The 288358-nt window shown below is 44.7% G+C and overlaps 1 protein-coding gene across 1 annotated transcript; it reads left to right on the top strand.

Moving 5' to 3' along the window:
• Positions 1 to 93874: 93874 nt before the first annotated feature.
• On the top strand, positions 93875 to 274955 carry KIRREL1 (kirre like nephrin family adhesion molecule 1). The gene is made up of 15 exons (XM_069950982.1): positions 93875 to 94224; positions 245691 to 245837; positions 249578 to 249727; positions 252167 to 252327; positions 254733 to 254883; positions 258173 to 258278; positions 260624 to 260772; positions 263354 to 263481; positions 264827 to 264953; positions 266819 to 266919; positions 268702 to 268900; positions 269123 to 269230; positions 270219 to 270358; positions 270784 to 270858; positions 272338 to 274955. The coding sequence occupies exons 1-15, from the start codon at positions 94173 to 94175 to the stop codon at positions 272806 to 272808; spliced, it is 2265 nt and encodes a 754-aa protein (XP_069807083.1). The 5' UTR covers positions 93875 to 94172; the 3' UTR covers positions 272809 to 274955.
• The last annotated feature ends 13403 nt before the right edge of the window (positions 274956 to 288358 follow it).

Genomic DNA, 288358 nt, shown 5'->3' with positions numbered 1-288358 from the left:
ACCGCTAGCATGCAGTGGTCTGAGGATCACCTTTTCCACGCTAGGGATACTCTCAACACAGTCCAGGGCAGTTGCCCGTATCCAGTTATGCACTGACCCCAGTAGAACAAAGCTGCAACAAGCCTACGTATTCCACATTGTAACACAACAGCTCTTCCGAAAATTTCGGGAAGTCTGGTTCGCCCAGCGCAGGGACCTGGGGCCTCATACTACCCTTATAGGACGGGTATCCCAACACTGTAGGGCATTAGGCGGTCAAGTATATGAGTTTTTTTCGTCTTCTCAGCTATACTATCCCCGCAGAGTACAAAGCTAAATTGGTCAGGGCCCTGAAGACACTCCTTTACTCCCACCTCTGTTGTTCCAGATACTTCTACCTCTCACCTGCAGTTATAAAAAGCTTTGTTTTGTATTTACACTGGAAAAGTACCTCAGTAAACAGATCTTATTTTGGTTAAGCTGCTGGACTCTGTCAGTTATTTCGCACCTACACACCAGGTTACACTTGGATCATCCAAACCGGCAGAGGCAGCACCTGTCTGACCGGGAGTGGGTACCAATGCCACTCCAGGCTACCGTGACAAGTGCCCAAGTGACAGATTAGACTAAAATATGTTGTTTTTTTATCTGTTTTTCTTTTTTTACTATAATTGTTATTTCATTTTTTGTACATTTTTATGGGAGCTGCCATTTTGCCTGAGCTGTTTTTAACAGCATTTAGTTACATGCTTTACGGCAAGCCTCGTGGACATAGACGACAATAGACAGAGTCTTTCCCCTTGAGATGTTACTGAGACATTATTGAGCATGCTCTGTGACCTTTGAAGAGGTCATTATACAGGAAGCTGCTATTGTCTAGTATTGGAGAGGATAGGCTGCACAAGAACCTCTTTGCATTTCTGGGACCTGCAGAGGCTTCAGGTCAGGATGAAGGTGTTGTGGCTGCCATATCACATAAGTGTACTGCAGTGGCGTCGCTAGGCATAATCATTCGGGGCCTAAGCCCCGAATGAATTCTGGCTAGCCCATAAATTTATGTGCTGCCGCCACCCGCCAGCGCCGAATTAGCAGCAGCCGCGGCCTCTGACCCCTGGCCTGACCCGCACCTCGGATTGGCTGCCCTCAGGTACCGCTCAGATGCAGCTTCAGTGACGGTGGCCTGGATGACCTGGCTGTTGGGGGGGTGTTCAAGTGAGGAGGGGAAGGGGGGGCCAGGTGAGGTAGTGTGTGTGTTGAGGGGGTTAAGATGGGGTCCAGGTGGGGTAATATGTATGTGTGTGGAGGTGGGGTGGGGAGTCAGGTGGTGTAGTGGTTCAGGTGAGGTAGTGTGTGTGTGTGTGTGTTGGGGGAATTAAGATGGGGCCCAGGTGGGGTAATATGTATGTGTGTGGGGGTGGGGAGTCAGGTGGTGTAGTATGTGTGTGGAGGGGTTCAGGTGAGGTAGTGTGTGTGTGTGTTGGGGGGGTTAAGATGGGGCCCAGGTCGGGTAGAGTGTGTGCGTGTGCGTGGGGGGGGGGGCAGTTGGGGTAGTATGCGTGCGTGTGGAGGGGGTCTGGTGAGGTTGTGTGTGTGTGCTTGTGGGGTAGTGTGTGGGGGGATGAGAGTCAGGTAGGGTAGTGTGTGTGTGGGGGGGGGGGGTCAGATGGGGTGGTATGTGTGTGGGGGGGTTCGGTTGGAGTATTATGTGTGTGGAGGGGTCAGATGGGGTAGTATGTGTGTGTGGAGGGGGTCAGGTGGGGTAGTATCTGTGTGTGTGTGTGTGTGTGGAGGGGGTCAGGTGGGGTAGTGTGGGTGTGGGGGGGACAGGTGGGGTAGTGTGGGGGGGTCAGGTGGGGTAGTCTGTGTGGGGCGGTAAGGTGGGGTAGTATGTGTGTGGGGGGGTCAGATGGGGTAGTATGTGTGTGTGGAGGGGGTCAGGTGGGGTAGTGTATTTGTGTGTGGAGGGGGTCAGATGAGAAAGTCTGTGGAGGGGGTGAGATGGGGTAGACTGTGGGCGGCGTGTTAGCTGGGGTAGTGTGGGGGGGGGGATCAGGTGGGGTAGTGTGGGGGGGGTCAGATGGGGTAGTGTGTGTGTAAGTGTGTGTGTGTGGAGGGGGTCAGGTGGGGTAGTGTGTGTGTGGGGGGGTCAAATGGGGTAGTGTGTGGGGATGGTGGTCAGGTTAATTGCAACTTAATTACTATGGTGGGTACAGCAGGGGCATTATTACTATATAGGGGACAGCAGGGGACATTTTACTATATAGGGGCACAGCAGGGAGCATTATTACTATATGGGGCACAGCAGGGCGCATTATTACTATATAAAGGGCACAGCAGGAGGCATTATTACTATATGGGGCACAGCAGGGGGCATTATTACTATATGAGGGTGCACAGTAGGGGGACGTTTTACAATGTGGGGTAACACAGCAGGAGGCATTATTACTATGGGACACAACACTGGACATTATTACTATATGAGGGCACAGCAGGGGATCCTACATACAGGGGGCAACACACTTACTTACCTACTCACTGACACCAAGCAGTGGAATTACTACTGTATAGGAGCCTATAGGAGGGGAAAGGGGAAGGAAGTTAAAGGAAAACTGCAGAGCTGAAGATGTTTGTCTCGTCGGTTCTGAAGAGATGAATTGCAGCTGGAAGAAATCATCATGGTGGTCTGGGCCAGATGGAGAGGAAAATTGAAAGAGAACAACTCAGATGAAAGAAGACCTCACCTGTGAGTCACTGAATAAGGTTTTTGCATTTTGTAGAACGTTTTCTGGTAGGAGTTCCCCGAGGTAGGAAAGGTTGGGAAACACTGGCGTAGAGCAGTGCTTCTCAATTCCAGTCCTCGGGCCTCACCAACAGGTCGTGTTTTGAGGATTTCCTTAGTATTTCACAGGTGATATAATTATACTCAGTGCATCAGGTATTAGCACAGGTTTTCTTTGTATGGGAAATCCTCAAAACATGACCTGCTGGTGAGGCCTGAGGACTGGAATTGAGAAGCTCTGGCGTAGAGGATAGGAGCTAGGGCAGACCTGTGTGTACAGGGGGAGCTGTGAGGGAGTTGCCTGGGCAGTGGTGTGCACCACTACCGATGACAGTCACCCTGACAGGAGCCCAGGGCGGGTGGCTGCCTGTGTCTGCTTAGCTGAGTGGAGGCAATAGAGCTGGGCTAATAGAGCAGTCATTGGGGTTCCTAGCCTCTTCACTGGGTTCCTTCGCTAACCTCTTACAATGGCACTCAGAGGGCCTGTGCCCCAGATGTTTTAGAACCCTACCAACGCCCCTGGTGTACCGACCTGCACCCTGCCATAGGAAACTGAGTACTTTGTTCCTACACAATTCACCTACTGGAAGTCAACCAATTGGAAAGGATAAGCTTTACAAGAACCTCTTTGCATTTCTGGGACCTGCCCAGGCTTCAGGTCGGGACCAGGGTGTTGTGGATGCCAAGTCACATCAGTTTACCAACCTGCATCCTGCGATAGGAAACTGAGTACTTTGTTTGTACACAATTCACCTACTGGTAGCCAACCATTTGGAGAGGATGAGAGTCAAAAGAACCTCTTTGCTTTTCTGGGACCTGCACAGGCTTCAGGTCAGGACCAGGGCTTTGTGCCCGTCACATCTCTGTATGAACCTCCATCCTGCGATAGGAAACTAAGTACTTTATTCCTACATAATTTAACCACTGGTAGGCAACCTGAAAAGATCCCTTTAGTGGGGCATTTTAGGACTGTTTCTACCCTTATACCTGCACCATGGCTGGAGAAGAGGCTTATCTTTCCAACATTCCCCCACATATGTCTTACAGTTAGATAGGGGAACCCCTTAACATGCATGACTGCATTACTATATATAAGAGACTGTTCTTACAAAAAAGTGTGACGAATTTCCATATTTCGCATTTGTTTTAGGAAAGAACTCTTGTGTTATTTTGGTAAACCTATGTCTGGCTAGAAACCAGACCACTGTATAGGGTGTGCCCTGGGGGGAACAAGAGCTATCACCACCAGTGACCCCCCCCCCCCATTTTATACAGCTGTGGAAATGTGGAAATCAGGAAAGTGTACACAGCCCAGAGGTCCCGCTCCTGCCACTGTGATAATATACCGCCTGACCGCAAACACAACAACAACCGGCCCCAGGGTCATCTTACTTCCAGGGTTGCACATTGCAAAATGAAGTATGAAATAACATAGCAGACAACATGTCTTGACACCATTGGGTCCCTTAAAAACATGCATTTTTTAAATGTATACCAAATTAGCCTATGGCTGATGGATACCAACATATGGCATCCATTACAGATACCTCGAGAAGCTCCAGTGACATCACTGTCCATTTGCGGACGCTATCTGTGGAGCTTCCCTAGAGAGATGCAGGAATCTCCGTCCCCCCCACTCCCACCTAATCTATCCCCAGAGCTGTGGGACTGCGGACATCCATCTGACGCACACTGTGCAGTATATCATGTACGATGGCTGTCAGCAGTTCTACTACTTTGGAAGGAGCTCAGGAGAATGAAAAGTAGAATTACCGGCTTTCCTCGGAAAGATTCATCAATGTACAGTAAGTGTTCTTATATAGAGAGTTACATCATCAAAGGTTATAGGCGGCTTTCTTTTGGGAGTGAAGACATATTCAATTGGACCAAACTGGGGTTCCCAGAACTCAGATGCCCCCAGGACTTACGGTAAAATAAAATGAGAAACAAGGCAAGTTCAAGAAAAATACTGGCAGGTAAACAGAACAAGAACCGGAGAGGAATGGAAGATTGAGTAAAGAAATGGTTAATCACAGCAGTGAGGCATAAAGCAAAAGTAAACAAATTAGGATCAACAACTATCTACTTAGATCTTACCCTAATCTTACCCTAGCTCTTTACCTAATCTTACCCTAATCATACTCTTGATCTTTCCATAATATTACCCTAATCTTACCCTAGATCTTTCCCTAATCCTGCCCTAATATTACCCTAATCTTACTCTAGATCTTTCCCTAATCTTACACTAGATTTTACCCTCATTTTACCCTTGATCTTTCCCTAATATTACCCTAGATCTTTCCCTAATGCTGCCCTAATATTACCCTAATCTTACCCTAGATCTTTCCCTAATGCTGCCCTAATATTACCCTAATCTTACCCTAGATCCTTCCCTAATCTTACACTAGATTTTACTCTATTCTTACCCTAGATCTTTCCCTAATCCTACCCTAGATCTTTCCCTAATATTACCCTAATCTTACCCTAGATCTTTCCCTAATCTTACCCTAATCTTACCCTAGATCTTTCCTAAATCTTACCCTAATCTTAAAGTAATATCTTCTTCTAATCTTACCCTAGATCTTTCCCTAAACTGTAAGCTAACACAAGACACCACTAGGCCTCACTGGCCCTGCAGTGTCCTCATGGAAACCCTGGACTAACTTTTTCTAGCAGAAAAAAAAACAGGCAGACTTTAGAACTCAGAGAAGCAAAGCTGAGTAGAGTCAAAACAATATTAAAGCTAAATTCAGTCAGTATACTATAAAAAAAAAAAAAAAAAAGTACATAAGGAACTAAAAAATAAGGACAAGAACAATAGAACTAGAGACATTCAAGAAACACTGAACCATTTGGTACAAACTCACAGATCTTATGCTATAATCCGCACAGAACAGCACAAGCCAAGCAGTTAATAAAGAGAGACTAACCAGCTATCCCAGCGTGAGCAACCAGGATAAGCTGATCCAGAGCAGTTGATCAGGATATGAAAAGGCTGCAGAGCAATAGATAGGAGAATACAGAATAGCAGAAAGATTCCTCCTACTTGTATACACACGGCTTGGGGTACTAGACAATGAAAAGTAGCCCTCATAGATAAAGACTGATGTAAAGTAGGATTGTCTTAGTTGCCCCTAGCAACCAATCAGATTCCACCTTTCATTCCTTACAGCTTCTTTGAAAAATTAAAGGAGGAATCTGATTGGTTGCTAGGGGCAACTAAGACAATCCTACTTTACAGCAGTTTGATAAATCTCCCCATTGGTGTCTCACTCTCCCCTACCTCTTTGTAATGGCATAGCTGAAGGACAAGGGTTAACTGTGTGTTTTATCTTCACTGTTCTGACCAATCACAGATACAGGTACCTCACAGCCAAATACATTTCTCCTCTCTTTTCCTCTTACACAGCCTCACCAATAGGTGATTAGACCCGGTCACCCCTATATAAGCCTAGTTAGTTCCTGGTGGGAGGTCTATGTCTGTGTTAGTAGATGGTGGAGAAAGAGACAGACAGGGAAAGGTTTTTCTTATGAAAGAGACACTTATTAAGATGCAGTGTTCTATGGAACCAGTCCTCTAGGGAAAACCTTGTCTATGCCAGCGACTCTTCTCCAGTTTTGTCAGGACAGTCCTAAGGAGTCAAGGGACTGATCCACAGTAGGACAAAGAACACAAGTTGAAGTATCTTACTGATCTTGCCCAGTTGTAGAGGCCTGTGGCCCATACTACCCAGCCTGGCACTCTCTGAACTGGTTGGGCTGAAGGCGGTCTTTTACATACATGAACACAAGTATTCTCTTCTCCACACTAAGTACTATTCTCTCAAAACTAATCCTGGCAGAGTACACTGCTACATTAGACAACAAGGCCCCTAAGACGGTCCCTCTCCTACCTTCTTGGGCAAGCTACTGTACACCTCTCTATACCTGAACTATACACTCTTCTCAAGTCAAGCCGCACCTTCTTCTGATTACTGCTGCACCCAGTCACTACCTCAAGCACTACTACCACCTGTACCTGCTGAGTTGTGTGCCGTTATTTACTGTATTGCACTGAAGACCTTAGGTAAAGCTGTTCCGTTTTTAAGTACCAGACTCTGTGCTGATTTGCTCGCCACACCTGCACCCTCACAAATGTGCTACCTTTACAAGTGCCAGTGTCCGTGTGCCAGGGGGTGAGTATCACCAAACACCAAACACCCACCTGCTGCTTAACACCTCAGCACCCTGGGCCACAGGACGGACTGGAACATTCAGAATGGCTAAGCATTACAGTGTTCTCTATAGAGAAGGGTAAGCCTCAGCCAGAGAGCTCTGACTGCGGCTTATCTCTCTGAGAACATCACGCCTGATCCTGATCATCACTAACATCATCTGCCGGCACACAGTTAGGAGATCCCCATACACATCAAACCAAGGGCAAAACCTCCCAGGAGCAGCAGGGATAACTGACAAAAGTATAAGGTATATGGGAACCTTACAGGGGTATTCTGCTCAAACATAAATTTTAAAATGTTGCTGCCCATGGTGAGACTAACAATTCCTTCTATACTTGTTATTATCTATTCAGTCGCCTTCCCCCAGTTCTGAGCTGCTGCTTTCTGTTGAAGACACAAAAGTCTGTGTGTGAGCTTTTCTCTCCGTCTCCCCCTCCCTTCTGAGATGGCTGATGTAAACAAGTCCCTATCTGCAACTTTGTAATGTTGAGAGGGTTAATCAGTGAGTTCATCAGCAACTTGACCTCCGATTAACCCTCCCAGTATCACAAAGAAGCTACAAAGTTGCAGATACAGTCAGTCAGGGATTTGTTTAGATCAGCCATCACAGAAGGGAGGGGGAGACAGAGAGAAATGCTCACACACAGATTTTTGTGTCTTCAGTAGAAAGCAGCAGCTGAGAACTGGGGGAAGGAGACTGGATAGATAATAACAAGTATGGAAGAAATTGTTAGTCTCACCATGGGCAGCAACATATCAAAAGTTATGTTTGAGCGAACTACCCCTTTAAGTCCTGTTGCAAACAAGTGCTGGGTGTGTAGCCAATGACAAACACATGTTAACTTTTATGTATTTAAAATATAAGGGATTGGACTGGTTTCTATCAGAGACATATACCGTTAAATAATAATAATGTTATAATAGCGCACACAGATTCAGCAGCGCTTCATCTGTATGGGTTTTTTGGGGTTTTTTTTGGGGATTGGTAGGAAACCAGAGTACCTGGAGGAAACCCACGCAAACACGGAGAGAACATACAAACTCTTTGCAGATGTTGCAGTTGGTGGGATTTGAACCCAGGACTCCTGCACTGCAAGGCTACCGTGCTAACCCCTGAGTCACCGTGCTGCGTTCAAGGGGTTGTTGTCCAAAAATTTGTAATTTACTTCTATTAAAAAATCTCTTTACTTCCAGTACTTATCAGTTGCTTTATGTCCTGCTGGAAGTGGTGTTTTTTCCAGTCTGGGAAGCAGAAGAGGTTTTCTATGGGGATTTGCTACTGATCTGGACAGTTCCTGACATGGACAAAGGTGGCAGCAGAGAGCACCGTGTCACACTGGAAAGAATACAGGACATCCAGCAGCTGATAAGTACTGGAAGACTGGAGATTTTTTAATAGAAATAAATTACAAATCTCTGGCATCAGTTAATTTGAAATAATTTTTTGGGGGGTGAACTACTCTTTTAAATGATCTCTTGCATTATCCCTCCAGTCCTGGCTCGCTCCCATTCCCATGAACAGCACAGCGGATAAGCTTGCGTCAGCCATGTTGTCATTCGGCTTTTAATTGTCGGGAAAGAGTTAATCAGGCTTCTAACTTTCTTTGCTTTCTTTTCTCTGGTGCTGTAGCTGACGCGGGCCCCGCTGTGTTAATGATGCATTAGAGATTGCTGGATTAAAGTGGAATACTTCTCCAAAGCCATAAGACATCATCAGCGGGATTTCTAAATGAATTCATTACGGCTTGTGTTATTACGAGCCATGCTAAATGCGTTGTTAATGAACAGTTTCTGTAAGCCTCCAGCGTACTGAGCCCGACATGTGGGGGGGGGGGGGGGAACCTGGATGGTTTGTGGGGGTTACAGAATGTTTATGGTTCCCCTGTCGGGTCAGGGCTATGATTCCATCACCGCGACTACCCCCGCTCCCACCCTATCTCCCAATGCATCCCTGAAAAACAAATCACAAGACAGGGAAATTCTGCTGGCGCTGGCGAATGGTGAGTTACTGCTGGAGATGTGAGGACGACAGCCGGGGAATACATAGAAGGAAATCCCATCAAAATCATACAGGGATCATGTTTCCTAATCAGGGAGCGGAGTGACACCCCATTCATTTTACACGTCCCTGGAGCCTCCGATCCTGCACACCCTAACAATGACTTGCGAGTATTATATAGGAACGCCATTGGATTTGACTTGGTTTCTGGAAATGAAAGTTATCTTTGTAATGTGGTGTCCCACCACGAGTGTTGCTATAGGTTGCACCCCTTGCAAAAGCCTGTACTTATTGTAAGTAGAGATGTAGTAGTGATAACGTTTCGCCACAAGGTGTCGCTATTGTAAGTCTATGCACTTAGTTGTTGCACAGCTGAATGGATCTGTGAACCTATGAGAGTGTCTTCTTCTTCTGTCCTATCATCTGTTTCTTTACTTCTTCTTTATGCACTCTTCACCCACTCACAGCGCACCTTACAGGGAGCTGTATATAGGAAATCACGTGGGTAGAGGTAGCGTGGTGTTTCTTTCGTTTTGGACTTTGTAGGGGAAGGAAGAAAGCTAGAACGCTCCCTAGAGCGGTTCCTCTGGGCCCTGGTCCTCTGCCAGGTCCCCAGCCTTAAAGAGTAGTCTTAGTCAGGTTCCTGTATGGTGAAGAAGCAAGACAAGACATACCTAACAGTTTCTCTTCAAGTAACCTTACTCATCACTATGCAGTGTTAAAACCCTTACAGGAGAGGACAAGTCAGGGATCATCTCAACCCACGCCGTGGACTAGGAGAGTAACAGTACAGGACATTATCCACAAAGGCAAAAAGCTAGGAACTGATCCGGATAGAGCAAAGTTGCTAGAAGCCTATGAACTCACAGCGCGGTTGTCAGCAGGAAACCCTCAGCATTCTGCTCATCCCAGGTAACAGGGTCTGGGCCTTGTGTTACCCTCTAGGACGGGTCCCCTGACACTGGTAGGGCAACAGGTGGTTTATACTACTTGGGTTGGGGCTCTCACAACATCCTTCTCTCTGCTACTTTGATTCTTCTTTGTACCTCTTAACATGCAACCCAGTCAGCACGACTGTACTCCTCGCTATACTCCTATCACAGATCTGGATCCTGTTCGATTAAGTGTATTATCAAGTGTAACCTATCCTGTGAATGCACAACTGTATGTTCTGCTGCACACAAGTACCTTCAGAGTAAACAAGAGATTATTTATGGTAAAGAGACTCTGTGATTCTTTGCCCCGCACCGACACAGTATACACACTATCCTTGGGACATTTCCCCTTTCTGTGGGTGGCAGTACCAATAGTCCGAGAGGGTCACTACACCACTCCGGCCCACCGTGATAACAGCTCAAGGGACCCCTCAGCAGCCCGGCAGGACACTGTCCACAGGGGAACAAGGTGTATCAGGCCCTTTAAAATAAAAGCAGGTGTGCCACCATACCTGTGTGCTCAATCGGCACTGGCGTCACGACAGAACACCCTAGGGTCCAGCTACATCTCGGCCAACCACCACAGGAGTGGCGTCACACTCTACCATCTGGCAAGTGACCGGCTGTACCTCCACCATAGCAGCGCGGGGGCTCACCACAGTAAGAGCTCTATTATATATATATATATATTAAAATGAAAAAAGTATAAGCATAAATCCTAACAAATAGAATATAAAGAGACTGAGAATAGGACTGCTAGGGTATGTCCCACCAGTGGCACCCATAGGAGGTAGCTACCCTGTAAGTTGAAGGAACATGAGTAGGGATCACCGTGGGGCATTTCTCCCAGGTGCTAGAAGCCAAGGGGGCACCAACAAGTCATTCTGCCTATTTCTGGGACTTAGAGGGGAACTAGCAGCAGGTTAGAGGAACCTAACCTGCTGATATGTCTCTATTGCACGGGAGATGAAGGTATGTGTCCCTTACCTTCCACCTTTGTGCCGTTCCGGTGCAATTAGGCTTTTGCTTCACAGTCCGTTGAGACTACTAGGAGCACTGGGGCACTGTTAGGAGCACTGACACTGCCTGACAGGCTTCAGGCTTGGCCTAGGAGCCAAGTAGTTTCCCCAGTATGGAAACCCAGGGGTGCCAGTTGTTATTAGCAAGGACTGGTGTTGCGGTATCGCAAAGTCTCTTTATATGTGACTTGGTTGGGTTTAGACTTGTGACTTGAGAGCTATGGAGGCAACCGTGAAGTGGGGTCCTATCCAGTTAGTATTGTACTCAGTTGGAAGGGCTCTAACCACTTTGGAGTTAGCGGACATATACCTTGAAGAAAAAGCTGTACTCACAGCTATGAAGATCCGTCTGTTGCTGATCAAAGGCACAGAGTGACACGTCCAGTAGCACTAGACCAACTTAAAGGTGAGCCAGCCATTTGGGTTCCCTGTTAGATCCTGGTGAGTTGCAGCGGGGTAAGTTGCTTCTGAACCTCCTGTTGCAGGGATTGAAGTAGAGAGTAGCCCCTTAGCATGGATAAGATATAGACCCTTAGTAGCCTCACTCGAGGTGTAATAGCCTGACATGATTAGCATACAGGAACACTTGAGAAAAAGGATACTGTAGAGGAACCTAGCATGGGGCCCTGGCCCACTGGCCAGGCCCTGGAAAGTCTCTCAGCAGAAACCAACTTGTGTTTTCTCTGACTATACTGGTACTACAGAACACAATGACATGGCCCACCCCACCTCTACTTATAGACTTATTAGAGGTTTCTGATTGGTGGAGCACACATGGGGAGACAGGGAAAGTAACCATTTTAGTTGACCTTTACAGGGATTGGACGACAAGCCAACTACCAGCTGGTGGCAAGCAGGAAAAACGTGTGCTTGGGCACATACACCATTAACCCTTTTTATATATACCTTCAGCTGTGCTTTACAAAGAATAGAAAAGAGACAATGACATCAAGTGACCAAAATGTAGTATTACATTCACTTTCCACAGAATACCCAACAATACATGTTCCTTCAGCGCTCACCTACACATACACACAGAACCAGCAGCGGCACATGGGTTCTGGGAGAGAGAGATTAGTCCTGTACCAAGGAGGTGTTGTGGCCTACTCACAAACACATTACTAAGAAAACAGCAAGACCAGTATGCTGCTTCATTTGCTTTTTATGTTCTGTTTGGTTTGGTCTAGCACAACCTGTGTTACTTCCATGCAGCAAAACACTAACATTTACATTATTTCTTATACTGTTTGAATTGCTCTTTATGTTTGTATTATATGCTCCGGACCGCTCACATTGCTCAGCTTACACTGTGCTGCCATCTAGTGGTACTGTTAGGTAAGGAGTTCTAGAACATTACAAAAAATTTCAGAGAAAAGAATGAGTTAGGTTGGGTTCACCATGCATTTTTGCAGTCCGTTTAAAGTATACGGTTTACTGGGGGGGGAAAAACTGATAGAAATTGATGCAATTGTGTGCAATCCATTTGGATCAGTTTTTCCATTGACTTCCATTATGAAAAAAAAAAAAAAACGGATCAAAACTAGTAAAGGCTAGTTGTGGTACCACTCTGGCACGGGGCCTGCATGGTATATGCCCTCCCTGGGTCCCAAACACACATAAATGTTAGAAGATAGTAGGTGAAGTCCCTGGAGTGTATGATGTAGTTGCCCCTCTTTTGGGATTTAGCAGTACATAGTGGCCTTCTCCAGCTGGTAGAAGTACTTGTGGCTGTAACATCATCATTCAGACCAGGGGTGGCTTCAGGTTTTTGTGGGCCCTTGGGCGGTAGAGCCTTAGCGGGCTCCTTATCCATCCACTATGCATCTATCATCCACATACTAAGCACAATTACACCACTAACATACACAAACACACATTGCAGACACAGACACTGACACACACATTACTGACTGACTGACAAACACAGACACTGACTGACACACATACACAGACTTACAGCTTAGTCTTCTCCCTCTTCCTCTCTGTCGGGCTGATCTCCATGCTGTAAGGTAGAGTGTCGGGTCCCACTAGAGGTGTTGCAGTTACATACACCTTTCGCAAAATCCTGTACTTGTTGTATTATTATGGTGATGAAAGTAGTACTAAAGTTCGCCACTAGATGTCGCTATACTATGTATATGTTTTTGGAAACTGCACAGCTGAAGGATTGCAAAGGGTTATTGTTTTTGTGTGTCACCTGAATCTGTAGACCAGTAGGAGTTCTGTTTTCTTGTGTCCTATCATCTCCTCTCATTCTTCTTCTATTGCACTCTTTCACCTACTCACAGCACACCTTACACGCTGGAGGGGGAGGAAGTAAGTCACATGGGTGGAGGAGAAGCATGAGTCTTTCGTTCTGGACATTGTGGAGGAAGGACCCGAGCCAAATAGCTCTCCACAGTGGTCCTATCTGGGCCCTGGCCTTCTGCCAGGTCCCTGAACCCAAAAGGTCAGTCTTAGTCAGTACCCCGCATGGGAAGGACGCAAGACAGCACACTGCTACCAACTTCCTCACTGGTAACATTCCAAAGTACTATGCACTGTTAAACTCCTCTTAAGCGAGGGCTAGCCAGAGATAACCTCAACCCACGCCGTGGACAAGAAGAAGTCACAGAGCAGAACAGTATCCACAACAGAGCCAAAGAGCTAGGAACTGATCCGGACAGAGCAAAGTTGCAGTAGCCTATGAACTCTGGCAGTGTGGGTGTCAGCAGGGAACCCTCAGCATTCCGGTCAACCCAGGTAATAAGGTCTGGGGCCTGTGTCACCCTCATAGGACGGGTAACCAGACACTGGTGGGCATAAGGTGGTGTGAAGACTAAAGTAAAGTTCAATACACGGTATTCTACCTCATCCTCCAACATCCCAGCAGAGCACAGTACTACATGGGTTGGGACTCTCACGGCATCCTCCTCTCTGCTACTCTGTTTCTTGTCTTACTCAGCACCACTCAACCAACACCACTATATCCTACTTATACTACAGATCTGGTTGTTCTATTGTCAAGTGATTATTAGAACTTTGTCAAGTGTGTTTCAGAGGCTTTATCTAAAGGAACCTTATACTGTTGAACCTGTATTATCTGCTGCACATTTACCAATAGTAAACCGACTTAACTATAACCAGAGACTCTGATTATTTGTGGAAACAACCTACACAACACACACCGCAATCTTGGGACATTCTCCCCTTTCTGTGGGTGGCAGGTCCTACCATCCGGGAGGGTCACTACACCACTTTGGCCATTTGTGAGCACATAACCCCAAGGGACACAGTTTCAAACCGGCAGGACACTCCTCCGATATAACATCACCCCGGGGGAACACCACAAGAGGACCCGGGGATCATGTGATCAGGTCCTTCACCCCTCTCTCGTTGTGCAGGATGCTCACAGGTCCTTCTCCCTCTCTATGTTCTGATATTCCGCTTCTCACCCTGCACTACAGTGAGCAGGCTGAACATTACAGTACTGGGCACCTCTCCTTCTCTGGGGTCTTAAGAGGCGCTGTGGTCCCCGGCACTTGCCCTGGTAAGCCCAGTGCTGACGCCAGCCCTGATTCAGACCTGCTTTCTGCAATAGGAAAGTGTAGCGTAATTATAGTGAGTTCAACAGTTCTAAGGAAGTCACCCACCTGGAGCCAACTGGTGTGAACAAGAATAAAAAAAAAAGCAGGGAGTAATGCAATTTTTTAAGAAATGTAAAATTGTTAAGGCTTAGAAAAACATGGCTTCCAGAAACAGCACCACCCTTGTCCTCAGTATGGTTTTGGTCTTGGAGCTCCATTCTATTGTAGTGAATGAAGGTGAATTGTAATACCACATACAAGCTGAGGATAGGGGTGGCGCTGTTTTTGCAAGAAAGTAGCTGTGTTTTTTCTCATCCTGGATATCCCCTTTTGCATTGCACTTACATCAAAGATATCGCCATAAAGCAAAATGCTGTAGCTGCAGTGTGCCCCTGGGAACCTCTCTATCAACACTCTGTTCGGACCCACTCATTACTACACTGGCCTAAGGGCGTGCGTGTAGGTGTGTACATGTAATTTCTTCGCCCAGTTCTTTCTGTTATCCATTAATCCGGTATCTGATAACTCGGCAAGCCGATACTGGAGGGAAGGAATTTGGTGCATCTATTTTCCCCTATTGAGTCATGTTTTATGGATTGTAACATCTTCACCGCTTCTTTCTCTTCGTCTTCGTCCTTCTATTCCTCTCCCGATAAAGTCATCTCTTCAGATAAAATAAGGTAATTTATTATCCTTTGGTCCACACGGCCCTCCTGTATTATTCACCGATTTCACACTGAACAATTTGCATCGTGTCACATTGCTGTCGGCCGCAGCTGCCGGCACGGACAGGGTGGGCGGGCTGAACCCTACGACATAAGGCAGGAGACAGGCTCCCGTCCGCCCACCTCCCGGATTAGAACAACTTCAGCCCCGGCTCCTTCTTCTTATGCAAAATTCTCCTAATTTCCGACAGTATTGGCACCGGGCCGTTCCTGCCAAATGGTTGTGTCATTAAGAGGGAGGGAAAAAAAAAAGTGATCAAAATTACCCAGAAGCCTTTGCTGCCAAGACCTAGAACAGATGTGGCAGCTGCCCGTGTTCATTAGCCCTGTTGCATTTGACGTAAATTTACCTCAGAAAAAGCGAATTGTTTTCCTGGGCAGCATGGAGCTAGTTAATATATCTGCCATTATGTAATATATTAGTGCCCCGAGGCCTAGCGGTTGCCCAGCGCCGCGCCTCGCTGAGGGAAAACACACACTGACAAGAGGCTCATTCATCAGCTCCGATCGAGGTAGCAATCCCCATTAGCTGTCATAGCTGGTAGACGCTGAGTCTCGTGCCACCGTACCAGGCGCTAGTGGACTCTGGGTGGCACGGTGCCATGCTAGCAGATGGGCGTTAATGTAAGCAGTCAAGAGGCATTATGTGTGTGGATGAGATGCATAAAATGCAGGCAGGATTCCCAGGCAGAAATGTTGCGGCAGCTGTTGGTCTTGTCATTTCTACCTTCTGCAAGGTTCTTAGCACATGGCCGCCTCGACGCCGCCGCCGAGGAACAAACATTCCGAGCGCTTCTGCGAGGAAACAACAATGTGACACCGAGACGGAGGGAAAGAGAAATAAATAAAAAAAATTCCCCCTCGCTTCGGGGAGTAGTCGCATCCAATTTATTTTGCATGTGAATCTGCAATTATTATATATAATACATAGAAGAGCGCGGTAAGTAGGAGAGTAAAAGAAGCGGGGACACAAATTATAACCGTATTACAAGACGGGGGGGGGGACTTTATAATATAATAGACATGCTGGGATATAAGATGGCAGGGGGGTTACACAATCTGTTACCACATTGCGTCCATTGATGTCTGAAGTTCATTTCAAGATATTAAGTGGTTCTTAAAGGGGTACTCCACTTACTTGTTAAAAGGGGCCCCTTGACAATAAGGTATTTAAAGCAACTCTGAGCCCACAATCTGTCCCCCCCAAACCACTTGTATTTTTGGATAGCTGCTTTTAATCCAAGATCTGTCCTGGGGTCTGTTCAGCAGGTGATGCAGTTATTCTCCTAAAAACAACTTTTAATCCGGCAGCGCTGTGTCTAGCGGCTGGGGCTTACATTTGTACATGCACTAGGCTGGCACAACCTCTCTGTCCTTCCTCCCCACCCTCCTCCTCATTATGAATGATCCAGGAACATTTACTGCTGTTTGAGCTTTTCACAGGTGTCTTAACGATCCAGCCCATGTTCATTATACACACAGATGGGGAATAGGAAGCTATCTGCCTGGATCATTCCTAATGATTAGGAGGGTTGGGAGGAAGGACAGAGAGGGTGTGCCAGCCTAATGCATATACAAATGTAAGCCCCGGCCGTTAGACACATCGCTGCCGGATCACCTGCCGAATGGACCCCAGGACAGATCTTGGATTAAAATCAGCTATCTGAAGGTACAAGCGGTTTGGGGGGGTCAGATTGTGGGTACAGAGTCGCTTTAAAATGGAGGACAGGTAATCAACATTACGTGTAGTGTTCCAGTGGCACACTTGTGCTGGGACACTACAAAGGCCCATTGTCCCCTACCGCTGTTATTCCGCCACTTGCCACCATACCGTACTCTGTCCCTGCTGTGTTGTACAAGTGTGCTGTGGTGAGCTCCCCCTGGTGGCTGGAAACTGACATACTGTGTGCTCTGTCCCTATTGTGCTGTACAGGTGTGCTGTGGTGAGCTCCCCCTGGTGGCCGGAAGCCGCCATAACATGTGCTCTGAATTGCGGGGTGTCGAGTCCCCGCACTTGGCAGCGGTGGATGTAGATGAAACCTTGACAAGCGCTGGCCGATAGTAGACATAGGACAAGGTCCAAAGCAGGTACTAGTAAAAATACATTTATTTGTCTCAAGGGACAATGCGTTTCAGTGTGTGTGTGTGTAATTGGTGTTGTTGCATGTGGTAACGCCATTTAGTGCTGCTGTAGTCACAGTGGTGGTGTGTGTGAGGTGGGGTGGGAGGAGTTGTGAATAGCCCAGGGCCTATGGTACACTTAATCCGCCATGTGGTTCTGAGTAAGATGTATGAGAATATACACACAGCAGCATCAGGTCTATAACATGTGCGGCTAGAGGAGTATAAATATCTATTAAGCACAGACGCCTCCTTTAAGGCGAATCGAATCAATTCTTTCAAGTGTCGCATGTGGAAAAGAGTCAAAAAAAAAAAAAAAAAAAGAAATATGGCGAAGTGGCCCTGATCCCAACTGGTTGTATAAAAGGTAATTTAGTGAAAAACAAAGGATTTTGTGGTTTATAATAAGTGAATTATTTACTGGTGACCCTGGCTGAATACTTCCCGGGATAAATTATTAAATCTCGGATCCGTCAGAAATCTGCCATAAATAAGTAATTTGGTGCCATCTTTAAGGAGCGCAGTAAATTACTCGCTCATGTTCCATCTAAATGCTCTCTTGGGTAAATGACTCCTCGCCCAGATGAGTTATGAATGAAGAGCGGGCGGGGATTTACAGCCGGGGCTGGCAGTGCCGTCCTTCCTACCTCTGTAGCCGCACAGCACAGGAGCTGCACTCGGGTACAGGCCAAGACGCTGGCAGCCGGCTGCACTGACAAACATCGCCTCCAGCTGTAGGAGAGATAGAGGATGAGCCGTTTTATAGCACCGCAGGTAGTACATCCATTATACAGGAGGGTCACAGCCACCATAAAGGCTTCACCAAATATCCCAGGAAATTGACTTTTATGGATCTACCATACAAATAATACATAGAGAATGACATGTCACTTTTTATCTGCATAGTACAGGCATGTTTACAGCCTGTACTATACTATATATGCCAGCGGTACATATATAACTATATACAGAAGATAACCAGGTTATACCAGTGTCGTATCCCACTACGGGTGTTTCTTGTGTCACACCTGTTGCAAAAGGCTCTTATCCAAGGGCTGGGTGATAAGCAAAGGGTTACTGCTCTTATGTATTGTGTACTTTTATTGACCAATGGACATACTTTGTTCTCTTCTGCCTATCGCTATTCTTCTTTCTCTTTGCCCACATTCCTTTCCACCACTCACAAGTGCTCCTGCACATCCCTGTAGGAAGTAGTCACTTGGTGGGAGGAAGTGTAGCAGTAGTCTTACTCAGATTCTCGTGGAGGAAGCACACACAGAGCAGAAATCCCTGCTGCAGCCAAGCCAGGGTCTGAGTCTAAGACACGTATATGAAGCAACCAGAGACACTTAGTCCTTTCAGCCTCTCTCTTATGGCTATTATGCAGTGCTAAGGACTACAAGAGGGAGAAAGTCGGAGATAAACCCAGAACACGCCGAGACCCACTCTACAAAGTGCAAGGCAGTATCCTGATCCAGGAGAACTGACCTGGATAGAACAAAGCCACCAGAAAGGTCTAGGTATTCTATCTTACAGTGCAGGTGACACCGGGACCAGGGCCGTCTTATCCATTGGGCAGGGTAGGCGGCTGCCCGGGGGCCCTTGCGTCCTAGGGGGCCCCTGCCCTCTGTGACCTGTATTTTTAGCTTTATAAGACGCACTTATAAAACTAAGTGCGTCCTATAAAGCAAAGATGGCTCCCAAGCAGTGCTGAGCACCGCAAGGAAGCCGTCCCGCCCGCCCCCTCTATTGCCGCTCACTATGCATATGCATAGTGAGCGGCCCAGAGCCACCCCCTCCGCCCGCCCCTTCTATCGCTTCTCAGCTGACAGCCGATCAGAAGCCCAGGAAAGTGCAATGAGCAGCACTTTCCTGGGCTTCTAATCGACTCAGCTAAGCGGCGATAGAAGGGGCGGGCAGTCCAGGAACTCACCTGTCCGGCGGCCCCAGCAGCTCCTCTCCCGCCAGCGCGCACTCCCGTCATCCTCCGGGCACAGGCAGCGGGGTACAGAGACGCTGCCTGTGTCCTGGATGTGTCATGCAGCAGGTCACTTCCGGCACAGGCAGTCTCTCTGTACCCCGCTGCCTGTGCCGGAGGATGTCGGGAGTGCGCGCTGACGGGAGACATCAGCTACTGGGGCCGCCGGACGGGTGAGTAACTGGTTTGTTGTTTTGGGGGGCACTGGCTACTATGGGGGGCACTGGCTACTGTGGGGGGCACTGGCTACTGTGGGGGGCACTGGCTATTGTGGGGGCACTGGCTATTGTGGGGGCACTGGCTACTATGGGGGCACTGGCTACTATGGGGGACACTGGCTACTATGGGGGACACTGGCTACTATGGGGGACACTGGCTACTATGGGGGGCACTGGCTACTATGGGGGAACTGGCTACTATGGGGGCACTGGCTACTATGAGGGGCACTGACTACTATGGGGGACACTGGCTACTTTGGGGGGCACTGGCTACTATGTGGGCACTGGCTACTATGGGGGGCACTATATGGGGGGATTGGCTACTATGGGGGGCACTATATGGGGGGGATTGGCTACTATGGGGGGATTGGCTACTATGGGGGGCACTATATGCAAAGATGTGGGGGATTTGATGGTGGCGGTTGGGGGGGGGGCCAATTCGCACCTCTGCCCAGGGGCCCATAATACTGTTAAGACTGCCCTGACCGGGACATCCTTGGACACTTAACTTCACCCAGGTAACAACAACTGGGGCTTGTATCACCCGATTAGGACGAGTACCTCGACACTGTAGGGCAGAAGGTGGTCAGACAATAGCCTATACACAGGTACAAGTTAACCTCTTACTCTCAAGTCTCAAGTATTCTTCTCTCAAGTTATGGCAGAGCACAGTACTACATTGGGTTGTGACTCTCTTGACACCAGCTGTACATATATAATTATATACAGGAGATCCCCAGGTTATACCAGCTGTACATATATAATTATATACAGGAGATCCCCAGGTTATACCAGCTGTACATATATATTATACACAGAAGATACCCAGGTTATACCAGCTGTACATATATAATTATATACAGGAGATACCCAGGTTATACCAGCTGTACATATATATTATATACAGGAGATACCCAGGTTATAGCAGCTGTACATACAGTATATAATTATATACATGATATAACCAGGTTATAGCAGCTGTACATATATATTATATACCGGAGATCCCCAGGTTATAGCAGCTGTACATATATATCTTATATACAGGAGATACACAGGTTATACCAGCTGTACATATATAATTGTATACAGGAGATACACAGGTTATAACAGCATGCTCCATATCACTATACAGAAATATATACTTCTCTTACAATGTGATTATATAATATGTAATAAATCATACCCCCCCCCCCCAGCCTGTAGATGAGTGTCAGGATGTGACTTCATGCTGTAGCTTCTTTTTTAAGCTCACATGTATAATCACATATATAAAATTAATGAAGAGTCATTAGGACGCTGCCATTTAATCTCTGCTCCATGGAGACAGCTGAGGTGTCAGGAGACGGATCCTTCCCTATGGGCTGTACGATGTGATGTGCCGCTAATTACCGCTATTAGTCATGCTAATAACATCCGTATGAGACAGCGCCAGTAATGGCGGCATATGAGATGGGGAAATACATTTATAACTATTCTATGACAATAAACTGAGAGAACGGGAAGCCGGCTAGAGAGAGCGCGCCGTCACTAATACCAGAGACTGAACGGGAAGCCGCCTAGAGAGAGGACCCATCACTTATACCGGTGACTGACTGGGAAGCCGCCTAGAGAGAGGGCCCATTACTAATACCAGTGACTGAACGGGAAGCCGCCTAGAGAGAGGACCCATCACTAATACGAGTGACTGAACGGGAAGCCGCCTAGAGAGAGGGCCCATTACTAATACCGGTGACTGACTGGGAAGCCGCCTAGAGAGAGGGCCCATCACTAATACCGGTGACCGACTGGGAAGCCGCCTAGAGAGAGGGCCCATCACTAATACCGGTGACTGACTAGGAGGCCGCCCAGACAGAGGACCCATCACTAATACCAGTGACTGAATAGGAAGCCGCCTAGAGAGAGGGCCGTCACTAATACCGGTGACTGAACGGGAAGCCGCCCAGAGAGAGGGCCCATCACTAATACCGGTGACTGAACGGGAAGTCGCCTAGAGAGAGGGCCCTCACTAATATCAGTGACTGAATAGGAGGCCGCCTAGAAAGAGGGCCGTCACTAATACTGGTGACTGACTGGGAAGCCGCCTAGAGAGAGGGCCGTCACTAATACTGGTGACTGACTGGGAAGCCGCCTACAGAGAGGGCCCATCACTAATACCGGTGACTGAACGGGAAGCCGACTAGAGAGAGGGCCATCACTAATACCGGTGACTGGGAAGCCGCTTAGAGAGAGGGCCATCACTAATACCAGTGACTGAACGGGAAGCCGACTAGAGAGAGGGCCATCACTAATACCGGTGACTGGGAAGCCGCTTAGAGAGAGGGCCATCACTAATACCGGTGACTGGGAAGCCGCTTAGAGAGAGGGCCCATCACTAATACCAGTGACTGAACGGGAAGCCACCTAGAGAGAGGGCCGTCACTAATACTGGTGACTGGGAAGCCGCCTAGAGAGAGAGCTCATCACTAATACCAGTGACTGAACGGGAAGCCGCCTAGAGAGAGGGCCGTCACTAATACTGGTGACTGGGAAGCCGCCTAGAGAGAGGGCTCATCACTAATACCGGTGACTTACTGGGAAGCCGCTTAGAGAGAGGGCCCATCACTAATACCAGTGACAGAACGGGAAGCCACCTAGAGAGAGGACCCATCACTAATACCAGTGACTGAACGGGAAGCCGCCTAGAGAGAGGACCCATCACTAATACCAGTGACTGAACGGGAAGCCGCCTAGAGAGAGGGCTCATCACTAATACCGGTGACTGACTGGGAAGCCGCCTAGAGAGAGGGCCGTCACTAATACCGGTGACTGACTGGGAAGCCGCCTAGAGAGAGGGCTCATCACTAATACCGGTGACTGACTGGGAAGCCGCCTAGAGAGAGGACCCATCACTAATACCGGTGACTGACTGGGAAGCCGCCTAGAGAGAGGACCGATCACTAATACCGGTGACTGACTGGGAAGCCGACTAGAGAGAGGGCCCATCACTAATACCGGTGACTGAAAGGGAAGGAGAATGGGGTTTGGTCAGGAAAGTGTCAGGCAGGGTGTGGAAAGTACTTTTAAAGGGTGTTTAAGCAAAACAAATTTGTTTTTAGATCATCTAATGTCAGAAAGTTATACAGATTTGTAAATTGCTTTAATTAAAAAATCTCCAGTCTTCCAGTACTTATCAGCTGCTGTATGTCCTGCAGGAAGTGGTGTATTCTCTCCAGTCTGACACAGTTCTCTCTGCTGCCACCTCTGTCCATATCAGGAACTGTCCAGAGCAGCAGAAAATCCCCATAGAAAACCTCTCCTGTTCTAGAGAGTTCCTGACATGGACAGAGGGGGCAGCAAAGAGCCCTGTGTCAGACTGGAAGACTTGAGATTTTTTTAAGAAGTAATTTACAAATTTGTATAACTTTGTGACACCAGTTGATTTGAATTTTTTTTTTCCTCGCCCGAGTACCCCTTTAGTTTGTTACATATGCCCCTCCCCTCTGAGCACCTTCTCAGCCAATCAGATAACACAGAGGGGGACACAACGCCTTTTGAAAAGAAGAATTCACATTATTTATTGATTCAAATTCTTTGAAAGCGTGACAGCACAAATATACTTCATACACTCCTTACGCCTCTCCAGGCAGTAATAGGTGGTGACTGGCGGTTAAAGGGTTAAAAAATTCATCAGATGTTTTGAAGCTGTTCTATAACTTTGTAATTTCCTTTTATTAGCTTCCTTTCAGTTTTCAATACTTCTGGGCCCTGCAGGTAGCTCTGTTCTGCACACAGCTCTGACCGACATGTGCTCTCTGCTGCCCCCTCTGGCTGTGTACAGCACAGCAGCAGCAGAGCTCATCTTGTTATATGTAGGGAGTAAACTATAGATGGTTTGTTAGGCATTGGGGCACACATTGCCTCTTAACATTTATTTCTTGCTGGTCTATTGTGACTACTTTGTATTATGTTTTCTTTGTGTCGAGTATTTAAAGGAATTTGAATAATAAAGATTATATTTTAATAGGAGTATTTGTCTATGATTTGGTCCTACTAGGGGACGTTACATGGCAATAGAATGATTGCTGTTGTGATGTTACCTGTCAGTCTAATGTTGACAGGAAAACTATTACACTGTGCCCCTGGTATGGCCTCTGCAGCTGTCATACCACATAGTTACTATGTCATTTTGATTGCGGCATCTAAGGGGATAAGATGTTTGGATTCAAAAATATATATATATATAAGGTGTTGCTATTGGTTACACACTTCGCAAAAGCCTGTACTTTTTAAGTGAGTAAGTGGTAATGTAGCAGTACCAGAGTTTTGCCACAAGATGTCGTTGTTATAACTATGTGTATCCAGATATTGCACAGCTGTAGTACCTAATGTGTTATTGTTTTGTTTATGTATCACATGGGTCTGTACACCAATGAGAGTTCTTTCTTCTTCTCAACTATCTTCTTCTTCTTTGCATCTTTCACACGCACTCCTCGCCCACTCACAGCACAGTTTACACATGCTGTAGGAAGGAAGCCACATGGGTAGAGGAAGGGCCAATGAGTTGTGGTCTAGACGTTGAGCAGAGCACATGTATATGCTAGACCTAGACACAGTTTGTCCTAAAGCAACACTACTAACTATGCAGTGTTAATACGCTACAAGAGAGGACAAGAAAGATATCATCTCAACCCACGCCGAGAACCAGAAGGAACACAGTGCAGGACAGTCTGCATAAAAAGTAAAGGAACTTATCTGAATAGAGCAAAGTTGCTAGAAGCCTATGCACTCTATCTGAAAACACGGGTGTAAGCAGGAAACTCTCAGCATACCGCTCATCCCAGGTAACAGGGTCTGGGGCTTGTGTCACCCTCTAGGACGGGTTGCCCGACACTGGTGGTCAATAGGTGGTACAAAGACCAAAGAGTCAAAAAACAGGCACAAGTATTCTTTCTCTACTCTCAAGTATTCTTCTTATTCTACCTCTGAAGTTCCGGCAGAGCACAGTACTACTTGGGTTGGGACTCTCTCAACATCCTCCTCTCTACTCTTCTGAACTTTCTATCTCTCAGCACGCAACTCAACTATATCACTCCTTCTACTCTCAGTACAGATCTGGACTCTGAAGTATTAAGTAACTTTTCAAGTGTAAAGTATTGTATCAAGGCAAAGTTGTATTATCTGCTGCCTATCTGCACAGTAAACAAGATTATATTTATGCTGAAGAGACTCTGTGGTTCCTCACTAAGCACCTACACAGTAACTACATCTTCCTAGGGTCATCTCCCCTTTCTGTGGGTGACAGTGCCAATAGTCCGGGTGGGTCACTACTCCATTTCGGACCACCGTGATAATTGCCCAAGGGACCCTCAAACAACCCGGCAGATCACTGTCCACAGGGGAACAAGGTATAGCCAGCCCACAAAAATAAAAGCAGATGTGCCAGCATACCTGTGTGCCAAAGCAGCACTGGTGTCACAACAGATTACCAACGGGCAGAGCTATATCTTGGCCAACCACCACAGAAGTGGTGTCACGTTGTTCCAGCTAACTTGTGACCGGCCGTCTGTCCCTGCTCACCGGCGGGGCAGTCCCCATATATATATAAAAATTATTTTTTTTTTTTTGCATATTTGCAAAAACAACCGGATATGTTCCCTGTGATGCGCAGCTATTTGCCTTGTTCTATGTGTTGTCCATGGTGCTGAACACAGAGCTAAAGTAAAACACAAAGCAACTTTCTGTGTTTTCTGTGTAGATAACTCCTCAGCCACAAGAGATTTTGCAAATCTGATTGCAGCAATCGATATCTGGTCTTCTCTGATATGCTACATTACTACAAAAACTTGCCCTTAATCAAATAGGCACCTTTCAAGATGGCGGCCAATTTCCAGATATAGCCTTAAAGATAAACCCCCTCACCCATTACCCTGGGGTATTTCAATGCGTTATTTTCCCTTTTAATTCTGAAATAATAGGGGGTCCTGTGATTCTTGACCCACCCTGTATAGATCAATAAATAAGTGAATGAAATATCTTGCGGAGGGGAGGAAATAACCAGTTAATATTAGGTCTGTTCTGGAGATCGATGTGAGATCATAATTATGACCATTTGATTAGTGTTACAGCAATATGTAGCATCAGGGTTTACTATAAGTACTCTCAGTAAAAGGGTGCTATAGAATGATGCCCCCTTTAAATGGGAGGAGGACCTAGCTACTATATGGGGGCACAGAGAAGGCCTAATACTATAAGGGGAAAGTCATCTCAGTACAGGGGTGCTATAGAATGATGCCCCCTTTAAACGGGAGGAGGACCTAACTACTAAATGGGGGCACAGAGAAGGTCTAATACTATAAGAGGAAAGTCCTCTCAGTACAAGGGTGCTATAGAATGATGCCTCCCTTAAACAGGAGAAGGGCCTAACTACTATATGGGACACAGAGAAGGCTTAATACTATAAGGGGAAAGTCCTCTTAGTAAAGGACTATAGAATGATGCCTCCTTTAACCAGGAGGAGGACCTAACTACTTTATGGGGGCACAGAAAAGGCCAAATACTATAAGGGGAAAGTCTTTTCAGTACTGGGGTGCTATAGATGATTCCCCCTTTAAACAGGAGAAGGGCCTAAGTACTATATGAGGCACAGAGAAGGCCAAATGCTATAAGGGGAATGTCCTCTCAGTGCAGGGGTGCTATAGAATGATGCCCCCTTTAAGCAGGTTTTCTTAGTGTATACCTTTATGGCATATCAACTACTAAGGCTACAAAACAAGCCAAGATAGCATGCTAAGCTGTATGTCCTATTCAGGTTAATGAAGAGTAATGAGCATGCTCAACCACGTCTCCGTTGGGAGTCTGACCAAGAAGGGCCTAAGTACTATATGGGGGCACATAGGAGGCCTAAAGCTATATGTACTGGAGCAAGAAACCTACAATGTTTTTCTGGCAGATTCTGCAGAGAAGAGTTCTGACCCAGGCAGGATGGAAAAAAAAGACTGAATGACTGTGATCAGAGATCTATCATCTATCTATCTATCTATCTATCTATCTCCTATCTATCTTTTATCTATCTATCTATCTCCTATCTATCTTTTATCTATCTCCTATTTATCTATCATTGATCTATCATCTATCTATCTATCTATCTATCTATCTATCTCCTATCTGTCTATCTATCTATCTATCTATCTATCTATCTATCTATCTCCTATCTATCTATCTATCTATCTATCTATATCTCCTATCTATCTATATCTTCTATCTATCTATCTATCTATCTATCTATCTATCTATCTATCTCCTATCTATCTATCTATCTATCTATCTATCTATCTATCTCCTATCTATCTATCTATCTATCTATCTATCTATCTATCTCCTATCTATCTATCTATCTATCTATCTATCTCCTATCTATCTCCTATCTATCTATCTCCTATCTATCTATCTCCTATCTATCTATCTATCTCCTATCTATCTATCTATCTATCTATCTATCTATCTATATCTATCTATCTCTCCTATCTATCTATCTATCTATCTATCTATCTATCTATCTCCTATCTATCTATCTATCTATCTATCTATCTATCTATCTATCTACAAAGCAAAGTTCCGCAGCACACCAGCTTCAGGTGAAAAAAGAGTGGTATTTATTGCATGTAGCAAAAATAACAGGAGGGATGCAACGTTTCTGTCTTCTCACAAGACCGTTCTCAAGCAGAAGACAGAAATGTTGCATCCCTCCTGTTATTTTTGCTACATGCAATAAATACCACTCTTTTTTCACCTGAAGCTGGTGTGCTGCGGAACTTTGCTTTGTATCTGTTGGGATCCCATGCCAAGGGACTTACTCTGTACAGCACCAGCCACTTGGATCTGGAAGTGCGGCTTTCTCCTACATCTATCTATCTATCTATCTATCTATCTATCTCCTATCTATCTATCTATCTATCTATCTATCTCTCTCTCTCCTATCTATCTATCTATCTATCTATCTATCTATCTATCTATCTATCTCCTATCTATCTATCTATCTCTCTCTCCTATCTATCTATCTATCTATCTCCTATTTATCTACCTATCTATCTATCTATCTATCTATCTCCTATCTATCTATCTATCTCCTATCTCTATCTATCTATCTATCTATCTATCTATCTATCTATCTATCTATCTATCTATCTCCTATCTATCTCCTATCTATCTATCTATCTATCTATCTATCTATCTATCTATCTATCTATCTCTCTCTCTCTCCTATCTATCTATCTATCTATCTATCTCCTATCTATTATCTATCTATCTATCTCCTATCTATCTATCTATCTATCTATCTATCTATCTATCTATCTATCTCTCTCTCCTATCTATCTATCTATCTATCTATCTATCTATCTATCTATCTATCTATCTATCTCCTATTTATCTACCTATCTATCTATCTATCTATCTATCTATCTCCTATCTATCTATCTATCTATCTCCTATTTATCTATCCATCCATTATCGATCTATCTACAGTATATATACACATATAAAGGTTTTTTAAAATAGTAAAGTATAAAAAAAAAGTCTAAATCTGGTATCTCTGTGATTGTGTGACCTGCGGAATAAATCTAACATGTCATTTATAGCGCATGATGAGCTATAGACAAAAACCTCTGATAAATCCGTCAATTGTCTCCATGACTAATCGTGTATTCCGGACACGTGGCCGTTCCTCAGCCCGGTGTCCTCCCTGTTATCAGCTGGCGTTAACGTACCGTGTTATTGTCATGTTATACAGGGACTCGGTGCTATGAATGGCAGCCTTCATTTATAACAGGCTCATAAACCCTGATGGCTTGTGTCTACAGCCGCCTCATCCTGCAGAGCATTGCACCTTCCCGCTCCTCTCCCCTGCCTGCAGGGGGCTGGAGACAATGACTATATCCCAGGCCTGACGCACCAGGAGAGCAGCCTGTCATCTCCCTGTGTCACCGACTGACACCATCTTGTTCTGTAAATGACTGCGCTGAAAATATCCTAATCCGCTGTGGATACAAGGAAACAAATCATGTCAGAGCGAGCGGGAAAAAGCATTATTGATTACAACAAAGGATTAATTATGTGTAAAGCAGCGTAGCATGGCGGTCACTGAAGTGCTCCTCAGGGGGTGTATCCACGATTAGATACTCCTGCCCCAGGACACGGCTTTATAGCCACATATAATGTCATTACATGATGGGAACGGTAGAGCTGGTAGTGTATCACACATGAAAGGCTCGGATACAGCAGGGAGTTTCACACATGACCTATTTAGATACACCATTCAGCAGCAAAAATGAGACATAATAGGCTTCAATTCATTGTGTAGCAGCAATTATCACATATAGTAGACTTAGATACACAAGTATTACATATTATAGGCTTAGATACAACACTCAGCAGCCAATATGGCCCATGATAGGCTTATATACACCATCCTGTTATTAGTATCGAGCATGCTTAGGCCATGTTCACACATGGTATAACACCGACCGTTCTGTGACCCGGCCCTCTTACAGAACGACCGGTGTTACTGAAGATCATTCATTTCTGGTGAATTCGGATGCGGGCTGCACACTCCATTGTGTGAACTGACATGTCTCTGCGGCCGTTATTTAATGAATAGCGGCCGTACAAAACTGACATGTCAGTCTTTCGTGCGGCCGGATGGAATCCCAGCTGGAGCGTATACTAGGGAGGAGATTTATCAAACATGGTGTAAAGTGAAACTGCCTCAGTTGCCCCTAGCAACCAATCAGATTCCACTTTCCATTCCTCAGAAATGCTCTGTAAAATGTAAGGTGGAATCTGATTGGTTGCTAGGGGCAACTGGGCCAGTCTCACTTTACACCATGTTTGATAAATCTCCCGCTATATGTTTACGGCCGGGATTCCATTCATTCAAATACTACGTACTGTATGTTTAGCATAAATCACGGCCGTTGTTGCAGATTGCTACAACGGCCATGATTTATGGTAAATATACATTGAAGATGGCCTTAGATACCATTCAGCAAAAAGTATCACACATTATAAGCTTAGATACACTGTTTTGTAGACAGTATCACACATAATAGGCTTGGATACACAGGAATGTCAGCATAACATCACACATGATAAGCTTGAATGCTTAGATACACCGTCTAAGCAGCACTGTTTTATTCAATAGGCTAGGATACACATGACAGGCTTATATACACTCGCTCAGCAGCACAGTACAATCTACTAAGCTTAGATACACTGCCTCAGCAGCGTAGTATCACACATGATAGGCGAAGATACTCCAACTGAGCAGTACAGTATCACACATGATAAGCTTAGTTACAATAGCTCAGCAGCTCAGTATCACATATAGTCTTAGATACATCAGCTAGCCAAGTGTCAGAAGGAGGGGAGCCCTGTGCTCCCTGTCCTGGCACTTCCTGTGTAATGCAGATCAGTGATTAGCTCCGCCCACATTACACAACATCTAGACCTGACCAGAAGAGGCCAGAGCACAGCAGAAGTCGGGAGAGGTGAGCATACATATACCAGCTCAGAAGTCCAGGATTACATAGACTTACATATAAAAGCATAGTAACACATTTTCCCACATGATATCCTAAGATACACTAGATCAGCAGCACAGTATTACACACCATAGATTTAGATATACCAGCTCAGCCACACAGTATCACATATCATATAGGCTTAGCTATATCAGCTCAACAGAACAGTATCACACTTCATAGACTTAGATTCACACACATGATTGCCTTAGATACACTAGCTCAGCAGCACCGTATCACACATCATAGACTTAGATATACCAGCTCACAAGCACAGTATTACACATCATAGACTTAGATATACCAGCTCACAAGCACAGTATTACACATCATAGACTTAGATATACCATCTCAGCAGCACAGGATTACATAGCCTTAGATACACTTGCTCAGCAGCACAGTATCACACATCATAGACTTAAATATACCAGCTCAGCAGCCCAGTATCACACATCATACACTTAGATACACCAGCTCAGCAGCCCAGTATCACACATCATAGACTTAAATATACCAGCTCAGCAGCCCAGTATCACACATCATACACTTAGATACACCAGCTCAGCTGCCCAGTATTACACATCATAGACTTAGATACACCAGCTCAGCATCCCAGTATCACACATCATAGACTTAGACTTACCAGCTCAGCAGCCCAGTATTACACATCATAGACTTAGATACACCAGCTCAGCAGCCCAGTATCACACATCATACACTTAGACATACCAGCTCAGCAGCCCAGTATTACACATCATAGACTTAGATACACCAGCTCAGCAGCCCAGTATCACACATCATAGACTTAGACTTACCAGCTCAGCAGCCCAGTATTACACATCATAGACTTAGATACACCAGCTCAGCAGCCCAGTATCACACATCATACACTTAGACATACCAGCTCAGCAGCCCAGTATTACACATCATAGACTTAGATATACCAGCTCAGCAGCCCAGTATTACACATCATAGACTTAGATACACCAGCTCAGCAGCACTGTATCACACATCATAGACTTCAATATACCAGCTCAGCAGCACAGTATTACATAGCCTTAGATTGATACACTAGCTCAGCAGCACAGTATCACATAGGCTTAGATACACTAGCTCAGCAGCACAGTGCTGCACATTAAAGCCTTAGATATACTGACTCATCAGCCCAGTATCACACATGATAGGCTTAGATACATTAGAGGCTTAGACCATCCTTCCTGGAGATGACTGTGTATTGTCGGTGACTACATTCCGTGATTTTAGGACTGACACAATAATACATTCGGGTTGGCTCTGAGTAAATAAACAGAAGTGAATGGGATGGGGAATGAATGCGTCAGATTCCTCATTCTCGGCATGTAATGGACATAGAGAGTTCAGTGAATTAAGCTCATTCATCTCTTCCTATGACTGAGGGCGGCACTTTGCAGTGATGAGTGTGCGGTGCGGGCAGAGATACGGCTCTGGTGATCCAGAGTACAGCGCGTTATTATGGCCCGCGCCGCCGTCTTAAGAGCCATGAATGTCATCTGCTCGGTGAGGGCTCACAATTTACAGGGGGTGGGAACAGATGGGACCTGACTGCAAACTGGCTAGGACTCGGTCACGCTTCCTCTTACAGGATGTCCATGAAATGACACAATATGTAGTGAGATCTATAATATATCCCATTAGATACACTCTATACTATGTTAAAATGTCACGTCAGGAAAGGAGAAAAAAGTCCTCGCCATCTATAAGCCATATACCAGTAATTGAATCTATAAGAGACGGAAATGATGAGGCACTAAAAATAATTACATACATAGAACAAGTGGTACTACAAGCCCCAGCATAGTGAGGAGTAAATATTTAGTGGGTCAAGAAGGCACTACAATTCCCAGCATAACCCAGTAATACATGAACAGTTCCTATTCCACGGAACGATTATTTGGAACGATCTGCTGCCGTTGCTCCGTGGAATAGGAGGGGCAGCAGCAGACCGCCACTATATCCTATGGGCTGCCTGGACGATCAGCGATCACCCGGGCAGCAAATTGTTACATACAACAATGAGAGAGAGCGACTGAAGACTGTAAATTACTTTCTAAGTAGAAGATTAGAGCATTTTCACAGTCCTGTACAGATCACATGGGGTCCCAGAAAAATAAAATGAAGCCGCCCTCCCCAGGTGCCCAAAGGAGCAGCTCATCCTGGCCCAGGTACAGAACAGCACAGGACATGTAGTATCACACTATACTTCAGAGAATCACTTTCCGCTGAAGACACAAAAATCAGTGTGTGAGCCTTTCTCTCTGTCTCCCCCTCTTCCCCCTCTCTTCTGAGACAGCTGATGTAAACAAGTCCCTGACTGGATTTATCTGCAACACTGTAGCTTCTTTGTAATGCTGGAAGGGTTAATCTGAGGTCAAGTTGCTAACAAACTCACTGTGATTATCCTTACCAGCATTACAAGGAAGCTACAATGTTGCAGATACAGCCTGCCAGGAACTTGTTTACATCAGCTGTCTCAGAAGGGAGGGGGAGGTGGGGCAGACAGAGAGAAAAGCTCACACACAGATTTTCGTGTCTTCAGCAGAAAGCAGCAGCTCAGAACTGGGGAAAGGAGACTGAATCGATAAAAAAAAGGATGGTAGGAATCAGGGGCGTTGCTAGGGTCCTAAAACATCCGGGGCTCGGGCCCTCTGAGTGCCGTCATAAGCAGTTAGTGAAGGAACCCAGTGCAGAAGCTAGTAATCCCAATAACTGCTTTAGCTCTTTTGCTGACACTCATAACTGCGGACACAAGCAGCCACCTGCCCTAGTCTCCTGTCAGGGTCACTGTCATCGGCAGCGGTACACCCCAGTGGTGGCAACTACTGCAAGAGTGGCCCAGGCAGCTCCTTCACAGACCCCTCTGTACACACAGCCTCTGGGGAACTTCTATCAGAAAACATTATACAGAATGCAAAAACCTCATTCAGTGACTCACAGATGACGTCTTCTTTGATCCGAGTGGTTCTCTTTTCCTTTTCCTCTCCATCCAGCCCAGGCCACCATGATTCATCTCTTCATAACCTGCCAAACAATAATAATAATAATGTCCCTGCTATGCCCCATATAGTAATAATGCCCCCCTGCTGTGTCTGCTGTGCCTCCATATAGTAATAATGTCACTGCTGTGCCTCCATATAGTACTAATGTCTCCTGCTGTGCTCCCATATAGTAGTAATGACCCTGCTGTGCCTCCATATAGTACTAATGTCTTCTGCTGTGCCTCCATATAGTAATAATGTCCCTGCTGTGCCCCATATAGTAATAATGTCTCCTGCTGAGCCTCCATATAGTAATAATGTCCCTGCTGTGCCTCCATACAGTAATAATGTCCCTGCTGTGCCCCCATATAGTAATTATGTCCCTGCTGTGCCTCCATATAGTAATAATGTGCCCTGCTGTGCCCCTATAAAGTAATAATGTCTCCTGCTGTGCTCCCATAAGGTAATAATGCACCCTTCTTTTCCCCCGTATAGTAATAATGTGCCTGCGGTGCCTCCATATAGTAATAATGTCCCTGCTGTGCCTCCATACAGTAATAATGTCCCTGCTGTGCCCCCATATAGTAATAATGTCCCTGCTGTGCCCCCATATAGTAATAATGTCCCCTGCTGTGTCTCCATTTAGTAATAATGTCTCCTGCTGTGCCCCCATATAGTAATAATTTCTCCTGCTGTGCTCCCATATAGTAATAATGCACCCTTCTTTTCCCCCGTATAGTAATAATGTCCCTGCTGTGCCTCCATATAGTAATAATGTCCCCTGCTGTGCCTTTATATAGTAATAATGCAACCTGCTGTGCTCCCATATAGTAATAATGCACCCTGATGTGCCCCCATATAGTAATGATGTGCCTGCTGTGCCTCCCCCCCCCCCTACCCCACTCTGTCCTCATAGTCAGTGGTCAGTGCCAGGCCCAGGGCTCCAGCCTAGCAGACGCACATATGTCAGGAGGTGCCAGTTCCCCGAGGTACCCAGGGAAATATTCTGGCTACACAGTGCCCACTATCCTGATGCCCACAGCCTGGAGGGGGGCTGGTACCTGTCACATGCGTCACTGAAGATCAGCTGTCACCAGAACCGGGGGCAGGAGACAGGCTGGGCGGAAGCTGGGTGCCGCTGCATCCGCCCATGGTGCACGCATCCGATGACGTCATCCGGCATTTGTTCATTGGATGTGTGCGCCATGGTGGTACCTGGGGGCAGGCAATGCATAGTCCGGGCAGGCCAGGGATCCTAATTAGAGGCCACAGCTGGGGGCTACAGTGCTGGTGAGCCGTGGGTGGTGGAGGGGGAAAAAAACTTTCGGGGCTAGGCTGAATTTATTTGGGGCTTGTGCCCCGAATATTTATGCCTAGCGACGCCACTGGGAGGAATTGTTAGTCTCACCATGTGCAGCAACATATCAAAAGTTATGTTTGAATGGAATACCCCTTTAAATCTCAAAACTGAGGTGGGAGAAAAGATCCTAGACGGGTGAGGAAATAAAAATGATTTTGTCTGAGCCTGGCACCTCTAACACTTCCTCCCGTGGTGATTTAGCGCCATTGACAACCGTTAATCGTCTCCGCAGACTCCAGCGATGTTCTATTAACAGGAAGGAGCATGTCCTACTAATACAGCCAGGTGATTTCACACTTCTCCCTCGTACAAAACCGGCCATTAAACCATCACAAGAAGCTCCAGTAATCCCCCCCAGTATCGAGATCAGATCACAGGGGAGAGGCACTGAACCACAAAGCTTACAGTCTAATTTGTATCTTGTAGGGAGCAGCAGGCGTCAGAGCTGCCGGGACCCGCCAGCAATTTGTCACGCGGCAGCGTCGATAAATCCTGAGGCACCCGAAGTCAATGGCTTCATCTATTCAAAAATGGCCGAGATATAAATCATTCCGGGAGGTAATTCACGGCTTTCCATTTATATGCTCTTCTGGATAACATCATTTAAATGCTTTATTCTGGATCAGTAGCTACAATGAGACGTAGGATCTCACGGCGTAGGAGAAGATTTCCGTTCACGGCGATGTCTATTTCCCTACTGCGGTGTTTGATTTAGATTTGTACAGGTGTAGGTCCCGGTTTTCTCTTAGGCTGGGTTCACACTGCGTTTTTGCAATCCGTTTTTTTTCATCCGTTTTTTGCAAAAAACGGATGAATTTGTGTGCATCCGTTTTGATCCATTTTTCCATTGACTTCCATTGTAAAAAAAAACGGATCAAAACGGATCCGTTTTTTTTTACGGACACAAAAACGTAGCTGACACTATTTTTGTGTCCGTTAAAAAAAAACAGATCCGTTTTGATCCGTTTTTTTTACAATGAAAGTCAATGGAAAAAACGGATCAAAACGGATGCACACAAATTGCAAAAAACGGATGAAAAAAACAGATTGCAAAAATGCAGTGTGAACCTAGTCTTAAAGACACAAAGGAAAGACATGGGGGAGATTTATCAAACATAGTGTAAAGTGACACTGGCTCAGTTGCCCCTAGCAACCAATCAGATTCCATCTTTCAATCCTCACAGACTCTTTGGAAAATGAAAAGTGGAATCTGATTGGTTGCTGGGGGCAACTGAGCCAGTTTCACTATACCCCATGGGGGAGATTTATCAAACATGGTGTAAAGTGAAACTGGCTCAGTTGCCCCTAGCAACCAATCAGATTCCACCTTATATTTTCCAAACAGCCAGTGGGGAATGAAAGGTGGAATCTGTTTGGTTGCTAGGGGCAACTGAGCCAGTTTCACTTTACACCATGTTTGATAAATTTCCCCCTAGGGCTTTACACCCAGCACAGGCTATAGGTGTATGATAATGCTGGCTATGGGTGTTCAATAATGCTGGCTATGGCCATGTTCACACAACGTAATTTTTTAAATAATCACAGCCGTAGTTGCAATTTGCAACAACGGCCGTGATTAATTTAAAAGATACTTTGCATTGACAATGTATGGAATCCCGGACGGAGTATATACACTAAGGATGGTATTACACAGGCCGATGGGGGCCAGATCTGCTAGATCAGCGCTCGTTTACTGGGCCTATTACACGGCCCGATAATCGTTTAACAAGGGCCGCAGGGACATCGTTACAGATGTTCTTGCAGCCCTTGTTCAAACGATATACATTACCTGTCCCGGCTGCAGGGCTCCTCTTCCTCTGTGCTTCTCCCCGGTTCCGCTCGCTCCGCCAATCACTGGCTGCGGCGGTCCCGGCCAGTGATTGGCTGAGCGGCCTGTCAGCCGAGACAGGCCGCTCTGAAGCTGGAACGCGTGGGACCCTGGGAGAAGCACAGAGGAAGAGGAGCCCTGCAGCCTGGACAGATAATGTATATTGTTTAAACAAGGGCTGCAAGAACATCGGCTCAACAATTATAGGTCAGAACTAGAGATGAGCGAACCTCGAGCATGCTGGAGTCCATCCGAACCCGAACTTTCGGCATTTGATTAGCGGTGGCTGCTGAACTAAAGCCCTAAGGCTATGTGGAAATCATGGATATAGTCATTGGCTGTATCCATGTTTTCCAGACAACCTTAGAGCTTTATCCAAGTTCAGCAGCCCCCGCTAATCAAATACCGAAAGTTCGGGTTCGGATCGACTCGAACCCGAACCTGGTTCGCTCATCTCTAGTCAGAACCTTTATCAACGATCAGCCGATGACAACGATCGAATCAGCCGATTATCGTTCCGTGTAATAGTACCCTTAGGGGGAGATTTATGAAAGGGCATGAATATACACCTGGTGTAAACTGCCCAGAGCAACCAATCACAGCTCCTCTTATATTTTATCACAGCTGAAAGCTGAGCTGTGATTGGTTGCTGTGGGCAGTTTACACCCTTTCATAAATCTCCCCCATAGTATACACTCCGGCCGGAATCGCTAGCGGCTGCAACGAAAACTGACATGTCAGTTTTGTTCATTGAATAGCGACCGCACACTCATGTCAGTTCACACAATGGAGAGTCCAACTCCGGCCGCACTTTCCTGTCAGTGTGTGACTCAGCCGGGTCACAGAATGGCCAGTGTCTTACGTTGGGTAAACGTGGCCTATAGGCGTACGATAATGCTGGCTATAGGTGTACGAGAACTCTAAAAATAAGCCTGGCTTCACATCACTGCTTTAGTACATGTTATAAAATATACCTTAAAGGGGAACTCTGGAGAATAAAAATAAGCTGGTGTCAGAAAGTTATATAGATTTGTAAATTACTTCTATTTTCTCCAGTCTACCAGTACTTATCAGCTGCTGTATGTCCTGCAGGAAGTGGTATTTTCTCTCCAGTCTGACATGGTGCTCTCTGCTGCCATGACAGGAACTGTACAGGGCAGTATGAGGATTTGCTACTGCAGAACTACACAATGTGTATTGTCTCCAGCTCCTCCCTCTATCTATAGACAATGCATCTTCCTCTGACGTCACAGGAGGCTTGACTGCACCTAAGCTCTAGCCCCGCCCTCACAAGTGTTGTCACCATCACTGACCAGCCCCTCCTAACCTCACTATCTCCCTGTCATATACACATATTTTTATTGGGGAGAGTGAGGTGTTATTGCAGCATGCTGCCTTGTGCTGTATGATGCAGCAGGTGCTGCAACTTCTCTGAGTTTTACCTTCATATATTGCAGGGTAAAATCTGCAGCTTATCTGCCTCACCTGAACCCGACCTACTATATGTCTTTTGGCACAATATAGAATAACACAGCTTTTCCTTTGCTCCTTTCCCCTTTTCTTCTGGAAAGTAACTGACCCCCATCTATGATTTCTTCCAATCTGCCAATTCTTTAAGTAACATGATGCAGTCTCTTGGCTTTCACACCGTTCTGCTCTAATGCAGTTCTGTTCCGACCTCGGGGTCATTCCTGTCTGATTTCATTTTTTTTCTGTCCAGTAGTCACACAAGCTCATCATCTCGGCCAGCTTGTACACGAGCGCCGCTCCGGGAGCAGCTTCTGGCCAGCAGTTAATTAGCTCAGAATGGAGGTCGCTCCTGAGAGCGCTGCATGGGAGCGGGGAGGGTTAGGATGTGAGATATAGTATATGAGGGACCCACTCGTGTCACAGCCAGGACATGATGGCTCTCTGATGGCTTCTAAACACCTATTTGTCACCGTCATAAAAATTAATTGAAGGAAAATCGCAAGTCACTTCCCATTGTCGGCAGCTGTTTATTACTAGGATTATGGCTGTACAGTACAGGAGATCGTGTCCGGCCACGGCCAGAAAACCAACGCCGGCCATAAAGAGAATCCGGTGCTGTAATTACCATGTAAACAGGAATTTACCTCCAGGGTCAATGGGAGAGTCTGCCGGGCAGCATGGAGGCACCTGGAGGACAGGGGCCTTCTATATAATGGAAGTCCCTGTGTAGTCCTATGGAAAGTAGGGTACCCTCAAAGGGCCTGGACCCTCTAATTGGTTAAAACTTGTACAGTAAAGTATATCCGCCATCAATGGAACCAGTGCCGAAATATCAAAGGGATCATCTGACAGCTAAATAAGTTGTTCTAGAGTATCTAGCATTTTAACACATTTGTGACATGTCATACTTACATGTTAGATGTTTTCAACTATGGGGGTCCAGGTGCTAAGACCCAGGAGGGGAATTTGGACAATGAATTTCAGGGGGTACCTTGGGTAGTAGAATGAATTTTAGAAGGCATAGTGTGTATTATAAGTTAGATCAGAAGATGCAGTGTGTATTATAATTCATTTCAGGAGGCACAATGTGTATTATAATTCAGTTCAGGAGGCACAGTGTGTATTATAATTCAGATGCATTGTGTATTATAATTCAGTTCAGGAGGCGCAGTGTGAATTACAATTCAGTTCAGGAGGTGCAGTGTGAATTATAATTCAGATGCAGTGTGTATTATAATTCAATTCAAGAGGCTGAGTGTGTATTATAATTTAGCTCAGGAGGCACCGGAGTACTTAGCACCAGAGTGTAAGCTGATAGGAACCCACCTTTGACATTTGCCAGAAAGGACTTGGTGAAAGCAGATGGGCACTTTGGCAAGTTGCAGCTTCTCCAACCACTGACTTCCCTTGGAACACTGCAGAACACAGGACTTGACTGAAGACTAGGAACTGATGACCCTCTCAGCGTGGACAAGCTGGATCCGTTTGGTGGTAGTGGCACCTCTGGTGTTTTAGCAATCCATGATAAGCAGGAAGGAACACAAACTGGAAAATGGAACAAACAGCAGCACACTCCTCCACTACACTGTGGCTGTACTAAACTCCACACTATACCAGACTGTTCACACAACCTCTGTGGCCGTGTGGGGGCCAGTCTGTGGCAGTGTGAGGGCCAGTCTGTGGCCGTGTGAGGGCCAGTCTGTGGCCGTGTGGGGGCCAGTCTGTGGCAGTGTGAGGGCCAGTCTGTGGCCGTGTGAGGGCCAGTCTGTGGCCGTGTGGGGGCCAGTCTGTGGCAGTGTGGGGGCCAGTCTGTGGCAGTGTGAGGGGCAGTCTGTGGCCGTATGAGGGCCAGTCTGTGGCAGTGTGAGGGTCAGTCTGTGGCAGTGTGAGGGCCAGTCTGTGGCAGTGTGAGGGCCAGTCTGTGGCAGTGTGAGGGCCAGTCTGTGGCAGTGTGAGGGCCAGTCTGTGGCCGTGTGAGGGCCAGTCTGTGGCCGTGTGAGGGCCAGTCTGTGGCAGTGTGAGGGCCAGTCTGTGGCAGTGTGAGGGGCAGTCTGTGGCAGTGTGAGGGCCAGTCTGTGGCAGTGTGAGGGCCAGTCTGTGGCAGTGTGAGGGCCAGTCTGTGGCAGTGTGAGGGCCAGTCTGTGGCAGTGTGAGGGCCAGTCTGTGGCCGTGTGAGGGCCAGTCTATGGCAGTGTGAGGGCCAGTCTGTGGCAGTGTGAGGGCCAGTCTGTGGCCGTGTGAGGGCCAGTCTGTGGCAGTGTGAGGGCCAGTCTGTGGCAGTGTGAGGGGCAGTCTGTGGCAGTGTGAGGGCCAGTCTGTGGCAGTGTGAGGGCCAGTCTGTGGCAGTGTGAGGGCCAGTCTGTGGCAGTGTGAGGGCCAGTCTGTGGCAGTGTGAGGGCCAGTCTGTGGCAGTGTGAGGGCCAGTCTGTGGCCGTGTGAGGGCCAGTCTGTGGCCGTGTGAGGGCCAGTCTATGGCAGTATGAGGGTCTTTTTTCAGCATAAAGAAGGAAGATCAAATGTCGAAGTGGGTGGGCATCAAACTCTGCAGAGGTAAAACATAGCTGAAAGCAGTGATGGTGGAGAAGGATAGTGATGACTGCAGAGAACACATCACCTGTGAGTCACTGATACTGTGTATTATCCTGGTGTCCCGGCAGTCCTGTGCTCATCTGTCAGCTGTACAGTGATAATAGCGGAAACAACAACACACAGCATGCCCTTACTATAGCTGAGATCACACTGGGAGCTGTAGTGCTCCCTGGTCAAATCTGACACTATAATATAAACAGTATAATATAAACTATAATAAATATACTATAATATACTATAATACACAATAATAAATACACTATAATATACTATAAAACACAATAATAAATACACTATAATATACCATAATATACACTATAATAAATTCACTATAATATACACTATATTAAATATACTATACACTATAATAAATACACTATAATATACACTTTAATATTTAAACTATACTATACACTATAATAAATACACTATAATATACTAAAATAAATATATTATAATATACACTATAACAAATACACTATATCATACACTATATAAACACTATCTAACCTCAGTAGCAAACAAACATCTGATCTTATATCGTTACTCTCTGCTAAATTATTTTTTTTAGAAATTCCAAAATACATTGGATTTCTGTGCTGGAAGCGACTACAAGGTTATTAGATATTCTGGATTTTTGGTTGTCAGCTCTGTAAACCTCTTGTCTTTTATTCACATTGGGCATAAGTATCGGAAAGCTGTCAGCTCAGGCATAAACACATCCATAGCCAACATGTATTTTATTTTTATTGTATAGGTACAGTGTAGTCTGATGGACTAAATATATACTGCATGGTGTATACCATTACAATGGGAGTCAATGGCTGAGCTGTACTGTACCTAGGAGGCTTATATTGGGGGATTCTTGCTACATATCCCAAATATTCCTCAGCCATTTCAACACCATTTTGCAGTTCAGTTATTGGATTCCTACTTCTTAAAGGAGACCTGTCACCCCCCGCGCCGGGGTGACAGGCTCCAGACCCACAGATAGATCCCCTTATACTTACCTCATGTCGCCGAGTCCCGCTGCCGGAGCCGGTCCCGGGACGGAGATATCCCGGTGAGAAGCCGGCGCGCGCTGTGGAGATGGGTCCGGCGTCCATAGAGAATGAGTGGAGCCGTGCGCGCGCAGCAGAGATGAGTCCGGCTCCACTCATTCTCTATGGACGCTGGACTCATCTCCACAGCGCGCGCGCCGGCTTCTCACTGGGATATCTCCGTCCCGGGACCGGCTCAGGCAGCGGGACTCGGCGACATGAGGTAAGTATAAGGGGATCTATCTGGGGGTGGGGAGCCTGTCACCCCGGCGCGGGGGGTGACAGGCCCTCTTTAAGTAGTAGGGGTAGTTCTGTAAAAAAAAAAAAAAGAAATTCTTTCAGATCAACTGGTGCCAGAAAGTGCAATTTACTTCTATTTAAAAAAAATCTCCAGTCTTCTAGTACTTACTAGCTGCTGTATGTCCTGCAGGAAGTGGTGTATTCTTTCCATTCTGACACAGCGCTCTCTGCTGCCACCTCTGTCCATGTCAGGAACCGTCCAGAGCAGGAGAGGTTTTCTATGGGGATTTTGAACTGCTCTGGGCAGTTCCTGACATGGACAGAGGTGGCAGCAGAGAGCGCTGTGTCAGAATGGAAAGAATCCACCGTTTCCCACAGGACATACAGCAGCTGATAAGTACTGCACGATTTGAGACGAATTAAGCTACAAGCTACCCTGGAGTGACAGCTTTTAGCCAGTTGTGTTGTATTGCTCATTTTGCTACCAGTGGGATAATACAGACTATGGCTATTGATTTGTAGACTTGTAAATCAAAGTAATGGAAAAGTAGCGTCTGTGGTTCCAAAAGAAACTGTGTTTAGATATAGTGGATCACTGTTTTCTAAAAGGGGATCACTTGAGAGCTTGAGCAGCAATCTGTATAAGGGGGGTAGCAGCCTAAGGGCCCTATTACACAGGGCGATTATCGTGTGAAAAATCATTAAATCATTCAAATTTAAACGATTATCGTTCTGTTTAATTGCAGGCAACGATCGAAAAATCGTTCGTATGTCGTTGATTTAGATCTGAACCTAAAATTATCGTTAATCGTTCGCTGTAATTCAACGTTCGTTCGCTCAAGTTCTGCATTTTTTCACTAATCGTTCAGTGTAATTGCACATTGTTCATTGTTTTTCTGGGATCAGAAGGAATAAACGGTCATAGTAACGATCGCAATAACGATCATAGTAACGATCGTAACGATTATCGTTCTGTGTAATATGGTGAACGATTTCAGGTTAACGATAAACAATCTCGTTTGCAAACGTTAATAGTTAAAACTCGGTCGGTGTAATAGGACCCTAAGAAAGGGGACACAAGCAATAGTCTATATAAGATGAGAGGCCAGGAGCAGCAGTCTAAGAGAGGGGGGAGGGCATGAGCGGCATGTTTTGTGAGAGAGGGGAGTCATGAGCAGCAGGCTGTGTAAGAGAGGGGGGCATGAGCAGCAGTCTCTGTAAGAGAGTGGGGCATGAGCGGCAGGCTCTGTAAGAGCGTGGGCCATGAGCGGCAGGCTTTTTACGAGAGAGGGGCCAAGAACAATAGTCTGTGCAAGAGAGAGGGCCATTAGCGGCAGGGTGTGTGAGAGAGTGGGCCATGATCAGCAGTCTGTATTATAAAGGGGGCCAATATGTCAATAGTCTATAGGAGGCAGGAGGCATGAGCACCACTCTATGTAACAGAGGGGGCCAAAAGAGAGAGAGAAGGCTATGAGCAGCAATCTATCTGTGAGATAGGGCCACGATCAACAGTCTATGTGAGAGAGGAGGGCAACCATGAGCAGTGGTCTATGAAGAGGGAAGGCATGAGCATAAGTGTGGCAGGGGGCATGGGCAGCAGTCTATGTGGCAGGGGGCAGGAGCAGCAGTCTATGTGGCAGAGGGCAGGAACAGCAGTCTAGGTGGCAGGAACAGCAGTCTAGGTGGCAGGGGGCAGGAACAGCAGTTAATATGGCAAGGGGGCAGGAGCAGCAGTCTATGTGGCAGGGGGCAGGAACTGCAGTCTATGTGGCAGGGAGCAGGAACTGCAGTCTATGTGGCAGGGGACAGCAGGAGAAGTCTATGTGGCAGGGAGCATGAGCAGCAGTCTGTGTGGCAGTGAGCATGAGCAGCAGTCTATGTGGCAGGGGGTATTGACAGCAGTCTATGTGGCAGTGGGCATGGGCAGCAGTCTATGTGGCAGGGGGCAGGACCCGCAGTCTATGTGGCAGGGGGCAGGACCAGCAGTCTATGTGGCAGGGGGCAGGACCAGCAGTCTATGTGGCAGGGTGCAGGACCAGCAGTCTATGTGGCAGGGGGCAGGAGCAGCAGTCTTTGTGGCAGAGGGCAGGAGCAGCAGTCTATGAAAAGCAATGACATGAGCAGCAGTCTATGTGGCAGGGGGCATAAGCAGCAGCCCATGTGGAAGGGGGTTATGAGCAGCAGTCTATGTGGCAGGAGCAGCAATTTATGTGGCAGGGGGTATGGGCAGCAGTCTATGTGGCAGGAGCAGCAGTCTAAGTGGCAGAGTGCAGGAGCAGCAATCTATGTGGCAGGGTGCAGGAGCAGCAATCTATGTGGCAGGGGGTATGGGCAGCAGTCTATGTGGCAGGAGCAGCAGTCTAAGTGGCAGAGTGCAGGAGCAGCAGTCTAAGTGGCAGGGGGAATTTTCATCCTTTTTGTCACTCTCCTGTGTAATCGTCTCCCATGCGGCATAGATTTTTCTGGTGTCACTTTAAGAAATCCATTCCTCATACAGTAGCTCTATAGAGAATCGAGAGGGGTTCTCTCCTGGCTCCGGTCCCCACCCGATCATCAATATCTGAGGAGGGTACCCTCATGACAAATCCTTTTTATTACCTCTCCTTTATGGTATTGTATGAATTAGCGAGCGCCCCGGTGAGCGATGTGTCAGCATTACCGCCACATTTTAGCCCCACACACCTCTTGTCTCTTTCATTCCCAGATTTTTTTGGCTGCGGCTCTCTGTAGGTTTCTCCGGCGTCAGGCATTATCATAATTCACAGGCGGGAGACGGCAAAGAACGTGCCGTTCTCTTCCTAAAAGCGAGAGGCTGTGCCCGCCTGCGAGAGTGCGAATCCCATCCTGAGGAAACCTTAACGTGACACCGATGTAATTAAATCTCCCCCCCCCCCCACTCCGCCGCTCGCCACTCCGACACGATTTTCTTGACTGATAGTAATGGTCCGAGACCCCAAACTATCCACTGCAGGCGACTCGTAATTAGTGACAATTCATTGTAACTTCACATAGAATTACCTCGCTCAATCTCCCTCCTGAAAGCTCCCGCCGGCAGCCAAGGTTCGCGTCTGAAGCACCAGACACTGCGGAGAAATATAGCTGCCATCGACTGATAGGAAATAAAGATGGAGAATGTTTAGGGCAGTAAATAAATGGCGGCAGTCACTCGACTGGGCAGGCTGGCTCATCTGTTATGGGACATGATCAATGGAGGTAGCAGCCATGAATGAAGGGGGTTTATTACCTTATAATATCCACTACAATATCTACAAAGAAGACCCAGCACCTCCATACATTATACAGGCACCACTGATGGCAATGGGAACTCTGCGATGCTTCGTTTGCCCTCTGGAGGGAGCTGTAGAGAAATTAAAGGGGTTGTTCACCCAATTGTTTTTTTTTCTTTCAAATCAACTGGTGCCAGAAAGTGCCAGAGATTTGTAATTTAATTCTATTAAAAAATCTCCAGTCTTCCAGTACTTATCAGCTGCTGTATGTCCTGCAGGAAGTGGTGTATTCTCTAAAGTATGACAAATTGCTCTCTGCTGCCACCTCAAGGGCAGGAGCAAATCCCCATAGAAAACCTCTCCTGCTCTGAACTATAAACCCTTTATAGGAGAAACTCGAACTAACTCCCATTGGTGGGGAAAAGAGAGGGAAGAAGTGTAATAGGTGGAGACAGTGTGAGGTACTTGCACCTGTGATTGGACAATACAGTAAACCAACAAAACAAACTGTTTGGAGGGGGATACAGGTTTTGGGGGAGATTTATCAAACATGGTGTAAAGTGAAACTGTCTCAGTTGCCCCTAGCAACCAATCAGATTCCACCTTTCATTCCTCACAGACTCTTTTGAAAATAAAAGGTGGAATCTGATTGGTTGCTAGGGGCAACTGAGCCAGTTTCTCGGATGTGAGTCCCAATGCGATCAGTAGCTTCTGACATGTCTGATGACATCAAAAGTTACTGGAATTAATGCTTTAAAGAGATATTCCAGATTATAATTTTTTTTTCTATGGTCCTAGGGCTGCTATAAAAAGAAAAAGTACTCACCCACCTGGGCACCCTGCAGCTCTCACTGACAACTTCCAGTCCCCTGCTCATCACTCTGCTTACTACTTCTGAGATGCGCTCAGCCAATCACTGACCGATTTGCTGAATGGGCCGTCACTGCTGAAACAAGTCTGCCTTGGAAAGAGAGGATCGGAAGATGCCACAGCAGGAGCTGCAGGGAACCCAGGTAGGTGAGTATGCTCTTTATTATAGAATATAGATGTTATAGCAGATGGTTGCAGATGCGGCCATATCCTCGGACCCCTTTATTTCTCCATTATACTCCACATATTCTCTTATGCAGAGTAGCGGTTTTCCCTCCTGGAGATGTGAGTCAGAGGCTGGCAGCGGCTCGGATTGCGATATTCTCCCCCTCCGGGTAATTAACCAGCCTTCCACCTCCCATCTGCTCAATTTCCATCTCATAAGCGGAGCCCCAGCTGTGAAGCACATTCTGACACTTCTTCCAGTCATCTGGGGATGAACACTTACACATCCGTGTCTCCGAGGTATTGTACACGGTCAAGTAGCCCTGCTGACCCGGCCGTCCTGGAGGGATGTGGTAATCAATAAATACATATTAATGGCGGCCCAGCGGTCAGTGACGTAACGTCAGCAGCGGCCCGGCTTATTGTAACCCGCCACCATTATTATCCCTCGTATTAATCCCCACTGCCAGTAATGACCTGCACACCCCCACACATACTAATACAGAAGGGTACACCCTATAGGCTTAGATACAGAAAAGGAGCTGACAGTATCACACAGCAGAGGCATAGATACTCCAAATGAGATGACAGTATCACACAGCAGAGGCATAGATACCCCAAATGAGATGACAGTATCACACAGCAGAGGCATAGATACCCCAAATGAAATGACAGTATCACACAGCAGAGGCATAGATACCCCAAATGAGATGACAGTATCACGCAGCAGAGGCATAGATACCCCAAATGAGATGACAGTATCACACAGCAGAGGCATAGATACCCCAAATGAAATGACAGTATCACACAGCAGAGGCATAGATACCCCAAATGAGATGACAGTATCACACATGTGAACAGCTTAGATACACCAGATAAGCTGACAGTATCACACAGGAGGCTTAGATACACCAGAATAGCATACAGAATTACACATGATAGGCTTGTATACACCAGAATCGCAGACAGTATTACACATGATACGCTTAAATACACCAGATGAGCTGACACTATCTTACAGGAGAGGCTTAGATACACAGAATAGCAGACAGTATAACACAACAGAGGCTTAGATACACCAGATGAGCTGACAGTATCACACATGATACGCTTAGATACACAGAATAGCAGACAGTATCACACATGACACGCTTAGATACACAGAATAGCAGACAGTATCACACATGATAGGCTTAGATACACCAGAGGAGCAGACAGCATCACACACGACACGCTTGTATACACCAGAATAGCAGACGGTATCACACATAAGAGGCTTAGCTACACCAGAATCGCAGACAGTATTACACATGATAGGCTTAGATACACCAGATGAGCTGACAGTATGATACAGGAGAGTCTTAGATACACAGAATAGCAGACAGTATCGCACATGATAGGCTTAGATACACCAGATCAGCTCACAGAATCATGAGTGACATATATATATATAAACCAATTCAATAGATACCAGCACACATTATAAGCTTAGATACACCATATCAGCAGACAGTATTCCATAGAATATACTACTTTAAAATTAGATACAGTACATTATATGATAGGCTTAGATTTACTTGCTCAGAAGATAGCAGCACAGGTTATAGGCTTAGATACACTGGGTCAGCAGACAGTATCACACAACATAGGCTTAGATACACCAGATCAGATGACAACATCATGTATTGTAAGTTAAACAGATAGCAGCACACCTTATATGCTTAGATACAACAGATTGGCAGGCAGTATCACACAGGATTACTTAGAGAGATCACATTAACTGAAAATATCACATTTGATTGGTTTAGATACACTTGATAAGATGACAATATAACATGCCACAAACTTAGATACAGTACATCATCTGACTATCGCACATGACTAGTTCTTGTTTATGAGATCAGATGAGAGTATCACACATGACAAGCTTAGCTTCAACAAACCAGCTGACTGTATCACACATGATAAGCTTAGATACACCAGAGATAGCACCACACATCATATGCTTAGATACACTAGACCAGTTAACAGTATCCCACAGGATATAGTACATCACAGCATAATTAATAGTAGGTTCAGATACACCAGGTGGGATGACTGTATAACATATGATACACCCGATCATCTGACAGTATCACACCCGATAGGCTTAGATACACCAAATCAGCTGCATAGTAACACATGAAAAGTTTAATAACAACAGATCAGCAGACAGTATCACACATGATCGGCTTGGATACATCACATCGGCAGACCATATCATAGATGTAGATACACCCTATCAGCTGACAGTATTGCACAACATAAGCTTAGATAGCTATTAGTATCACTCATAAAAAGGCTTAGATACACTGGGTCAGCTGTTAGCATTGTCACATGACAGACTTGTGTGAGCAGCATCACATGACAAGCCCCTCTCCCCTATTCCAGTCATGTAACATGGGCTCTGCTGCGTCAGTAACACGGGCTCTGCTGCGTCAGTAACACGGGCTCTGCTGCGTCAGTAACATGGGCTCTGCTGCGTCAGTAACACGGGCTCTGCTGCGTCAGTAACACGGGCTCTGCTGCGCGTCAGTAACACGGGCTCTGCTGCGTCAGTAACATGGGCTCTGCTGCGTCAGTAACATGGGCTCTGCTGCGTCAGTAACATGGGCTCTGCTGCGTCAGTAACATGGGCTCTGCTGCGTCAGTAACATGGGCTCTCCTGCGTCAGTAACATGGGCTCTGCTGCGTCAGTAACATGGGCTCTGCTGCTTCAGTAACATGGGCTCTGCTGCGTCAGTAACACGGGCTCTGCTGCGTCAGTAACACGGGCTCTGCTGCGTCAGTAACACGGGCTCTGCTGCGTCAGTAACATGGGCTCTGCTGCGTCAGTAACACGGGCTCTGCTGCGTCAGTAACACGGGCTCTGCTGCGTCAGTAACATGGGCTCTGCTGCGTCAGTAACATCGGCTCTGCTGCGTCAGTAACATCGGCTCTGCTGCGTCAGTAACATCGGCTCTGCTGCGTCAGTAACATGAGCTCTGCTGCGTCAGTAACATGGGCTCTGCTGCGTCAGTAACATGGGCTCTGCTGCGTCAGTAACACGGGCTCTGCTGCGTCAGTAACACGAGCTCTGCTGCGTCAGTAACACGGGCTCTGCTGCGTCAGTAACACGGGCTCTGCTGCGTCAGTAACACGGGCTCTGCTGCGTCAGTAACATCGGCTCTGCTGCGTCAGTAACATGGGCTCTGCTGCGTCAGTAACATGGGCTCTGCTGCGTCAGTAACATGGGCTCTGCTGCGTCAGTAACATGGGCTCTGCTGCGTCAGTAACATGGGCTCTGCTGCGTCAGTAACATGGGCTCTGCTGCGTCAGTAACATGGGCTCTGCTGCGTCAGTAACATGGGCTCTGCTGCGTCAGTAACATGGGCTCTGCTGCGTCAGTAACATGGGCTCTGCTGCGTCAGTAACATGGGCTCTGCTGCGTCAGTAACAACGGCTCTGCTGCGTCAGTAACATCGGCTCTGCTGCGTCAGTAACACGGGCTCTGCTGCGTCAGTAACACGGGCTCTGCTGCGTCAGTAACACGGGCTCTTCTGCGTCAGTAACACGGGCTCTGCTGCGTCAGTAACATGGGCTCTGCTGCGTCAGTAACACGGGCTCTGCTGCGTCAGTAACATGGGCTCTGCTGCGTCAGTAACATGGGCTCTGCTGCTTCAGTAACATGGGCTCTGCTGCTTCAGTAACACGGGCTCTGCTGCGTCAGTAACACGGGCTCTGCTGCGTCAGTAACACGGGCTCTGCTGCGTCAGTAACATGGGCTCTGCTGCGTCAGTAACATGGGCTCTGCTGCGTCAGTAACATGGGCTCTGCTGCGTCAGTAACATGGGCTCTGCTGCGTCAGTAACATGGGCTCTGCTGCGTCAGTAACATGGGCTCTGCTGCGTCAGTAACACGGGCTCTGCTGCGTCAGTAACACGGGCTCTGCTGCTTCAGTAACACCGGCTCTGCTGCGTCAGTAACACCGGCTCTGCTGCGTCAGTAACACCGGCTCTGCTGCGTCAGTAACACCGGCTCTGCTGCGTCAGTAACACCGGCTCTGCTGCGTCAGTAACACCGGCTCTGCTGCGTCAGTAACACGGGCTCTTCTGCGTCAGTAACACGGGCTCTGCTGCGTCAGTAACATGGGCTCTGCTGCGTCAGTAACATGGGCTCTGCTGCGTCAGTAACATGGGCTCTGCTGCGTCAGTAACACGGGCTCTGCTGCGTCAGTAACACGGGCTCTGCTGCGTCAGTAACACGGGCTCTGCTGCGTCAGTAACACGGGCTCTGCTGCGTCAGTAACACGGGCTCTGCTGCGTCAGTAACACGGGCTCTGCTGCGTCAGTAACATGGGCTGTGCTGCGTCAGTAACATGGGCTCTGCTGCGTCAGTAACATGGGCTCTGCTGCGTCAGTAACATGGGCTCTGCTGCGTCAGTAACATGGGCTCTGCTGCGTCAGTAACATGGGCTCTGCTGCGTCAGTAACATGGGCTCTGCTGCGTCAGTAACATGGGCTCTGCTGCGTCAGTAACACGGGCTCTGCTGCGTCAGTAACATCGGCTCTGCTGCGTCAGTAACACGGGCTCTGCTGCGTCAGTAACACGGGCTCTGCTGCGTCAGTAACATCGGCTTCTCCTCCCATCTAATATTCTCAAAGATTCCTGAAATTCTCTAACTTATTGAAAACACAAGAGTGTGAGTGTGACTCCCCCATGTGTGACCCCCAGCCTCCTCCATACAGAGCGCACACTCATAGAGAAGCCACAGCCAGAGGGGGAATGTGACCCTCACAGGACCTCATGGAACTCCACAACAGGGAGCAGCTACCATCTCTAATACTGGGGAAGTAATGTATGTACATAGGGACCCCACCAGCAGAATAGTGAGCGCAGCTCTGGGGTATAATAGAGTATGTAACTCAGAATCAGTAATGTATGTACACAGTGACCCCACCAGCAGAATAGTGAGTGCAGCTCTGGAGTATAATACAAGATTTAACTCAGGATCAGTAATGTATGTACACAGTGACCCCACCAGCAGAATAGTGAGTGCAGCTCTGGGGTATAATAGACGATGTAACTCAGGATCAGTAATGTATGTACACAGTGACCCCACCAGCAGAATAGTGAGTGCAGCTCTGGAGTATAATACAAGATGTAACTCAGGATCAGTAATGTATGTACACAGTGACCCCACCAGCAGAATAGTGAGTGCAGCTCTGGAGTATAATACAAGATGTAACTCAGGATCAGTAATGTATGTACACAGTGACCCCACCAGCAGAATAGTGAGTGCAGCTCTGGGGTATAATAGACTATGTAACTCAGGATCAGTAATGTATGTACACAGTGACCCCACCAGCAGAATAGTGAGTGCAGCTCTGGAGTATAATACAAGATGTAACTCTGGATCAGTAATGTACATACACAGTAACCCCACCAGCAGAATAGTGAGTGCAGCTCTGGGGTATAATACAGGATGTAACTCAGGATCAGTAATGTAATGTATGTACACAGTGACCCCACCAGCAGAATAGTGAGTGAAGCTCTGGGGTATAATACAGGATGTAACTCAGGATCAGTAATGTAATGTATGTACACAGTGACCCCACCAGCAGAATAGTGAGCGCAGCTCTGGAGTATAATACAGGATAAGTCCTCTAAGAAACACAGTAACACTATATATATATATATATATATATATATATATATATATATATATATATATATATATATATATATAAAATTAATAATGGACGTTACCATGGCAACCAGAAATCTATCCAAGTTTATATTACAAGTTATTTTGTTTCCTGGCTTAATTTCCAAAAACATCTTCCATCCAATTCCTGATAAGTAGAATGATTTTTACATAAGGGAAGATGAACCTCCATGACACCAGGCTCCTTTATGTGACATACTAGGAATCCAGATACATTTTATATAGTGACACAAAAATAACAAAAAGTCCCGGTTTCCTGCCTTGGGTCGGAGTCCCTTAATGAGCTTCTCCCCTTTAATGCGCGGCGTGGCCGGCGCTCCAGAACCCATGGCTTTCGGCTCTCATAATATTATGGTTTTATAGTCAGTGCACTCCGTCTTATTACAGCCACAAACAATTACCATTCCTCCCCGACGAGGGAGTGACATCAATATGCTGAGCAATTATACAATAATGAAATTGCTTCTCTCCGAGATGTTTGTTTTTAATTTTGTACGGGAACCTGGAGACATACTAATGTTCCTTCCCCTCCGCTGTCTGCCGCAATCACCGAGAAGGATCGGACGCCCTACATCACACCTCCCCGTCTACGACCGGACCGCTCACATTCTAAATTAACCTCACTGTCACAGCTTCTCCCATCCATCTGCTGTAACACACCATCCAGCTGGCCAAGCTGGACCGAAAATTCAAGTTGGTGTGTATATCTATCTATCTATCTATCTATATATCTATCTAAAGAAGAAAAAACTCAGCAGCACTGCTCTCAATGTGATTCGGTTGCCTGTGGTCCTGAATCCTGACCAAGGATCGTCTGTATGTAGCAAAAAGATAGTCCACGGCACTCACGGGGTTAAAGGTGAAACAACGTAGGTAATTTATTGAAACTTCATAGCACAGCAATCCAAAAAAGACACGACGTTTCGGTAACCTCACGTTACCATCATCAAGTGTACCAAGTGAAATACATTTGTAGTATAAATACATGCAGTTCTAAGGTGATTGGCTCATAAAAATTGTAAATGATTCACACATGTGTAAAACAGCAATCATGTTCGTGCATAACAGAGTTAGGTTGAGCGATCGACGAGGACACTGCCCAGTCCTGGGCGTGTGTGTCCAGATACGTGTATCATGATCATGTGATAATACTTTTGCCCACCCACCATATCACAAGTGTAACACCGTGTCCGTGACATTAAAAATCCCCCCAAAAATGGGAGAAGAATCACTTGAATGGGTATACGTGATATATAAGTCCATTAGTAATGGATAGATTAGGTAAAAAAACTTGCTTGAGCCGGTACCGGACTCACCACTCGGCAGATCCAACTGGCGCATGCGTAGTTAGAGAAGGAGAAGTCCTGCGTCCTGCGTTGTCAGGACCTGGAGGGGTCCAAGAGCACTGACCAAGTCGAGAAGACGGCGGATATCCTCCGGAATCGGGCGATGGTCCTTGTACGGGATACTCTCCAGAATCGGGGGTCTGCTGTCCGGTAGACACGGGAGAAAGTTGGCTCATATGCAGGACGACTCGAGTCCCGAGGTCATGCTCAAAATACCGGTAACTAGAAGGTTAATACTGCCAAAACAGTGATCCTCCCAGCGCACGCCAAGGCTATTGTCTCCCTGACAACGCAGGACGCAGGACTTCTCCTTCTCTAACTACGCATGCGCCAGTTGGATCTGCCGAGTGGCGAGTCCGGTACCGACTCAAGCAAGTTTTTTTACCTAATCTATCCATTACTAATGGACTTATATATCACGTATACCCATTCAAGTGATTCTTCTCCCATTTTTTGGGGGATTTTTAATGTCACGGACACTGTGTTACACTTGTGATATGGTGGGTGGGCAAAAGTATTATCACATGATCATGATACACGTATCTGGACACACACGCCCAGGACTGGGCAGTGTCCTCGTCGATCGCTCAACCTAACTCTGTTATGCACGAACATGATTGCTGTTTTACACATGTGTGAATCATTTACAATTTTTATGAGCCAATCACCTTAGAACTGCATGTATTTATACTACAAATGTATTTCACTTGGTAGACTTAATGATGATAACTTGAGGTTACCGAAACGTCGTGTCTTTTTTGGATTGCTGTGCTATGAAGTTTCAATAAATTACCTACGTTGTTTCACCTTTAACCCCGTGAGTGCCGTGGACTATCTATCTATATATCATGCCCTGCGGTGCTTGTACTCAAATCCCACTTATCTGACTGCCTTCTGCCTCCCAGTATCAGAGACCGCCCTGTAAGGTAGTATGAGTCCTAGGCCTTTGTCTCTAGGTACATTATTATTATTATTATTATTATTATCATTATTATTATTATTTATAGGTATAGCTTGCACTGAGGCCTAACCCCAAGTGAACGAGCGTCTGTCAGTAGAGTACGTCGGCTTAAACGCTGCTTTGCTTTACTGGGGATCAGTCACTCTGCCCTTTCCTTAGGTGGTGTCTGTCCTGACTACAAAGATCCTCGGCCTAGACAAGGGGTCTCTCCTGCGGTCTTGGTTACCCCACCTCTGGGGTTTAGCACTGCATCTTAGCTAGTTACTTGCTCCTAGCGAATAAAAGAGATGTAGTCCCTGTTTAGGGCTCTTTCCTAAGCCAGGCCCGCTTAGTCACTGCAGCAGGAACCTGTGTCTTTTCCTACTCACTCTGTCAGATTTGTAAATAAGTTCTATTAATAAGTCTAAAGTCTTCCAGTATTTATCAGTTGCTGTATGCTCTGCAGAAAGTGGTGTAATCTTTCCAGTCTGACACAGTGCTCTCTCCTGCCACCTCTGTCCATATCAGGAACTGTCCAGAGCAGCAGCAAATCCCCATAGAAAACCTCTATGGTGGCAGCAGAGAGCACTGTGTCAGACTGGAAAGAATATACCATTTCCTGCAGGACATACAGCAGCTGATAACTACTGAAAGACTGGAGATTTTTAAACAGAAGTAAATTTCAAATTTGTATAACTTTCTGACACCAGATTTGAAAGAATTTTTTTTACCCCTTTAAGTTCAGGAAATCAGTTTTAGGGCCCAGAAAAAAATTCTAAATATCTGACTGACAAGCCATAAATGTCACATGGATGGGGCTCATGGGGCTGGGATCCTACCAGTATAGAGAATACATACTGTTCCTGGAGGAATATTCCTTCTGATCTCATTCTCACCCACTGAGCAATAATGTAATTGCAGTAACAACAGGAAATGCTATATAACTATGATAACATAACCCTCTATGGACTAGAAATTATCTGATATTATTATTGCTTCCTGTGTATATCTTAATACTATAATGCATTCCTTATCTAACAGAATACTGACAAAATATAACTCCAATAAGAATATAATATATGTACAAGAATTAAGCTATTACAATACAGACCCTATCTACAGGGGGATACCTAATATAATACTGCTCTCTGTACAAGAATATACCTACTATAATACTGCCCCCTATATACAAGAATATACCTACTATAATACTGCCCCCTATATACAAGAATATACCTACTATAATACTGCCCCCTATATACAAGAATATAACTACTATAATACTGCCCCCTATATACAAGAATATAACTACTATAATACTGCTCCTATATACAAGAATATAACTACTATAATACTGCTCCTATATACAAGAATATAACTACTATAATACTGCCCCTATATACAAGAATATAACTACTATAATACTGCTCCTATATACAAGAATATAACTACTATAATACTGCCCCTATATACAAGAATATAACTACTATAATACTGCTCCTATATACAAGAATATAACTACTATAATACTGCCCCTATATACAAGAATATAACTACTATCATACTGCTCCTATATACAAGAATACAATTACTATAATACTGCTCCTTTATATAAGAATATAACTACTATAATACTGCCCCCTATATACAGGAATATAACTACTATAACACTGCTCCTATATACAGGAATATAACTACTATAATACTGCTCCTATATACAAGAATATAACTACTATAATACTGCCCCCTATATACAAGAATATAACTACTATAATACTGCTCCTATACAGGAATATAAGTACTATAATAGCTTGTTCACACTTGTGTTGCTTGGCGTCCACTTTTTCCGCCGGTGGCGCCTGCGGGGCCCGGGGGGGGGCCTTTAGGGTCTGGTCCTGTGACAATGGGGTTGCAGAGCCATTCCGTGGCCCCCCTTCTCTGCTTGCGCACGTTTTGCGGGGATTGTGGTCGCTGACCGGCACAGTGATGTTTTTTGGTTAGGGACTCATGTGTATCAGAAGACCTGCACGTGGTACATGAGGCAATATGGTTTGGCCAAATTATATACTAACTTCTGATGTTGGTTTTAAATGTAGCTGAATAAGCCATGGGTGCGATGTGCAGCCTTTTTTGGCTTGTGCATATTATAAGTACTATAATACTGGTCCTATATACAGGAATATAACTACTATAATACTGCCTCCTATATACAAGAATATAACTACTATAATACTGGTCCTATATACAGGAATATAACTACTATAATACTGCTCCTATATACAAGAATATAACTACTATAATACTGCTTTTATATACAGGGATATAACTACTATAATACTGCCCCTATATACAGGAATATAACTACTATAACACTGCCCCCTATGTATAAGTATATAGTACTACATGGTATGAGTAGACTAGGAGGCAGTGATGTCAGTCTGGAGGAGGCACGGCTCTCTAGTCTGTAGGGATACCCTCAGAGAATATTTTCTATCTTTTTTTTTCCTACATACTTAATTGACTCCGGTAAAACCCGACTTTTTCTATTTATATCTAACCTGTCAGTGGGAATTCGCTTGCGGGATCCCAGGATATATATTTATCCAGCTCCGAAAAAAAAAACTGCATCCAATTATAGGAACGCAAAACGATGAAAGTCGAGAAAATTGCATAATGATTTTCCAGCTCTTCCACTTCCGTCTGTGAACGGCCGGAGCCGCTCCTCATCTATTCAGTGTTTTAGGTTGATTCCCCACAAGCAGAATTTGCCTCCTGAGCTCTCATGGCTGCGAGCTGTCTCTCTACCGGCGGATGGAAGAGGATAAAACCAGATTGTTTTCATTCCACAAAAATGAATCTGCCCCCCCCCCCCTTCCCTTCTTCCCTCCCCCGCCTGCTTCCTGAAAAGAATCGTTCCTTCTCCTCTTCTATTAGCCGTGTTCCTATAACTGTGGCTGTTTAACATGGAGGCCTCGATTGGCTGCGACAAGACATTAAAGCCCCTGAATAAATATCATTACGATTACTTGATATTATTTTGATCAGCACAGATGGATCTTCGCGGCGCTGTGCGCACTGCGGGAGCCCCCGTGGAGCCTGCAGCGCTCTCTGGGAGAAGAAGAAAAAAAATGATCCGTCAGATTGTGTCTGTGCCGATCCGGGGAGATAATTTTATCTGAAGTCAAGAGAGCCCATCTTTAATCCCCCTCGTAGCCTATCCCCCCCCCCGTAGCCTGCCGCCCTGGGGACCGCGCTTGGTGTAAGAACTAGTCGGTTTCATTTCTTTGGCGGCGATTCAGCAGGATAGCGGCGGTATCTTATCTCCCGCGCCTTGCTACATATGCAGAAGGATTGTTTTGCTGTGGCAGCTTCGCTCAGCGGGATTTATGGTCGTCTACCAACACGGAGCGTTAATACGGCGTAATCCATCTATTATTTAATATTCCGTCCTTTAGTGTCTGTATTAAAAGTTAAGGGATTTCTTACGGGGAGAGATTGGTCGCGGGATATTTTACCTTGGCTGTGCAGGAGAGATAGTTGTCTGCGGTGGAAGGCGGGAGCGCTGTGGCTTCTTGCCTGTGCCGAAACGCACAAGCATTTAAAGGGTAACTATCAGCAGGTCAGACGAATCTAACCTGCTGACAGTTCCCTACTGTGCACAAGGTGCTGAGGATGAAGGCATGTCTGTTACTCTCATCCTCAGCACCGTTACCTGTGGGTACCGCCCCTCCAAGTGTAGGTCCGGCCCACTCCCAGGCCAGTTTCTTTGGAGAGGGCAGGACCGTAGCCCCATCCCCCACATGTCAATCTGCCCCCAGCCGGCCCCCTCCATTAATAGTGATAAGAGGGGGCAGGACTATAGCCCCACCCCCCACACGTCGATCCGCCCCCAGTGGGCCCCCTTCATTGATAATTCTCTACCGGCCCGCCCCCTCTAATGATGAGGGGGGCAGCTGCATTGGTGCTGTGAGGGGTGGTAGCTACGCCTCCAGTGCTCGTAACAGCTTACCAGGCACAACTAACAGCACAGGAACGGCGCTGAGGATGATACTAAGAGACGTACTGTACCTTCATCCTCGGTGCCCCATGCCCACTAGGGAGCTTTCAGCAGAGTCGTCTAATCTGCCGATAGTTCCCCTTTAAAAGGATTCTGCCATATTGAATAAGCAGTCAGATCTGTTGGGAGCTGAGTAGATTGCTATATAATTTAGTGGAGAAAATAAATGAGTATAACATTCAGGGTCCGGTGGGCGGTCCTACCCAGTAACTAACAGCTGTCTACGTTTGACCACCCACAGGACTCCTGGTGATTGTGTATTTGAATGAATGAATAAATGAATTAAATAATTAATTTTTAAAAAAAAAGGATGATCAGCCACTAGATGGCAGTGATGGACATCACCTCTAGTGGTCACACCTCCTGGGTCTTCACTGTGGCTCCCAGTACTTAGATACCCCTAGGACTTACAAAGGAGCTATATTGTGGGACAAACAGACGTTCACAAAAAAAATAAATAAATAGCATGGATTAATAGTGGTAAAAGGAATAACTCACCAACAGGAACCAGAGATGGTGAAATAGGTGACGGCACGAACAGTTGGTGCTGATGGTAGAAGATGATGAAACAGAATGTGATGAACAAGACATATACTAGGTCTGCTCCTAACTAACTGTCCCTACCCTTCCCCTAGGTCTTTCCCTGAACTTTAGCACCAATCGAATCTTGCTGTCCCTGCAATGTCCCTATAAAAACCCTAGACTAACTCCCTAGCAGAAAGAGCAAGAAGGCACTAGGACCCAGAAAGGCAAACCAGTAGGAATGTCACATAAACAAGACTGGCTGTCAAGATAGCTGATCCTGAACAATGAGCCAGCTATGAAATAGACACTACGCTAAGCAGGAAGATTCCTGCTATACGGAACATTTGCACAAAACTAACTGTTTGGTTTTTCCTGTCCTCGTTCCTGTTATTGAGCCCCCCATCCACAGCTTTTTTTTAGTCTCCCTTTTAGGGGGTGGGACTAGACAATTGCCCAGAGCTTTAAGGATATGTTCACACCTCCGCTAGGGCTCCATCACTTCGGCCCACTGAAGGGAGCTGGATGGACTGTTCAAAAACAGATACAGATGGATACCCGAAAGATCCCATTGACTTCAATGGTTTCCATATAGTGTCCATTTATTTTGAGCCAACAAAAAATAACTGATTGCAGCATTTTTTGCCCATTTAGATCCTTTAAAATCAGAACTTTTTAGGGAGCTTCCTGAACGGAACCCCGCTGTAAGTGTGAACCTAGACTTAAGGGTGGTGAGAGAGAAGATGGAAACCTTGATTTACCTTTGAGGAACAGTATAGATCCTCTAAACATACTGGACTCCATAGTAATAGTGCACTGAAAAATTCTAGGTAGATCAACAGGACTAAACAGAGACATATTCTGCTGATGTATTTAGGTCACAGAGAATGGTCTACACTGGATGCAATAGTTTTCAAAATGACTGGCGTCAGAAAGGTTTAGAGATTTGTAATTTACTTCTATTTAAAAAATTCAAATCCAACACGTATTAGCTACTGTATGTCCTGCGGTGAGTGGGTAATTCTTTCCAGTCTGACACTGTGCTCTCTGCTGCCACCTCTGTCCATGTCAGGAACTGTCCAGAGCAGTAGCAAATCCCCATAGAAAACCTCTCCTGCTCTAGACAGTTCCTGACATGGACAGAGGTGACAGCAGAGAGCACTGTGTCAGACTGAAAAGAATACACCACTTCCTGCAGGACATACAGCAGCTGATAAGTACTGGAAGACTTTACATAGAAGAAATTTACAAATCAACAACGCTTCTTTAAAATTGGTGTCTTCTTCACCTCTCACCATGTACCCGGAGTTGTTAGCTCCCAGTCAGACATTGAAACCCAGTGAACACTGCTGTCATTAAATGCTGCTATATGTCACTCACTGAGCCTTATTACCCAACTCCTGAGCGTCTCCCGAGCAATGTATTTACATGCAGCAGACAATAAAATCCATAAAGATTGCAGTTCATGCTGCTGGAATAATTATCTCAAATGGTATTGTCAATATCAGAAGTTTTCCTTTATCCACAGGCGAGGGAATAATAAGCCGGTCAGTGGGGGTTTGACTGCGAAGCTGCAAAGAGAATGAACAGAAGTCATACTCACCTACCCCGATCCCTGGCAGTATAGTTTCTCACAGCTCCTGGTCCCTGCTCGTCTCTGCTGGATTGTGGTCCCTGTGAGGCAGCCAATGATTGGCTGCAGTAATTGCTGAGACAACAACCAGAAAGCAGCTAGGGTGAGCAGGGAACAGGAGAAGTCACGCAGGGAATTGTTGGGGGTTGGGGAAGGTGAGTATGATTTTTTTTGTGTGTGTGTGTGTGTGTGTGTGTGTAGCACACCCATAGGTGGATCTCGGCTAGATTAATAGGATGATGGGGTTATTCCCCCTGGGGTTAGGCGTTTTCCCCCTGGGGTTAGGGTTATTCCCCCCTGCGGGACTTCTAGTACCACTACACTGATCTCTCATTGAGATCTATGCAGTATAGATATATAGTACAGATATACTGCATAGATCATGGGTCTCAAACTCGCGGCCCTCCAGCGGTTGCAAAAGTACAATTCCCATCATGCCTGGGACAGCCAAAGCTTGCTTTGGCTGTCCCAGGCATGATGGTAATTGTAGTTTTGCAACAGCTGGAGGGCCGCGAGTTTGAGACCCCTGGCATAGATCAATGAGATCGGTGTCCTATTGCTCTTGGCTGCTGCAGCCGAGAGCAATAGATTACCGAGCCGGGATCAGCGCCATTACAGCGCAGACACCCGACCGGTACAGATGCAAGGATCACTCATCTGGGGGGAGCGATCCCCCCACTAGACCACCGATGATGGGGTAAATAAAGTATTTAGATGCAGCTGTCAACTTTGACAGCTGCATCTAAATGCCTAATTAACAGGCACGGCTATCGGACCGTACCCGCTAATAGCCACTGTACCAGGTTGCATCTAGCACCCGGGATTGCGGTGGTTCAGGGAGGGGGTCGCCGCGTGTCCCCTAGCTACGCCAGGATGAACAGAACCCCAGAACCCCTGGGTTGTCCAGGGGTTAAGGAGTGCAGGGGTACTATAGCTGTAGTCTCTCTCTCCTTACATGCAGGTGGGGAAGCCTCAGGCTGCAGGCTGTCACTGATTCTCCTTGTACACATACACCTCACAGATATACCTCACAGCACTTGTATTTATTCTCTGTATTATTTACTTCAGTCTGGAGAACTATATGTAAAACACTGGGGCTGCATCTAATGTGGCTCCTGTTTGTATGTGACACTGTTATTACTTGCTTAGACTCCATTACACATCCACCATGTGTCCTCCCTGAAATGGTGGCAGCCTCACACCAACACTGTACTCACGGCCCAGGCACGTGTCTGTTAACAGGCAGGTTCTTTGCAGGTGCTTTTTGGGTTGATCAAATGAGCCTCTTCCCCTGATTCTAGAAACTTCCAAAATCCTTTACTAGAACTCCCAGCATCCTCTTCCTTCTTACTCCTCTCCTCCCTGCTCCTCCCACCACTGACCCTAAGGCATGATGGGTCTTGTAGTATAATTATCAGTCCTGCTTTCTATTTAAACACCTCCATTCTTCCAGTACTTATCAGCTGCTGTATGTCCTACAGGAAGTGGTGTATTCTTTCCAATCTGACACAGTGCTCTCTGCTGCCACCTCTGTACATGAACTGTCTAGAGCAGGAAAGGTTTTCTATGGATATTTGCTGCTGCTCTGGACACTTCCTGACATGGACAGAGGTGGCAGCAGAGAGCACTGTGTCAGAGAGAATACACCACTTCCTGCAGTACATACAGCAGCTGATCAGTACTGGAAGACTTGAGCTTTTTTAAGAAGTAATTTACAAATTTGTATAACTTTGCAAAACTACAACTCCCATCATACCAGGAAAGCTAACGCTTCGGCTGTCCAGGCATGATGGGAGGTTGACCCCTGACCTAGAGCATGATGGAAGCTTCTAGAAAGTATGAGGAGCGGACATTTTCTGAGGTAAAGGCGATGCATCTGTTAATCCGGTATCCCCCCCTGTCAGAGTAACGGAATCCCACTACTTAGCACGAGGATGGGGTACGTGAAGGGGCAGGCTCTTATTTTTAAGAAATGTCTCTTTCTTTTTCCGAGCCATTGGCTTCCATTCAGTAATGTGACGTCCCTTTGTGTGTCTGTTGTTGAAGGCCGAGCCCATTAAGTCCAAGGCCTGGATCCCTCTTTGTAAAGGTGACGTCCGCAGATGCTTTCCAGTCCAGCAGACACACAGCAGTGGCGGCAGCTGCCGGCCGGACCCTCAGAGCGGGGGGCTGTAGGGGTCCTCCCAGCCCCTTTATTCCCTGACCCTTTATCTGGCAGGACGGCCGGCGCTCGCTCCGTAATTAATTATTGAATTTATTCAAAGTCTATCAGCCGAGTCCCTGGACGCCGGCTAGCAGCACTATAGAGACTGTGCAGGGATAGGTGAGGGGGGCACAGGGATAGGTGAGGGGGGCACAGGGATAGGTGAGGGGTGGCACAGGGATAGGTGAGGGAGGCACAGGGAGAGGTGAGGGGGGCACAGGGATAGGTGAGGGAGGCACAGGGAGAGGTGAGGGGGCACAGGGAGAGGTGAGGGGGGCACAGGGATAGGTGAGGGGGTACAGGGAGAGGTGAGGGGGGCACAGGGATAGGTGAGGGGTGGCACAGGGATAGGTGAGGGGGGCACAGGGAGAGGTGAGGGGGGCACAGGGATAGGTGAGGGAGGCACAGGGATAGGTGAGGGGGGCACAGGGAGAGGTAAGGGGGGCACAGGGAGAGGTGAGGGGGCACAGGGAGAGGTGAGGGGGGCACAGGGATAGGTGAGGGGGGCACAGGGATAGGTGAGGGAGGCACAGGGATAGGTGAGGGGGGCACAGGGATAGGTGAGGGGGGCACAGGGAGAGGTGAGGGGGGCACAGGGATAGGTGAGGGGTGGCACAGGGAGAGGTGAGGGGGGCACAGGGAGAGGTGAGGGGGGCACAGGGAGAGGTAAGGGGGCACAGGGATAGGTGAGGGGGGACAGGGAGAGGTGGGGGCACAGGGATATGTGAGGGGGCACAGGGAGAGGTGAGGGGGCACAGGGAGAGGTAAGGGGGGAACAGGGATATGTGAGGGGGCACAGGGAGAGGTGAGGGGGGCACAGGGAGAGGTGAGGGGGCACAGGGAGAGGTGAGGGGGCACAGGGAGAGGTAAGGGGGCACAGGGAGAGGTGAGGGGGGGCACAGGGAGAGGTGAGGGGGTACAGGGATATGTGAGGGGGGCACAGGGATATGTGAGGGGGCACAGGGAGAGGTGAGGGGGGACAGGGAGAGGTGGGGGCACAGGGATATGTGAGGGGGCACAGGGAGAGGTGAGGGGGCACAGGGAGAGGTAAGGGGGGAACAGGGATATGTGAGGGGGGCACAGGGAGAGGTGAGGGGGGCACAGGGAGAGGTGAGGGGGTACAGGGAGAGGTGAGGGGGTACAGGGAGAGGTGAGGGGGGCACAGGGAGAGGTGAGGGGGGCACAGGGATAGGTGAGGGGGGGCACAGGGAGAGGTGAGGGGGGCACAGGGAAAGGTTAGGGGGGGCACAGGAAAAGGTTAGGGGGCACAGGGAAAGGTGAGGGGGGGGGGCACAGATCCTATAATGTTCACCTTTAAATAATTCACCTCCATTAGACGCAAATACATTAGATACAGGCCTCTAAACTGCCGGAATCTTCTATATTAAGTAAATGTATTGGAAATCTGAGATAAGTCAGGGATTCAGATGTCCAGGACAATAGTGCAGGCGGATAATAGAGAGATACAGGGGTACAGGACAATAGTGCAGGCGGATAATAGAGAGATATAGGGGTACAGGATAATAGTGCAGGCGGATAATAGAGAGATACAGGGGTACAGGACAATAGTGCAGGCAGATAATAGAGTGATACAGGGGTACAGGACAATAGTGCAGGCAGATAATAGAGAGATACAGGGGTACAGGACAATAGTGCAGGCAGATAATAGAGTGATACAGGGGTACAGGATAATAGTGCAGGCGGATAATAGAGAGATACAGGGGTACAGGATAATAGTGCAGGCGGATAATAGAGAGATACAGGGGTACAGGACAATAGTGCAGGCAGATAATAGAGAGATACAGGGGTACAGGATAATAGTGCAGGCGGATAATAGAGAGATACAGGGGTACAGGATAATAGTGCAGGCGGATAATAGAGAGATACAGGGGTACAGGATAATAGTGCAGGTGGATAATAGAGAGATACAGGGGTACAGGACAATAGTGCAGGCGGATAATAGAGAGATGTGAGATTGGGGTTGCAGGGCAATTCTGTGACCTCCCTTCCTTGCTTGTGCTGACTTAGCGGGTTTGGCGTTCGCTGACCGACATAGTGTTGTTTGGTTAGGGACTCATGTGTATCAGAAGACCTGCACGTGGTACATGAGGCAATATGGTTTGATCAAATTATATACTAACTTCTGATGTTGGATTTGAATGTAACTGAACAAGCTTTCATGTCAACCAGGGGTGCGATGTGCAGCCATTTCTCCAGTCCTCCAGGCTTATGCATATAATAGAGAAATACGGAGGTACAAGATGATGACACTTGGGGTACAGGATAATGACACTTGGGGTACAGGATAATGACACTGACACTTGGGGTACAGGATAGTGACACTTGGGGTACAGGATGATGACACTGACACTTGGCATACAGGATAATGACACTTGGGGTACAGGATAATGACACTGACATTTGGGGTACAGGATAATGACACTTGGGGTACAGGATGGTGACACTTGGGGTACAGGATAGTGACACTTGGGGTGCAGGATAATGACACTTGGGGTACAGGATAATAACACTGATACTTGGCAAACAGGATAATGACACTAATACTTGGAGTACAGGATAATGACACTGATACTTGGGGTACAGGATAATGACACTTGGGGTACAGGATAGTGACACTTGGGGTACAGGATAGTGACACTTGGGGTACAGGATAGTGACACTTGGGGTACAGGATAATGACACTTGGGGTACAGGATAGTGACACTTGGGGTACAGGATAATGATACTGCTGTTTGGTGATGGAATATCCTTTAGGACCGGGATGGTATCGGCATTAGACGCGGCAGCATGTAGATTCCGGTCACCTATCACTGTGCAGACAGATATTAGACTTGGTGGCCATGCTTGATCAAGACTCCACAGCTGAATTCCTACACGGTGGCCTGATCTCCGCACACATAACATCTGCTCCTCCCTGGGATTGGAGTCCTCTGACTTGTGAAACCTTCCTCCGCTCCAGGGTCGCTCCCTTCACTCCAAATCTGGGCGAGATGTAATTCCTAAATAAAATAATGTCCATTGGAGAAGCAGAGGCTTTCCGCTCTGGTGAGCCACAATGAGATGGTTTAAACCGTCGCCCCAGGAGGTGCCGGGCTGTTTAAATCATAAAAGATGAAGACAGAGCACTGGAACGCCAATGAATGAGGAAAGAGACCACAGAAGAAAGGATCAACACCCACTCCCCCTAACCCCGACATGGCCACAGGCCTCCATTACTTGTGTTACGCTAATAGTGGGGAGGAGGCTACCCGGGCAAAGAACCGCCACATGGATGACCAGTCACTCTGTAAGGATAAAAACACATCAGAGAGTATCAAGGAGAGGACATTGATACTTTACTCCTTATACTGTATGTCAGTATTATAGTAGTTATATTCTTGTATATAGGAGCAGTATTATAGTAGTAATATTCTTGTATAAAGGGGGCAGTATTATAGTAGTTATATATGTACAAGCCAAAAAGACAGAAATGGCTGTACATCGCACCCATGGCTGACACGAAAGCTTATTCAGCTACATTTAAAACCAACATCAGAAGTTAGTATATAATTTGGCCAAACCATATTGCCTCATGTACCACGTGCAGGTCTTCTAACCAAACATCATCACTGTGCCGGTCAGCGACCACAATCCCCGCAAAACGTGCGCAAGCAGAGAAGAGGGGCCACGGAATGGCCCTGCAACCCCATTGTCACAGGACCAGACCCAAAAGGGCACCCCAAACCCCGCAGGCGCCACCGGCGGAAAAAGTGGACGCCAAGCAACACAAGTGTGAACAAGCTCTTACCTCTCTCCATTCCTCTGCAGGTAGAATGGGAGAATACTAGGAGATCCTCCCCTTATGTACACAGGTGCTTCCTGCTAATTTGGATCACATGGGTCTTACACAGCACGAGTGCTAGTAGTTATATTCCTGTATATAGGGGGCAGTATTATAGTAGTTATATCCCTGTATATAGGAGCAGTATTATAGTAGTTATATTCTTGTATATAGGGGGCAGTATTATAGTAGTTATATTCTTGTATATAGGAGCAGTATTATAGTAGTTATATTCTTGTATATAGGAGCAGCATTATAGTACTTATATTCTTGTATATAGGAGCAGTATTATGGTAGTTATATTCCTGTATATAGAGGGCAGTATTATAGTAGTTATATTCTTGTATATAGGAGCAGTATTATAGTAGTTATATTCTTGTATATAGGGGCAGTATTATAGTAGTTATATTCTTGTATATAGCAGCAGTATTATAGTAGTTATATTCCTGTATATAGGAGCAGTATTATAGTAGTTATATTCTTGAACATAGGAGCAGTATTATAGTAGTTATATTCTTGTATATAGGAGCAGTATTATAGTAGTTATATTCTTGTATATAGGAGCAGTATTATAGTAGTTATATTCTTGTATATAGGAGCAGTATTATAGTAGTTATATTCCTGTATATAGGAGCAGTATTATAGTAGTTATATTCCTGTATATAGGAGCAGTATTATAGTAGTTATATTCCTGTATATAGGAGAGGTATTATAGTAGTTATGCGGTTCAGGGAAGAAACAGAGTGCTGCACCTCACACCTATGGCTGATACTAGTGCCGCTTGGCTAAATAAAAAACACATCAGAATTTTGTGTATGAATTGATCAAGCCATACTGCCCCATGTACCTCGTGCCGGTATCTGATACACATGGGTCCCTACACTAAGTCCACACCGTGCCAGTCAGTGGCCACCAACCCCGCAGGCGTGCACAGCCAGGGAACGGGGGCCATGGGACGGCCCTGCGACCCCCATGCCACAGGACCAGACCCAAAAACACCACACCAGAACCCGGCCAGCACCGCCGGCGGAGAAGGTCGCCCCCAAGCAGCACAAGTCTGGATAAGGTATTGCGCTCACCATAGCTGCAGCAAACAGAATGGGAAAAAAACAGGAGGGATTAAAACCATGTGCACTCAGGTGTCTCCTGCTAATTGCGGTCATGTGGGTCTCACCAGGAGGAGTGCAATACACGGAGAAAAGAGAGAAACAAAATGCGGTTCAGGGAAGAAACAGAGTGCTGCACCTCACACCTATGGCTGATACTAGTGCCGCTTGGCTAAATAAAAAACACATCAGAATTTTGTGTATGAATTGATCAAGCCATACTGCCCCATGTACCACATGACCGCAATTAGCAGGAGACACCTGAGTGCTCATGGTTTTAATCCCTCCTGTCTGTCCCATTCTATCTTTGATAGCTATGGTGAGTGCAATACCTTATCCAGACTTGTGCTGTTTGGGGGCAGCTTCCTCCGCCGGTGGTGCTGGCTGGGTTTTGGTGTGGCATTTTTGGGTCTGGTCCTGTGGCATGGGGGTTGCAGGGCCGTTCCATGGCCTCCCTTCCCTGACTGTGCACGCCTGCGGGGGTGGTGGTCGCTGACCGGCACAATGTGGACTTAGTGTAGGGACCCATGTGTATCAGATACCTGCACGAGGTACATGGGGCAGTGTGGCTTGATCAATTCACATACAGAATTCTGATGTTTTTTATGCAGCCGAGAGGTACTAGTATCAGCCATAGGTGTGAGGTGCAGCACTCTTTTTCTTCCCTGAACCGTATTTTGTTTCTCTCTATTCTCCGTGTTTTGCACTCCTCCTGGTGAGACCCACATGACCGCAATTAGCAGGAGACACCTGAGTGCTCATGGTTTTAATCCCTCCTGTCTGTCCCATTCTATCTTTGATAGCTATGGTGAGTGCAATACCTTATCCAGACTTGTGCTGTTTGGGGGCAGCTTCCTCCGCCGGTGGTGCTGGCTGGGTTTTGGTGTGGCATTTTTGGGTCTGGTCCTGTGGCATGGGGGTTGCAGGGCCGTTCCATGGCCTCCCTTCCCTGACTGTGCACGCCTGCGGGGGTGGTGGTCGCTGACCGGCACAATGTGGACTTAGTGTAGGGACCCATGTGTATCAGATACCTGCACGAGGTACATGGGGCAGTGTGGCTTGATCAATTCACATACAGAATTCTGATGTTTTTTATGCAGCCGAGAGGTACTAGTATCAGCCATAGGTGCGAGGTGCAGCACTCTTTTTCTTCCCTGAACCGTATTTTGTTTCTCTCTTTTCTCCGTGTTTTGCACTCCTCCTGGTGAGACCCACATGACCGCAATTAGCAGGAGACACCTGAGTGCTCATGGTTTTAATCCCTCCTGTCTGTCCCATTCTATCTTTGATAGCTATGGTGAGTGCAATACCTTATCCAGACTTGTGCTGTTTGGGGGCAGCTTCCTCCGCCGGTGGTGCTGGCTGGGTTTTGGTGTGGCATTTTTGGGTCTGGTCCTGTGGCATAGGGGTTGCAGGGCCGTTCCATGGCCTCCCTTCCCTGACTGTGCACGCCTGCGGGGGTGGTGGTCGCTGACCGGCACAATGTGGACTTAGTGTAGGGACCCATGTGTATCAGATACCTGCACGAGGTACATGGGGCAGTGTGGCTTGATCAATTCACATACAGAATTCTGATGTTTTTTATGCAGCCGAGAGGTACTAGTATCAGCCATAGGTGCGAGGTGCAGCACTCTTTTTCTTCCCTGAACCGTATTTTGTTTCTCTCTTTTCTCCGTGTTTTGCACTCCTCCTGGTGAGACCCACATGACCGCAATTAGCAGGAGACACCTGAGTGCTCATGGTTTTAATCCCTCCTGTCTGTCCCATTCTATCTTTGATAGCTATGGTGAGTGCAATACCTTATCCAGACTTGTGCTGTTTGGGGGCAGCTTCCTCCGCCGGTGGTGCTGGCTGGGTTTTGGTGTGGCATTTTTGGGTCTGGTCCTGTGGCATGGGGGTTGCAGGGCCGTTCCATGGCCTCCCTTCCCTGACTGTGCACGCCTGCGGGGGTGGTGGTCGCTGACCGGCACAATGTGGACTTAGTGTAGGGACCCATGTGTATCAGATACCTGCACGAGGTACATGGGGCAGTGTGGCTTGATCAATTCACATACAGAATTCTGATGTTTTTTATGCAGCCGAGAGGTACTAGTATCAGCCATAGGTGCGAGGTGCAGCACTCTTTTTCTTCCCTGAACCGTATTTTGTTTCTCTCTTTTCTCCGTGTTTTGCACTCCTCCTGGTGAGACCCACATGACCGCAATTAGCAGGAGACACCTGAGTGCTCATGGTTTTAATCCCTCCTGTCTGTCCCATTCTATCTTTGATAGCTATGGTGAGTGCAATACCTTATCCAGACTTGTGCTGTTTGGGGGCAGCTTCCTCCGCCGGTGGTGCTGGCTGGGTTTTGGTGTGGCATTTTTGGGTCTGGTCCTGTGGCATGGGGGTTGCAGGGCCGTTCCATGGCCTCCCTTCCCTGACTGTGCACGCCTGCGGGGGTGGTGGTCGATGACCGACACAATGTGGACTTAGTGTAGGGACCCATGTGTATCAGATACCTGCACGAGGTACATGGGGCAGTGTGGCTTGATCAATTCACATACAGAATTCTGATGTTTTTTATGCAGCCGAGAGGTACTAGTATCAGCCATAGGTGCGAGGTGCAGCACTCTTTTTCTTCCCTGAACCGTATTATAGTAGTTATATTCCTGTATATAGGAGACAGTATTATAGTGTCACAAATGCACCGGACGTAGGTAGGGAACAGGACAAGACAGTGAGCCCTAACCACTAGAACCCACCTTCTGACCCTACCTACTTGCCTCAACGGCCCTAAACGGCCGTGGACAACCACAGTGTCAGTCCCTGTCCTACACCAGGTGATACACAAAACAAGACAGACGAAACAAACACAATAATGCAAAGTCTACGGTCCGGGTCGGCAAGGGGGGTCAGCGAGGTACAAAAACGTAAGGCAGAAGAAGAGTCAGAGACAGGCAAGGAGGTCAGGGCAGGCAGCAGACAAAGCAGGTTGGGGGATTAAGTTATATTCTTTTATATAGGGAGTAGTATTATAGTAGTTATATTCTTGTATATAGGAGCACAGGATTAACATATTTTTTGAGTAGAGACTTATGAAATACATTGTGAATTCTCATAGACCCAGGTAATCGTAATCTGAATGAAACAGGATTAATGATCTCTGTGATAAAGTACGGACCAATGTACTTGGGTGCTAGTTTACCAGAGGGAACCTTCAATTTCAAGTTCTTAGTTGAGAGCCATACCTTTTCTCCTATACCGTAATCTGGGCCAGATATGCGTCTTTTGTTCGCCTGTTTCTTAGCTGTCTCTTGGGCTTTGACCAAGTTCTGAAGAGCTTGGGCCCAAACTGTGCACAGTTTAGAATAGATACCTTCGGCCAAAGGGTTTACAGACTCTGACGCATGTACAGAAGAATATCTGGGATTAAAGCCATAATTATAATAAAATGGCGACATCTTGAGTGACTGATTTTCACGATTCTTTAGAGCAAATTCCGCTAAGGATAGAAACTCTCTCCATTTATCTTGGGTCCCTGCAACAAAACACCTCAAAAATTGTTCCAGAGATTGGTTCACCCTTTCTGTCTGGCCATTAGATTGTGGGTGAAAAGCTGACGAAAAGGATAATGAGATGCCCAGCCGACCACAAAATTCTCTCCAAAATCTGGAAACAAATTGTACCCCCCTGTCAGAAACTACATTTTCTGGAACACCATGCAAACGTAAGGTATGGTTTATGAACGATGTAGCCAAGGTACGAGCATTAGGGAGCTTACGCAGGGGAATAAGGTGACACATCTTAGAAAATCTGTCAACAACCACCCAAATGACCTTTAGAGGGTGGTAAATCGATAATAAAATCCATAGAAATATGAGTCCAAGGTCTGGTAGGCACCGGAAGGGGATGGAGGAGACCTTCAGTTAGTCTACGCGAAACCTTGGATCTGGCACAAGTTTCACATGATTTGACATCTCTTGCCCATGAAGGCCACCAATAATGCCGTGAGAGTAAGTACTTAGTCCCTGCAATTCCCGGGTGACCAGCCAACACAGAATTATGAATCTCCTCCAAAACCTTAAGGTGAAGGTTTGGAGGAACAAACAGTTTGGACTCAGGAGTGTTCCGGGGAGCCAGAGACTGAGATTCCGCAATCCGAGCTGCCAGATCTAGTCGCAAAGTTGCCACCACCACCCCGGGTGACAGGATGGTCTCTGGTTGCTCCCTGGGAACCGTGTCGATGTCAAAGCTGCGCGATAAGGCGTCAGCTTTAACATTTTTAGACCCAGGTCGAAAAGAAATTTCAAAATTAAATCGTGTAAAGAACAAAGCCCATCTGGCCTGACGAAGAGTGAGACGTTTGGCTTTATCCAGATATATCAGATTCTTATGATCTGTTAACACCTTAATTCTATGTTTAGCCCCTTCCAGAAAATGTCTCCATTCATCAAAAGCTAATTTAATGGCCAGAAGTTCTCTGTTACCTATGTCATAGTTGCTTTCGGCTTTGGAGACCTTCCTAGAAAAGTAGGCTATGGGTCTGAGGTTGGTGAGGGTCTCTGAACCTTGTGAGAGAACTGCTCCTACCACAACCTCAGATGCGTCAACTTCAACGACAAAGGGTTGTTCAAAGTCAGGCTGAGTTAACACAGGAGCTTCCGCAAAACACCTCTTAAGCTTGTCAAATGCCAGGATAGCCTCAGGACTCCAATTAACCAGGTCTTGGTTAGATCAGTTAAAGGTTTAGCAATAACAGAAAAACCCTTGATGAACTTTCTATAGTAATTGGCGAATCCCAGGAACCTTTTTAGGGCCTTAAGGCTACTGGGTCGCTCCCAATTTTCAATGGCTGTCACTTTAAGGGGATCCATACAAAATGAGTTGGAGGTGATCTTATACCCTAAGAATGAGACCTCCTGTATCCCAAACTGGCATTTTGACAGCTTGGCGCAGAGGTGATTTTACCTTAGCAATTCTAACACAGTACGAACATGCTGAACATGAGAGCACCAATCAGGAGAAAATATCAAAATACCATCTAGATATACCACCAAAAAACGACCCAGATGTTCACGGAACACGTCATTAACAAAATGTTGGAAGACTGACGGAGCATTACATAATCCAAAGGGCATAACGAGGTATTCGAAATGTCCCTCAGGAGTATTAAAGGCAGTCTTCCACTTGTCTCCCTCCTTTACTCTTATTAGGTTGTATGCACTGGCGGAACTACCGCCGTAGCAGCCGTAGCGGCTGCTACGGGGCCCCGCCGCATCAGGGGGCCCGTGACGCGGGCACCTGGAGCTTACATATCCTGCAGCACCTGGTGGCTGAGCATGCCTCCCGGGTGCTGTAGCCGGGGGCCGGTCCCGTGCTCCTCCCGACCCGGAGACTCTTTTCCCCAACCATAGGGAAAAGGAGTCACTGGGCCAGGAGGAGCACGGGACCGGTCCACAGCGCTCCTGTCACTCCGTCTGATGCGCGGCTGCCGTCTGATGCCACGTCCTAGCCCCGGCAGCGCGCGTATCATAGAGTTCTGTGTGGGCTTGTGCTGCGGCCGCGACTTCCGGCACAGAGACGTGTGCCGGAAGTCGCGGCCACAGGCCCACACATCAGACGGGGTGACAGGAAAAAGGCTCGACGGGGGAGCGTGTTGTTAGGTGAGTTTTTTTCTTTCTTTTAAACTTGCTTTCCTCGGACGGGGGGGGGGGGGGGGGGAGAAGGGGGCATCTATAAGGAAGGGGGGGGAGAGAAGGGGGCATCTATAAGGAAGGGGGGGGGAGAAGGGGGCATCTATAAGGAAGGGGGGGGGAGAAGGGGGCATCTATAAGGAAGGGGGGGGAGAAGGGGGCATCTATAAGGAAGGGGGGGGAGAAGGGGGCATCTATAAGGAAGGGGGGGGAGAAGAGAAGGGGGCATCTATAAGGAAGGGGGGGGAGAAGAGAAGGGGGCATCTATAAGGAAGGGGGGGGAGAAGGGGGCATCTATAAGGAAGGGGGAGGAGAAGGGGGCATCTATAAGGAAGGGGGAGGAGAAGGGGGCATCTATAAGGAAGGGGGGAGGAGAGAAGGGGGCATCTATAAGGAAGGGGGGGGAGAAGGGGGCATCTATAAGGAAGGGGGAGGAGAAGGGGGCATCTATAAGGAAGGGGGCATCTATAAGGAAGGGGGGAGGAGAGAAGGGGGCATCTATAAGGAAGGGGGGGGGAGGAGAGGAGGGGGCATCTATAAGGAAGGGGGGAGAAGAGAAGGGGGCATCTATAAGGAAGGGGGGGGGGGGAGAGAAGGGGGCATCTATAAGGAAGGGGGGGAAGAGAAGGGGGCATCTATAAGGAAGGGGGGGGAGAAGAGGAGGGGGCATCTATAAAAAAGGGGGGGGGAGAAGAGGAGGGGGCATCTATAAGGAAGGGGGGAAGAGAAGGGGGCAGCTATAAGGAAGGGGAGGAGAGGAGAAGGGGGCATCTATAAGGAAGGGGGGGAAGAGAGGGGGGCATCTATAAGGAAGGGGGGGGAGAAGAGTAGGGGGCATCTATAAGGAAGGGGGGGAAGAGAAGGGGGCATCTATAAGGAAGAGGGGGGCATCTATAAGGAAGGGGGGAGAGAAGGGGGCATCTATAAGGAAGGGGGGGAAGAGAAGGGGGCATCTATAAGGAAGGGTGGGAAGAGAAGGGGGCATCTATAAGGAAGGGGGGGAGAAGAGAAGGGGGAATCTATAAGGAATGGGGGAGAAGAGAAGGGGGCATCTGGAAGAGAAGGGGGCATCTATAAGGAAGGGGGGAGGGGGACATCTATAAGGAAGGGGGGAGAGGGGGGCATCTATAAGGAAGGGGGGAGAGGGGGGCATCTATAAGGGAGGGGGGAGAGGGGGACCATCTATAAGGAAGGGGGGGAGGGGGACATCTATAAGGAAGGGGGGAGAGGGGGGCATCTATAAGGGGGGGGGACACCATAGGGGGAGAGCAGGCCATCTATAAGGGGAGAACATAGGGGGAGAGGGGGACAACATAGGGGGAGAGGGGGATATAAACGTACAACATTGGGGGAGAGGGGAACATCTATAAGGGGACAATAAAGGGGGAAAGGGGGCCATCTATAGGGGGGCAACATAGGGGACCATCTATAAGGGGACAACATGGGGGGGCATCTATAAGGGGGACAGCAGGGGGGGGGGGCAACATAAGAAAGCTATCTATAAGGAGGGGCGACAGAGAGGAGGGCCATATACTAAAATGGGATCACATAGTGTCAGGGCTACCCACTAAATGAGGGTGTAAAGGGGCCAATACAGATGTGCAGTTGGTAGAGATGAGGATGGTGACAGAGTGTGGAGCCTAATATGTCTGTCTGGAAGATTCTGTGGATTCGTGGCTCGGAGAAGTTCTAATAACGGCCCAGGGCAGATGGAAAAGAAAATGAAAAGGGAAGAACTCCGATCAGAGAAGACGTCTCCTGTAAGTCACCTGATGTAACTGTACTGTAATTTATATGGTGTACAGAACCTGTGTAGAGCTGAGTGTGTTGATGGCGTAGTGGTCGATCGAGAGGGGGTGGGGCGGGGGGGCCCCAATCAAAAGTTTGCTATGGGGCCCAGCCATTTCTAGTTACGCCCCTGGTTGTATGCTCCCCGAAAATCAATCTTAGAGAACCATTTGGCTCCCACAATTTGGTTAAACAAGTCTGGAATGAGAGGCAGAGGGTGTTGATTTTTCACGGTGATCTTATTCAATTCTCGATAATGAATACAGGGGCGTAGACCACCGTCTTTTTTACCCACATAAAAGAATCCCGCCCCCATGGGAGAAGAGAAGGGACGGATGTGACCTTTACGCAAGCTATCCTTGATATAATCGCTCATAGCCTCTCTTTCCGGACAGGACAAATTGAATATTCTACCCTCAGAATAATATCAGCAGACAAATTTTCCATAAGCAAAAAGTCAAGCTTTTCAAAATGAACTGATCCCACCTTTACCTCAAGATGGGGGGTAGTGTATCGTATATTACCCTGAGCAAAAGGGGCAGAGTCCACTCCAGTCACATTTAACGGACATTTAAGCTTAAGCGGACATGCCCCCCGACCAGACCAGAAAGCAGTATTAATAAAGTTAGCAGAAGCCCCAGAGACAACCTGGGCATATCCGGAGATACATTTATCTCCCAAAGTCAAAGAAATAGGCAACAACAACTTCTTTTTCTTGTCGAAGGTTACCTGTGCACCTGAATGACCCCCTCGATAATCATTCAGGCGCTGAAGTTTTCCAGCTGTGAACCAGGTCTAGCGGTACATTGTCGTACTTGATGCCCCGCTTTGCCACAGTAGAGACACAGATGGTTCTGGAGGCGATATGCACGTCTGGCCTTGGCGTCAGTTGACCCGATCTGCATAGTTTCGTCTTGCAGAGGGGACACAGGAGAGGAAGAAGAAGGTTTAGGAGGTAAGGTCAAAGGACATGAACCAGAAGGGAATTTAGACGTCTCTCTCTCTTTTCGTCTGTCCCGCATACGCCTATCTACCCGTATGGCTAAGGTCATAGTTTCCTCCAGAGTCTCAGGATTAGAATAGGCTACTAACAAGTCCTTCAGTTGGTCAGACAAGCCCGCACGAAACTGGAAACGCAGAGCTGGGTCATTCCAAGCAGAGGGTACACACCACTGCCTAAAGTCAGCACAGTATTCTGCCACTGGTCTCTTACCCTGTCTGAGTGTAGTCAATTGGCGCTCTGCCTCTGCTGCTCGGTCTGGGTCATCAAATCAGGGGAGTCAGAAAGTAGTGAGAATGCCCATTCTTGGGGTGGGCCCTGCAGGAGGGACATAATAATGCCCACCCTCTGGGTCTCATCTTCGGAGGAGCAGGGGCGTAGCTGAAAAAATAATCTGCACCCCTCCCGGAAGGTCCGGAAATTTTTCCTGTCCCCCGTAAATTTCTCAGGGAGCTGCACTGGGGGTTCAGGAGCCTGGGGGGGGGGGGGGGGGTCAGAGACATCTGCCTGGGCAAGGACTCTTGTTCCTGCACACGCTCAGCAAGGGTCTGAACCAACGTATTCAGACCCTGCATCTGGGTTACCAGGGTGTTCATAGGGTCCATGATGCAGGTGACCCAAAAATCTTCTTTTGGCTGGCTATTCTGTCACAAATACGCCAGACGTAGGTAGGAAACAGGACAAGACAGTGAGCCCTAACCACTAGAACCGACCTTCTGACCCTACCTACTTGCCTCAACGGCCCTAAACGGCCGTGGACAACCACGGTGTCAGTCCCTGTCCTACACCAGGTGATACACAAAACAAGACAGACAAAACAAACACAATAATGCAAAGTCTACGGTCCGGGTCGGCAAGGGGGGTCAGCGAGGTACAAAAACGTGAGGCAGAAGAAGAGTCAGAGACAGGCAAGGAGGTCAGGGCAGGCAGCAGACAAAGCAGGTTGGGGGATTAAGTTATATTCTTGTATATAGGGAGTAGTATTATAGTAGTTATATTCTTGTATATAGGAGCAGTATTATAGTAGTTATATTCTTGTATATAGGAGCAGTATTATAGTAATTATATTCTTGTATATAGTAGCAGTATTATAGTAGTTATATTCTTGTATATAGTAGCAGTATTATAGTAGTTATATTCTTATATATAGGAGCAGTATTATAGTAGTTATATTCTTGTATATAGGAGCAGTATTATAGTAGTTATATTCTTGTATATAGGGGCAGTATTATAGTAGTTATATTCTTGTATATAGGAGCAGTATTATAGTAGTTATATTCCTGTATATAGGAGGGAGTATTATAGTAGTTATATTCCTGTATATAGGGGGCAGTATTATAGTAGTTATATTCCTGTATATAGGAGCAGTATTATAGTAGTTATATTCCTGTATATAGGAGCAGTATTATAGTAGTTATATTCTTGTATATAGGAGCAGTATTATAGTAGTTATATTCTTGTATATAGGAGCAGTATTATAGTAGTTATATTCTTGTATATAGGAGCAGTATTATAGTAGTTATATTCTTGTATATAGGAGCAGTATTATAGTAGTTATATTCTTGTATATAGGAGCAGTATTATAGTAGTATATTATTGTACATAGGAGCAGTATTACAGTAGCTATATTCTTCTATATAGAAACAGTATTGTAGGACCCAGCAGGAACTGAGACCAGCAGTGGACGAGGACTATCGGTTTGGCAGCTATGGGGGACTGGTGGAGGGGAGTATAGCAAGTTTATTAGTTTGAATCCGTTAAGAAAAATAAACTGAGGCATACTGTGAGTGAATTCAGGGAAAGCACTATTTTTAAAACACTATTTTTAATATTTCTCTATATTAGTATAATTAATGTTGACATCACAAGACACTCTCCAAGCCTCTCTTGCTCTTTGTTTTACTTGTTGTCTTTATTCATAGCATGTGAGGCTGTGGCATCAGAAAAGACATAAAGTGTTATTAGACAGGGGGTCACAGACTTGAAAATGAGCGTCTGTACACCTGGACTATGGGTGATGGAGACACAATCTGCGCTCAGCACGCTGTCAAACATCGCCTGTGGTTCTCCAGCCGCACAGTGTTTGGTTCTCAGGGCATCGGGGAGCAATGAAGATGAAAATAAACACCTAGGAGAAGATTGTGCAAACAATACGAGATGCAGAAACTAAACACATGGATCTCTAACCTTCACCAAGATCAGGCACCAAAGCACCGAGAGACATCACTGAGCATTTATACGGAACCACTAGAAAAGGAATAAACATGTTCAGTGCACAGCTGAGGGGGTAACGCACAGTGGGATACTGTAGAAAACACATTATCAAAAACAATACTGCGTCTCCTATATATAATAAAAATAGAACCTCTATAATACTGCTCCTATATACAATACTATAACTACTATAATGCACAAGCAGGTAGATGTGTTGGCACTATCAAAATCCCGTGGTAATCTGGGGCTGTTTCAGTGTACAGAAAAACTCTATATGATGGGGAGCGCTGTAAACTTAAAAGCTGAGTGCTCTCAGCAACGTAATAGCATCTCAGTGGTGCTCAGCGTACATGAGAAAACAGTTCATTTAATCAGCACAAGCCATTGAGAAAGAACAAACCAGCGGCACTCACCGGATAGATGCATAAATGGTGATTTATTGATGCGATGTCATCAAGCAGGTAACTTCAGGGCAGGGGGAGACAAGTCCAGGGGGTGCTGTGCACCGTGGCAACAGCCGTTTCGCAGGTCAACTTTCCCGCCTCATCCGGCCTCCCGGATGAGGTGTGAAAGTTGACCCGCGAAACGGCTGTTGCCACGGTGCACAGCACCCCCTGGACTTGTCTCCCCCTGCCCTGAAGTTACCTGCTTGATGACATCGCATCAATAAATAACCATTTATGCATCTATCCGGTGAGTGCCGCTGATTTGTTCTTTCTCAATGGCTTGTGCTGACTATAACTACTATAATACTGCTCCTATATACAAGAATATAACTACTGTAATACTGCTCCTATATACAAGCATATAACTACTATAATACTGCTCCTATATACAAGAATATAACTAATATAATACTGCTCCTATATACAAGAATATAACTACTATAATACTGCTCCTATATACAAGAATATAACTACTATAATACTGGTCCTATATACAAGACTATAACTACTATAATACTGCTCCTATATACAAGAATATAACTACTATAATACTGCTCCTATATACAGGAATATAACTACTATAATACTGCTCCTATATTCAAGAATATAACTACTATAATACTGCCCCCTATATACAAGAATATAACTACTATAATACTGCTCCTATATACAGTAATATAACTACTATAATACTGCTTCTATATACAAGAATATAACTACTATAATACTGCTCCTATATACAGGAATATAACTACTATAATACTGCTCCTATATACAAGAATGTAACTACAATAATACTGCTCCTATATACAAGAATATAACAACTATAATACTGCTCCTATATACAAGAATATAACTACTATAATACTGCCCCTATATACAGGAATATAACTACTATAATATTGCTACTTTCTGATGGAACTCCTGACTGTTTTTTCTTCTCCCCTGGTATAGGATTCTTCCTCCTTCCGGAAAGTGAACAGTAATGTATATATAATTATGCACACCATGTGTTTTGCTTCCCCATCTCTTTTAGCCAAGAACTACGCATCACAATTACGATACAGATTACTTCACTAATTCCTTTTAAAATTCAACACTCCACATGGGGAAGTTGGGCAAGTGTCTCACGGACGTGGCATGAAAGCTGCCATCTATCCATCTACCATCTGCTAGGAACCTGTTATCCTCACGCTGGCTTCCGCACGCCATACCAGGCGACACCTGTGCCACTTAACCCCTTAGGTCCCGGGCCGATCATCAAACAGCTCTGCCTTCCATTACTATAATCATTGGATGATGCGGGTGCTCGCCGCCAAATTAGGTCACAACTCTCCAGGACTGGCACAGAAAGCCGGGTACTGAACCTTCTGTGGCCCAACGCAACAGATACTTGGCACAGGCCGGGCGTGCTGGTTATCCGGAGCGGGGGATTGTACAAAATAGGTCATAAAGCTGATTTGAAAATAGATTTTTTTTTCCTGTCAGAGGAGTAATAGATAATCTAATAATGTGCCCGGCTGAAAAGAAGACTGAGGACGGCCGATTCCCAGGAACTCTGGGGTCACGGATAGCGGAACCTACCCCCCCCCCCCCCCCCCCCATCAATCCGACAATGTGACATCTCCTATTTACCTATCATAGGAGCCTGACAATTTCTGTGCCCCAGGCCGCTGCCCCTCCCCTCCTCCTATCTGCAATGTGGCAGTGGACGCTGGAGCCCACGTGCGGGGGTCCGGCGCCGCTGTCCCTTTGGCCCCTCAGCGCGCCTTACCTCTCCATGCTCCTGCTCCCCGCTGTCACGGATTTAAAGGGACACACCGTCGCTAATTGGTTAGTTGCACCAAACACTTTCCCTATAAATTAGACACCTGTGCTGAGCTTCCCTGTTGGAGCCTCTGCATGCTTCCAAGTGTGTGTGTTGTGCTGTCCCACTGTGGGTGTTGCTATCCTTACACCACTCGTAAAATTATTTATCATTATTATTATTTATTTATAGAGCGCCCCTAATTCCAGAGCGCTATACAATAGATAGGGGTAACGAGCAGAAACAACACAAGATCAAAAACACATTACATGAAGGCAAATGGCAGACTGGTACATGGGGAAGAGGACCCTGCCCGCGAGGGCTTACAATCTATAAGGTATAGGGAGAGAAACAAGAGGTAAAGTGCAGCCAGTCAAGTGTGATGCAGAATTATTGTATGTTGTAGCCTTGTTTGAAGAGATGGGTTTTCAGGTTACTTTTAAAGGTCTTGATGGTGGATGAGAGCCCGATGTGTCGGGGTAGCGAGTTCCAGAGTATGGGGGAGGCTCGGGCAAAGTCTTGGAGGCGGTTGTGCGAGGTACGAACAAGGGGGGAGCACAGAAGGTTACTGGAAGATCGAAGGTTGCGTGAGGGACGGTAGCGGGATATCAGGTCAGAGATGTACGGAGGGGACAGGTTGTGGATGGCCTTGTACGTCATGGTCAATAATTTAAAGTGAATATGTTGGGCAATGGGGAACCAGTGGTGGGATTGGCAGAGGGGAGAGGCTGAGGCAAAGCGAGGGGAAAGGTGGATTAGTCGGGCAGCAGTGTTAAGGATAGACTGGAGGGGAGTGAGGGAGTTAGATGGAAGGCCAGAGAGGAGGATGTTACAGTAGTCCAAGCGGAAGATAATGAGAGCATTTACCAGCAGTTTGGTGGAGTCAGGGGTGAGGAAAGAGCGGATTCTGGAAATGTTTTTGAGGTGAAGGCGGCAGGAGGTGGTCAGGGCCTGAATATGGGGTTTAAAGGACAGGGCAGAGTCAAAGGTGACCCCGAGGCAGCGGACTTGGGGGACAGGGGATAGAGTGCAGCCATTGATAGTGATTGACAGATTAGAAGGCGGGGTGGAGCGAGATGGGGGAAAGATGATAAGTTCTGTTTTGTCCATGTTGAGTTTTAGAAAGTGGGAAGAGAAGAAGGAAGATATGGCCGATAGACACTCTGGAATCCTGGATAGCAAAGAGGTGACATCCGGACCAGAGAGGTAGATCTGAGTGTCATCAGCATAAAGATGGTACCTGAAGCCATGGGATTCTATGATATGTCCCAGGCCAGAGGGATAGATAGAGAAGAGAAGAGGCCCGAGTACAGAGCCTTGGGGAACACCAACAGTAAGGGGACGAGGAGAGGAGGTGGTGTGGGAATGGGAAACACTAAAAGTGCGGATGGAGAGGAGAGAGGAGATCCAGGAGAGAGCTGAGCAAGTGACTCCAAGGGATTAGAGAATTTGTAAGAGGAGAGAATGGTCGATTGTGTCGAAGCCAGAGGATAGGTCAAGGAGAAGGAGCACAGAGTAGTGGCGTGAGGTTTTGGCAGTTAGCAGGTCATTGGCCACTTTGGTGAGGGCAGTTTCTGTGAAGTGGTGGGGGCGGAAGCAGATTGCAGGGAGTCAAAAAGCGAGTTGGTTGAAAAGTGGGAGGATAGTTAATGGTAGACATGTTGTTCCAGGAGTTTTGAGGCAAAAGCGGAGAAGTGAGATGGGGCTGTAGCTGGATAAGGAAGTAGGGTCAAGGGATGGCTTTTTAAGGATGGGTGTGATGGTTGCATCATGTTTCTATGGAGATGGAAAGACACCAGAAATTAGTGATAGATTGAAGAGATGGGTTAGTGCTGGGACAAGTGCTGAGGAGAGGTGAGATGGGATTGGGTCAAGTGCGCAGGTGGTGAGATGTGATGTGGAGAGTAGTTTGGAGAGATGTTCTTCAATGATGGTGGAGAGGTGAGGTAAAAGTCTGTACATGTTTGTGGTCTTGTTGTAACTGTAGTATTGCCAAAGATGACCACTAGATGTCGCTGTATAGTATAACCAAGGTTCAGAAGTTGCACAGATGAAGTATCTCAAGGGTTATTTGTTTGTGTATGTACCAGATTCAGTTATCCAGTAGGGTCACTCCTTTCTTCTATTCTATTCTCTCTTTCTTTCCCTCTTCTTTATTGCTCCCTTTCCACCCAACTACAGCGCACTTTACATGCACGCTAGACGGGAAGGGTAGAGTTCACAAGTAGTGTGGGTTCTTAGTCAGTACTCCGCTAGGGTAGGACGCAGACCAGTCAGCTCTGACAACTTTCTTTCTTGAAGCACCACACAAGTTGTGTGATGTAATGTTAAACCCTTCAGGAGAGGACTAGCCTACAGATTACCTCAGCCCACGTCGAGGACTAGGAGTCACTACAGTGCAGGACAGTATCTGGCAAAGAGCTAGGAACTGTTCCGGGTGGAGCAAAGTTACGTTAAGTCATTGAACTCTATCTCGCAGCGCGGGTGTACTTAAGAAATCCTAACCATTCCGCTCATCCTAGGTAACAGGGCCTGGGGCCTGTGTCACCCATCAGTACAGTTCGGCCAAAGCTAGTGGGCGTCAGGAGGTGTGAAGACTATAAGAAAGGTCAAAACACAGGCACAGGTTGTTTCTTCTTCTTCAAATATTTTTCTAAGCACTCCAACCTCCCGGCAGAGCACATTACTAATTGGGTTGAGACTCTCATGGCACCCTTGTCTCTACTACTACCTCAGTACAACCTTATCAACTCTACTACATCCTACTTAGCACTTATTTCATAGATCTGGTGGTCCTATGTTTGTGTATCAAGTGTATATCAAGATTCGTTGTATTACCTGCTGCACATTTACAAGTAGTAAACCCAGTCAAAGTTATCACCTGAGTCTGTGATTATTCACCACCACCTGCACAGCAGTTACACCGCAACCTTGGGACATCTCTCCTATCTGTGGGTGGTGGGTCCTACCACTATTCGGGAGGGTCATTAGACCGCTCTGACCACCTGTGACTACACTATCCCAAGGGACCCTGCAGCATCCCTACAGGACACAGACCACAGGGGAAAAGGGTACAACGGGCCTTATACTCAAAAAGCAGATGTGCCATCACACCTGTGTGCCCACCAGGCACTGGCATCACGTGACAAAACCCTAAAGGTCCGGCTGTATCTCGGCCATCCACCGCAGTAGTGGCGTCACACTTTCACCTAGCCAAGTGATTGGCCGTCCCACCTTTATAATAGTTGTATTTTTGTACATAGGAGCAGTATTATAGTAGTTATACACGAACTGGAGAGAATGGAACGGCTGCACATCCCATCTATGGCTGATACTAATGCCGCTAGGCCTATATTAAAAATCAACACCAGAGTGTCTGTATATGAATTGATCAAGCCATATTGCCCCGTGTACCACCGCGCAGGTCCTCTGGTCCACACGGGTCTCTACGCTAACTCCACACCGTGTCGGTCAGCGACCGCCAACCCCGCAAAGCATGCACGTGCAGGGAAGGGAGGCCATGGAACGGCCCTGCAACCCCAATGTCACAGGACCAGACCCAAAAAGCCCCACCAAAACCCAGCCAGCACCACCGGCGGGGAAGGCTGCCCCCAAACGACACAAGTATGGATATGGTATTACACTTACCATTGCTGCTCTCACAGAATGGGGAAGACATAGGGTCCAGACATGTGAGCACAGGCATATCCTGCTAATTTTGGTCACGTGGGTCTTATAAAGGAGTGCTAGCTGTTCAGAGAGGGAGAATTGCTAAACACGAACTGGAGAGAATGGAACGGCTGCACATCCTATCTATGGCTGATACTAATGCCGCTAGGCCTATATTAAAAATCAACACCAAAGTGTCTGTATATGAATTGATCAAGCCATATTGCCCCGTGTACCGTGTCAGCCATGGGTGCGATGTGCAGCCATTTTTGTCTTTTTGGCTTGTGCATATTTTATGTATTCTGTCCCTTTTTTCATTGTAGCTAGCACTTGTGCTTTGTAAGACCCATGTGATCCAAATTAGCAGGAAGCACCTGTGTACATAAGGGGAGGATCTCCTAGTATTCTCCCATTCTACCTGCAGAGGAATGGAGAGAGAGGTAAGAGCTTGTTCACACTTGTGTTGCTTGGCGTCCACTTTTTCCGCCGGTGGCGCCTGCGGGGTCCGGGGGGGGCCCTTTAGGGTCTGGTCCTGTGACAATGGGGTTGCAGGGCCAATCCGTGGCCCCCCTTCTCTGCTTGCGCACTTTTTGCGGGGATTGTGGTCGCTGACCGGCACAGTGATGTTTTTTGGTTAGGGACTCATGTGTATCAGAAGACCTGCACGTGGTACATGAGGCAATATGGTTTGGCCAAATTATATACTAACTTCTGATGTTGGTTTTGAATGTAGCTGAATAAGCTTTCGTGTCAGCCATGGGTGCGATGTGCAGCCATTTCTGTCTTTTTGGCTTGTGCATATTATAGTAGTTATATTCTTGCATATAGGAGCAGTATTATAGTAGTTATATTCTTGTATATAGGAGCAGTATTATAGTAGATATATTCTTGTATATAGGAGCAGTATTATAGTAGTTATATTCTTGTATATAGGAGCAGTATTATAGTAGTTATATTCTTGTATATAGGAGCAGTATTATAGTAGTTATATTCTTGTATATAAGAGCAGTATTATAGTAGTTATATTCTTGTATATAAGAGCACTATTATAGTAGTTATATTCTTGTATATAGGGGGCAGTATTATAGTAGTTATATTCCTGTATATAGGAGCAGTATTATAGTAGTTATATTCTTGTATATAGGAGCAGTATACTAGTACTTATACTGTTGTATATAGGAGCAGCATTATAGTAATTATATTCTTGTATATAGGGGGCAGTATTATAGTAGTTATATTCTTGTATTTAGGGGGCAGTAGTATTATAGTAGTTATGTGGCTCAGGGAAGAAACAGAGTGCTGCACCTCACACCTATGGCTGATACTAGTGCCGCTTGGCTAAATAAAAAACACATCAGAATTTTGTGTATGAATTGATCAAGCCATACTGCCCCATGTACCTCGTGCCGGTATCTGATACACATGGGTCCCTACACTAAGTCCACACCGTGCCAGTCAGTGGCCACCAACCCCGCAGGCGTGCACAGCCAGGGAACGGGGGCCATGGGACGGCCCTGCGACCCCCATGCCACAGGACCAGACCCAAAAACACCACACCAGAACCCGGCCAGCACCGCCGGCGGAGAAGGTCGCCCCCAAGCAGCACAAGTCTGGATAAGGTATTACACTCACCATAGCTGCAGCAAACAGAATGGGAAAAAAACAGGAGGGATTAAAACCATGTGCACTCAGGTGTCTCCTGCTAATTGCGGTCATGTGGGTCTCACCAGGAGGAGTGCAAAACACGGAGAAAAGAGAGAAACAAAATGTGGCTCAGGGAAGAAACAGAGTGCTGCACATCACACCTATGGCTGATACTAGTGCCGCTTGGCTAAATAAAAAACACATCAGAATTTTGTGTATGAATTGATCAAGCCATACTGCCCCATGTACCTCGTGCCGGTATCTGATACACATGGGTCCCTACACTAAGTCCACACCGTGCCAGTCAGTGGCCACCAACCCCGCAGGCATGACCGCAATTAGCAGGAGACACCTGAGTGCACATGGTTTTAATCCCTCCTGTTTTTTCCCATTCTGTTTGCTGCAGCTATGGTGAGCGCAATACCTTATCCAGACTTGTGCTGCTTGGGGGCGACCTTCTCCGCCGGCGGTGCTGGCCGGGTTCTGGTGTGGTGTTTTTGGGTCTGGTCCTGTGGCATGGGGGTCGCAGGGCCGTCCCATGGCCCCCGTTCCCTGGCTGTGCACGCCTGCGGGGTTGGTGGCCACTGACTGGCACGGTGTGGACTTAGTGTAGGGACCCATGTGTATCAGATACCGGCACGAGGTACATGGGGCAGTATGGCTTGATCAATTCATACACAAAATTCTGATGTGTTTTTTATTTAGCCAAGCGGCACTAGTATCAGCCATAGGTGTGAGGTGCAGCACTCTGTTTCTTCCCTGAACCGCATTTTGTTTCTCTCTTTTCTCCGTGTATTGCACTCCTCCTGGTGAGACCCACATGACCGCAATTAGCAGGAGACACCTGAGTGCACATGGTTTTAATCCCTCCTGTTTTTTCCCATTCTGTTTGCTGCAGCTATGGTGAGCGCAATACCTTATCCAGACTTGTGCTGCTTGGGGGCGACCTTCTCCGCCGGCGGTGCTGGCCGGGTTCTGGTGTGGTGTTTTTGGGTCTGGTCCTGTGGCATGGGGGTCGCAGGGCCGTCCCATGGCCCCCGTTCCCTGGCTGTGCACGCCTGCGGGGTTGGTGGCCACTGACTGGCACGGTGTGGACTTAGTGTAGGGACCCATGTGTATCAGATACCGGCACGAGGTACATGGGGCAGTATGGCTTGATCAATTCATACACAAAATTCTGATGTGTTTTTTATTTAGCCAAGCGGCACTAGTATCAGCCATAGGTGGGAGGTGCAGCACTCTGTTTCTTCCCTGAACCGCATTATAGTAGTTATATTCTTGTATTTAGGGGGCAGTAGTATTATAGTAATCTTTTTGTACATACGGCACAGTATTATATGAACAGCATTCATCATTTCTATATTACTATTGTAAACCAGTAATCCACATCAAAACCCATTGCTTAAATATGATTTTAGTGCTGTTTTTGAAGTGGTTTCTATTTCACTTTTTATATATCTCAGTGATATCTCAAAGCAGATCCACGGGGAAGAAGTCACTCGTTTTTTTCCAAATGTACCCTTGAAATCAATGGGCAAAACCGCACAGATTTTGACTATGTGAACATGAACATGCCTTTAACCATTTTTAAAGGATCTGTGGTTGGGAATCAGTATTTCATCCATACTCCATAGGGGTATGTTCACACAGGAAAACATACCGCCATATTCTAATCATTACGGTCGTAAATAATTATCACAATCATTATTTACAGCTGTAATTATTAAAATACGGCTGTAATTTTTATCTCAGAAAACGTCATGTGAACAAAGCCCAGACCTCTGCCTCCTGGTTTCATGTGGGATCTGGGATCACGGAATCCTTACCTGTTGTCTATTCACAAACATGATCCAATCTTGTGCGACGACCCGACAGTATGCAAATTCCCCGCACGACTTCCCCTCTATATATAATTACTTTTACACCAAAGTATTGTCTGTGCCACCTTTTTCGAAAGGACCCCTTTATCCGAAAACCCCATTAAAGGTTCTTTCTCTGAGGCTGTACTACAGCACACCAGCAGGGGGCATTGTGCTATAAGTCTTCCCAAGCTTCCAATTACAAAGGGTTTCCTGCCGCTCCAGCTATGTGACTGCGCTGGAAGAAAAAATAGCTGAAAATTATATAGATTCCCAAATCCTCATCCTTTCTCTGTACTTTTCCGGCGGTAACGTTCCTGGAGTATATATTCAGCGCGCAGCAGTGGCCCCTAATGCACAGGCTAGGGGTGTTATTACGGTAATTCATACATATATATGTATATATTTCCCTGCATATTATTATAGTTGTTGGTCCTCTCTGAATATTACATACTCAGCTCTGACATTTGAGGTGCAGGGGCCCTTTAAGGCGCTATAGCGATCACTTAGAGGGTTATTGCACAGTGTGTCGGTGCGGCTCATACACTCCTATTACTACCCCATGGTACAGGCTGCAGGCCCTTTTGTTTTCTGGAAACCTCTCAAGCGCCCACTAAATCAATGCAGACGCCTGGATCAGAGGAACAAAGAGATTCTTTGTACTGTAGGTGTAAAGCACCTGGTCTGGCCGTTCTTTTCGACAGGATTTCACTACATAAAGGTGCACAGTGTCGGGGCTGAGTCTTAAAGGGGCAGGTCAGACGCTCCGGCAAAGCTTTGAAAGATGCGTGGAAGTGAACTTAAAGGGTTTAAGATCAGTCCTTGAGTTCTGCAAAGTTGTTAAAAATGTAATTGTACTCTTTGCTGGGGAAGTAATATGGCCGCTATGGTAGCTTCTGTGTCGGGAGTCATCCGGCCCTCCTTGACTTGTAATGTTGACGCTCATCCTACGAAAATATAGAAAAGCTGGGTGACAATCTATGGGGGTTGTCATAGAGGCCATATTGGTTTTCTAGAATTTAAAGGGAAACTCCAGAGGGCAAAAAAAATAAAATAAAATAAAATATGGGCCTGAAAATTTCAGACAATACTGAAATTCTGGATTACTGCTGCGTCCACTAAAATAGATTCCTGGTACTCCAGAGAAGAAAAAAATTTCAGAAAGTTATGTAGATTTGTAAATTATTTATCAGCTGCTGTATGTCCTGCAGGAAGTGGTGTTTTCTTTCCCATCTGACACAGTGCTCTCTGCTGCCACCTCTGTCCATGGCAGAAACTGCAAATCCCAATAGAAAACCTCTCTTGCTTTGGACAGTTCCTGATATGGACAGAGGTGGCAGCAGAGAGCACTGTGTCAGACTGGAACAAATACACTACTTCCTGCAGGACATACAGCAGCTGATAATTACTGATAATTACTGGAGAATTTTTAATAGAAGTAATTTACAAATCTGTATAACTTTCTGGCTTCAGTTGATTTAAAAAAAAAATCCTTCAGAGTACCCCTTTAATATAACCTACAAATTATATCAAAAAGGAAAGTACACTCATTGGACAAAAAAAATAAATAAAAATAACACAGCCAGATAGAAATGTCAGATTTCTGCTGCAAAACTTCACATGCAGACACTAGATCCTGCCACAAGAGGGCGTAAAAGTACATGCCCAGCTGCCCTCTTTAAAGGCTCTCAGAGACTACTTTTGGGCAGTGTAACTCTCGGTAAGAGATTACTGATATAACTGTACAACACCAGCCAAAGAGATTCTGCCCAGATGACAGACATTGAGAGGGGGCAGCATTGGTCTGAGAGAATTAGGATGGTCGCTTCGACAAAGTTTTTGCCATTTTAGGGGGCAGTGGACACACAGGCTCCGAATGGCCCAGTAGAGGGAAGTGTGTAATAAATTTGCATTAGGCACCTTTCCATTGGGTCCCACTATTTTTGGAAGAGTTAGACAACTTTTGACTAGGGTGTATGGGGACCTTTAGACAGTATGGTATGACTTGTTGGGGGTTTCGAGGTACAATGTCACTTCACGGTGCAATGGGAATCCATGAAAGTCAATGGCTCACAATGGGCTCAGGTGTACCCCATCTCCCGACGTCGGTTGTGTCCCAGTCGCGTCGGGTCGCTCACGTCCTCTCCAGCCTGAGATCTCACTTCCACGCTCGGAATGTTTTTGACGGCAGAACCTGCCAGTGAGATACAACGTCTCCGACATCTGAAGGGATTGTTTGCTCGTCTGCATCAACGACTCGGCAGCCTGGGAGCGCCTGGCACTGCTCGTAATTGGCAGCACTTTCACAGAACAGGATCTTTTGCTGTAGGTGCTGCGGAGAGAGACCTGCCGAGACGAGACGAAAGAGAAAAAAAAAAACACCACAGTAAAAACCAGAAGATGGTTTCCGAATTATCCACATCCTGCTCTGAGATCACTCGTCCTTCCAGTCTCTGGGGTTAGAGGAAATTTTTTATATTACTGTATTGGAGTATAAAGAGTCTGGTTATAATGTACTATAACTAGAGAGCCGGCTGTGCGCACCATTACAGGAGTCCATGAAGGTGTTCAGGGACTGTGGAGATGGAGGCCCCCGTTATGGTTGACTACATTGTAGACAATGAAAACCGAGTAAGCAAGTATGGGGGAGTGATCAAGGGTATTGGGGGGTCAAAACCAGCACTGGGCGGGGTAAAGAGTGGGGTCCAAGGTGGATGTAGAGAACTCTACTCATGAGTAATGGTCCCACAACGCTGGTTAAAGGGATTGTCCCCTCTGGCCACCTCTTTTCTCTTTGATTCACGTACCAAACAATGTTGACTGATCACTTCCCTGTAGGGAGCTGAAGTGTTACTGATCAATAGGCCGTGCTGCTCATTCTAGGGGCTCTCCACCCTGACCCATAGAGGTGGAGCTGGTTTAGGTATCTCTCCCTGTATGATTCAGACAGGGGGCGCCAGGTGTCTAGATCCAGTGTCGGACTGGGGTATCTGGGGCCCACCAGAGGAAAGGATCCTAGGGGCCCACCAATGGAGAACCTGTAAGAAACAACATGTCAGTCAGTGTTCTTAAGCTGGGGGCCCACCGGAGGATTGTCCGTTCATCTGGTGGGCCAGTCCGACACTGTCTGGATCCCATAGACCTGCCATTATAGATGTATTAGAAGAGAGCAGGGTCTTCTCTTGCTGGCTGATGTCTATGGCAGCATCTGGTCTGGGGTCTCAAAAAAACCTTAGAGACTGGTCTGGAGTCCGATTACATTTTCAGTTGTTCCTTTCATGGATCCAGCGCGATGTGCATGGAGACCACCATCTGTAATACGTGCAATCCCAATTGGATGAGAACATTGGTCACATGTAGTACCGACCCAGCGCATTCATCTCCATGGATGCCCAAACTTCCTGTGGAAAATAAATCTAGATACACTTTAAAGTGACTGTACCACCAGGCCCAGGCTGAAGCACTGGAGGCGGCCGACCCACCCTTAGTGGGAAGAAACCCCAGCCCCTCCATGACGTAACTCCATTAGAATCAATGGAACCCTATCATAGAGGGGCGGGGGTTTCCTCCCACTAAGGGTGGGTCGGTCGCCTCCAGTGCTTCAGCCTGGGCCTGGTGGTACTGTCACTTTAAGGTCCTGATCTGGGATCTAGACTAATTTCGGGGGCTGGGGGCAATTTCATTTAGTAGTGGTGTATTCTCTCCAGTCTGACACAGTGCTCTCTGCTGCCACCTCTGTCCATGTCAGGAACTGTCCAGAGCAGCAGCAAATCCCCATAGAAAACCTCTCCTGCTCTGGACAGTTCCTGACATGGACAGAGGTGGCAGCAGAGAGCAGTGTGTCAGACTAATAAGAGTACACCACTTCCTGCAGGACATACAGCAGCTGATAAGTACTGGAAGACTGGAGATTTTTAAATTGAAGTAAATTATAAAACTATATAACTTCCTGACACTGGTTAATTTTATGGTATTCAGATTTTTAACGTTTTCTGACACCAGTTGATTTGAAAGAAAAAGATTTTCGCTGGAGTACACCTTTAATCTAGAGATAATAAATAAATTCTTGTCCGCAGAGCTTGCACTCTGATGGTGTGTTTACACAGACAGATTTATCTGACAGATCATTGAAGCCAAAGCTAGGAGCAGACTATAAACAGAACAGATCATAAAGGAAAGACGGAGATTTCTCCTCTTTTCAAATCCATTCCTGGCTTTGGCTTCAAAAATCTGTCAGATAAATCTCTCTGTGTAAACACACCATACTATGTTACAAGCAAGTGTCTTTAACCATTTCCTGCCTGTGGAGCTTACAGCCTATTATTCAACTCCCACACTGTAAGCGAGTGTTTTTAACCATTTCTCGCCTGCAGAGCTTGCAATCGAAGGGTGCATTTACACAGACACATTTATCTGACAGACTTTTTAAGCCAAAGCCAGAAACAGACCATAGACAGAGAACAGGTCGCAAAGGAGAGACTGAGATTTCTCCTCTTTTCAGATCCATTCCTGGCTTTGGCTTCAAAAATCTGTCAGATAAATCTCTCTGTGTAAGCGCACCCTAACACTCTCTGCGGTTATTAATAAAAACTAATTCAAACCCGCTGTCGGAGTTTTATTCCGTTAACACAATGACGGACGTCTGGACGTCAATTACATGATCAATTATGCGTTTCCATTACTGCATGTGTGAACACAGCCTCAGTGTGCTCAGTAACTGCACCAGCTGAAGTGATGACCACAGAGCTTGCAATGTAATGCGGCACGGTGCCTATAAAAACTATTCTTGCCTTCAGAGCTTGCAATCTAATTCCCTCTCCCACATTATAAGTAACAGCTCCTAATACTTTCTTGCCTGCAGAGCTTGCACTCGCAACCTTCTGCTGTCACTCCCATATTATTACTGAGAGGTGTTCAGGCCGTGTTCACACTGCAGAGCTTGCACTCTAATCTCATCTGCCGCCTCTACTCCCACCTTACACACAGGCACTTGTAATATTTTCTGTGCAGAGCTTGGCTGCCTACATATAATAAAGAATTATGATTCTCTAATGTCTATAAGGGTTTCCACTCATTTCTCGTCTGCAGAGCTTGCAATCTAACGCTCACTGCAGGCTGAGCGTTCACATTATCAACAAGAGCTCGTTAAGAAATTCTTGCCTGCAGAGCTTGCACTCCAACGTCTGCTGTGACTCCCACCTCCATGTTATTACTAAGAGCTGTCAAAGAAGATTCTTGTCCGCGGAGCTTGCACTCTACTGTCATCTGCTACCTCAACTCCCACATTATAAGCTACGCCTTCTAATCACGTCCTGTCTGCAGAGCTTGCACTCTAACTTCTCCTATGACATTCACTCCCATATTAAGTCTCGCCCGCAGAGCTTGCACTCGTTATCTGCAACCCTGACCCCCACATTCTAGGTAAGTGTACTTACTCATTTCTCAATCAGTCCTTGTCTGCAGAGCTTGCACTCTATCGTCACCCTCTGACTAGCACCAACCCCCACATTATATGTTCCTAATCAGTTCTTGTCCGCAGAGCTTGCACTCTATTGTCATCCACTAGCCCCACCCCCACATTATATGTTCTTAATCATTTCTTGTCTGCAGAGCTTGCACTCTATCGTCACCCTCTGACTAGCCCCACCCCCACGTTATATGTTCTTAATCAGTTCTTGTCCGCAGAGCTTGCACTCTATCATCATCCACCGGCCCAACCCCCCACATTATATGTTCTTACTCATTTCTTGTCGGCAGAGCTTGCACTCTATTGCCATCCACTAGCCCCACCCCCACATTATATGTTCTTAATCAGTTCTTGTCCGCAGGGCTTGCACTCTAACCCCCTCATTCCTTCAGACTTGCCGCCACTTCTACAGACTTTACATTAGTTTCAATGACATGAAAAAAAGTATAAAAGAAGAGTATGAAAAAAAGTATAAAAAAAGAGTTTAATAAAAGTATAAAAAAAAGTATAAAAGAAAAGTATAAGAGTATGAAAAAAAGTATTAAAAAAAAGTATAAAAGAAGAGTATAATAAAATAGTATAAAAAAGTATTTAAAAAAAAAAAAGTATAAAAGAAGAGTATAATAAGAGTATAAAAATATAGATTTCAGCCCTGTTCCGAGCTTACAATCTAACGGACAATGGGTCGATCCAGAAACCCTCCAAATATATAAAAATATCCATAAGAGCCTTTAAATCTTTCCTCCAGACAAGATATGGAATGCTGGAGGGAGGAGGAGGACGGTGCGGGGGAGGGGGAGCATCTAGGTTTTCAAAAAAATAAGAAAAAAAAAACAAAAAACTCCCAACATAAGTAAATGTAAAATTCCCAAATTCCTTTCTTGCCATCAGCAGATCCTGGGCTGCCGGCTCCCCCTCACCCGCCCTCTCTCACCCATCCTGCTCCAACTTTTTTTTTTTTTTTTTAATGTGAGTTTGTTTTTGTGGAGCAGGGAGAGAAAGAAAAAATGTGCCAGAGACAGAGAGTTTAGGAAAGTATGTTCCCTTCCCTCCCCCCTCCTGCCAGTGGAATGGTTCATTCCCCTACTGGATCCATCCTCTCATTCCAAGACTTTTTTTTTTGTGCATGAGAGAGAAGAGAGAGAAGAGGGAGAGAGAGAAAGAGAGAGAGGGGGAGAGAGAAGTGCAGCTTGTGCCGGTAGTCCCTCCGCTCACACATCTGCCCTTTGTCTGGGATATGTTTTCTTAGGAACACCACTTGGATCGAGAATTCCTTCCAGTTGTCATTGAACTCCGGGAGAGCAGGGAGAGAGCATGCTTGTGCTGGTCGTATGGATATTTACGCTGCCCTACACACTTTGCCAAGGTAAGACCCGCTTTATTCTTCTCTACTAGGTACCCTCACAGTATGGAGGTGGAGGGGGTGCACCCCTGGAGCCCAGGGAGGTTAGTAGCTGACCCCTGGTCACAGGAGAAGAGGCATAAGTATCCCCATAGTCTATCAGATACCGTATAGTCTACATTGAATGTTAGGTACTCTCGTAGCGTTATGTGCGGTAGGTGCTCCATCAGTCAAGGGTTAATAGTAGATGCTCTCGCAGTGTTATGTATAGTCAAGGGTTAAGGTTAGGTACTCTCGTAGCGTTATAGGTAGTCAAGGGTTAATGTTAGGTACTCTCGCAGTGTGTTAGATAGTCAAGGGTTAATGTTAGGTACTCTCGCAGTGTGTTAGATAGTCAAGGGTTAATGTTAGGTACTCTCGCAGTGTGTTAGATAGTCAAGGGTTAATGTTAGGTACTCTGGCAGTGTGTTAGATAGTCAAGGGTTAATGTTAGGTACTCTCGCAGTGTGTTAGATAGTCAAGGGTTAATGTTAGGTACTCTCGCAGTGTGTTAGATAGTCAAGGGTTAATGTTAGGTACTCTCGCAGTGTGTTAGTCAAGGGTTAATGTTAGGTACTCTGGCAGTGTGTTAGATAGTCAAGGGTTAATGTTAGGTACTCTGGCAGTGTGTTAGATAGTCAAGGGTTAATGTTAGGTACTCTCGCAGTGTGTTAGATAGTCAAGGGTTAATGTTAGGTACTCTGGCAGTGTGTTAGATAGTCAAGGGTTAATGTTAGGTACTCTCGCAGTGTGTTAGATAGTCAAGGGTTAATGTTAGGTACTCTCGCAGTGTGTTAGATAGTCAAGGGTTAATGTTAGGTACTCTCGCAGTGTTATAGATAGTCAAGGGTTAATGTTAGGTACTCTCGCAGTGTTATAGATAGTCAAGGGTTAATGTTAGGTACTCTCGCAGTGTTATAGATAGTCAAGGGTTAATGTTAGGTACTCTCGCAGTGTTATAGATAGTCAAGGGTTAATGTTAGGTACTCTGGCAGTGTGTTAGATATTAGTTTACGGGAATAGTGATACCCCTATAGATCATTATACAGGGAGCTATGTATGGTAGGTACCTCTATGGTTCAAGGGATGGTGGTACCCCCAAATAGCCCTATGTATGGTAGGTACCCCATTAGTGGTAGGTACCCTCATGGTTCAAGGGAATAGTGGTACCTCAACTAAAGTATGTTATGACACAGTCAAGAGCTATTACTAGGTACCCCTTCAGTATTAAGAGAATGGGGGTACCCCAATATATAACTGTAAATAGTGCTGTGTGTGACAGGTACCCCTTTAGTTGACAGTAGATAGCCGTGTTATCCAAAAGGAATAGTGGTACCCCGATAGATGACTGTAAATAGTGCTGTGTGTGATAGGTACCCTATTAGTTGATGGTAGGTAGCCGTGTTATCCAAAAGGAATGGTGGTACCCCGATAGATGACTGTTAGTCGTGCTTTGCATGGTAGGTACCCTGTTAGTTAGGGGTTAACGGTGGTACCCCAGTGGTCTGGGGGATGGTAGGTCTCCATGGTTGTCTTGGGTGAATGGCTGGTACCAGTTTAGTCCGGGGTGACTCATATCCCCCCCCCCCCCCATAGTCTAGTAGTGAATGGCAGCAACATGTATGAGAACTGTGCTCTGTGTATACTGATATATACCGAGCTCTGTGTACTGATATATACCGCACTCTATGTATACTGATATATACTGTGCTCTGTGTATACTGATATATACCGCACTCTATGTATACTGATATATACCGAGCTCTGTGTACTGATATATACCGCACTCTATGTATACTGATATATACTGTGCTCTGTGTATACTGATATATACCGCACACTATGTATACAGATCTATACCGCACTCTGTGTATACTGATATATACCGCACTCTATGTATACTGATATATACCGCACTCTATGTATACTGATATATACCGCGCTCTGTGTATACTGATATATACCGCACTCTATGTATACAGATCTATACCGCACTCTATGTATACTGATATATACCGCGCTCTGTGTATACTGATATATGCCGTGCTCTGTGTACTGATATATACCGTGCTCTGTGTATACTGATATATACCGTGCTCTGTGTACTGATATATACCGCGCTCTGTGTATACTGATATATGCCGTGCTCTGTGTATACTGATATATACCGCAATCTATATATACTGATATATACTGTGCTCTGTGTATACTGATATATACCGCACACTATGTATACAGATCTATACCGCACTCTATGTATACTGATATATACCGCGCTCTGTGAATACAGATCTATACCGCACTCTGTGTATACAGATCTATACCGCACTCTGTGTATACTGATATATACCGCACTCTATGTATACTGATATATACCGCACTCTATGTATACTGATATATACCGCGCTCTGTGTATACTGATATATACCGCACTCTATGTATACAGATCTATACCGCACTCTATGTATACTGATTTATGCCACGCTCTGTGTATACTGATATATACCGCACTCTATGTATACTGATATATACTGCGCTCTGTGTATACTGATCTCCCTATACAGTGTATACTGATATATACTGTGCTATGTGTATATAGGTCCCCCTATATTGGGCTCTGTGTATACTGATCTGACTGTTCTGTGTGTATATAGACCCCCCCCCCATACTGTTCTGTGTATATAGACCCCCCCCCCATACTGTTCTGTGTATATAGACCCCCCCCATACTGTTCTGTGTATATAGACCCCCTATACCGCACTCTATGTATACAGATCTATACCGCTTTCTCTTGGTATAGCAGCCCTGAGACACAGGGACTGTAGAAGAAGCAGATGTGTCACTTGTTCCTCCTCCTCCTCCCCGGCCTCTGGCTCTGCACCCGGGGAGGGGGTCTCGCTGTCCCCTTGCTGGCACTGCTGGGCTGGCAACTTTCCGCCGGTCCGGGCTGAGGCCAGCAGATCTTACTGCCGGTGGTGCAGGGGGCAGATGTTGCTCTAATACAGAACCGCAGACATGGGGAGAGGAGGATGAGTGTGGCGTGAGTCAGGACTACCGGGGCGAGCCGGTTAACCCTTCCACAGACGCCGGCTGATGTCATGTGATGGATCAGGATGGGGCTGCTGCTGCTGCAGAACCTCTTTAACCCCCCCTCCCCCTGGCAGGCAGAGCTGTCAGTTCCTCCTCGACTTGTTGAATGAAGCTTGATGGAGGGGATTCCCAGGAGCTGGCGCAGCACCCATGTGACTGGCGCCGCTGTAGAGCCGTCAATCTGGCCGCTACTTGTTGAGCGTTGACGGACAGCTCGGCTTCCCAAGAGGCTCTGCAGTAGATGAAGGCATTGTGTGTGCGGAGAGGGCTTGTACGCCGTCCATTGTAATGTGGATTTGCCCCCCCCCCCCCCCCCCCCCCGGTTGCTGCAGCTCATTCATACTCCACGCGGAGCATCTTAACCCCTCGTCTGCCGCACTGGAGGGAAATGGGGGGGGGGGGGGGGGGGGGGGAAGGGGGACACAAGTTCATGGAGTTCGTCCTTTTCTTATGTGTATCTGTATAGGATGGCGGTATATAGTGATTATTACTGGTCAGGTTGTGTTGATCCAGAAGAAGTAAACCCAGAATCCCTGTGAAGCTGGGGGGGGAGGGGGGATACCAGAATGAATCCCGCTAGTGAGTGATGGAGGAGGAAGAGGGAGGGAACCACTGAGAGAGTCTTCCTTCCTCTACATGATATCAGGGGAAGTTTCCAAAGCGGTCCATGTCCGCCCCCCCAGATGTGCCTCCTCCCCGTGTCCCGTCCACATTGCCGGCCCTGGAAAACTCCCACGTTCCTCTCCGTCCACCCTCAAACACAGCTGGCGGCTTCCTCAGCATCTTGCAACATCAGTGCTGAGCGGCTGCCTGTGCCATGGCAGGGGAGGGGGCAGAGAGCGCGACCAACAATAAAAACCTCGCACAATCCTGTGTTCCAGTGTCATTGTGTGAATTGTGATAATCCTGTCTGTATAATAATAGTGCGGAGAAGATGGAAGCCTGGGCATGACCCAAGAGCTGGCAATCTACACTGCGGATATTGTGCAGAAACTTCTTATAGTACTTATATAGAGGGGTAGTATTATAGTAGTTATATTCCTGTATATAGGAGCAGTATTATAGTAGTTATATTCCTGTATATAGGAGCAGTATTATAGTAGTTATATTCCTGTATATAGGAGCAGTATTATAGTAGTTATATTCCTGTATATAGGAGCAGTATTATAGTAGTTATATTCCTGTATATAGGAGCAGTATTATAGTAGTTATATTCTTGTATATAGCAGCAGTATTATAGTAGTTATATTCTTGTATATAGGGGGCAGTATTATAGTAGTTATATTCCTGTATATAGGAGCAGTATTATAGTAGTTATATTCTTGTATATAGGAGCAGTATTATAGTAGTTATATTCCTGTATATAGGAGCAGTATTATAGTAGTTATATTCTTGTATATAGCAGCAGTATTATAGTAGTTATATTCTTGTATATAGGGGGCAGTATTATAGTAGTTATATTCCTGTATATAGGAGCAGTATTATAGTAGTTATATTCCTGTATATAGGGAGCAGTATTATAGTAGTTATATTCTTGTATATAGGGGGCAGTATTATAGTAGTTATGGTTCAGGGAAGAAACAGAGTGCTGCACCTCACACCTATGGCTGATACTAGTGCCCCTAGGCTAAATAAAAAACACATCAGAATTTTGTGTATGAATTGATCAAGCCATACTGCCCCATGTACCTCGTGCCGGTATCTGATACACAGGGGTCCCTACACTAAGTCCACACCGTGCCAGTCAGTGGCCACCAACCCCGCAGGCGTGCACAGCCAGGGAACGGGGGCCATGGGACGGCCCTGCGACCCCCATGCCACAGGACCAGACCCAAAAACACCACACCAGAACCCGGCCAGCGCCGCCGGCGGAGAAGGTCGCCCCCAAGCAGCACAAGTCTGGATAAGGTATTGCGCTCACCATAGCTGCAGCAAACATAATGGGAAAAAACAGGAGGGATTAAAACCATGTGCACTCAGGTGTCTCCTGCTAATTGCGGTCATGTGGGTCTCACAGAGTGAGGTGCAGCACTCTGTTTCTTCCCTGAACCGCATTATAGTAGTTATATTCTTGTATATAGAGGGCAGTATTATAGTAGTTATTATATTCCTGTATATAGGAGCAGTATTATAGTAGTTATATTCCTGTATATAGGAGCAGTATTATAGTAGTTATATTCTTGTATATAGGGGGCAGTATTATAGTAGTTATATTCCTGTATATAGGAGCAGTATTATAGTAGTTATATTCCTGTATATAGGAGCTGTATTATAGTAGTTATATTCTGGTATATAGGGAGCAGTTTTATAGTAGTTATATTCTTGTATATAGGGGGCAGTATTATAGTAGTTATATTCTTGTATATAGGGGGCAGTATTATAGTAGTTATATTCTTGTATATAGGGGGCAGTATTATAGTAGTTATATTCCTGTATATAGGAGCAGTATTATAGTAGTTATATTCCTGTATATAGGAGCAGTATTATAGTAGTTATATTCTTGTATATAGGAGCAGTATTATAGTAGTTATATTCCTGTATATAGGAGCAGTATTATAGTAGTTATATTCCTGTATATAGGAGCAGTATTAGAGTAGTTATATTCCTGTATATAGGAGCTGTATTATAGTAGTTATATTCTGGTATATAGGGAGCAGTATTATAGTAGTTATTGCGAGGAGGAGAAACAGCTGACCCGCACCACCAAACAGTAATCCAGTGTCTATGGATCTGCGGACATGAATATGCAGGATACACCGCGATATGAACGGCTGGGCGCCGGGGGTGCAGGACGATGAGGGAGTAATACGCTGTGTATAAGGTAGATGAAGACAGCACTCACCCGGTATAAGACAGCTCAGTTTATTCCATGTATCGCTGGTGGCAGGGAGGGAGAGGTGAGGACGCGCACTGGACCTCTTGTATATAGGAGCAGTATTATAGTAGTTATATTCTTGTATATAGGGGCAGTATTATAGTAGTTATATTCCTGTATATAGGAGGAGTATTATAGTAGTTGTATTCTTGAATATAGGGGCAGTATTATAGTAGTTGTATTCTTGAATATAGGGGGTAGTATTAGGACTGAAATAACAACCTGCTACATTAGACTGTGAATGCTCTACAGGCTGGTTATGTGTTGGTCATTACACTAGACAGGCCAGGCTTCTTAGCACCTGTAGCATTGAAGCGGATGACACTTGACAGGCGGCATTCCTTACAATGCCAGTGGTAGTCACTTGACAGCACAGTGTAGGTGGGCACAGGCATGTATTACCCTATGGAGGATGCCATGGTGCCAGTGAGGGATGCATTACAACACACTGTAACAAAGCTGCCTGGTTTTGTGCTGTTCTGCTTGGGTTGAGCTGCTCTCCCAGGCCTGGATTCAGTAGCTGTGGGCCATGGATGCACTCAATCTACACTACAATACCAGGATTAAACCTTCTTTAACGCCTGGCAGGCCGTAGGGCTCAGGCTGGTATTATTTGTTTGCCAAAGCCTTTTAGTCACTGTCTGATAAAGCCGCCAACACTAGAGGTCCACATCTGGCAGGGCATGCTGGGATTTGTAGTTCTACAGCACCTGCATACAAATGCTTGGCTGAGGTGATGCCTCCGGCTTTTTGCCACCGGGATGAAAAATTCCCTCAGCTTCAGGGCTGCATCCAAAGCTGCAATTATGTCTAATGAAATCCATAGTGTGAGCCTGGCTGCCGAGCTCACCGAGAGGGTGGCAGCAATCCGGGCAGGGGGGGCACGAGCTGTGATGAATATCTATTGATTTTCTTGTATTTTGCACAGAAAGTTGTTTTGTAATGTAGAGGCCGATCCGAGGCTAAAAAATGTGATCAATGTATACTGACAGCTGTGATCTCAGGTCTCCAGCCCGTCATCTGCTGCTCAGGCCAGGGAGATCTAGTATCTATCTATCTATCTATCTATCTATCTATCTATCTATCTATCTATCTCATCCCTCTCTCACTTATATAGTAGTCATATTCTTGTATCTAGGAGGCAGTATTATAGTAGTTATATTCCTGTATATAGGGGCAGTATTACAGTAGTTATATTCTTGTATCTAGGAGGCAGTATTATAGTAGTTATGCTTCAGGAAGATACAGGTGCCGGCACTGTCTGAATACTGCTCAATCAGTAGCTATATTATAGTAGTTATATTCCTGTATATAGGGGCAGTATTATAGTAGTTATATCTCTGTATATAGGGGCAGTATTATAGTAGTTATATCCCTGTATATAGGAGCAGTATTATAGTAGTTAAATTCTTGTATATAGGAGGCAGTATTATAGTAGTTATATCCCTGTATATAGGAGCAGTATTATAGTAGTTATATTCCTGTATATAGGAGGCAGTATTATAGTAGTTATATTCTTGTATATAGGAGGCAGTATTATAGTAGTTATATTCTTATATATAGTAGACAGTATTATAGTAGTTATATTCTTGTATATAGGAGCAGTATTATAGTAGTTATATTCTTGTATATAGGAGCAGTATTATAGTAGTTATATTCTTGTATATAGGAGCAGTATTATAGTAGTTATATCCCTGTATATAGGAGCAGTATTATAGTAGTTATATTCCTGTATATAGGAGGCAGTATTATAGTAGTTATATTCTTGTATATAGGAGGCAGTATTATAGTAGTTATATTCTTGTATATAGGAGGCAGTATTATAGTAGTTAAATTCTTGTATATAGGAGCAGTATTATAGTAGTTATATCCCTGTATATAGGAGCAGTATTATAGTAGTTATATTCCTGTATATAGGAGGCAGTATTATAGTAGTTATATTCTTGTATATAGGAGGCAGTATTATAGTAGTTATATTCTTGTATATAGGAGCAGTATTATAGTAGTTATATTCCTGTGTATAGGGGCAGTATTATAATAGTTATATGCTTGTATATAGGAGCAGTATTATAGTAGTTATATTCTTGTATATAGGAGCAGTATTATAGTAGTTATATTCTTATATATAGTAGACAGTATTATAGTAGTTATATTATTGTACATAAGAACAGTATTATGAAAAAAAAGTTAAATAAATAAAGCTGTTAAACATGTCAGCTAGAAAACCCCGTGGGAATCTCAGTAAGATGCTGCATGTGACTCCAGCCTAATAAAGATTACTTTAGGGATAATGAAGGTGGAAGTGATCACAAAGTGTATTTTCCTCTGTTTCTTATATTGTTTCCTATGGAAAGTTTATAGAAAAGAAAAAACTGGCACAAAAATAGCAGGACATCCGGCTATGTGGTAGAGCTGTACAAAACATCATGATAGACACTACCGCCATAGGGTGTGCTGCTATGTCAGTTTATCTCAGCTTTTCATGTGAAATGCTATCTGCTGAGCTTGTGTATCTAAGTCTTAGATACGCTCTGCTTTGCTGGTGTATCTGAGCCTATTATGTGTGACCCCAAAAGTGTGGTATAGGTATCTAAGCCTAAATGTGTGATACATTGTGCTGAATCAGTGTATCTCAGCATATTATTTACAATACTGTATACTACGTTTGTGTCTGTAAGATTATTATAAACGAGACTGTCTGCTGAGCTGCTATATCTAAGCCTGTAATGTATGACACTTAGCGTATCTAAGCCTATGAGGTGAAATACTGATGGCTGCACCCTTGTATCTAAGCCTATTAAAATTTTGATATTGTGTGCTTAGTTGGTGTATCTAAGCATATAAATAGTGATACTGCTGTGTCTGAGCCCATGATGTATAATACTGTGTTCTTAGTTGGTGTTTCTAAGCCTATAATGGGTCATACTGCTGTGTCTGAGCCTGTGCTGTGTAATACTGTGTACTTAGTTGGTGTATCTAAGCCTATAATTTGTGATACTGCTGTGTCTGAACCTATGATGTGTGATACTGTGTACTGGTGTATCCAAGCCTATAATTTGTGATACTTACTGCAGTGTCTGAGCCTATGATGTGTGATACTGTGTACCAAGTTGGTGTATCTAAGCCTCTAATGGGTAATACTGCTGTTTCTGAGCCAATGATGTGTAAGGCCATGTTCCCACAGCGTGAAACACCGGCCGTTCCGTGACCCGGCGTGGCTGGTGTAGTACCGGACGGATGATCTTCTCTGTCGCTGAATTCGGATGGGGGCGCATCATTGTGCGCCCGCATCTGAATTCCCCACTGCTCACAATGGAGCGTGCGGCTGGAGTCGTGCACTCCATTGTGTAAACTGAAAGGTTTTTTGCAGCTGCTAGGGAGTGTATACTATGGGGGAGTGTATACTATGGGGGAGATTTATCAAACATGGTGTAAAGTGAAACTGGCCCAGTTGCCCCTAGCAACCAATCAGATTCCATTTTTCATTCCTAACAGACTCTTTGGAAAATGAAAGGTGGAATCTGGTTGGTTGCTAGGGGCAACTGAGCCAGTTTCACTTTACACCATGTTTGATAAATCTCCCCCATGGTGTAAAGTGAAACTGGCTCAGTCGCTCCTAGCAACCAACCAGATTCCTCCTTTCATTTTCCAAAGAGTCTATGAGGAATGAAAAGTGGAATCTGATTGGTTGCTAGGGGCAACTGAGCCAGTTTTACTTTAGACCATGTTTGATAAATCTCTTCCCCCAGCACTACGTAAGTTCCGTAGTAATGACGGCCATTGTTGCAAATTGCCAACAATAACTTATGTAGTCTGAACATAGCCTAATACTGTGTACTTAGTTGGTGTATCTAAGCCTATAATTTATGATACTGCTGTGTAGTCAGTCTATCTACAATGCTGCAGTCTCAGCAAATCATTATGAACTCCCCCTATTGTATTCTAATGGGTCCTGTCCCTTTAATATTAACCCCTGCCCCTCCCGGGGCCGTGTGCAGATGATGGCAGTGGACAGGACCCCCTGTGGGGCAGTAATGCAGTAGGCTGGGGGTATCAGCGGCTTCTAGGCTGGGGGTAAACGGATTCTTTCCTCACAGTGATCTCCTTCTTGCTGAATACCAGTCCACGTGAGTCATGCACCTCGGGGAGATGAGGTTTTATGTGCCATACGTAAATTGTTAGACGCTCCTGTAGTCTGGGAAGGGTTAATGTGAGGGGACGACGGCCATATCTGGGGGGGGGCAGAATCCTACATGTAATTGGAGGGTGCAGTGGGCAGGAAAAGCGCTTTTTTTTTTCCCCCTTTTATTGAAAGCGGTCTGACACTTCAGAAGCAGATCCTGCGAGGATTGAATTCCTCCGGGATGGGGTCTCCGCAAACGCTCTGAACATCCCGTCTTTTCTCATTACGACGCACACTCCGCGTACTTTTTTTTTTTTTTTTACCAATAACTTTTCACAAAGTCACACAAACTTTTCTCAAAGGAAATAGGCAACGAAGTTCTCTAAGGATCGAGTAACGGGGAAACTTAAAGGGGTTGTTCACCAATTATTTTTCTTCAAATCAATTGGTGCCAGAGATTTATAATTTACTTCTATTTAAAAATCTCCAGTCTCCCAGTACTTATCAGCTGCTGTCTGTCCTGCAGGAAGTGATGTATTCTCTCCAGTCTGACACAGTGCTCTCTGCTGCCACCTCTGTCCATATCAGGAACTGTCCAGAGAAGCAGCAAATCCTCAGAGAAAATCTTTCTTGCTCTGGACAGTTCCTGACATGGACAGAGGTGGCAACAGAGAGCACTGTGTCAGACTGGAAAGAATACACCCCCTCCTGCAGGACATACAGCAGCTGATATGTACTGGAAGACATGTTTTTTTTTTAAATAGAAGTAGATTACAAATCTCTGACACTTTCTGGCACCAGTGGATTTAATAAAAAAAAACTTTGGGGGTGAACTACCCCTTTAAGCTGGCGTTACAGGCATAGGCGTGTATGCTGATACTTGTAGTTCTACAGCTGTTAGCAGGATATAAAGTGATGGCCGAGTTTATAATAGAGCAACTGTACATATAATGGACTAGATGGCACCATTAAAACTACTAAGCAATACTAAGTGCAAAACTAGAAAACAAGCCCCTTCCCTCTATGAGCCCGCCCATGAGGAGTCACATGAAACACAACCCTAGACAGGTCCAAAGATAGGAATGACACAAACCTTCTGGGTCACATGATATACTTCCCCGAAGCCTTCATTTGGAACTAGGAGGTCTCCATCTTTTGGACTTATTGGTACACAGGGAGGCTACCTAATGCCTGCACTTAAATAGAATTTAGTTTAGGTGGCTTAATTTAAAGGGCAGGCTGATTTTTCACACAATTGTTGCGAAGGATGAAAAAAAAAACATGCACTTACCTCCCCAGCTCAAGTCCTGGTGCTCGTATACTGCTGCTCCGGTCCCTAGCTGCTTCCTGGTTAGGCTGGGTTCACACTGCGTTTTTGCAATCCGTTTTTCTCATTCGTTTTTTGCAAAAAACGGATGGAAAAAACGGATGCATTAGTTTGCATCCGTTTTGATCCGTTTTTCCATTGACTTCCATTGTAAAAAAAAAAACGGATCAAAACGAATCCATTTTTTTTAGCGGACACAAATTTTGCCTCCGTAAAAAAAAAAACGGATCCGTTTTGATCCGTTTTTTTTACAATGGAATTTAATGGAAAAACGGATCAAAACTGATGGACACAAATGCATCCGTTTTTTTCAAAAACGGATGAAAAAGATGGATTGCAAAAACGCAGTGTGAACCCAGCCTTAGAGAGAGGACCTGGGACATAACGTTCTATGCCAGCTTAGCCAGTCAGGCCTGGAACGTCACATCCCAGGTCGCCTGTCAGACCAGGAAGCACACGGGGACCGGAGCAGCAGTATACAAGCACCAGTGCAGGAGTCGGGGAGGTAAGTTCGTGTTATTTTTTTCATCCTCCCTGAGACTTTTGTAAAAAAATAAAAATAAAAATCAGTCTGCCCAGAATTCTCCTTTTGAAGAAAGCCTCTTTTGGTGTTGGTTCCCTTTAAGACAATACAGACTTTTATGCTGTCGTGTCAGTTTTTTGCTTTCTCATTTTCCACACAACGGGCTCTGTAACACAGCCGCTCGGCATTGCCACGTTCCCCATAGGCTTCTCTTGTGCCGCGTTTAATCCCAGTGGAACTAAGAGCTTCTCCAAGTGGAATTAAATTACTCAGCGAGTGAAACTTGGGTGATTTGGAATTCTGAGCCAGACAGTCGCTTACAGGATTTCTGCAGAGAATTTGTGAAATGAGAGTGAACCCTTCTATTATAACTGTGCTGACCCCTCCCTCTATAGGGTGTATTATACGACCTCCAATTCTAAGTCAACGTTGGCAGTGACCATTACTTGACCATCCAATATTATGAATTAGCTAAAATCCAACATGGCCGATCTTTCTATCACCTGACCTTATCTGTTGAGTTGGGAGGCCACCATACACATTAGATGGTTTGTAAGTCCACTAGAGAGACAGTTCTATTCCTTCTGAAAACTAGCTCATTTGCATATGTTTTCTCCCAGAGGTCATTGCCTGACCTATAACGATCCTTTCACTAGCTGGGGGTCTCTTCAAGAAGAACGTACTACCTGGGAGCCTAGTAATCACATGGGTTGTATCCACTCCCAATGGTATTGTGTCACTTTTAATAATCTTCTACGCTCCTCTCCATAATACAAAGTGCATAACGTCACTTTCTTAGTAATTCACTCATTGAGGAGCATCCATACTTTGTGACCCAATAAAATAAGATCAACATAGGGATTCGAGTCGTCTTTGTGACCCTAAAGAAAAATATCCACTCGTATGTGAATCTCCTCAATCAATAAAGGTGGATGAGTTCCTAGATGGACTCTCCCAACAGACTGGACAGCTGGACTTTGTGTACGATAGCCAACCTCATGAGTAGGAAACCATTGCCAACTTTTTTCTTTTCCAACCTGTGGCTCCTTTGGTTCTCGTGTACTTTCATAGTAGATTCGTCTTTACAATAAGGGTGAAGTAGGGCCAACCAAATAGGAGTCTGTTTTATCGGAAACCTGTCATGTTGCCTAAACCAAGAGTCATCGGGGTGGTCCATTGTAGCTTCTTCCCGCCCCACCAGCCTTGATTGATAGATCTTTCCCTGTTTGGACATGGAGGGATCTCTATCAACCAAGGCCAGCAGGGTTGATGAAAACTACTGGAGACCACCATGATGAAATGTATGGTTAGTTAGTCATTCCTAGACGGGGATGTTGGGTGATGGAAAAAAAAATTGGCCTAAATCTGCAAACACCTAGATGTGGCTTCTTCCCGCCGCACCAGCCTTGATTTATAGATCTCTCCATGTTTGGATATGGAGGGATCTCTATCAACCAAGGCTGGCAGGGTTGACGGAAAGTACTGGAGACTACCTTGATGAAATGTATGGTTAGTTAGTCTTTCCTAGATGGGGATGTTGGATGATGGGAAAAAAAGTTGGCCCAAACCCATAGATGTGAACAAAAGAAACCCTCAAAACTAGCCCCTACTTATACAATGATTTAGGGTAACACCCTCCGCAAATAAACAATGACTATATGAGATGGGTGGGAGGTGCCAGCATCCTCCATGTAACGTTGCCCTCTCTTGTCTTTCGGCTCAGCGGGTCGTGACACGGTTTGTCTCTCTCCATACTAATCCAGTTTTCTTATGTTGAGTGCCGCTGTGTAGCAAAGCACCTGCATAAACAAGCTTATTTCCTCCCGATTCCCAGCAGCAAGCATCAAGTCTTATCTTTTTTTTTTCTATTTTTTACCTTATTTTTGTATTTATTTAGCTCCATCTTGCTCCCCTCCGTGTGACCAGGCTACAGAATATTGAAATGTTTATCCTGGAGGTCTGATATGATAGAAGGGAGGATGAGGATAATACAGGAGGTAATCACAGGAGGAGAGCACAGAATAATAAGTGACTAACCCCATCCACGCTTCACTGAGCCGCAGAGAGAGAGAGAGGGATGTGATGTTCTGCTGCTGAAATATCCCAGTTATATGAGAGCACGGCAAACAAAGGCGAGCGGATTTACAGGCAAGAGGACCAAGTAGTGAACAGGGGAACCTTCAATAAAAAAAGGACTGTTTGTAAGACAATCTGCCCATCTGACCAGTACTGGGGTCCCTGAACAACTAAATTTTTTTAGCCGACCCCTACAGCAAGCCTTCACCTCTATCTGTGATAACATATCTATAATTAATGGAGAGGAGCTCCTCAGGCCCCGCCCCCGAATAAGTAGATGTATAACTCCTCCCATGAGGTCTATGAAAAGAGAGTATGAAGAGAATAGATATGGGTAGGATTTTAATATTCTATTAATGTCCCAGAATTTTATAAAATTTATAACTATATCTTATTTTTTACACCAGTTTATAAAATGATGCTGTGAAAGTTCATCGCGGTGTTACAGGGAGACAAGATAGTCATACAAATCTATCCAAAAATATCCTTCTATTAGACCGCTGGTTCTACACGGCATCAGCTTTCTTTGAATTAGGGAAAATCTGGCTCAAACCAGTCTATTTCTAGAAACTAAATGAAGCTCTGTTCACACTATCATTGTGGTTTCCAATTATAGAAGATGACATGGCACTCTGCCTGATCCATTCTACAACAGATACTACTAGTAAGTTGTATAAAAGAAATATAAGAGCTGTATTGTAGTAGTTATATTCCTGTATATAGGGGCAGTATTATAGTAGTTATATTCTTGTATATAGGAGCAGTATTATAGTAGTTATATTCTTGTATATAGAGGGTAGTATTATAGTAGTTATATTCTTGTATATAGGAGCAGTATTGTAGTTATATTCTTGTATATAGGGGCAGTATTATAGGAGTTATATTCCTGGATATAGGAGCAGTATTATAGTAGTTATATTCCTGTATATAGGGGCAGTATTATAGGAGTTATATTCCTGTATATAGGAGCAGTATTATAGGAGTTATATTCTTGTATATAGGAGCAGTATTATAGTAGTTATATTCTTGTATATAGAGGCAGTATTATAGTAGTTATATTCTTGTATATAGGGGCAGTATTATAGTAGTTATATTCCTGTATATAAGAGCAGTATTATAGTACTGGCACGGTGTGGACTTAGTGTAGGGACCCATGTGTATCAGATACCGGCACGAGGTACATGGGGCAGTATGGCTTGATCAATTCATACACAAAATTCTGATGTGTTTTTTATTTAGCCTAGCGGCACTAGTATCAGCCATAGGTGTGAGGTGCAGCACTCTGTTTCTTCCCTGAACCGCATTATAGTAGTTATATTCTTGTATATAGGAGCAGTATTATAGTAGTTATATTCTTGTATATAGGAGCAGTATGATAGTAGTTATATTCTTGTATATAGAGGGTAGTATTATAGTAGTTATATTCTTGTATATAGGAGCAGTATTGTAGTTATATTCTTGTATATAGGAGCAGTAGTATAGTAGTTTATATTCTTGTATATAGGGGGCAGTATTATAGTAGTTATATTCTTGTATATAGGAGCAGTATTATAGTAGTTATATTCTTGTATATAGGAGCAGTATGATAGTAGTTATATTCTTGTATATAGGAGCAGTATTATAGTAGTTATATTCTTGTATATAGGAGCAGTATTATAGTAGTTATATTCTGTATATAGGAGCAGTATTATAGTAGTTATATTCTTGTATATAGGAGCAGTATGATAGTAGTTATATTCTTGTATATAAAGGGTAGTATTATAGTACAGTGGTCCCTTGGATTACAAGCATAATTCGTTTCGGGACTATGCTTGTAATCCAAATCAACTTTTAAACCAAAGCTAATTTTCTGAATAACATGTAGAACAGATGAAACAAACAATGAGAAACAGCTGGATATGTGATATATAAGTTACTGTACAGTATAGCAATCAGCATGTGGAGTATAATGTATAGTAAGTGCATAAGAATGAAAAAACAGCAACAGTTTGTAGATACAGGAAGGAGCTGCAGATCCCCATAATGCAGTAGCGTAGTACAACAGGCTAGACTAGAGAAGCAGGGCTACTGTCAGAGGTCTGTGTGGTCACATGACAGCAATGGGGAAGAGAATCAGAGAGCTGTGCAGGGGGACAGTGACAGAAACCTTTCTATACAGCAGTGTGTATAGCTGAGTGTGAGTGCAGGCACATTATAGCAGCAGTGTGTATAGCTGAGTGTGAGTGTAGGCACATTATAGCAGCAGTGTGTATAGCTGAGTGTGAGTGCAGGCACATTATAGCAGCAGTGTGTAGAGCGGAGTGTAAGTGCAGGCACATTATAGCAGGAATGGAGAGGATGGAAAACACAAGGGCTAACAGAGACTGCAGGGAGTATGAAGTAGGAATGAAGTGGATCTGCTATGATATGAAAGGTGAGGGAGGCTTCCTGGGTCAGAGTACAGGGCTGTAGGCCACACTATGCAGACCATGCCCCTCCCCCGCTCCCCCTCCCCCCCAGTACAGGGAGCTCTTAAACCAAAGCAATGCTCTTAAACCAAGTTACAATTTTAAAAACAGTGAGCTCTTCTTGCAAAACGCTCTTAAACCAAGTTACTCTTAAACCAAGGTACCACTGTAGTTATATTCTTGTGCATAGGGGGCAGTATTATAGCAGATTTCCTAAGGGGTAGTATTATAGCAGTTATATATTCTTACCAATAGGAGGCAGTATAATACATGTTTATCTTACAGTGAATTATCAATGGACTTGCTCTTTTTTTCTTTATCCTATTAACATATGGTCCGCAGAGAATTTTTAGCAATCTTCCCAGACACATCAGAAACATATTTGAAGCCATGTTCTAAACATATTAATCTTTGATAGGCAATATTCATTCTTGGATCATGTTCTTATTTTACACCAAGGCAATGAATTTATTTTCAAGTTGGGCGATCCCACCGTGGAGAGTGGTGTGAGGGGTAGATGTTCAGCAGGAGATGGGATGTTGAAGTTCGGTTTTACTAAGCAGACTGAATTCCTTCAGGCCTTTGTCTTTACGTGAACCTTAATGTGCACTGAAGCTTAGCGCTGGTCTGTGGTTCAGAAGCCGTATTAGGGGGATTGTTTAATATTGCAGAGGTTTGGAGAGCATAGAGCAGAACTGAATGGCATGGTAATTATATACACCCATAAATTTGTGAAAGGTTGGCATTGAGGGAATAGGCTGAAGAAGGGCAGATATTACTGGAGGCTAAGAAGAACTATTTGTACTATGTCTATGTTGTAGATTAGTGGGAGCAACAAACAAAAAGGATGCAACACCACTGGGCATGTATTCTTGTATATAGGAGCAGTATTATAGTAGTTATATTCTTGTGTATATAGGAGCAGTATTATAGTAGTTATATTCTTGTATATAGGAGCAGTATTATAGTAGTTATATTCCTGTATATAGGAGCAGTATTATAGTAGTTATATTCTTGTGTATATAGGAGCAGTATTATAGTAGTTATATTCTTGTATATAGGAGCAGTATTATAGTAGTTATATTCTTGTATATAGGGAGCAGTATTATAGTAGTTATATTCTTGTATATAGGGAGCAGTATTATAGTAGTTATATTCTTGTGTATATAGGAGCAGTATTATAGTGGTTATATCCCTGTATATAGGAGCAGTATTATAGTAGTTATATTCTTGTATATAGGAGCAGTATTATAGTAGTTATATTCTTGTATATAGGAGCAGTATTATAGTAGTTATATTCTTATATATAGGAGCAGTATTATCGTAGTTATATTCTTGTATATAGGGGGCAGTATTATAGTAGTTATATTCCTGTATATAGGGGCAGTATTATAGTAGTTATATCCCTGTATATAGGAGCAGTATTATAGTAGTTATATCCTTGTATATAGGAGCAGTATTATAGTAGTTATATTCCTGTATATAGGGGGCAGTATTATAGTAGTTATATTCCTGTATATAGGAGCAGTATTATAGTAGTTATATTCTTGTATATAGGGGGCAGTATTATAGTAGTTATATTCCTGTATATAGGGGGCAGTATTATAGTAGTTATATTCTTGTATATAGGAGCAGTATTATAGTAGTTATATTATTGTATATAGGAGCAGTATTATAGTAGTTATATTCCTGTATATAGGAGCCAGTATTATAGTAGTTATATTCTTGTATATAGGGGGCAGTATTATAATAGTTATATTCTTGTATATAGGACCAGTATTATAGTAGTTATATCAAACTGGGAGAGAAATTCTGAGTTTGCACCAGAGTCCAGTATCATACCATGCATACCCACGAGCTAGGACTAATACATGGAGGATTTAAGGCTAACGGTATGCAGCATAGGGGTGCAACGCTTAAACAGAGTATATAGATATTCCGATAAGGGAGACAAAGAAGCTTGCACTCACCAGAAAACCGCTGCGGTATAAATCCGTTTATTTCATCTTGATAGACGAGAATGGGGAGGGGGAGTGAAGGCAGGGGCGTCCAGTGGCTACAGCCGTTTCACGTGACTGATCACGCCTCTTCTGGCCTGGGGACCAAAGGCCAGAAGAGGCGTGATCAGTCACGTGAAATGGCTGTAGCCACTGGACGCCCCTGCCTTCACTCCCCCTCCCCATTCTCGTCTATCAAGATGAAATAAACGGATTTATACCGCAGCGGTTTTCTGGTGAGTGCAAGCTTCTTTGTCTCCCTTATCGGATTATAGTAGTTATATTCCTGTATATAGGAGCAGTATTATAGTAGTTATATTCCTGTATATAGGAGCAGTATTATAGTAGTTATATTCCTGTATATAGGAGCAGTATTATAGTAGTTATATTCCTGTATATAGGAGCAGTATTATAGTAGTTATATTCCTGTATAAAGGGGGCAGTATTATAGTAGTTATATTCTTGTATATAGGAGCAGTATTATAGTAGTTATATCCTTGTATATAGGAGCAGTATTATAGTAGTTATATTCTTGTATATAGGAGGCAGTATTATAGTAGTTATATTCTTGTATATAGGAGCAGTATTATAGTAGTTATATTCTTATATATAGGAGCAGTATTATAGTAGTTATATCCCTGTATATAGGAGCAGTATTATAGTACAGTGGTGCCTTGGATTACGAGCATAATTCGTTCCGGGGCGGAGCTTGTAATCCAAATCCACTCTTAAACCAAAGCAAATTTTCCCATAAGAAATCATAGAAATGCAGACAATTGGTTCCACACCCCAAAAATAATGATTTATTATTCTGAATAACGTAAAACAGATGAAACAACCATTCAGAAACAGCAGAATATGTGATATTATAAGTTACTGTACAGTAATGGAGAGGATGGAAAACACAAGGGCTGACAGAGACTGCAGGGAGCATGAAGGAATGAGCAGGGCAGATGTGGGTGCAGTATAGCAGCACTCTCTGTCCAGGGAGAGAGGGGTTACAGCTATGGAGAGATTACCTCCACAGTCCTGTCCCCTGATGTAAGCCCCAGCCTGAAGTGGATCTGCTATGATTTGGAAGGTGAGGGAGACTTCCTGGGTCAGAGTCCAGAGCTGTAGACCCCGCTATGCAGACCATTCTCCTCCCCCACTCCCACCCAGTACAAGGAGCTCTTACACTAAAGCAATGCTCTTAAACCAAGTCACAATTTTGAAAAACTGTGAGCTCTTAAACCAAAACGCTCTTAATCCAAGTTACTCTTAAACCAAGGTACCACTGTAGTTATATTCTTGTATATAGGAGGCAGTATTATAGTAGTTATATTCTTGTATACAGGGGCAGTATTATAGTAGTTATATTCCTGTATATAGGGGGCAGTATTATAGTAGTTATATTCTTATATTCTTTGTACATAGAGAGTAGTATTATAGTTGATTTATTCTTATACATAGGGGCTACTTTTAAAGTAATTATATCTTTGACCACTTTAAGGTCAAGCGTGGTGCAGCATTTCCTTTTGAATGTCACTTCTGGCTGTATATGCTTTTGGGCCTGTGCCGATGGACCTGAGGATCTTCCCACACTCCTCTCACTACCTCAGTGGAAGATTTGCATAATTTCCATTTTCTCCAATAGAAGTTGTAAAGTTCTCCTTGGTTGTTTCCGTATCAGAAACAGTTAATGGCTTAAACAATTCCTTGGTCCATATTTTTAGCTTCATTCATCCATGGGAAACTGAGCAGTCTAGGACATGTAGTGCTACGTAATCTGTGAAGCTACAAACCTGCATGTCATAGGTTCCTTCTATAGCTGCCAGAAACTAGGTTACATGGCTGCCATAACCTGCTGAGGCTTGTAGTTCTTACCTGGAAACTTAAGTCCTCTCTGCATATTTGCAATGATAATTATAGGAGTTCCTGAATAATTCATGTCCATCAGAGCTTCTGCGACCAATCTTAAGACTTTACTTACCCCTTGATGCCTCCTTAGGGTGCAGTAAATAAAAAGACCTTCTTGTTGTGTTTGGCGCCAAGTGTCGGCAGATTCCCGATATATATGTGTGAAATGCGCAAGGATAAAGTGTACTGTATAGCAATGTGTGAACCTCATCAAATGAAATCCCCCATGTCCATCTACACAGGCAAAGACCAAGGGCTTCTCCATGTAAACCCTGAAGGTGGAATTAATAAGGATCTACCATTCCCCGGATGCTTCAGTCAAAATCCCATGTTCTTGCAGCTTTTGCGTTTCAATCAATTGCTACAAAGGTTTGACGGTGAAATTTCAAGATGTTCACTGAAACAGGAAGAGCTTCCGTATGTTGGGGTGAATGTGCACGGGGATGGGGATGATTCTTGGAGAGGTTAAGCCCTTCCTACAATAAAAAAAAAATAAAAAAATGAAGGATTTGCTATAAGAAGAGCTTACGTAGTAAGATGAGCTCACCAGAACCATCCCTACATCTCTATAGGGGCCTAGTAAACTGTAAGGATACTGGTACGGTCCAAAGGACTTACATGTTACTAGTGGTGAATCCGATCAGGATCCTATAGGTGGTGCTAGAGAACACGTGCTCTTTCTTTCTGAGCTATTTGCATATTTTTTCACCCCCAGGAAAACAATTGCCTAAGGTGAATCCCCAGACCCACACTCCAACAGACTAAGGCCCTCATCTGGAGTAGCAAGCAAGTGCTCCTTGTTCCCCGCTTGCTGGAGGCACTAGTATATGGCCCGACATTAAGCAGGTGAGAGCGGGAAGGGGGCCCAGGAAGCTGCAAGAGGGGTTGAGCAGACGATCCATAGGAGGTAACCGCTGTCTGCTGCCGCCGCTCCGATACGGTGGCCAGTAGACCGTTGCTACCATTCGAACCCTTGGCAAGGATCAGCTGGCATTGTGCATGTTGGCTGATTGTTGCCTGTTAACAGGAGGGGATGTAGGCATAATAGGGGATGTTCGGCCTATCAATGATGGAAACAAAGGCCTGCAAAAATGATCACTGGTCATTTCATGTAAGAGGCTCTTTAAACAAACACCTATCTACCAGAATGGCGCTAGTTTATGGCCAGTGTTGGGCACCATTTTGTGCACTACTTCAGAGTCGTTGGGCCTCATGGGCATTATTCCTGTTAGGCTGTATATTTGACCCTTTCCCATCACAAAGGAACCCATGATATTCTTCAGGGCTTGGTCTCACCAAAGCTTTAGTGTTTCATAGAATATCCAGTAATAGACCAACAAAGTCAACCAGACCCTTTGTCTTCAGCTCAAATGTCAAACAATCAGACTCGAACATGCCCCAGTTGCGCTCATCTCTATTGATTATTGGTTGAAGCCCAGAACACATCTTGTAGGCCATCATACAACTGATAAGTCCATAGTCCATGAACTTGCTTTCAATTTACCCTAGGCTGTGTTCATGAGTATCGAGAATTCTTTAAGGCAAATTGTGCCTTGCTTTTTACCATACAAACCCTTCCTTGAGACTTCCTTGAGATCATTCCGAATGATGGCCTACAGTTATGAACTTTACATTTGGAAACAAAATGGGCATCTTCGCCATACACTTGGAAAGTTTTTCCATTGGCTTCACTATCCGTCCCGACCAGAACATGGTCACCCTTTGCTAGTTGCTCATTCCCAGACTGGGTCATAAAGCCCGGAGGTCTTCGCACCCTCTTATCGGCACCCGGTGAGCATCGCACCACTTCCTACCAGGCTATGGCTCCCCTTTCTGCACATAAATCAACCAGGCAGCGCACACCTCCGAGTCTGCATTTATCTTATTTTTTCTCCCCGTTCGTTTCTCCTCCAGGAGGTTGAGGATATGAATTATGTAATTGTAACAGGTGATTACCACATTGTGCAAATCTCTCCTTAAAGTACCTTCCACAATAGAAGCTGCCAGCCCTCCACTGTGCTGTTTTTGTAGCGTTTCGGTAAGCTTTTCCTGCCGCCGCTCAATGTTTGGATGGATAAGTGTAAGTATTTTTGCCCTGCCGACAACCCTTTCACTGCTTGAACGCTGCGCAAGGCATTGTGGGATTCTGATATGGGTCAGAGAGGCAGCTATTAAAGTAAATTAAAGAGCTCTACAGTGACAACTAAAACTATCTAGATACAGATCTTGTCCTCATACTTTTACCGTAATGTGAGATTAGCTGGAGCCTGGCTTTTCTCTAGTTCTCTTCTATTACATAGATAAGGTGGCATCTAAAAGGGTCTGAAGTGGACCTCATTGTGCAGAAACTATGCAATGTGGTCTTTTACTTTTGTTTCTTTTCTTTTACTACCGCAGACAGCCACTTCCTGTTTCAGATAGAGGAACAGGAAGTAGCTCTCTGACTATTAATGTCAGCCATATTGGCTCTCTTGGACAGCTGGCTCCATCATTGTGGCAGTAAAGGTGGTCATACACATATGTTTGATATCATCTGCAGGGCCAGTGTATCTAAGCCTATGGTGTTTGATACCGCCCGCAGAAACGTTGTTTTACAGAGCCATACACCATGTTAGTCCATATTGGCTTACACAATTGTTCAACCTGCTCATACATGATCAATGACATCGGGCATAGGATGAACGATCTTTCTGGGGATGTCTTGAGAACGTTCTTTCTCTTCAGTTTCACTGGACAAAAGATCATTTTGGTTGAAATCATCATCAACTTTAATCTAATGTGTATGGACTCCTTTAGGGTGCGTTCACACGTACAGGATCCGCAGCAGATTTGATGGTGCAGATTTGATGCTGTGTTCAGTTATTTAGATGAAATCTGCTGCCGATCTGGTACGTGTGACCATACCCTTAGTCAGACAGTCTTATCTCTCTCAGTTTTTCACTGGTAACCATTTGCAGACAGAGAACTCTTCCTATCATTAGAGCCATGATTTTAGAGTATAGGACATGATTAGGGACCTGTGACCAAAGTACAGATGTGTCAGCTAGTCTAGAGTTTTAAAGGTCCCATTACACTTTTTATACTTATGTCGGCTGTGCGTGGGGGTCTCCAAACATTCCACCAACATAGAGTTCAGGTGTAATGTTATATCACTGCTCAACCTCTTTGCTTTCTGGAAGGTAAGCCACCATCATAGACTGGAGGAGACTCATTAACATGGACAAGTTTTCTAAGCACGTTCTGTGACCTGTGCAGAGGTCATTGTGCAGGGAGAGGGAGGAGGAAAGCTGTGGCCATCACCGATTGTGATTTCATTTATATGTTGATGTCTCCTTTCATTGTAATCCAACCTGTAGAGATAGGGTACTATTACACGGAACGATAATCGGCCGATTATTGCTCAGTGTAATAAATACAACGATCAGCCCATGACAACGATCATCGGCTGATCGTTAATATAGGTTATAACCAGGGGCGTAACTAGAAATGGCTGGGCCCCACAGCAAACTTTTGATTGGGCCCCCCCCCCCCTCCTCGACCAACCACTATGCCATCAACACACCCAGCTCTACACAGGTTCTATACACCATATAAATTACACTGCAGTTATATTAAGTGACTCACAGGGGACGCCTTCTCTCATTAGAGTTGTTTCCTTTTCATTGTCTTCTCCATCTGTCCTGGGCCATTATAAGAACTCCGAGCCACGAATCCACAGAATCTGCCAGACAGACAAATTAGGCTCTGTGTAGACAGCTTATAGATTGCCCCTTGTTCAGTCCTCCATATAGATGGCCCCATGTGCATCTACTATAGTAGAGATCCCCCTCTGTGTAATCCATTTATAGTAGATGACACCCTCTGTGCATCACCTATATCAGAGGTAGGGAATCTCTGCTCTCCAGCTTCTGCAAAACTACAACTCCCATCATGTATGGACAGTCAAAAATAAAGCTGTAGTTTTGCAATAGCTGGAGAGCCAAGATTCCCTATCCCTGCCCTACAGTATATGGTCCCCTCTGTGTAGTCCTCTTAGATGACCCCTCTGTGTCAACCCCCCCAGTGTAGTTCCCCTTATAGATGCCCCCTAGTCCCCTTCATAAATGGTCCCTCTGTGTAGTTCCCCTTTTAGATGGCCCACATTCCCCATAAAAGTAGCCCCCAGTGTTGTCCATCCCCAACCCGCATATAGGTAGCCCCCAGTGTTGTCCATCCCCGTCCCGCATATAGGTAGCCCCCAGTGTTGTCCATCCCCCATATAGGTAGCCCCCAGTGTTGTGCATTCCCATCCCCCATATAGCCCCCAGTATTGTGCATCCCCCCCATATAGCCCCCAGTATTGTGCATCCCCCATATAGCCCCCAGTATTGTGCATCCCCCCATATAGCCCCCAGTATTGTGCATCCCCCATATAGCCCCCAGTATTGTGCATCCCCCATGTAGCCCTCAAGTGTTGTCCATCCTTAGCCCCCAGTGTTGTCTATCCTTAGCCCCCAGTATTGTGCATCCCCTTCCCCACATAGCCCCCAGTATTGTGCATCCCCTTCCCCACATAGCCCCCAGTATTGTGCATCCCCTTCCCCACATAGCCCCCAGTATTGTGCATCCCCTTCCCCACATAGCCCCCAGTATTGTGCATCCCCTTCCCCACATAGCCCCCAGTATTGTGCATCCCCTTCCCCACATAGCCCCCAGTATTGTGCATCCCCTTCCCCACATAGCCCGCAGTGTTGCCCCTCTGATTAAAAAAACAAACACATAACTCACCTAACCCCACGCTCCCCCGTCGATCGCCGGTCTCCTCTTCTCTCTGCCTCCGCCCGATGAGCAGCCCTCTGGTGAAGTCCCGGCAGCGTCATCGCTGAGCGCTCAGTGTGCGCCGCGGCGGCTGGGACTTCCGGTTTGTGTTCTTAGTACCGGAAGTCCCAGCCGCGGCGGCGCACAGCGATGACGCTGCCAGGACTTCACCAAAGAGCTGCTCATTGGGTGGGACACTCTTGTGATCGCAAGCAGAATGCTTGCTTGCGGTCACAAGAATGATTGACAGGGCGGGAAGCCTATGGCTTCTCGCGCTGTCAGTCAGAACACTGAACACCCGGGAGGCCCGCTCGGCCGCCGGGTGTTGCAAGTGGTCATCTTCGGGGGGCCAAGGCCACGGGCCCCCTGATGTTAGGGGCCCCGTAGCAGCCGCTACGGCTGCTACGGCGGTAGTTCCGCCCCTGGTTATAACCTATAATTGTTGGGCGCCGACCTCGCCTAGCTACGTGTAATAGCGGTGTGCGGCCTGCGACTGACGATATACTTTACCTATCCACGCTCCAGGGCTACTCCTGCGGTCCGCTTCTCCCCGGGTCCCGCGCGCTCTAGCTCCAGCCAATCACAGTCCGGGACCACCGCGGCCTGTGATTGTGATCAGCTGACAGGCCGTTCTGAAGCTAGAGCGCGCGGCACGCGAGGATCGTGGATAGGTAAAGTATATAGTTTGCAGCCCTTGTAAAACGATTATTGGGCCGTGTAATAGGCCCAGTAAATGAGCGCTGATCTAGCAGATCGGCGCTCGTTTACAGTTGTTATCGGGCCTCCATCGGCCCGTGTAATACTACCCATAAGACATGTTCTAAGTAACAGCTTATTATTAGGCTTAGTGGCCGGACTGTAAACTGCAACATTTAAGAATTTAATAGGTTCTTTTCTGCCGTCATGTCCCTTTTACGATGGAAGTAGCTAACTTCTCTTTCAATAGTAATCAATATAGGGTGTAACTTCATTAGAGCTTGGATCTTTACTCAATAAACTGATCAGTTAAATTGTCCAACCGAGTCCTAAAACCTGAACTATTTTTGTCTTTGTTCTTCTATGTGAAGTATTAAAGTCTGGAGTTTCCCTTTATTTGCGGCCCGGGATACTCTGAGGATTTTCTGTGACTCAGCTGCAGATGGAGCCATAAAAATGACGAATCCGTCTCCGTCAGGAACAATCTTGCCATAATAAGTTGAGCAGAGCTCCCTGAGAAGTGCGGCGGGGAGCGTGTTTGCCCGGAACTCATTGTGTACGGCTCAGAATTGCTCTAGCTTTTGGCTTTGGCTTGAATAGCTTCCTGCGGTTGTCCCACACAACGCCTGACTGATGTCACCTTTGTTTTATAATCAGCCGTATTCACAGGACCCTCAATGGCTCATCACCAGCAGCTGCTTTCAAGAGCCTCTCATACAATTCACTTCTTCACTTTAAGATAAAAAAAAAAAAAAATCAGCTTTTTTTTTTTTTTTTTTTTTTTCATACTTTCTTCCTACATTCCTGATCATCTTCTGTATATCTAAGCCCATCATGTTTGATATCATCTGCAGGGACAGTGTATCTAAGCCTATGGTGTTTGATACCGCCCGCAGAAACTTTGAATCAAATGCGGACATGCCTATTGAGTTGTATCTAATGCTTTTAAGTGCGATACTATCTGCTAAGCTGGTGTATCTATGCCTATCGCGTGTGATACTGACTCGGAGAACCTTCATTTCTCTGGTTTGTACAAGGCAGAGGCAAGGAGAAATCAATTCCGCACAGTAAAGTATGCTTGTAATCCTATTACTGCGGAGTAATCTCAAAATCCTAAAGTTTGCCGGAGGAGGAGGAAGATGTGAATAACAATAGCGTTATTCCTGGGTGGTCTGTTGTGGATGTGGTATGAGCTATATATGATGCCCTCACACCAGGACCAACGTGGGGGGGGGGGCTATATGTATACAGATGTAGTGCTGAGGCCCACCCAAGCCACATCCCAAATGGCACTAAATGTTGGCAGTAGACCCCTCCCCCTAAATGAGCCACGCCTCTTCTGGGAATCAGGATAGTCCTGATAGAACCTTAGAATTAAAATAAGATCATAAGAAGCATCCTTTTATATGAACAGTGGTACCTTGAGAGCGTTTTGCAAAAAGAGCTCCCAGTTTTTCAAAATTGTGACTTGGTTTAGGAGCATTGCTTTGGTGTAAGAGCTCCCTGTACTGGGTGGGAGCGCGAGTGGAGGAGGGGCATGGTCTGCATAGCGGGGTCTACAGCCCTGTACTCTGACCCAGGAAGTCTCCCTCCCCTCCCAAATCATAGCAGATCCACTTCAGGCTGGGGCTTACATCAGGGGACAGGACTGTGTAGGTAATCTCTCCATAGCTGTAACCCCTCTCTCCCCAGACAGAGAGTGCTGTATGTATGTGCCCACATCTGCCCTGCTCATTCCTTCATGCTCCTTGCAGTCTCTGTCAGCCCTTGTGTTTCCCATCCTCTTCCTTCCTGTTATAATGTGCCTGCACTCAAACTCAGCTATATACACTGCTGCTATAATGTGCCTGCACTCACACTCAGCTATACATGTGCCTGCACTCACACTCAGCTATACATACTGCTGTATAGAAAAGTTTCTGTCTGTCCTTCTGCACAAGACACATGCTGATGAGTTATCCACAGGATAGGTCCTCAGTCACTGATCCTTGGAGTGGCGGCACAACTTCCCACCAATCGGCTGTTCAGGCTCTCACTACCTAGTAGTTGTCTCTGTTTATTGTATAGTAGACGGACCTTAGTACTGCAACTCGGCTGCTGTTCGCTTGAATAGGAGCTGAGCTGCGTACAGTAAATGGAGACAACCGCTTCTGGCCCCATTCTCTGTGTAGTACATGCGCTGATCAGATGATCGGGGGTGTCAATCAATATATTTTGGCGCTATATAAATAAAAATTATTATTATTATTATTTATTAGCCAGCGTTAAAAAAAACCTGGCCGCTTTCTTCCAGAGACAGTACCGGTCTTGTCTCCAGTATGGGTGCAGGTTTTAAAGCTCTGTTCCATTGAAGTGAATGGAGCTTAATTGCAAACGACACCTCAACTGGAGACAAGAGCGGTGCTGTCTCTGGAAGAAAGTGGCCATTTTTTTCTAACAATGCATAACCCCTTAAAAATCCCTTTAAGAGTCACAAAGACTCTCCATTTGTGGTAGACCTGTCCGACCATATAATGTTTATGATGCCGCCTGACTCTCTCCATATGGCAGATATTGGGGGGGAAGGATTGAACATGTTGGATTTTAACTATCCAATCCTTTTGTTACAGGGGTTGTCCAACGGAAAAAAAATATCAAATCAACTGGTGTCAGAAAGTTATAGAGGTTTGTAATTTAATTCTATTTAAAAATCTCTAATCTTCCCATACTTATCAGCTGCTGTATGTCCTGCAGGAAGTGTTTTATTTACATTCGGACACAGTGCTCTCTGCTGCCACCTCTGTCCATGTCAGGAACTGTCCAGAGCCGGAGAGGTTTTTTATGGGGATTTGCTGCTGCTCTGGACAGTTCCTGACATGGACAGAGGTGGCAGCAGAGAGCATTGTTTCTGAATGTTAATAAAACATCACTTCCTGCAGGATATACAGTAGCTTATAAGTATGGGAAGACTTGAGATTTTTAAATAGAAGTAAATTACAAATCTATATAACTTTCTGACACCAGTTAATTTGAATTTTTTTTTTTTTTTTTTTTGCTAGAGTACCCCTTTAAAGCTGCCACCAATGCTGTCCTCCTTCCCCGCTGAGGACATGCTGAGGCTAATATGTATCGGGAGGGATAGCTGTGGGCCTATCAGCTACCTTATGCCTATTCAGTTCTGCTATTAGGCCCAGCCATGATCACTGCTGTATGCAGTTTGATAAGTTTCCTTGGCATCCATGGCTATGCCAGCTTCCTGGTCCCATCATTAATCACCAGTCATTTTGCGCGCTCCCTCCTTCCCAGTCCACCCCCCAGTAGCACAGACCTGGCAGGAGATGGCTGCTATGGCTCTACAATGGCGTACTGTTTATTATGCCTGTACTCACATCCCCGCTGCTTCCTGCTGACGCTTTGCGCAAATAAAATCAAGGGTAATTAGGCTTCTTTTTGTCCCCAAACAAAGGCGGTTTAATGATAGTGGAGATAAGAAATGCTTATTAATATCCATCCTTGTGGGTCTACAATGGCCCTCCCTAATCACCTCCTGCGAGGAGGAAACGCGCCGCTAATTAATCGACTTCAAGACGTGGAGATATCCCGGCCTTTGTTTTAGGGGAGAATGGGCTGATTTCAGAGCTGCGCTCCCGAGCAGCGGCGTTTCCTAATCTGTCTCCGGCTTTGATGAGCAGCTCTCCCGCCGCTCGCCTGACTCGTGTCAGCATTCCGCCATACACACAGTATACACACACCTGTCAGCACAGCACCTGTGCCTTAAAGGGAACATGCCCTCTCCTGTTTGATTTTTTTTTTTTATCAGAATTTTGCTAATAGTTCATTTCATAATTTTCTGTAAATTTTAAAGTGACATCTAAAAATAGCTATTAAAATAAAGTTAAAGGGGTACTTCAGTGATTTTTTTTTTTTTTTTTTTTTTATTCCCCCTTCCCCTTTCAAATGAACTGGTTTCACAAACTTATATTGATTTGTAATTTACTTCTATTTAAAAAATCTCAAGTCTTCCAGTCCTTATCAGCTGCTGTATGTCCTGCAGGAAGTGGTGTATTCTTTCCAGTTTGACACAGTGCTCTCTGCTGCCACCTCTGTCCATGTCAGGAACTGTCTAGAGCAGCAGCAAATCCCCATAGAAAACCTCTCCTGCTCTGGACAGTTTCTGACATGGACAGAGGTGGCAGCAGAGAGCATTGTGTCAGACTGGAGAGAATACACCATTTCCTGCAGGACATGCAGTAGCTGATAAATACTGGAAGATTGGAGATTTTTCAATAGAAGTAAATTACAATTCTCTATAACTTTCTGAGACCAGTTGATTTGTGGGGGGGGGGGGGGGGGGGGAGGATTTTCACCAGAGTACTGTTTCAAAGAATTCTTTCAAAGCAACTGGTGTCAGAAAGTTATATAGAATTGTAAATTACTTCTGTTTAAAAATCTCCAGTATTTCAGTACTTATCAGCTGCTGTATGTCCTGCAGGAAGAGATGTTTCAGTTCCACAGTCCGACACTGTGCTCTCTGCTGCCACCTCTGTCCATGTCAGGAACTGTGCAGAGCTGTAGCAAATCCTCATCGAAAACCTGAACTTCTCTGAGCAGTTAATGACATGGACAGAGATGGCAGCAGAGAGCACTGTGTCAGGTTAGGTTCACACTACGGAACCTGAGCGGATAATTTCCGCCGGATTCCGTAGCTCGTACCAGTTCACGGCCACGCGCCTTTCCGCTGGCTCCATAGACACCATTCTATGGGCGGCCCGATTTCGCTATCCGCCGCATGAATTGACATGTCAATTCTTTCGGCGGAATGCGGAATCCGCCCGTGCATAGAATGGTGTCTAAGGCACGCGGCCATGAACAGGCACGAGCTACGGAATCCGACGGAAATTCTCCGCTCGGGTTCCTCAGTGTGAACCTACCCTCAGACTGGATACACCACTTCCTGCAGGACATACAGCAGCTGATACGCCCTGGAAGACTGAAGATTTTTAAATAGAAGTAAATTACAATTTTATATATAACGTCTTGACACCAGTTGATTTGAAAGAAAAAAAATTTCACTGGATAACCCCTTTAAATAAAATTGTTCATATGTACTTACAACCTATGTGACGTACCAGCCTTGGATTTGGCGGTAGTGAACGCAATGCAAAATCTACTGTACATGTATTATAGGCAGATGTTAATAAAAATCCAGGTGTGGACCTCCACATGTAATAAAGTAGGAGGTAGGGACGTTTCTGCCTTTTCATTGACGTCCGCTTGGAATGGCTGATAACCGTGAACAATGGGGAGATAACGAGTTGAGGTCCCCTTTAAAGCGTTTCCAATGTACAGAAGAAGGCGATAGGCAATCTATTTTCCGCCATGCATCCACTCCCATGGTATGAAGGGATCTGTGGGGGCCAATATTAGCCGTGACCCTAATTGACCCCTGCGAGATGCTGACAACAGTCAATCTCTGAACTTGTTAGATGCCAGCGTCACCCTTCACTTCATACCGAGAGAAGAATACAATCTCCTGGCGCTGCTATTATAAAGCCTTCATACTTTTATTTTCTCAGCCTAAACCTCTTATCAACGGCAAACATGCTTTTATGAGCGCCTGAGACCCCCCCTCCCTCCCCGATGGCGTAACCCCCAGCATTATTTGTTAGTGTGCTGGAGAGTCTATAAAAGCCTCCACTCGTTATGGAGATCTTCATTGTAATAGAACGGCGCGGGGAGGCGGACCGGGTGCCGGGGCCACTCAGGATTAACTCCTAAATGGCCGAATAATAATAATTTATACAACGTTTTGTAACTATAAGATTCCATTGTCCTATAGCATAACCCATGGGGTGAAGGGGGCAAGTATGCCAGACAGCTTATTAGGCCTATGAAGAATGTGCTGGTTTTTGGGACTAGGGGGGGTCCAAGTAGTTGGATCTGCAGCTTATCAGCTTCTTGTCCCCTAGCCAAGATGGGAATACCCCCTTAAAGGGGTTATCCGGCGCTAGCAAATTTTAAAAATAAGAAGATCAACATTATGTACTTACCTATCTGCGCTCCCCCAGTGTCCTGCTGCGGTGTTCCCTGCTGACTGCAGCTGCTGCTACTTCTAAGATGAACTCTTCTTGGGAGTGACAGCCCCCTCAGCCAATCATTGCCTGAGACTGGAAATCCACTGATAGTCTGAGGGGCCTCTCACTCCTAAGAAGAGGTCATCTTGAAAGTAATGGCGGTTGAAGTCAGCGGGGCACAGCGGCGATACCGCAGCAGGACACAGGAGAAGCGCAGAGAGGTAATCATGTAGGCCCAGATTTATCAAAAGGTATAAAATATACTATGGTGAAAACTGCCCACAGCAACTAATCCCAGCTCCTCTTTCATGTTACCAGAGCCGTAAGCTGAGCTGTGATTGGTTGCTGTGGGCAGTTTACGCTGTGGGAGTCCACACTTGTGTCAGCAGTGTTTCTACCCCAAAATTCCACAACGCTGCGAATGTAATGCAGACTTGGGCTTTCTATGGATGTTAATAGGGACAATTCACATTACATTGATTTTGTATGGATTTTTTCCTGTACAAAGTCTCATCCACTTCGCTGCTACGTTAAACGCTGAAGAATTTCAGTATTTTGCAACCGTGTGGGAACATAGCCTTAAATGAATACTAAGGCCTTCACTGAACCGTGTTGTGTTTGCGGACTGGTGATCAATATGCCATTTTCACTGACCCATTGACTTCTATGGGCATTGCCGCAGATATAAACCAAGTACAGGTCCGATTTATTTGTCGAATATATTGAGGCCTCAACACGGATTAGTGAGAAGCTCTGAGGGATGCATATAGCCGCAGAAGTCTATATACTGCAGACAGTATACGGACCTGAAAATATAGTGGTGTGAAGGCGGCTTATACATCTACCCAGCATATTCACAATGGACGTAGTATCACACGTTACCTCACCATTGGGCTTTCCGTGGCCCTATAGACTGTAACCACCCGAATGTTGTCAACTTGTGACTATGGGGGTGATTTATCAAACCTTGAGCAAATGAGTGGTTGCCCATAGCAACCAGATTCATCTTTCATTGTTTTAAAGCTGTAATCAGATTGATTGCTATTGGCAACTGGCCGTCTGTTTAAGGTTTGATAAGTCGTCGTCACCCCCTCCATGTCCTGATCGTGTATTGATTGGGACTGTGTGAGTTAGTGAGGAAATGGCCCAAACACCTTCACTAATGGACTACTTTTTTGGCCATTAAAGTCAATGGAGCCCGTGCCACAATGTACACGTATTCCTCGGCATCCCAATATGCCACAGACTGCACCAATGTAATGTGAACGAGCCCCAAGAGGCGCACTATGCCTCATACCTCAGCACTGTCACACAAACATAGACAATGTGACATTGCGGCCTACAACTCGGCGGTACTTGGCTAATAATAATCCTTCCTTACATCTTGCCTCTGGCTGATATGGGGTTAAAATGAAGCTCTTCGTCCTCGGCGCGGCCCTGTAAGGAGAAGAGGGGGGGCGGTATCCCATTTATTAGTCAGAGCAGAGAGAAGAAAAATCTCAGGCCGATGAGTAAGTACAAATGGCGCAGTTTGACAGCTCTTTCGGTGCGATGCCGCCTGGCAGGGTGGCCCATTATTGTTTTTGTTACCGAAAGTCAACAGATAAATGCATTTATTCCTGGGTCTTTTCTGTATCACTGATGCCATCATTGCATTGCAGCAGAGCGAGCGGCGCGCAGCGTGAGGCCGTGTCCTTCCTCGCAGCTGGTAGTGGGCACAGCGCTCACAATCCCCTTTAATCACCGCTTCCTCGCAGGGTTTTCTTTTTGTTTCTGTCATTTTCTGCGTTTCTTTGAAGCCCAGAGGCCGGTGCCACCTGTAACCATCTCCGATTAAACCCGGATAAATGATTTCCTTTAATGATGTGCCCACATCCAGCCGCCGCTGCCTGTAATACCACAGGGGGAATCTTCAGTGCGCCACATATACAAGAATAACCGTATAACCAGGAGACTGCTATCAGCCATTTGTCGCCATGCAGTGAATCAATGGCGAGGTTTGCTTTTGGGAAACTATCGATTTGCTCATGGTATCTGATGGATTGGTAATCTTCAGTAGATACTGCTGCCATAGTGTCTTCATCGGGGGCTATACAGTCCACATTACATATTACCTATATAACTGGTTGCACACATTAGGTTAAAGTCAGCCGAATTTAATCATTTCAACAAGATCAGCCGATAGTTTAAAGTATACGAGTCCTCCAAAAACCGTCGGCTGTGTTGGATTTCAACATGCCCAATCCCTTTGTGCTCTGGGAAATAAACTGCCAGAGGAGTCTGTCAATGGCTTTCTCCCCTCTCTACCTGCATGTGATGTGTATTCATAGCTGTCAGGGCCAGGGAGGTTTCCAGGCTTTTTGCCGCCTTAGGCAAACGACGCCCCCCCCCCCCCCCCCCCCCCCCCCCCCTCCGCACCGCACCACACCACTCATTCCGCCTCATGGCAGAAGCGGCTCTGGTCAGGGTTTTCAAGATAATAGTCTATGGATGACTTATCTTAAGGAGATCATAGGGAGCCAATATCTGACAACCCTGCCAGTCAGCTATATGACAGAACCATAGCACTGCCATACACAGTGAAACAGACCAGGAAGCAGACAGCGCTGTATATTTTATAGTGGCCATTCTGCGTTACAGCAGCTCAGTTCTCATTCACTTCAGTAAACCGGCTTGGCCACTACATACTGTACAGCACTGACTGTTTTTTATTCTCTGTTTCACTGTATGTGCAGGTGCGACAACTGTTTCAGGTGTTGGAACCCCACTAATCTAGTATGGACGACTTGCCAGATACGTCATTAAAGGGGTATTCCACTCAAACATAACTTTTGATATGTTGCTGCCCATGGTGAGACTAACAATTACTTGTTATTATCTATTCAGTCTCTTTCCCCCAGTTCTCAGCTGCTGCCCCCCATCGATGTGAACACACTGCTCAGTATAATACGTCAGGGCAAGAAGGTGGCCAATGTGCCCGATACAATGAAACATCTCCAAAAGACCACCCTCTTACCCAGACCAGAATTCCTATGATGGATTTCTAGGTCCACCAGATACAGTAAAACCTCTTTGAGATGACTACCCAAACTTGCAATTAAAAGTGGTCTACAGGGGAGGTGGTCTTCTCAAAGAAGGTGGTCATTCTACATAATGTATAGTGGAGCTGTAGAATGACCACCTTCTTTGAGGACCACTTTTCAATGCAAGTTTGGGTGGTCATCTCAAGGAGGTTTTACTGTGTATATGGTAGACCTGGAAATTCATCACAGGAAATCTAGTCTGGTTAAGGAGTGGTCTACTCAGAGGTGGTCTTTTGCAATCATAACCAGAAGCGTGACACAATAGCTTGGCCAACATCTAATCTTCTTGACATTCAGTCTGGCCAAGCATTTACATGATATAGATGGAGAAAAAGGAATAAGATGTTGCAATGGGTGGCCAATCCCCACGATAACAAGCCATTGGACGTGTTAAATCCAATATTCCTGATCTTTCTATTCTCTCACCCCCCAACATCAGCTATGGAGGGAAGGGTCGAGACATCCCTGTATATTGTAATTAGAGGGTTTAGATGACTTATGTTTATGGGCACCATAAGCCTAAAAAAGCTGACAGACAACATATATACACAGGGAAATGTAACCGAGGTTGAGTTTTGCTCCGATGATATTGGACAACAAGGATTGAGTAACTTGCCAGGCGGCGGAGAAAGATGGAACAGCTGGATAAATAGGATATGAAGCTGGAAAAGAGAAGAATCACATAATGACTGAGAGGAGAGAGTCCGGGAGAAGCTGATGATTGACAGTGTAAAAGGACAGAGCCGGGTCTACAAGAATAAGGAGCAAACAGGATCTTAAGACTCGGCAGAAAGTAGGTCATTAGACCCCTTCATGTGTTCGGCTGTACATAACACACAATATCCATCTTGTCTACGAAAAAGAGGGGTGTAGAGGCCTGACCGTGGCGGGGAGCAAAATTCACGCACATTACTTTAACCCTGTGGGTGACAGAATAACATTCAGTCCATCAAAATCTCATCTGTGATAAAAGCAATATACCATGTATCTATTAAGTGACATGTCTGCTGACCCCAACCACAAAATAATGTGATAGTAGATATGTCAAGAGGTGAGCAATTTAAAGGATTATGTTGTTGAAAAACCATCATTCAGATTGCAGATCCCTTGGTGGAAGCCCATCCATACCGTCTATTGATTGTGGTGTATGTTATCCCAGTACCGGGTCATGTGTTCTTAGCAGTAATACAAAAGAGTGTAAGCAGGGGAGGGGATATGCAAATTTAATTATGCAAAAAGTAAGCAGAGGTGGGTGCAGTTTTATATTGGGTAGCCTAGGATAGGGAAGTATTCATTCTGTACTGTGAAGGAGATATCCGGTCCAAGAGGAGCCGCACAATGTCCCAATCCCAACCATATAATCCATTAATTACAATGTATGTTATTCCAGTAGCAGCTTGTGTGTTATCTGAAACAGAATTTGAGCAGGGGAGGGTATATATAAAATTAAACATGCATGATGTAAGCAGGGGTGGGAATAGGGGAATTGTTTTCTTTGTTTTGGGTAATCAAATTAGCAATTTCCTGTGCCTGTCCATACCATTGGTTTACAGTGGATAAAATAGTGATCCTCCAGTTTGTGTGTCCTCATGGGGTAGAGTTCACCCCATTTCATTGGCTGTTATAAGAGTATATTAATATTATTATTATTTATAATAATAATAATAATAATAATAATAATAATAATAAATTATTATTATTATTTCTAATTGTTCTCCAAAATGCTACAAGATATGTATATAATAGACAACTTATATATACATGGCACAGTGTTGTATAGACTTAAAGGGGTACTTTAATATTTTAAATCAACTGGTGTCAGAAATTTAGTATTTAGATTTAGTGATTTAGTTCTACTGATGTATTTTATCCAGTCTGGACAGTTCCTGACATGGACAGAGGTGGCAGCAGAGAGCATTGTGTCAGACTGGAAAGAATACCCCACTTTCTGCAGGACATACAGCAGCTGATAAGAGATTGTTTTAATAAAAGTTACAAATTACAAATCTGTCATTTTCTGACACCAGTTGGTTTGAAAAAATGTTCCTGAAGTACCTCTTTAATTTTCATTTTCAAGAGGAGACGTTTATCCAGCCTCCGTTGCCTGGCACTCCAGCACCTTAAACTGGGAGTGCACTCCACTCAATTGATTGATTTCTTAAATTTTCATGTTACTTCCCATAATTTTACATTAGGGGACTATATGCCTAATTGAAATCTCCACCTATCCTAACATTCTTATACTTCCTTTATTGTACACGATTTAAAGAGGTACTCCGGCCAAAGGTTAAAAAAAATACAGTTATACTTACCCATCCTGGTGCCCCTGCAGCACCACCACTCACTTTCAGCCCCCAGTCTCCTGAATCTCCCTGGATTTTGTGTTGACAGCACCTCCTCAGCCAATCAATGACTGCAGAAGTGTCCCGCCTCACTGATTGGGCCATGACATCACAGCAGGCAATTGTGAGGAGAGATGCTACGCTGCGGGGGCCCAGGGTCGGGTAAGTATAACTTCTTTATTATGTTTCAACCATGCATTGCCCTCCTTGTATTTTTACCTTTACTCAGAGTACCCCTTTAAGATAACTGTGCCCACCATTGCTCAAATATTTCATAATTAATTTGCATATCCCCGCCCCTGCTCAAACTGATATAGGACGTATGAGGACTCGAGGTGTTTACATGCCCCCCTTCCCTGCTCGGAGGGAACAAAAGGTTTTTAACATAATTACAGGCTGCATTATAATCCTATCAAGTATAAATCAGGGGAAAACACACCCTCTTTTCTATCGTCACCCAACGCTTCATGCTCCATCCATAAATTTCTGATTCACTTATTACGTTCTGTAAAGCATTTGGCTGCGTTTATTCCATATGGAAAATAAATGACAATTTTAAAATTCTCCGGGGGCCTCTTAATGGAGGAATATTAGTCAAACCATTTTTCTCCTGCTCCGAACGTGTCACAGAACAAATACAATTTAACATAAAAAAAAATAATGACATTTACAGAAAGTGGAGAAAATGTTCAATAAAATCATCCATTTATCGCCAGCGTATTTTGAGCGCTGAGACGACGACTTCGCCTTTAAGATGTCACAATTCTCAACGCGAGCGGATGGGAAAAAAAAAAAAAAAAACTAATTCAATGTGAAAGCTTCTTAGTTCAACTTAATTATTAAAAGTTTTCTTTTCCTGAAACTATAATGGATGGGAGGGTTTCTTTAGCGTATGCTAAATACTCCGGGGTAATTTAGAAGCTATCTGTATTATTAAAGGTTTATGCCAAGCACTACAGATAAGTGGTTAATTAAGACGCGGGTATGCTGGCAGGGGGCAGGCGGCGAGCGGCAGGCAGCGAGCGGTAACATCACCAACATACAGATAAACAAATTTACAAGTCTGGTACAAGGAAGATGTAGCAAAGAGGAGCTGTGCTGTAACAGTATATGGGCCCTGTGCTGTCCCAGGGCAAAAAATATCTACTAATAATAAATAAATTAATCAATTAATAAATTTAATAAAATAAATTAATTAATTAATTAATTTAATAAAAATGCTGCAGAAGCCTATAGCAACGCTTACCTGCCTTCCCCAGTTCTAAAACATTAAAAAAATCAATTTGTTTGGGCGGTCTTAGTCCTGTACTTTATGGTTTAGCAGTCACTTGGTATTCAGAATTCATTGATTTCCCCTCAGATCTCCATTGCAGTCCTCCCACCCAGCCTACTCCCTTCCCACAGCACTCTTGTCAGTTCCCCAGTCTTTCACAGTAAGGCCTTATTCCCATGCTCCTTAAAGGAGAAGTCTAGGGTCACGCCTCAACCGCTGACTGAGCAGGGGCCCGGGTCGTGACATGTCAGCCCAGACCAGGAAGCATCTGGGGCACTGGGAACTGGAGTAAACCCCAGCACTGGAGCCGTGGAGGTAGGTGCATATTAGTTCAGCCACCTCCTCCCCGGCTCTTTTGGAAAAAAAAAAAAGCCTGATCCTGGACTTCTCCTTTAATCCATGGAAGCTATGGCGCGTAAAGTTGCAAGGCGGACTCCAAGACCTCCCAGCATCATGTATTATTATGATGCCGGGAGTGCCGAAAGTGTTTAAATAAATCTTCACTGGACTGGACTGACACAAAGCTTCAGCATGGGACTAAGGCCTTAGGTTGCAGCACCCACTGTATTTATTGTCTAATTGTTTGGCATTTGAATGCCGCTGGCTGAAGAAGTTGGATGCAGCCCAAGGGAGTCCTGGAAACCATGTTTTCTTAGACTCCCTAGGGCTGCATCCCAACTTCTTCAGCCACTGGTATTCAAATGCCGAATTATTGGACTTGAGCATGGTCTAGCTACACTCCCCTCTAGTGGTCACATCACTTGGGGTGGGGCTACAGCTCATAGACAAGAACCACGCACACCCTCTTAGAGAGCAGAGGATAATGCTTTGTCTATGGAGGAGGGCGGAGTCCGTAATTGTTGGGGGTAAAGAAAACATGGAGAAATTTTTTAACCGGATCTGTGTCTCTTTTTTTCTTTTGAATTTAAAGAAAGAAACAAAATAATTCCAGCCTGAATATCTCGACGAGTTCGGAGTTCTTCTTTAATATTAAATCCATTTTTGTATTTTATGATTTTCTAAGAGCGGTAAGGGAATTTTATGTGAGTAATTGGCAGACAGATCTGAGTGGCAGATACAGAATGAATTTTGTGCAAAAAAATCTATACAATTTATAAGAATCTCACCCGTACCGAGTATTGATCTACGTCCTGCTCAACAAACCTGTCAGAGGCAAAGTGTACATGACGGGTCTCCCTCCAGTGATGAACCTGCCAGCCTCTCCGGGTCTCCTGGTTTCTTGTGTACGATCGTGAACCTCGCCCCCCACCCCCCCCTGACAATAACCTGATGATTATTTGAATTGATTTACTCAAAGCCAGGTCTTTATTAAAATACAATGTTCCTAGATGGGATTATAGATTTAGTGGTTTACATCAGAATAAAGCAATTATTTGTTTTGTGGAACATCCGCTTGCCTTATGTCCATTAGGTTTGATGAACATATCCTATGTCCAGCCGTTATGTCATTGATGTCCTCGTTTCCATATATTAAACAGGCGCAATGTGGCTTCGTCACAACGGCCATAAAGCATTTTCATCTATGGTGTAAATATTATTCAGATCACAACATAAATACAAGGAGTAAATATATTGTAATAAAAACCATATTGGATAAAACCATGTAATACTTCCTTCTATGTACAGGAATATAACTACTATAATACTGCCCCTTATATACAATAATATAACTACTATAATACTGCTCCTATATACAAGAATATAACTACTATAATACTGCTCCTATATACAGGAATATAACTACTATAATACTGCCCCTATATACAAGAATATAACTACTATAATACTGCCTCCTATATACAGGAATATAACTACTATAATACTGCTCCTATATACAATAATATAACTACTATAATACAAGAATATAACTACTATAATACTGCCTCCTATATACAGGAATATAACTACTATAATACTGCTCCTATATACAATAATATAACTACTATAATACAAGAATATAACTACTATAATACTGCTCCTATATACAGGAATATAACTACTATAATACTGCTCCTATATATAAGAATATAACTACTATAATACTGCCCCTTATATACAAGAATATAACTACTATAATACTGCCCCTTATATACAGGAATATAACTACTATAATACTGCTCCTATATACAAGAATATAACTACTATAATACTGCCCCTAATATTCCTGTATATAGGGGCAGTATTATAGTAGTTTTATTGTATATAAGGGGCAGTATTATAGTAGTTATATTCTTGTATATAGGAGCAGTATTATAGTAGTTATATTCTTATATATAGGAGCCGTATTATAGTAATATTATTGTATATAACTACTATAATACTGCTCCTATATACAATAATATAACTTCTATAATACTGCTCCTATATACAAGAATATAACTACTATAATACTGCTCCTATATACAAGAATATAACTACTATAATACTGCTCCTATATACAAGAATATAACTACTATAATACTGCTCCTATATACAAGAATATAACTACTATAATACTGCTCCTATATACAGGAATATAACTACTATAATACTGCTCCTATATACAGGAATATAACTACTATAATACTGCTCCTATATACAATAATATAACTACTATAATACTGCTCCTATATACAAGAATATAACTACTATAATACTGGTCCTATATACAAGAATATAACTACTATAATACTGCCCCCTATATACAAGAATATAACTACTATAATACTGCCTCCTATATACAGGAATATAACTACTATAATACTGCTCCTATATACAGGAATATAACTACTATAATACTGCTCCTATATACAGGAATATAACTACTATAATACTGCTCCTATATACAAGACTATAACTACTATAATACTGCTCCTATATACAAGAATATAACTACTATAATACTGCTCCTATATACAGGAATATTACTACTATAATGCTGCTCCTATATACAAGAATATAACTACTATAATACTGCCCCCTATATACAAGAATATAACTACTATAATTCTGCTCCTATATACAGGAATATAACTACTATAATACTGCTCCTATATACAGGAATATAACTACTATAATACTGCTCCTATATACAGGAATATAACTACTATATACTGCCCCTATATACAAGAATATATCTACTATATTACTGCCCCCTATATACAAGAATATAACTACTATAATACTGTTCCTATATACAAGAATATAACTACTATAATACTGCTCCTATATACAAGAATATAACTACTATAATACTGTTCCTATATACAAGAATATAACTACTATAATACTGTTCCTATATACAAGAATATAACTACTATAATACTGCTCCTATATACAGGAATATAACTACTATAATAGCATAGTAGTAATGGGTTAAACTATAGAAGCACTATGTATTGTTAGAGCTCGGTCGTGATGTATGGCTGTCAGTAAGTGACAGAGGAGGCGGTGTAGCCTCCTCGGACGCTGTGCGGAGATGTTCGGTCCCTGTGTGTGATAGTTAGTTAAATTATCTCCTACAAGAATTATCCTCTACATCATTAGATGCCATTATGGAGGCCTGAGAGTGCGGTAAGAGCCTCTTCTGCCGGAATCTGCGCCCTGTCTGATTTCATTTACGTAGGATTTAAAATTAATTTAAAAGTAGGTGTTAGTAATTCACTAACCCATTCACTCCTCAGTTACCCACAATGCACCGGGCCGGCATTATCTCGGTGTCAGTAATTCACTAACCCATTCACTCAGTTACCCACAATGCACCGGGCCGGCATTATCTCGGTGTCAGTAATTCACTAACCCATTCACTCCTCAGTTACCCACAATGCACCGGGCCGGCAGTATCTAGGTGTCAGTAACTCACTAACCCATTCACTCCTCAGTTACCCACAATGCACCGGGCCGGCAGTATCTAGGTGTTAGTAATTCACTAACCCATTCACTCCTCAGTTACCCACAATGCATCGGGCCGGCAGTATCTAGGTGTCAGTAATTCACTAACCCATTCACTCAGTTACCCACAATGCACCGGGCCGGCAGTATCTAGGTGTCAGTAACTCACTAACCCATTCACTCCTCAGTTACCCACAATGCACCGGGCCGGCAGTATCTAGGTGTCAGTAACTCACTAACCCATTCACTCCTCTGTTACCCACAATGCACCGGGCCGGCATTATCTAGGTGTCAGTAACTCACTAACCCATTCACTCCTCAGTTACCCACAATGCACCGGGCTGGCAGTATCTAGGTGTCAGTAATTCACTAACCCATTCACTCAGTTACCCACAATGCATCGGGCCGGCAGTATCTAGGTGTCAGTAACTCACTAACCCATTCACTCAGTTACCCACAATGCACCGGGCCGGCAGTATCTAGGTGTCAGTAATTCACTAACCCATTCACTCAGTTACCCACAATGCACCGGGCCGGCAGTATCTAGGTGTCAGTAACTCACTAACCCATTCACTCCTCAGTTACCCACAATGCACCGGGCCGGCATTATCTAGGTGTCAGTAACTCACTAACCCATTCACTCAGTTACCCACAATGCACCGGGCCGGCAGTATCTAGGTGTCAGTAACTCACTAACCCATTCACTCCTCAGTTACCCACAATGCACCGGGCCGGCATTATCTAGGTGTCAGTAACTCACTAACCCATTCACTCCTCAGTTACCCACAATGCACCGGGCCGGCAGTATCTAGGTGTCAGTAACTCACTAACCCATTCACTCCTCAGTTACCCACAATGCACCGGGCCGGCAGTATCTAGGTGTCAGTAACTCACTAACCCATTCACTCCTCAGTTACCCACAATGCACCGGGCCGGCAGTATCTAGGTGTCAGTAACTCACTAACCCATTCACTCCTCTGTTACCCACAATGCACCGGGCCGGCAGTATCTAGGTGTTAGTAATTCACTAACCCATTCACTCCTCAGTTACCCACAATGCACCGGGCCGGCAGTATCTAGGTGTCAGTAATTCACTAACCCATTCACTCAGTTACCCACAATGCACCGGGCTGGCAGTATCTAGGTGTCAGTAACTCACTAACCCATTCACTCCTCAGTTACCCACAATGCACCGGGCCGGCAGTATCTAGGTGTCAGTAACTCACTAACCCATTCACTCAGTTACCCACAATGCACCGGGCCGGCAGTATCTAGGTGTCAGTAACTCACTAACCCACAGTATACAACGCGATAGGTTTATATATACCAGCTCAGTATCACAGAGGATAGGCTTAGATACACCAACTCATCAGCACAGTATCACACAAGATAGGCTTAGATACAGCTGCCATGCAGCACCGTATCACTCACCATAGGCCTAGATACAACTGAGTAGCAAAGTGTCTTACATTATAGGTTTAGATACACCAGCTCAGCAGCACAGTATCAGACAGCGTCGATACAACTGCTTAGCAGCAGAGTATCTCGCATAATAGGCTTAGATACAACTTCTCAGCAACAAAGTGTCTCACATTATAGTTTTAGATACACCAGTTTAATAGCAGACCATCACACAGGATACACATGGATACAACATCTCAGCAAGAGTATCAAACATGATAGGCTTAGATACACCACTTAGCAGCAAAGTATCACGCATGATAGGCTTAGATACACCACTTAGCAGCAAAGTATCACGCATGATAGGCTTAGATACACCACTTAGCAGCAAAGTATCACGCATGATAGGCTTAGATACATTCTTCAGCTGGAGATATAGCGTTCTGCAGCCTGTTTGGGACTGGGATGGCGGCGGTGGAGTTAATAGTATATTTACTGACAGGTAGTGGCAGCTCTTTAGAAGCCGGTGACCCATCATTGCGGCACCAGACCATGAACAAAGCAGATTATTTTGCCTGGTGAGATGACATATACGACAGCGTCTATGAGCTCCGCAGCCTCATGTCACATCTCCAAGAAATCCTGCCTGCCTTGCAGAAAACTAACAGAGGGATAATCAGAGAAAAGCTTTCACATAATGGAATGGGGGGGCACTGGCCCTTTAAGAGTGATCAGACACCCCCGATCCCCCGGGAGCCGCCATACATCAGGGATGGAGAGGCTTCCGCCAATAGTTTTTGCCCATGAATTTTTATACTATTGGAAAAGGGCCGAGTGTCACTTTTTGCTGAGCAGGTTTTCTGATCTAATAGTTGGCATGTATCTTACCTTACATTATCCATTTAAAGTGACAGCACTTTACTGATCCCGTAATATATGGCGCCACGGCCCAAGCCAAATTGTCATAGCGAGAGCCGCACAACCGGAGAGATTTGTCACTCTGAGTCGTAAGGAAGACGCTGTCTTTATTTTACTATAATGAACGCTGTATTTTTTATGAGCTGAAATTACACGGAGTCTATCAGTAATGGCGAGTTACTTATCCTAATGAGGCGGGAGACATATAGTGCCTCGTACCTCCCTCACCGCACGTATCCGCCAAGAGGGACTATAATACACAATGATATAATACATATAATACACACCTATATAATACACACATATATAATACGAAAAATACACACCTATATAATACATATAATACACACAGATATAATACATACAATAAACACCTATATAATACACACCTATATAATACATATAATACACATGGACTAGGAAGTGCGAATCACAGAGCTGTGCAGGAGGACAGTGACTGAAACTTCTCTATAAAGCAATGTGAATGGCTGATTGTGAGAGCAGGCACATAATAGCAGCAGTGTGTATAGCTGAGTGTGAGTGCAGGCACATAATAGCAACAGTGTGTATAGCTGAGTGTGAGTGCAGGCACATAATAGCAGCAGTGTGTATAGCTGAGTGTGAGTGCAGGCACATAATAGCAGCAGTTTGTATAGCTGAGTGTGAGTGCAGGCACATATTAGCAGCAGTGTGTATAGCTGATTGTGAGTGCAGGCACATAATAGCAGCAGTTTGTATAGCTGAGTGTAAGTGCAGGCACATTATAGCATGCATTCTCAGCTAAATTGAGAGTGCATGTGTTTAGGCGGATTGGGATAAATATCTGTTGGCTGAACAAACATATGGCCAGCTTAAAGCCCCATACACATTACACCTGTAGGACTTGCCTACCAGAACTAGCTAAACCAACCGATTTTGGAAGGATTGACCTGGTCTAATGTATATGGGGCCACCCAACCATCCCCAACAGGATAATGTCAGAGGAGATAAGGCTGAGAAACTTTACATTTCAAATCCACTTTTTTCTGTCTGGGAGATAAGCCGCCCCCAGGGGTACTTGACAACAGCTTAAAGGGAAAAAAAATAAAATCCACTGGTGCCAGAAAGTTATATCGATTTGTAAATTACGTCTATTTGAAAATGTCCAGTCTTCCAGTACTTATCAGCTGCTGTATGTAAAGCAGGGAGTGGTGTATTTTTTCCAGTCTGACACAGTGCTCTCTGCTGCCACCTCTGTCCATGTCGGGAACTGTCCAGAGCAGCAGAAAATCTTCATAGAAAATCTCTCCAGCTCTGAGCAGTTCCTGACATGGACAGAGGCGGCAGCAGAGAGCACTGTGTCAGACTAGAAAGAATACACCACTTCCAGCAGGACATACAGTAGCTAATAAGTACTGAAAGACTGGAGATTTTCAAATAGAAGTAAATTACAAATCTGTATAACTTTCTAACACCAGTAGATTTGAAAACAATCCAGAGTACCCCTTTAACCCTCTTTTCTCCATTCAGAACATATAGACACTTAGCCTAGTATATATATATATATATATATATATATATATATATATATATATATATATATATATATATAATGTGTATGACCAAAGTACACAGCAAAGAATTATTTGTGCCGCCTCCGCTGGCTTTCTTAAGATCCATCATATTCTTCAGTGAAGCAGGGATAATTCTAAGCCTTGGTTCCATTTAATTTCTAGGCCTTATTTTAATTCCACCTCATGAACGTCCTTTTCCTGTCCTCCTTACCGCAGCTTCTGCCTGTGCAAAAAAAAAAAAAAAACTTCTGTCTTCCTCGCCAGTGAAATGTTGAGGATGAAGATAACTTGTGGATTATAGCTAACGCCTGATAAAGATTCCTCTAATTGCTTGGCTTACCTCGGTTTTATCATCAAAGCAAGGCGTTATTCCCGCTCCTGCCCTCCCCTCACTCTTTATTATCTCTTAATTAATCACTCCGGCTTCCACACTTAGCAGATAATTAGTGTCTCCTGGGCACCAGGCTCATTTTCATAACCTCCCCGCTCCCAGCCACAGAAAGACGGGGCCCGCTAAGGTAGAGGCAAAGAAAAGAGGCGAAAAACCAAGAAATCCAGGCAGGGAAGCCATTCTTCATTGTGATTATCATTGTTATCCTGGAGACAGGGAAATGTGCGGAGACCGTCGTCGTACGTTCCGGGATGACTTATCTCCGCCACTGGCAGACATTGGGATTTATTACAATTTATGTCTGTTCTTTGTCTCCTCTTACTCACATCTGGTGAATCCCGAAGACTTGGCGAACCAAACCGATCGATTGTCCAGACAAGACTTGACGCTGGAGATATCCGTGAAGGCATTATCCACCTCGGCTCGGCTATCTCTCCTAAATATGGAGAAATCTGCTACACAGGCCGATGATCGGCTCAATCCTTGGCTGATCAGGTCTTTACGATCTGCTGAAGAACTGTCATCCGAACATTTTCCCGGGTAATAGGAGATAAATGTCCCATGGCTGATAAGGGTGACGTGAATGATCCAGTGATCGCTTGAGCCACATGATTATTCATTCCTTGCGAGGGCGGATCACAGAGATGGGATCAGGCATTGAATCCTTCTCTTTCCTGAAATTTGCCCTCAGGGAAAATTTGGGAGGCCACCATCGCGTAAGGTAGTTCCCTTACTTACGGCTTAGAAAGTTGTGGGCTGGTATTGGGGAGCACCAATAATACCAACAACTCCGTAAAGGGTATTACTATGTGGAAATGTATGGCAAAGCCCCTGGATAGTCTATGAATGTTTGATAGATGTGGGTCCCACTACTGGAGAGGTTCCCACAGATCTTGTTTGGTTGGTACTGGCTACTTAAGGTTGTAAAGAAGCACAAACGGGCAATTTTATGAAACTCTAGGAGAATTGTGTGTACAGTGTAGCACCTTGAGCTAAGCTGGGGCTTTACCTTCCAATACCTACCTGTATATGAAACTTCCATTAACATCACCTTCCATTAAACATCCAACTTAGCTGTTTTTGGCCTCTCACTTTAGCTTGCCACTACCAGTCCAGGGGGCTCTCAGTCTCAAGATAGTTTCAGGTCTATGAGGTGGGCCTTGCCTTTATTGGACATTTATAGCTTCCAATGGATAGTCCATAAATGTCCACATAATCTAAAGTTTTCCAAGCCGAGTCTAAAGGTCCACTTACACTTTAAACTTTTGTCGGCTGAACCCGCTACTCACAGCGCATTCAGACATCAGTCTAACATGTGTGGGGCCCCCTCGAGCAACAACCGATGATGTAAATGGAGATAGGGGTCAAGTGTAATACAAAATCATAGCCGACCCTTTGTTCAGAAGGAGATCTCTCACTGCGGCCTACCCCTTCCCGCTAGCAGGTGGTAGATGTGTCCAGCCGTCAGTTATTTAAATTGCATGGGGACCTTTGGAGCCATTGGCTCATAAACAATAACGAGTCTTCCTTGAAATGTTCTTTCACCTGGCCCATGTGAAAAGGCCCTAAGATGTCGTTTGGAAATTTTTAGGTTTGTACCTGATTATTGGTCCATGATCAGCCAAGGAATGAGAAATTTATTGGCTTATTGACTCTTTTGTGTGGCCAAATTATTATCATCTGAAATCGTCCTTTTGGCCTGGCTTTGTACAATCCAGTTTGCTACCTCTCATTGGGCCGTGTAAAAGATCCCTAAGACAACTGTGTCCTTATTAATGTACGTGTGATAAAAACGTACCCAAGGGGTCTTTAAAACGAAGTGTCATAATCCATTTTAGAAAATGACTTGTATTGACGTCGCCTCGGAGAATGTACCAGACTCCACGCGGTGGGTGCATGCTCCGGACAGCTGGATGCCATCCATCTTCCCTTTTAGAATCAATTCCAACTTGGTCAAGGACTCCATTGACCAAGTTAAATTCTCCAAGGGTGTGACTAACAATCCTTGTGTTGGATTGACTTTGAAGGCTTCTCCTACCGTCCACTTTGTGGCGTTCACACGTATTCCGTCCTGGTAGAGGTGGAATTTTCACATTACAGATCTATTCTCCTTCTCCCTTGGTCATTAGAAGAGGCTTGCTTCCCTCGCCATCATCTCATTTACATGCTAATAGACATCATGTGGTCTCTCTCCACTCGGCAGGATAACTCGGAGTTGTAGAGAGACCTCTTACTCTATAATGGCCTCCAACAGAGGCTTGAATTTTCTGATTGATTCGGAAAGCTTTTAAATGCGGATAAGTGGGTTTACCCCAATGCTCTTTAAGCACTGAACCGTCGGAGAGTGCGTACAAGTGTAGAGGACCTGGACCCGTCTCCTTGGAAACAGAACCACTTTTTCATTCACTTAAAGCTAAAATAGGCGATACGGAAAAGGCTGTTTTCCAATACGTTTTGCTGTTTTTTAATAGAATTTTCCAAATCTAGTCCGTATTTTCGACCCTGACACATTTCCCAATCTTTCCTTCCATCATGGTCTTTCTTTGTCTTGTCATCCCCTACCGAGAAACCATTCATTAATCCCTTCTTTTTTTTTTCCTATTTTGTACTTATTGGAAGATAAGAAAAAAAATATATAATACTTAAAGAAATGGAAGACGTTTCTTTCCTTTTCCTTTTTTTTTTTTGTAAGGTCTAGTTTGAAGAGTAATGTCCTGTCATTGTTGCCTTGGAAACAGGCAGATTATATAAAACAAATGGAAATCAAAACGAGTGAAAGAGGCGATAAAGACACGGGTAGGGGGGCAAGAACGACTCAGTCAGCAAAAGAACAAAACTAATACTAAAAGAAAAAAAAAAACATAAAAATATTCAAACTTTTATAGAAAGATCCAGAGACTAGTGTGTTAGGAGTAGAGAGGTGGTGTTGTCATAGGAACAGACACGATGTAGAAGCAGAATAGTCATCTCTAGGTACGTGTGTTAGAGAAGACAACCACCCAAAAGGGGTTACGCGTGTAACAAGGAACAACAAAAACATCACAGAGTAATTAAGAAGTCCCCGAGTCCATTGTCCCCGAGAATTCATTAGTCTTCATTACAACACAATAAAACTCAGTGTGTTGTCCCTGCCGCCCCTTGTATTGTTCTATTATCACTTGTTAGAATGGAGACACAAAGGCAGGACGCCTCGGAGGTGGTTGTGTTGGCAGCACTGAGGTTCATCTATAAAGATGGCAATTGTCTACATCTTGGGCTTGATTAAAGCTAAAGGGTGAAATTTGGCCAATATGGACGATTTTTGGCCGATTGTTCATTAATTTGATGAAAAAGCTAAAGACCAACAACGTGATCACTCAGGTTGGATTTTTTTTGGCGATGGTGCTTTGAATGGTAATTTTTTAGCCCATGGTTTGCCACCGTGCACAATAAGCCCATTTACACATAAACATGAACTTTAGTGCCATAGATACAACTATTATTGTTTTTGTAGTTTTTTTAACGTCTGATTATTAATTATAAGTTATCTTCATGTCTAGGGTCACTTTGGTTAGTTGTTGGCTATAGTTTCTGTATCCAAAGTGTTCAGTGACATAACAGGAATAACTAATGATGTGGCCTTAAAGCTGACCATATACCTTCAAGAACTGGCAGCCAAATGATCTTTTAGTTTTTTGTTCCTGTGTTCTCTATGGGGAGTGGTAAGTCGCAGCGAGAGAGCTCTTGCTGTGGCTTATCTCTCCCAAAACAAAGAGGTTTGGCAGTAATTTTTCTAACTCCACTGACATCATTTGTCAGTGGTCAGCTGGGTAAACTGACATTCCAACCCACCACGAGCGATATGGCACAGCCATCAAAGGTCTAAAGCGCATTGGGGACCTTCAAACTATGGCTTTTATCAACCACAACCTTAAAACTATGGATATTATAAATGGAGACGTCACAGATTATTATAGGTGTTGTCTGCTCAGGCTGTATACTTACCATACTGCTCCCCTACTGTGGTTGGTTTCCAAGTGCCCAGACTGCCTGGCCCCTTTCTTCACTACTTACATTGATGGGCCATGCAAAAAGCATAAACAGCAGTGAGACTCTATATAATCTATGCTGGGCATTACAAAGCCTTAAGAGGTAACGAAAAGGACCATGGAGAACACTGGCCACTCAGGAAAGGGACAAAAGTAAGGGAGCAGGGTGGTAAGTATCAGCTTGATTATTTTCTCTGCAGCTCAGCCATTTATGAAAAAGCTCTTTCGGCCAGACACCCCCTTTTAACAATCACTCAAAGTAGAATTACAGAGTGACTTGGGACTCGTAAAGTTGTGTAAGGCTCCCTTATATCTCAGAAGTACTGTTTCTTCTTGTGGAGATCACCAGCTAATGATTCATAGGAAACAAGATATGTAAATTAGTTCTAGGAGGAAAACTCTCTCTCTGCCCGCCTACTGGAAGCAACTTCCAGTAGGTGGCACTAAAGAACTTTTTTTGTGGGCGGGGGGGATTTTGGATATCCTTTTTTTTTTACTCCCAGAAACGGCTGGTGGTGCCTGGTAATTCAGCTCAGCCTGAACAGGAGTGTTGATATTTCTTGACCAAAACTAAAAAGATCCTCTTATTGTCTAATTTTGGACAACCCCTTCAAGCCAAAGAAGGGGAAATCAATTTAAAAATGTAAAAATTCTCAGACATTTTATTGATTTTAGGTTTAGGTTCTCACCCGAGCATTGAAGAAACATATAAGTAGAAGTTGTAGTTTGTAGGCGACTTGTCTGTGGTAGGAATTTCAATTCTTAAAGACGTGAGAATTAGGTCCACACCCATCGCTGTCATGGTCGACTTACCCTAGCGAATGAGGTCTGGGAATTGGGGAGAAGAAATCAAATTAAAATGTAAAAATTCCATCCCGTAAGTGTGATCATTTATTAAATATGAACACGCTACACTGTATCTCTTTATGTTAAATCTCTGCATATCTAATATGCACAAAAGCTTCACATCAAAGCGGGCATTTTGGGCGATAATATCCACCCTTGAAGAAAGTCCAACCTTTTTTTTTTCCTACTATGTACATAGCTTCTCCTACCTAAAAAGAAGAGAAAAAAAAGTTGGAAATAAATTATACCTTGCTGCTAGAGGAACAGGATGAGCTGCTTAATGTATCCTGACATGATTCTGTGCCGCTCCGTCCTGATATATAATGTAATGTTCTAGAGCTTCGGGGTTAGAACATCGCCTATCAAGAATATATCCAGCAGGGAGGTTGTATTGAAAAAAATGTCAAGTAAGTACTGGAAAGAAGCATATATTACCAGGACCTAAAGCACTAGTGGTAAATACTTTCAGATACTCTAAAAAGTTGTAAAGAAATTCTAAAGCATAGGTTATGCTAGCTTTCAAGACATGCAGTACTTTCCGTAACCAGTGGTGGCGCCAGAATCCATTGTTGTTCTTATCCCCCATAGATCAGGGATGGGTAACCTTAGGCTCTCCAGCTGTGCCAAAACTACAATTCTCATCATGCCTGGACAGCCAAAGTTTAGATGAACCTCAATCAAACCCAACACATTTGGCGGGACCACCCAACTAGTTAACGTGCATAAGGCATGACTCTTCCCAAAAAGAAGGATTAAGCATGATAAGCAGCTGGCAGAGTTTTTTACTTTTTAAGAACACATTGATGATCAGCCGTGTGGGAAGGAATGTTGTTGGCTGAACAATGGTCCCGCTGACCACCATCGTGACCACCTTTCGTTAAAGGGGTTATCCAGCACTACAAAAACATGGCCACTTTCCCCCTACTGTTGTCTCCAGTTTGGGTGGGGTTTTGAAACTCAGTTCCATTGAAGTAAACGGAGCTTAATTGCAAACTGCACCTGAACTGGAGACAAGAGTAGGGGGAAAAGTGGCCATGTTTTTGTAGCGCTGGATAACCCCTTTAATGTATAATAAGCAAGTCCTCACTCAACGGCCTAAAATTTTTAAAAAATTCAATTATTAGAGACGAGCGAACCTCGGGAACACTCTGGTTTTGACAAAAACCCAAGGGTGCGGCGTTTGACTACCGGTGGCTGAAGAAGTTGGATGAAGCTCTACTGCTGCCTGGAAAACATGGGATACAGCAGTAGGCTGTATCCATGTTTTCCATGACTCCCTAGGGCTGCATTCACCTTCTTCAGCCACCGGTAATCAAATGCCTTATGCTTGGGTTCGGGCCTGAAATAAAAGGTATGCAAATTAGCTCCAGGAAGGAAGGAAGCTGTTACACTAGTGCCACCTATTGGACGTAGCTTTCCTGTAAGGCAGGCATGTCCAAAGTCCGTCCGGAGGGCCATTTGCGGCCCGCATTCCGAACTTTTACGGCCCCCCAGGTATCCAGCTTGCTATTATCTGCCTGTGTTATAAAGCATATAGCATGTAGCATGTAAAATGGTCGGCCCTCGCACATGTTCACTTCATCAAATTTGGCACTCTTCGAAAAAAGTTTGGACATGCCTGCTGTAAGGGCTTATGAAACACAGACAGCATGGATAGGGAAAACCTATGTCAACTGTATAGAAGCACATCTGAATATTTTTTGAATTATTCATCATGCAGCTAGTCATTATATATAGTTTACCTGATTAGGTGGTTCCTTTTCATTTGAAAACTCATGGAAACTTTTATTTTCCTTGGGTCATGTGACCCCATGGTGACCCCTTAGAAATTACTTGTGTTTTTGAAGTTTCAATGTGTTTACCATCTTAGCCAGCACAGTCTGTGGACTATTCCACACAAGTTCTTCATGGGGGAGGGGAGACAGAATTTCCCATTAAATGAATTTGAAGACCGTTCAGGTTTCCTGTATACTTACAGTCTCTTAGTTTATTTAAATAAAAAATAAAAATATTGAGATTAGGATTATTACACTGTCCTCTCAGCAGGCAAAGATGGCGCTGGCTTTAACTGCCCGTGTGATGCTGTGTTGATGCATCATAGGACTAAAAAAGGGAGAGAATGCAGTTTGGAATCTGAAACTCAAAATGGAGGCCAATAAGCAATACAGTAATGAAATGTTTGGAAGCAGCAGAGCTGGGATGAAACAGATGACACTGCAGGCATTGTGGTGAATGTACCTTATATGGGGTTATGCAGGATTAGAAAGAGCACAGCTTCTTTTTTGTAAAAACAACACCACCCCTGGACCTCAGGTTGTGTGTGGTATTACAATTTAGTTCCATTCACTTTAATGGAATAAAGCTACAAAAACTAACTCCGAAACTGAAGACAAAAGTGGTGCTGCTTCTGAAAGAAAGTGGATATATTTTTTTTTAAGCCTAGATATCCCCTTTATCAACCTTGAAACATGACTTACAGAATTTAGGAAAGACAGCTCTACTTCAAAAGGAAGACCACTACCTGGGGTGACATGATGTGGCGCACACCTATGTGAATGACTAACAGACTGTGAGTCAAGCAACTTAAAGTGTATTAAAAAAACAAAGGCTGAAGATGAAGTGTAGATCTTTCTGCTCCAAAGAAACCTCAATTTCCATTTTCTGAGGGATAAAGCTGGTTATTTAGGCCGCCCGGTTCCTTGTGCATCCTGTTCCCCTGGCGGCTTGTTCTACCTGTATAATTTATACCTCCGAGGACATTCACCACTCGCAATTTCTATTTAAAGGTGCCGTGTTTGTGATGTCTTCCTGACACTCGGCCACCATCTGCACACTTCTCCCCTTTGGGATTTCCCTCCTAAGACAGGATCCACTTTGGCGCTTAGTTTCCTTCGTTGCAGACGATAAAAGTTTCATAGCGGAATTAACCGTGAAGAGAAAAAAAAGAAAACGTGTAAACCACTTATAAATCGGGCAGAATCTAGATTTCGCCTGTTTTTACCCTATTTTTTAAGCATGAGTTCGCCTTTGATCTCCGCGCTCGCCATGAAATATTTGTGGGGATGGAATATGAAATATGAAGGCACTGTGAACAGGTTTCTAAGACGTGGCGGCTGCAGAGAGTCTGAGGAGTAAGGAGCTTGTCGAGAGGCGGCTGTGGTGGGATCAACGTAGGAGGAATCCATATCCCTCTTCACTATCAGCCACGTGTATCCATTGGAGGTTGAGTATTATCACAGCTTTAGTTGAAATTTCTCGTGACAGGTTTAGAGGCATTTAAAAAAGTCCCTCTGTGTGCCGTCTACACGCGGGGGAAGTAGCCTTGCTTCATATTTGTGGCAGCACTGTCTGTTAGTTCGCGAGGACCTAGCTCCACCATAGGAGGAAGCATGAATACAGTATTGGGTATGTTCACACTGAGTAATGCAGGCGGAATCCCGCCTGCATCAGTGTATCATAGCCCGTCTATGAGAGAGCATACACTCCTCTGCTGCCGCCACTCTCCGCTCAAAGAATTGACATGTCACTTCTTAGAGCGGAGAGCGGCGGCAATGGAGGATCCCGCGCTCTCCCATAGACGGGCTATGACACCCTGAGACAGACAGGATTCTGCAGTGGAAAGTTCCACCTGAATTACTCAGTGTGAACATACCCTTACAGCACTCCATAAAATGTAGGCTCCTATACCTCATCCAGCCAATCGGTTACACGTTTTCCATTAAAGGCCAATGACAATCTTACGCTACTTTAGAATCGATGGGTATTTGATTTAATTGGCAAAGTCTACCCATATGGTCAGTCTACCCATCCGGTCAGAAGAAATAAAACATGGTGGACAGGTTAGCTGGGCATACATATACAGTACCATAGCAGTCGGCTTTACACTTTATTGGCAAATTGTTATGTCTCTCAAACCCTCCATGGAGGCTCATGTGTTATGAGGGGAGTAAGCTGTAATATATATTAAAATTCTTCTTGCCAGATCCTTCTGTAATGGTTACCCCCCGACAGATTATGTTGGGGAAGTAGAGGCCGTCATACACATTAGATCAGGGGTAGAGAACCTTGGCTCTCCAGCTGTTGAAAAACTACAACTCCCATGATGCCTGGATAGCCAAAGCTTTAGCTGGAGAGGCAGGGTTCCCTACCCCTGCATTATATGGATGGAATGTAAAGGTTCACTGACGCATGCTTCATATGTATGGGAGCCTTTAAATGGGTAAATACACTCAGCCTGGCATAAATTAAAAAAAAATTATATACTCACCTACCCTGATTCACATTCCCCCTCCCCCTTCCCTCCATCATTTAATAATTTTGTTTACTATTGAAATTTTTTACATAGTCTTGGGGCTAAGAAAAACCTGTACTCACCTTCTCCAATCCCTTGCCACCATCGCCATTGTGGCCAGTCCTCCTGCTCAATGTTTCCTGGTGTTGCTCTTAACTCCTGGAAGAGCCAATCTCTGGGTGCAGTGGTGTCCCACCTCAACCAATGATTGGTTGGTACTTCTGTATGTCAAGACTAACACCAGAAAGTGCTAAGCAGCAAGACTGGGCACAACGGCATGGGATCAGGGAAGGTGAGTAAAGATCCTCTTTTAGGTGTCCATTCACATCAACATTGGTAAAAGTTGGCAATTTCAAACAATTATCATTCATTGGGTAAAATTTTCTCACGAACAAATTGTTTTGGGCGATATGGACTTAAAAATGGGAAATTATTGTTCATCAGATGATCGCTCGGTTTAATGGTCTTTTTGACAAATTTATATGACCACTATGGAGGAACCTAGCCGATTCTCCATTGAAATATGCTGGCGGTTGGTGAAATCTTCTGACTTATAAGTAGAATACTGGCACTGAAAAAGAGTTGAAATCAAAGCGCTGGGGAGTGTGTGTGTGTGGGGGGGGGGGGGGGCGTTCACTTAAAACAAGAGCCACTTGTTCCACGGCCATACTTACTTGGCTGAAGTTGTTTTCCAGAATTGTAACTCAAGTGAACAGGGGGGGGGGGTCTTGTCTATGTAAGTATGTCACCAGAGGGGTGGGGGGGGCAGAATTTTGCACTCGCGATCTTGGCCCCGACTTGTTTCTCGCCACACCGAGACAATGTGACAGTACACGCTGTGCACGACGAGAAGACACCCGCGAAAGAATAGGGTTCTAATGAAAGGCCACAGCATCCAGGCGGCACAGAAATATTTCCAGGCATCGCCTTGGAAACAATGCAAACTGCTGGAAAGTGGGGAGAGAAAATAACTTCTCAGCTGAACTTTCAAGGTTATTTTTTATATATATATATATATATATATATATATATATATATATATATATACAGCAAAATTAAAGCGTTTTTATTTAACCCTTTCCGCCGCCTGAGCTGTTAGCGAACTTGTCACAGCCTATTTCACTTACCCACTCTCTAGCTCCCAGCAGCCTTTGCTCTGTAATGACTCCACTCTCAGCATGTTGTCAGTTACCGCGTTCCAGCCAGTTATTATATATATATATATATATATATTTTTTTTTTTTTTTTTTGGCTGCAAATTTGACCTCCAAAAGAGCAAAGTCAGTGGAGGCTCCAGACGCCGGGTCTGTGTGATAAATCCCAAAGTTGGCAGACTGAAGGGTGCTAGTTAGCCCAAGGGGGAAGAAGCCTCCTGGGCCTGTAAAGACAGGATGGGGGAAAGTCTGGGGTTAATGACAAGGTCTCTGCAAGTCTTCCAGGAAGCCTAGCAGGAAATTCCTCAGATTCCTGGCTTGTGGGGTCATTATTGAGCAGAGGCAGCAGCGAGAGAGGGAGAAGGGGGGTGAGCAATAGGAATACAGACAATAACAATGCAATGGGGAGTTATACAGGACAAGCAAAAAATAGTGCGCCCTGTACCGTAATAAATGCAAATGTAAAAACATACGTTCCATTCCTCGTCATACGTTCCAAGCCCCGTCATTAGCAGAGCTTATGGAAAAAGCCTGCTCTGTGTTACAGGCAGGAGCCCTGGGGGGGAAAGACTGAAAAATGTATTAAAATAAAACCATGTAATTAGCAGGGGAGCACGGCTCCGGAGGACTATATTTAAAGGTGCACACAGGGTAGCAAGCTAAAATGCTGGTTTTCTTTCATATTATGTTACTTTACATGTGAGTAGAAGGTCTGACTTTTAAATTTGGAAGTGCCCGATTGCCCTGCTGTTGCCCATGTGAAGTATGTACAGGAGCAGGGACGACTGTCAAAGAAAGGAGTCCCTGATCCTGTTACTGTACAGTACTGTGTAAATATAGTGAATGGAAGATGAAAATTATACTACTGCACCTCCATGCACTCTGGACCACTCTGTGTACTGGAGCAGGGACGCCTGTCAAAGAAAGGAGTCCCTGATCCTGTAAAGTACTGTGTAAATATAGTGAATGGAAGCTGAAAATCATACTGCACCTCCATGCAATCTGGACCACTCTATGAGCAGGAGCAGGGACGACTGTCAAAGAAAGGAGTCCCTGATCCTGTTACTGTACAGTACTGTGCAAATATAGTGAATGGAAGCTGAAAATCATACTGCACCTCCATGCAATCTGGACCACTCTTATGAGCAGGAGCAGGGACGCCTGTCAAAGAAAGCAGCCCCTGCTCTTGTACAAGACAGCTGAATCAATATGCTCCTCTCTAGATGTAATCTCTTGGAAAGTAAAGCCGGCCATATGCATATAGTATAATACCTGTCGTCTCACAGTTATCTCTCCGGTCCCATCATACACTGAGCAGAGCATGCATGCTTCCAGACTCCTTTGATGGCAGATTATTTCTCCATGAGCAAACGGGCAGCTTAAATCCAACATGCTTGACCCTTCTCTCTACCAATATCTGGGAAGTGACAGGAGGCAACCCTACATGGTGGCCCAGATTTATCAAATGGTGTAAAATATAGACTGGTGTAAACTGCCCATAGCAACCAATCACAGCTCAGCTTTCATTTTACCAGAGCTGACTGCTGAGCTGTGATTGGTTGCTATGGGCAGTTTACACCATTGTATATTTTACACCCTTTGATAAATGACCCCCAGTATGTTTGATCAATATATAATATTGTAAAAATAAAAAAGTGATACTCATCTACCCCAGATTCCTCCTCAGCTGCCAATCAGGTGGTTTTACTCATCATCCCTTCTTCAGCCAGTCACTGACCAAGGCAAGAGGTCACTGTGAGACACCCTCATCTCCGTTTTTTCCCGTCTATATGATGGAATCTGCAACGATCTAAGGGTCAAGGGTAGACAAAGCGATTTTTACTGATTAACAATAAACAATCTCAAATAAGATCGTTTATCATTTACTTGAAATCGTTCACCATATTACACAGAGTGATAGTCGTTAGTTACGACCGTTACTGTGATCGTTTCCTCCATCTGATCACGGCAAAAGAAGGAACGATGTGGAATTACACTGAACAATTAGCGAATGATTAACAATAGTTTTGGTGTTGGTACAAAACGAACGATGAACGATTTCTCGTTGGTTTGATCATTGTCTGCATTTACATGACACAATTATTGTTTAAAGTGTCACTGTCGTTTAATTTTTTTTTGCAGAAATCAATAGTACTGTCGATTTTAAGAAACTTTGTAATTGGGTTTATTAGCCGAAAAAGGCATTTTTATCTTGAAAAAGCAGTTTGAAGCTCTCCCCCCCCCCCCCTTTCTTCATTGTTCTCTATGGAGAGGGGAGGGGTGGAGGGAGATGAGGCACCAAAACAGGACAACAAAGAGTTAATTTACAGCTACATCACCGGGCTATCCCCTCTTAAGTCAGCACTGACCTCTCTGACCTCTGAATACCGGCTTTCTTACAGCTACTGCTCAGGGCCGTATTTACCACTAGGCACCCGTGGTCCGGTGCCTAGGGCAGCACCTTGCAGGGGGGCAGCACCAGGGAGCAGGGGGACAAAAAAAACTTTTTTTTTGTTTTTATTTTTTTTGTTTCCCTCCTCCCATTCAGACTTGCCAGTAAATCTGGTGTCTTTTCCAGGGGGGTGGGGGGTATGGTGGTATTGGTCAGGTCTGGTATCACCAATAGGTGCGTGTAGATGGGGCGTCTTCAGGTTTAGTGCCTAGGGCAGCAGCAGCTGTTAATACAGCCCTGCTACTGCTGTGTAATCCCTTGTTTCTGCTCTCTGCTGCCGACTAATCTCCCTCCTCCCCCCTCCCCTCTCCATAGAACAGACTGGACGGGACTGATGTAAAAGAGTCGAGATTTCCTGATAATGAGCAGTGAATAAAAGAGAAGAGGGAGCTGGGACCTGGGGAAAGTCTTTTTAAATGCACAGAAGGGCATATTTGCCTAATAAACCCAATTACAAAGTTTCTTAAAATGACCCGGACTATTGGCACTTTAAATTTGAATGATATAACGATAATTTGCGTGATAATAACCCCCTATAATAAGGCCCTAAGAGACAAGAAAATAGACCCTTTCTAATCCTGCAGAGAAGTTCAAATGTTCTAAATGCCTTTCAACCAAATGACAGAAAAATATGTAAAAAAAAAAACTACAATAAAAATGTTTACAGGCTGCATTAGCAATCTGGGGATACGAGTTCAAAAGTAAAAACTGGGTCAACATCTCATTTAAAATGTTTTGCTGTAACTTGCAGAGCAGGAAAACGGCATCTAATATCTTAAAGGGGCAGTTAATAAAATTATACATACAAAAGCCTTTTTTCTCAATGACTTCTCCACTAGGGGGCGCTATACTATTGTCCCCATTCTAAAATAAATATAATCTACTCTATGCTAGTCTGGTATTGAGTGCAATTACAACTCACCAATGTGTGATCTAATTTTCTAATGTGTCGTAATTTTCTTTTGCGCGTGATATCGCCATGACATGTGCTCCATCATATCATGTTGAATCGTATCCTGTTTCCTGTTACTCACTTGTATCAGGGTGGGTAGTGGTCGTACATCCTCTGTGCATCATCTTCACAGATCTATCTGACAACATGAGAAGTCGTGTTGAAAGATATACTGGGAACCATGTAGCTGCTTTATAGTACCGTACGGTGTTATTTGAAAACTGTGTTCACTGTATAGCAGTATCATGGTATGGTACTGCTATTTGTGCTATTCATAAACTTTGTTGGCTTAGTATTTTGGTATTTAGGCACTATATTATTTGAACACTATATAGCACTGATAATAGATCACAATATGGCGCTATTATGTAAGTACTTTATGGCACTGTTACTTGGTATGCTCTTATTTAGGCACTTTTTTTGGATAGTGTTTTGCCCCATACATATTTACCCAAGACTCTGCATTCCACTTTCTTTGCAATGCCATTTCCTCCAGCCTAGAATTTCATGGTGACTTTAGTCAGATGAAGATCGCAAAGTTTTTATTATGACATCACATTTGGTGAGCGTCAATGTGGTTGCCATGTGGCTTGCAACATGAAGCCATTTTGTTCAATTATCGGAATGGTTCAAACAATCATTTTCAAACATATTCGAACATGTGAATGTTTATCATGCGATGTACGCAACTGCGTAAGTTTCCTCCCACCAATTTGAAAGAGCCAATGAACATGTGGGGAAGGAAGGGCACATCAGGTAATGTAGTAGCCATGTTCACTACTGGCATTACTGTGACTGGCTGTCATTACGTACGTTACTTACATGCGATAAAGACGTGACAGGCAAATCTTCTCACAGCCTTTCCTTATTCTTGCACCATTCAGTAGGGAGAGTGAGACGAGCAGGGACAGCATCTGAATTTAGTTAGGCAGCAACATTCACAGTGGTAGGGAGGGAGAGCTGACGGAGTAGGGCTTAGAACGTTGTTGAAATTGTCAGTGTAGGAAGGGAGAGCTGACCGAGTAGGGCTTAGAACATTGTGAAATTGTCAGTGTAGGGGGAGAGAGCTGACCGAGTAGGGATTATATCATTGTGAAATTATCATTGTAGGGAGGGTGACAGGATCCAGCATTTATGCACTATAAGGATTCATTTCTTAACCCTGTAGTGACCAGGCGTCCATCATATTCCATCCGGTCCCTTATCTTCACAATGTATTTGAGTTCCCCGCAGGGGCGGATTAACTTTACCATAGGCCCCGGGCTGTTCACCAAGCCTGCCCCCCCCCCCCCCCCACTCTGAATATGGCAGCACTAGTGTGGTGTTCATGGTACAGTATATATAATGTCATGATGCCCTAATTTGAGCAAAATAGCAGTAAAAAGTAGTGTTTTTTTTTTTTTTGTTTTTTTTTAAATCCTAGCAGAACTGTAGCCAGGAAACAACATACCACTAACAGTTTAAGTTCTTTTGGGTGGCCATGGGCCCCCCAGGAGCTCAGGGCCCCGGGCTACCGCCCGAAATGGACCTATTATAATGCGCTACTGGTTCCCCAAAGCCAAAAGGGGGAGGCTCGCTGGGACATCTTGACTTGCTGAGCTGACTGTACTCTGCGGCCTTGATGTTGTAAACTAGTATCTTGGACTTTCCACCATTATTGACCTCAATGATTATATTTGCCTATATCAGATGTTCCTTGGTTTTCATAAGATATCATCGAGGACATCACAAAAGGAAAGTAAGTCTGTTTTATCGATTAACCATTACTTCTTTGGACACCTGCTCCTTTTAGTCTTTGCATGGCTGAGGGGTACGATTATGAGTCCCTGATATAATATACAATCAGAAGCATGTCCGCATCAAAACCTACTGGTCCAGCTACTTTATATTTGTGGCTTCCTCGTAATTTCCAGCCAGTCCAAGTAGACATAGTGGGCCTATTGTAACCAGTCTCAGGCAGCTCCTTCACCTTGGTCGTGGACCTCCCAGATTGACTTTCATGAAGACAATCAGTAGCCTTATTCTTCCCTTAGCCCCCTGCCCCCTCCTCCTGGTTGTAATTAGCAACAAGTTACTAAATTACTGAGGAGCGTTCCTTCAGCACATAGGTTGTAGGTAAACCATCGGGGGTGGGGGGTGATGTTTATTAACCTGTAGTTTGGGGCCAGAAAAACATTCTGCACCACAGTCGCTAATCCATCCAGGCTCCTAGAGAGCGACTGATTTATGGGCTAAAGCCATCATGGATGGGAGCACAGCAGGAGGCGGCACATGTGCGGACTGTCAGCAGCCTCAACGGCCAGAGCTGTGCAAGAGAAATAAAGAGGGATTAAGTCTGAGAACTCCGAGAGGGGCTGTAATCCTCAATAGCCAGTCATTTTCCTAATAGGACCCGTGAGGCCTGGAGGCATTATCTTCTATTGATGGTAAAAGATAGAGCAGTACGTGTCCTCAGCCATAGGAAACAGAAATGACACTTGGGGTACAAGAAAAGGCACATTGACACTTGGGGTACGGGATACTGACACTTGGTGCATGGAATAATGACAGACTCACGCTTGGGTACGGAATATGGATGGACACACTCACATTTGGGGTACAAGAACATAACACATTGACACTTGGAGTCTTAGACGTGAATTATTGGTGGTACATATGGTACAATATTCTGAATTTCCGTCTTCCCGCTAGACTCTGCAATCCTATATTTTTAATTTGACTGTCCCCTTGATAAATTGAATACAGCAAATGGCTAACTGGTTCTGTCTTCCCTCATTAGAATCCCGAGCCCCTACGTTATAATTAATGCTGACGGGATGCCATTTATTCCTCAGAAATATGCAAATTTCACGGAGAGATTGAGTTGAGCGAGCACAAACACACCAATCAATGACAAACCTAATTGATTGTGTTATGAAGGCCGGCATGGCAGGTAGACGGCATGAACTCCATTATTGATTACACATTGGTCTAATGGTTTATTGGACCTCTACGGGATCGGAATATCTGGAGGTCCATAGATAACATACAGTATATGGCACCATATACAGTATATACATCGTGGTTTTGGTCGGCTGGGGGATCTGTATGAGAAAGAAAAAGAAAAAAATATGTGACTCCAGGTGGACACCATCGACAAACATGAAAGTACTCGCTGATGGATTAACCATGTCAACAGGAAGTTCCTGCCGACAGCTGGTAGGAAGAAATGGGCGTCCGCTGGACCCTTTGCTGTCCATTCTCCATTCCATATACTGAGCATTATGGAACATACAGTGCAATGAACTCTAATAGTGACTCTTAGATAAATGGGTTGAATGTAGTCACTAATTGTCAGGTATGTAGCCGAATACGTCAGATTACCAATTTTTTTAATTGATGTATGCATCAGATGTACAGCCCATTCGCCGTGTGAATACAGCCTAAAGCTGGCCTTAAATTTCATATAACTGTAAACCGAACATCTATTTGGCTATCTTTCTTGATCCCAACATAAGATCAGCCCAATGTGCACAGGGAAAGAGGGGAGAGCCACTGCCAGACAACCCTGGTGAACGCTTACCTGATATGCCTGATCCGTTACCACTCCCAACATCTGTCATAGGTGGACAATCAGGAGGCCTCCATACATTTTACAGAGTAGAGTCACATTGTTATAGGAAGCAGCTAATCTCCAAAGTAACCACCATGTTCAGCACAAACAGCAGCTAAATAGGTTGCAAGTAGCTCTATAAGGTCCTGGTAGCTCTCACAGGTTATCTGGAGCCATTCTGACTATCTCACAGTTCCGGAGGGATTAGGAAGAGAGGATCCATAGAGGCAACACCACCATCAAGGTGGTCCCAAAAATGGGGCAAGTCTGGGAAATTAGGTGGCCGGGGAAGTACTTAGATGTTTTGGTCAAGCTCTTCCAACAAATGTCGGAAATTTCTAGCCATTTGACATTTCGCAAGTTCTTGCTAGAAGATCCTATCTGCCCCAGGGAACACAATGAGCATGTATTGGTGTATGTGATCTGTAAGGATGGACTCATACCCAGATCTTCTGAGAGCGTCTCCACATGGATGAGTGGTCAAAAAAAGCCATGAGAACATCCCCTGACCATAACACTGTCACCACCAGCTTGTGTTCTTCCAGCAATGGCTGCAGGGGGCTTGTTCTCTGATGTTTCTCAACTGATACATCAATGTCAGTTAGTTAGGTGAATCAGAAAACGTGACTCATCGGAGAAGAAAATCCTTTACCCATCAGCAGAGAAGACAAGCCTGTGGAGAGGACAACCCTTTAATGATCAGTGGAGAGGACAACCCTTAACCGATCAGCTGAGTGGACAATCCTTTACTGATCAGCAAAGAAGACAACCCTTTACCAATCAGAGGAGAGGAGAACCCTTTACCAATCAAAGGAGAGGACAACCCTTTACCGATCAGTGGAGAGGACAACCCTTTACCGATCAGTGGAGAGGACAACCCTTTACCGATCAGTGGAGAGGAGAACCCTTTACCAATCAGAGGAGAGGACAACCCTTTACCGATCAGTGGAGAGGAGAACCCTTTACCAATCAGAGGAGAGGACAACCCTTTACCGATCAGTGGAGAGGAGAACCCTTTACCAATCAGAGGAGAGGACAAGCCTTTACCGATCAGCAGAGAAGACAACCCTTTACTGATCAGCGAAGAAGACAACCCTTTACTGATCAGCGAAGAAGACAACCCTTTACTGATCAGCAGAAAAGACAAGCCTTTACCAATTAGCGAAGGAGATAACCCCTTACCCATCAGTGGAGGTCCAATTTCAAAAATGGCAAGAAAATTGAAGTCTTTTCTGCTAATATACCTTCAGTGACAGAAGTCAAGTGTCAATCCATCTGCTTCAGGGCCCCAAACACAGTAGGGATTACCCATCTGGTACTTTACATGAATGGCGCCTTTTGTCCTCTCACCATTCACTTGGCCCGAAAGCTAATAATTATCCCTTTCTGCAGCTCTGATAAACTGCCCTTTTTACCCACCAAGCCACTAAACAAACGTGACTTCTTCATAAATGGTCTTAATAATGTGACTCCACTGTGTAGACGGTCAGTCAATCCTGGCAAAATCAGCAGGTCCGTTCGACTTCAAATCAATGTATATCGCCAGTTTTAGATATCATGGGCCCTACGCTGTTGTTTTTGGGTTCAAAGAGTACATGTGCTATATAGCCAATGAACCGGGGGGTGATCACATGGCGGCATCCACGCTATCTGAGCAGATAGGATATGGTCTATATTATGCACTGCGTCCCTGGTGTTCGCGGCGAGGGCCCAAATGACTTTGATGGGACCCTTTTCTAAGTGCAGTAGCTTTTAATTAGGGCAGAAACTAGTTAACTCGCCTGCCGCAAAAGTTCGTCCCCTCTCGGCCACGAGCGGCACGGCGCGGCAGACTTTATGGGCCTGTCATTAATTAATTTGTGTAATAACCCAGTGAGGAACAATGGCTAATTGAAGCCTTTCGAGAAAAAAAAAAGTAAAGGATCTTTAATGATGGGCTGATAAGGAGACTTTAGCGGCCGCTGTCTTTTTTATGCTGCGATTCCCTTTTTTTCCTTTGATTATTTTAATGAGGCCTTTTTCTCAGAAAATGTGAGTTTTGTGGAAATGAAAGGGGCAAGCAGATGGCGGATTTGGCTGAGCAATGATTCATCGGAGGTAGATCTGATTTAGCACAGGGGACGGCGTTACCTATGTCTGGGTCAGCGCCGTATAATCGCGGATCTGAAAGCGTGTTACGGTAATTGTTCATTAGGCAGAAGATGATGGAACCAAGGCTTAATGGCAGAACATCGTCCCCGTGCGCTGCTGCGAGCGGCTGTTTCCATTCCCGACGACAAGTTAATTTGCAAAGTGGCGGAGGCTTCTTAAAGGAAATCTCGGAATAGAAGAAAATAGATGAACATAACTGATTTAATTACACAGGATAAGAGCTTAATGGCGTTGCATTAGTAAATGATTTCATAAGGTTTGTTTCCTCTTGATTAAAGGGATGTGGAGAAATGCTTGGAAGCGGCCATATTGCCTCCAATTGGGGGGGGGGAAGCTGTGGATTCTCCTTCTTATCATCTCCCTTCTCATGGCTGTAAAAGGAAGAAGAAGAATTCCTGCTGAACTCATTGTGGAAACTTCCATTGTGCCCCCCTTTTCATCTCCTCTTTAAATCTTTCAGATACGGGATCACAGACGTCGCAGATAGCAGATCGCGGAGAGACGGCGCTATATTCTATTACCGCGCCTCGCGTATCTGATTGATCCGAGGCAACTGAACTGAAGAAATATTGATGTTCTGCGAGTAATTTCTAAATATTCTTTTAGCTATTACAAAGAAAGCTTTGTACGTTTTACAAGAAGACGGAAAAGTTCAAAACCCGTTTTCATTGGATCCCGGTAAAAGGAGTCAAGTTGTGGTTTAAGATGTGGTTTACAACGGATCGTGTATATTGTGTTACCGGCAGCTAGGAGAGGGCTTTTGCTGCAATGTTTCAGATATAGCAGCAGTACTATAGTCGTTATATTCCTGTATATAGGAGGCAGTATTATAGTAATTATATTCTTGTATATAGAGGGGGCGGTATTATAGTAGTTATATTCCTGTATATAGGAGCAGTATTATAGTAGTTATATTCCTGTATATAGGAGCAGTATTATAGTAGTTATATTCTTGTATATAGGGAGCAGTATTATAGTAGGTATATTCTTGTATATAGGAGCAGTATTATAGTAGTTATATCCCTGTATATAGGAGGCAGTATTATAGTAGTTATCCCTCCTGTCTGTCCCATTCTATCTTTGATAGCTATGGTGAGTGCAATACCTTATCCAGACTTGTGCTGTTTGGGGGCAGCTTCCTCCGCCGGTGGTGCTGGCTGGGTTTTGGTGTGGCATTTTTGGGTCTGGTCCTGTGGCATGGGGGTTGCAGGGCCGTTCCATGGCCTCCCTTCCCTGACTGTGCACGCCTGCTGGGGTGGTGGTCGCTGACCGGCACAGTGTGGACTTAGTGTAGGGACCCATGTGTATCAGATACCTGCACGAGGTACATGGGGCAGTGTGGCTTGATCAATTCACATACAGAATTCTGATGTTTTTTATGCAGCCGAGAGGTACTAGTATCAGCCATAGGTGCGAGGTGCAGCACTCTTTTTCTTCCCTGAACCGTATTATAGTAGTTATATTCCTGTATATAGAGGGCAGTATTATAGTAGTTATATTCTTGTATATAGGGAGCAGTATTATAGTAGTTATATTCCTGTATATAGGGGCAGTATTATAGTAGTTATATTCTTGTATATAGAGGGCAGTATTATAGTAGTTATATTCTTGTATATAGGAGCAGTGTTATAGTAGTTATATTCCTGTATATAGGGGCAGTATTATAGTAGTTATATTCCTGTATATAGGAGCAGTATTATAGTAGTTATATTCCTGTATATAGGAGGCAGTATTATAGTAGTTATGCACAAGCCAAAAAGACAGAAATGGCTGCACATCGCACCCATGGCTGACACGAAAGTTTAATCAGCTACATTTCAAACCAACATCAGAATTTAGTATATAATTTGGCCAAACCATATTGCTTCATGAACCACGTGCAGCCTTCCTCACCGGTGGTGCTGGCTGGGACTTTTTGGGGGGGCACTTTGGGTTTGGTCCTGTGACATAGGGGTTGCAGGGCTATTCCATGGCCTCCCTTTCCTGCATGTGCACACTTTGCGGGGGTGGCGGTCACCTGATCGACACGGTGTGGAGTTAGCGTAGGGACCCGTGTGAACCAGGAGACCTGCACGTTGGTACACGGGGCAATATGGCTTGATCAATTCATATGCCAACATCTTGAAGTTGTTTTTTTTTTAATAGGCTTAGCAGCATTAGTAGCAGCCATAGGTGTTATGTGCAGCTGCTCGTCTCTCTCCATGTCGGATTATAGTAGTTATATTCCTGTATATAGGAGCAGTATTATAGTAGTTATATTCCTGTATATAGGAGCAATATTATAGTAGTTATATTATTGTATATAGGAGCAGTATTATAGTAGTTATATTCCTGTATATAGGAGCAGTATTATAGTAGTTATATTCTTGTATATAGGAGCAGTATTATAGTAGTTATATCCCTGTATATAGGAGGCAGTATTATAGTAGTTATATTCTTGTGTATAGGAGCAGTATTATAGTAGTTATTTTCTTGTATATAGGAGCAGTATTATAGTAGTTATATTCCTGTATATAGGAGCAGTATTATAGTAGTTATATCCCTGTATATAGGAGCTGTATTATAGTAGTTATATTCCTGTATATAGGAGCAGTATTATAGTAGTTATATTCTTGTATATAGGAGCTGTATTATAGTAGTTATATTCTTGTATATAGTGAGCAGTATTATAGTACTTATATTTTTGTATATAGGAGCAGTATTATAGCAGTTATATTTCCACAGGGTAATATTACAATAGATATATTCTTGTCTATATGGGGACAGTTTTTTATTGGTTCATACTTGTTAAAAAAAATATTCAGCTTGTCTAGCTGGTAGGAAAGTTCTCACTCTTGTGACCTAGAAATCTACTTAGCAGTCGTCACATCCTTTCCTTACACAACAGGGGGGCTACAATGAGAACAGGAAAAAAAATCCTTCAAGGATAAGATAATCTGAAATTTGCACTCGATTTGAAAAGCTTCTATTTCTTAAACTTTACACTTTAGCATTTAGCTCAGGCGTAGTGACCGCATCACCGATGTTAATATCAGTTGTGATTGAAATTGTGCAGAACGCCAATTCTGTTCAGTTCCTTTCATCTTCTTCGGGTTTCACCTCCTGCCTATCTATTACAGAACACGACCTCATCTTACATTTCCTTGTGTAGATTTCTTAAATTCCTGTTGTCTGCAATTCATCATGTTCCTAGACAAAATATCAGTAGTATCTCACACACGGGTTAAGGTCACCAGAGCATCGCCACCGACTGTTTAAAGCCTGACTTACAATGGAGACTGCCGATCTTCCCCCATAAGGACTAGGCTACCCGCCGTCTCTGCTTCTCCTACAATCCTGGAGCTCGTGAATTAGAAGGATTTCACTTTTCATCCTAATCAACGTTCCGGCAGACGTACCCAGGGCTCTCGGTGGCCTTTGCAGATGGTGGTGGGTAGCCGTAGCCTTGGGTACACACTTCAACCAATTAATCGGCTCTTTATTTGTTAAGACATGCATAAAATTCCTGCAGGTATTTGTGAATCCTTCTAGCGCGGAGCAGCACAATAGCATCTTTTATTCCTTGGATTCCTGGACGGCCAAGTTTATATCATGGTTTCCCAGGTATGATCCAAGCGTGCTACAGGTCGCTGCTTGCTCGGCTGTCATGCCAGGGATGTCTCGTAGGCTGGTGCTCCCGGTTGAGGTTTAGTGCACATGCCACTGATACTGTGCTACGGTAGTTGGCTCGGAGCAGACTCTGAACCTGGCACCAGTCCAGTCTTAACTTCTCGCTGACTTCCCTGGAGAAATACGAGAGTCAGCGGTGCCACCGAGGATGTGGAGAGCCAGGAATGGTCTGCGGCCAAATGTCTTCCTCTGCTGATCCTTCCTGTACACCGAGTCATCCTGATCCCTGATTTTATAACTGATCACTAGTTTCTGCGGGAAGCTGGGTGACTACCTATAGGGCCACCGCTAAAGCACCCATAGGGCAGCCATTGTTGTATCTTCATTTTGATATTTTATTAATCCTATTGACTGCTGTGGACACCGTCTAATTTTTTTAAAAATGTTTTTCCAATGGGTTATAACAGAATGGCCAATGTGGAATACTCCCAAAAAATGGGAGTTAAAATAGGGTACTCCGGTGACAATCTTTTCTTTTTTTCTTTTTTTTTCACATCAACCAGTTTTAGATTTGTTGTTTACTTCTATTTCGAAATCTCCAGTCTTCCAGTCTTATCAGCTGCTGTATATCCTGCAGGAAGTGGTTTATTCTCTCCAGTCTGACACAGTGCTCTCTGCTGCCACCTCTGTCCATGTCAGGAACTGTCCAGAGCAGCAGCAAATCCCCATAAAAACCTCCCCTGCTCTGGACAGTTCCTGACATGGACAAAGGTGGCAGCAGAGAGCACTGTGTCGGACTGGAAAGAATATACCACTTCCTGCAGAACATACAGCAGTTGATGAGTACTGGAAGACTGGAGATTTTCAAATAGAAGTACATTACAAATCTACATAACTTTCTGACAGTTGATTTGAAAGAAAAATATTTTTGCTAAAGTACCCCTTTAAGCACCACTGCTGAAATTGCCATGGGGTGCCTCCAAGAGTGACTCAGAATGGCAAACACTTGAATAGAGCAGAAGGGGGTCCTGGGGAGGGATGCACTATGTGATGTCCATATACCCCAATTTGTTATATAGAACTGGGTGGTTGATGAGAAAAATCATCCGATGGGTGGGATTCTGATGACATTGCATTTTGGGTCAAATTATCAAAAATTCTGGACCACTTGATATTGGTTTAAAGGAATTGTACTCTTGTATATACCTTTCTACTCTATAATCTGTGAAATTCCATATCGTATGACACGTCTAAGGTATTTATTGCCATATCCGATCTAGGGAAGAGACGGGAGGTGATGTGATAACAGGAAGTGAAGGCTCTACTGGCAGGAAGTGGACTAAGTGAGGTTTCCTCTGTACACGGACATCCCATCCATCATTACTAATGGCCTCCATCTATATCCAGCTTCATATGGCTGAGGGTGGACGAAGGCCGTAAAGATTCTGTGAACAAGTCAGCCCCAGACATTAGCTATTAGATTGCTGATACTATTTGCATTGCTTTTATGTCTTACATGATAGGTTTAGATATGCTGATTCAGTAGACAGTATCACACAATGGAGGAGATATATCAAACATGGTGGAAAGTGAAACTGGCTCAGTTCCCCCTAGCAACCAATCAGATTCCACCTTCCATTTTCTAAAGAGGCTGTGAAGAATGTGGTGGAATCTGGTTGCTAGGGGCAACTGAGCCAGTTTCACTGTACACAATGGGGGAGATTTATCAAATATGGTGTAAAGTGAAACTGGCTCAGTTGCCCCTAGCAACCAATCAGATTCCACCTTACATTCCTCACAGACTCTTTGGAAAATGTAAGGTGGAATCTGATTGGTTGCTAGGGGCAACTGAGCCAGTTTTACTTTACACCATGCTTGATAAATCTCCCGCCATGTTTGATAAATCTCCCCCAATATGCGTATATGCCATGGATACATGCCAGGATTAGATGCAACGGCTCAATAGACAGCATATCAATGTAGGCTTTACCTGGCCGTATATTTTAGACTGGTGGCAGCTTATCACCCTGGTAATCGGGTATATTGAAAGCCAACGTACCCAGACGTTCTCTTACCCAACATCTGCCAGCGGGGGAAAGTCTGTGGGCCCTATAGGTTTGGTGGCTGATCCCAACAGAATTGGCAGGTTTGGCCTACTTTAAACCAGTGTGTTTGTCTGGCTTTAGATATAACAGTATCACATATGATAGGCTTAGATACAGCAGTTCGGCACAAAGTATCTCACGTGATAAGCTTAGATACGCTGGCACCCTAAACTGTATCCCATCTGGGGCTTAAATGTCCTGTGCGAAACAACATATGCTTGCACTAATCACCATTAGATTATGTTCAGCCCATCAATGGCTCCGGTAGGGGTACACTATGTATACGTCACTATGCCTTTAGGCCGTGAATGTGGCCTCCGATACTCTGGCTTAGCAGACTGTACCACATGTTAGATACAGTAGCTTGGCAGACAGTATCGCAAATCACAGGCTTAGATACGTAGCTTAGGACTGATTTGCTTGTTACGTAGGGTACATTCTAATTTCTTCTAGTATCAGGAGCGGTCTCGTGTTTTCTGTGCGGTCTCTTTCTAGGGTCTGATTATCTGGCTCCCTCTCGACATCTGTTTCCACATTCTCCATATTGTCAGCATTCACTTCGGTGGAGCCTGAGATAGGCTTGGCCTGTTCACCCGGCATTAGCGGGAAATAATGGAGCCCTCTTCTCTCAGACCTTTCTCCAAGAAGAGGTTTTTCTGTCCTGCGGTCTATTTAGTTTATCTTTTGACCCCATCTCAGCATAGACGCAGATAAAAAGCTGACGTCTAATAGAAGCCGGGCTGTAATAGCTTCTGGAGGGATGAAAAGACGCTGAATTCCCTCTGACACAGAATTTCAATAGGTGCCAGCATCTGGGACGACAGGACCATTTTCTCCGGACTCCCGATGAATCACGCTGTATTGTTTATGAATTTTAATATATATATATATATATATATATATATATATATATATATATATATATTGGTACCTTGGTTTAAGAGTTACTTGGATTGAGAGTGTTTTGCAAGAAGAGCTCACAGTTTCTCAAAAATGTAACTTGGTGTTAGAGCATTGCTTTGGTTTAAGAGCTCCCTGTACTGGGTGAGAGGGGGAGCGGGGGAGGGGCATGGTCTGCATAGCGGGGTCTACAGCCCTGTACTCTGACCCAGGAAGTCTCCCTCACCTTCCAAATCATAGCAGATCCACTTCAGGCTGGGGCTTACATCAGGGGACAGGACTGTGGAGGTAATCTCTTTATAGCTGTAACTCCTCCGGATCCAGCTCCATTCCTGCTTCCAGCTCCATTCCTGCCCCTGACCCTGGGATATATGAATGCTATCGTGTCTCCTTGACGTAACAGCTATATACCAATGTCATCAGTCTGAAATGTGAGTTTCAGCTGACTGATAATACCCATACTATACTAATATTTTTTTGTTTTTTTTATCAAACTATCTTCGTGCCAACATGTCCCCCAGACCCGACAGATTAAATTAACAACAGGCGGCTCTGGCTGGGCATGAGTCCTGTGTAAAAATCATTGGGGCGATATAACCGCAGACCCCCCATTTGCCCCCATTTCTCTCTCTATACGTTACACCATTCTCATTCTCTCCCTCAGTAACACTGGGAAAGCCGGCAGGATTAGCCCGAGCCGTCAAGTGATCACTTCTCCTGTTAAGACCAGAACTTTATTAGGAAAGATTTAATTTTCTATCATGCGCTCTCCCGCGGATGTAATGAGCGTAGCCGGGCTTATCTAGAAGCATCCATCAGAGATACGGCACAGTAAGTGCGGTGATGGATGGCGGTTCACCCCAGGTTACACATGTCCAGGTGCCACCGGTAAATCTACTCTACCTTCCCATTAATTATACACCCATTGTGTTCGGGGATGTTACCGACGAGGTCAGCAGCTGTGCGAGGAGCAGCTCCCGAGAGCCAAAGTCGCTCATAATAGGGATTCGACAGAGAAAATCATTACCGATTATCACTGTGTGTGTGGAACTAAAGCGATGGCACCTAGGCATCCATCACAATCATCTTCCTTACAAGGAATCATTTCACTCGTCCTGGATATCTTACAATGTATGAGACCTTAAAGTACTGGACTGCAAAGGTCCATGGTCGGCCAAAAGGAGGGCAAAGTGCCTCTATATACGAAAGATCAAAGGTGATAAAAGCAGAACCCCCCCCCTACATGGGGGGGAAATATAACAAAGAACCACCATAATTCTGGAGAGGCGAGAGTCAAATGATAGACAAAAGATCCTTTGTACAGGAAAGAATGTTCCCAGAAGATTCCAGAAGGATTGTTCATCCTCTGTCCAGTATCATTGATAGTGACGAGGAAACATGTTTGTGTGCGAACATGACGCTAAATGATCGTGTTCGCTGATCACAAACAATTTGGTCATAACAATAATTTTCAAACATATTCGAACATGCAAATGTTTGTCTTGCGATGTACATAACTGGGTAAGTTTCCTTCCCCCAATGTGAAAGAGCCAGTGAAGGTGTGGGGTAGGAAGGGCACATCAGGTAATGTAGTAGCCATGTTCACTTCTGGCACTAATTTGATTGGCTGTACCTTTAGCGTATGTTATGTACATGCTATGAGAACGTGACGCTGGGAGCAATTTTCTCAGTCTTTCCTGATTCTTGTGCCGTTAAGTAGGGAGAGTGAGACGAGCAGGGACAGCATCTGAATTTAGTTAGGCAGCAATATTCACAGTGGTAGTTAGTCAGTGTAGGGAGGGAGAGCTGACCGAGTAGGGCTTAAAACATTGTAAAATTGTCAGTGTAGGGAGGGGGACAGAATCCAGCGTTTTAGCACTATAAGGATTAATTTTTTTCTTTTTTCTTTTATGAATTCTTTATAGGATTAATTTCTTAACCCTGTAGTGACCAGGCATCTATCATAGTCCATCCTGTCCATTATCTTCACAATTTATTTGAGTTCTCTGAGGCCAAAATGGGAGGCTGGCTGGGACATCTTGACTTGCTGAGTTGAGTGTACGCTGTGGCCTAGCATTCCTGGCACGTATTGTGTGACACATGTATGCACTTCATTGCGTGTATACACACGGGTGAATAAAAGATACGCCTCGTAATTGCTCCGTTATTACTTACTTTATGGTTTGCCCCTGATAATCTGTACGCACCGAAACGTACGCTTCTACTGTATGTATGTTCGTTATTTGATCACATTGGTTACATTGATCATGTGTGTCCAGCGGGACCAATTGCAACAGCAAAAAGGACTAAAATGTGTACGACTCAGTCCGTAAAATTATCGCTCATCAAACAATTGTTTGCTTCACGGTTGCTCTACCATCAACCTATTTCTACCTAAAGGCGCCCATACACGTTAGACGTTGGAGGAGCCTGGCAACCAATCTACCATCTTTACATGTATATAACGTGTATGGGGGCCTCCAGCCTCTCCACAGACAGTTGAATTTAGTTGGGATAAGGATAAGCGTGATTGATTTACACTTCCCGGGCCTTTTTGTTCTCTGAGGGATAAACCAGCACCAGAACATCTGGCCAGGGCTTACCCCCTCCCGTAGAGAAGACAGAAAAGTTTTGCCATGCCATTTGTGTCTATGGGGCAGAGAGAGATAACGGTTGGCCAAACAATTATTCGGCTGACATTTATGGAAGGTGTATTTGGGGGTCTCCCAACTTGCCTACATCGAGTGATGTCAGAAGAGAGAAGGATCGGCCTTATTATATTTTTCGAATGTCTTGGGGAGATAAGCTGCCACTAGAGAAGTCTATCAATGGCCCATTCAGAACACACAAACAGTCAGCTGGCTAAAATGTATACGGCCATTATCATTTGTATGGCCACTGGGGTTGAGTACAAGCCTTTCTCTCTTCAAGCTTCCCATAAACTTTGGATTTGTGCAGATCTGAATTTTTTAGGATTTGTTTTGAGTGAATCGTGTACAAGAGCAATGAATGTGTGTCCAGAGAGTATTAACTGAGCAGCAAGGCATACAGTGTATTCACTACTGCTCAGTGTACAGTAGCAGGGACTCCTGCCTATCAACAGGCGTCCCTGCTCCAGCGCGAATCCTAATTGTCTGCGTTCAGGTAATGCCCGATGACCATAAATAATTGTCTTGTTTATTTAGAGATTATTGCATCGTGCTTTTAATCTACATTTTTATGATACAGCTTCTGCAGTTGACAGTGACAGTCGTAATGTCTATCATGGTCACAAATCTGTTATGACTGATAGAACATTATTGGCCAGACCGTGTTACTCTATGACTTGCTTAGGTTTTTACCACCATGTAGAACTAAAAATGGAGCCCCCCCCAGATCATCCTCATCTATAGCATGTACCCTGTTCTCGGGAAGATCTGCGTCCCCATGAAAACGGTTCATCCTTCTCCTCTATCTAATAGGACGTTAAATGGCTTCTGCACATTGCATAAACCTCATTCTCAGCAAGCATATAAACTTCCAAGCGAGAGTGTGATAATATTGAGTTACGATAGGCGTCTGCAATTAAATCTCCTTCTACGATTGCAACGCATTTACTGCCGTAGCCGAGAAGAGAGGACATCATTGTGTTCTGTTTAACCCAGCGCTTTCCTGATGAAATGCAATACGAAAATAATAGAATAAAGAGGAGTCATTGGAATCTATAGGAGGGATAACAAGGGGATGAGCGCCGGTCGATGTCACAGAGAACTGGAGAGGGCACAATGCTGTAAACTGGCTGAGGCCACCGGCTGCTCCCCCCCCCCCCCCCCCCCCCCCTTGTTCCTAAACTCCCATCACGTCGAGGGTTACTCGGTGTCTGACACTGGCTCTTTCCACAATGCCGATGACGTTCAGTTAATTCCACCAAAGAAATTCCAATTATAGCATGTTACTGACCTCCATGTAGATTGACATTCCATTAGCTAAATAAGACCAATATTGCAATGGCAGTGACAGCCCCGCCGGAGGAGGCCTGACTGATAGCTGACAGCTATTGACAGCTTGTGTATTTCTTTCTAACAGATGGGCCGTCTTTACACTGTCGCACCTTGTACCCACTTGTATCTAATGGCTGTTCATTTATAGGGACATCTGTCTCCGTACATATCAGTCACCAGAAAAACAATGTAGAGCCGGGCACAGAAGCAAATGGATATCTACAGGTGAATGGCATCTCTTACCTTAAAGGGGAACTGCACCTTCTCTTATGTCATCGATCGGGGGATGTCTGTGACTATTGTAATGGCATGGACCATTTCAGGAGGCATTCCTCCCGTCATCAGGTCTATAGGGGAGGAGTGCCTAATTATCGTCTTGTTACAGTAAAGTAGTCGATTCTATTATCTTCTTCCTTTAGTCCAAGCTTCCTGGTGCTCTCCAATACTCTGGAGCATTCCTGTCGGTCTCTTTTTTTTTTTTTTTCCTCACTGACCCTTATGAAATACCCTTATGAGGAAGATGCTAATTGCCCCATATATTTCCTGACTCCAATATGGCATAAATCCCTAGATTAACGTTCTATTACCAGAAATCTAGTTCTAAATCCCTGTCTGTGCTGATGGTGAAGCCTTTTTTCCTCTAGACGTAGAGGATGCCCCCTTGTCATGGTTACAGGTCTATGTATAAATGTAGGGAATAATGGCCCTATTGAATTCTAGGCATGCTCTGTGACCTGTGCATAGAGGGGGAGAAGTGGAGCTGTGGCCATCGCCTACTGTGAATGGCCTGATCCTGTATTATCTATACACTAGTGTCACCATTCATTGATCTCCACTATGCAAATGAAAAGGGGCTCTTTTCAGAAAATATCTATACCAACAATTGGAAAGCCAAAAATAGAGGACATTTAAGCCCCATTTTAGGATTATCTGGGAATGGCCATTTGGCAGGTTTACATAACCCCTGAATATAAAAAAAAAAAAAAAAAGTAGTAGTAGATCCATCAGGAAACATAGATCCACACTTTAACGGTACATTCCCACTACAGAGTATGAGCGGAAATTCAAGTGGATACCATGCGGCAGACTCTGCTTGAAATCTGCCGTCCGCCCAAAAAACTGACATGCCAATTCTTTGGGCGGACGGCAGATTTCGATTGAGAATCTATGGGACCGGTGGAACTATAAGCAGAGTCTGCTTGAAATTTCAACTCCTATTCCGTAGTGGGAACATAATATAAAGCAAGAAAATCTCAGAGACCTTAAATCTAGACACAAGAAGACGAAGAGACATTCATATGTGCTGACCTATTAAAGTTTATTACCATTGCCAATAGTATCTGAGCGACCGATCTTGCTTCGCTAAGACCCTACAAGAAAAGAGATAATTTCCCTCACCTTCCATCTTGGCGCCTCCTGGAGATGCAGATTAGAGCCGGTAACGAGACTTGCTCCCATAAGACATCACTGATTGAGAGGCAATAGACCTTATTTCTCCTATTACTGCTTGCTAGGCCATTTATATACATGTCATTATGTAAATAGGACATCGACTCCGAGAAAATATCGAAAATATAATCATCTCCTCTTCTCACTGAAATTGGCCCTGATTTAGCACCGACGTTAAGTTAACTCTTCGCCTGCCCCTCGCCTTTCTGGGCCACGGTTCGTCGTCTAGTCTTGCTGGATTCGGTACAAGGCGGCAGAAGAAGGCGCAGTCACAAAATTAACTAAATCTCTCGCTAATTAACGCTGATTAACAATCAAATTACCAAATATAATTCCGTGTTTGGATATAGAAGACAAATGTCTGAATGTAGCTTGGCATATGGGAAGTGGTTGTTGTTCAGACGACTTGGCAGCAAATCTAGTAAATCTTTCTATGTGAGGTGTAAACCAAGAAAGGAGGGCCACTGAGTCAAATAACAATGGGCTCTGCTCTCCATTGGCGCCAGAGCACTCTACCACATTACATACACATTCCTCATACATATGGCCCCCCACCCTCCAGGATCATGGTCTTAAATTGGGTAAAATGTACCCAATTGTAAAAAAAAAAAACACCCAATAGTTAACCAATTTGGAAGATGGCATCTGATGTTTGATGGAGTTTCATACAGCTGCTCTGAATGAAGGGAGGGTAGTAGCCATACCAGATTTAAAGGTGGATTGCCTCTTTAACCTATATGTCACATTAATACGAATTATCGGTGAACACTCACGCACCAGAATCCTCGTAGATTTCCAAATTAAAGGGCCAACGTACCTCTAAGCACAGTCAGAGGTTTAAAAGTATTGTCCGGAGATTGTTTGTTTGTTTTTTGTATAAGAAAATTGGGTCAAGCAGGGATCAAAAACAAATTTGTACTCGCCTTCCCCAACCCTCCATATTTCCGGCAGCGCCTGATGTCGAAACTTTCCTGGTACTAGCCTGAACACAAGGATCTTGCCATTTAGCCATTCACTGGCCGAGGTGGGAGATTGCTGCAGCCATCGATTGGCCACATCCTTATGTTAAGCCCGACACCAAGAAGTGCCAAGCAACAGGATTGGATACCTTCAGAATAGTAGCAGTAGGGTATCAGGGGAGATGAGTATACGTTTCTTTGTTTCGTTAGCTCTGCCTGATCTCATTTGCTTATTAAAAAAAATATCTCCGGACATCTCCTTTAAGGTCCTTTAGCATTGGACCATGATCTCCCAAATCACATGTGGACATTCATTTCCAATAACTGGGCAGCACCCCCTGGTGTAAAGATGGAGGGGCTGTAAAGTGGACTGTAGAAACCGGCACAGAAACAATTGTCCATACAAACAATTCAAAACTGTGGGAACATAAAAATAACACTAAACTGCCGCTGATTGACTTGTTATATTGTCGATCATCGCTCATTACAGGAAGTCAATCTATTTGTGTAAATGGAGTCTTACATGATTCGAAATTTCCAATATAATTCAACTCTTTGGCTTTTAATGGTTAGAATAGAGGGGTAGAATGAGAACTGTGGAGGAGATCTAGAGAAATCATTGGCCTTGCTCACAGTAGTCGTGTTCTACCGGGTTGTGTGACTTCTTTGGTTATGATCGCAACTTGCTATGTCATGCAATGGCGCTTGTTACAGGAAGTCAGTCTGTCAGGAAGTCAATCTGTCTGTGTCCGCCGCACGTTCCCGCTTGAAGTTCCGCCTGTCCCATAGGCTACATTCTATGCTCAGGCAAATACTGCTGTCCGCCCAAAGAATTGACATGTCTAATCCCGAGCACTGGCCTGCCCTCTAGCATTGGAGGAGGGTGCACTGGCCCCCAGTATGACAAACTATCTCCGCTCTGTGACACAGCTCCATTAGAATCAATGGAGTTGCGTCACAGAGGGAAGGGGAGATCATCACACTGAGGGCCGGTGGGCCTGCCCCCAGTGCTCGAAATAGACCAGTGCCAGCTGCGGTAACAGGCCGGTGGGCCTGCCCCCAGTGCTCGCAATAGACCAGTGCCAGCTGCGGTAACAGGGCGGTGGCTAAAAAAAGGAGTGTGCCACCAGCATCCCTGGTCTGTTAATGTAAAAAACTCAAAGCAATGTACCTGGTGGTACATTAACTCTAAGGTGGCCATACACCTTCAATAACTGTCAGCTGAATAATCTCATATCTTTCTTCCTCCTCACACACAAAAAGGTTCATCATGCATTCCTGTGTTCTCCATTGGGTGCGGAGGGGTAAGCCGCAGGCAGACTCCTCTGGCAATGGCTTGTCTATCTGAAAACATATGGGCCAAGGCACTGACTTTTCATAACACCAAACCACTATCTCCAACAACATCATCTGTCAGTGGTGTCGAGAGAGCCCCATCCATTCTTCACCGATCCATGATCCCACCGTGAGAGGTGGGTTTAGCCCGCAAAAGTATAAAACATAGATGGACCTTTCCGTGACCAGATATTTCCAACATAACTCTCACCACTACTCTGTTGGTCACAACCAATGGGTAGCATAACAGATCTAGAGAAATCTTTGTCTATGGCAGTTGCGCTGTCCTACCGAGTCCCAGTAGAGCATCTCCGATGGTCAGGGAGACCCACAGGTGATTTGAGGATGAACTTCCCCTTTAAATATAAGCCAGTCCACTGAAAGCAATGGGCCTAATTGAAAACCTCGGAGACGGAGTGTCACTGTGGGTTAACGTTCTCTATTTCTACCCCATCAGGGTACACACAATGACGATTCCAGCAGCTATGAATGAATTGCCGAGGCTGTCGACTTACTCGGATTGTTATGATTTGATCCTGTTGATGCAATGAGAAATGTTTTTTCTTTTTTTTTTTTTTCTTCATCTCTTCTTTCCATGGTGTAATTGCTGCAGCAGCGTGAATAGTCTCCGCTGTGCCGTTTAAGAAATGAAAAATAAAACATCTAAACATCTCCGAGAGAAGTATTCTTCCTCTCCTGTCAGATTCCTGCTACTTCCCTCGCACACTTAATTGCTCACAATAAAATTTACATATTCATTTTGCTGGCATTTCAGAAAAGCTGTTTTCTTTTCTTTTTTTTTTTGCCGGCATGTTATCAACCCTGCAAGCCACAAAAATATGAGCAAATCTGATTGAAATTCAAAATGGAGATTTCCTTTTTTTTTTTTTTTTTTTTTTGTCTTTCTCCCCTCTGTCTGTAACCCAGTAAATGCCACAGGGGTCTCTTCATGTTGATCAAGCTAACGGCAACATGTGAAAAATTTATGCAATTAAACCGCCCAGCGAAACAGATCAACGTTTCATCAAAAGTGGCAGATGAGAAAAAGCATAAAGCAAAAAAAAAAAAAAGATATAAATTTGACAAATGTTTGAAAGGAACAAGACACAAGATCTGACTCCTTGGGAAATGTGACAAAAATTACCGCGGGTCTACAAAGAGGGAGCGGGAGACTGTCAGCCATCCTCGCAAAGGATGTTTGGTTGCGTTTGGCGACGTTTAGTCGTTTTCCGTTTCTAGAACGTGTAACTTTGGTAATAGAATTTCTGTTGTGTCTCATTTTAATATACAGCATTGTTGTGTCGCCCACAGACTGGGTGATGGAATGTCTTCTTGGGACGTCCTATCAGTCAGGTGGGCTTGTGGTGGTGTAGAACAGTGGTCTTAAGCTTGCGGGAATGGTAGTTCTGCAACAGCTGGAGGGCTATGACTTTGACACTTGTGGTTGTTAACAACCAATTTCACCTTTTTAAGGGCAACTATTATTCAAGCGCAGGATTTAAGGAAGTCTTATTGCAAGTCTATCGGACTTCTGGCAGTTTCATGTACTGAGAGTTGCCAAAGAGTGAAGATGGTATCCCACCACGTGGCTCTAGAGAAAAGGTGCCCAAACACATAAGAGCGAAGTCGGACGATCTTGCCAATTTCGGTGGGATTGTCCAACTATCTTTTATGTATGGGGTGTGCCCACTCTCCCCCTACATCACTGTTGTGTTACCCACAGATGGGATGACATTGGGGCGTCCTATCAGTCGGTTCCTATATACATAAAAGCAAAGTTGGCCATGGCCGGCTTATCTTATGTGTATAGGGTTGGCCGACTCTCTCCCGAAACTGGTAGACAGGACGACTCGCAATCTTGTTGGGATGCCCCATCAGTCATTCATGACCACCACTGTCTAACAGCCTTGGTCAAAGTCAGTCGATACTTAGGGACTGAATGACTCTCTTCTGTGTAGAGGGTGCGCCGACTCTCCACAATAACTTATTTGGTCTCCTATTACTAAGGTGGGATCATGATTGTCTGCCAGCCATAGAGTAAAAAGATTGAGGGTCAAAAATTGTCTTCAGCTTCTTAAAGTTCCCATACCTAAAAGAGAAAAGTAAGCACCAAACCTGTTGGGATTGCCTGACTATCATATAGTAAAAATTGTCTCAGACTTCATCTTTGGGTCCCCGATCAGCTGACTGTGAGTCTTGTTGGATCAATCAGACGGGATCACAATTTTCCTCCGACCCAGTATAGAAATGGGCCCCTACACATAAGGACAAAGTCAGCGGACCCTGCCCATTTCTGTCCTATCAGACTCTATGGTTACGAGAGTTACAACTCTCCCCCTACAAATGATATCGGGGAGAACAAAGGATTGGACATACTGAATTTCATTGCCCGATCCTTCTCAAGTAATATTAGCCATACCTGCTGTGTTTGGCAGCACTTACTTCCGTCTTCCCACTACAAACACGGCCTTGCTGAGCTGAACTGAGCATGTATGGGTTGTATAGGGATATACTCTATGGATATAGGGTTGTGGGGAGGGATAGTTGAGTTATTTTTCATGGATTGGAGTGGAAAGAAGGATGTGTATTCTGGCTGCAGTATCCCCTGGGGGGGAACATCTTATAAAAGGACTATAAGATGTGTTAGGGGAGGGTCACATTCCTGGAGACGTTATTAGGGCTATGGGCTAGCACATGACCACTAGGACCTCTTACAGCGCCTTGAGGTCAGGTTACAGGACCATGTACATGGGAACAGACAGGAGATAACTGTATTACATTGTGATTCTGCGCCAATTATAGAGAACAGTATACAGCAACGTATGAGATGGTATATACGCCAGAGGAGTGATGTCACCATGCGGAAGCCTTCCGCTCATCCTCTGTTTTATTCATATATATATAATATGGCAGAGGAGTGATGTCACCATGCGGAAGCCTCCCGCTCATCACCTGTTTGATTATTTATATATATATATATATAAACAGGTAATGAGCGGAAGACTTCCGCATGGTGGCATCACTTCTCTGCTATATATATATATATATATATATATATATATATATATATATATATATATATATATAATATAGCAGAGGAGTGATGTCACCATGCGGAAGCCTTCCGCTCATCACCTTCTGTTTACATTAACAAATGCAAAATCCTCATTCATTACGCTAATTAAATTAATGAGATTCCGTAACGGAGAATATAGCGATGTGTGCGCTTCACCGGATCACATCGGATTAACTAGGATACACCAGACTGTATCACACCGGATCAGACTAGATACACGGCCTAGATGCATCAGCTCAGCAGATAGGGTAACAAATGAGAGGCTTAGATACTGCAACCCTGACCAACCCTGTATAACAAATAGGCTAAGATACTATAACCCTGAACAATGTATCACAAATAATAGGCTTAGATACTGTAACCCTGCACAATGTATCACAAATAAAAGGCTTAGATACTGTAACCCTGCACAATGTATCACAAATAATAGGCTAAGATACTGTAACCCTGAACAATGTATCACAAATAAAAGGCTTAGATACTGTAACCCTGCACAGTGTATCACAAATAATAGGCTTAGACACTGTAACCCTGAACAATGTATCACAAATAGGCTTAGATACTGTAACCCTGAACAATGTATCACAAATAAAAGGCTTAGATACTGTAATAACCCTGCACAGTGTATCACAAATAATAGGCTAATATACTTTATGTATCATACATGATAAGATTAAATACAGTAACTCAGCGACAGTATCACACATGATAGTCTAAGATACAGTAACTCAGCTGGCTGTATCACACAATATAGGCTTAGATACATCTACTCAGCAGGAAGTATCACACTTAGCATTAGAGACACCTTTTCAGCAGACAGTATCACACATGATAGGCTTAGATACACCAACGTAGACAGCACTGTGCATAATAGAATTAGATACATTGGTTCATCAGGCAGTATCACACATAATAGGATTAGAAGCATCAACACTGCCAACAGTATCGCACATAATAGGATTAGATACATCAATTGTTTTGGACAACATCACACATGACAGCATTAATGTACCGGCTGGGCAGACTGTATCACACGTGACAGACTTAGATACGACAGCTCCACAGACACCACTTTAGCAGATAGTATTGCATAGACTTAGGGCCCTATTCCACGGGACGATTATCGTTCAGATTATCGTTAAATCGTTCGAATCTGAACGATAATCGTTCGGTTGAAATGCAGTTAACGATTAACGACCGAACGAGAAATCGTTGATCGTTTAATAAGACCTGGACCTATTTTTATCGTTGCTCCTTCGCAAATCGTTCGCATTGAATAAGACATCGTTCGGTCGTTCTCAATAGATACGAACGCAATAGCGAATAAATAGCGAAGAGAAACGATCGCAATTACGATCATAAGTAACGATTATCGTTCCATGGAAATGAGTGAACGTTTTCAGGTCTTTCGCAATAGCGGTCGTTTGAGATCGTTAATCGTTAACGATTATCCAAACGATAATCGTCCCGTGGAATAGGGCCCTTAGATACACTAATGAAGCAGACTGTATTTCACGTGATGGGATTAGATACAATAGGGGAGATTTATCAAACATGGTGTAAAGTGAAACTGGCCCAGTTGCCCCTAGCAACCAATCAGATTCCACCTTTCATTCCTCACAGTCTCATTGGAAAATGAAAGGTGGAATCTGATTGGTTGCTAGGGGCAACTGAGCCAGTTTCACTATACTCCTTGTTTGACAAATCTCCCCTTATATGCTTAGTATCACATAGGTTTAGATACATTAATGAAGCAGACTGTATTACACATGATGGGATTAGATACACTATGCCTAGTGTCACATAGGTTTAGATACACTTATGAAGCAGATTGTATTACACATGATGGGCTTAGATACAACAGTTCAGCAGAGTGTATCACATGATAGGCTTAGATACACCAGCTATAGGATATATATAGGAGGCCCTGACCCCAGACCATCCTCGGGCCGGTATTGGCTGGTATTGTGACGTCGTTTATGGGCAGCCATGGCGGAGTTAAGCAGGCAGCACCATCTTTGATCCCATATGAAGTCGGGGAGATGGCGGCTGCTGTTATGATTCCTTTCGCTCCAGGCCGTTTGTTTAAAGTAAATATCCCATTGATTTCTATTACCTATTTCTCCAGGCGACAAGTGCGGCTTGTGTTTCACTACTGGCTCGGCGGGGAGGATGCTGGCAGGACTGTTCTCTCTTATATCCTAATTGTATATATGTGTAATGTGTGCGCCGGGACCCCAACAGCAACATCCAGGGGTATCGTCTGTAGTCACATCCACTCAGTGCACAGGTATATGTGTATATATATATATATATATATATATATATATATATATATATATATATATATTATACATGGGACACAGAGGGACTCCTGTATCACAAAGGTTCACAAAGGTTCAACGTCTCTCTGTCTAAATTGTATATAACAAACAGTGCTCTAATATTGCCGCCATACAGTGGCCAAACATTGTCACCGCACAATGAGCACTTCAATAATTCCTTTACATATTGCCCAAATAATACCGTCACTACTTGCTCAAATTACTGCGCTTTATAGTGAAATAGTGCTATACAGTTATAATGATAACATAACATGTAACACAGTGCTCTACATATATAATATACCCCCAGATACTACCCAAATTATAAACATAAGTGGTGTATGGACAGTACAAAATAGTGCCATATAGAGTCCATATACATATAATAGCACAATACTGTGCCCATATAATAGCATAGTACAGTAATATGCAGTGCTCAGTCCTTCCATACAGTATATAAATAATTGCACCATACACCATCCATATTACAGCCATACAGTATATAAATAGTAATATACACCACCCATATTACAGTAATATACAGAGCTCATAGACCAGTCCTATACAGAATATAAATAACAGCACCATACAAGCCCATATTAAAGTAATATACCGTGCTCAGTAGTGCCATATGGTGTATAAATAATAGTAATATACACCACCCATATTACAGTTATATACAGTGCTCATAGACAAGTCCCATACAGTATATAGATAATAGTAATATACAGTGCTCAGTAGTGCCATACAGTATATAAATAATAGTAATATACTGTGCTCAGTAGTGCCATACAGCATATAAATAATAGTAATATACTGTGCTCATTAGTGCCATACAGTATATAAATAATAGTAATATACTGTGCTCAGTAGTGCCATACAGTATATAAATAATAGTAATATACACCACCCATAGTACAGTAATATACAGTGCTCAGTAGTGCCATACAGTATATAAATAATAGTAATATACTGTGCTCATTAGTGCCATACAGTATATAAATAATAGTAATATACCATGCTCAGTAGTGCCATACAGTATATAAATAATAGTAATATACTGTGCTCATTAGTGCCATACAGTAAATAAATAATAGTAATATACCGTGCTCAGTAGTGCCATACAGTATATAAATAATAGTAATATACTGTGCTCAGTAGTGCCATACAGTATATAAATAATAGTAATATACTGTGCTCATTAGTGCCATACAGTATATAAATAATAGTAATATACCGTGCTCAGTAGTGCCATACAGTATATAAATAATAGTAATATACTGTGCTCATTAGTGCCATACAGTATATAAATAATAGTAATATACCATGCTCAGTAGTGCCATACAGTATATAAATAATAGTAATATACTGTGCTCATTAGTGCCATACAGTATATAAATAATAGTAATATACCGTGCTCAGTAGTGCCATACAGTATATAAATAATAGTAATATACTGTGCTCATTATTGCCATACAGTATATAAATAATAGTAATATACCGTGCTCAGTAGTGCCATACAGTATATAAATAATAGTAATATACTGTGCTCAGTAGTGCCATACAGTAAATAAATAATTGTAATATACAGTGCTCAGTAGTGCCCTACAGTATATAAATAATAGTAATATGCAGTGCTCAGCAGTGCCATATAGTATATAAATAACAGCCCATTGCTCTCCTTATAATCTCCATCTTAGCTATAACATCAGATCCAGCCTTTTCTTTTAAGCCATTTTTTTGGCACAGTTTGGACACATATGTTGCGGCGTTGTGACTGAATAACTTTTTTGAAAATGTACAAAAAATGTGTTGGCACGGACATAAGTTGGCGGTGGAGGAGGCTGAGGATCCTGGCACCGGTCTTGGGCCCCATATTTCCCGACATATTTGTTTTGTTTGTGATACGTGAGCCCAGGGGCCGACTCCTTCTCTGCCCATAGACGGCTGAGCGCCTTGATATTAGGTCTTGTAGGAGGCTCGCTCTCCAGCTCACACTCATAATTAATCCGCTCTCTTACCCCCGGGCCGCACACTGCCGATCCAAGAACAGCAAAATGAAATATGGGCAAAGATTAACATATTTTCTGCCCCCGTAATACAGTCATTATTAGCATAAGTAAACTATTCTGGAGCAGGGATGTGTGCGGAGTGATGGGACACCGGACGCCAATATCTGCCTGGCTAGTCTGCATTTCTAACATACAGCTTTATTGTAGTAAACGAAATCCTAGCACACAAAGGGACAGAATATAGCCAAACAGTGCTAACATACTGTCCCATACTGTGACCAAATAATACTGCCACAAAGTGCCCAAGTAATACTACCACAGAGTCCCCAAATAATACTACCACAGAGTGCCCAAATAATACTGCCATAGAGTGCTTACATAACAAGATTCCCATACTGTGTCCAAATAATACTGCCATAGAGTTCCCAAATAATAGTGCCATAGAGTGCTTACATAACAAGATTCCCATACAGTGTCCAAATAATACTGCTATAGAGTACTTACATAACAAGATTCCCATAGTGTCCAAAAAATACTGCCATAGAGTGCCCAAATAATACTACCAAAGAGTGCCTCATTAATACTACTATAGAGTGCCCAAATAATACTGCCATAGAGTGCTTACATAACAGTCCCATACAGTGCCCAAATAATACTACCATACAGTACCCAAATAATACTACCACAGAGTGCCCAAATAATACTACTACCATAGAGTGCTTACATAACAGTCCCATACAGTGCTCAAATAATACTACCATAGAGTGCTTACATAACAAGAATCCCATACAGTACCCAAATAATACTGCCATAGAGTTACATAACAGACCCATACAGGGTGCAAATAATAGTGTGACAGAGTGCTTAAATAGAAGTCCCATACAGTGCACAAATAATACTGCCATAGAGTGCTTACATAACAGCCCGATATTGTGTAAAATAACAGTGCTGTATAGTGTCCAAATAATACTGCAATAGAGTGCTTACATAACCCTATAGTACAGAATGCTAATAAAACTGACATAGGGTGCCAAATTATATCACCATACAGTACTTACATAATAGTTCTATACTAGTGCTGTATAATACCGCCATAGATTATCTACAATCTATGGCGGTATTATACATGATTCCATAAAGACTGATGCCCAATATCATCATCATCATCATGTACCGCAGAGGATGTGACATATCTGACATTGTCACAGATTTTTCTACCGCTATATCTATGTACACTTACGGATATAAGAATATAATGGAAAATTGCTGTTACCCAGGGAGCTAGCACACCCTATTCCCTCCTTCCTCTTTGTGTATGGTCTTGTCACGCTCCCCTGAAGTTGCCCTAATGTTCAGTGACTTCCAGCAGGGCCACTGCCTCTATTCCCTGGGAAGTGGAAATCTCCCGTCCCCCCATCAGCGGGATAATCGAGGTGGAATATTTGATCGTTCGGCAAATGAGGTGCTAAATTTGTTGTGAGATTGGTGTCACAGCCAATAAAGGAGTCGCCCAGGCTCCGGGCCGGGCCGCGTGATGAGAAATCATTAGGTTATTTCAGGGAGGCAGAGATGTCAGAAGCATCAGAGGAAGAGAGGGGAAAGGTGAGTGACAAGCAGACATGATATGAGGGGTTTAATGCAGTGAGATCAAAGGGACAGTATGCATTGTGCACACAGATCACCGCTGTAAACCGCTCCATACCGCCTACATTTCCATAATGAATATATCCACGCACGTTACTCACCGTCTTATTAACAGAAGGATCAGAGGAAAACTCTGCAGCTGCATACATCACCAGGTGCCAACAAAGGTGAGACAGCTTTAATATCACTCATAATATTATAATAACCCAACCCAACACATTTGTATAAGTAATAGGATCTGTGTTCAAAGAAATCTCGGTAAAAATATTCCTGAATATGACATCATCAATCATATGGTGTAAGTCTTAAGCCATTTAACCGCAGATGTAATTGGGCCACATTTTTGCATTGGTACTGTATTATTACTGCTGCGAGACCTGGCCCGAACAGCTGTCAGTCAGGGCTATTAGACCCATAATCAGGCCTGGCCCGAACAGCTGTCAGTCAGGACCATTAGACCCATAATCAGGCCTGGCCCGAACAGCTGTCAGTCAGGACCATTAGACCCATAATCAGGCCTGGCCCGAACAGCTGTCAGTCAGGACCATTAGACCCATAATCAGGCCTGGCCCGAACAGCTGTCAGTCAGGGCTATTAGACCCATAATCAGGCCTGGCCCGAACAGCTGTCAGTCAGGACCATTAGACCAATAATCAGGCATGGCCCGAACAGCTGTCAGTCAGGACCATTAGACCAATAATCAGGCCTGGCCCGAACAGCTGTCAGTCAGGACCATTAGACCCATAATCAGGCCTGGCCCGAACAGCTGTCAGTCAGGACCATTAGACCCATAATCAGGCCTGGCCCGAACAGCTGTCAGTCAGGGCTATTAGACCCATAATCAGGCCTGGCCCGAACAGCTGTCAGTCAGGACCATTAGACCCATAATCAGGCCTGGCCCGAACAGCTGTCAGTCAGGACCATTAGACCCATAATCAGGCCTGGCCCGAACAGCTGTCAGTCAGGTCAATTAGACCCATAATCAGGCCTGGCCCGAACAGCTGTCAGTCAGGACCATTAGACCAATAATCAGGCATGGCCCGAACAGCTGTCAGTCAGGACCATTAGACCAATAATCAGGCCTGGCCCGAACAGCTGTCAGTCAGGACCATTAGACCCATAATCAGGCCTGGCCCGAACAGCTGTCAGTCAGGACCATTAGACCCATAATCAGGCCTGGCCCGAACAGCTGTCAGTCAGGACCATTAGACCCATAATCAGGCCTGGCCCGAACAGCTGTCAGTCAGGACCATTAGACCCATAATCAGGCCTGGCCCGAACAGCTGTCAGTCAGGGCTATTAGACCCATAATCAGGCCTGGCCCGAACAGCTGTCAGTCAGGGCTATTAGACCCATAATCAGGCCTGGCCCGAACAGCTGTCAGTCAGGACCATTAGACCCATAATCAGGCCTGGCCCGAACAGCTGTCAGTCAGGGCTATTAGACCCATAATCAGGCCTGGCCCGAACAGCTGTCAGTCAGGACCATTAGACCAATAATCAGGCCTGGCCCGAACAGCTGTCAGTCAGGACCATTAGACCAATAATCAGGCCTGGCCCGAACAGCTGTCAGTCAGGACCATTAGACCAATAATCAGGCCTGGCCCGAACAGCTGTCAGTCAGGACCATTAGACCCATAATCAGGCCTGGCCCGAACAGCTGTCAGTCAGGACCATTAGACCCATAATCAGGCCTGGCCCGAACAGCTGTCAGTCAGGACCATTAGACCCATAATCGGGCCAGATGCAAAAATAACCGTAATACACCCATGCATGGCGCCCCTTAGGCTTGGCATGATAGGATAGAAATACCTACTGAGTCACTGGAGCAGAGATAAGGAACCTTTGACACTCCAGCTCAAAGCTTTGGCTCTCCAGGCATGATGGAAATTGTAGTTTTACAGATGGGGGAGGGGAAAGGTCCCCATCTCTGCACTAGAGGATGGAATTTTTACCTGTTCTGTACAAACCCCTGCTGTGTTACTCGTAATGTTCACAATGACTTACAACTAAGCGTGGGTGGGGCCACACTGTGATTGACAGCTCTATTCTGAAATGGCAAGTCTTATGCCATAGCTGTAGTAAGAGTGTGTGTAAGGGTGGGTGAGGAAGTTGTAATGGTGTTTTATTTGTTTTTTTTTGTTTTTTTACTTTTTAAGAAAGTCATAGATAAAATAAGCAAATTTACAGTAATAGCAAAGCGCTTTGTTGGGCCTGGCCATCGGCTTGTCAGCCGGCTGCCTTTGAATTCTGTGCCGCCCCTCTCCCGATGTCTGGAGAAACTGGATCCAGTCCTGGGGAACTGGAAGAAGTTTCCAAAGATTGGATCCAGCTTTTCCAGGCACCTGGAGCGGAGCGGCACAGAGATCAAAGGCAGGCCAGGCCCAACGAAGCACTTCGATAGTACTTTAAATTCACTGATCCACAATACTGCAGATTTTTGTGTTTTTTTTTTTTTTTTTTTTTTTAATGTCTAGGTTGAGGTCAATAAGGAGAGTCCAGAAAAACATTGACCTGCTGCAAATTTGAAATCCGCACTGCTCGTCGATATGGATTTTGTGCGGATTATAATTTATTTTTTTTAATCTCTAGAACATCTGCAGCCAACACGTACCCTAAATGTATACAAATCACATCAAGGCCAGTGAATACAATGTATCTGTTATCAGCCGGCGCCGTACAACCTCCACAAACATTTCAATACTTAAGCGTTTCTGATATTGGCCGCTCATCTTCTAAGCCGCAGACTCTGGAGGATAACACGGCACAATATCCTTTGCCTTCATGGTTCACATCTGACGATTTGTTTGGAGTGATAATTTCAGCTTTTCCCATTTTCGCTGTAACTTCTGTACTTCTGGCCAGGGTTTTATTTCCGGCAGCTTTGTGCATCCTATCAGGTAGAGCACCGGGTAGAGTCTGGGCAGACGTGCAGCCAATTGATTATTGTGTACGGTGAGGCGGCTCTATTATTTATGCTAATCTTATTTATGTTAACGCTATTGTGGCGGGATCCTTCGGGCGCTGTAACTTAATTTCCTTTTCCCTTGTATTCATTAAAAATAATAAGTGCTCAGACAATTCATGAGGATTGGAGAAGGATAGCGTTATCTTGTGGTTATACTGCGCATGGTGGCTCCTTCTGATGTATCCTAGTTAGGACCTGCCAACAGTTGGCTAAACCCTCCCAAATGACCACCATACCGATTGCAGTGGTAAAAGAGGTCTATCTTACTAGTATGGAGGTGTCTGCTCTTCCCTGAGGGATTACGTCAGGGAAAGGAAGAATTGGCGTGTTGAATTTCATTGCATAATCCCTTTATTCTCAGGGGAGATAAGTCGCTACTAGGGGTGTCTGGCAATAGCTAAAGTTGCCTATACAAATAAGATAGCTGTTGGCTGGATGCTTGTTTGTCTGACAGCTATCTCTCCCCCTCCCCCCATACACGTCAACATTCATTCGAGCATGCGTTTATTCTGAAGATGGAGAAAGCCATTGCAGATCTACCCAAGGATATAAGGATTGGGCTGTTAAAAACCAACATGTCTGATCTTAATCAGGGTAGGTCCCCATACACATGATATGGTCATCCAATCCTGCTGATATCATCAGGTTCGGCTGACACATATCACAGTTGAGCCAAATGTGTATGTGTATTGGGAAGACAGGAAGAACTAGTGTTGGCCAAACAAGCTATTAAACATGGGGGGCCACCTTAAAGGGGTTGGCCACTTTATAGTAAAATTGCTCAGTGTACAGCATTAGTAGGTGTACTCACTGTATATACTGACAGCATCTCCCTGTGTACCTCATAGAGCTAAAATCAGACTCCCCTCCTCCAGGCTGGGCTGCCCTGCTCTGTGGTGTTTTGGTCCATAAAATGGCTGACATGGAGGAGCATGTGACCAGGCCCCACCCCCCAGTGTCCACCACTGAGCCTGTATATGTCTATGGAGAACACAGGGGACAGGGCCTGGTCACATGCTCCTCCATGTCAGCCATTTTATGGACTGAAACAAAACAGAGCAGGGCAGTCCAGCCTGGTGAAGGGGAGTCTGATTTTAGCTCTATGAGGTACACAGGGAGCTGCTGTCAGTATATACAGTGAGCACACTTACTAATACTTTGTACTAACCTATTTTACTATAAAGTGGCCAACCCCTTTAAGGGACCAGGTGAAAGGAAATTGGGTGTCGCCTAAAACTAATTTATAGGATTAGAGGCCTTGCCTACTTTATTTTGAAATAGGGATGAAATTCAAAACTAGAAGCTCCCTGTTTACTAAAAAGGAGCCATTTCTGCTTAAAACAAAGACTGTTTTGACCTTACACAACTTTAGTAAGGCTACTTTAATTTTCTGATCAATTGCAGTGGGTACCTTGCAGTATGTGGATACATCAGAAAAGCCAGCTAATAGAATAAGAAATCATGGGGGCGGTCCTGACTACATCATAAGACTTGTGTAGTCAGGTTCAGCTGCACCTCTACAAAAAGAGTCAGGTAGGGTGAAGAGTGATTCAGGATCGGCCTCTCACCGTTATTAAACACAATAGGAGGAATTTATCCTTTACAACTTTTCTACCTTGAACTTTTTCCTTTATGCAAAATTAAAGACTTGGCCTGTTCTGTCCGGGGAAGGGGGCACTCATACCAGCCTATAGGTGCCAGGCTATTTGCAGAATGGAGGCCACATCTAGGTGGATACTCTGTGCCAGACAAGCTTAAGACCAGGACTTCCTCCAAATCTGAACAGAATCCCATATCGACCCCCTAACCTTTTGCACAAATGTTCCTGTTTTTTCCATCTGGCGGATCATCAGTGACATCACTCGGAGGCTTGCACCAGTGTGGGTGATGAGGGGTTAACCCGATAAGAGGGATCCTGTGCGACATTGTTCCTGGTGAATGGGTAATGGAAGACTTTGATTATTTCCTCTCCTTATCCAGCAGTCAGAAGCCAATTACCATATAGTGGAGCTGGGAAGCGAGCGTATCTGGGGCTTGTCGTTTTATCTACCTATCAGTCTGACTTGAGAGCCGCGGTGAAGTCACACTGACATTTCAAAAGGGATTGTAAAGGTTCTCAAAGCTTTTACAACGTAGCAGGAGGAAAAAAAGAGGAAATCACACAGTATTTCTCCATACAGCTTCCACCAAAGCCGCAATGTGCATTCTGGCTGATACCCTAACAATGCCGCCATGGCACAGGTGCACTTCACAATCCGCCACATATTCAATACCTTCATTATCCAATAAGTGCAAATGGAGCAGATGTAGGCAAAGCTCATAATGTGTGGATCAGATGTCGGATTACTTGTTATATATGTAACGTTACTGGTAATGATATCACGCTGCGTAAGAAAGTATGTGGTCATGTGACATCCCATTAGAAGCAATGATAATTAGCGCTTTATACTGGTAACGATATGTGCCAAGTGTTATGATGGTACCGAGCTTTCATAGTCTATTTAACCCAAAAGGTTCTTCCTGTAGCATTCATTATCGCCCCCCTCTGACTAATACTTCTATATAAGGAGAGTGGGAGTAGAGATGTGACAGCTGATCCAAGCACACCTGGGGGGAGATGGAGATTGTTTGTTTTTTTCAACCCATTTAGCCTTTGCCCCTAAAAACAAAAGTAAAGTTTCTTTGGTATACAAGCTCCAAAAATACCTGTGATGGGTATTAATTCAATATATATAATCTTGCCCTCTATGTACAACATTCTAACTACTATAATACTGCTCATATGTACAATAATATAACTACTATAATACTGCTCCTATGTACAAGAATATATCTACTATAATAATGTTCCTATATACAGGAATATAGCTACTATAATACTGCTCCTATATACAAGAATATAACTACTATAATACTGCTCCTATATACAGGAATATAACTACTATAATACTGCTCCTATATACAGGAATATAACTACTATAATACTGCTCCTATGTACAAGAATATATCTACTATAATACTGCTCCTATGTACAAGAATATAACTAATATAATACTGCCCCCTATATACAGGAATATAACTACTATAATACTGCTGATATATACAAGAATATAACTATTATAATACTGCCCCTATATACAAGAATATAACTACTATAATACTGCTCCTCTATACAAAAATATAACTACTATAATACTGCCCCCTATGTACAAGAATATAACTACTATAATACTGCCCCCTATGTACAGGAATATAACTACTATAATACTGCCCCCTATATACAGGAATATAACTATAATACTGCCTCCTATACTGCCTCCTATATACTATATCCTATAATACTGCCTCCTATATACAAGAATATAACTACTATAATACTGCCCCTATATACAGGAATATAACTACTATAATACTGCTCCTATATCCAAGAATATAACTGCTATAATACTGCTCCTATATACAGGAATATAACTACTATAATACTGGTCCCTATATACAAGAATATAACTACTATAGTACTGCTCCCTATATACAAGAATATAACTACTACAATACTGCTCCTATATACAGGGATATAACTACTATAATACTGATCCTATATACAAGAATATAACTACTGTAATACTGCTCCTATATACAAAAATGTAACTACTATAATACTGCTCCCTACTGTATATACAAGAATATAACTACTATAATACTGCTCCTGTATACAGGACTATAACTGCTATACTACTGCCCCTATATACAGGAATATAACTACTATAATACTGCCCCCTATATACAGTAATATAACTGCTATAATACAGCCCCTATATACAAAAATATAACTACTATAATACTGCCCCTATATACAAAATTATAACTACTATAATACTGCCCCAGGTTATGATACTGTAACATTTGATACTGTATGGTCCTTATTTTTATGATTATTCTATGTACACATCCACCACTCAGTATGAAGAATAGACTGACACAACCAGCATATACCGCACACTACATGCCTGCATCCTCCAGTGCTGGGTTGCCCCATTGCAGGCAGACAGCGAGGGCAGTAATAGAAGGCCGGGGTGATCACCTTTCTTGATTGTTAACCACAAAAATTATTTTAACGCTTTAACCTTGTGCTCGGAGCGCTGAAGGGCTAAAACACACAGACGTAGACGTTACATCCGGAGAGCCAAAGGTCCTCCGTGCCACCGTCTCTAAGTGTATCTGCTGCCTTACCCGCAGCAGAGTGGCGCAGCAGCCAGAAGAGCGGGGGGTGACGGCGGGTCAGGGTAGGACCACTCCGCTGCCTGACAGACTCGCTCTCATAAATACTGAAATTGATTTCTTCCGCTGAGTTCTCTTAAACCATCGGCTCTCCTCCCTTATCTTCCACCGCAAAGCAGGCGGGGTTTTTTTTTTTTTTTTTTTTCTATTTCAATAGGTCACGGAACAAAGAAGAACATAGCACCGAGCAGAGCGGAGTCTTCGACATGAGACTTCAAAGACAACAGGCATATAATAGTCTAGCATTTAATACCGCCATCCTGGGGAGATGTTGTGACATTAACATTTATAGAAATCCTCCATATAAACTCCGGTGGTTACATCAAAGAGCGGCAACACCTAAAAACCTGGAAAAGTCCTTGATTCGTCCCCTGCTGACAGGGTTCATAGCTGTACCTACATGGGGGGAGAACTACGTGACAACTGTATGGCCGCCATATTTCAGATAGAGTTGTCACCACATACAGCTGTGACTTTCCTCCATTAATCCCTGAGAACCGGACTTTTTTTTACCCTAGTTTTCCATTCTATTGACTATATTTTGCAGTTTCCATTCCCACCACTAAGCCTAAAACTAAGGGGAGACTTCCTGTTCTATCTGTGATGATAAGGAGGAGGCAGCTGTAAAGTGATCTGTACAGCATTAGGGCCAGTTCACACGGAGTAAAACTGGCGGAATTCTCTGCCACATAATCCCGCCAGCCTCCGTGTCGTACAGACAGCCTATGGGAGGCTTGCGCATCTCCGCTCTCCGCGCCTCTCCTCTCGGAAGAATTGACTTGTTAATTCTTCCTCATGGAGAGAGGAGGCGCGCGAGCCTCCCATAAACTGCCAGTATGACACAGAGGCTGGCGGGATTCTGCGGTGGAGGATTCCGCCACCGAATTCTGCCAGTTTTACTTCATGTGAACTGGCCCTTAGAGAGTAAAGGGAGACCACAAGACAGAGAAGACAATAGCTGAAGCTCACAGCTCAGCCTCCCCCTCCCTACGAAATGACCTCTTCAAAGGTCGCAGAGTATGCCCAGTAATGTTTCCCAATCATGTCCAAAAGATGGGTCCTGTTTATTGTTGTCTATGTCCATGAGGAATGCTGTAAAGCATATCACCAAGTGTTGTTGTAAAAACTTGCCTTCCTGAGGCAAAATGGCAACTCCCATAGCATTGTACAAAAAAACTGAAATAGGAAAATAGAAACCGCTGACATGTTTCATTACCTGGCTCTACTCAGTTAAAAAACATCTAGGCGATCCATTCCTTTTAAACGGAACAGTCCAATCTGCAGGCAGCTTATTATAGAGTAGGAGGAGCTGAGCAGATTAATATATCATTTTCTAGGAAAAGATTCGGAATAACTTGTATTTTATTCAATTAAATCTCTGTTCTTTTTATGCTTAGCAGTCCAGTGGGCGGTACTAATCCATAATTAGTGCATCCTTATACAGCGATCAGTGTCAATCACTGGTTAGGACCGCCCTCTGGACACTGATTAGGACCGCCCTCTGGACTCTTTAGCTTTACTGAATCTTTTCCTATAAAATAGTATATCAATCTGCTCAGCTCGTCCTGCTCTATAACATGTTACCATGAGATTGGATAGCAGGTTCATGGTACACTTTATGATTTTTTCATAAACAGGTGTACAACAATAAAACTTGGAGAGGTGTCACTATAAAACTGGGACCATAGTAACATATATTCAGCAAACTGACAGGTGGTTAACGGGGTTCAAATCACCTGGTGTCAGGAAGTTATACAGACTTGTAATTTACTTTTGTTTAAAAATCTCCATGCTTCCAGTACTTATCAGCTGCTGTATGTCCTGCAGGAAGTGGTGTATTCTCTTCAGTCTGTCACAGTGCTTTCTGCTGCCACCTCTGTCCAGGAACTATCCAGAGCAGTAGTAAATCCCCATAGAAAAACTCCTACTCTGGACAGTTCCTGACATGGACAGAGATGGCAGCAGAGAGCACTGTGTCAGACTAGAGAGAATACACCACTTCCTGTAGGACATACAGCAGCTGATAAGTACTGGAGATTTTTAAATAGAAGTAAATTACAACACTGTGTAACTTTCTGACACCAGTTGATTTGAATTTTTTTTTACCAGAGTACCCCTTCAAGTTGGTGTTGCCCTTTAGGTAATGAAAACTTTGAATTCTTAACTTCCAGTGTGAACGGCGCTGTTAACTCAAAGAGACAGTTTTCTGAACCATTTTTTCTCTTATTTTCTTACTTAAATCCATCGTCTGGAGAAAAAAAAAAAATGAAAGAAATTACCCTAGCAAGTGACAGCTGCTAACAGGCATCCTACATTGCACGGCCCTAAATATTTCATAACACCATATTGCACGCAAATTAAAAGTTGCTTAATTATTTAATCCTCCTATCTTTGTTATCCTTATTTTTTTTTTTTTACATTTGGGGGAATTAACATTTCATGGCGTTCTCGCCCGGCTCCAGCACACAATGAGCCAGAGAAGGAAACGTATTGATTTTGGAGCGGGCCCCGTCGTCAAACGGATGGAACTGACCTGACCTCCCTTCTTAATCGCTTCAAAAAGTCAGCCCGCGTTTACTGCAATCTTTTAACTGGGATTAATTATAACGATTAAATGTTCCAATTAGTGTTCCTAGGTAGAAGGGATTGACAACGGCCCCGGAAATCTATACGGCACGGAAGTAACCGAGGGGGGAGAGAGGCAGGAAGGGGAGACCAAAATCCCTCATGTTAGGTGGACAGATATGAAGATGGATGGGTGATAGATAGATAGATAGATAGATAGATAGATAGATAGGAGATAGATAGATAGATAGAGAGATAGATAGGAGATAGATAGATAGATAGATAGATAGATAGATAGATAGATAGGAGATAGATAGATAGATAGATAGATAGATAGGAGATAGATAGATAGGAGATAGATAGATAGATAGATAGATAGATAGATAGATAGATAGATAGATAGATAGATAGGAGATAGATAGATAGATAGATAGATAGATAGATAGGAGATAGATAGATAGATAGATAGATAGATAGGAGATAGATAGAGAGATAGATAGAGAGATAGATAGATAGATAGATAGATAGATAGATAGGAGATAGATAGATAGATAGAGAGATAGATAGGAGATAGATAGATAGATAGATAGATAGATAGGAGATAGATAGATAGATAGATAGATAGATAGATAGGAGATAGATAGATAGGAGATAGATAGATAGATAGATAGATAGATAGATAGATAGATAGGAGATAGATAGATAGATAGGAGATAGATAGATAGATAGATAGATAGATAGATAGATAGGAGATAGATAGATAGATAGATAGATAGATAGATAGATAGGAGATAGATAGAGAGAGAGATAGAGAGATAGATAGATAGAGAGATAGATATTCAAAAAGTAACCGCAGCACACAGGACTTTTACTTTTTACGCGGTTACTTTTTGAATATTTATATAGACACCCGTGGATCGGGGTGTGAGCTACGGCACCGGGCCAGGAATCTTCACTGAGTGCTGCGGTATTTGTGTTTTGATAGAGAGATAGATAGAGAGATAGATAGATAGATAGATAGGAGATAGACAGACAGGAGATAGTACAGGTGTTATTCGGTATGTGGTCTGCCCCCTATCTAGTGATGACTATAGTCTCTCTGAGTTTGTATGATTTCCCTGTAGAGGGTTATGTATAAGAACGCCCTATGCCAGTATGTGGCCGGTGCCCCCTGACACTATACTACAGACTATGGCTCTGCGCAGGTCACGGTGTCGTCCTACCTACCTTTAGATCCATCCCCCCAGAACCTGGTAATGGAGCAGGTGCCACAGTGACATTAGACACATGGCGCCCCCCTCATTATTACCTCACAGCGCCATCTCTGCAGATGCCCAGGACGGCCTGTCTGCTCAGCGGCAGGTGGATGGCGGCACAGCAATCATCTTTGCTTCTAATAAACTTCCTTGTTTGCTCCTGGCTGAGCCGCTTTGATGAGATTGGCGTTCTGCATTTCCATATATTGCTGTGATCTATATTCTGCACGTGTCGGCGCAGCCTAAACATATATACGGCTTATTGACGGGGATACGGGTAATTCATTAGCTGTTAATTAGTGAACTCTGACTTCACGTCCATAGAGAACTGATGGGAGCGATATTGCTTATTGCTTACACAAACACCTGTCATTGGCGGCAGAGTGATATTGGGACGTGAGTCAATACGACGTGTCAGACGCAAACAAAGTCTATGGTTCAATGCCCGGGAGGGGGGGGTTGAGTGTCCAATTCATTAGAGGACGGTATGAAATGATAAGTCAATAATAAATTCATAGCCGCTAAATACACGTCCTTCAGTTCTCTTTTAGATCTGCTTGTTTCTTAGTTCTGGAGAACCCACTGGGTGTATACAATAATACAGCCCGAATTACACCACCCACTGGGGTCATAGCTGTGTATTCAGAGACGCAGAGGAGATGGCGGACGAGTGTACGATTTCTGTACATTCTGCCATCTTTGTATTTAACAGCATTTAGGGATATACTTTACAGCAAGCCTCATGGACTTACACAACAATAGACAGGACCTTCCCTATTGACATGAATGGGAAATGTTACTGTGACCTCTGATGAAGATATTCCGTAAGGAGGGGGAGGATGAGCTGTGAGCTTTCTCTGTTGTTACACCTGTCGCTGTAATGCAGTATAGATCACTTTACAGCATCCTCCTCCTTATCATCACAGACAGAGCAGGGAGTCTCAGTTTAGTTTAAGGCCTAGTGGTGAGAATGAAAATTTCAGGATTATTTTAGAATATAGATAGTAAAATGGAAAAGTAGAATAAACATTTCCTTTCATATTCCAACATGGCTCCTAACCAATGGCGGATTATAATGTAGGCGGTTTGGGCGGCCGCCCGGGGCCCGAGGCTCCGGGGGGGCCCATGCCTTGCCGCCCACATTATAATGCCGCCCGGGAGGCCCCCTCGCCACTGCAGGCTCTTGTGACCGCAAGCATTGTTTCGCTTGCGGTCACAAGAGTCTCCGGCTGCCTCCGTCTGATGCGCGGCTGCCGGGGGTGTCCCGTCCTCTCCCCGGCAGCGCGCGCATCACACAGCTCCTAGTGCCGCCTGGGGCCCTGACTTCCGGTACTGGGAGCGCACGTACCGGAAGTCAGGGCCCAGGCGGCACTAGGAGCTGTGTGATGCGCGCGCTGCCGGGGAGAGGACGGGACACCCCCGGCAGCCGCGCATCAGACGGAGAGAGGATCGACGGGGGAACGCAGGGTAGGTGAGTTGTATTTTGTTATTTTTGTGTTATTTACTAACTGGGGGGGCATCTATAAAGGGAGGGGGGAGAGGGGGACCATCTATAAGGGGGGGAAAGGAGGACAATCTATAAGGGGGGAGAGGGAAGAGGGGGACCATCTATAAGGGGGGAAAGAGGGGGACCAGCTATAAGGGGGGGAAAGGAGGACCGGGGAAAGAGGGGGACCAGCTATAAGGGGGGGAAAGGAGGACCAGCTATAAGGGGGGGGGGAAAGAGGGGGACCAGCTATAAGGGGGGGAAAGGAGGACCAGCTATAAGGGGGGGGGGAAAGAGGGGGACCAGCTATAAGGGGGAAAGAGGGGGACCAGCTATAAGGGGGGGAAAGGAGGACCAGCTATAAGGGGGGGGGGGGAAAGAGGGGGACCAGCTATAAGGGGGAAAGAGGGGGACCAGCTATAAGGGGGGGAAAGGAGGACCAGCTATAAGGGGGGGAAAGGAGGACCAGCTATAAAGAGGGAAAGAGGGGGACCAGCTTTAAAGAGGGAAAGAGGGGGACCAGCTATAAAGAGGGAAAGAGGGGGACCATCTATAAGGGGGGAAAGAGGGGGACCATCTATAAGGGGGGAGAGAGGGGGACCAGCTATAAGGGGGGAAAGAGGGGGACCATCTATAAGGGGGGAAAGAGGGGGACCAGCTATAAGGGGGGAAAGGAGGACCAGCTATAAGGGGGGAAAGGAGGACCAGTTATAAGGGGGGAGAGGGAAGAGGGGGACCAGCTATAAGGGGGGAAAGGAGGACCAGCTATAAGGGGGGAGAGGGAAGAGGGGGACCAGCTATAAGGGAGGAAAGAGGGGGACCAGCTATAAAGAGGGAAAGAGGGGGACCAGCTATAAAGAGGGAAAGAGGGGGGACCATCTATAAGGGGGGAAAGAGGGGGACCATCTATAAGGGGGGAAAGAAGGGGACCAGCTATAAGGGGGGGAAAGAGGGGGACCACCTATAAGGGGGGGAAAGAGGGGGACCACCTATAAGGGGGGGAAAGAGGGGGACCATCTATAAGGGGGGGAAAGAGGGGGACCATCTATAAGGACGGAGAGGGGGACCAGCTATAAAGGGAGGGGGGAGAGGGGGACCATCTATAAGGGAGGGGGGAGAGCGGGACCATCTATAAGGGAGGGGGGGAGAGCGGGACCATCTATAAGGGGGGAAAGGAGGACCAGCTATAAGGGGGGAGAGGGAAGAGGGGGACCAGCTATAAAGGGAAGGGGGAGAGGGGGACCATCTATAAGGGAGGGGGGAGAGCGGGACCATCTATAAGGGGGGAAAGGAGGACCAGCTATAAGGGGGGAGAGGGAAGAGGGGGACCAGCTATAAGGGGGGAAAGGGGGACCATCTATAAGGGGGAAAGAGGGGGACCATCTATAAGGGGGAAAGAGGGGGACCATCTATAAGGGGGGGGGAAGAGGGAGACCATCTATAAAGGGGGACTATCTCCTATAGGATTAGCACCCTCCTCTCCTGACATCCTCTGTGCTGCTGGGACCTCCCCTATAGATCAGCACCCTCCTCTCCTGACATCCTCTGTGCTGCTCGGACCTCTCCTATAAGATCAGCACCCTCCCCTCCTGACATCCTCTGTGCTGCTGTGACCTTGGGGGGGGGGGGCAACATCAGGGGACCAGGTGAAGTGGCAATATGTTTATTGGGGGCAGTGGAGGTGGGGTGGGCAATGCTTACTGGGGGTAGCAGCAAGGGACCAAACATTATGTTTATTGGGGCCAGCAGGGAGGGGAGGCAGGCAGTGTTTATTGGGGACAGTGGGGGGGGGGGGGCGCAGTAGCAGATTATAATGTGGGCGAATTGACTGGGGGGGGGGGGGCCAGGTTGGGTGGACAGCCCGGGGCCCAGGGTACATTTAATCCGCCACTGCTCCTAACATTGCTATAAGCGATTGTAATCCTGCGTACAGTAGTTGTGGGTTGTTGCCGCCCAGCTATGATGAAACCAAGACAACCTGTAACTAAAGGTGGGGCTATGATTCATTAGGTGTCACTCAATGAAAATATTTGCTCTTAAAGGGTATGTCCAAAAAAAACCAAATAAGTAACTCCCGCCTCATCTCTTTTTACTTTTCCACACATATAAATAAAGATAAGTCCAGCGTTCTTTTTAAATTTGACAGCTGGCAGGGGAGAATTTGATCAGGAGTAGGAACGTACCGCTCCCCACGCCCGTGATGAGCAGCGTGACTGGCCTCAGGCCAGTCCATCAGCCAGGTTGTGACATGTCAGTGCCAGAGATCCCCAAGCCTGCTGGGGGTCCCAAGGCCAGTCCCACCGCGGGCACGGGGAGAGGTAAGTTACGGCTCCTGATCAAATTATCCCCAGCCTCTGTCGGGTTTTAAAAAACTCCGGAAGTTCAATCATGCATTTAATAAAAATTTTCATTAAAATTCTCCTTTAAAGTGTTGTATGGCCCTCCAAAAGTTATACAAATTACCAATATACACTTATTACAGGAAATGCTTATAAAGTGCTTTTTTCCCTGCACTTACTACTGCATCAAGGCTTCACTTCCTGGATAAAATGGTGATGTCACTTCCTGGATAACATGGTGATGTCACTTCCTGGATAACATGGTGATGTCACTTCCTGGATAACATGGTGATGTCACTTCCTGGATAACATGGCGATGTCACTTCCTGGATAACATGGCGATGTCACTTCAATCATACATTTAAAGGAGACCCGACTCCCAGAGCTGTGCAGGCTGTGGCTGCTGGAGAGGATGATGGCAGAGGGACACTGAGGGACACAGGGCACTGGAGGGACACTGAGCATCCCTCTGCCATCATCCTCTCCAGCAGCCACAGCCCGCACAGCTCTGGGAGTTGGGTCACCATTTTATCCAGGAAGTAACGTCACCATGTTATCCAGGAAGTGACATCACCATGCTATCCAGGAAGTGACATCACCATGTTATCCAGGAAGTGACATCACCATGCTATCCAGGAAGTGACATCACCATGTTATCCAGGAAGTGACATCACCATGTTATCTAGGAAGTGAAGCCTTGATGCAGTAGTAAGTGCAGGGAAAAAGCACTTTATAAGCATTTCCCGTAATAAGTGTATATTGGTGATTTGTATAACTTTTTGGGGGACAATACAATACTTTAATAAAAAATTTCGCCATACTTTAATAAAAAATTTCGCCAGACTATTTACACAAATTTAAATTCCAAAGCAGAACGGTTGCCCACAGCAACCAATCACAGCAAAACTTTCACTTTTCAAGCGCACAATAAGAAGCAAAAAAATGCTCGGTAATTGACTGCTACAAGGCACAAAGCGAGTTCTTCTTATAGCCATTGGCTTATTGATCAAAATTTCAAGTAGATTCAAAAAAATATAAAATTTTCTTAAAAGACATATAGAAATAAAATCTGAAGCAAATAAAAAAAAAAAACATAAAAGCAACATCGGATGGGTCACTCAGTTAGTGTGGCGGCAGCAGAATGCGCAGCCCCCCAGCTGTTCTCCGGGAATCCATTCCCCCAGAAGCCCTCTTATTGTACTACCCTGCTTAGTAAATTTCTGCCATTATGTCTTTTTTTTCTCCGCAACCGCTGTATTTACACGGACAATAAAGAGCAGCCGCGTAATATACTTGTGCGAAAATGAATTTCAAATCGCCACAAACTTTAATATGTTCTATTTTTAAGTAGCAAAAAAGAAAAAAAAATAAATAAATTTCTCCCAAGCAGCTTCTATTCATTAAAGCTAAAATGGTTATCCCGGACCTCGGGGGAGCTCTGAAAACACTATAAAAGAAGGTGGAAAGGACAAAACAAAAACAGAGATTGAAGAAAAAGTAATGACTAGAATGTCGGATACCTGTGGGAGCGGGCGTAAAGGGAGAAATGGAGATTGCCGGGAATTGGATAACCCTTAAGGTTAATACATACATGGTTCTAGGTGGGCGCCATCTTGACACAATGGCTGCCACTGACTGGCATTACCATCACCGCCATTTATAAGTAGAACTTATTATCTATTATTATAGTAACATGACTTAAAGGGGTATTTGCTTTTCAGTATGTGATTCTCAGTCTACAGGATTGGTGGGGTCCAACTCCTGGGGCCGCCTGTAGCTGCTAGGCACGCCAATCGGCATTGTTCGATAGGCCCATAGTGAATGATTAGATTGGTTTCCATGCACGCACCGCCTACTTCGTTTACTAGGCTACACTTTTACTATGTTCTTGATTGCTGGGGGTCCTAGCAGTCAGACCCCCATCTAGACACCTTAGATTGTCTTACATCTTATTGGCCACCATGTGATGCTACAGTGGGCATTGCCAGGGGAATGCCTAGCTGAGTGCAGGTTCCCTTAGCTGTTTTCCTGAATTGGAACCTGGATCACTCAGGTGATGACCTTAGGGGTTGTTCTTCCTATAGGTCAAGACTATAGATGATGTAATCGGTGATCTAAACGAAGCAAATCGTTTCTTTGATCAGCGCTCTGCTCATCAAGCCATGTTTTTTTATCGCTGCTCTGCTCCCTGCCGCTCCATCCCAGGTGCCGGGGAAAAGCTGGATCCAAAGCTGGATCCAAAACTGCAGAAGTTTTCCAGGATTGGATCCAGCTTTTCCTGGCATCCTGGGAGAAACTGCAGGGAGAGGAGCAGCGCTGAAAGGGCAGCAGCAAGATGAGCGGAGCGCTGATCAAACGAAACGCTTTACTTCGATTAGATGACCGATTCCATCATCTCTAGTCAAGACAAATTGTGACAAATTTTGTGAAAAGACACAATGCCAGGTGGCTGCTGTAAAGGCAGGTCATTTTTACAAAATTGTATATGAACTGAATACAGATTAATGATAGTCTTCTCTGTAATCGGACAGGATTTACCCCATCTACAACCATCAAAAATAATCCCCCCCCCCCCCCAAAGCCGTGACTTCATCCGTTAGTTTTGTATTTTTAGCCTGCATCACGTTTATCCTGTAGGAAATAAAGTTAAAAACGCACAGTTCCTATCTCCAGGGTCTTTCAGAACAGCTGATGAGATGGTTGGGAGTTCCATTCCAAGACCTCAGCGTTGACCTGTGATTTGCTTCCATGAGGTAATCACATCATCGGAGAGACCCCTTATTCTCGGGAAACAAACACAATTTGGTTTGTCTTCCTAATCCAATATATCCATCGCCTTTATTGCATTTCTTGCTCTCTTCTGGATTTGCTCGGTGTTCTGTTGTTGTTATACGGGGCTGTTATGTAAGGAGGACTTATCGCTGCCATGACTATAGGATAGGTACAAAGCCAAGAAATAGCAAAACATACAATACACAGAAATTCTACTTTCTCATTTTTTTTTCTGGAAGAGTAGAGTGATAAATAGTGATGAGCGAACCGAACCTGCCGAACCCAGATTCGTTTCGAATTTTCAATTGATTGTCTTGTCTCTATAGAAACAGCCCACTCAGCCAATCACAGGCCGTGGTGCTGTGCCTTCCCAGTCAGCCTGGGATTGGCTGAGCGGGCTGTGACTCCTGAGACAAGATCAACAACGCGATCAGCCAATCACAGGCTGATTAGGACAGGAGAGCACCACGGCCTGTGATTAGGGATGAGCGAACTGGCCGACGTTTGGGTTCGTATGAACCTGAACTATCGGCTTCTGATTCCCGCTGTCTGCCCACTCCGTGGAGAGGGTGGATACAGCCTGAGGACCGCCTAGAAAACTGGGATACAGCCTATGGCTATGGCTGTATCCCAGCCAGAACCTCAGCCAGTTCGCTCATCCCTACCTGTGATTGGCTGAGGGGGCTGTCACTAATGAGACAAAAGTGGCTGATTAGGACAGGAGAGCACCGCGGCCTAGGATTGGCTGAGCGGGCTGTCACTAATGAAACAGGAGTGACTGATTTGGAGGGAAGAGCACAGTGGCCTGTGATTGGCTGAGCGGGCTGTCACGTTTATCTCCTATCCTAAACAGTCAGTAATTGGCTGAGCAGGCCTTCACCATAGAGGATGCTGGGACGGGACCGGAGAGGAAAGACCCTGAGGGAGTGCAGGCGTGTAAGTATTAGTAGGCCTTAAAAACCACATTAAAACAGCTAAAAACCTACAGTCGTTTAGCTGTTTTGATGCTCTTTGTTAAAGTTCGGTTCGGCACAAACGCGACCTTTACATTAAAATTCGGCAAACCTGCCGAACCGAACTTTTAAAAAATTCGCTCATATCTAGTGATAACCAATATGGCCTGGGCAGGGTTGGCATCAGGAAGGTCTGGATTGTAGAAACTCAACCATATGGGAAGAATCTGTGGTCTACTGGTGTCCTCAGAACACTGTCTGACACTTTGTAATCTGTAATCTTCTTATAAAAGGTTTCCAAAAATCATTATACGCCACCTGCCCAAGCGTTGCGATCTGTCCTCTTCTACCTTGTTGTTGGAACATCACTATTTGCCTATTTTTTGCAACTTTTTTCCTATAGTTGACCATACACCAATGACATCCAGAGCTGCATTCATAATTGAGCTAGCTATTGTTAGGCCTCCTGTCTGCCTGTGAACTATAGTTAACCTTGGGAAGCCGGTAAAGTTCTGAAACCAGCTTTGGATGCGACTAGAGAATACGTTATAAGCGCGATCAGTGGTAGATATGGAACGAAGAGTATTTGGCGGATGTGGCGCGGTCTTGTGGCGGATAAGACTCTGAGGCACCAAGCCAATGGGTGTTAGGAACGTCTTCACCGTAGCTATACCCCTTGTGTTTTTCGATGATGACTTCCTGGCACTGTAACATTGCCATCAACAAAGTGGACAGTTAAAATGCAGCTACGGCTCGGTTCGGGGAGAACTACATCCGAAATTTGTTATAGGACTTTCTGGGAGCCCTAATAAAACGTGCCATGACTGCCTAAGAACATCAGGAGGGTCTCACGAGGTGGCACAGATGGCTGTACTGACGATGAGGCATTTCCTTGGATGGTGCTCAAGTCTAAAGTAGGAATGTTGGCCAAGGCTTTGCCCCATTCCATGGAAGCGGATCTTGTCTCCAGCTTTGCCGCAGCATTACAGCTCTGTAGCCGGAGCCAGCAGCAATGATAATCGGAGGTTGGCAGCCAACGGAGAAGCCAAGAATGGTCAGGGGATAAAAACATGCCAGCACCCGGGGAGGCTGTATTTTGTCGCCTCACTTCCCCAAACATATAAAACCAAAGTACTACACGGAAAACAGTTGTGAATACTCGTGGTCCTGAAGACCTCGTAAAGGCTGCGAGTGCGGAGGAACATAAAACCCGACATCCAAAGACCAGATGGCGTGGCAGCTTTTTATTCAGAAATTATGATTATTAACTGTGCCAGTTGTAAAGAGAACCACTCTCTGCACGGCCCGGACAATCGTGTCTGACACTCGTCGAGAGTAACCCATTGGTTACCTGCAGAGTCCGGAACATGCCGGGAGTGAGGACTGGAAATAGCTGCTATATGTGCCGGACTGATGTAATAACAATATCCCCAGTATAGAGGTCTCTGATTGGTGAAGCTAAGTATATCCCCAGTATATAGTACAGTATACTAGTATAGACACACACTTCCAATGTCATGCTGACTAAAATTCCCCAATTCGCAATACTACTCCCAATTTCACCGTTAACATGTATTTTGGCATGGCTTAAAGGGGTATTCCAGTGAAATTTTCTTTCAAATTAACTGGTTTTAGAAAGATATATTGTTTGTAAATTACTTCTATTTAAAAATCTCCAGTCTTCCAATAATTATCAGCTGCTGTATGTCCTGCAGGAAGTGATGTATTCTTTCCAGTCTGTCACAGTGGTCTCTGCTGCCACCTCTGTCCATGTCAGCAAATCCCCATGGAAAACATCTTCTGCTCTGGACAGTTCCTGACATGGACAGAGGTGGCGATAGAGCGCTGTGTCACGCTGGAAAGAATACAGCTCTAGCATCAACTTGTCTCTCCCAGTACAATAGGGTTGAACAGTTAAAATCTAACATGCTTGACCCTTCTAGAGTCGAAAAGCTAGTTGAATAGTCGACCCAGGTTTGGACAACTTTTAAAGGTTTAAAGAAAAAACATAGCTGCTTTCCTCTTAATACAGCGCCACCCCTGTGATCAGGCCTTGTGTGGTATTACAAATTAACCCCATTCACTTCAATGGAACTGACCTGCATTACCACACGCAACCTAACGCCAGAGTAGTGCTAATTCTGAAAGAAAGAAGCAATGTTTTTCTAATTAAAACTGATTGATAAGAGCGTGCAAGGTGTTGGCACTCTGTCCATCAGACATGTGGATAGGCCGTCAATGTAATAAACCCTTTAACACTTTGACTGGAGAAGTGGTTGTCCATTTTTAAGCTCTACTGCAAAGGTAAACCAGCTTCTAGGTCCAGACTTGTCCTCCGTATACTGGTTGCCCTGGAATTGGGTATTCCACAAGCAAAGTAGAGTAGAAAGATGCTTTGAAATATACATCCCCTGTCTATGGCTTCAGACCACAATATGGCCACCTCCATTGTAAATAGAATAGAAAAAAAAAACCTTTAAGAGAATATTTGATGGCATTCCTGGAGAAAGAAAAAAAAACGTAGAATCTAAAAAAGGGAGAAAAAAAAAGGATGAAAGTTCTGAAAACAATAAGAGGAGAGCCACCGGTGTTATTCATAGGAACGGAGTAAGGAGGCAGAAGTGAAGGGGCTGCAAGTGCTTTTGAAATATGAGAACATCCTAAGGCGGTTCAAGGCGAGATTGTAGAGCGGAGATAAAAGAATAAAACACAATAGCTTAATACAGCGTGTAGAGAAATCTAGTAAGGGATACCTTTCCTATCCTCTTTTGCTTTGATTAGCTGCCAGCAACAACTTAACGGTTTTGTGTGACTGTTTTGGCTGCCTTTGGCCATCTTGTCTTCTGCCTTTAGGGTCTGTTCACACTAAGGAATCGGCGCAAAAATTCAGAGCGGAATCCCCGTTGTTGACACCACTCGGAATTCCGCCTGCCTCAGCGCCTCAATCTAAGGTATAGGCCGCCTATTCGCTCGAAGAATTGACATGTCAGCTCTTTAAGCGGAGAGGTGTGGAGAGCAGAGGCACCCTGTACCTTACATTGAGGCACTGAGGCAGGCGGAATTCTGAGTGTAGTCCACGATGGAGATTCCGCTCAGAATTTCGTCGCCGATTCCACAGTGTGAACAGACCCTTATAGGGAAAGTCCGACATGCACCCGTATGGTCGGCTAAGAGAGACGGCTGAAAGACCCAGGAATGGTTAAAGGGGTAGTGCGGCGCTAAGAAATTATTTACAAAATAACACACATTACAAAGTTATACAACTTTGTAATGTATGTTATGTATGTGAATGGCTCCCTTCCCGTGTTGCCCGACCCCGCCCGTGTACCCGGAAGTGTAGTGCAGTATACATACCTGATAGGTGTCGACCGACCCCGTCTGTAATCTTGTCAAAGACGTCATCTTCAGGAGGCCGGCCCCCCTCTGTGATAGGCCTCCTCACAGAGGGGAGCGGAGATTTTCACACTGGGAATTGGCAGGCCCCTCCCCAGTGCTTCATGCCAGGCTGGTGCTCGGGAATAGGCCAGCCCTGTGTGTGTTCCAAATAAACCCACCCTGCTACTGGCATCCCCACGCTAGTATCGGCCCATAAAAAAAAAAAAGCAATGTACCTGATGGTTCATTCGCATAGTTCTGGAGTTAAACAACAGAATGATGGAGGAGACACAAACCAGGATGGAACGATGTACATAACAAAGAGGAGACTCTACTACTACCATTTTTTTTCTCCGCCACCACTTGACCAATATGAACTTTTAAAGAAATCAGAGCTTTAACAAACGAATCAACAAGGTCGCAGTCTATAAATTTTATTTGTAGCTTGTACCTTCTAGGACACCCGATATTCCAGCCTTCAGTTCCTGAAGCAGTTGTCAGACCGCTGTCAGCCATATTGGCTCAAGTTGGCCTAATATCTCTGTCACCGAGTAACCTACGGAACATAACTTTATGTATTTTTTTAAATGAACCCTGAGATGGTAGCTGTTTACTTTCTTAGTCCAAATCCCCAGAAATGCTCTTTTTTTCATGTATAAATAACAACTTTATTGACCATTATTTTACGTCTGGCACAGGGAGCCGTAAATGACTGGATAATTCCTGTGACAAAAGACCCCTCACTCTTTGTCAACTTCTGAGATTCATTCCTATAAAGTGCAGCTTTACGTAAATGTGCATTTAAGCGGAGAAAAAAGGATTTATAATCCTGCAAGCATCGCGGGGCAGAGGCTTTTTCGCTCCGATATGCAAGAGTGCAGTTAATTTCTTTTATATACGGCCTTTGTTCGTGGACACGATGCCAGCCAAGTCGATGGATGGGAGCCAAGACCCAAACGAGAGTTGGATGAATATTACTAGAGGGGTTACGGGGGTGACTGGGTAACTCAAGCAACTGAAGGGACGTGTGGTCAGCTGTGGAGGTCTTCTTCACACAAAATGGCAGCCATTTTCCTGTCAGGAGTTGCCAAGAGTCCCTGGCACGGTGCTGCCTTCCCTTGTCGGCTTTCTCTTATTAGAATGGAGCTCACACCGTCTCTGTGTACTATTTGGCACCCATTTTTCTGTCAGATGTTGGTGAATGCAGCCTGTAAACAATGTAACTTCCCCCGCTGGAACCTGTCAAACAAGATGGCCGCTTTTTTTCATCTGTCAGCATCGAATTCGGCCTACCACGGTTGTTTTTATCATCAGGACTCTGCGGTGCCCCATTATTCCTTCACTAAATTCACATTTCGTGCGGTATGAAATTCCCGCTGCTCCAGTCTGTCTTTTTCTTCTTTTTTTTTTGGGCTACAGAGCGGCGGCCATTTTTCTGTCAGAAGTTGCCAAGCCAACGATGTGTTTTCCAATCTTGAGTTACCTCCACTAGCAGCACGCAGCTGACTTAGCTGAAGGGCACGAAATAAACCGTGATGTACGGCTTTCTGTTTCGTGTGTCCTCGCCGCCTCTTTATGACTGTTTTTTGGCTCCTCTGAGAAGAGGAAGAAAAAAAAAAACACGTAACTTATTTCTCAGGACAGAAAATCATCAGCAGAACGACACACACATTTACACACAAAAGCAGCTTAAGACGTCGCCAATTCCGCCACCCCCTCCCCGAATAAACCCGAAACAGCTGGAAATTAATCTTACACTGCTTTTTATTTGAATAAATCCAGCCCTCTCATACCTTGGTCTTGCCAAGGAGAAAAAAATCTACAGCTCAGGGCTAATCCCTGCAGAGAAATATCTTCTATTTTCAGGAGATTTTTTTTTTTTGCCTTTTTCCTACAGCCTAAGTGCTTAAATCAGGATTAATCCCCTCTCTTTACTCACTCGGCGCCCCTCCCTCATCCTTGCCGTACAGTTCTCCCCTGTATATCTCACTGCAGAGCACACAGCGCTTTGGCCGGGACCTGAAAACGCATTACTTCATAGGCTTCGACGTCTTTACGGGCCGACAAATCTTCCTGATGAGGTGTTTGGTTTGGCTTTGCCGGACGCCCATGCGTCTGCGCGTATTTTCGGCACCCTGGATGATGGCACTAAAAGGTGCGACTACCTGAAGGCAAAACGCTGCTTACATCAGTATGTAAATAAGGGGAGGCAGCTGATCTGTATTTTACTGGTTTTCTTGAAATTGATAGATTTATCGAAATAGGTGGAGCCTTTCTAAAACGCGACCAATCTGGTTTATTGAATGCAGAACGCCCAGCGAGTTCCATGCACAAGCACTTTTCTGAACAATAGGACTTGTGCACAGAACGCTCCAGGTGTTGGACGGTTGCCTTAGCAACTGCACCACCCAGCGTGAGCGTACTATTTTTTAAAAGAACGGACGCTGCTTTCCATTCCGTTCTTTTCATACTGCAATGATATGCATTGAAGTCGATGCACCAACGGCCATTGTTTTCACACAATGTATTGAACAATGATGGTTGTTCCATTGACTTCAATGCATATCTTTGCAGTATGAAAAGAACGGCCGTTGTTTTAATGGAAAACAGTGGTCATTCTTTTCAAAAAATAGTATGTTGTAGCCTAAAAATAGTGCATAAATGTATAATAGTGAGAGGTCCAATGGCTGGGAGTCCCTATGATCTCGAGAAAGTCCCAAGTCTTCCATCAGAATGGAGCAATGGTTATGCTGCTTTACTGTCTATGGGAGCTGTCTGAAGTGCTGCACTCGGCTATCTCCAGCCGAACCCATAGACAAGAAACACAGGGACTATCTTCACACATGACTGTCACTCCCTTCTGATGGGAAATTTAGGGAACCCTTACATTCTGTAGGTAACAGATAATTCTTATTGGTAGAACAACAAAAAGTTTGACGCCACCAGATAAACTGTTGAAAAAGATAGGAGGGCATGATAGCCATATTATAAGATCATCCTTTATTGGTGGAGCCTGGGTAATTCAGGACAGAGCTTTCTCCATTCCAATACAAGTGTGGGCACTCTCTTCCACCACTAGGGTGTCTGAACTCTATGTTCTGTGCACTTACTGACAGCAGCTCCCTGTGTACCTCGAAGAGCTAAACTTAGACTCCCCTCCTCCAGGCTGTGCTGTCCTGCTCTGTGGTGATTCTGTCCATAAGATGGCCAACATGGATGATCATGTGACCATGCCCAGCCCCTCAGTGTCCACCACTGAGCCTGTATTTGCCAATGGAGAACACAGGATGGAACATGGTCACTTGCTCCTCCATGTCGGCCATCTTATGGACAGACTCTTCACAGAGCAGGACAGCACAACCTGGAGGAGGGGCAACTGATTTTAGCTCTGACGTATACAGGGAGCTACTGTCAGTATATGCAGTGAGTACAATTACTAATACTGTACACTGAACAATTTTACAACCCCTTTAAGCTATGTGTGTACCAGACCCCTGAAGGAAGCAAAAATCAATAAAACTGGAAGAACACTTTAAAAAAAAAGCTAAAAGGTGCGGGTGGTGAGTAAATTTTGGCCGCCTGTGTAGCTGAGGTCTAATATAAAAACATGTGCGGTAACCGCTGAGAATCAGAGCTATTATCACAGTGCACTGAATATTTGTAAATTCCAAGCTTTTTACCTTTTTTTTTTTCTAAAACTTTAGATTCAAATGTTACTTTGCGAGCAATTACAAGGTGCCCGGCGTTACTCTACTGAATCAAGCTGGAAAAAGGCCCATTTGGCTGAACGCGGCTAAAGCCAGCGGGGGTCTGAACATTTCTATATCAGGCTGAATGCCACCTAACTCAAAAGGGCTTTATATAGTATTTAAAGGGACCCCCTGGTTTTATGTAAAGAAAGTTTAAAGATTAATCACCTATCCTTTGTCCGGTCTCTATAGCCTACATCACATCTTTCTAATATATAGCTCTTTATTAGTACTTCTACTATGCTGCCTTGTGCTGAACAATGCCACAGACAGAGGAGCAGACGGGGAGTGAATGCAGCAGGTGCTTTAGATGTACTGATTACAGAGCAAGAGTCTGACATGGTAGGGGAGGGTATTACATACCCACAAAACAAATAGATTTGTGGCAGACAGATAAGCAGCAGCTTTAGTTTTTTTTCCTGATGTCAGAGTAGCCCTTTAAAACTAATCTGGGTGCCTAAAATATATAAAGTGCATTAGTCCTCTAGACCTGCAGTACCAGATACTGTCTTATCCAAATCAAGCTAGGCATTCCATCCCATAACCCCACCTTCTTGACCCATTTAGAGAGTAGTGGACAGCCCCCTTGACTGTTTAACCCACACGGTAGAATGGCCAAGCCCCCATCCCCCCTAAAATGACTGCCTCCGGACCAGAAGAAGTTAAAATCTTCATTCTGGAGTATTCTCAGCTTTGCAATGACAGCAGACACTATCTCTGGCAGAAATAAGGCTTCAATTTATTCAGGAACTCTTTCCCAAGTCCACAGCCTGTCTCCATTCACCCCCCCCCCCCCCTCCTCCCGTCACTCTCATCCGCCCTAATGAATCCTGATCCTCTGGCGCTCACAGACGCCTTTCCACAAAGAGAGGTGTTTTTTTCCCCCGTGAGCTGTACCTTACTGCCATTTGCATAAGCCTGTCAGTTATATTTTGCTCCTGGTCATGTTTTTTCCAAAATGCTGAAATGTATATATATTTGCACTTTACAGTTAAAAATGGTAGCGGCGAACGCCGAGGTTTGATAATTGACAGCACAAGAGCAAATTTGGATTCTTTTCCCCAAGATACAAATGTATTTTCTCGACTAAGCATAAGGCAGGGATAGACCTGACTGAGCCATAGAGGTGTCTTGCAGTAACCCTTCGAAATGTACAACCTGGTTGCATAATTGTGACCCATCAAAATGGACATTTATCATCTGCCAAAAAGTGATCTGTCAATTTTTTGGATGATTTGGTCTGAAAGAGGAATGTGTCACATAGTAAATGCAATCCATTGTGCAGGCAGCACATTACACATTAGGTTAATATATTGCTTTGGGCAGGGCTGAGGCAAGATGACCAACTTGCCTCAGGCAGCAGATTGCAAGTTCTCTGAGGGGCACCATGTTCCAGAGGTGGATCATACCATTTGGCATCTGCTACTACACACTGCTCCCTTCCTCTTTCTCATTCTCTACCATTAGCTCCAGGTGTTATGGCCCAGTGAACTATAAGCCCCACCTCCCTGACACTATTCATGGCCAGAATAAAGAATAAAACACAGACATAGGAAACAAAGTTTTTCAAGGATTTAAAGCAAATCCTCCCACTGGGGGCGGGCCAGGCCGCGCCGGCCCGCCTCCAGTGCTTCAACCTTAGCTGGTACCTTGGAATAGAGCAGCGCTGTATGTGGGAACTGGGACACGGTTCATAAAAGGGACTACGGCACTGGCATCCCCACGCTGGCACTGTTCTATCCACGTGACACTTTTAAAGCGAATGTACTGCTTGTACATTCGCTTTAGTGATGTCTATCCAGCAGTACCTCCAGCTTGGTAGGTGGTCAGATTTGCTTCTAATCCCATACCTCCTTCACTCCCCCGCGGCTCTTGCCGTCAGGTCTTCTGGTCCCGGCTGTGTCTCCTTTCTACATGCTTCCGTGATGTCATGCTTAATATTTCAGCTCTGTGATTGGCTGAGCAGTGAGCAGGATGTAACTGCAACTTGGCAAAACGGGAACATGGCAGGGATCAGACAATCTGACAGTGAAAGCGGCAGGGGAGCAAGGGTGGTATATTTCGATGGGTATACCAAGTCAGGGTGGTATATTTCGATGGGTATACCAAGTAAGTGTGATATATTTCGATGGGTAAACCAAGTAAGGGTGGTATATTTCAATGGGTATACCAAGTAAGACAAGAATACATGAAGAACAATGGGGGAAATACTGGCCTATAGAAATTGTCTAATGGTATTATATGCTCTTGGGGGGTATTATTTCTCCTTGCCAGCATTCGGAGTGGTACAGGCCCGGCAATGCCTGGAGGAGGGCTCATTTGCTGACCTGGGCTGAGACGTTCCAGGATTTTGCTCAAATCAGACCGGTGATATCGTAGGAAAAACCTGGGAGTCTCTGCGTGTCTAGTTAGTGATGCCCTCTGAGCTCTTGCTTCATTTCCACCAATGCACAGAGCTGGGTTTTGTAACAAGGCAATGAAAAAAAAAAAAGAGAGACAGAGACAATTCCCAGGATGAGGAGCTGAACGAGTTCTTGTTAGGAAATGGTTGTAGTTTCACATTAGAGAACAACCACTCAGGGAACGGTTACACGTAAAGCTATTTTCCAAATCGGCTCCGTCTATGGCTCTTACCATTTTTCTCTTACAAAATCATTTTAATCATTTGTCAGGGAGTATTTTGCGGCTGGCAGTCGGCTCCGTCCTAGGAGATGAGACATGGCGGAGATGAGAAGGAGCTGCGGGACCATGGAATACTGGGAAACTGCACCCAAATCCTATTATATAGCAAATATTCCTCCACCCCGGGTGTCTGCCGAGCTTAGTGTCATCATCACACTGTAGTATGGAAGCCACCTAAAGGAACGGACAATGGTTCCTGCGGCTGACCACCTTTTCTCTTCATTCTCCCATATACATAAACCATAGGGAGAAAGCCGCTGCCAGACACTTCTCCTGGAAATGTAGCAAAGAAATCGAACACATTCCATAATGGTGGTAGCATCCATCAAAGAATTGGGCTTTGTCTCTATAAAGGTTATACATGAATTTGCATTTATCGTATAGCGGCAGCCATATTGCTATTGATAAACACACCGCCTATTGCCGTTTTTAGCGAGACGTTGCCTAATTCATTATTAGTCCTAATTAATATCCCTTCATTGTCCAGTAATTACCGAAGACCAACAGCGACTCGTCTCCATCACCGTTAAGTCCCCCTCTCCATCCCTCTTTTTTTGTGAAACTGCTGGATTGTAACCAACATTTAACAGCTTTTTATACAGGTCCATTGCTTTTAAAGGTTGGAAAGCGCACTCGAAGCTATAAATGATTAATATCGCTGTTACAGCTCAGCCCGTTCTCCTTCCTGGATTCTCTTGACAACCCCCAAGATAGAAACCCATCCATGTCAGCTAGTTAAAAGGTTTCGCTGTAGCTACCGTAACACTTGTGCCGGGCGAGGCTCATCTGACTGCCTCCAGCTACATTGGGTTAACCCCTCCGAGTTATTTAACACAACCAGCTTTCCGCTAGATATCGGGTTTAATTAAAGGGGATCTTCACCTTTTATTTATCTTCATGGCCACGTTAGAAGAAACAATCAGTGGGTTTTGTGGACTCCCATCCCATCTGATCGTCCACCCTTGCTCTTGGTGAGCCACCCAAGTCTCTCTTTTGTTCTTAAAGTCTTATTACACCAAGCATTTATCGACCGTATTTGGCCTATTATTGGCCATTACGGCCGATAATCGCTTGATGTAATAGGGAAGCATTAAAGGCCAATGATCAGCCGACATGCACAATGTCGTCTTTTAACATGTTCTTTCAACAATGACAATAGAGATGTTCCACTGGACCATCACGGAAGCAGACCGCCGCTATCTTCTATGGGCCACCAGGATAATCTAAAGATCATCCGGGCAGCCCATCCCGCAACTCCCTGTGGCTTCCCCTCACGCTGTCATTCGACAGCTAGCGGGAAAGAGGAGCAAGTGAGCACTGAACTAACAGGTCGGTGCTCACTAGCTCCTTTAATATTGGGCCATGTAATGGGGGGGGGCGTTATATAAAAAACTCTAAAACCACCATTGATTTTAAAAAACCAGGTTACGTTTCCCAACAATAGTTGTCTGACATCCGTAGATATTCCGGGTAGTCCGGGATATTCCATCTTCTTCAACAACGTAGCCGCTCCTCTCTTTTGTTATCATCAGCGGAGACCCGGTTTGAATGAGGATGTAAGAGGCAATCTTTTCCCGCTTCCTCTGACATTATTGTGATGTTGTCAATGTAAATGTGATTACATTATACTATGGATGAAATATTTAGTACAACTGAGAACAATAAAGCAGCAAGATAATCAATAATGTCTGTATAGGAGTCCACCGAGCACCAAGAAACAACTTAACGCTCTCTTCATCACCGGCCACTTAAAACGTGTCAGACTGAGCTGCCAAGTGTCGATAAATCTAAAGTGGACCTCTCACTAACTAATCAGCTATGAACTAATGATGCTCCCGTTTTACGGTAGTGGGTGCTTATTGTGCCCGCTGCAATCTTTCAGACTGCCATGCCGCTTAGGAGGATGTCCTTAGACCTCTTGGCATTGGAGACGGGAGCACTGACCTTTTTGTAGTCATTATCTCTTGCTTCCCATAATCTTTAAAGTGTCACTGTCGTGAATTTTTTTTTTGCAGAAATCAATAGTCCAGACGATTTTAAGAAACTTTGTAGTTGGGTTTATTATCCAAAAAATGCATTTTTATCATGAAAAAGCAGTTTGAAGCTCTCCCCCCTGTCTTCATTGTTCTCCTATGGAGAGAGCTAAAGAAAAGACCAAAACAGGACAACAAAGAGTTAATCTACAAATCCCTCACGGGATATCTCCTGTGACAGTCACCAGTGACCTGTCTGAGCTCAGATTACAGCTGTCACCCAGCTCCGTGCCTGTAATCCTCTGTTATCTGCTTTCTGCTGCCGGCTAACTCCCTCCTTCCTCCTCCCCCCTCCCCTCTCCCTAGAGCAGACAGGGGACGACTCCTGCAACAAGTCACAATTTTCAGATTTTTTGGAGTGGATGAAAAAGAGGAAGGAGGGGGGGACCTGGGAAAAGGCTTTTTACATGCAGATAATGGCAGATATGGCTAATAAACCCAATTACAAAGTTTCTTAAAATCGCCTGGACTATTGATTTCTGCAAAAAAAAAAAATACGACAGTGACTCTTTAAATATTTTGAGAGTCCATATAGCAAGTCAAATCAGAACCTATTACTTCCTCAAGCCTTCGAAAGAAAGGTACTATTGGATGGGGGGCCCATGGTTTGGCTGGAGAGTCTACATTTAGAAAGTTGGTTAAATATCGAAGTAAATGCTATGTTTTAAGATTCAACGAAGAACTTTATACCCAATAGGTCTTTAAATGCTTGGAAGTGATTTATGACCATCAGACCTTCATAATGTTCTACTGGAGGACAACCATCTAGCTTAGGTCTGCTCTGAAAGATCCACTTAGATGGTCCATGCCTATCTATAACCAAGATCATAGAGATTGGTGGTTGTTTGAACAGTCTTCAGAGGGCTTGATCAGTCGTCGCCAGCCCTTTGTGGTCGATTTGCACGTCGCTGGCAGCCAATGATTTTCGAGTTTTATAAACTGGCCACGTTGGCCAAAAGTCAAGCTTTTGCTTACTTGTTTGTTGGCTATTTGGTAGATATCGACGATATTTACTTTCCCGTGTAATGGGGCTCTTACGGTCTTTGTAGAACCGCTTACATGAAGGTTTGCTATTATTTTGATGGCAAGCTTGACTAAACTAATCCAGATTCTAGATTTGCAAGCGATGCTAAGCAGTTGCCCAGGTACGGGACGCACGTCAGTGTGCCGCGTCTCACGGAACTAAGTATGCTGAAATGCATGTGTGTTCCAGCCCGGGTGATCGCTAGATCATCCGGGCAGCCCACAGCATATAGCCCCCCCGCAGCTCATTGCGCCCCCCCCCCCCCCCCCGAACTCACCTGCTCGCTACTGCTGCTGACAGCGCTCATTTGCTCCTCATAGTCGCCCCGTGGAGTAGGGGCTTAAAGGAGAAGTCCGGTGAAAATTTTTTTATCAAAGTATTGTATTGCCCCCAAAAGTTATACAAATCACCAATATACAATTATTACGGGAAATGCTTATAAAGTGCTTCTTCCCTGCACTTACTACTGCATCAAGGCATCACTTCCTGGATAACATGGTGATGTCACTTCCTGGATAACATGGTGATGTCACTTCCTGGATAACATGGTGATGTCACTTCCTGGATAACGTGGTGATGTCTCTTCTTGGATAACATGGTTATGTCACTTCCTGGATAACATTGTGATGTCACGACCTGACTCCCAGAGCTGTGCAGGCTGTGACTGCTGGAGAGGATGATGGCAGGGGGACACTGAGGGACACAGGACACTGGAGGGACACTGAGCATCCCCCTGCCATCATCCTCTCCAGCAGCCACAGCCCGCACAGCTCTGAAAGTCGGGTCATGACATCACCATGTTATCCAGGAAGTGACATCACCATGTTATCCAGGAAGTGACATCACCATGTTATCCAGGAAGTGGATGTTGATGCAGTAGTAAGTGCAGGGAAAAAAGCACTTTATAAGCATTTCCTGTAATAAGTGTATATTGGTGATTTATATAACTTTTGGGGGGCAATACAATACTTTAATAAAAAAATTTCACCAGGCTTCTCCTTTAACTGCTGATTCCCCCACCCGTCATGAGAACTCTTGTCGGTAAGAAACCCCCTTTAAACATGTAATAATAGTTCCATAAAGTTATCATCCAAACATGAACCATTTCCAACGTAACAATCTTAGAATCTTGGAATAAATGAAATCTTTTCTGCCAAAGTCATTCCTGTCGAATGTTTTGCAATTTCGCATGACATCTGCTAACCACATTGAATGAAGACAGGGATTTTTCTTCATAGACATGACAGGTCGCAAATGCAAAAAAGATTAATTTGTAGAATGAGAAAAAAAAAAAAAGGAATAATAAAATCCTGGGTGAAAACAGATTTTGGCGACTAAATGTTGCTCTCCGAGAGACACTCGCATCTGGCGAGACGATAGATGCTGTCTTCTCAGACACGAGAGCTGTGAATAAAAAAAAATAAAAATAAAAAAAACAGGAAAAAAAAAAACGTGGTGCTAAAAAGCAATATATTTTCAGCGGCTTGTATGTGGAGGGTTTGCGGTCCCCCCGGAGACGGGCAGCCTTCCTCAATCCTAGGTGAATTTCTTGCTGCGTGCGTCCAACTCGTGTAGAGAAGATAAAAGGCCGGTTTTGTCCTCTCTAGACTGCGGCAGTAACTGCCTCCTAATCACAGCCCCTGTGTTCACAATGACCTTGTCAGGGCCGCTACATACAGTACAATCTGGGTCTATTGTTGGCTGAGTGCAACAGGCCCGGACTTATTTGATGTGGGACCGAACGCCACGCAGCGACGCTTTTTCTTTCGAGCTAAAACACGGTCTGTTTCAAATGGAAATAAAGGCCGAGTCGCCGGCTGGTGAGGGGAGAGCCGGATCACAGGTTACATGTGTGAAGAAAGTCGTTTGGATATATCATTAAATATTCGTCCGGCCGCTTCCTCGTAAAAACTGCTGTCACGTTGAATTAGCATGCCGCGATCAAAAATATTCCCCCACAATGGGAAGATCGTGTTTGCTATTAGTGCCATCAAAGCTTCGTGGTTAAACATCTCTCTGGTTGTCAATCTTCGTGTAAGACTCTGATCTCCTTCTTGGTGAGATACGTAGAGGCAGGGGGCTAAGGGGCGGTATGTTTAGTTAGGGTGGTGATAGAAGGACATTGCCTAAAGAGGTCTCCACTCCGTGTTAAAGGAGAAGTCCATTTTTAAAATCTGGCAGCCGACAGGGGGAAATTTGATCAGGAGTAGGAACTTACCTCCCCCCGCACCTTTGGTGAGTGTCAGGACCAGCCCTCCGCCGGGCTCTGGGATCTCTGGTGCTGACATAACTTGGCTGATGGATTGGCCACTCAGCCAGTCAGTGACTAGGGTGGGGCGTCGCTCCAGTCACTGATTGGCTGAGCGATCAATCCATCTCCCCGAGTTATGACGTCATCACAATTTAAGGGGAAAATAACTCCCGGCAGAGGTCCCGTGACCAATCCCGACTGGAGAGGTAAGTTCGTACTCCTGATCAAATTTTTCCCCTGCCCCCGCCGGCTGCCAGATTTTAAAAAAAGTCGGAATTCTCCTTTAATTGGCAGGAGGATTATAGTAAAATATCACCCGAGAGACATTTCCTCCTTTACATGGCAGTCTCCTGGCGAGAGGTACTTGTCGTTCCCAAGAAGCTGCTAGTTCCGAAGGACAGTATGGTGGCTCCGTGATTTACATTGTTGCCTGGGCACGAATCTGGCCAAGATCAATGTGTTGAGTTTCAATTTGTTGAGTTTGTATGTTTTTCCAGTTCTGAGGATAGGCTGTGTTTTTAGGACAGTGATGGAGACCAAAGATGAGCGAACCTGGAGCATGCTCGAGTCCATCCAAACCCGATCGTTCGGCATTTGATTAGCGGTGGCTGTTGAAGTTGGATAAAGCCCTAAGGCTTTAGTCACTAAGGCTATAGTCATTGGCTGTATCCATGTTTTCCAGAAAACCTTGGCGCTTTATCCAACTTCAGCAGCCCCCGCTAATCAAATGCCGAACGATCGGGTTCGGATGGAATGGAGCATGCTTGAGGTTCGCTCTCTCTAATGGGGACCCTTCCCATCATATCTGCTTAGGTCACTATAAAGCCACCTGCTACACCAGGCATGGGCTATCCTTGGTCTAGGAGGTGGATATATAGTGACCTAAGCAGAACAGGAAGACTACATTCCTAGGTACATTTGGAGCACTGAAGAGGAGTGCTTACTCGGCAGAGTATCCAACGTCATAGAGTGCCAGCTGGGTACTAACATTTTAGAAGTCGCATCAGTAAGGATATATTGTTTTCTGTATACCAGCAGTCAGGTTGATGTTCATGGGCTGGTTCGTAGCAGTCAGCCAAAGCTATTTGTCCCAATCTCCCTATACACATGTATGACCGTACATTCACGTTATCTCTATACAGAATGCCAGACAGCTCTGGCAGCAGCTTCTCTCTCCAAGAACAATAGGGTGAAGCAGTTGAAATTAAATATGTCCAACCCCTGACCTCATCAGCTGGGGAGAGTCGAGAAGCCGCCTTATACTTTGGACAGTTGGCAACTCCGGCTGAATTCTGCATCTATAGCCGACCCTTGTCTAAACTGTAAGAGAACCTCAGGGCACGGGGCAATGTAGATAAAGTCTCTAACCTCCATCCTTAGTGCCGATTCTGTCTGAGTTTAATCCTTATGCTAATAAGTTGTTTTGGTGCCTTGCGGGTGGGACTACCAGCCAAAGTGCAAAGATCAGCCCCCACGGGTCAACCCACCCCTTCTAATGGATATCAGTAGAGCAGGCTGGCTGAGGGCAGATTGGTGCACTAGGGGTAGTAGTCCGGTCTCCAGTGCAAAGATCAGCCCCCAGGCCAACCCACCCCTTCTAATGCACTGGGGGTAGTAGTGTGAATCCAGCCTATCATCATATACTATTATCATGGTTTCTTTCATGATAGAAATTATAATGTCCGTGCTGTACCCATCAGACAACGGACACCAATGGCTCCTGACAAATCCCACTTATAATGGAGCCCATTGGGGGTCGCCATAGTGTCCATTAGTGCCTTCTATTTTTAGAATGTACATCTCTAGGCCAGGAGGGGACGTGGTTTCAAAAACTTTATAGTCAGCTAATGGCGGCTTAGACCATCCCATATGGGTTCTTTAAAGCACAGTCCGTCAATGCTGCAGTGCCCTAAATCCTGGCGCTGGCAATTTGTATATTGCTGGATGCTGACACCGAGTGAAGAATGGCATCACCGGACATTAGGAGGATTAGTATCACATTGTGATCCAGTTTTTCTTAATATCTGTTAAGATAATAGTGCGTCACATGCTGATAACATGTTGGTTTCTTAAAGGGATTGTTCACCCAAAAAATTATTTCAAATCAATTAGTCCCAGCAAGTGTCAGAGTTTTGTAATTTACTTCTATTAAAAATCTTAACTTTTCCAGTACTTATCAGCTGCTGTATGTCCTGCGGGAAGTGGTGTATTCCCTCCAGTCTGACACAGTGCTCTCTGCTGCCACCTCTGTCCAGAGCAGGAGAGGTTTTCTATGGGGATGTCACACTGGAAATAATACACCACTTCCTGCAGGACATACAGCAGCTGATAAGTACTGGAGGATGAGATTTTTTTAAAATTAAAAGTACATTACACTTTCTGGCCCCAGTTGATTTAAAAGAATTTTTTTTTTTTTTAAGAACCCCTTAAAAGCACAGTCCATTGATTTGTGGTATGTGGCACCATAACGCCTGGCGTCGACAACCCGCATATCCCTGGATGCTGACAACAAGTGAAGAACGGCATCATTATCATTTTGTTTTCATAGACAGAAAAGCTGCCCCCCCTCTCTTTCTATGACACGAGAGCAATGGTGGTGCTAAAGGTGGAATCAGGACCTGTCAATCACCGACGGGCACAGCTTGCCAGGACTTATTCTTCAGGGGCCACTTGCAAATCACAGGCTGCCAACCTTTAATTTTCCAATGAGAGAACGGAGCCTAATTTGTAGTTATTGCCGCCTTTACATGTAACAATTATACGGAACCTGCAAACACATTATAAGAGGTAATTATGTGTTATACAGGGCCCGGTCTATAGGGTTAAAGCTGCTGGGCAGAGGCAGGGGGAGAACCAGCAAGCGGAATCCACTCCTTCCCAGGGTAACCTTGCCTGACTTCCTCTCTTGTTATAATAAATCTGCTCTCTGATGCCTGGGAAAGATAAAACAGGCACATTTTCTGGTGTAATTGGGACAACTTTACACCAGCCCAGCGGCACATTTTATTAAGGACGAAATGTCAGGCTTGGCGCGCCGTTCTCGGCACAACTTATGCGCTGCCCTTGCCTGCTCACTGGATGTTATAATTGCAATATTTTCTTCTGTTCACCGGTCTATGAGCGGCGTCGCTCTTGTGATGAAGGAGGAAAAGAAGAACCCTTCCATCTTCTGTACACTTTAACCCCTTCTCTGTGCGCACCGACGGGTTTCACCAGACGTGGGAAATTTATGCCTGAAATTAAAGCCGGCCTGATGTTATTTGTAATGCTGCAGGGAGAGACGGCGTGTAATAACACCTACAGCTGGATATAGGAGGGTCGTCTATATGCACATATTCCGGCTGTATTCTTCTACCCAGGAGGCAGTATTATAGTAGTTATATTCATATATATAGGAGCAGTATTATAGTAGTTATATTCTTGTATATAGGAGCAGTATTATAGTAGTTATATTCTTGTATATAGGAGCAGTATTATAGTAGTTATATTCTTGTATATAGGAGCAGTATTATAGTAGTTATATTCTTGTATATAGGAGCAGTATTATAGTAGTTATATTCTTGTATATAGGAGCAGTATTATAGTAGTTATATTCTTGTATATAGGAGCAGTATTATAGTAGTTATATTCTTGTATATAGGGGGCAGTATTATAGTAGTTATATTCTGGTATATAGGAGCAGTATTATAGTAGTTATATTCTTGTATATAGGAGGCAGTATTATAGTAGTTATATTCCTGTATATAGGGGGCAGTATTATAGTAGTTATATTCCTGTATATAGGAGCAGTATTATAGTAGTATATTCCTGTATATAGGAGCAGTATTATAGTAGTTATATTCCTGTATACAGGAGCAGTATTATAGTAGTTATATTCTTGTATATAGGAGCAGTATTATAGTAGTCATATTCTTTTACATAGGGGGCAGTATTATAGTAGATATGTTTTCGTACATTGGCGACATTAATATAGTAGTTATATTATACATATAAGGCAGTACTATAGTCGTTTTATTCTTAAATGTAGGGGGCAGTATTATGGAATCACCCCCCCCCACACACACACACACACACACCTCCTCCTAAACTTTCCAGTTTTCTATGGAGTTACCCTTTACCCTCACTCTCCCTTTCATTTCCGAACAATCTCAGTGTCACCGGAGAGCCAAGAGAAAATATATGTCCAGGACAAGTGTCCAGGGTGATATATGGGCCTCGTACTTGCTGTTAAATTAAAAAAAAATTCTGTGTTCACTGTGGCGGATACTTGCCATATATACTAATAGTGTTGTCTGCAGCACTTTTTTTTACATTAATGCCTCCAGAACTGTGATTTCCCCTGAGGTGCGGTCAGCACATAAGCTCTTCAGTCCAGATAATTAGTAGCCGTACGCTTCTATATATTCCCATTCAAGGCTTCTCATTTAACCATTATTTTACGGAAATGTCGGCGCCGCCTGGAATCTTTTGTCCGGAGCGGTTTGCGTTTCAGTCGGAGATCTTATCTCGTGCATCATTTTCAGCTCCATCACACACCATCATGGGGAGGGGAACCGAGCCTGCAGATGTGCTCATCCTTACTTTGGTTATATATATATATATTTTTTTTCTTCGTCTGTTTTCTGCTTGGAAAGCTTCGGCCGTTGACGTAAATCTGGCTAACGATTTGCTTAGAACGGGGACAGCGCTTGATTAACAGGCTGGAAGCAGCCGGCAGTAAATGGCAAAGTACTAGAGCAAACATCTCAGTGCGCAAACACTGGGGGAAGCGGCTGGTAGCGGATGCTCAATAAATATTTCAGAACTTTTTTGAGGTTTTTTTTTTGTCTTTTATTGGAAATATTAAGAAAAAGGATAGATATGATATGATATATGGGGTATAATACAGGATGTAACCCAGGATCAGTAATGTATGTACACAGTGACCCCACCAGCAGAATAGTGATTACAGCTCTGGGGTATAATACAGGATGTAACTCAGGATCAGTAATGTAACGTAAGTATGTGGTGACCCCCGGAGGTGTTGTGTCCGAGGATCGGCCGGTCACTTGCTAGATGGTGGGGTGTGACGCCACTCCGGTGGTGGATGGCCAAGATACAGCCTAGTGATGTTATTCTGTGACGCCAGTGCCGCTTGGGCACACAGGTGTGATGGCACGCCTGTTTTTTATTTTAGAAGGCCGGTTGTACCCTTTACCTCTGTGTACAGTTTCCTGCCGGGTTGCTACGGGGTCCCTTGGAATGATTTCCTCCTGGAGTATCGGAACTACCACCCACAGAAGGGGAAGTGTCCCAAGGCTATAGCGTATTCTGTGTTGGTGCGAGATGAAGAATCACAAAGTCTTTTTACCATAAATAAGCTTGTTTTTACTTGTGTGCAGCAAGTTATACAGCTTTGCCTTGACAGTATATGTCTCTCTTGATAAAGCACTTGAAAATACACTCGATAATACTTGTGGACGAACACTCAACAATATAACAGCCCGATCTGTGACAGGAAGGTAGTAAGGAGATTAGTCGTGCCGACTGAGTGGTGTATTGTGATATACAAGAAGCAGAGTAGCAGAAAGGAGGATGTCATGAGAGTCCCAACCCAAGTAGTACTGTGCCTTGCCGGGATGTTGGAGGATGAGGTAGAAAAATATTTAGAAGAAGAAGAAAATCCTTATGCCTGTGTATTGACCTTTGGGTCTTCACACCACCTAATGCCCACTAGCTTTGGCTGAACCGTACTAGGGGGTGAAAAAAGGCCCAGACCTTGTTACCTGGGATGAGCGGAATGCTCTGGGTGTCCCCTGCTGACAACTGTGCTGCAAGATAGAGTTCCTAGGCTTTGCGCAACTTTGCTCTATCCGGATCAGTTCCTAGCTTACTGCTGTCTGTGGATACTGTCCTGCTCTGTTACACTCCTAGTCCATGGCATGGGTTGAGGTTGTCTCTGACTTTGCCCTCTCTTGAAAGGGGTTTAACACTGCATAGTGTTGTGTATTGTTTCTGAGAAGAAAACTGTTAGAGGTGTCCTGTCTGACGTGCTACCCATACGAGGTTCTGACTAAGACTGACCTACTCTTCCTGTCTCCTATGACTTCTTTTCTCAGTGTAACTAACGTGTGCTGTGAGTGGTGAGGAGTGCAATAGAAGAAGTAAAGAGAGAGGTGATAGGACAGAAGAAAACCAGATTTCCATAGATTCACAGATCCATGTGACATACAGATAATTAATAACCCTTTACACACTTCAGCTGTGCAGCATCTGAACACATACTTCTATAACAGCGACATCTAGTGGCGAAACTTTATCACTACTTTCATCACCACCACACAAGTACAATAAGTACAGGCTTTTACGAAGGGTGTATATAACAGTAACACCCGTGGTAGGAAACCACATGTATACAGTGAGCTCCTAAAGTGCTGAGGGCTATAACACCCCCTTCTGGAGCTCCAAGCAGCGATAGGCCGAGGAGGGGAAGCAAGAAGGTGGTACAGTCCTCAGCACTTTAGAAGTTTGGGAACGCCTCTCTGACACTTTCCATTGGAGAATAAAAGTAATGTAATGGTATACATAGGCATACCTCTTCAAAATAGGACTAGGGCCTATGATAGATTTCAGGGTTATATTTTTGACGTACATCCTGTCCCAGCTGTGATCCCACTATAACTCCCAACATATTCTCAATTAGAGACTTTTGGAAATCGGAGGCAAATGGACCAATCAATGGACGTGGGCAATAGGACCAGGGCTCTGGTATAACGGACAGATCACATTGGGTGATATTCAAGGAACAGACAGTGTTCCCATTATTCGTCACATGTTCTACCTGTGAATTTATTAGAAGCTGATGACATCACTGGAGTCCTGGTGATGTCACTATCTCCACTTTTCCCATTTTACTAAGCTCTGTCTTTAATCCTAATTAAAAAAAAAATATATAGAAATTCTAAATTAAAGAAAAAATTCTAAATGACCTTCTTTTATATATATATAAATAGAATGAGAAGGTTTAAAAAAAAATAATAAAAAAAAAACAGAAAAGCTTACATTTTCTAGCGAGAGAGAGAGAGAAAAGAGGAGAGACGATAAAAAAAAAAAAGAGTATAGCACAGAGAGATTTAGTTCCATCTGAAAGCTGTCGACATGAATAAAAGGCTTTTCTTTGAACCTTGAGTTTAATAGCGAGAGGAGAGAGAGAGATTGGAGTTTGGAGCCCTAGGGTTTAATCAGAGCTTCATTTGATAAATACAGGGAGACAGAACCTACACAGTCTGAGTGTTGATGCTTCTCTCCCTTCCCTGGTGCTGGCGCTCATTCTCCGGCTAGCCCTTTGTCTAATAAACCCTTTCCTCACCCCTCGCCCCCCGCGCGCTCTACCCGTCATAATTTCATTTTTTATTTATCGCCGGCCTGGTCGCATTCAAGGACTTTCCCGTGTGTGCTGACAATTAAAGGGGAACTCTATCTACGGTAGATGGAGGGAAAAAGTTATATAGATTTGTAAATGACTTCTATTTAAATATCTCCAGTCTTCCAGTACTTACCAGCTGCTGTATGTCCTGCAGGAAGTGGTGTATTCTTTCCAGTCTGACACAGTTCTCTCTGCTGCCACCTCTGTCCATGTCAGGAACCGTCCAGAGCAGCAGCAAATCCCCATAGAAAACCTCTCCTGCTCTGGACAGTTCCTTACATGGACAGAGGTGGCAGCAGAGAGCAGCATACACAGCCTATATGATAAGTGATAGAAGAACTCAGCTGCAGGATAACTTTATGAAGGGCAGAAGATGGTTACATGTGCATCATTGTTCTCTTCCCAAAGATGTTCTGGAGCTGCTGGGGCACCCTATAGTTCACCCCCCAGCAGGAGGAGTGGCTTCTTATTGCCACATCACCTTCCTTTTTAAAATAGATATGTATTATGAGGTTCTGCAGCAGCTGAGGTGTATTATGAGGTTCTGCAGCAGCTGAGGTGTATTATGAGGTTCTGCAGCAGCTGAGGTGTATTATGAGGTTCTGCAGCAGCTGAGGTGTATTATGAGGCTCTGCAGCTGAGGTTTATTATGAGGTTCTGCAGCAGCTGAGGTGTATTATGAGGTTCTGCAGCAGCTGAGGTGTATTATGAGGTTCTGCAGCAGCTGAGGTGTATTATGAGGTTCTGCAGCAGCTGAGGTGTATTATGAGGCTCTGCAGCTGAGGTTTATTATGAGGTTCTGCAGCAGCTGAGGTGTATTATAAGGTTCTGCAGCAGCTGAGGTGTAGTATGAGGTTCTGCAGCAGCTGAGGTGTAGTATGAGGTTCTGCAGTAGCTGAGGTGTATGGTGAGTTTCTGCAGCAGCTGAGGTGTATGGTGAGGTTCTGCAGCAGCTGAGGTGTATTATGAGGTTCTGCAGCAGCTGAGGTGTATTATGAGGTTCTGCAGCAGCTGAGGTGTAGTATGAGGTTCTGCAGCAGCTGAGGGGTAGTATGAGGTTCTGCAGCAGCTGAGGTGTAGTATGAGGTTCTGCAGCAGCTGAGGTGTAGTATGAGGTTCTGCAGCAGCTGAGGTGTAGTATGAGGTTCTGCAGCAGCTGAGGTGTAATATGATAAGGTTCTGCAGCAGCTGAGGTGTAGGATGAGGTTCTGCAGCAGCTGAGGTGTATGATGAGGTTCTGCAGCAGCTCAGGTGTGTAATGATGTTTTGCAGCGGCTGAGGTGTGTAATGATCTGCAGCAGCTGAGGTGTATTATAAGGTTCTGCAGCAGCTGAGGTGTATGATGAGGTTCTGCAGCAGCTGAGGTGTATGATGAGGTTCTGCAGCAGCTGAGGTGTATGATGAGGTTCTGCAGCAGCTGAGGTGTATGATGAGGTTCTGCAGCATATATAAATAAATATATTTGTCCCGTTCGTAACGCCTGGCAGTCAGAGGGTATCCGTATAACCTGTGGCTGCCGCTACAGATCACTAAGCATTGCCGCGTCCAGCCCTGGAAGCTGTGAATAATTCAGCTGCTGTAGGGAGCCGCGAGGTCAGTACACAAGATGCCTCTTAGACAACAAAACTCCGTCAGTATCAACAACTTCTTAGCATAATGGGACAGAGACAAGAACAAGGAAAGTGTTTTAACTCATTCTGGCGTGGCGAAAAGGGACGCCGGGTCACTCGGCAGAGGCTTTCGTAAGAGGCCGCTCGATAGACATCCAGAATGTTCCACAATAAGACCAGAATAACCCGGTTACTAAATGTTACCTCAGTCACACTATATACCTAGTGCTGTACCTGGCGATGTCTCTGTACCTGGTGCTGTCTCTGTCCCTGGTGATGTGTCTCTGGTGCTGTACCTGGCGATGTCTCTGTACCTGGTGATGTCTCTGTCCCTGGTGATGTCTCTGGTGCTGTACCTGGTGATGTCTCTGGTGCTGTACCTGGTGATGTCTCTGGTGCTGTACCTGACAATGTCAGTGTCTCTGTACCTGGTGATGTCTTTGGTGCTGTACCTGGTAGTATCTCTGTTCCTGGAGATGTCTCTGGTGCCTTACCTGGTGATGTCTCTGGTGCTGTACCTGGTGGTGTCTCTGTACCTGGTGATGTCTTTGGTGCTGTACCTGGTGGTGTCTCTGTTCCTGGAGATGTCTCTGGTGCCCTACCTGGTGATGTCTCTGGTGCTGTCTCTGTTCCTGGAGATGTTTTTGGTGCCTTACCTGGCAATGCCTTTGGTGCTGTACCTGGTGGTGTCTCTGTACCTGGTGATGTCCCTGGTGCTGGACCTGGTGGTGTCCCACCACGGGTGTTGCTTATGGTTACACCCTTCGCAAAAGTATGTACTCTAACTAACTTGTGGTGATGAAACAGTACCTAGGTTTTGCCAGAAGACTAGTCTGTATTAGTCTAGTGGTGGAGCAGAGCAGACGTATATGGGAGACTTAGTCTCTAGTTTCTTGAAAGCAGCACTTCCACACACTATGCAGTGTTAAGCTACTCTAGGGAGAGGACAAGTCAGAGAAACCCGCCGAGAACCAGTCTAAAAGTGCAGGACAGTATCCTGATAGCACGAGGAACGGATCCAGATAGAGCAAAGTTGCTAAAGGCCTACATACTCTATCTCGCAGCGCGGGTGTCACCAGGGAACCTTGGCCCAGGTAACATGGTCTTGGGCTTGTGTCACCCTCTAAGACGGGTCGCCGGACACTGGTGGGCAATAGGTGGTGCAAAGACACAAAGTCAAAAACACGGGCACAAGTAAAATTTTAATCTCAAGTCTACAGTATTCTACTTCTTTTTCTTCTTCTTCTAAAGTTCCGGCAGAGCACACTTCTACCCTGGGTTGGGACTCTCACGACGCACTCCTCTCCTCTACTCTGAATTTGCAGTACCAACTCCTTTCCACTGTTTTCCACTTCCAACACAAATTCCTCTCAGCTACTCACCGTTCTTCCACTCTGAAGGTTCTCAGTACAGTTCCTGTCTTATCTAGTCTACAGTCCGCTATAAATCATTGGATAAAGCATACTCTCAGTAAAGATTTATTTATGCTAACGGGACTCAGTCATTCTTGTTCAAGCACCTACACTGTAGAAACCACATGCTTTCTGTGGGTGGCGGTACTGATAGGCCAGGTGGGTCACAACCCTGCAGGTCACTGACCACAGGGGAAAGGGTATGGCCAGCCGTCCTAAACTAAAAGCAGGTGTGCCACCATACCTGGTGATGTCTCTGGTGCTGTACCTGGTGATGTCTCTGTACCTGGTGATGTCTCTGTACCTGGCGATTTCTCTGTACCTGGTGATGTCTCTGTACCTGGCGATGTCTCTGTACCTGGTGATGTCTCTGGTGCTGTACCTGGTGATGTCTCTGTACCTGGTGATGTCTCTGGTGCTGTACGTGGCGATGTCTCCGTACCTGGCGATGTCTCCGTACCTGGCGATGTCTCCGTACCTGGCGATGTCTCTGTACCTGTTAATGTCTCTGTACCTGGTGCTGTCTCTGTACCTGGCGATGTCTCTGGTGCTGTACCTGTTGATGTCTCTGTACCTGTTGATGTCTCTGTACCTGTTGATGTCTCTGTACCTGTTAATGTCTCTGTACCTGGCGATGTCTCTGTACCTGGCGATGTCTCTGGTGCTGTACCTGTTTTATGTCTCTGTACCTGTTGATGTCTCTGTACCTGGCGATGTCTCTGTACCTGGCGATGTCTCTGCACCTAGTGAGGTCTCTGGTGCTGTATCTTGTGATTTCGGTCAGTGTCTGTAGAGATGACTCTTTGCAGCCTCTGATGAGTCAGTAGGCAGCTGTCTCTGATATGAGCTGAATGTCTCTGATGATACGTATAGTGGTGTATGTAGCAATGTCTCTGGTGGGTTGCGGGATGTCACCGACTGCGCTGGCAGCGTCGATCCTCTTTGTTTACCATCCGATAATTGCTTGTGACCCCACATCCCGGCCCCCGGGGGCGCCATGGCTCCTGATGCCAGAGGTGGTGCTTGTAGATTGTAGTAATGACTCGGTGGATGGCCCCGCGGCGTCATCTCACAGAATCTATGCAAATCAGCACAATGTGGTTTGTTTTCCTGTCCGGCTGTGCGTGTGCGGGTAATGAATGCACAACAGGAGCTGCGTGTTATTAATGGCGTGTCACAGGGCGATCTCCATCCCAACATCACCAGAGTGACGTCCAATAACGGGCAGCGTGCCCTGCGCTCACCCGCCTCAGCTGTGCCATTATATATACCTGAGCCCCTTAGCCGTTCCATTATACATACAGCCTCATATACCCGAGCACCTCAGCTGTGCAATTATACATACAGCCGCATATACCCGAGCGCCTCAGCTGTGCCATTACATATACCCACGCCCCTCAGCTGTGCCATTATACATACAGCCACATATACCTGAGCACCTCAGCTGTGCCATTATATATACCCAAGCACCTCAGCTGTGCCATTATACATACAGCCACATATACCCGAGCGCCTCAGCTGTGCCATTACATATACCCGAGCACCTCAGCTGTGCCATTATACATACAGCCGCATATACCTGAGCACCTCAGCTGTGCCATTATATATACCCACGCCCCTCAGCTGTGCCATTATACATACAGCCACATATACCTGAGCACCTCAGCTGTGCCATTACATATACCCAAGCACCTCAGCTGTGCCATTATACATACAGCCACATATACCCGAGCGCCTCAGCTGTGCAATTATACATACAGCCGCATATACCCGAGCGCCTCAGCTGTGCCATTACATATACCCACGCCCCTCAGCTGTGCCATTATACATACAGCCACATATACCTGAGCACCTCAGCTGTGCCATTATATATACCCAAGCACCTCAGCTGTGCCATTATACATACAGCCACATGTACCCGAGCGCCTCAGCTGTGCCATTATACATACAGCCACATATACCCGAGCGCCTCAGCTGTGCCATTATACATACAGCCACATATACCCGAGCACCTCAGCTGTGCCATTATACGTACAGCCACATGTACCTGAGCACCTCAGCTGTGCCATTATACATACAGCCACATGTACCCGAGCGCCTCAGCTGTGCCATTATATATACAGCCACATGTACCCGAGCGCCTCAGCTGTGCCATTATATATACAGCCACATGTACCCGAGCGCCTCAGCTGTGCCATTATATATACCCAAGCACCTCAGCTGTGCCATTATACATACAGCCACATGTACCCGAGCACCACAGCTGTGCCATTATACATACAGCCACATATACCCGAGCGCCTCAGCTGTGCCATTATACATACAGCCACATGTACCCGAGCGCCTCAGCTGTGCCATTATACATACAGCCGCATATTCCTGAGCGCCTCAGCTGTGCCATTATACATACAGCCACATATACCCGAGCACCTCAGCTGTGCCATTATACATACAGCCACATATACCCGAGCACCTCAGCTGTGCCATTATACATACAGCCACATATACCCGAGCACCTCAGCTGTGCCATTATACATACAGCCACATATACCCGGCTTGGCCAATGTATCTAAGTCCGGCATGTGTGATACTGTCTCTGGAGATCCAATCATATCAAGTGTGATACTGTCTGTTTAGCTGAAGTATCTAATCTTATCATGTGTGATACTGTCTGCTGAGCAGGTGTATCTAAGCCTGTCGAGCCAGTGTACATAAGCCTGTTGTAAGTCAATGTATCTGAGACTACCATATAGGATATTTTACAGCTGAGCCTGTATCTAAGCCTATCTTTTGTGATACTGTCTGCTGTGCCTGCTGATGTATCCAATTCCATCCTTTGATACTGCTGATCCAAAGTATTTAACTCTATATTGTGATACCTTTTGCTGATTGGTGTATCTAAGCCAATCATTTGTGACACTGTCTACTGACTCAGTGTATCTAAGCCTATCCTTAGTGATACTCTATACCAAGCTAATGTACTTAGGCCAATCCTTCATAATTCTGTTTGCTGACCTGCTGTATCTAAGCTTATCATGCATAAGATTGCTTGCTTTGTCTATTACTATCATGTATCATACTGTCCGCTGAGCAGAGGTATCTAAGCATGATACTGCTCAGCCAGTATATCTTACCCTATTGTGTGATACTGTCTGCTCAGCCAGTATATCTAACCCTATCACGTGAGCCGTGGCAGTGTATCTAAGTCTGTTGCATGTGATGCCGTTTTCTGAATTGGTGTATCTAAACCTATTATGTGATACAGTCTGGCAGAACCACACGTCTCTGCTGTTCCCCACAGCTACGACACGCTCTCTATTATGACCTACTTATTAACATCTCCACCATTCCCCACCAGCTTAGGGAAAGCCTGAAGACGATGGCCGCCACGGCCGCGCAGGTTAAATGGCAGATGAAATAGTTCTTAAGTTGTGGCCTTGTGTGAAGGAGCTTTCCAAGACGTCTGGGCAGATATGTATAAGCCGCTGGAGACATGGCCGTCTTATTCCTGACGCCTCCAGATGCAGCGGTACAATAAGACGGCTCTGTAAAGCCGATAAAGCGCCGGGTTTTATTAATGGGGGGGGGGGGGGCTGGCGTTCCCCGTTCCCTCCGTATGTGACTCTTCCCAGTCTGTCTGTTCCCTGTCTGTCTCTTCCCAGTCTGTCTCTTCCCTCTCTTCTGGTAATTACCCGGTGTTTAATCATTTTTATCTCTCTATCGAGTCACCTGCGCCGCGTCATTAAGAAGACAGAGCGGCGCCGCTTGTCAAGGAACCATTCGCAGAATTTGCTGAATCTTAGCCGACTTGTGTTGTGCGCAACTTTTATTGTTAAGAACCAACTTAGAGCCATGGGAGGAAGCCACGGTGAAGGGCACGGAGGGCAACTGGCCGTATTATTCTACTATGCCAGTGGCTGAGATTGCCAGGATCGGCCTCCTTATGTGCCATGTAGGGCCCTTCCTGTGGTGAGCCTGCTCAGCCAATCAGCACAGGTGAGAGAGGTCACATGACACCTTCCAGTAGCCATGACTGCTTGGAACAAGTAGAGATTAAGCATCACCTCTATTGCCAGGACTTTGTTGGCTTGTAAGAGGGTCCTGTTTTTGTAAAAAAAAAAAAAAAAACTTTTAAAGGAGAAGTCCGGTGTTGGAGCAGGAAGCAGGTGGCTGAACATAACATGCACTTACCTCCCCCGAATCCAGCCCAGGGGTCCATTGTCCCCTACTCCGGTTCCTGGTCCCCCGGCAACTTCCAGTGCCAGAGCCAGGGGAGGTAAGTGCAAGCTATGTTTAGCCACCTCCTCTCTGGCTCTTTGGAGAAAAATAATCTGACATGGGACTTCTACTGGACCTGACGTCAGTCCAATGGTTGAGTAGTTTGTATAATTTATAGACTCTGATGTCCCCATTCCAGAACTGTTTGTACTGCCTTGCTGTGCCCGCTAGTTCTTGAGGTATAGGGGTTTTCTATTTTGAGGACGATTTGTGCTTTTCACTGGAGAGTCAGATGGGTGGGAACTTTATTGAAAAATGGGTTTAAATACCAGACTAAAGGTCCCCATACACCTTAAACTAATGTCGGTCGGTCGGCCATCGGAATAAAGTGCATGGGGATCTCCTGAGACTCTACCAAAAGAAAATGTTGATGGCGATAGGGGTCAAATGTGATAAGATCTCATTTCCCGACTCCTTTATTTCTGGAAGTGAACTGCCATGTTTTTCTAATCCTGCATAATCCCTTCAAGGGGGTACTCTTACTTTCTTTGGACACCCAGTAGTTAGACCTCCAGAAATCGTACTCTAGCCCAATATCTTAAGGTGTGCCTGTGTTTAATGTAAGCCTCTTCATGTTTTTAGGTTTCAGGTCTATCTCAATGTTACTGTATAATACAGAAGACCAAAAAAGTGCGCGGTAGTAAGCATTTACAGCACTCTCTAGGTTTGCATGGTCAGTGTCGGACTAGCCCACCAGGGACCAGAGAATCCTCGGTCCACATGTCTTTTCTCACTGGTTCTTCATTGGTGGGCCCCTAGGATCATTTCCTCTGGTGGGCCCCAGATACCCCAGTCCGACACTGTGCATGGTTATGACTCATACAGGTGCCGTAGGACGTGATTCAGTATGGCTTGAGCTAGACAGCCATGCTCTACAATCCACCCTCCTAGTTTCCTCTTTTCTGGACTCTCCTCCTTTGCCTTATTAACTAAATTTTGCCGGAACCGTCACCATTTGTAGTCCTCTCTAATTCCAGCATATGAGGACTCGTCTGGCCAAACGCCCCCTTTGTCATGCAGATAAGAGGACAGGGACGATGAAAAGTAACGGAGATGAAGACGACTTTGTGCAAGAGATCAAAGTATCTCCAAAGTGACTTAGATCGGAGGAATATTTAAAGAGACGTGACCTTTGTGTGATGGTATTAGAGGCAGGAAAAGCGGTCAAACGCTAAAGTGAACAGACACGCGTCTCCTGGGTAATGAGGAGATGGGGATGTTCTCTTAAGACACACCGAGGAGTGAACAGACCTTTTTTTTTTCCTTGTGTCTTTCTGAGAAGATGTAGAAAAATCTCTACAGGAAACAGACAAAAAGGGCAATAAGTCATGGCTAAGACGGCTTGTGAGGACTGCAGAGGGGGCAGCCATATTGTCAATCAATACGCTAGGATCAAATGGCATCTCTGAGGCTTGACGATGGACGGGTTTTGATTAGATGATCGATGGGCCGAGTCCTGTAAGAGTGCTATACACTAGAGAATTTGGATGGACAAGAAGCAAAAAGGGAAGAAGCAACCTGACTCAACCCACGGACCCTAAAGGGGTTATCCAGCGCTACAAAAACATGGCCACTTTCCCCCTACTGTTGTCTCCAGATTGGGTGGGGTGTTGAAACTCTGTTCCATTAAAGTAAATGGAGCTTAATTGCAAACTGCACCTGAACTGGAGACAACAGTAGGGGGGGGGGGGGGAGTGGCCATGTTTTTGTAGCGCTGGATAACCCCTTTAAAGGAGTAAGAAATTTCTTGGTTTAGGGTTTTTGAAGACCTTCAGATACATTCTGCCTTAATCCCATAGTAACCTCCAATATGGGTTTTTAACAGTGGCATATGCCTTTTTACAGGTGTCCTATACTCAATGAAGCAGGGACTCAAAGTTTTTATATCAACACAGCTCTTGCCCTAATGGCCAGGTCATGGTCTGCCCAGGCCATGGTCTGTAATCTCCTATCCAGGTCAGTAAACCCCTTAGATACCACAATAGCGAATGTGACACCAAAGTGGTGGTACAGAGGGAGACTTTTTCGGCCAATCCCTCCTGATCCTAAGCAGCAAATGAGCTGCCCCCCCACCCAGTACCCCACTGGTCTCCTCTATCGCCTGCTTCCCATGACATCAGCACCATAACGGCCTCAAACTTAGGTGGGACACCTCAGTGCTGGTGGCTGCATCCTACCGCTCCGGTCCCCGGCCACGTCCTGGTCTGAGCAGGGACCCGGGTCGTGACGTGTGAGATCCGCTCAGCCAGTCAGCGGCCGAAGTGGGGCCCCACTACCACCACTGACTGGCTGAGCGGATCTCACACGTCACCATCCGGGTCCCTGCTCAGTCTAGGCAGTGGCCGGGGACCGGAGCGGTAGGATGCAGCCACCAGCACTGGAGCAGGGGAGGTTTATTCTCCCTCTCCCCAGCACTTGCTAAAAAAATTGGGTCTGGCCTGACTTAAGGGCAACTATTAAGCATCTTGATTTCCCTTTAAACATGGCGTCTGTGTGGTTTTTTTCATGTACAACATGAGTGGAGCATGTGCTGTAGATCATGGCGCACAGAGGGAGGATGTTAAAGTGAAGTGGCAGGGAGATGTGTAGGAACAATGTGACACCTCAGAAGATGGTAGGACGAGGACGATATATATTCTCTGGGCTCCCGATCGGCAAAGCTTAGAACATTTTATTCATCTGCAATTCAGCTCCCAGGTGGAGTTCCTGTCTTGTTTGTGCTCTCAGCGAGCAGACAGGCACAAAGAGCAGCAATGATTTAAATAGGGGACGTAGGAAAGCAAGGAAGATATTCCCCTCAAGGGGGACACAAGACATCGCCTCAAAGCAGGAAAACAATCTTAAGAGTTTTTGAGGGTGGGAGGGAAGCCTGTCCTTGCTCTGAGGTGTGAAGTTTATTGCTGTAGATTCTATAGAAGAGCTGAGAAGCAATGTCTTCCAGCCATTATTCCTGCTCGCGCGAGGAGGAGGAGGATATTCTTCAATGGACATAGCGTTTTCTTAAAGGGATTTTCCTGGTTTCGATAGATATTTAGGCGTATTCACAGCATGCCTTAGAAATTTACAATAGGTGGGAGTTCAACCTATCAATGGGACAGCTGTCCTATATTCCGAGGCCTCCAGCACCATCACATACAGCGGGTGACTGAATGGAAAGGTGGTGGGCACTGTTATAATGGGTGGCACCTTCAGATGCATATTATGCTTATATGTCCGGCAATATAGTTATTTCAGTAATAACAATTATATGTGTGCTCCCATGTTCTAGATCAGAAAATTGGGGGATCGGTTGACCATCTAATGCAGGGACGAGGAACCTTCGCCCTCCAGCTGTTGCAAAACTACAATTCCCATCATGCCTGGACAGCCAAAGCATCTTATAGATCTTATACTATAATATACTATACCTTTACTATAATATACTATACTATACCTAGATCTTATACTATACTATACTATACTTATACTAGATCTTTTACCATAATATAATATACTATACTATACTAGATCTTATACCATAATATATTATACTATACGTTACTTATACTAGATCTTATACTATAATATACTATACTTATACAATAATATACTATACCTATACAAGATCCTATACTATAATTATACTAGATCTTATACTATACTAGATCTTATACCATAATATAACAAACTATTCTTATACTATACTAGATCTTATACTATAGTATGCTATACTTATACTAGATCTTAAAGTATAATATACTATACTATACATATACTAGGTCTTATACTATACGTATACTAGATCTTATACTATGATGTACTATACGTATACTAGATCTTATACTATGATGTACTTATACTATAATATACTTATACTAGATCTTATACTATAATGTACTATACTTATACTATGATGTACTTATACTATAATATACTTATAGTAGATCTTATACTATGGGACTTAGTCTTAGTATACCATGTATATGTATTGGCCTCTATAGGTGGAGTTCTATGGATATGCTTACAATGTAGCTCATTTTGTGGGGGCGTAGATTTATGAGATGATGTGAACAGGGCCTTATTTGTTTCTTTAATTTCCCTACATAAGTCCCTATGTGCTCGGCTTTTGTAGGACTACGCTTCGGAAGGCAATCCTATAAAATTAATTCTCTAGAAGGTTAATATTTGGCAAATTAATGTTTCCCCCTGTTGGTTTGATGAGGAGGCGAGGAGAGCGGCTCTTGTTCCTTCTCGTCTAGTATTGACTTCCAGTTCTTCTAGGAGCCGCCTTGTGTTCTTACGGATGAGGTAATATCCTTCTCATGCTTTTCTCCAGAACAGGGAGGTATATTACTGTTTTATTAAATTGATAGCACCAGAAAGAACTGCATGTTGTATCTTACGTTTCTGTAGTTATTACATTATTATAAGTGTACCTGTTGTTTCAGGTATCTTTTTTTATGATAAATAGTTGTCTGTATACATTTATTTTCGGCTGCCCCATAGCTCCCAGGTGTAGACTAACTGCTATACACTGCGCGCACCCAGGAGGGGGAATTCTGCTCTCCTATATCTCTATAGCATTCCCTCAAAAGCAACAACATAGAGGACGTTATAGAGCAGCAATAATCAGTGTTCCTAGAAATACGGCCCCAGAAACGGCACAATTCCTATATCTCTATGGCATACAAAAGTATAGAGGACATTACAGAGTAGTAATAAGCAGTGTAACTGAAAATCCAGCTTTGGGAACAATATATCTCCTATATCTCTATAGCATACAAAAATAGCAACAGTGTAGAGGACATTATAGAACAGTAATAAGCAGTGTTCCTAGAAATCCAGCCCCAGGAACAGTACAACTTCTATATATGTATAGCATTCAAAAGAAGCCACAGCATAGAGGACATTATAAAGCAGTAATAAGCAGTTTTCCTAGAAATCCAGCCATATTACCACTCATACGGCTTCTTTGTAGGTCAGAGGCATTTACCTGTTTCAGCTCTCCCTATAAGTGAATAAAAACTAGAATAAAAACTAGAAATCCCTCGTCTTCTTCCTGTATGTAGGATGGACAACCCTTCTCTCCTATCTCCTATATATGCATGTAGGGTGGAGAACCTTCCTAACCGATCTACGTATATAGATTATGGTATAAATGTGAACTGAGATCACACCACAGTACAAAACTTGTTTTTATATATTACGTATACTATGTTTTACAGATCCCGTAATGATCTCGAGATTCCTTTGTTTTCCTGTTACTAGAGAGATAACTGCATTGTGGGGGAGTACAAATGGTAATAACTACAGTGCTATGGAGCTAGGGTAGCTACATGTCAGCCAATTGTTGGAGCTAAAACATATAATTGGCTACGTATATAAATGAGCAAAATACGATAAAATAACTCAAAATTGGTAGAAAAACAGTAAAGCCAGACAACTATAAAACAACCCCTCCACGTAGTTCTAAACTACTGTGTAATGTAAAAATCTAGAGGCGTAAAATCGGCTGCGACATACATCAGTCCTTAAGTGTGAAGAGTTTTATGTGCTACAGAATCAATTTGGTAGCGGAATGTGCCGCTACATTAATCCATCTCTGTGGTACGAATGTTCTGCCTATGGCCTATTTTACGGGTGTATTTCACAATTTAGCGCATGGTCCCTGGATGACGACACCCACCCACATGGAAAGGCAGAGCTGATCTATATATGTTCGTATATTATCATATGCCCCGCTTGTACTTCTTGTCCCCAGTTGAAGATTGTGGTGTAGATCAGTGGGGGGTTCTTCTTCTCATTGAGGAGACCCACTGGTGTATGGAGACTTAATTCCAGGCAAGGCTCCATGGGAAAAGAAATATGTAAATGAGCTCTCCTCCAGAAGGATAGGTTTTCAGGTCCATGTAGATTGGCGGGAAGGAGTATAGTACAGTATACTGTTTAGATACACATAAAACCACTAGAATGGATGGACTGCTAGTCAGGTTTCTCTTGGATTGATTTGGAACAGACGCATTTCGTCCATTATGGCTAGAAACGGTGCACTCAATGGGTCACGGTGCTCTAACCAGTTCTGCCGTCCCTTTGTTCTTATGATTGATGGGGTCTCGTCGCCCTGTTATAGCAGACTATATAATATGCGAATACATCCAACATCTTGCTAACTTCTCCATCTTCTCCGGTTTCACCTAATTGCAGATCATAAGATATAAAAAAAGAAAAAAGAGAAAAAAAAGAACACGATTTGGGGGTCACAATGTATCCCCAAGTGTTATGCAAGGTCTGTCTCACCGCGCTGCCTTGATTATTGTTCTGAACGTTACATTGTTCTCAGACCGGTAGAAACATGTTAGTCCTTGACTCGCACGATCCCTGTCAATGGTTTAGACATGAACATTCTTTATACTAATACAATAAATTATCTGTGAGATACCTCTGTGGCTCCTGGCCTTCTCCGCGCTCCCAGAACAACAATCGCTTTATAACATTGACGCTCGGTAGTTGGAGAGAGAGAGAAAGATTCCACATAAAACCACATAATATGTCCAATCCAAGGCACATGTGCTGCTCATTTCACATGCAGGACTAGAAGAGGCCATAAAGGACTCTTCATGTCCATTTGACCACCATATTCCATGGCGAGTAGCTCTCTCCCAGGAGAATTAGGGGGGTAACGGATTCTGATTCAAGAGATCCAGTTGGTATATGGAAACTTATTTTCATCGGGGGGAAAAAAAAAACTCTTAAGGAGCATAATTCTTCCTCAAGACGCATTGTCCGTGCTTGGATAAAAGAAAAAAAATTGACTGAACCTTGAACGTAAGCAGCACTTCTGTGACATTGGTTCTTCCAGCATTGTAGTTATCGTACCATAGGAGAAACGCAGAAAACTTATAGCCTAACCAGTAGATGGCCAGCTCAGGGTTCTGTCCCCTCATCAGCAGAAAGCAGGGCACTGCCTAGATACAGAGGGTGGAGTCACTCTAGAGAGCCATAGGGGGTCGCTGGGAGGTTGGACCTTTCGTGATCTCTTACTTGTCCCTAATCATGTGGACAGGGGTCAAGTTATAAATAAATTAGAAAAAAATCAGCCCAACCCACCACTTTCAGTGGAACCAGCTGTGACATGCAGATCGTGTGGAAGGCGGAAGAAGGATCGGTGGTTAAGATTGAACATTCCCGATCCTCCTCCGTGCTGACATCATCTGTCAGGTGACAGCTACTTCCACTGAAATCGGTTTTCAGGGAGATAAGATTCCATCAGAGTATGACCACCTTTAAATGCAGCTCGGAAGGGGTTATTATTTCTCAATGGAGAAATCCAATGGTTTATGGAAACTTAGAGCCCCGTTACATGGAAGGATTATTGTGCGAAATATCGTTATATCAATGGAATTCGGGAATCTTTCCGGGTGTCTGCCGGCAATAATCAAACAAGTAAAGAAAATTTATTTGTGTAAAGTTGTTCCCATCTTATGAGCTGACCATAAAATTATTGTTAATCGTTCAATGTACATACCGAAAATTTGTTATTATGACTGTTTGCCCTATTACACAAGACAATGTCCGTCAGGTATGCCAGCTAATGACTCCATTGATATTATCTTCCTATGAGTTTCAATAACTTGAGAAGATTCTTAAAAGTGAACATCCCCTTTAAAAAGGAAGTCCGGGGTCGGCCATTTTTTTTTTAAAGAACTGGGGAGGCTGCACATAACATGAACCTACCTCCCCCGCTCTGGTTCCCTGACCCCCGGCTACTTCCTGGTCTGAGCGGGGACCCAGGCAGTGTCCTGTCAGCCCTCCTCAACCAGTCAGTGGCTGAGGTGGGACCCAGCTGCGACTGCTGATTGGCTGAGCAGGGCTGACACGTCACAACCCGGGTCCTGGCTTAGACCACAAAGAGTCCGGGGACCAGGAACAGGAGTGGAGGACTGCGGACCCATGCACTGGAGCCAGGGAGGTAGGTGCATGTTATGTTCAGCCACCTCCTCCCCATTTATATAAAAAAAACAATGGTCGACGGCAGACTTCTCCTTTAAGACAGATATTATGAATGTTTTTGATGAAAAAAAGTAAAACCGTTTTTTGGTTCTTCTTATTCTGTAACTTCGATCCTGAACACAAAGGGTTACTGTACAGAATCTCCACGCCAAGACGGTGCTTCCGAAGTACGAAGGGTTTTTTTTTTTTTCATCAGTGATTTCTCTATCCACAATTAATTTAATTGACTGAGATAGGTAAGGAAGCGGAGCAAAGGCTGCACTTAATGTATGCTTTTAGTAAATTAAACTTTTCGGGATCTGTAAATTAAAAAAATATATTTTGTGCCGCTCAACTTGTGGCCTGTGAGAACTGGCAAACCATAAAACTATCCTATAGATTACGTTAAAAGCCCAGAGCGGAGCTGGGATCCATCGCTATGTGTCAGGATGGGCTTAAAGTGGAAGCCGCTCCGTCCGTGGGCCAACAAAATGTCACCGGAGCGGAAACGGACATCACTTATATCTCCTGTAAGGAATGGTTTATTGCACCATCTGCAGACTAGTACAGTGATGTCACAGGACAGGGATTACATATACACTATGTCATATAGCGCAGACGTAACACACACAAAGGGGCCGAAAGACAAAAACATAATAATAATGAACATATTATGTCACCGCACAGGGACAAAGTAGTGATGTCATAACAAAGGGACAAAGTAGTGATGTCATAGTGCAGGGACAAAGTAGGGATGTCACAGCGCAGGGACAAAGTAGTGATGTCACAGCGCAGGGACAAAGTAGTGATGTCATAGTGCAGGGACAAAGTAGTGATATCACAACACAGGGGCAAAGTAGTGATGTCACAGCACAGGGGCAAAGTAGTGATGTCATAGTGCAGGGACAAAGTAGTGATGTCATAGTGCAGGGACAAAGTAGTGATGTCATAACACAGGGACAAAGTAGTGTTGTCATAGTGCAGGGACAAAGTAGGGATGTCACAGCACAGGGGCAAAGTAGTGATGTCACAGCACAGGGACAAAGTAGTGATGTCATAGTGCAGGGACAAAGTAGTGATGTCACAGCACAGGGGCAAAGTAGTGATGTCACCGCACAGGGACAAAGTAGGGATGTCACAGCACAGGGACAAAGTAGTGATGTCACAGCGCAGGGACAAAGTAGTGATGTCACAGCGCAGGGACAAAGTAGTGATGTCACAGCGCAGGGACAAAGTAGGGATGTCACAGCACAGGGGTAAAGTAGTGATGTCACAGCGCAGGGACAAAGTAGTGATGTCATAGTGCAGGGACAAAGTAGTGATGTCACAGCACAGGGGCAAAGTAGTGATGTCACAGCGCAGGGACAAAGTAGTGATGTCACCGCACAGGGACAAAGTAGTGATGTCACAGCACAGGGACAAAGTAGTGATGTCATAGCAAAGAAATAAGGCAGAAACTAACATCCCCCTTAGACTTGCCCCTTAGTTGTTGAGCCCCATAGCCCACATTTCATGTTGTTTCGGTAGCACTGTTCATCCTGGTCTTCCTGGTTCATTAGCAGAAGCTCAGACTTACTTTCAGAGCCATGAAAGAGATTTAAGGAAGGCAAAGTATTAAAGGGGTCCCGCAAAAGTTTTGTTATTTCAAATTATTTGATGTCAGAAAGTTATATAGATAAATCTTCCAGTACTTTCTAGCTGCTGTATGTCCTGCAGGAAGTGGTGTTTTCTTTCTAGTCTGACACAGTGCTCTTTGCTGCTATCTCTGTCCATCAGTAGCAAATCCCCATAAAAAACGTCTCCTGCTTTGGACAGTTCCTGACATGGACAGAGGTGGCAGCAGAGAGCACTGTGTCAGACTGGAGAGAATACACCACTTCCTGCAGGACATACAGCACCTGATAAGTACTGAAAGATTGGAGATTTTTAAATAGAAGTAAATTACAAATCTATAAAACTTTCTGACTCCAGTTGATTTCAATGAAAAAAATAAAAAATGACGGAATATCCCCTTTAAGATCTATGGATAGATGGCAAAAGCAATTTAGTGGTTGTTACTTGAGCAGGAGACCAGAGGATCTCAGAAGCAGATGAACTTGGACATGTGAAATGCCCTCGGTGCCAGCTGTGTGCAGAGAGATGCCAGGGGTTTGAGCCGCAACGTATCAGCAGCTCCGGGGCTGACAACATATTGTACTTATTAAGCTTCATGTCTGCCAGAAGCGGAACCTGTGTCCGTCCCTGGCACCGGGGAGCCGGGCTGGAACGCTCACCTGGAGCCCACTCATCTTCTGTTTTAAGAAAATGCTAATTGGGAATCAAAAACACCAAACAACGGCGCTTTATAAAGAGACGAGAGTGAGAGGGTTTACTATATATAGCGTGAGTGACGGAGTAATATATACCTGGGGACATGAGTGAGATATATATATACACGGCTACGCTCGGGGAGCAGAACGCGGCTTATTGAGCAGCCATCGAAAACTAAAAATACTGTACAGGCAAAAAAATAAATGAAAATATCCGTCAAAATGTGTCGGTCCTCACTGCAGCTGTAGTATTAGATTCAGTGTTTCGCTTTTTTGGGATTTTTTTGTTATGTGTCCCCGATTTCCCTATGAGCGGTCAGGGTGAAGCCCCATAGGATCCTGTAGTAGCGCGCGGTGCAATCGATAACCTGTTAGTCCCCAGGCAGTCAGCCGTTCAGAGACTGAATCAAGCTGCATCTCTCTGGAAACATGACTGCTATTGATCGGCCTGAATGTTTCCTCGTTGGGAGGGGGCAGCTGCTGCGTTTAGCCCTACAGTTAACGCCAATTACTCCCCGTGGGCAGCCTGCTGTCTGAGCCTGGAATGGAGGGAAATGAAGCAACCAGATCCTTCCCCGAATCCACATTTTTGGGGTCCTTCACGCATGACAGAGTCTCTATTACCGGTGATATGCACAGACATTAAAAAAAAACACAACAACATTGTTTTCCTGAAAATAGGACATCTTCCTAAAATAAGGCATCCCCCCGAAAATAAGGCACCCCCACCCTAAAGGCCCCCCCTCCAAAAGTAAGGCCACTAACCACCCACCTGCCCCATGACTCACCTAATCCCTTCATGGACCTCGCGGCCGGCGTCACAGGCATACTGGTCCATGGCCCCCATGTCCCGCCTGTGCACCTCCCGATGCACACTGCTGGTCGCGCCGTTGCTGCGCTCCTACAGAACGTTAGCGAGTATTCGGGGGGGAAGGCCAGAAGGAAGGCTGAGGGGAAGGCCAGGAGAGTAGGGGGGAAGGCCAGGAAGAGAGCCAGGGAGGAAGGCCAGCAGCAGGGCTGAGGGGAAGGCCAGGAGGAAGGCTGAGGGGAAGGCCAGGAGAAGACCCGGGGGGGGGGGGGGGGGGAAGGCCAGGAGGAGAGTCGGGGAAACACGGTATATACAGTATCATCCATTTGAGGGTGTGGGTTCTATGAATGAGATCCTTAACCCAAAACAATGGTGGGCTCTGCTCCTCGGTTGAGGCTCCTGTGGTACGTGCCGTTATGTATCTCATAGAGGTTCGGCCATTTATCTCATCCCACGGCTGATTTCATGATGAGGATTTTATTGCCGCGTCTTCGTTAAAGCCACACGTCGTAATTTGTGGTCACCGATACATGGATGATGTATATGTTGCTGGTCCCGTCATGTATTATTTACCGCCATGACATTAGTCACACAAGATTTCATGTGGCACAACGATCTAATAAGTCACTGATGACAAGCTGCGTGTTGCCAAACAGTGCCAGCCATGGCTTCGTGCTGGCTTACATTGGTTGGTGTGGCGCTCAACGTCGTCAACTGGCTCAGTATTTTAAAGTTAGACTACGCCACATTTAGTTCTCCTTAGATCTGTATGATGACAATAGACGAAATGCTGGGTACAACTGCACCAACCAGATGGCTCCCTAAAGTGCTAACACTTGCCCGTTTCTTGAGATGAAACCCAACGGCACCTAAACTTTGGCTTTGGTGGTCCAACATTTTAAAGCTGGACTACTCCATGTTAGATTCTCCTTAGAATCTGTATGATGATCGGTTCAAGCGGGAACAATGGACCCAATCATACCTGCTAAATGGCCCCCTTCAAGTGCCAACACATCCACCTGTTTCTTGAATGAAACATAAAGGCACCTGAAGGGTCACTATATATAACGTGGACAATCACTACAGTAGGTTCTTCTACCATCCCATGTATGTCTGTTGGGTGGAGAACCCTTCTCACCTACACACAATATAATGTCAACCGAGAACACACCACTGAACAAAAGAATGTATGTAGGGTGGAGAACCTTTCCCTCCTACCCGCTCTATGTATGTATGTAGGGTGGACAACCTTTCCCTCATACCCACTCTATGTATGTAAGGTGAGAACCTCTCCCTCATACTTACTCTATGTATGTATATAGGGTGAAGAACCTTTCCCTCATACTTACTCTATGTATGTATATAGGGTGAAGAACCTTTCCCTCCTACCCACCCTATGTATGGTATAAATGTCCACTAAGAAAACACCACAATACAAAACTTGTCAAAAACTGGACTACTCCACATAAGGTTCTCCTTAGATCTGTATGATGACTAGTTAGAGCAGAAAGCAATGGACCCAATCATACCTGCTAAATGGGGCCCCCTTTAAGTGTCAACTTGACATGAAACTTAAAGGCACCGGAAAGTTCAATATATAAAACTTGGACAATCATTACATTAGGTTCTTTTTAGATCGACTCGATGCCCTTTGAGAGATGAAACATTCGGCACAGCTTCCCTCGCTAAATGGCGCCCATAAAGGCTATCTCCACCACCTGGTTCTTGGCTGCCGGGAAACAAGTCGAATAACCTCGCTTGGGTCTCTTGAGCCCATAGAGCAGCGATGGGGAACCTTTGGTCCTCCAGCTTTTGCAAAACTACAATTCCCATCATGGCTGGGCAGCCGAAGCTTTAGCTTCGGCTGCCCAGCCATGATGGGAATTGTAGTTTTGCAACAGCTGGAGGACCAAAGGTTCCCGATCCCTGCCGTAGAGAGAAAGAGAAAGTCTGGTTATCTACTTGACTGGCACTTTGGTGGTTTCGGTCAAGCCCACTGATATATTTATGGATCCCTATTAGAAATATCCAGTTGAAGCATTGGTATTCTTAAGTTCGAGGTTATTGTTGCTGTACAAGATCTTAGGATCGATGAAATTGAGGATGATATATATACTATCTCTGAATTACGGGCTCTCTGCCAGACTGTGTTTTATGCAACCCTCAGCACCTAACCCTCAGCACGCAATGTACTCGGCTGTCACGTCATACCGGTTACGTGACCCACTCGTTGCTCTCAATAACCATTAATAGTCAAATTTTTCTATATTCTCTTGTATTTTCTTTTGTTGCTCAGTCTTTGTCATCTTCTTTTCAGCCCTGCAGCCTCGATTCCTCCAGGAGCCCAGTGACCAGACGGTGGTGGCCGGGCAAAGAGTGGTGTTAACATGCGTGGTGCTGAATTACTCGGGGATCGTACAGTGGACCAAAGATGGACTAGCCCTCGGTCTCGGCAATCTAAAGAGTAAGAGCTTTTTTATTTATTTATTTTATATATATATATATTTTACATCCACCGCACAATATAAAAAAGTTTTTGGGTCGTAGAATGGTTTTTAGCATATCCTTCCTATGGGTTGTCCTTCAGCTTTCCTAGACTTCTGCATGGCCTATGCCTCATAGATAGGGGTGACAACCAGAGATGACAGGAAAGGACGACTAACTTGCTAAGATTTTTTTTTTTTTAATTTGAAGTGGAGATGATAGCAATGCATAGGTTAATGGCAGAGCGGAATGATTTGTTTGGAGGACATGCCTGCTACATGGTGTAAAGATCCGCTCCCTATCCTCACAAGGCCCCAGCGAATACCTCATACATCAGGCCCGGCTCTCCGAGCCTTCCCCATCCATCAATTACTGCCTCTTCTGCCCCCGCCAACTGCTGCTGCTGCTGCTCCACAAAACCGCAGGCAGCAATTTATCCCCCGGCCCTGCACACAGCGCCGGATTCTGCTGACTAACCAAAATTGCTCCAAATACTTCATTTTGTTGGCGTCCTGTTGACACTGTGATAGATGCCAAGAGCTCTGCAGCTCAGAGAGGCTCCGAATGGGGAGACCAGATGAGAGGCCAGGGTTACTTTCTGGTGTATCACATCCCCCGCCCTCACCTGCCGCAAGTTACAGACCTCAGTGGTGAAAAAAACAGAAAACAGAAGAATTTCTTTAAAGATTTATATTAATTAAAGGGGTAATCCGGCCAAAGTTATATAGATTTGTAATTTATTTAATTTATTTCTATTTAAAAATCTCAAGTCTTCCAGTACTTATCAGCTGCTGTATGTCCTGCAGGAAGTGGTCTATTCTTTCCCGCCTGACAGTGCTCTCTGCTGCCACCTCTGTCCATGTCAGGAACTGTCCAGAGCAGTAGAAAATCCCCATAGAAAACCTCTCCTGCTCTGGACAGTTCCTGACATGGACAGAGGTGGCAGCAGAGAGCACTGTGTCAGACTGGAAAGAATACACCACTTCCTGCAGGACATACAGCAGCTGATAAGTACTGGACTTAAAAAAAAAAAAAGAAATTTAGAAATCTATATAACTTTCTGAAATTAGTTGATATAAAAGAAAAAGTTTTAGAAAACCAAAGCAGCTTTCTTCCAAAAAACAACACCACCCCTGTCCTCAGGTTGTGTGTAGCAACTAAGCTCCATTTATTTCAATAGAACTGAGCTGCATTGACAACCCAAACTGAGGACAAGAGTGGCGCTGTTTCTAAAAAGGATTAGCTCTGGTTTTCTAATCCTGGATAACCCCTTTAATAAACCTACATATGGCTATATTCATCCATGCTTGCTAAAAGTCCTGATTTTGGTACAACAAACCTACAAAAGGGGTGGAATTTATGCAAACTCACCCATAACTGGGTATTTTGGGGGTGTTCCCTACACAAATTTTTCTTTAAGGGAAACCTGTCACCAAGACAATGCTATCTAATCTATCGCCGTCATGTTATAGAGCAGGAAGAGCTGGGCGGATTGATATATATCTTTGTGGGAATAGGTTCAGAATAACTTGTATCATGCTGATTGAAATCCCTGCTCATTCTGTAGTAAGGAGTCCAGTGGGCGGGGTCACTCCATGGACTGGACTCTTTATCCTGAAAACTTTAGAGATTTCAATCAATAAATTAAAAGTTATACTAAATCTTTTCCCATAAAGTTATATATCAATCTGCTCAGCTCCATCTGCTCTATAACGTGATGCTGATAGCTTAGGTAGCATTTTCATGGTGACAGGGTCCCTTTAAGGATTTGGTACCACTTGATGCCAGGAGTAACAGAAACCGTCCACCAGGAGTAACAGAATACCGTCCACCAGACCAATAGATGTGGATCCCAAGTAGTCACCAAGTACCCAATACCGTCCACCAGACCAATAGATGTGGATCCCAAGTAGTCACTAACCAACTGCAGTACCCGTTGCTAAGCAACATACAGCGCCATCTCTGAATACACAACCATGGCAAACGGTCCTACGCGATAATAACCATGAGATCATAGTCCTATAATATAATCAGCAAACAGGTAGAGCGGCATTTCTCTGCCTTTCATGTTCCCCGTCCTCGTGTAGGTGCATCTGTAGGCCGAGGGGAAGACGTTCTCACACCCTGCTCTTCATATAAAAGATCTTTCCCACATGAAAGCATCTAAGGCGTCACCTGGACGTGGGGTCGCTCTGATGCTACGTAACTGAAATATGTTAATATCCCCTCTGAGTAATCTGCTCACAATGGCCCCATTAACGTTGAAGTCACCCACGTAAAAAAGTGGGACGGCCTTTTATTGGGCTGGACCAATATTTCAAAAAAAAAAAAAAAAATCGCCCTGTGATTTTCATTGTTTACGTTTACTGTTTGTTTGACCATCAAAAATTTTACGGAAGTGACTGCAGGTAACCCCAAAAGCCCTTAAAGGGGTGTCTGGTTAGAGAACCCATTGTGTAAGTCTGGGATAAAAGAGAGGGGCCTTCTGTTTAGGATCCTCATCGCTTGGTCAGAATAGAGAACTGACAAGAGCGTCTCAGTCTGGATGACCTACCCTGTCCTGCCTTACTGGTTTACTTGAGTGGTCACTATGTAATACTTAGTTTTCCCTGTGGTGGCGCTGCAGGAACATAGGTGATCGTTGGAGATCTCAGCAGGGGGGAAGCCCTTCTAACAAGTAAATACTGTCCAAAACGAGAACCCCCTTACTGTTACAATCAAAGGTGTTGAGGAGATGAGACACATGAGGGTCCTAGGACTGTAGGGTGGCTCTAGTTTGTCCTGTAATTTCGGATGATCTAGAGAAGTGTTCCCTAATCCAGTCCTCAGGCTCCCCCAACAGGTCGGGACATAGTCAGTACAACACAGGTAAGGGGTATCCTCAGATCATGGCCGGTGTTGGAGCGTCGGACATGGCCGGTGTTGGGGCGTCGGAAATGGCCGGTGTTGGGGCGTCGGACATGGCCGGTGTTGGGGCGTCGGACATGGCCGGTGTTGGCGCATCGGACATGGCCGGTGTTGGGGCATTGGACATGGCCGGTGATGGGGCATCGACTTTGGGAGTAGAATAGATGGTGAGGTGGCCACACTTCTGCATGACTCTCTCCAGTCACTTTATGGAGATCCTTATGGGAATTGGTGGGGCGCCAAACACAGGAACCCCCCCCCCCCCAAGAATTCCTATTGGGATGTAGAGCACTGCCAAGCTTTGGTTAGAAATTTTATAGAAATTTTTAATAATCTTCAACACAACGCCCCATTTCAGTGTTACGTCAGGTGAATCTCCCATTGAGCCGCGACATTCTATGATTGATGGTGATGTTCTACAGCAGACGCGGATGGTCAGATCAAGCGAGAGCCATGGCTTTAGACTGCGGTGATCAGTCGGCTGCAGTCTGTTCTTCATCATCCAAGTAATATCAGAGACAATGAGCTTTTAGCTGGTCTAAAATGACACCCCACAAATGCAAAAAAATCTGTCTCCAGAAATACGTTCCGTAGAGTAGGCTAAGCTGATGTAACACTGCCACCTATAGGCAGATTTAGGAACTGCGGAAATCGACAACACTGGGGAAAGTCACGTCCAGACTGGCACAATGTCTGATCCACAATGTGCGGCAATATTATCGTAAATCCCACCTACGCCATATCGTACGTATAAACCATTGGCCGATACATGTCCCGAAAATTAAATATCTTCTCTCTCCTCTTATTTTTCAGTCTGGCCGCGCTATCAAGTTGTCGGAAACCCAGAGTCCGGGCAATACAACCTGGAAATCACCAACGCCAGCATTTACGATGACGCCAATTTCGAGTGCCAAGCTACCGAGGCCGCCTTGAGATCCAAAGGAGCTAAGCTGACCGTGTTAAGTAGGTTTCCAGAAGTCTTCATTCCGGTGATGGAGCGCTGTCGCCTTTACTGCGGATCAGCGATTCTTAAAGCGTCCGCAGACAAAGAGCGATCGCGTCATTCGGGGGCCGTCAGACATTCGCTGACTGATCTCGGAGGGAGTATTGATCGGCTGAGTTGCGGATTTTTTAGCCGGTCGTTATTGCTTCCATCTAGATAATCTGGCGCCGGATAGATCTGGCTGTTTTTCTGAATCGGCATAAATAGGTATACGAGTGAATGGTCCATGGCCAGGCTCATCCTGAGCTTCCTGATTCATGAACATCAAAAGACTGTATGGTACATTACCAGAGCTGTCCGAGATTGTGATAAATGTGTTGGATGATGTTCTATGGGTGGAAGAACTTGTCTATTCCAAGTGGTTCTGACGCAGCTGAGGTTTTGGCACTTTAGGCTGGGTTCACACTATGTATATTTGAGGCTGTATTTGGTCCTCATGTCAGGTCCTCATAGCAACCAAAACCAGGAGTGGATTGAAAACACAGAAAGGATCTGTTCACATAATGTTGTAATTGAGTGGATGGCCGCCATATAACGGTAAATAACTTCCATTATTTCAATACAACGGCCTTTGTTTTAAAATGACAGCACATATTTGCCATTAAATGACGGCCATCCACTCAATTACAACATTATGTGAACAGATCCTTTCTGTGTTTTCAATCCACTCCTCGTTTTGGTTGCTATACAGCCTCAAACATACAGCCTCAAATATACGTAGTGTGAACATAGCCTTAAAGGGGAACTCCGGCGATAATCTTCTACTTTTAAATCAACTGGTTTCTGAAAATTATACAGATTTGTAATTTACTTCCATTTAAAAATCTCCAGTCGTCCAGTACTTATCAGCTGATGTATGCCCTGCAGGAAGTGGTGTATTTTTTCCAGTCTGACACAGTGCTCTCTGCTGCCACCTCTGTCCATAGCAATAAAAATCCCCATAGAAAACCTCTCCTGCTCTGGACAGTTCCTGACATGGACAGAGGTGGCAGCAGAGAGCACTGTGTCAGACTGGAAAGAAAACAACACTTCCAGTACTTATCAGCTGCTGTATGTCCTGCATGAAGACTGGAGATTTTTTTTAACTAGGAGTAAATTACAAATGTATAAAACATTCTGACACTAGTTGATTTAAAAGAAAAAGATTTTGGCCGGAGTACCCTTTTTAAGAGAAAATTTCTTTGTCTTCTGCTAGTTATTTGGTGCTGAACTGTAATGTTTCTCACACCTAAAATGGGTTTGTGTTTACACAGTGGGTGCAGCTCCCACCCCACCTCACCAGGCCGCCTTGTTCGGTGCAATCCAGAACATGCTGCAGCCTGTGCGGTGACAATTAGCAGTCAGCCAGGCAGCAAGGCTTCCAAGTGCATGCCCTCCCAGGAACAATTTAAAGGATAGAGAGCGCAACAAAGACTCCATTGTCCAAGGTTTCTCCTCTGTGAAATCTCTGGATATTTTTTCCTTTCACCTATTTCAATGTACACAGCTTCCTGCAGCCACAAGTCTTATTACCCACACCTCAATGCTCCATTTGCTGATAATAGAGGGATGCTGTATACTAGCTCTCCGCTTCCACTACACCAGATTCTCCATTCTTTATTATAAAAATGATGTCACTTATATTCTTGTATATAGGAGCAGTATTATAGTAGTTATATTCCTGTATATAGGGGCAGTATTATAGTAGTTATATTCCTGTATATAGGAGCAGTATTATAGTAGTTATATTCCTGTATATAGGAGCAGTATTATAGTAGTTATATTCTTGTGTATAGGGGGCAGTATTATAGTAGTTATATTCCTGTATATAGGAGCAGTATTATAGTAGTTATATTCCTGTATATAGGGGCAGTATTATAGTAGTTATATTCCTGTATATAGGGAGCAGTATTATAGTAGTTATATTCTTGTATATAGGAGGCAGTATTATAGTAGTTATATTCCTGTATATAGGGGCAGTATTATAGTAGTTATATTCTTGTATATAGGGGCAGTATTATAGTAGTTATATTCCTGTATATAGGAGCAGTATTATAGTTATATTCTTGTATATAGGGGCAGTATTATAGTAGTTATATCCCTGTATATAGGAGCAGTATTATAGTAGTTATATTCTTGTATATAGGAGCAGTATTATAGTAGTTATATTCTTGTATATAGGGGCAGTATTATAGTAGTTATAGTCTTGTATATAGGAGCAGTATTATAGTAGTTATATTCTTGTATATAGGAGGCAGTAGTATAGTAGTTATATTCCTGGACATAGGGGGCAGTATTATAGTAGTTATATCCCTGTAAATAGGAACTCAGTCTTAGGGATATACCAATAATAAGGGGATGGGACAGACTGGCCTTAGTTTGCCTTTTCTTATACTGATCTGTATTCTCTGTATTTCCAGTCCCTCCAGAAGATCCTATTATAGAAGATGGCTCAAATGAGATCCTTCTCCGAGCTGGTACCCCAACTAACCTCACCTGCCGAGCTGAAAACGCCAAACCTGCAGCCACCATAGAATGGTTTAGAGATGGGAACCCCCAGGAAGGTGCTGTCACCAGTACGGTGAGTACTCACTAAGGACCCTGCCCGGCTCTGTACTCTATGGGCTGCGTCTTCCCTGATGGACGCTTTTGTTCTCCTTCACAAACTTCTGCCCTATCGGTTTGATTCCGCCCTGTGGCAGAGACGCCAACCCCGGAAAGCACAGGAGATTTTGATCTGTACGGCAGAGCCGACATAAAAGGTCTTTGTGGAAGTATCTGTCTTCAGTTCTTCCAAAGAGAGACATCTGAGGTGACCAGAGCCGTATTGCTGATCCCTGCAACAATACCTTCTATATCCGACAGAAAACCACGGCCGAGGAAAGCTCCATCACGCCTTCCTCATCAGGGCAGAGAACGTACATTATAGGCCCATAGAACTGTATATAATAAAGCTGTTTATATATATATATATATATATATAGAAATAGATGAAGAATGTCCATTACTACCAATCCCCCCCAACCACCACCCACCCATGACCGAATCACAGCTATAAAAGAGAAAGGTCAATGCTGACCATCGACTGCTAACATGGGCGCTGGAAACCGGTGTAAATCATCCCCCGAGGAAGCTCAGCTATTAAAGTCCAGCATCATTAATACACTTCATACATCTGACAGCTGTGAAGACGTCCACCACCACCGCTCCCCACCCATGACCGAATCACTGAAATATAACTAAAAGGTCAATACCGACCGTCCACCGCTAACACCAGCACTGGCAACCAGCGTCAATCTTCCCCTGAGAAAGCCGGGATATTAAAGTCGAGCATCATTAATACCCTTCATACACTTGACAGATGCTTTAGTATCGTTAACCGCTTTGGCTCGGCAGTAGCCAGGACGTATAGATGGGCTCCGGACGGCCGTCGCTATACGTTGCCGATGAATCTGTAACCTGTTTTGTAGTGAGGCACACAGTAAGACTGCCATAAATCACAGGTGTCAGTGGTCAGGAGGAGGTATAATAACCTCGGCGTAGGGCTGGTCTCACGGAGGGGCAGATCTCGACAGCTTCTAATAAGCCAAATAAATCAGAGCATCCCCGCTCAAATTAAATGTCTATTTCTGCTTGTGTATATTGTAATATATCATTGGCCGACGCGTTTCAAGAGCTCATCCTTCACCCAAGGCAGATTTCCATCCATGCGTGAAACACAGCAAATAGTGATATGTTTGGTGTTTTTTTGTAAAAGGAATAATTTATTGACATTGAAGATTTTTCGTTAGTCTTTTGCATGTTGGGACAGGAAGTACTTAAAGGGATTGTTTACTAAAATATGTTTTCCTTTAAATCAACTGGGGTCAGAAAGTGACAGAGATTTGTAATTTACTTCTATTTTAAATCTTCCAGTACTTATCAGCTGCTGTATGTCTTGCACAAAGTGGTGTATTCTTTCCAGTCTGACACAGTGCTCTCTGCTGCCACCTCTGTCCATGTCAGGAACTGTTCAGAGCAGGAGAGGTTTTCTATGGGGATTTGCTACTGTTCTGGACAGTTCCTGACATGGACAGAAGTGGCAGCAGAGAGCACCGTGTCAGACTACACCACTTCCTGCAGGACATACAGCAGCTGATAAGTACTGCAAGACTTGAGATTTTTTAAAAGAAGTAAATAAAAAATCTCTGGCACTTGCTGGGACCAGTTGATTTGAAAGAAAAAAAAATTCTGAACTACCCCTTTAAAGGCAACGTTACATTGAACATGCAATCCTGTCTAGGGGTATCACGGTACAGAGTACAAGAAGCTAAACAAATTCTAGTTTTGTAGGATATTTAGTATGACTTGTATTGTATTTAGTGATATTCTTGCTTTTTTTATGGTTATGAGTCCAGTGGGCGGTCCTACACAGTGATGGACAGTTGTATCTATAGCGATGGAAGTCAATCACTGATTAGGACCGCCCACTGGACTCACAACTGTACACGAATAAAACAGACACTGTTCTAAACATACATTTTCCCACAATGCAATATATCAATCTGCTCAACTCCTTCATCCCTACAGCCTTATGCTGGTAGACACCTTGTTCAACGTGACCGGTTCCCTTTGAACAACAATGAACTGGCGGTAATATTGGTGCTGGATATGTCCGCCAAAGTGGCTTGATAGATATTTGCGTGAAAAGTTATTTTATTTATCTACTGCTATACGAATGCTATAGGACGACGTGTCCTTGTCCAACGTGTTTCAGGTACAGAACCTTCATCATAGTCACATTCTTTTCCAAACGCATTAGTCAGTGATGGGATTTTTATTTCGATGTGTAATAATGAAGGTATTTTAATGTAATGACATTTTGCCGCAGATGGTCTTTATTTTGAATGCTGGGACTAATAGTACGACAGATTGGAAGGCGTTGTGTAGAGGATGTTATCATAAAACACTTAGAACAGTTGCATTATCCTTGATTTCTCTCCACAGACGGTGTTGTCGGATGGAAAACGCGAGACCACAACCAGCTTCCTGCTGATCGTCCCCACAGACCAAGACATTGGCCGCATATTTACCTGTAAGACTTCGAATTACGCCATCCCAAGTGGAAAGGAGACCTCGGTCAAACTGGACGTTCACCGTAAGTCCACCATAAATTTGCTTCTCTTTGTTTATTTCCCCGCTCTTGGTCTATTTCAATTATATTCCTATCTGGGAATGATGGATGCCCGTCCCTCTCTGGCTTTCTTTGCTGATGGTGGTGGTCCAGGAACCAAAAACATCAGTTTACGGAACTCCTATTGACTTTTATGGGACCTGTGTGAACAGTATAGCCCCGTTTCTGTAACCCTTGAAGCTAGCATGGTTCCGGCTATTTTAGGCTTTCAGGGGATTTTAGGGATTCCTCAAGCGGAATCCACCAAAAGAATAAACCCATCCATTCTTTGGGTGGAACGTGGATTCCGACCAGAATCCATATGGAAATTTCTGCCGTGTGCACTAATGCGCGGAAATACAATAGAAAACAATGGGAGCCAAGACTGCTCATTTTTTACGGGCGGAATTTCGAGCGGATTCAGCGCACATTTTGATGTGGAATCCGCTCGAGATTCTGCAAAAATTGCTCGGTGTGCACATACCCTTATGGTGGATCTTGCGGATAGGTGATCAATGTCCCAAATGGGAAGGGAACACTCTTATAAATAGCTGATTTAAAGGGGAACTATTAGCAGGTTGGACGAATCCAACCTGCTGATAGCCCCCTATAGGTATGTCTCTTACCTTCCTCCTCAGGGCCAGTCCTGCACTGTTAGCGTAATCTTTGGCCGGGAGCACTGTCCCGTCCCTACAGCGTCATGGGGGCGGGCTGCTCCATGGATGGATGATGCTGTGGGGGTTGTACAGTGCTCCCGGCCAAAGATTACGCTGACTAAGAGTACTATTAAACGGAATGATAATCGGCCGAATTGGCCCTATCCGGCCGATTATCGTTCCGTGTAATAAACACAACAATCAGCCGATGACAACGATCATCGGCTGACCATTGATATAGGTTGGGACCTATAATTGTCGGGTACTGACTGGCCGGCGGCTGACGATTTGCAAAGTGCATACATTACCTATCCTTGGTCCAGGGCTCCCCTTGCGCTCTTCTTCTCCCCAGGTCCCACGCGCTGCAGCTTCAGAGCGGCCTGTCTTAGATGACAGGCCGCTCAGCCAATCACTGGCCGGGACTGCTGTGGCCTGTGATTGGCTGAGCGGCCAGTCTGCTAAGGGCCCTATTCCACAGTAACGATAATCGGCCGAATCGGCCCCATTTGGCCCGATTCGGCCGATTATCGTTTGGTGAAATAGAGAGAACGATCAGCCGATGATCGTGTCATCGGCTGATCGTTCATTTAGGGCCAGACCTAAAATCATTGTTCCCCCACCGCGCATCGCTACGGTTGAAAAGCGGTGCGCGGCGGGCGACTGACGATTTGACAGCAGCAGCATCATCATCATACATTACCTGTCAGGTCCGCGCTGTCTTCATCCCAGGGTCCCGCGCGCTCTATCTTCTGAATGGCCGGTCAGCTGACAGGCCACACTCAGCCAATCACAGGCCGCGGCGGTCCCGGCCTGTGATTGGCTGAGCGCTCCGTTAGCTGACCGGCCATTCAGAAGATAGAGCGCGCGGGACCCGGGGATGAAGACAGCGCGGAGAAGACCTGACAGGTAATGTATGCTGCTGCAAGGGCTGCAAGGACATCGGTAACGATGTCCTTGCAGCCCTCGCTCAACGATCATCGGGCCGTGCAATAGGCCCAGTAAACGAGCGGCAATCTAGCAGATCGCCGCTCGTTTACATCGTTGATCGGGCCCTCCTCGGCCCGTGGAATAGGACCCTAAGACAGGCCGCTCTGAAGCTGCAGCGCTTGGGACCCGGGGAGAAGCACAGAAGAGGAGGAGCCCTGCAGCCTGGATAGGTATTGTATGCCGTTCAAGCAAGGGCTGCAAGGACATGGGTAACAGTGTCCATGCAGCCCTTGTTAAATGATTATCGGGCCATGTAATAGGCCCAGTAAACGAGCAACGATCTGGCAGATTGGCTCTCGTTCACAGTTATTATCAGGCCCCCATCGAGCCATGTAATAGTACCCTAACTGTGCAGGACCAGCGTCGAGGAGGAAGGTAAGATACAAAAGTAAAGCCTAGTAATACCTATTGGAATATATATTGGACCAATATCCTTGTGTACTTCTTCTCTGTATCTGAGTGTTTGCTTTTGTTTTCCTTCATAGTAAGCGAGCCGTCTACTCTCCCCCCCCCCATACTCCACCCCCCCCCCCCACCTCCCGCTGATGGACACCGATGACTGTGCAAGTCTGCATTTGCATAGATGTATGGCTGTGAGACTTAAAAGACAATTTACTTAATAGCATTTATCTAACCTAGGCTTATTTCCCATGCACGCCGCCCGACGCCAAATGAATTTAGATGAGGCAAGAGAGACAATCCATCTCTGTGATGGTGATTTAAGATATTCTCAGCTATTTATCGCTGGCGGATAGAAAGGCCGGGCTGCAATCTGCACCGATCTGTCAGTCACAGCAGCCCCCGGCGCCTGCCGCCACCTCGTACACCTGTACTGTATGGGCACACGTCTCTGAGGGAAGATGGGGGGTACATGCCAGATCCAGAGGAGTCACTCGCCAGCAGGGACACTGGTTGCTAGGCAGCCACATAAGCTGGTGATTGTGGAAATCATCCATTAATGACTTCATAACTAATAACCACAGAAATACTGCTGGCCTCCATTATGTGAATTATATCCTCACATATCATTCACAGACGACGTAGAATAACATAAAACCGAGTCACTATGTACATACATTACATTACTGATCCTGAGTTACATGCTGTATTATACTCCAGAGCTGCACTCACTATTCTGCTGGTGGGGTCACTGTGTCCATTCATTACATTATTGATCCTGAGTTCCATCCTGTATTATACTCCAGAGCTGCACTCGCTATTCTGCTGGTGGGGTCACTGTGTACATACATTACATTACTGATCTTGAGTTACATGCTGTATTATACTCCAGAGCTGCACTCACTATTCTGCTGGTGGGGTCACTGTGTACATAAATTACATTACTGATCCTGAGTTACATCCTGTATTATACTCCAAAGCTGCACTCACTATTCTGCTGGTGGGGTCACTGTGTACATACATTACATTACTTATCCTGTACCGATCCTGAGTTACATCTGTATTATACTCCAGAGCTGCGCTCACTATTCTGCTGGTTGGGTCACTGTGTACATAAATTACTGATCCTGAGTTACATCCTGTATTATAATCCAGCTTTATCCCTCCCTCCCTGGGCGATTATGCTCTTTGTAGTCATGTTTTCATCTTTTAACCCTTTCTTTTCTCCACAGATCCGCCCACTGTCACCCTTTCTATCCACCCCCAAACAGTACAAGAGGGTGAGCGGGTGCGGTTCACCTGCATGGCCACTGCTAACCCCGCCATTAAAGGTTACAGGTCAGTATATCAAACATACAGTACATGGATTTCATTTCCTTGTCCAATATTTATCAGTGAATAAAGTTAAAAAATAAAATAATTCCCACCACTGTCATGACTCCCCCCCCCCCCAATTATAAGTTCTATACATCTAGGAAATATTCGTCCATCATTCATTTACTAATGGCCGAGTTGTGTTTCCTCTGCTGAGATGTAATAGCTGGAGCCGGGTACTGCCAACTGGCCTCACTGCCAACAGCGTCTGCGCCATATTGAATAAACTGCAGTACTAGAGACTCTTGCGCACTGGACTCATCAGAAAAATCAGGAGGCGACTGACTGACCTCAATGCCAGGAAATTTGCATCTTTACGTATAAGATGTAAGGTTAGATTCTTAAAGATGGCGGCATTGTCATGCGATGGCGTCCTCTTCTGTCTATCAAGCTGCTAGCCATTACAGAAGTTGTGTCCCAGACTTAAAGGCTTCACTTCCCTACATAGCTCAGAAAGCTGTGTGACAACTTCTAGGGGGGCTGCAATGGTGTCCAATTTGGTTGTCACCCTGCTTGGGTGGTTAGGAAGAGTATAACAAAACCAGTATGGACTCCATTGCTCTGCCTAACTAAATTGGTGCACCAATCTGTGTATTACTGACATCATTCTGCTCAGCCGTTCTCCTAATATGCAGGAGAATAGGATTCTTGCCACACCCCTCTCCAGCTGCTGATTGAAAGTTGACTGTCTATACACAGCATGGATAAATAACTGCCAATAAGCAGCTGGTGGGCGGAGTTTTCAGCTTCTCATGAATATCTAGGACTACTGAGCATGTGCACATAATGTAAAAGACTACTTATTGTCCATGTTATTGAGGCGGAGATCTCTGGATCAGCTGCACAGAACAATGTAAGTGATACATCATTCGGCTCAGCTTCTCTGTCACTAGTTTATGTTACCCTGAGATAGGACACCATAATCCTACTGACAGAGTCTCTTAAGCTGACAACATCTACTAGGGCTGTAATGGTGGCCACATTGGATGTTACTCAGCTTTCCCACTAAGCAGAATGCTCACCCACTTGACAGACATGGGGAGTGTTCAATTTAAAGGTGAGATCCCTTTAACCTTCTCCCAGGCTTCCCGGCGGCCCAGGCCTTCAATCCACCATCTGAATACACAGCGGCAAGTGTAGCAGAGGCGAGAGCCCTACACGTCCATTAAACACCTTATCTGAGGAATTTAATGCCTTTTTATTTTACGATCCTGTTTACTGCCAACTGCTTCTGTTTTACAATCATGCATATTTAACCGAACGGGTGTATTAATGTTTTATTTATCGCTGCCTTCAAGAGCGCCTGTTATCCTCGCTGTTTGTGTAGTGTGGGCAATAAGTGGAGACGGGCTCCGCGCTGGAGCGGCGGGGGGAGAAGGAATCCTGCCAGCTCATACACCGCTTAACTATGCCCCGAATTACAGTTCAAACATCTTAAAGGGACGGGTGGATTCCAGATTATTGGACGTTATTCCAAATGGCTTCTTAATTGTTGCCCATTGAAAATATGAGGCTGGCGAAGGATAGGGCCAATGTAGTACTATATGTCAAAGATGTAAAAATACACCATCATGCTCGGAGAAGCTGTGAGCCAGATACAGACTACTGCTCTATGTCACACAAGGAAGGAGCCCCAGTTAAAGTCTATGGAGATTTATCAAACATGGTATAAAGTGAAACTGGCTCAGTTGCCCCTAGCAACCAATCAGATTCCACCTTTCATTTCCCAAAGAATCTGTGAGGAATGAAAGGTGGAATCTGATTGGTTGCTAGGGGCAACTGGGCCAGTCTCACTTTACACCATGTTCGATAAATCTCCCCTTATGTCTGACTTTCCTCTATCATGGTGCAAACTGTAAGGGTCCTATTACACGGCCCGATAATCGTTTAGCAAGGGCTGCACAGACATAGTTAGCGATATCCGTGAAGCCCTTGCCCAAACAGTATATATATTACCCCTCCGTGTTCTGGCCGATTATCGCCCCATGGCTGACGATTGAACAAAAAGTTGATACATTAACCCTCCACGTTGCCGGTCTTTGTAGGAACATGGAGGTGCAATGTATTAACTGTTCAGTCGTGAGCGGCTGATGATTTTAGGTCTGGACCTAAGAAAACGATCAGCTGATGATCGTTTCATCGGCTGATCGTTGTCTCTATTACACGCAGAGATAATCAGCCCAATCCAGCCGATTATTGCTCCGCGTAACAGGGCCCTAAGATACTGTATCCATCCGGTTGCATATGACAGGTCTCATTGTTTGTAAATGTCACTGTACTATCTTTAATAATCGTTTTTTTTCCCGTAGGTGGGCCAAAGGCGGCGTGATCATTGAGGCGGCAAGGGACAGCTCGTATGAGACACAAGTGGATTATACTTTTTTCACCGAGCCGGTCTCATGTGAAGTACACAATGAGGTCGGAAGCACTAACGTCAGCACTCTGGTGGATGTTCAGTGTAAGTAGTGGGCACACTGCTGGGGAATTACTGGTCTGGCCTAAGGGCCCTATTACACGGAGCAATAATCAGCCGATTATCACTCAGTCTCATAGAGACAACGATCCACCAATGAGGCCCAGACCTAAAATGATCAGCCGCTGACCAAACATCGCACAATAGCTGATGATTGCCCAAACAGTAAACACTTCACCTGTCCACACTCCCGATCTTCTCTTCACTTTGTATGCCTCCCGGCACCACGGCCAGTGATTGGATGAGCGGCTTGGTAGCTCAGACAGGCACTCTGAAACTGCAGCACATGGTGCTGGGAGGCAAAGTGAAGAGAAGATCAGGAGTGTGGACAAGTTTGGGCAAAGGCTGCATGGACATCGCTAAGAATATCCGTGCAGCCCATGGTAAACGTTAATCGGGCCGCAAGGCTAGTTTACAATATTGATTGGGCCTTCATTGGCCCGTCTAATAGAACCCTTGGTCACCCCTGTCTGTAATATTAAAGGAGGCAGAGGCAAACTTCCACAGCCTAAGGCTGCATTCACGCACCCCATAAAATTGCCCAAGGTCACGGATCCACATTCCCTGCTCACGATGGTCGACCTAAGGTGTATGGGACTCTTCTGACCAGACACCGACAGACAGAGATTTTCTGACCCCTTTATTCAGAGAGCGCTCTCTGGCTACGGCTTACCAATCACCCCCCATAGAGAACACGAGAACGCTCCTGTGTATGGGGAGGCTGGGCGGTGGAAGGCAGAGATAACTGACGGCCGGCAGTTGTTGAAGGTGTATGGGGACCTTATAAGGCCCTATAGAATGTGTAGCTACTGCTCTTCTTCAATATACAGTATTAAGTACAGTATTTATGTAGCAGTGAAATTATAGAATCAGGGATTTGATCAAATTACTAAGGTATTTGATCAAATCCCGGGAAATGATGGATTGACCGCGCCGTTCCATCATTTCCCTAGGGAATTGATCAAATCATTGACCCCTTTCAGGGAAATTATGAAACAAACTCTATAATTTCCCCTGCGACATAAAATTCACGTACCGTGTTGCATCTCTGCTCCCCGTTACGCTTGTTTCCCCTGCTCCCCCAGCCTGTCCACTCCGCTCCCTGCCGCCATCACGCCTGACGGTAGGTGTGCCGCTCTGCTCCCTGTCCGCCTCCGGTCTCACCCGCCCCGCGTCTAACCCCTCCTGTCCCATCCGCTCTGTTCCCCGTCCCTGCCCCAATGCCGTATGCCTGCCAGCAGGTGTATCGCTCTGCTCCCCCATCCACCTCTGCCTCCATATGCCATATGCACGGTATCTATGTACTGCTATATACAATAGAGGGGGCTGATGTACACATGGTGATGCACACGACTGGTGCAAATAAGTGGCACGGCTCTGATGTAAAGCTGCAGATATAATTAGAGCGGTCAAGAAAGCGTGTTATCATTCCACTTTCCCTGTCAATCATCCGGCGCGGCCTAACACGGCTGGAGCCATTTGTGAATGGCATCCTCATTTGCATGACAATAATCGCTCTTTACCCCGGTGAGAATCTATTTATTTATCTGCCTCAAACAGAATCAATTTTCTGCTTATTGCTCAGACATGACGGACATTGTCCTTGCACATCCCTGGTGATTTGCCATTGGTCTAGCCGAGCTGGAAACTCGATGACGCCATATTTAATTAGTTTTTTTTTTATTAGTAGATTAACCCCGTTGAAACATTACGAGGCTGCAATAACCTCTAAAACCTTGGTCACCTGCCTATTTGGTACATTAAATGTTGTCACTGCTCTGGGCGGATCGGGCAACCATGAGACCAGAAACTATCCTGCACGAAATCCCGGACTGTCACTGTCTACTGTACGGCATATTACTAGGCAGGGCCTTCTCATCCATTGGGTCCCGCACCTGCTTAGGGAAAAGGGAAGGGAAATATGGTCCCTTTCCTTTGCTTAGAAGAGTTTAGACCCTTCAACGATAACTTCAACGATAATGATGGTCTTGTGGCCGTTGCTCGAGCAGCAACAGAATGCTCAGGGCCGCTTGTAAACAAGCATTGATCAGTGATCAGCACCTTCACAAGGCTCAATCGGTTGGGCAGCCCTTTTCTGCCAATAGTCGCCCCATGTCCATACTCCCAAAGGTGCCAGCACAAGGCTACTTTACTGTAGTCCCCGGTTCCTGGGGTTGTTCAGTGTAAATCCCTCTAAGACCCCTCCCTGCCTGAGTTGTCAGGTAGCCCATGCTCTCCTTCTGGAGGTCAGAAGAAAGAGAAAGTGCTTTTTTTGGGGGGGGGGGGGGGGGGGACTGTTTAAAGAAAAAAAAGTTTAATTCAGTTACATTAGAAAATGCATTCCTTATTCTTTTGAAGACAGTGAGGGAATCCATCTCTCTGGTGATACGCTTTTGATTTATAATGTTCTCTCGCTTTGGTACTATGGAAGGGCATGAATAAGTAATGCTCAATACCCCTGACATAGGACGGGGAGTTCTATTTTAAGAGCTTGCCTGAGCGAGTTCTTCACTTGATGTGAACGCCTGGGGACCCCCATTAATGATGCGAATGCTTCTCTCGACAGTTGCCCCCAGAATTGTTGTCGAGCCCAAGCCTACAACAACGGACATGGGCTCCGACGTGACCCTGACCTGTATCTGGACAGGAAATCCTCCGCTTACTCTGACGTGGACCAAGAAAGGATCAAATATGGTGAGTAGTTAGGGGTAGAATGACCTGAAGCAAATGAAAAACCACAGCACTGAGTATTTTGAGGGATAACTTTGTTAACCAGTAACATGTATGGATAGTATATGATGAAGGCAATGTCCTGATGTCAGTGACCCGTCTGCTCCTTGGATGATCCTTGTTACGACAGGGCTGTATCAGAAGTATCATAATTTTAGGAAAGGAATGGAGGCAAATGGAATATTATGGTCTGAGCATGGAAGGTACAAGCACTTAGGAGAGTATTTCAGCACTGATCTTAAAGGGGTAGTTCATCCCCCCAAAAAATCTTTAAAATCAACAGGTCCCAGCAAGTGCCAGAGACTTGTAATTTACTTCTAATAGAAAATATCAAATCTTCCAATACTTATCAGCGGCTGTATGTCCATCAGGAAGTGGTGTATTCTTTCCAGTCTGACACAGTGCTCTCTGCCACAGTGCTCTCTGTCCATGGCAGGAACTGTCCAGAGCAGCAGCAAATCCCCATAGAAAACCTGTTCTGCTCTCCAGAATGGAGAGAATACAACACTTCCTGTAGGACAAACAGAAGCTGATAAGTACTGGAAGACTGGAGATTTTTTTTTAATAGTAGTAAATTACAAATTTTTGGCACTTTCTGGCACAAGTTGATTTGGTGAACCACCTTAAAGTGATACTGTCACCCCCTTTCTGGACTTTTGTACACCACTGTTAAACCTAAATTCAGCAGTTTTCATACCTTACTTTAAAATATATTTCTTGGTGCTTGGTCCAGTGAAAAATACTTTTTATCATTGGTGGATTGTGACACCTGGGTGGGGCTTCATGACTGCTGCGCCACTTCACCCCGCCTACACTGGTAGCATAGGCCCCACCCCTCTGTGACATCATCCTATATAGGCCCCTTTCCTATGGCGTCTAGGCCCGGCCCCGTGAACGCCCATTGGAATTGAAATGGGACGACCTAGAGGGGGTGGGGCCTAGACCTCTAGGCCACCCATTCCAACCGGGGGCATTGGACGCCATTGGAAAGGGGGTGATTACTTTGCCATCACCTCACGGGATAGAAATACCTGTTTATGCCAGGCAGAGACCTCTCCACCCATGCGATGGAGTTAGTGGGCATTAGACAGGGATCAGGTTATGACTCGAAGAAGACAAAGGAGACTAATGGGAGATTACGGACTGATCCTAGAAGGTGCAAGTTCCCAGAAGCACAGAGTATTTCAGTACAGATCTTGAGGGATGTTATTCAGTCACACGGCCAATGGAAAAACACAAATTATAAGCTGTAAAATGAAAGGACACGTGATATAAAGTCTCCAAGACAAACACTATCTCTTGTTTGCAGGTTTTAAGCAACAGTAACCAACTATTCCTGAAGTCTGTGAGCCAGGAAGATGCGGGGCAGTACGTATGTAAGGCCATTGTTCCCCGGATCGGCGTTGGAGAGAAGGAGGTCACGCTATTCGTCAATGGTGAGTTCCTTTACCATTTATGAGCGAGGACCTGAGCGACTCCGAGTGGTTGCTATGGATATATTGCGGAACAGTGCAATGTATCAACCGTCCTTAGATCACTCGAGTGTTTAGCTCAAGGCCAGGCTGACTTACTGCCGAGGAGCGGATAGCCTTCATACTACAAAAACCACACTTTCCTCTATCTCTGTCTGCAATAATCCAATTTTTGTAAGAATGAACACCGTTAAAGGAATTGTTCACCAAAAAAAAAAAAAATTCTTTGAAATCAATTTTTTTTAATTTGTAATTTACTTTTATTAAAAAATCTCCAGTCTTGCAGTACTTATCAGCTGCTGTATATCCTGCAGGAAGTGGTGTATATTCTTTCCAGTCTGACACTGTGCTCTCTGCTGCCACCTCTGTCCATGTTAGGAACTGTCCAGAGCAGTAGCAAATCCCCATAGAAAATCTCTCCTGCTCTCCAGACTGTTCCTGCAACCCCGCTAAGCTAAAAGTATATACAGTGACTATAAAAAGGGGGCCCACTAATTGCTGCCGAAAAGAAACGTCCCAAAATGATCTGGCTGGTGCCCCCCCCAAACAGTGACCTCTCCTGAGAACCAGCGGAGTGAGGAAAGAAAGCAGCAAAGTACAGGAAAGGCAGCATCCATCAGCGTAATATCCGCTTCAGCTAAACCGGCACCAGCAAATTACACGGAGAGATAAAACCCAGCAGATTGGGCGATAAAACAAAGAAGGATATAAAACAAATAGTGCATATTACGCCTAATGTGGTAAGAAATTCGGCAGCATTGCATTAATTCCCCCTGATGAGATAATCGGTATAACGTCGTCCTAATCTGTCTGACAAAGATGTTTGTCTACCAGAGGATAGCCTTAAAGGGAACCTTCCACTTATGTTCTACCTAGCAAGAAAATCTCATAGAAGCATTAACTTCAAGTGTGAATAATGCCCCAAGGTGTATAGAAATTTAGGCAACCTTAAAGGGGTATTCCAAGAAAATCAACTTTTTCCCTTTCTACAGGACATCTGTACTCCCCCCCCTTCCCAACCCCAGGGTCTCCGTATAAGGCCCCCAGCTTCTGTATTATGAACAGTCGCGGCTACGGCATGTGACCTGCGACTCTATTCGTTCCTATGGAGTGACCGAAATAGCAGAGCACAGTGCCCTTCCGGAGTATTCGTCTCTTTCCATTGCTCCATACGAATAGAGCCGCAGGTCACGGGCACTACTCATGATACAGAGATCGGTGGTGGGTATAGAGGTCGGACCCCCCGCAATCTCCTATTTTTCCTGTACCCTGTGGATAGGGGAAAAGTTGATTTCCTTGGAATACCTCTCTAAATGAGAACTCCGCCCACAACTAAAAATCTAAGGCAGGCAGGGGGGAACATAATAAAGAATAGATACTTACCTGTCCCTGTGCCCCCTGCAGCGCCGCATCTCCAATCTTCAGCCCCCGCATCACAGTGACCCGGGTTTAGAAATGCCAGCTCAACCCATCAATGATTAAGGTGGGATACCGCTGCAGTCACTGACTAGCTGAGCAGGTACGTTTCCCCTGACGTAGCAGGAAGCTTGGCTGTTAGAGACATAGTGACATGGCTCTGCAAGAGCGGGGGGATGGGTAAGTATACATTCTTTATTATGTTACCCCCACCCCTGCCTGCACCAGAGTTTTAGTTGTGTCCAGAGTTCTCCTTTAAGCTAGATAAGTCATAACCTCCATGAGTCACTGTGATTAAAACTTGCCGCGTTCCTTAAGATATTGATAAATCAGCATCATTGTATCGTAATTAAAGGATAACTGCAGCTATAACAGTGATGGTCAAAATCATAATCTTTTCATCTTTCTTTAAGGTCCTCCGATGATCACTAGTGAGGGAGTGCAGTATGCAGTGCGAGGTGGAGTGGGGAAAGTGGAGTGTTTTATTGGAAGCACCCCACCTCCTGACCGGATTGTAAGTACATGTTTTTTCCCCACCCTTATTTCCCTGTTTCCATGTGTGCCCCTTTAAATTAGAAATGTACAAATCTTATGATCGATGAGCTATATAATTGCCAACTATAAAGACTCAAATAGTAGTCTGAACACATGACCTTTGGGATAAGGGTCAGCGAGTGTAGGATCGGGATGTAATAACACCTGGGGCTGCGTTACATACGCGCCCGATATCGCTTTATTAGAAATTTATTTACTGTCTTGAATGGCAATAAATTTAAACAGAGAGCCGCCATCTTGAACTATTCTGCACCGGCACACTTCAGTTACGCAATTCCAGGTCTGAACTCTACATGATTAAAGTTTCGACCACCCTTGGAGAATAGGGAATATATTGCAATTATTTCTTTTATGGGCTGCGCTCCGCTGATGAATGATTACTCCAATAATCACATCTTGCTGAAGAGACAACGACCCGGCACCGTTCCACGTTCCATAACCTGGAGCAATCTCCTTAGCAATGGCGCCACCTATCTGGCTCTTGCTGTAGCACAGTCCCCTGGTTCCTCATTTTTTATCTCACATTAAAGAGTGAGGGCCGTACAGAATAAACATGTGGAGGTTTCAGAAGTCAGAGCCCTGGCATCGATGAAGGCAATGGTCGGTCCCACCTCTCCGCTTATATATGTCTTTTTGCATTAATTAAAGTGCAAATTTGTGCTGGATTCACAGCTGCCTCACCACAGAGTCCCGGGGGAGACGCGTTCTCCAAACAGCATCCACTGCGGCTGAAATCATTTTATCACGGCTTACAAAATGAAGTGTTTAGCAGAGGAAGCGACTGAGAATTCATTATAGGCTTTTCAGTGATTTGGATTTTCCAGTTAACTATTACAGATCTGCCGAGCTATGGAGGGAAATTTCCACGTCTCCCAAGGCAGCTCTATTAGAGAGGCCATTTAACCTGCGGTTACTGAATTATTAGCAAAGTATCGTAGCCTTACACCTTGTCAGCGCCTACATTAAGAAAAATGACTCCCAGTAAGTCACCAACAAGAAGTTCTGAACACAACATTTCAATATAGGTCGTAACCCGACCCAAGGTGCTGACATTGTGCAGTAGGTGGTCGTACACTAGTGAGCATCTTATGGGCGATACTCCTCAATACCAATTTTACTACTGTAATGAAGAGTCAAGGAGGAGTGGTGGTGTAATGCTCGTGCCGTACTCCTCCCTCCTCCGTATAAATATTCTGTGCTGCCCAGCCTCCCTGCATACTCGTGCCATCTTCCCGGTTTGTGCATACCCGGTGATGTCAACGATGATGGCAAGTGCAGAAGGCGCGTGTGCGGACCAGCAAGATGGCGCAAGCGTGCTACACCCCCACTTCCCTTTGGCTCTTCATTACAGTAGGAGAAATGATACTGTGCAGCATCACTTCAGATTACCTAAAAAGTAATTATTTTTTATGATTTTCCCAGGAAGGCTCCAGAAGAGTTGAAATGCAGGGAATACACTGTAATTGAAGTCCCCCGTCACAACCGATGCATGACCCCCCCCCCCCCTGACTTTGTTTATGACTCCTCCGGCATAAGTTCCATAGGGTTGTAAACCTGTGACGTTGTGATCATAAATCCGGGAATCCTCATTATTTTTTTTTTTAACTTGTGCACATTCCCCAAGGAATAGTATGACTGCCGGTTTTACACACCCTCACTGCCATATAAAGATGGAACTTTACGTTTAATAGACAACGGTTTTATATCTTTCCTCTCTTAATTGATTTCTTGGAAACTATAGGCCTGGGCATGGAAGGAGAAATATCTAGAGAGTGGAACCATGGATAGGTACACCGTGGAAAGGACTAAAACAGAAAATGGGGTTCGGTCCATCCTCACGATCAACAACGTTATAGAGACAGACTTTCAGACCAGCTACAACTGCACAGCATGGAACACCTTTGGATCAGGAACAGCCATCATCAAGCTTGTAGAGAAAGGTATGGCTAAATCCTAGAGGTTGATCACAGGTGTTCTTTCCTACTGTTCGTACCATAGAAGCCATGTTCTAAGCCATGAGATAGATGTCTTATTGTGGGTTTTATGTTGTCTTCGAGCACTAGAATGGGCAGCACACTAGGGGCAATCCAAAGGAATTCTCTGTAGACAAGTCCTAAGAAAGTCTTCAAACCATTGCCTTCAACTACGGTTTCCTTTTTCAGAAGTGGTACCAGTCGGAATCATTGCTGGGGCAACTATCGGAGCCGGGATTCTGGTCATTATCTTCTTTGTCTTCTTCATTTTCTTCCTCTACCGACGTCGTAAAGGCAGTGAGTACCAGCGTTAAAGTCTTTTGACAAATGTATGAGAGGCTTGCAGCTTTCCCAGCGGAGCCAATTAAGAGGCTATGCCATAGTTTGTGATAAGTGATGTATCCAATGACTGCACAGTTGCTCGGCTGCGTGTACGAGAGGAGACAGCACAATGCTTGAATACTGAGATTCTGCTAAGATGCTATGTCAGTTCTTGCAGAGATGTTCTTGGTGAGATCGTATGTCAAGATGAGTAACCCAAGATGGCCACATAGCAAATAACAGCTCATAGTTCAACAGAACTTAGTTAATTAAAATGAAAGTAACTTTACTTTGTACTTTCGGACAGACATACTTTATGTTTAGAAATACACTTTTCATGAGCAGCTACAGCCGATTATTGCTCTACGTAATAGAGACAACAATCAGCCAATGACAAAGATGGACCTAAAATCATTGGCCATCGACTACGCATTGCTACATGTAATGGCGATGCGCGGCACAAAGACGACTAATGATTGAATACACTGTTAATACGTTACCTCTCCACACTCCCGATCTTCTCCTGTCCTCTGCTTGATTCCTTGCGTGCACAATGCAGCTACTCTGAACTGACAGGCTGCTCAGCCAATCAATGGCCGGGACCACCGCGGGATCAGCTCAGGGAAGCAGCAGCAAGCAGTGCCGGGAAGCAGGCAGAGGACAGGAGAAGGCCGGAAGGGTGGAGAGGTAACGTATTAACAGTTTAGGCCAAGGGCTGCATGGACATCACTAACTATGTCCATGCAGCCCTTGCTAAACGATCATTGTAATAGGCAGATCTAACAGATCGCGTTCATTTACATTATTGATTAGACCGTCATCGGCCTAATAGGACCCCAAGTATTATTTTAGGAAACAGATACCTAAAACTAATCATCTGAGTCACCTTATGCTTTTAATAAGACCTACAATGATATTTTCTGAAGTAATTTCAATCTTTAAACAATTGCTAATATCCAAACAGGCCGCAAGGATGTCACGCTAAGGAAGCTCGATATCAAAGTGGAGACAGTCAATCGAGAACCACTAACCATGCATCCCGATAGGGAGGAGGACACATCGAGCGTCTCTACTGCAACACGTGTCATGAAGGCAATCTATTCGGTAAGGAAAAGCTAAGTGCCATCCCCATAAGTCACTGTGCTGTGCATTGTATCTTACCTTTATCTTTTCCATACATCTGGTATGACCAGTAGCTGGGTGTTAGATTTTAGTACACGTGTCCACTGGCTTTTGTGAAGCAATATATCCAGTAGCATTGTGAAGCCTTCCTATTCTCTACCTGTTCCTTTGTGCTCAAAGATAATCTTAGATCAATGGTATTGTGTAGTGCTTCTGGACTACCATGACCTTGAACACGATCGGTCCTCTTTCTGTTCTTACGGGCAAAAAATATGACTGGTCTGCCACCACTAAGTTGACTTAAACATACATCGCTTCGACGTTTTAATCAAATTAACATATGAAACCCATTGTCCTAGAACCTTCAAACACTGGTAGATTTACACAATGTTTTTCTTTTTTTTTAGTCTTTTAAGGACGATGTGGACTTGAAGCAAGACCTACGTTGTGACACCATTGACAGAGAGGAGTATGAGCTCAAGGTGCGGCACCCATATATTTTCAACCAATACAAATAAATTTATAATCCAAATGTGGCACTTTCACGATGTCTAGTTACCACCAGTCCCTGCACGAGCTGGTGGAAGCTACGCGTGGCATCTTCTACTCACAAGACTGAACATATCTTGATTTGCACACTGTACTAAGCACGAACGAGTTTTCTGGCATGCGAGATCGAGTGATGTGTAATATTTGTGACATGTGTAAATTATTCTGTGTTTAATACCTCTCTCTTTCTCTTCCTCTAACTACTTCTATACCTTGGAGAGTGAAGCAAACATTACTATACAGTTGCATACTTTTAGGGATTAGACAAGTTTTGCAGTTCAGTTCCGATTGTGACTTTTAAACAGTTTGATGAAGATGGTTCGAAACATTTGAAATCCCGAATACACTTCTGTGAAGTTAGGGGAGATGGTGGCAACAGATTGTTGCAGGTGTAATGAGGAGACATTTTGAATACACATTATGGCGCAATTCTGTCTGGTAAGACATATGAACCTAAAAAAAAATCTGTCGAAAATACAATTATTTTGATGGATCATACACTGGAAGTCCTGCGTTGACACCTTGAGAACATTTTATGCAGACTTGTGTGCAACTGTGTGGACTGTGCCTTCAACCATTTGGAGTGGCCTTCACAATTCATATGGATTTACAAAAACCAATTCAACTGGACACTATGGACACAGCCTTCTTACTGTGGACTGATCAAACGCTTCTCCTCCTTTATATCGAAAACGGAGCTTTGTGTACATTTCATCAGACATCACGTAACCATCACTGCCAAAAACTTGAGTCTAGTCCTCATTGTCAAAGAATGTAATGCGTTAACGCAAGCCTTATACGATGAAAAAATAATCTATACCGACCACATATCGAGGATAGCAAGAAAAAAAATCCAAGATTTAGGTAGTAAATTCTGAACAGTTGACTACTTATTTTATCATTCCCTCCAGCATTGATGGGTAGCACTTACACCTAGATGTGTTCAACCTGCAAAATAGCTCCAAATTCTAAATGATGGAAATATAGTAACAAAAAAAAATAGTAATTTTTTTTTGTGGTTAAGACTTTGATGACTAGACTTGGGCAATTTCCATTTTTGTAACTCTGTAATCGGCAGGCATCAGCAGTGGGCTACCGTGTTTTATATACTGAAAGCCAATGTTTATGTAAATGTCTGTAGTCCAAAGCAATTTTACATAAATGTCTTAATAAATGTATGCACCTGTATAGTGACTTTTGCTTCACTGTGTATTTGAGCACATAAGTCTATAAACACCTCGCTGAGTGTTCAGAGACAAATCGCCTATCTCAGGCTAGCCGCCCATTTCTTTTTCTTTTTTTTTTCTTTTTACTTCTATTGTTTTCTTCCTCTCAATAATCATTTTTCTTATTCTACATTCAATTCATGTCCATCATTATCTGCCATTGATCACGCTGCTCTTCTTCCCTAGGATCCAACCAATGGGTATTACAACGTCCGGGCTCATGACGACAGGCCGAACTCCCGAACAGTGTTGTACCCAGATTACCGTAATCCTGGACCAGCACGTTTTGATGCTCGCCCTTCATCCCGTCTCTCTCACTCCAGTGGTTATGCCCAACTGAACACTTATAGTCGGGCTGCTACTTCAGATTATAGTACAGACCCAACACCCACAGTAACTCCAGCAACAACAGATACCACCAGTCAACTTTCGTATGATAACTATGAAAAATTTGGGACACATGGGTTTACAGCTAACTCTGGCTACCCAACATACCGACTTGGTTATACGCAGCCAACCACAACAGGTATGGATCGGGGACCATACGATACTTTCGATCCAGTCGGGAAGTTTACAGGTGCCACCCGGTTCTCTTATACTTCCCAACATTCCGACTATGGACAGAGGTTTCAACAAAGAATGCAGACACACGTCTGAGGATTGTTAAAAATGTCAAACTGGTGGGCATAAAAGGGGGAAAAAAAATAAGAGAGGGTGACACTATTCAGTTAAATCTTCTCTCGTAACATCTAAAGGCAAGAAAGGACTCCAGGAGGAGAAGCGACCTCTTACCGTGTCTTCTGATACTCAGGGACCTTAATGTCTTGATCTCAGAAGTCCCCAAGAAAACAGTCAACGTTGCCCGACCAGCAAAGCCTTGAGGCTTTGACGTGGAATAAAATGCCAAACAGAAGGCTGGCCTTTTAGCACCTGATCATTCCTTGAATACCACTGATTTTTGCCATCTGGTGTATGGCACATGGTATGACTTAAAGAGTCGACTTGGTACCGGTGAAGCTTTTCTTTTCGCTTTGATGGGCCCCTACACTCTCTTGGGGCACGTGTGCTTTTTTTTTATTGCTCTTTTGATTTGCCACTGAAAATCTGGTCTTACCATAGCCTTTTTTTGTAGTTATACATTCCAAATGTCGGAAGGCGAGGCAGGATGAGTAAGATTGTTTTGTAGCGTGTATGACATATATGGTTCTATATGCTTTTACAATCTAGGCACTTGGGCAGCTATTTCTGGATAGCGATCGATAAAAAGTGGAGGATGAATGAATCGGACAATCAAAGAAAGAAAGAAAAAAAAAGAGAGAAGTTTCATATGCATCTTTATAGGTTCATTTATATACTCCGCTTATGGAGGATTCTTATATATGTAATGCGTTCGTCATACATGACCTAAAATTCCCAACAAGCTCTGAGCCATAATATACTTTATATATTTTTTATTAGAATTTGTTGAATTACTGAGCACTTCTAGTGAACGTAACTCCATTCATGTGCACATTGTACATGTACTTTACACAAACATTCCACTATTTGACCCTTCCATCCTTTCTTATGTTATTTTTTCTTTTGTAGCTAGACCTTGATCTTTTCAAACAGCTCTATAAGACCGAGGGTTTTGTAGGCAATAAGTATCAGCCAGCGTTGTATCTCTTGAACTACAGCATGGCTCTTTGGCTGAGAAAAAAAATTACTCAGGGATGAATGGTCCAATGTGTTGGTAAAAGGATGATTACTTATACAAAGCAGTATTAGGTTTCGTGGACTTTCAGGTCCGGATGGTACATGGAAATCCTAATAGATAATAGAGGCCACTCATATAGGAGTAAGATACAGAAGTCAAATGAGCAGAATCGGGTCCCTTTGGTCTAGCGAGCCTAAACATGGAGTCAAGCATCCATTTTGAAGCATAAGGTTTACTGGGCCATTTCCCATATTAAAGTATGCAATATATAGTTGTGAAAAACAGACTCTACAATCATGATAATTTCTCATTATAGTCTGTATCCTTGTACAAGTACATCACAGTAGAATTTACATATAGAGTATACATCATTTGCCTGTACACGTCGGTGCCTGGTTAAAGTCGTGTAAAAGAAAAGCAATACTTTCGGAGGGAATACAAAAAAAAAAAAATTTTTTTTTTATGTTGGATGTTGCACATGATGAAATCGAACTGTGACAACCAGCTTAATAGGGAAAAAGTGTTTTAAAAAAAGTCATCCTAAAGTACTTAGCCACTACTTGCTTTTTATGGTTACCTACAGTACTCACCAGGCAAACTGGGGCATTTCTCTTGGTAACATATAGGGTTCTTCTTACCACTTTTATTTGTTTTTTCTTCCTGTGCCTTGACACGTAATTGTTAAGGGTTGGTATTAAAAAAAAAAAAAAAGAAATTCTAAAAAAAAAAAACACCTGTATTTGCCAAGACCTGTAGATGCATGGTACTTTATATTTATTCGCATCATAATAAGAAAAAAAAAAAGTCTTTTTTTTTTTTTTTTTAAAGTGAATTCCCTCTTTTATTTATAACACAACAATCACGTGTTTCTAAAAATCGAAACAAAAGAAAAAAGTAATAATTTTGCCTTTATAAGTTAGGTACCGATAGACAGCACTTGCATAGGGCAAAAAGTGGAAGGGACTAATCGCTGACCTCAACTTCATAGCTAGTTGACTGATCGGTATATAGATGACGTGTTCAAATGCTTGAAACATATCCGTCTATTTAATGCAGGGACGGGGAAACTTGGCCCTTCAGCTGTTGCAAAACTACCATTCCCATCATGCCTGGACAGCCAAAGCATACGCTTTGGCTGTCCAGGCATGACGGGAATGGTAGTTTTGCAACACCGGGAGGGCCGAAGGTTTCCCATCCCTGATGTAAAGGTACTAATGCAGCTTCAACCTCCCTTCTACGTTACTGTTGGAAGGCAAATCATTATCTTTATTTTTGGCCAAAGTGAATCAGTGCGTAACCAATGCAACTTTACAGCTAACATAATATCCACCATTCAAAAATGTACCCCAAATGTTGGTTTCCACTTAAACGTTTGTTAACCCTTCTCCAATCCCCAACATTTATTCTTGGAAACTGTTAAGTAAATGAATATCAATTTCCTATCAAATTGTACATATTTTTTTTTTTACAATTTCAACCAAATCTTTTTGTACGAAATCTGTTCTTTTTGCAAACAGATCCTCGTAGGCAATCATTTTTGTACAGTACGTGTGTAAATATACATATATATTTTTTATATATCTTGTAAAACGTGAGAAGCATACACGAGTGACATTATCAGTATTATATTTTATTATTTTCTTCTTTTATCGGCACACCCGTTGACGTTTCTTGAGTTATTTTTTCGTCAAGAAGATTTTTTTTTTTTCCTTTTGTTTGCTGTATTGAGATACGTTTTTCTCCATTATTCCAACTTGGTTCAATGTAAAACAATACAATCTCATTTTATTATACTGTGTCACTGGTTGTTCTGATATTTTATCATTTACAAATTTTTCTACGTCTTTTGGATATTTAAAGGGAAAGCCACAAAAAAAATGTATGGAATTATATACAGTAAAATTCCTTCAATCCAGCAGTCCAACACTAAATCCCACATTTAGGAGGAAAAAAAAAAAGATAATGGGGCGGATAATCAAATATTGTGTTATAGAATAATTAACTTTGATGCTTATAGCAATCATACGCATACCAGTTGCACGTGGAATCCATTCGGTCGATGGAAGTTCAGGTATCCATGGATACAACCACTCTGGATCAGTACTGTGTGTGAACCTCATTGTGATCCAATTGGACTCATGCACAGAACCAAGCCAGAGTGGTCATATACATGGATACCTGAACTCCTGGCGGCCGAATGGAGTTCACACGCACTGGTTCTGCGTATTTCATGACGTATTTAAGACCTCATCCAATTAGTGTTTTTTTTCATTGGACTCCAAGCTCTACTGGATGATCTTCCCCTTTAAGAGTTGAAATACAGGAATTTTACTGTACAGCTATTCATCAGAAGGTGATTTCCATTGTACTGTTTTTGCAATTTCGAATGGGAAAAAAAATGTATTAAAATAAAGCCAGTACTTCACACTATACAAACACCTCCCCCTATGGTAATCACGTATGTAACACTCTGATGCTCTGTTTAATAATAAAAGATTGCTACAAGCAATGTTTTTTTATCTTCTCTAAAGCCCTCCCATGATTATTTGCCATTAGGGGAAAAACTGTGGGTGGGTAAGGAAAGGCAGAAGTTAGAGACTGAAGGCAGACGGATCACTTTAGTATCCCGTACACATAACAAGTAGAGATGATCAAACATCGGAAAATAATTGGTTCGATCAAACTCGAACATTCTCCAACCTGCCGCATTTGATTGCTGAGGCCTTCCCAATCCGTGCCGAAGGAGGAGCGTGCCCGGGGACCGCCTAGGTAATAGGCAGAATCCCGGAATTCCAGGCAGTACTCGGACAGTCTCCTCCTTTTTCTGATGTTCAATCATCTCTAATAACAAGGGCTGACCTTGGACAACCTATCGATCATGAACAGGACAAATATCCGAATTAGAAGGTAAATTAATATTTTTAATTTTTGAAATTTTATTAAAACACTATCAGGCTATGTTCATACCCTGGAAGAGACCAGCCGTTCCCAGAAAAGATCATCCCGGCCAGTACTGCGGTACTGGCCGGATGATCTCTAGCGCAGCTGAGTTCTGATGTGGGCGCATCCGTGCGTGACTGCATCAGAACTCCCCACAGCTCACAATAGAGCTGCACACTATGGTGATCCACAGTGAGCACTGACAGGGCTTTCTGCAGCCGCTATTCAATGAGTAGCGGCCGCAGTAAACTGACATGTCGGTTTTCTACGGCGCCACCAGGGATCCAGGCCAGAGTGTATACCCTGTGTATACACTCCGTCCGGGATTCCCTCGGCCTGCAGCACAACGTAGGTTGCGTACAAATCACGGACGTTGTTGTGTGAACACGGCCTACGGGTGCGTTAAGTTATTTAATTATATCTGCGCCATCAAATCTGCTGCGGATCCTGTACCTGTGAATGCAGCCTTAAAGAGAATGTACCATCCTTTTTCTGAACCGCGGCTTAGTTCCAGTGTACGGCGCCGTTCTATTTACGGGTACCTGGCCGTGGAAGAAGCACTGGAAGCGGGCTGGCCCACACCCAGTGGGAGGAAACCCCTGCCCCTCTATGACGCGGCTCCATTGATTCTAATGGGTTTTTCTAACCTGCTGATAGTTGCCCTTTAAAGGTATGTTTACACTGAGCAAATTTGGCGGAATTCCGCAGCGGAAAATCCCGCCTGCCTTAGTGTCAAACGGCATGTCTACAGGAGGGCTCGCACGCCTCCGCTCAAAGAACGGACATGTCAATCTTTGAGCGGAAACGTGCAAGCCCTCCCATAGACATGCTGTTTGACATGGAGGCAGATGGGATTCCACCAAATTTGCTCAGTGTAAACATACCCTAATATGATGATGTAATGTAAATGCTGGACCTAGCCTAAGGAACTCTTTTGGGGCTGATTTGCACTTTTTATTAAATCTGTGTAGTATCCTAGTCTAAAATCACTGAAAAATATCTGCACATTGACCAAACAGCATTAAAGGGCCTGATTTATATAAAAAGTTTTTCAGTGAAGAAGAAAGAAAAAATCAGGTGCCAGATCCATGCTAGGGGGTTGGGACAACAGAGTTAGTTGTATTAAAGAAGTCCCATGGAACTGAAAAATGGAGGAAGGCAGGTTGTGTGGAAAATAATAAACAAAGCAAACTTGCCTATCACATAGCGCCTCCATAGCGTCACTCCCGGGTCCCGCCGGATGTCATTTTCACATCATATAACTAGCTCTTATAGCTGCAAAGTCACAGTCCAGCCGAGTGATGGACAAACTTCACGTGTGCCAGATTTACCACAATCTGTGAACTGGTCTAAAGCGGTTGAGTTTTAGGGGGACATTTATCAAGACTGGCACGCCTACTTCCCGCCTTAACCCAACCCCCCCGCCTTCTGATACAGATCCAGTGCGCCACGGAAAAGGGGAGAATCTGCTCCTTTTCCATGGTGTACACAATTTTTCCATGTGTGGCACCAAAACTATGGGGCATCAGGCATAGTAAATCTGGGCCAGAAAATCTAAAAATTCAACAATCTGAAGCATTTATAGACCGTCTAGACAAAGTCGTTTTAATAAATTTGCCCCTATGTTTTCTGGATACAATTGGGACATTTTTTCTTCGGGTTGGGTGAATTAGCCCGGAGGCTGATTAATACGGCAGCAGACACAAAAATAGCAACAACAGCAAATCATCTTATTATAATGGAGTGGACTTTCAAAAACAAATATGGAAATGAATTTCGTTTTAGCACGGTATAATACACTCAACAGCCTGGTAATTAGGGAATTCGGAGGTGGATTAGGCAATTTTCCAGTCAGTAAACAATGCATGTTACATTATAGATTCACGTGGAAAAAAAAATTAGATAAAAAAGGAATAATTAAAGCAAAGAAAAAAAGAGGGTTATGGCCTAATTTGCATAAAACATGTTTATGTCTGTATTTCCCAAACGGGAGACATCATAAATGAGTAATTATTGAAGAGCGTAAAGAATATTAATGCACACGAGGCAGTGACGATCGGAACAGCTTCCATGTTTTACACAGCAACTTCAAGGTCGTGGGTGAGTGCCACCATACAAAAAGTGCATCATAAATGTGACATAAACTCAGTCACCTCAAGTAAGAGAGGGATACAAGTCATAAAGAGTCTATTGGTGAGGCTGGATTAGGTCATGCCAAAGCTGCCATAAACCCGGGTTTGGGATACTTTGGACTGCGAAAATTCAATACATGGTGCAGGTGTCAAGGGTATGAAACCTTGACCAGGGTGGTCACATAATACAAGGAGCTACCAAATCTTCTTCATAAACTGTTATAGGTCCCCATACACCCATATACTTTTGACAACCGTACCTGCTGGTCCCAAGGCCCTATTACACTAATTGATTGTCGGCCGTATTTGGCCGATATCAGCCATTACGCCTGATAATTGTCTTGGGTAATAGAAGGCAATAAAGAGATGAACGATGACGGCTGATCGTTGCTGTTGTTTGTCTTTCAACATAAAAGACAAACGACTATGATAGCAGCGATCTGCTGCCGTCGCGCTGTGGAGTAGGAGCGGCGGCAGCAGCCCACTGCTATCTGCTATGGGCTGCCCGGACGATTCGGCGATCACCCGGGCAGCCCCCCCGCAGCTCCCCATGGCCCCCCCCGTACTCATTCGCTTGCTGCCGACGCGTGTAAGAGGAGATAGCGTGCGCTGACAGCCCTTGTTTGCTCTTCTTGTCGCCCCGTGTAATAGGGGCTTTAGCAGGAAAAGGTGTATGGGGCATTCACAACCGACCACTGTCATCATGTGATAGGGGTTGGGTGTGACAGTAAATGATTGCCCGACCCCTTTGTTCTGAGAGAGATAAGCAACAGCCAGAGCTCTCTATAGAAGACAGGGGACAGGAGAGATAACTGACGACTGAACGATCGATTAGCTGTTAGTTATTGAAGGTGTATGGCCACTTAAAGGGTTACACCATGATGTTCTCCAAACCCTTCCAGACATGAATAATTGCCATCAAGGAGGTAGTGTTTCCACACAAAAAAAAAAGTGCAGTTTTTGACAGTAATCCATAAATAATTTCTACCACTGAAACAAAACAATCCGGAGGTCAAAGACCTTAAATATTCAAGGAGGACAAAACCAAGTAGAGCTTAAGAATCCTCGGATGGATTTATTCCATGGAGTTTCATTGTAGCAGCAAGTCTGCCCTCTCGAGACTGAATTTATAAGCTATTCCAGGTCATCGTAGTCTATTCCATGTCCCCCGAGGGGACTCCAGGACGTTGAGGAATCATCTCAAGAAAATTGTATGTTGCTGGCATCTAATAGAATCATTCTATGGCTTATTACATTCCGCCTAATGTGTATTTAGTGCAGAATTCTAATTACAATACGGAGGAACAGGCCCCCGGGAAATGGCTGGGCGGCAGTCGGCATTAAATGGTCAGCATTTCTCTAGATGACCATTAAGGCAGCCCCGGCCGTCTGTAGGAAGGCTCTTATCTGCACGTCCTGAGAAGATTCAGGGCCGTTCATTTAATGCTGTTACCTTGTATGTTGGGGTTTATAGTACCCACAAATCTTACATCAAGATTTTCATGTCGGGTGACTGTATAACGTTATTTAAAGGGCAGACATTCCGTAAAAAAAAATATCACATCATCATCCCTGGTACTGGGAATTGGAGGATTCACTACAGGTATTGGATCTCTAATTTTTCATGTCCTAAAGATCTTTTAAGTAGAGATGAAATTTCTCATACTGCAACCCGACAGCAGATGGAATCAGCCGGGGACCAGGAGTGCTAAAAGACGATATAAAAACTCAATGCTTATACGTGAAAGATTAAGCTTTATGGGAATCTCCAACCACAATGTTGTGAAAAAGTGGAAGAGCCTGTAAAGGAAATGTCTCACTAGAAAATAAACTACTGTTTAAATCAAGTTTTTAAGGATATAAATATATTTTTGAGATTTTTTTAGTAAGGCTTTTAAAAACAGGGTCTGAGTGGGTAGACAACCACGCTGGTGAACCTGGTAGCAAGCTCGACCTGCTCTACGATCAATAACAACAAACTTTTTGGATCTTACCAATTAATTCTTCCTTATTATTTATGAATAAACAGAAAGCTTGGTTCCTTTTAGAAAAGGGACCTACACCTGTGCTATACATCAGGATATTTGCTGAAAGGTATGTAGACATAGACTATGTTCACACAATGTATGTTTTGCATAAATCACAGCCGTTGTTGCAATTTGCAACAATGGACGTGATTTATACCAAACATACGTTGTATTGGAATGAATGGAATCTTGTCCAGAGCGTATACACATAGTATATGCTCCGGCCAGGACTCCATTCGGCCACACGAAAAACTGACACAGGTGCGCCCGCATCCGAATTTACAAGAAGTGAAGATCATCAGAATGGCCAATGTTACTGAAGATCATCCCGGGATGATCTTCAGTAACACCGACCGTTCAGAACGGCCGGTGTTATAGGTAGTGTGAACATGGCCATAGACCATCTGAAAACACTTACTTAGGGTAGCTTCACACCTACCGGATCCGCTACGGATCCTGGTAGTGTGAAGTTGAATGGGTCACATACCCTCAGCGGAATTTTTAAGCTACCCTTAAAGTGAATGTATCACTAGGTACATTGTTTTTGTTTTTTAACATGAATAGACTGGCACGGGATACCGGTGCCGCGGTCCTTTCTTTAAACAGCAGACCGGTTCCCATGCATGGCGCCAGTTTATTCTTGAGTACCGCCTCGTCCCAAGGCCCCCCCCCCCCCCCCCCCCAGTTCTTCATGCCGGGCCGGTGCTTGGAACTAAACCGCCACTGTGCACAGGAATAGGGGCCCAATTTAAAAAAAGGACCATGGCCCAGCATCTCCATGCTGTCTATTCATGTAAAAAAACACAAAGCGATGTACTTAGTGGTACATTCTCTTTAACGGACTGAACATTATCTATTGGTTACTATATTCAGTCTGTTTCAGAACATGTACTTTTCTTCGGCTGGACTGAAAAGTATGATAGGCCACACTTTTAGGCCTTCTAATGGAAGGCATATCTTTAGGAAATGGGCAGAACATAGTTATCAATAGACCATGTAGGGTACAGTAAAATACATGTGTCTGCAAGGTAACATACTGTATACCACAGATGTATAGCCCTGAGCGCCTCTTATCAAGTGGTAGAAGGAGCAGAAACCTCCCAGTCTCTAAGACTTCTTAATAAGAGTTTTATCCTAATAGAGTCACAGCAACCTCAACACATCTGTCCAAGAGGGGTCGCCAGGGGAAAGCATTATGGGTACAATTATTCCCTTGACACTTAGACAGCTGATTAGGGACGTCCAACCGCAGGGACCCCAACTGATCGCGAGAAAAGGGACCTGACTATCCCATTAGAATGGAGTTTCAGGAAACACATGTACTTTATGGCTTCCTTTATTTTCTACTGGAGCTGCCCACCCAGTACAGCACCCACCCAGGCCCCAGCAGCCACCTCTTAGCAATAATAATGGACATCTCTTTGCCACAAACAGCAGTGACACACAAAATACGACTGTCAGGAGAGGGAGGTAGGGATGAGACCAGACAGTGGGCCCTAGGTCTGAACCCACTCACTGTCCCTACCTACTTGCTTAAAATGGCTCTAGGCAGCCGCGGACAACCACGAAGACGTGCCCTATACTGAATAAGGAACAATGATTGCAGGAGTCGACAGGGGGAGCTGGAATCAGGGGATGAACCTTAATAGCCAGCAGTGAGAGACTGGCTCAGCTTTTATTTATGAGGATCAAGAGCCCGGTCCGGATCCCCATTGGACTGGTGCTCTGATCCTCAAGGTTCCGGACAGGCAGAGGCATGTGTCAATCAAACAACACTGCTCAGCTGCAGCGATCAAGGCTAGCAGTGAGCAGTGTAACTCCTGCATTGCCAGAAGGTTGAAAGGCAAGCGGGTGTGTCACACAAAAAGTAAAAACAGGCCCAGTTCACACCAGGTATTGCACATTCCTGACAACGACAAGATGCTTGGAGGCGGCTAGTAAAGGTGTTGGGAAAACAAGCACGCTCCAGGCCACCATCTTACCAAAGTGTAGAGTTGGCGCAGCAGTATGAGGGTTCCTCTTTTATGGGAAGTGTGCAGTGTTGTGAATAGTACCTAAAGGGGTATTCCACCCAAGAGCTAAAAAATGCTCAAAATGCTACCAAACCTAGATGGTCTCATTTGCCAAGCCCCTCTGAGCCCTCTTCCGTCTTTCTAGCTGCCACCATTCCTGAGTTACAGGTTTTTCTAAAAGCCAGTCTATATCCAAGATGGCACCAGCCGGAATATATAGTTTCCCAGCATGCATTGCACCTCAGAGCCAAGTATCAGCTTCTGCTTTACACTGTTAACAAAATATCTTCCTATCCATTTATCTATCCTGGAGTCAGGATGTGCTGCAGACAAATGGCCCCATTCATGTAATAGAAATCTATTACAAACAAGCTTAGATCATGGGTGGGGATTCAACAGGGTTAAAGTTTCTTTAAGAGTAAGTAGAGTACCCTTTTAAATCGGTGATGTAGACTTGCAACCAGACATCCTGGGAAAACTCCTTACACTGGCTCCTATTTATAGGGAAGCCAGCATCATGAGTGGTACTGGTAGCTGTTTGGGTGTGGTTTTTGCAGTTCAGTTCCATTAAAGTGAATGGAGCTGAATTGTAATACCACACACAACCTAAGGACAGGTGTGGCGCTGTTATAGCAATATAGAGAGAAGAGAAGAGGGGGAGAGGTGGGGGCGCCTCCTGGTGCAATAAAAGATGGCCAGAGTGGTAAACACAGAGGGAAAACAGTGTTACACTCACCTAGTAGAGTTGTGCTAGGCTATAGGCACAACTCTATATCAGGCGTATAGGGTTGGACACCGCAGCTCCTGCCAGGGTACGTCCAAGGGAGTCGTACAGTCAGAAGAAATGTATCAGCCGCAGCAGGCTTTTAGGACCATGGGGGGTCCCGGCTTGGATAGGGCGCAGATGTCCAGTAACCACAGATTGAAGCGGTTATATCATGGAGGGGGAATTTATTAAAATCACAACGCGTTTCGGCCGCCAAGTATAAGGTGGCCTTTCTCAAGTGGTCTGAGTAGGGACCTGGGTCGTGAAGAGACAGTCCTGCTCAGCCACTGACTAGCTCAGCCGGGCCGACACGTGACGACTAAAGATGATTAAACATCGGTATTTTGCAGGTTCGAGCGAACTTGAACCTTCTCGAACCTGCAGCATTTGATTCCCGGTACCTTCCCGTTCTATGGGGAAGGTGGAGACTGCCCGAGTACTCGGGCACTCGGGCAATCTCCATTTTCCCCACGGAACGGGAAGGCACCGGGAATCAAATGCTGCAGGTTCGAGAAGGTTCAAGTTCGCTCGAACCTGCAAAATACCGATGTTCAATCATCTTTAGTCGTCACGTGTCGGCCCGGCTGAGCAGGACTGTCTCTTCACGACCCAGGTCCCTACTCAGACCAGGAAGAAACCGAAGCGGGGCACAGCGGACCCCTATGCCGGAGCCAGGGAGGTAGGTGCATGTTGTTATGCTCAGCCACCTCCTCCTCAGCCCTTTTGAAATAAATGTCCGACACCGGACTTCTCCTTTAAGATGAATCTGAGCAACTGGTTTCTGGAAATCTCCAGATTCATCTGTGGCCCCTGATCCTCTGCTGCCAGATTTACTGCACCGATAAAAATTTCACAATACTTTAAGCAGGCGCCGTCAATTCCCATCGTAAAGCAACGGCGTCATCAGGTTTTATACACTGTGAAAACAAGCCGTGAATGCTGAGAAGAAGGACTGAGCTAGAACGGTACAGCGGCGCCATCTTCAGGAGTCACGTGTCCACTGCTGCAGACGCCACAAAGACAAATGAAGGCGCTCAGTGTGATTTATACGGCTTTATTAAGTTTAGTGCCCTTAAAATGCTCGACGGTTATTTTTATGATTTACTGGATTCATAAAGGAAAGATTTTCATAACTGTCTAATAAATATAAAGAAAAGAATGACAGGCGAAGCACCGGCCGTAAACTCCACCGCTCCCGAAGCAAAGATGCCAATGATGACTTCCAGGTGGTGGCGCTCTTACCATGTATACAATATAATAGTGACTGGCTTTTATATACATGTGACTAATGAAATAAAGCTAAAGGAGTGATTTATAAGGACATAAAATACAGAAAGGTAACAAAAAATCCTAATTATTATTATGTGACACACATATTACTGACAATCATACACCAAACATAATACCGTCCATATGTCTGAGGCAGTATTATAGTAGTTATATTCTTGTATATAGGGGGCAGTATTATAGTAGTTATATTCTTGTATATAGGGGGCAGTATTATAGTAGTTATATTCTTGTATATAGAAGCAGTATTATAGTAGTTATATTCTTGTATATAGGAGCAGTATTATAGTAGTTATATTCCTGTATATAGGTGCAGTATTATAGTAGTTATATTCCTGTATATAGGAGCAGTATTATAGTAGTTATATTCCTGTATATAGGATCAGTATTATAGTAGTTATATCCCTGTATATAGGAGCAGTATTATAGTAGTTATATTCTTGTATATAGTAGCAGTATTATAGTAGTTATATTCCTGTATATAGGGAGCAGTATTATAGTAGTTATATTCCTGTATACAGGAGCAGTATTATAGTAGTTATATTCTTGTATATAGGAGCAGTATTATAGTAGTTATATTCCTGTATATAGGGGCATTATTATAGTAGTTATATTCCTGTATATAGGAGCAGTATTATAGTAGTTATATTCTTGTATATAGGAGCAGTATTATAGTAGTTATATTCCTGTATATAGGAGCAGTATTATAGTAGTTATATTCCTGTATATAGGGAGCAGTATTATAGTAGTTATATTCCTGTATACAGGAGCAGTATTATAGTAGTTATATTCTTGTATATAGGAGCAGTATTATAGTAGTTATATTCCTGTATATAGGGGCATTATTATAGTAGTTATATTCCTGTATATAGGAGCAGTATTATAGTAGTTATATTCTTGTATATAGGAGCAGTATTATAGTAGTTATATTCCTGTATATAGGAGCAGTATTATAGTAGTTATGCGGTTCAGGGAAGAAACAGAGTGCTGCACCTCACACCTATGGCTGATACTAGTGCCCCTAGGCTAAATAAAAAACACATCAGAATTTTGTGTATGAATTGATCAAGCCATACTGCCCCATGTACCTCGTGCCGGTATCTGATACACATGGGTCCCTACACTAAGTCCACACCGTGCCAGTCAGTGGCCACCAACCCCGCAGGCGCGCACAGCCAGGGAACGGGGGCCATGGGACGGCCCTGCGACCCCCATGCCACAGGACCAGACCCAAAAACACCACACCAGAACCCAGCCAGCACCGCCGGCGGAGAAGGTCGCCCCCAAGCAGCACAAGTCTGGATAAGGTATTACACTCACCATAGCTGCAGCAAACAGAATGGGAAAAAACAGGAGGGATTAAAACCATGTGCACTCAGGTGTCTCCTGCTAATTGCGGTCATGTGGGTCTCACCAGGAGTAGTTATTATATTCTTGTATATAGGAGGCAGTATTATAGTAGTTATATTCTTGTGTATAGGGGCAGTATTATAGTAGTTATATTTTTGTATATATGAGCAGTATTATAGTAGTTATATTCTTGTATATAGGAGCAGTATTATAGTAGTTATATTCTTGTATATAGTAGCAGTATTATAGTAGTTATACTCTTGTATATAAGAGCAGTATTATAGTAGCAATATTCCTGTATATAGGAGCAGTATTATAGAACAGTTATATTCTTGTATATAGGAGCAGTATTATAGAACAGTTAAACCACCAAGACCAGCACCCTTTGAAAAGACTCCTCCCCATCTATTTTTAATAGTTTTTGTTAACAATTTCAGAAAATAAAGCAAAGCTTACATTAGAAGGCACATGTCATCTACAGAGATGCAATGAGGAATACAGAATGAGGACTAAGCATATAACACACTGTCTATCATAATGAGAAAAATCTGTATACACGTCCGCACTGCATTTGCCTTAAGGCAGACGAGAAATTGCACTATAACCGAGCCGCAAGATAAATAACTAAATCAACTTCCAAACGGAATGGAAGACAGAGGAGACTAAAATACTGACAAAGACAGAGTAGGGAAGACAGGACAAGCAGGAGAAAGGAAAACAACTGAATTATAACCCATTCCCCCAGAGCAGTCAATGGCGGCCATGTTCTTCCTCACATGGTGGCCGGGGGGCTCGTAGAGATTACTGGGGGGTTTCATTTCGGGTGACATCCAGCACAGAATATATAAGTGGTACGTCCTAATCTAGAACCTGTGAACATGGGGACAGTCACACCAAATGTAAAGCACCATTGCCGCACCTAAGAAGGGCCGGACTAATGGGAACATTTTCACAAGTCTTCAACAAGGGCCATGTTAATTGAAAGTCGGTTGTGGTCTCATCATGTCCTCAATCTGGAGGAGGGGGAATTATATCCTCAGTCGGGGGGGACGTTATATACTCAGTCTGGAGGGACATTATATCCTCAGTATAGGGGGGCATTATATCCTCAGTCTGGGGGGACATTATATACTCAGTCTGGAGGGATATTATATCCTCAGTATAGGGGGCATTATATCCTCAGTCTGGGGGGACATTATATACTCAGTCTGGAGGGACATTATATCCTCAGTATAGGGGGGCATTATATCCTCAGTCTGGGGGGACATTATATACTCAGTCTGGAGGGACATTATATACTCAGTCTGGAGGGACATTATATCCTCAGTATAGGGGGCATTATATCATACCACAAAGGCCAAAAAGGCATCTGGTTGTCACCTGGACAAAGAGTAGTCAGTCAGACAATGTGGGCTTTGTTCAGCTTTTATCATAATAAGTTTAGCAAGTAAATCCTCAACCTGAGACCAGATCCAAATGAGTGTTACGTTTTTTGTTTTTTTTTTAAAGACTGCCACACTGTCTTTTAGGAAAGTCTCAATATATGAATGCTTCAATCTGGTGACCATTTGGATAAGCCTGCCCCAATGGTAGCCTTACGTGCCACCCATAGGATCGAGGAAGAGACTCTTTAGAATCTAAATAGAACTTAACCTCTTTTTATTCTCCCTCTAGATATGCCAGATTGGTTAGAAGAGACTAGAAGCTTCCAGTGACAAGGCCAGACCCATAGGTGGCTACATTTGCCAATAGAATAGGGTGATAAGGCCACATGCATTGGTAAATTTCACCAGGTTCAATAGACTAGATGAAAGGCCAGCGGGGACTAAGAAATGGTCTATTCTCCGGTAAGTCATATGGCAGATGAACAAACAATGTCATTGCGAGTTGCGGGATTATAGTTGCGCCATACATCAGTCAAGTTGTTGCGATATGAAAATTTTCAGCTTTTTGGAGGGGAAGTAATTTGGAAAGCTGAGGGTTCAATCTCTCCAATA

Source organism: Dendropsophus ebraccatus, chromosome 13 (genome assembly GCF_027789765.1).
Source record: "Dendropsophus ebraccatus isolate aDenEbr1 chromosome 13, aDenEbr1.pat, whole genome shotgun sequence".
Taxonomy (NCBI): Eukaryota; Metazoa; Chordata; class Amphibia; order Anura; family Hylidae; genus Dendropsophus; species Dendropsophus ebraccatus.
This window is presented reverse-complemented; position numbering and strand designations above follow the sequence as displayed.

Excerpts from the sequence above, each read along its gene's own strand:
- KIRREL1 (XM_069950982.1), top strand. The coding sequence starts at position 94,173 with ATGCTTGTGCTGGTCGTATGGATATTTACGCTGCCCTACACACTTTGC. Across the intron at positions 94,225-245,690 it reads GCCCTACACACTTTGCCAAG|CCCTGCAGCCTCGATTCCTC; the intron begins GTAAGACCCGCT and ends TCTTCTTTTCAG. Across the intron at positions 270,859-272,337 it reads GAGAGGAGTATGAGCTCAAG|GATCCAACCAATGGGTATTA; the intron begins GTGCGGCACCCA and ends CTTCTTCCCTAG.